Below are 258,977 nucleotides of genomic sequence, written 5' to 3' on the forward strand. Positions count from 1 at the left end.
TTTGAGTAAATCATTTTTGATGCAGGATTACATTCACTAAAATATGTCATGAAAACAAGTTGGTCAGTAATAAATTTGTAAACTGTGGTGAAGGTCAGGCTCACTATTAACATGGACTATCTCAATATCAATAAAAGCTATTTTGCAAATAAAGGGAAAATAATTCAAGTGGCCCAAATACATATACTTTTGTTACTATGATGATTAATTACATGGGCATCTGTATTAGGATTTTTAAATGTGGCATGTGGAGGAAGAAATAAGGTACAAGACCTAGGAAAATTACTTGTGAAGAACAAGGCTAAGATTGCTACTCAGAGAATGAGTAGTGCTTCCTCCTTGTGGGGCAGGTGAAAAGGAGAATCAGTATGTGTCTGTGTCATAATTATTCAAGTCAGCACCTCATCCCATGAAGTAGAGCTTGTGCTCTCATTAGCAAACAGATACTCAGTTGGGTGACTCTAGCATGACTTTGATAAAATATCAGATATTCTTTTCCTACATGCACACACAAACACAATCATATAGGTGATTTTGCAATGAAGAGACCATCAGAAATCACTTTTTACCACAAATGCACATGGTCCAACTCAGGAGAAACCCACACACTCCAGAATCCACAAAAGGCACAATATGTTTCAGAGAGCATCATTTTCAGTTCTGGTTATTGGTTTTTTGAATGGTGACCCTAATCTGCTTTTCAAGTTTCAGTAACTTTTGGTAAAATTTTTCAGCAGTGTCTTCATCTAGGTCCATCTGGAAAAGAAGCAAGATAGGCATGACTAGAAAGGAAAAAAACAAAAAAAACAAAAACACAGTATTTGAATTAAAGGAATCCATTTAACTAACAAGAAAGAGAATCCAAAAAAGGCCCAATGGGAAAGCTGCAGTGGAAGCCATGTGGGGAATGTTAGGAGTCTTTTCTTTTTTTTTTTACAACTGGTACTTACCTCCTAGTAAGTAACTTCTTTAGTAAAAGAGCTCTGATCTCAGCTGAACTCCCTGCCCTACAGATGAAAGACTAAGTCTCCAGCCTTCACTGAAGCTAATGGTACCATGGACTAAATTCTGGAAGTGTGTGGTACTACCCAGGACTCTCTTTAAAGGTAATGAGGCACCCCTTTCTTTCTCCCTTCTTCACACTGCTCTCCTGAACCATAAGAATGAGGGCCATACCTCAGGAATGGCAGAGGGAACCTGGATACCTGACAATTTGCAAAGCTGCCAGGCCAGCCCAAAGCTGCCATTCTCCAAACTGCTTTACATGCAAGAAATATTAGCTTTTATCTTGCTTTATCCACTTTGCTTTACATTCTTCTGTTTTATGGAGAAAATTAATTTTAACTGATACATTGTATGCACAGCAAACTTCCAGCCCCCAAAGCTAAAAGGCTATAAATTAAAGAAAACTTTAAAACATTTTGGAAAAACATTACATTCAATCATGTTAGCACTTTTTTCATGTTGTAACTAGAAAAGGAATTACAGCTCTCTTTAATTCAACCCAATCTTTAAACAGCAGAAAGCTGACTTCCTAAAAATAATCAAAGGTTAAAAACATACAGTAATGCATTTCTAAGAAATGCTAATATAGTCCTTTGGTTTATGGAATTAAACATTTTATCCCCTTGGTAAATCAGCCATTCCTTTGAGATCAATAGATGTAAGTTCAAACAAAATCTGAGGACCTAAAAGTAAGCTTATTCGTTTACAATAGAGTTCCCAAGGTGGCTTCTCAGGTGGTGCTAGTGGTAAAGAACATGTCTGCCAATGCAGAAGATGCAAGCGATGCTGGTTCAATCCCTGGGTCAGGAAGATCACCTGGAGAAGGAAATCGCAACCCACTCCAGTATTGCTGCCTGGAGAATCCCATGGACAGAGGAGCCTGGCAGGCTACAGTCCATGGGGTCTCAAAGAGTTGGACATGACTGAAGCAACTGAGCACACAGCACAGACTTCCCAAAGAATTTCTTGGGATGTTGTTACGCATTCTTAAATTTTAAAAGGAAAAGAAAATGTCATACAGTCAAAAACAACTTAGAAACAGCAGGAAGAAACATGTCAGGCATTATTTCCTAACTGTATCAACTTCTCAAAGCCTTTGCTGGCATAATGTGCATTGTATGGGTCTCTGAAAGGCGGGGAATATAATACGAAGCATTTCTCAGACTTACTTGGATGACAAATTGCTTTTTGCAAATCTTAAGGAACTGGTATCTCACATATAGTTTGGAAAACACTGGATGTTCTTAGGTTCATTTTCAGTAAACAGATACTATGGGAAGTGGAGAGCATGGTTCCCTTTGACCTCAAGCTACTGACATATAGACAAGGTCACTGTCAATTATGACTCTGCCTTAGCTAAATTATTTGCTTCAGTATAATTTTCCAGCAAATCTGGAAAACTCAACTGTGGCCACAGGACTAGAAAAGGTCAGTTTTCATTCCAATCCCAAAGAAAGGCAATGCCAAAGAATGCTCAAACTGCCACACAATTGCACTCATCTCACATGCTAGCAAAGTAATGTTCACAATTCTCCAAGCCAGGCTTCAACAGTGTGTGAAACGTGAACTTTCAGATGTTCAAGCTGGTTTTAGAAAAGGCAGAGGAACCAGAGATCAAATTGTCAACATCCACTGGATCATCAAAAAAGCAAGAGAGTTCCAGAAAAACATCTATTTCTGCTTTATTGACTATGCCAAAGCCTTTGACTGTGTGGATCACAAGAAACTGTGGAAAATTCTGAAAGAGATGGGAATACCAGACCACCTGACCTGCCTCTTGAGAAATCTGTATGCAGGTCAGGAAGCAACAGTTAGAACTGGACATGGAACAACAGACTGGTTCCAAATAGGAAAAGGAGTATGTCAAGGCTGTATATTGTCACCCTGCTTATTTAACTTATATGCAGAGTACATCATGAGAAATGCTGGACTGGATGAAGCACAAACTGGAATCAAGATTGCTGGGAGAAATATAAGTAACCTCCAATATGCAGATGATACCACCCTTATGGCAGAAAGCAAAGAAGATCTAAAGAGCCTCTTGATGAAAGCAAAAGAGGAGAGTGATAAAACTGGCTAAAAACTCAACATTGAGAAAATTAGATCATGGCATCTGGTCCTATCACTTTGGGGCAAATAGATGGGGAAACAATGGAAACAGTGACAGACTTTATTTTCTTGGGTTCCAAAATTACTACAGATGGTGACTGCAGCCATGAAATTAAAAGATGCTTACTCCTTGGAAGAAAAGTTATGACCAACCTAGATAGTATATTCAAAAGCAGGGACATTACTTTGCCGACTAAGGTCCATCTAGTCAAGGCTATGGTTTTTCCTGTGGTCATGTATGGATGTGAGAGTTGGACTGTGAAGAAGGCTGAGCACTGAAGAATTGATGTTTTTGAACTGTGGTGTTGGAGAAGACTCTTGAGAGTCCCTTGGACTGCAAAGAGATCAAACCATCCATCCTAAAGGAAATCAGTCCTGAATATTCATTGGAAAGACTGATCCTAAAGCTGAAACTCCAATACTTTGACCACCTGATGCGAAGAACTGACTCATTTGAAAAGATTCTGATGCTGGGAACGATTGAAGGCAGGAGGAGAAGGGAACGACAGAGGATGAGATGGTTGGATAGCATCACCGACTCAATGGACATGAGTTTGAGTAAGCTCTGGAAGTTGGTGATGGACAGGGAAGCCTGGCATACTGCAGTCCATGGGGTTGCAAAGAGCTGGACACGACTGAGTGACTAAACTGAACTGAATTTTATTTTATGCCATTGCCTCCTCACAATAAGCTAGGCAGTGAAAAATGGGAGGCTGAAATAAACCTTATTCATGACAAAAATATAACAAAATTGATCCTTATGGGATCACGATAATTTTTTCATTTTCTACTATGTAACTATATTTAATTTCATTTTAGATAACAGAGTCTATAAAACACAGCACCCATTTTTCCAAACTCTGTCCCCTGCCTCTTCAAATACCAAACTATTAAAGCTATTAATTGTCAGTGAAACACAAAGGGAAGCTAACTTCACTCAGTAAGATGCTTTATATTTCATTCAACTTGTGTCACATTTCTTGAGCATGTGCCATGTGCAAGGGAACTTGCAAGGAAAGCAGGTGTGATTCCCCTCTTCACAGAGCTTACCCTTGGAGCAAGGAGCCCACTGCTGTATGAGTTCTACCCAGAACTGGCATTCAGTTCAGTTCAGTTCAGTACAGTCGCTCAGTCGTGTCCGACTCTTTGCAACCCCATGATTCGCAGCACGCCAGGCCTCCCTGTCTATCACTAACTCCTGGAGTTCACTCAACTCACGTCCATTGAGTCGGTGATGCCATCCAGCCATCTCATCCTCTGTCGTCCCCGTCTCCTCCTGCCCCCAATCCCTCCCAGCATCAGAGTCTTTTCCAATGAGTCAGCTCTTCACATGAGGTGGCCAAAGTATTGGAGTTTCAGCTTTAGCATCATTCCTTCCAAAGAACACCCATGACTGATCTCTTTTTTTTTTTTTTTTTCCTGAACCTTACTGTGCCTCCATTTTCTTATCTGTAAAATGTAGATTATAATACACACTTCAGAATGGACTGGTTGGATCTCCTTGCAGTCCAAGGGTCTCTCAAGAGTCTTCTCCAACACCACAGTTCAAAAGCATCAATGCTTCAGTGCTCAGCTTTCTTCACTGTCCAACTCTCACATCCCTACATGACCATTGGAAAAACCATAGCCTTGACTAGATGGACCTTTTTTGGCAAAATAAGGTCTCTGCCTTTAAATATGCTATCTAGGTTAGTCGTAACTTTCCTTCCAAGGAGTAAGCGTCTTTTAATTTCATGGCGGGAATCACCATCTGCAGTGATTTTGGAGCCCCCAAAAATAAAGTTTGACACTGTTTCCACTGTTTCCCCATCTATTTCCCATGAAGTGATGGGACCAGATGCCATGATCTTCGTTTTCTGAATGTTGAGCTTTAAACCAACTTTTTCACTCTCCTCTTTCACTTTCATCAAGAGGCTTTTTAGTTCCTCTTCACTTTCTGCCATAAGGGTGGTGTCATCTACATATCTGAGGTTATTGGTATTTCTCCCAGCAATCTTGATTCCAGCTTGTGCTTCTTCCAGCCCAGCGTTTCACATGATGTACTCTGCATATAAGTTAAATAAGCAGGGTGACAATATATAGCCTTGGCATACCCCTTTTCCTATTTGGAACCAGTCTGTTGTTCCATGTCCATTTCTAACTGTTGCTTCCTGACCTGCATAGCAGGAGGTCAAAAAAATCTAGCATGGAAGCACCTGACTCTATGTAAAAGGTCACATAAAAGCTGAGATCTTAAGAATAAATGGTAGGAATGAATCGGAAAAAAAGACAGGTAAAAGCAGTTGAGGTGGAGAAAAGGTGTGCCAAGCTGAACGGCAGGAAAGAGCAGAAAGAAATGAAATTAGGCCAGTGTGATGGCAGAGAGGGAAGACTCACAGAAGAGAAGCTGGGCAGCTGGCAGGGTGGTCAGGTACCCAGGGACCAGCCCACCATCAACCTCTTCAATGAAACAAAGCAAAGAGAGTCACCTTTTTGGACGTCACATAATTGCTTCCAAAGCCGGTGGTAGCACTCAGATATTTCACCAGAGGATTGAGAGACTCGGGCTTTTGGTGGAAAAGCCAGACCTGGAAAGGAAGGAGGGTGTCAATGACTCTTCTCTTCTGCCCAACTGAGTGAGACTGCAGGGGATTTTTAATCATCACTTCAGAGAGCCCCAAATTCTGACAACCCTCCTGAATAGCATCAGCTAACTGGCATGAACCACTACTATAATTTGAAGAAAGAAAGTAGAACACCCCGCATAATAGTATCCTTTGAAAATTTTTAAGTAAAAGTTCCCATACTTAACTGACTCTTCCCTTAATCCTCAAATTAAAGCTCAGGACATGTGAACTGGAGCTCACTCCGAGAGGATACTCAGCTGACACCACAGCAAAGTACAGGTCACTGATGTAATATTTAATTTTATTAATAGATGACTATGTATATGTACAACAATCAAAAGATGTACATAGTAGTCAAAACTCTTCCTCCCTTTCAATTTTCTAGCCACCCAGTTCTCTCTGGAAGCAAGCACTCATGTTAGTATTCTGTATATTCTTCCAAATAAAATGTATTTGGTTAAAAAACAAATACATCCATTTCTCTTAGGCAAATGGAAGCAAAATATACACTATTCCACGCTTTACATTTTTCACTTGAACAACAGGCCTTAGAGATACTTTCAAACCAGTACATGAAAACTTCAATCTCTTTCAAAGTCGCATCCTTCTAAGGATGTGCCATAATTTACATAAAGTTTCCAACTAATACAGAGGTTTTCCCCAGTTTTTGCTATTACAAACATCACTGTGATGAATGTTGGCTAAATCATTCTATGTAAGTTTGAGGATATCTTATTTATCTTAGATAAATACCAAAGATGGAATTGCTAGGTTTAAAGGTATGTGTATTTATCATATTGAATGATATTGCCAAAGAGCCCTTGACAGCCCTGTTATCAGTCTACTCTCTCCAACAGTGTAGCAGAGTGCTCATTTCCCTAGATCCTTGCCAATATAGCATCAATACACTAACTTTCCAATCTTTGCTAATCAGAGGTGAAAGTTTTTCATTATAGTTTTAATTTGCATTTCTCTTAAGATTAGGCATTTCTTCATATGATTACAAGTTTCAAAACTCTCTGTTCATGTCCTCTGCCCATTGTTCCAATAGGTTGTTTTCCTTGATTTGTTGATGTTCCTTAACAATTAAGAAAATTTCGTAATTTTAGTAAAATTACTAGTAAATTTAGTAAATTTTAGTAAAATTTAGTAAGTAATTTACAGTTAATCAAAATTGTAGGTTTGATTTGCATTTCTCTAATAATGAGCGATGTTGAGCATCTTTTCATGTGTTTGTTAGCCATCTGTATGTCTCCTTTGGAGAAATGTCTGTTTAGGTATTTTTCTCACTTTTTGATTGGGTTGTTTGTTTTCCTGATATTGAGTTGTATGGGCTGCTTGTATATTTTGGAAATTAATCCTTTGCCAGTTGTTTCATTTGCTATTATTTTCTCTCACTCTGAGGGGTGTCTTTTCACTTTGCTTATAGTTTCCTTTGCTGTGCAAAAGCTTTTAAGTTTAATCAGGTCCCACTTGTTTCCTTTTGTTTTTATTTTTGTTACTCTAGGAGGTGGGTCAGAGGATCTTGCTTTGATTTATGTCATCGAGTGTTCTGCCTATGTTTTCCTCTATGAGTTTTATAGCTTCTGGTCTTACATTTAGGTCTTCAATCTATTTTGAGTTTGTCTTTGTGTATGATGTTAAGAAGTATTCTACTTTCATTCTTTTGCATGTAGCTGTCCAGTCTTCCCAGCACCATGTACTGAAGAGGCTGTCTTTGCCCCATTGTATACTCTTGCCTCCTTTGTCAAAAATAAGGTACCCATAGGTGCATGGGTTTATTTCTGGGCTTTCTATCTTGTTCCGTTGGTCTATATTTCTGTTTTCGTGCCAGTGCCATACTGTCTTGGTGACTGCAGCTTTGTCATACTATGAAGTCAGGAAGGTTGATTCCTCCAGCTCCAGTCTTCTTTCTCAAGACTGCTTTGGCTATTCTAGATCTTCTGTGTTTCCATATGAATTGTGAAATTTTTTGTTCTAGTTCTGTGAAAAATGCCATTGGTAATTTGATAGGGACCACACTGAATCTATAGGTCACATTTGGTAGTATAGTCATGTTCACAACATTGCTTCTTCCTACCCAAGAACATGGAATATCTCTTCATCTGTTTATGTCGTCCTTTATTTCTTTCATCAGTATCTTATGATTTTTACCAGCTAGAATGGCCATCATCATAAAGTCTACAGACAATAAATGTTGGAGAGGGTGTGGAGAAAAGGGAATGCTCTTGCACTGTTGTTGAGAATGTAAATCGATACAGCCACTACGGAAGACAGTATGGAGGTTCCTTAAAAAACTAGGAATAAAACCACCATATGACCCAGCAATCCCACTCCTAGGCATTCACCCTGAGGAAACCCTGAGGAGGAAAAAGACACATGTATTCCATTGTTCATTGTAGCACTATTTACAATAGCTAGAACAAGGAAGCAATCTAGATGCCCATCAACAGATGAATGGATAAAGAAGTTGTAGTATATATACACAATGGACTACTACTCAGACATTAAAAGGAATGCATTTGAGTCAGTTCTGATGAGGTGGATGAACCTAGAAACTATTATACACAGTAAAGTGAGTCAGAAAGAGAAAGATAAATATCGTATTCTAATGCACATATACAGAATCTAGAAAAAGGGTTCTTAATAATTTATTTACAGGGCAGCAATGAAGAAACAGACATAGAGAATAGATTTATGGACATAGGGAGAGGGAAGGAGAGGGTCTGATGCATGGAAAGAGTAACATGGAAACTTATATTACCATATGTAAAATAGATAGCCAATGGGGACTTGCTGTATGGCTCAGGAAACTCAAACAGGGGCTCTGTATCAAACTAGAGCGGTGGGATGGGGAGGGGGATGGGAGGGAGGTTCAAAAGGGAGGGGATATATATATACCTATGGCTGATTCATGCTTCACAGAAAACAACAAAATTCTGTAAAGCAATTATCCTTCAATAAAAATTTTTTTTAAAAAGAGCATGTGCTTTGTAAGCGTAGGTGAAAGAGGGCCACATCTTTTGTTCTTTGCCTACAGGAGGCCTCAAAATCTTTTTTGTTTCCTTATTGTATTTTTCATTGAAATATAATGGCTTTACAATAGTGTGTTAGTTTCTGCTGTACAATGAAGTGAGAAGTTAATCAGCTATATGCTTATCAAGTTCTAATGCTTTAAACTCCAAAAACTTTTTTGTACTGTTTTGTTTTTAACAGGATTTTATAATGAGAGCCAAGCATTTTATGGTAATGACCAATGCATAAAATAAAATAAACTATATAGTCTTTGTGAAAAAAGAAGAAAAGAAAATTTAACCTTTATCTATGTTATGGGTAGCAAGTATTTTTCTTCCATTTTGTGGTAAATCTTTTGAGTATCTATATAGTGAAAATTTTAGTCATGTCATTTTTTTTTTAACCTTTATTTACTCAAATTTTTCAGTTTTTTAGAGTTCCTGGGAATAGTTAACCCTCTGCACTCTTAATTATTTTAAAATGTCCCCATATTTTTTCCAAGTAACTTATACATTCTTACTTTTAAACATAAATCTTTCAGTTTACCTAGAATTTTATTTGACTGTAAGGTATGTAGCAAAGATACTATTCTATTTTTTGGCAGCATTTGTTGAATAAACCATCTTTACCCTCACTGATTTTCTGCATCATCGTAATATACCAAACACCTATATGCTTTGGGCCTATCCTAAACTTTCTATTTTATTCCATTGAGCTGTCAGTTCACATGCCAACACTGCATTATTTTCATTAAGATGGTTTTCTTTAAAATCTTAAATGGTGAAATACACAAAATCCTTTACAATAAGCATTCTCTCATTTACTCCTGTAATTCCTATTTTACAGCTAATAATAAAAGGCTTAGGCAGGTAAATAATGTGCCCAAGAGTTCACAGTCAGAAACTGAACTGGAATTTGAACAGAATTACTATAATTCTACAGTCCACATTCATAACCACTGTGTTGTAGGCCACTCAAGCTCAGCCCATTTAAGGAGATATTCAACCAAAGGTTGAAGAGATTCTTGCTACACATGTGGTGTGCTCAAACCCTTATCTGTATCCACAGCATATACAATCATCACTAAGTGGTAATGACATCCTACTCATCCACACTAAAGGAAATTAAAGCAGGTCAGAAACTTTTTGAACATGACACTGGGGACAAGCCACTCATCTTGTCAAATTCAACCTATCCTTCAGAGCCCAAATAAGCCTGACTCAGTAAACAGAGCCTGCTCCAATTAGTCCAGCCCCATGGTGATCCTCCTTTCTGACCATTCCTAGAGTACTTGCCACCAGATGATAGAATGTCTTAATTTCTTGTCTATTTTCTCGATTCATTCTTTTTTTAAAACATGACTCTAAGCTCCTTAGCAACTGGAGATTCTGAATTTTAACTATTCCTACTCCTCTGACACAATATAATCTTGACCTCTAGATTTGACTTTCAGTGTCATAAATGTGTGGAAGGAGTAACCCCTAAATGATCATTCATTATTTTAAATGGCTTGACAAATATATTAAGAAATAAGTAAAATTAGTTTAAAAGTATTTGCTTCTATTATCAATTTGTCTCTCTACAATAAATGAATTTCTTTCTGCAATGTTTACCAGAACAAGAATGCCAAGTCAATTCCCTTAGTGTTTTCCAGAGTTAATTTCAACTCCGCTATGATTTAAGAATCTGTTAAGTATGAACACTATAGTGATAGGCTCTCAGGTTTCCAAAACACAGAGCAAAAATTCTGAAGGAGATAAGTAGAGTAAGGGAAACACACACACAGAACTGACTTTTATCTAATACAGTGGAATTTCAACCAGATGGTATAAAACACAGAGGACAAATAAGTTTCATCTTGTATGACAATTCTCATCCACTGGTAGGGAATGTCTTTGGGGCCTTTAGTTGAAAAATATTGAGAGACATCATTTATGTACAACAGAACAGAGTACTATGATCCATTTGTAATGCCTGCCATTAATGAGGAGACACATGCAGTCCATCTGCATGAGTGACTTAAGGAAACAAACTGGCTTTCTAATCAAGTTAATAACTCAGTTCTCTATTATTAATACAGGAAAAGAGAATCTTCATTTTGGGAAATGGGGTTGGGCTTTGTTGCCTCTACTCTTGACCCATGAAACACACCTTCTCCCTGGGAAATCTCACACTGACTGCCCAGCCAACATCTTGCTTTGCCTGCCCTACAGTATTCCATGCTCCGCTCTCCTCTGGCTGCTCATGTCTCTTGCTTCTACAGAAGTGCTGACCCCAGAACCACAGTACTCAGTGCCAGGAAACATACTGAACTTTCAAAGTTCACTCCTAATGACCAGCATTTCACCTTATGATTCACCTTAGTCCTAAATAGGACCTTGCTTATACAGAGCCTGTTCTCATCTTTTCTGTTAAGATGGTTTCTAATCCAGTGAACTTACAGTCTACATCTGTGAAGTGAATATAACATGTTAAAACTCTAGTAACATACCAGTGCTTCTGTTCCATTGTGAGGTGTCAACGTGAAAGCATTTGCAAAAAAGCGTAACTGAGAAAAAGAAAACAGTAGTCATTTTGTGGTGGTCTTAGCAGCAGCAGAGTCAGAAAAGTATTATCCATTTAAATGTTTAAAAAAGACAAACTGCATTTCTTATTATAGAGTATTTTTTCAGTTTCAGAAAATAAATCTAAACAAGAAATAATTTTCATCATTTAATCTCCATTACTCCAAGTCAACCACTTTTAACATGAAGGCATATGTCCTTCTCATCTTTTTCCCAAGCCAGCCATAAACAGAAGGATATTTCTTCCTGAGCTCTACAAGGGAAGGACATTTCCTGAAAGCAGCATTTTCTAATGAGTGCTGGAGGGATGCTCAAAATACAAACAAAACAAACAAGCAAAATCATGATACTGTGATCATACAATCCACAATCATGCCCTCCTTGGGAAATTTTAATGCAACTGACTGTATTAAAAGCTCAGAGAAATCCAGTTTGATATCACTTAACACAGATTTCTCAAAATTATATAATCATAGAACGCCTGGGCTATATGGTGTGTGATCAAAGAAACATTCCCTTAACGAAAAGTGCACACTAAGATGGTGGTTCAGTGGGAGTATCAGGCAGTATGAAGCAGAGATTACATGGTAAGTAACATCAAAACTTTTGAGTGAAATGAAATTCTGCCACCTTCAAGTTCAATTACTTAAAGCACTTCCCAACCCTTAAACATCTTTTTGGTTCCAACTTGAACAGCTTAAGTAAATTAAGAGAAGGAGCTTTTATCACTTACCAGCCATATGATTGGCATGATTAACATCCACACAAAGGGAGGTAGAATTCCATATGTCAAATTGGTCAGCATCGTACCTGGGCACACTACACTGGAATACAGACCCTGGGGGCACAGAGAGGGGTAGAAGTTCATTTTAATTCAATACACATTGAGCCTGCCTCTATGTCCATTAATAAAGGAGAAACACAAATGAGCCAGGAAGCCAGAGAGCCAAGGCTTGATGCTCTAAGCTGTCCTTGCAGCTGGGTAGACCATTTTAGTTTAAGAATCACGTACTGAAAACTCACTATGAGAGACACTCGATAAAGTCTTTTATTCTCAAGTAACTCAGAGAACAAAGAGTAACCAAGCTTGAAGCTGGATGAGAAAAGTAAGACTGGTTACCTGAGTTTTCCATGGCTTAACTGAAGATCAGTTGACCAATCAAAATGAGCAGTTAGAGATAAGAAAGCCATACAAACAAAGTCTTAGCCTGAAAGAAGTTTTTACTCTAGTAAATACAGACAGCTAAACCTCAAGTGTGTCTCTGTTTCCTGCAGGAACACAAGGCCTAGGGCTCTAGCTTGAGGTACCAAAGAGGTGGGTATGATTCCACAAAGACCTTCTCTAACTGAGGCTCTCTAAATAAGGTTCCTAGCCCCGGACTCATCATTTTAGAAAGATCCCTTCTATAAAAAGAGCCACAGTTAACACACGGCACATATTAATAATAGAAAGGGTGCTTGATGGTCTGTAGTAATCCTTAGAACACTGGGATTTGTTTAACTAGTTTACTTGGTTTAATTTTTACCACATTTCACCTTATTTTGATATTGACTATTTTAATTCATGGGCGTCCCTGCTGGCTCAGCTGGTAAAGAATCTGCCTGCAATGTGAGAGACCTGGGTTCTATCCCTGGGTTGGGAAGATCCCCTGGAGAAGGGAAAGGCTACCCACTCCAGGATGTCGGCTGGACATGACTGACTTTTACTTTTGCTTTCACTTTAATTCATATTTTTATTACTTTTAACTTTTTTTTTTCCTTTTAAACAAAAATAGAAAGTGCCAGGATAGCACAGTCAGTTCAGGGGACAGAAAGCACCCTGAGTGTCAGAAGCTAGAATATTGGCTTCCTTTATTCACTGCTGCAGGGCCTGGCGGTGCCTGACGTGGATAATTTAGACCTGAGAATCCCCTTGATTTACCAGCAGTCCTCTGAAAAGAGTCAGGAACTTTACAGACTAAAAATTCTTCCCAAATATTTTGCCCCAAAGATAGCTAAGGAGAATTTCTTATTCTGGAAACTAGCCAGGGACAGTTAGGACCTATTCAGCCCTAAATGAAGACATCTATGAACTAAAACCCAGGGCTTTCAACACACACAACTTTCTGACATTGAGCAACAGAAGAAATAAGCAAGGAGGCCATCTTAATCTAAACTGAAGTCCCTTCACATATTTGATCTGAAGGAATGAGTGTGATGACCCTGAGTGTTTCTCAAAGCTGTGTGACAGGAGGAGTCATTCATGGACAGGTAAAGTCTGTCAGGCAGCCTATAGGGATCCAACATTTCCAGTCACACAAGTCTTCGAAGGGAGGTAGTTCTTTCTTAGCTACTTCTTTCTTCATAAAAGGCAAGGTAGAAACATCATGAGCTACAAACCAATCACACAGATTTTAAAGGAGCTGGCAGCATTGGCTAAATCTTTTTTTTTTCTTTTAAGATGAAATCCCAAAACTTGACAATAGAGACAAGCAAAATTTCAGAGCTTTTTATGAAAAAAGAAGCTAAATCCACTCTGACCTTATCCCTAAAAGGGGGTTTCCAGAGGATAAGCAGTTGGGACAAGTTTTTAAACATCCCAAGAAATCTCAGGAGGAGGCTCACATCTGGACCAACACACTGAGCCTGAATAATAACAATAATAACAGCCAACAAACAAACACATAGCACATGCATGAACAGATGCAGACCACATGACCAGACACCTACACCCATGAGCACATAACCACACATAGTCACCTTCATACACATGTTCACAAACCCACAAAACCCACACCTGTGCACGTGGCTAGGCACACTCACGCATGTATGCATGCACATAAGTACACATATGTACAGATACATACGTATCCACACGCACATTCTAACACAAAGCACTGTTGTGAATGCTTCATACCACTCCAGTCACTCAATCCTCCCAGCAAATCTATGGGGCAAACGCTATTATTAACTCTGTTTCTCAGATGAGGAAACTGGAAGTACAAAGACATTAAATAATCTGTCCAAGGTGACAGAGCCAGGATTCAAAAGCAGTTCTAGAGAACATGCTCATAGCTTCTACTTTTATACCATCCTCTTCACTAAGAGGTTTAATCCTAAGAGCCAGTTCTCAGAAATGAGAATTCCAGCTGATGAAGGTCTCCATTCCAGAATCAACCAGGTCTACACCATTACATAAGGTTTAGACTGCTCTATCTAATGGATGATCGAAAACAGCCCCTTAAGGGCAAATAGTTTCTGCACTGTCTTTTATTTCTCCTTCCTCCTCAATTCTAAGCCTGGGTCAGTACCCTAAAAATGGTCAGCTTTTATACATATTGTCAGAGTTATATTTCTCCCCAGCCCCACATTCAAAAAACACAGTCAAAGCAAACAAAGGAAAGTGCCCACAGGAGAGACTGGAGATTTCCAGTTAAAATTCTGGACCTGGGCAAGAAAAACATACAAAGAAGCACTAAGTTCCAGATCACAGAGGCCACAGAAGCCAGCGTGTCTGACAAGGGTTGCTCTCTAAGCCCAGTCCTCACAAAGACAGACCTCTGCAGCCTCACCAGAGATCCTCATTCTCCAAGGGCTAACTGCCAGCTGTCCTGTAACACTGGATATAACACTGGGAGGCGGCACGGCTTGATGGGAAAAGTCCAAGCTTGAAGTTAGACAGCCTTGAGCTCAGCTCTGAGCTCTACCCTTTACTGACCGTGTGACTTCTGGGGAAATGACTTTAATAAGGACTTCAAACTTTAGTGTCCTCGTATGAAAATGGAAATACTGAGACCCACATCACTGTGACGGGAAAGGTATTAAATGACACACATGGCAAATGCTTAATAGGAGCTATTGACATCGTTAGTGTCATTCTGTTATATAAATTACAGCTCCAGAGGAGCTACAGACTGGTAAATGAACCCCCACAAACCTACAAGTCCGGAGCTCATTATCTCTGCCCTAAGACTTCCTATACATCAACTGCCACTCTTTGTCATGTCTTACCTTGTCCTCACAGCAATCCTGCTCAAGAAACAATATTTCATCTTCACACTACAATAGAGAGCCAGCCATTTTACTAAGCAATCAGTGCTGGTTCAGCAAACACTGCCCTGCCATCTCCATATCGCTGAGACAGGCTACCTGATGGTTGAAGTTTCTGTTCAAAGCCACACTCAGAAGGTCAATAGCGTATTTGGAAGAGCTGTAGGGCTCCTGGCCTTTGCTGTGCTGGACATCCTCAAGGCTGAAATTAGATTTCTTTGCATTGCGAGATGATGTCCAAATGAGCTGAGACGGACTCTCACTGTGACATAGGAGAGATTCTAGTTCCTGAATCTGAATGAGGAATAAAAGAAACAACAACAAAAAAAGTATCAAAATATACTAAGGGATTACAAGATAACAATTTTGAAACCAATATATATGTACATTAGAATTGAACAGGTGTGTCATTGGTAGAGTGGGACACAAGTAAGCAAGAGAAGGAGTTTAGACTGATCCATGTGGTAAGGGATTAGAGTCAGAGACATCAGTGTGAACTCACGTTTAGCTTAATAAAGATTCAGATGGTTACATACAAAATATTTATAAGTGGGTTAGCATGCACATAGATATTTCCTTGAATTCCAGAAAAACATCTACGTCTGTTTCATCAATTACGCTACAGCCTTTGACTGTATGCATCATAACAAATTGTGGAAAGCTCTTAAACAGATGGGAACACCAGACCATCTTACCTATCTCCTGAGAAATCTGTATGTGGGTCAAGAAGCAACAGTTAGAACCCTGTATGGAACAACCGATTAGTTCAAGTTTGAGAAAGGAGTACAACTGGGCTGTCTGCTGTCACCCTGTTTGTTTAACTTATGTGCTGGGCACATCATGAGAAATGTCAGGCTGGATGAGTTACAAGCTGGAATCAAGATAGGAGGGAGAAACAACAACCACCTCAGATATGTGGATGATACCACTCTAATGGCAGAAAGCAAGGCAGAACTAAAGAGACCCTCATGATGAGGGTGAAGGAGGAGAGTAAAAGAGCTGGCTTAAAACTAAATATTAAAAAAACTAAGATCATGGCATCCAGCCCCATTACTTCATGGCAAATTGAAGGGGAAATGCTGGAAGCAGTGACAGATATTCTCTTCTTGGGCTCTAAAATCACTGTGGATGGTGACTGCAACCATGAAATCAGAAGACAATTGCTTCTTGGCAGGAAAGCTATGACAAAGCTAGACAGTATGTTGAAAAGCAGAGACATTGCTCTGCCCAAAAGGTCTGTATAGTCAAGGCAATGGTCTTTCCAGTAGTCAAGTACGGTTGTGAGAACTGGACCATAAAGAAGGCAGAATGCCAAAGAATTGATGCCTTCAATCTATGGTGCTGCAGAAGACTCCTAAGAATCCCTTGGACAGCAAGGAGATTATACTAGTCAAATCTTAAGGAAAGTCAACCCTGAATGTTCACTGGAAGGACTGAGACTGAAGCTGAAGCTCTCCTCTGATGCAAACAGCCAACTCACTGGAAAAGTCCCTAACGCTGGGAAAGATGGAGGGGAGAAAGAGAAGAGGGCATCAGAGGATGAAATGGCTGGATGGCATCACAGATGAAATGGACATGAACTTGGGTAAGCTTTGGGAGATGAGGGACAAGGAGGCCTGGTGTGCTACAGTTCCATGGGGCTGCAAAGAGTCAGACATGACTGAGAGACTGAACAAAAACAAGATACGTCCTTGCTCTGTGAGCTGAGAGGGCCTACAAGCACATGCTATCTCAACAGCAAGGAGCACCAGATCCTGGTTTCTAAAACCATTCTCCAACAAAAGGAAACAGATCTCCTCAGAGAAATGTCTGATTCTGAGACTGGGATAGGAAATATATAACGTGAGTCTTAAACATCATGTGGTGTCAGGAAGGACATGCACAGAACAAAACCAGAAACCCACAATGATGAGGCTATGTCAAAGATATAGAAGTACCACAGGATAGAAAGCCTAGAAATAAACCCACCCACCTATGGTCAAGTAATCTACAAGGGAGGGAAGCACATACAGTGTGAAAAGAAGGTCTCTTCAATAACTGGCACGGGGAAGACTGGACAGCTACTTGCAAGTGAATGAGACTATAAAAGTCCTGTACGAAAACATAGGCAGAATACTCTGACATAAATCACAGCACTATTTTTTTGGATACACCTCCTACAGTAATGAAAATAAAAACAAAGCTAAACAAATGGGATCTAGTTAAACTTAAAAGCATTTGCACAGGAAAGGAAACAATAAATTGAAAAAATAAACATAAAAAAAATACAACCTACAGAATGGGAGAAAATACTTACAAACAATGCAACCCATAAGGGATTAATTCCAAAATATACAGACAGGCTATTCAGCTCAATGTCAAAAAACAAACAACCCCAATCAAAATATGGGTAGACAATCTAAACAGACATTTCTCCAAAGAAGATACACAGATGGCCAAGAGGCACATGAAAAGATTTTTAACATCATTCATTATTAGAGAAATGCTCATCAAAACTATTAATACAATGAGGTATCACCTCACACCAGTCTACAAATAACAAATGCTGGAACGGGTATGGAGAAAAAGGAAACCTCTTAAACTGCTGATGGGAATATAAATTGGTACAGCCACTATGGAGAACAGTACGACAAGCTCTACTAAAAACAGAGCTGCCAAAACGTACTTCAGAAAGACACGTACACCATGATGCACATTGCTGCACTATTTCCAATAGCCAAGACGTGGAAATCACCTAAATGCCCACTGATGGATGAATGGATCAAGATGTGGTGTGTGTATACACACAAGCACACATATCACTCAGCCATAAAATGAACAAAATAATGCCATCTGCAGCAACATGGATGAACCTAGAGATTATCATACTAAGTGAAGTCAGAGAAAGACAAATACATGATAGCACTTATATGTGAAATCTAGAAAAAAGTGACACAAAAGGATTTACTTACAAAACAGAAATAGACTCACAGACACAGAAAACAAATCTGCAGTTACCCAAGGATAAAGGTGGGAGGGACACACTACTATATAACATAGATAACCAACAAGGACCTACTGTATAGCACAGAGAACTGTACTCAATATTTTGTAATAACCTATACAGGAAAAGAATCTGAAAAAGAAGATACGTGTGTATATAGATACACACATACATATGCATGTATATACAACCTCATCATTTTTCTGTACACCTGAAACTAATACAACATTGCAAATCAACTATACTTCAATAAAAGTTTTTGAAAAAGATATAAAAGTTCCAACTGAAAGAGGTCCAATGGCCCAAGCTAAAATAATTCGAGTAAGAAAATAATGTTTATAATTCAAAGGAGAAAATACATATCCATGAACCTGCATGGATGTAACAAATGCCTTTATTCAGCTTTACTAAGGGAGAAGGGGACGACAGAGGATGAGATGGCTGGATGGCATCACTGACTCGATGGACATGAGTCTGAGTGAACTCCAGGCGTTGGTGATGGACAGGGAGGCCTGGCGTACTGCAATTCATGGGGTCGCAAAGAGTCGGACACGACTGAACTGAACTGAAGGAATAATAGGCCAATAAATAAGTGGCTGAATAAAGAATTAAGTGGAGGAGAACAGGCATATCTCCCTTGCAGAAAAACTCCAAATAATTCGTATAGCTACTCCATGTTTAAGAAGGCCAAGCACAACCAAGTGTCAGCTACACAAAGCAACTCTCTTCTACAAGACTACTATATGTAAGGGGAGAAAGAAGTAACTTTACAAAGGAAAAATCTGACAAACACTACTTCAAGTCAGCGGATCAAAGAGAACATCAACACTAATAAGACATACTGACAGGACGTGACGAGACTGGCACTCTATCTCTGTGGCCTTCCTTTCAAAAACACATTTTCTCAAATCTAATTATGAGGAAAACAGACACATCTCAATAAGGAACCATGTACAAATCACCTGAGCAGTAATCCCCAAACTGCCAGGGTCATCAAAAACAAGGAAAGTGTGAGAAATTATCACGACCAAGAAGCGCCTAAGGAGATTTGACTACTAAATGTAATGTGAGATTTAACTACTAAATGGGATGCTACAACTGAAAAAGGATATCACACAAAATTGAAGAGATCTGAATAAAGCATGGAGTTTCATTAACAGTAATATATCAACATTAGTTCACCAACTGTGACAATCTACCAAACTATGTAGATGTTAATAATAGAGGAAACTGGGACTTCCCTGGTGGTCCAGTGGTTAATACTCCAAGCTTCTAATGCAAGGATGTGCAGGTTCAAGCCCAAGTGGGGGAACTAAGATGAGGAAACTAGGCCTAAGGTATGCAGAGACTCTCTCTGCAATAATTCTGTAAATCTAAAGCTATCCAAAAACTAGAAGTTTATTAAAGAAATACCTAGGAATGCTTCCAGATCGGCAATGAATATTTACATCAAATCGAGAGAATCCATGAACATGAGATTAACTCAGTTATCTGGTTCCACAACGCATACTGCACTGTACCTGGAAGTTTACAGAAATTATCTCTGGTCTTTTAACAGCCCTAAAAGTTTGATCATTTATAATCAAACTGGGGATGGAACCATTCATATAATGCATTTACACCTGGACCTAGAATCCAAGTTTATGTTCTACAAAGTGGTAAGATTCCTAAAACTAATTTGGAGAGAGTAGAAGGCATCATAAACCTTCCTGTTATTTTATTTGATAAATCAATCCCCAAACCCCTGCTGTTAGGCCTACCTGCTTAAGGACACACAATGTTAAGTCATGTCACCAGAATACCTGTGATAATTGTGCCTTTGGTCACAACTCTCCTCTGCCATTCCCCCAACCTGGATTACCCCAAAATACTAGATTTCCTTAACAACTTGATTTTTTAAGCAGTAGATTCATCAACAAGTTGACAGACCATTAATAGTAACATTAACTTACCCTCTATCATTGCCAATTAATTTAATAATTCTAAAAGATGGCAAAGAATGAGAGGATTATAAAAACATAAGGGATATATTAGATGAATCTCTGAAGAGTTATAAAACATGATCAAATATGAATTCAACCCTGACTATATTTTAACTTTTATCATTGAAAAAGCAATACCATATTTTTTAAGTGCTAAAGGACCTAGAATGACAGATGAATCTCACTCACTCCTGATATTCTGGTACCCCAGTTCAAAGGGGGTCCCAATTTCATTTGTATCATTCTAGAAATAGATATATATTTTTCTATTTGTTTATACAAATGAGATCACACTATGCATAGTACAACCAGCTGTTTCTTCTCAATAATAAAATACTAATGGCTATCCCATCTAAGTGCAAAAGATCTTTTCTTTTAGTGGTTTCACAATATTCCAACGTTTATGTGCATCTTAAATTATTATATTCATATTTACAGCTAGCCCTCAAGGAGGTCCAATTATGAGGGAAATTATATTTGAGGTGAAAAAAAAAGATCCTAAATCTAGAAGTGTCAGAAATACAAATTCTATGCATCAGAAAGAGTTCTTCTAATACCAAAGAATTAAAAGCAACTGGCAATAGAGCTGGGCATTACTTAATCTAGATATTAAAGCTGTCTTATGAGACTAAATGTCAGGCAAGAACACAGAACAACTTAGGCAATTTGCACATCCCTTGCTTAGCTTTATATGTATGACTGGAATTGTAACACATCAGCCTGGATGCTTAAGAAATCACATCAAGATAGTGAAAGATTAACTATTAAGTACTGTCTAATGGTGTCTTGTCTGTTACCCTATCCTATCTGATGACAAGCCCAGTTTCAAAGACCATTTAGAACAGTTCTTGTGCACTTTCTCAGTTCTGTTCATTGTTTCTAAAAGTGTGTTCACATTTTACTTTCTGCTCTCTGAAGTTGATGTCCAAAGGACAAAACACACCAGCAGGCTGCTTTAGGGAAGCAATGTTTTCAAAGAGTAATCACCCCATTTAAACACTCAAAGATGTAATGCTAGCCATAAAGCTACTTCATTAGCTTAACAACACAGCACTGGACATATCTGCACACGTGTTTAGGATCGCAGCACTAAGTGTTGGCTTACTAAGCCTAAAACTGTTTTACCAGGATAAAGTGGCCAAAGACATTGGTTTCAAACACCTCCTGGAGCCCATCAGGAGTAATCTTGTCATTCTGGGTCAGCAGTCCTTCAGCTGTGGAGAATATATGAATCACTTTTCTGAAACAGCAGAAGACAATGGTATGACTTTTTAAAGCTTCTTTAACTGATGATACTAAAGAGATACCCCCTCCTGCCTTCCTTGACCCCCCAAATTTTCCTTGCTTCTGTAATAACAGAAATAGAAATACTTATTTCTCAGAGCGGGTTATTTTGCGCACTAAATCAAATGCAAAAATGCTTTCTTGCACCCAGTTCAACTTATATACTTATAGTTCATACAACCAATAGGAACCTGAGCCTCTCAAAACCCTGATGCAAAAACTCTCTTCCCTTCATTCCAAATCAAGCTATTAGGTTGGTAAAAAAGTAACTGTGGTTTTAGACTGTGAATTTTTAATCATTATAACCGGCTCAAACACACCTTTATTAATCAAAATAGGAACCATTACAATCAACACATTTTTGCCAGTGAGAAGTAAGTTTGTTTATTCCTGTAGCAAAAACTTCATGCTTCAGGATTCCACAAACTCTTGGAAAGCATTTTTCTGTCTCCTGCTGGTTGTGGAAGCACTTTCCCTGCAAAAAGTTTCAAGATGCTTGAAGAAGTCGTCAGTTGGCGAGAGATCAGGTGAATATGGTGGATAAGGCAAAACTTCATACAGCCCAATTCATTCAACTTTTGAAGCACTGGATGTGCAATGTGTGGTCATGGAGAAGAACTGGGCCCCCTCTCTTGACCAATGCAGCTACAGGCACTGCAGTTTTCGGTGCATCTCACTGATTTGGTGAAACTACTTCTCAGATGTAATGGTTTTGCCAGGACTCAGAAAGCTGTAGTGGATCAGAATGGCAGCACACCACCACACAGTGACCACGACACTTTTTTGGGTGCAGGTTTGGCTTTAGGGAGTGCTTTGGAGCTTCTTCTTGGTCAAAACACTGAGCTGGTTGTCACCAGTTACTTCTTCATCCAAAAGCTTTGAGCTGGTTGTTGTCAGTTGTCATATACAGTTCACTTTTTAGTTCACATTACAATCTGACTGAGAAGTGGTTCATTATTTTTGCATAGTATAAGAGAAGATGACACTTCAAAATGACGATTTTTTTGATTTGCAGTCAGCTCATGAGGCTCCCACTTATCAAGCTTTTTCACCTTTCCCATCTGCTTCAAAAGCCAAACTACCATAGAATGGTCAACACTGAGTTCTTCAGCAACTTCTCATGCAGTTGTAAGAGGATCAGCTTTAATGATTGTTCTCAGTTGGTCACTGTCATCTTCTGACCATTGGCCACTGAGTTCTCCATCTTCAAGGATTTCATCTCCTTTGCAAAACTTCTCAAACAACCACTGCACTGTATGTTAGCAGTTTCTGGGCCAAATGTGTTGTTGATCTAAGTTGTCTCCACTACCTTATGAACAATTTTGAACTCAAATAGGAAAATCACTTGAATTTTCTGTCTAACATCATTTCCTAGTCAAAAAAAATATAAAATACACAGCAAGTAATAAGTCATTAGCAAAAAACAAAGTGAAATATGTGCATGAAAATGATGTGTAACATAACCACATTTGTTTAAGAATATATTCCAATATCAACAGCAAGTTTCAACCATGCAAAACCACAATACTTTTGCACCAACCTAATGCAAGTCAACTGCCCTGGGGGAATACCAGTCACGCCAAGAAGAAAAAGTCTTCCCCTGCACACTGATGTCTAACTGCTGAACAAAGTAACAAAGTGAAGCAGGCCTTTTTATTATAGGGAATTCTTGAGGCATTGAATACAGGAAGACAGTGATTTGCTGTGAGATCAATGTAATAGGTCAAGACGAGCATGTGATTTTGTGTGTAGGGGTGTGTGTGTGTGTTGGATGGCAGAAAAGTAAAATAAAAGTAGCAGTATAGGAAGTAGTATGAAGTAACAGTAATATCTATTTATGAATAAGTATGGATGTGCTCAGCTGTGTCTGACTCTTTGCCACCCCTTGGACTATAGCATGCCAGGTTCCTCTGTCCACTGAATTTTCCAGGCAAGAATACGGAAATGGGTTGGTTGCCATTTCCTTCTTCAGGGACTCCCTGACCCAGGGATCAAACCCACGTCTCCTGCACTGGAAGGTAGATTCTTTACCACTGTGCCACCTGGGAAGTCCATGAACAAATAAGTACATTGGGTCACAAAAAAGATTTATTTCTTACTGTAGGTTGTAGTTAAACATTTTTCAGAAGACTCTACACATGGACATCACCAGATGGTCAACAGCGAAATCAGACTGATTATATTCTTTGCAGCCAAAGATGGAGAAGCTCTATACAGTCAGCAAAAACAAGACTGGGAGCTGACTGTGGCTCAGATTATGAGCTCCTTATTACCAAATTCAGACTTAAATTGAAGAAAGTAGAGAAAACCACTAGACCATTCAGGTATGACCTAAATCAAATCCCTTCTGATTATACAGTGGAAGTGAGAAATAGATTTAAGGGACTAGATCTGATAGATAGAGTGCCTGATGAACTATGGACTGAGGTTCATGACACTATACAGGAAACAGGGATCAAGGTCATCCCCATGGAAAAGAAATGCAAAAAGGCAGAATGGCTGTCTGAGGAGGCCTTACAAATAGCTGTGAAAAGAAGAGAAGCAAAAAGCAAAGGAGAAAAGGAAAGACATAAACATCTGAATGCAGAGTTCCAAAGAATAGCAAGAAGAGATAAGAAAGCCGTCCTCGGCGATCAATGCAAAGAAATAGAGGAAAACAACAGAATGGGAAAGACTGAGATCTCTTTAAGAAAATTAGAGATACCAAGGGAACATTTCATGCAAAGATGGGCTCGATAAAGGACAGAAATGGTATGGACCTAACAGAAGCAGAAGATATTAAGAAGAGGTGGCAAAAATACAAGAAGAACTGTACAAAAAAGATCTTCATGGCCAAGATAATCACGATGGTGTGATCACTCGCCTAGAGCCAGACATCCTGGAATGTGAAGTCAAGTGGGCCTTAGAAAGCATCACTACGAACAAAGCTAGTGCAGGTGATGGAATTCCAGTTGAGCTATTTCAAATCCTGAAAGATGATGCTGTGAAAGTGCTGCACTCAATATGCCAGCAAATTTGGAAAACTCAGCAGTGGCCACAGGACTGGAAAAGGTCAGTTTTCATTCCAATCCCAAAGAAAGGCAATGCCAAAGAATGCTCAAACTACTGCACAATTGCACTCATCTCACACGCTAGCAAAGTAACGCTCAAAATTCTCCAAGCCAGGCTTCAGCAATACATGAACCATGAACTTCCAGATGGTTTTAGAAAAGGCAGAGGAACCAGAAATCAAATTGCCAACATCTGCTGGCTCATGGAAAAATCAAGAGAGTTCCAGAAAAACATCTATTTCTGCTTTATTGACTATGCCAAAGCCTTTGACTGTGTGGATCACAAGAAACTGGAAAATTCTGAAAGAGATGGGAATACCAGACCACCTGACCTGCCTCTTGAGAAACCTATATGCACATCAGGAAGCAACAGTTAGAACTGGACATGGAACAACAGACTGGTTCCAAATAGGAAAAGGAGTATGTCAAGGCTGTATATTGTCACCCTGCTTATTTAACTTATATGCAGAGTACATCATGAGAAACCCTGGGCTGGAAGAAACACAAGCTGGAATCAAGATTGCCAGGAGAAATATCAATAACCTCAGATATGTAGATGACACCACCCTTATGGCAGAAAGTGAAGAGGAACTAAAAAGCCTCTTGATGAAAGTGAAAGAGGAGACTGAAAAAGTTGGCTTAAAGCTCAACATTCAGAAAACGAAGATCATGGCATCTGGTCCCATCACTTTATGGGAAATAGATGGGGAAACAGTGGAAGCAGTGTCAGACTTTATTTTTGGGGGCTCCAAAATCACTGCAGATGGTGATTGCAGCCATGAAATTAAAAGACGCTTACTCCTTGGAAGAAAAGTTATGACCAACCTAGATAGTGTATTCAAAAGCAGAGACATTACTTTGCCAACAAAGGTCCGTCTTGTCAAGGCTATGGTTTTTCCAGTGGTCATATATGGATGTGAGAGTTGGACTGTGAAGAAAGCTGAGAGCCAAAGAATTGATGCTTTTGAACTATGGTGTTGGAGAAGACTCCTGAGAGTCCCTTGGACTGCAAGGAGATACAACCAGTCCATTCTAAAGAGATCAGCCCTGGGTGTTCTTTGGAAGGAATGATGCTGAAGCTGAAGCTCCAGTACTTTGGCCACCTCATGCGAAGAGTTGACTCATTGGAAAAGATTCTGATGCTGGGAGGGATTGGGGGCAGGAGGAGAAGGGGACGACAGAGGATGAGATGGCTGGATGACATCACTGACTCGATGGACATGAGTTTGAGTGAACTCCAGGAGATGGTGATGGACAGGGAGGCCTGGTGTGCTGTGATTCATGGGGTCGCAAAGAGTTGGACATGACTGAGCGACTGAACTGAACTGAATGTGTATTGAGAATCTCCCAGGAAGGTATTTAGCCCTGTACATGTCCTTAGACTACTGGTCAGAGTACCTGACACATGGCTGAGAAATGCTGCTCAAGTCGCCTTCCTGGATATTAGAGTCTCACTGACAACTCTGCCTAGCTCTGAAATGTTCTCATGGACACAGTGAGGCAGGCCAAAACTGACCTGCCACAACATGCAACATCCTTGGAATATCCGCGGACCAAGAACACAGAATCATGACTTGCTACGTTCCTCACAAAGACAAAAGTATGTTTCGCGACAGGGCTGCAACACACACTTTCTGTCTTCATTCTTCTCCACACCCCCTCACCCCCTCAACTTAATGGACTGATGGCAGAACTAGGCAAAAAATAAATCAACAAACACCTTCCTTCCAATCAGTTAATCTAGAAGATAGACATTACCTTGAAAAGAGACCACAAAAAAGTGCTTTGATATTCAGCTGTGGATTAGGCATGATCCCAGCATTTAGATATACATAGTCTAATCTCTGAAACCTGCAAGTAAAATCAAGAAAGAAGATTGTTAGCTGTCTCGTAGAGCAATTAGAATAAAGAAGGTCCATGAAGGACAGAAAGCACAAAAAAGATGACCGTAGCAAGCTAAGGCACCAGTACTACCTTCTCAACATTTTTTATTTAGCCTGGTAAATATTTGAGTGTTCTTTTTTTGATGGTGGCCTCAAACAGAATTTGAAGAGCTGTAATGGGTTTTGAAGTCAAATCTCTGATCAATACTCCTTCCAGCTTAGTCCTCCCAATAAGGTACCACAGCGACTCTATTAAACCCACACTCCCTCTGGTCTCAGAAACGTTTTTGCTTTAAAAAAAAAAAGAAAAAACCTCACATCTTGCCTCTTTGACAAGTAAAATTTGTATAATCTGATCCATTAATGCTGGAATCTGAACACCAAGATATCCACTACAGCAGGGAACACAAGTAATGCAAACGGCTATCAAACATAAATGAAATACAATATATTATTCTTCAGCCAATTAATTCTTTTACCAAGAACGTTTTCCTTATATATACTGAAGTTCATTTTACTGTCCATGGAAATAAAGAAGCTCTTGCTTATTAAGGGCCTAAATTACAAAAATGTAATTAATAGTTTATTAATTAAACTAATTATTATTCATTCCTCTTAGAAGAAAAAAACACGTCTCTCCAGAAAAATGCATTGTGTAGCTATATGCAATTTATTGTACATTTTTTGAGAAGTTATATATCTAAGGACTCTAGCCCTTCAGATACTAAACATTTATCAAACGTTTATTGTATGCCAATTACTGTCAGTATGAACAAAGTTTTAGTGAGTGGCCTGGGGAAATTTCTTCACTTGTCAATACCTGCCTCACATACTTAATGGAGTTTTTTTATGTGAAGCAAAGATGCAAAAAATGTATTTAAACATCAAAGGAGTTACACTAACCTAAGACTTTACAACTGACTGCATGTCAAAATATGCTCACAAATTAATCTTCATGGAATGGTCGTGATTGTGATTAAGAATGAAAATAATATGTTACTCTATAGATTTCCTCAGTGTAACTTCTTTTTACACTGCACCTGTTTCTTTTATAGATTTTCCCATCCCTTCTTATTCTATTAGTTGTTGCACTGCACAATCACATGAGAAAAAAGCCATCAATAAGACGCAGACCTTTGCTTGAGCTCCTTGGTGGCCTGGAACACCGATGGCAGGCTGCTGACATCCACCTGCACGATGGAGACCTCAGCGGTGGGGTGGGAGGCCAGCAGAGAGGTGCGGACAGCTTCTGCTTTGCTCATGCTCCTGCACGCCAAGCACAGGTGAAGCGCATCATCTTCTTCCAGCAACCGCCTGCAGAGGGCTAGGCCCACGCCACTGAGAGGACAATTCAGATATCGAACATGCATTAAATGAGATGGTGCCAAATAGAGGCAAGTTCTCTCTGGCTCAGAAGACTGATTTTGTCAACTTGAGCCCCAAACAGGAGCCCAGGTAGACAGAAAGCACTCAAAAACTATGTAAAGAAGTGGGGAACCCTCCAACTCTAATAGTCACTGGCTCACGATGTTGTCCAGCTTGTGTTTCTTTCATTTTGCAAAAGCTCAATGACCTGAATAACTGCAAATCAGAATTGATTGCCCTTTAGCATTTAAGACAGAGTTTATACTGTCAGTGGTTTTCATTTTATGCTGATCATGACACTCATGAAAGTGATTCAATACATCATCAGCAAGTGCTAAAAAGAGCATCTCAGCATTTAGCAGTGTGCCTGTTTTACTCTACTGTCTAGGTTTCTCAAGGGCAAGGGCTCTTCTATCAGTTGGTATGAGGGCCACTATCAGCAGCACCAGAAATTCCTAATTTAAGGAATGGGTGACTCTTTCAGGGTAAGGTATAAGCAAATGGCAGGAGAGACAAGTCCCTCTCAACTACTAGGAGTGAATAACCAACAGGAAGATGATTAAGTAGAAGATAGGAAAAGGAAATATAAGATGGCTACACAAAAAGAGAAGTAGGGAGGAATGCATGCTTCATGCTTAGTCACTCAGTCGTGTCTGACTCTTGGCGACCCTACGGATTGTTGCCCACTAGGCTGCAGATGGTGACTGCAGCCATGAAATTAAAAGACGCTTACTCCTTGGAAGAAAAGTTATGACCAACCTAGATAGCATGCTGAAAAGCAGAGACATTTGCCAACAAAGAGCCCCTTGGACTGCAAGGAGATCCAAACAGTCCATTCTAAAGGAGACCAGCCCTGGGATTTCTTTGGAAGGAATGATGGTAAAGCTGAAACTCCAGTACTGTGGCCACCTCATGGGAAGAACTGACTCATTGGAAAAGACTCTGATCCTGAGAGGGACTAGGGGCAGGAGGAAAAGGGGACGACAGAGGATGAGATGGCTGGATGGCATCACCAACTCAATGGACGTGAGTTTGCGTGAACTCCGGGAGTTGGTGATGGACAGGGAGGCCTGGCGTGCTGCGATTCATGGGGTGGCAAAGAGTCGGACACGACTGAGCGACTGAACTGAACTGAACTGAGGCTCCTCTGTCTATGGAATTTTCCAGGCAAGAACACTGAAGAGAGTTGTCATTTCCTCCTCCAGGGGATCTTCCCCACCCAGGGATGAGTACATGTGTCAATTACCTCCTTCAGAAAGAGCATTGTGAAACCAGACAGTAGATGGAGAGAGGGGTCGGATCAGGTTGGCTGGTAACAGTGAAACCCTAGGTAAGTGGGCTTTTTCCAAGACTTTAAAGCTCATTCCAGGCAAAGAGCCTAGCACCATGAATAAACCATAGTTATGTTTATTCATCCCCAATTGAGAATAGGCCTTTACTATAAATATGCAATTGCACATATCACAATATTTGTAAAAGGAACAAACACAAAATCAAGCCTTACTTATTTAAGCACATCAACATAGAAAGCACCACACTGGCTGTTAAAGTTATTCAGGTGAGGGCATATTAAAATTCTGCCCATCACAGGACACCTGCCAGGTTTGTCTTTTAACATGGACGTGTCTAGATAACTGAAAGCTGATAAATGTCCTTTAACATAACCTCAGTCTTAATCCACCCGCCCCTCCCCCACAAAACGCCTCAGTTAGAAAACTGGTTTGGTTAGTTTCATCCTTCACACATTGTTCATTGAATTACAAACGAAAAGTAAAACAGAGGCTGAATCCAAATACCCAACCCCCGGAGTAAATTACTCATCGGCAGTACGGTTACTTGCACTCCTTCCACGCCTTAACAGAAAAAAGTTACTTTTCTCTGAGTCTCTGAAGAGTACTTATACTAAGTGTCTAGCACTGTGTTATGTGAGATATTCTCACCCCATCCCACCCCCAACCCCCGTATTCTAACGTTCTTGGACGCTGAAATTTATCTAGGGGCGGAAGTCTAGCACAGAAAAAAACTGGGAGAGTACAAAATATATGGTGACCTGGTCTAATTTACCAGTGATGAGAAAGTTAAAAGTGTAAAGGGGGCGAGGTCTGAGTGGGTAGAGCCTTTTCTCTGCATACCGACAGGATCGTCACTGAGATACATCTCTTAGTGACGCTCTACTTTTTGTTTTTCGCTGTCATGTTTAATTGAAAGCACGTTACTGAGCTGCTCACGACGCCGACAGGCTTGGTACCTCGCGCACAGGGGAACCCAGGGAAAAGCCGGACAGGGTCTCGGCCCTGTCCCCACCAAGGCAGGGTCAACGACAGGAGCTCCTAGGGTCGGTCGGTGGCGGGTCCACCTGGCTCAGTACTTCCCGCTCCCTTGGACCCCAGCCCCGCCGCCTCCACTATCTCGAAGGAGGTCTCACCTGCTCGCCCCGGTGATCAAAACCACTTTCCGCATGCTTGCACACCCTGTGACCACGCGCCCCAAAGCAGGGACCCAGCAAGGTTTCCCACGGGTACTTAGACCCATATCCCCGCCTCGGCCACGCCCCCGGGCCGTCAATCAGGGCCCGTCGGGGCCCCGCCTCCCTTTTTCGTCATGGGTTTCACGCTGGGCGGCTCTTCCGTCGCGGCCTCCCAGCCGCTCGCAGCGCAGGAGCCCGGATGGAGTGAGATAGGCCGAGGGGCGGAGCCGCGTTGTCGCGCGAGGCCCGAGCCAATCCCGGAAGGTGTCCCGCCCCGCGTCCGCCCCGCTGATGTCCGGCTTCTGTCGCGGTTGGGGCGTTCTCCTAGCCCTGCGCTCGGGTAGGGAAGTCGCGGCTCACGCAGGGTGAATACCCTGGCGCCTCTGATTAGCATTTCATGGCAGGAAAACGTCAGGATATTTTCACCAGAGCTCCGTATTTTAGAGGAGAGGTTTGAGGCTAGGAAGTGAAGTTTAGAGATGATCATTACTTAGTTTTCCATCCAGGCACTGTGCCAATTAACACCCAACCTTCTGGTTCCAAAACTCGTCCTTTCCTCTAAAAAATCATCTTCGTGAAAATGAACACTGATTTTACTAAGAACTTTACGGAGAATCATGCATGAATTGCCAATTTTCAAAACTTGGAATATGGTGTAGAGTAAGAGAAGCTTAGAATTCCATAGGACGTAATGGGTCCTGTATTGTAACCGCCTATTTCAGTGTGTCTCAAATTCTTTGTGGTAAAGGACCCACTTTGTTTTTCCAAGCCACCCCAGATGGGTACTTCTGGAATAATCAATAAAAATAAATTGCTAGAAAAATGAAATAAAAAGCAAGAAGCATACAAGCCCGGATTTTTTTTTTTAATTAAATTCAACAGATGTAAGTACTCTGCCAAATTGCCATAAAAGTTTCTAATGTTTACTTTAGGTTTCTGGATTTATTGTGGGCTAGTCACAATGTGACCATCACCAGTCTGGGTCCTCAGTAAGGAATTCTGCACATCTTGTATCAAACTCTGTGGAAGGCTCTTCATAACCACTTTCAAAGTTTTAATTATTTATAAACAGCAATGATCTCTGAAAGATAGAGACTGAGGTCATTTTCATTGGCTTTTGAGTAACCTGGACGTTTTGATTAATTTTATATCAGTTTAGTATTAGATAAATCTTATACCAATAAAATTAGATTGAAAGAATAAACGTGATTATTAAAAATTTAATTCCTGTATCATCAATATATATATATATTTTTTGAGTGGCACTCAGCTTCTACCCATAACCCACTTACAACTATTATAAAGAAACCATGATTTAACAATATTTTCTGAAAGTTCTGCAGTAAAATTAACTCGTTGGGCTGCAACCCTACAGTCTTGCAACCCTTGTAGCTGGCCAGTTGCTAGACCAAAGAAAGAATCCAGAGGCAGCAAAAGAGACATCAATGATTTATTACATCTCACATATCAGAGGCACTGTCCTGGAGTGAGGCCCCACTGTGCATGGTCAACAGGAGGCAGGACAAGGCAGCAGTATTCACTGCACAGTGGAGGAGAAGGCTGTCGGTAACAGGGGACTTGGCATCCAAAGGACTCCTTGATGGCCAGGGAGACTGCTGAAGTCTTCCCACAGTTCTTTGAGTTAGCAACCTGTGCAAGGGCCACTGTTTCTTGTTGGTGGTCAAAACGTGTTGGCGTCATTCTGGCCCTCAGTCTTAGAGTAATTGTTAGCTAGGGTCGGGGCTGATCATAATCAATTAAACTTTCAGCTCAGGAGATGGAGGCCACCATGGGCATATAGTAAGGATGAGGCAGGGCCAGGTAGGGCAGCGATGTACAGAGACCAAGAGAGCAGCAATTTTATAGGGCCTGACAGTACACCCCAATCTTTAGAATCTAGACCCAAAGCCTCCTTTTAGAGGGTCCAGAGTTCAGAGTTCCCTGGAGGAGGGCATGGCAACCCATTCCAGTATTCTTGCCTAGATAATCCCATGGACAGAGGAGCCTGGCGGGCTACAGACTATGGGGTTGCAAAGAGTCGGACACGACTGAAGCAACTTAGAATGAAAGCCCATAGAGCTCTGAAGTGATTTGTGAAATAGGTAAGAGAGGGGACATTGAGTTGTATGGCTATCCTGTGAAAAAACTCATTCTTACCAATATGGGGAGGGCCCAGACTCAGGATTTAGTATCATCACAGTCTTAGGATGACCACCAGTGTAGGACTGACTGTGAGTTAAGTGAAGGCCTGAAGACTTTGGAGCAAGACCAGCAGTCTCTCCTTCCATCATTATATCCATCCAAGCCAAGTGAGGAAACCTTGGTCTTCTCCAAATAAAGTTTCTGCTTCCAAGGTTCTGCAGCCTCTGAAAGATAGGCTGAACTGCTAGATGTGCCAGAGAGACCAGTAGAATAAGACTCTGTTGATGACAGATACTTAATTTTGTATTTTAAAGATATTCCATCACATGTCGGATGCTGCTCCATAACAGCCATAATTGTTTTAATAAATCTTTTTAAAAAAATTTATTCGCCTGCACTGGGTTTAGCTGTGGCATGTGGGATCTAGTTCCCTATCCAAGGATCAAACCCAGGCCACCTTCATTGGGAGCGCAGTCTTAGCCATTGGACCACCAGAGAAGTCCTTACGGTTTTGCTTATAGGTGAATAAGTGTGACTTTTATCACCGCAAGCTAATCATCTTGAGTTTATATTGTTCATGGGCTGTTTTCCTAGAGATGCCAGAAGAAAACATGCTACCCAGCGATCGCATTTATCCCTAACACACCTTGGCCCCATGATCAGCATAGTAAATGTAGCCATTACCTTTAGCGGTTTATTCATTTCTTCATATAATAAATTTGCGTTTACACTATACTCTGAAACTGATCTCTGGTTTCTTGTATCGTGCCTGAAATTGTCCTTAGGTAGACAAAAATAAATAAAGATATCTTTAGCCTCCATAATAGAGCTTGGGTCCTTACAGTCCTCTCTAGAACTAACTTGCCTATGGTTTGCAACAGGGGCAAAAAAATACAGCTGCCAATGGGACCTTACTTGTAGATAACCTTTCGTCTGTCTTTTCTTCAAATCACTGTACATCCAGTGTGGCCAAGAACTACTCTGAGATTGGCATTTTACCAATGGCATTAGATAGCAAAAGGTCACATGCTGCCTGTACATAATAAGTTATTGTTCTGTAGGACTCATGGACCAGAAGATATTATGTGTGTGCCTTTCTTTTTCAAATACAAAATGAATATAAAATTATAAATGGAGATAAATCAGTTTTCTAGTACTGATTTTACTAGTTTTTAATCAGCAGTTAAAAAAATGCACCAGGACTTCCCTGGTGGCTCAGAGGGTAAAGCATCTGCCTGCAATGCAGGAGACCTGGGTTTGACCCCTGGGTTGGGAAGATCCCCTGGAGAAGGAAATGGCAACCCACTCCAGTATTCTTGCCTGGAGAAACCCATGGACAGAGAAGCCTGGTAGTCTACAGTCCATGGGATTGCAAAGAGTCAGACACGACTGAGCGACTTCACTCACTCAAAAAAATGCAGGGCCTTTTAAGTTGTTAGATAAAATATTAAAGAGCAGATATAATCTCTGTTTTTATTTTTTTAAATTTTTTTAATATATATTTATTTATTTTAATTGAAGGCTAGTTACAATATTGTATTGGTTTTGCCATACATTGACAGGAATCCGCCACAGGTGTACATGTGTTGCCCATTCTGAACCCCCCTCCCACCTCCTTCCCCATCCCATCCTTCTGGGTCATCCCAGTGCACCAGCCCAAGCATCCTGTATCATGCATCGGACCTGGACTGGTGATTCATTTCACATATGATAATATACATGTTTCAGTGCCATTCTCCCAAATCATCCCACCCTCTCCCTCTCCCTCTGAGTCCAAAAGACTGTTCTATACATCTGTGTCTCTTTTGCTGTCTCACATACAGGGTTATTGTCACCATCTTTCTAAATTCTGTATATATGTGTTATTATACTGTATTGGTGTTTTTCTTTCTGGCTTACTTCACTCTGTATAATCAGCTCCAGTTTCATCCACCTTATTAGAACTGATTCAAATATATTCTTTTTAATGGCTGAGTAATACTCCATTGTGTATATGTACCACAGCTTTCTTATCCATTCATCTGCTGATGGACATCTAGGTTGCTTCCATGTCCTGGCTATTATAAACAGTGCTGCGGTACTGTTGGGGTGCTATGGATCATTGGGGTACACGTGTCTCTTTCAATTCTGGTTTCCTTGGTGTGTATGCCCAGCAGTGGGATTGCTGGGTCATAAGTCAGTTCTATTTCCGTTTTTTTAAGGAATGTCCACACTGTTCTCCATAGTGGCTGTACTAGTTTGCATTCCCACCAACAGTGTAAGAGGGTTCCCTTTTCTCCACACCCTCTCCAGCATTTATTGTTTGTAGACTTTGGGATAGCAGCCATTCTGACTGATGTGAAATGGTACCTCATTGTGGTTTTGATTTGCATTTCTCTGATAATGAGTGATGTTGAGCATCTTTTCATGTGTTTGTTTGCCATCTGTATGTCTTCTTTGGAGAAATGTCTGTTTAGGTCTTTGGCCCATTTTTTGATTGGGTCATTTATTTTTCTGGAATTGAGCTGCAGGAGTTGCTTGTATATTTTTGAGATTAGTTGTTTGTCAGTTGCTTCATTTGCTATTATTTTCTCCCATTCTGAAGACTGTCTTTTCACCTTGCTTATAGTTTCCTTTGTTGTGCAGAAGCTTTTGATTTTAATTAGGTCCCATTTGTTTATTTTTGCTTTTATTTCCAGTATTCTGGGAGGTGGGTCATAGAGGATCCTGCTGTGATTTATGTCGGAGAGTGTTTTGCCTATGTTCTCCTCTAGGAGTTTTATAGTTTCTGGTCTTATCTTTAGATCTTTAATCCACTTTGAGTTTATTTTTGTGTATGGTGTCAGAAAGTGATCTAGTTTTATTCTTTTACAAGTGGTTGACCAGTTTTCCAGGCACCACTTGTTAAAGAGATTGTCTTTAATCCATTGTATATTTTTGCCTCCTTTGTCAAAGATAAGGTGTCCATAGGTGTGTGGATTTATCTCTGGGCTTTCTATTTTGTTCCATTGATCTATATTCCTGTCTTTGTGCCAGTACCATACTGTCTTGATGACTGTGGCTTTGTAGTAGAGCCTGAAGTCAGTCAGGTTGATTCCTCCAGTTCCATTCTTCTTTCTCAAGATTGCTTTGACTATTCGAGGTTTTTTGTATTTTCATACAAATCGTGAAATTATTTGTTCTAGCTCTGTGAAAAATAACTTTGGTGGTTTGATAGGGATTGCATTGAATCTATAGATTACTTTGGGTAGCATACTTTTTTCACTATATTGATTCTCCACCAGAAAATTACTAGAGCTAATCAATGAATATAGTAAATTTGCAGGATATAAAATCAACACACAGAAATTCCTTGCATTCCTATTCACTAATAATGAGAAAATAGAAAGAGAAATTAAGGAAACAATTCTATTCACCATTGCAATGAAAAGAATAAAATACTTAGTAATATATTTACCTAATCTCTGTCTTTAATAATCAATTATATATTCAGATATATGTATAATATATGAAAATTAAAGTGTTAATTGCTCAGTCGTGTCCAATCTTTGCAACCCCACAGACAGTAGCCTGCCAGGCTCCTCTGTCCATTGGATTCTCCAGGTAAGAGTACTGGAGTGGGTAGCCATTCCCTACTCTTCTCCAGGTGATCTTCCTGACCCAGGAACTGAACCTGGGTCTCCTGCATTGCAGGCAGATTCTTTACTGTCTGAGCCACATTTTATGTATATATATATATATATATATATGGCTTATCACCTGTGGATCCAAATGTATCACTTATACCTACCTTTAAACTTCGGGAATAGCTGTTGAGAATAGAATTGTACCTCTTTGAGCATCTCTGCTATTCCTGCTTATTTTTTTCTCTTCCACTTCCAACCCTACTGCCATTACATATATATGTGAACTCCTGGTCTTTAATTGTGAAACCAAACCAGAAACTCTGGGGGGAAAGAGTATGTTTTCAGGAGTCCTCTGGTTATTCTCTGGGGGGTTATATCCTTTTGCTTATATATTGTGGCCATCACTGAAAAAGATAAGTTAATATTACTCAGAATTTTAAAAATATAAATGTATTCTTCAGGGACCAGATAAGATATACGTGGTTTTGGGTGGCTCCATCCTATTCTCTGTTATGAAGACTGAGTCTGCATGCTGGTTAACCATAGTTTTTTGTAGCTCTTTGTATGTGTGGATAGTCTTGAGACAGACCATATTTGGATTTAGAAGGGATTTCTGTATATTAAACAAGACAACTTTGTAGCCAGACCAGTAAAGGATACCCAATTTTGGATTAGGTTCTCTAGAACTGGACTAATCTGACAACATACACCAATCTATAGTAGGTTTGGATATGCCAGGGGCCAAGATGCTTTTCTTTCAATAAACAGTCAATTAATATATCAGAAGCCTATGTAAATAACCCTCTGTTGCATTTCCTTCAGCAGACAAGGCATCCACACCACATACATCCCTCAGCTCTGTCCTCATGCCCCATCACTTCTCCAAAAAGGGTGTAAGGGTATAGGGAGTAATGGTAATGAAGCCCAGAACCAGCGCTATTTTCACAGAAAAAAGGATCCATCAGTAGCATATTTCTTTAATCATTGTTATTTACAATTTATCACCTGACAGACTTACAGAGAATAAATAAAGACAATATACAGTTGGTATCTCATTTCTTTTTCTAATACAGAGAATTTTTATGCATACTATTTTGGAATGACTATGACAGTTTTAACAGAAATAAAATCAATTTGCTATTGTTACCCCTTGACAAGACACATCAACCTCCAAAGCTTGAAGAATAAAGCCCAGATGTTTCCTCCTCATAGGAAGAGTGCACCACATTGCTTTAGAAATCAGTCCTCAGAAAAAGTTACCAGGCAATGGGGTGGAAGACTAGGATATCATGAATAGTAAAGGACATAAAATGAATAGGCTAGATTACAAACCCTTGGTGCATTAGTAGTAATCTGATCAACTTTAACTTCTTTCCAAGCCTCTTTTCAAGAAACAGTTTTTCAACAAAAGCAATTACCTTATCCCTTTATGCTTTCCCTTGAGTCTCTTTGCAAATTCTTCCTTTACATGCAATTGTGAACGTGGGTAAGCATGAGCTAGCCTGGGACTCCCATCTTTTACCTTTGGAGGCCCGAGAAGTTGTTGACAAGGTGTTTGCAGGAGAAACTAAAAATCTTGTTCCAAAAGAGCTGGGTTTGGGGCCAGGATCTCTCCCTGCTCTTGATGGGGTGCCATGCAGAGAAGAACCTTGCATTTCTGTCTAAATACCTCAAAGAATAAAACATTTACATAGATCAATTTCAACATCAGTAAACATAGAAACGGAGGACGTACAAGTTTGGGCACATTTTCCTCTTTCTTCATTTGAAACTAAACTCTCTACATTACAGCAAAGTAGTTCTACCTAAATTCACCCTAGTTATGCCAGTTGACAAGTTTCTGCTTCTACCTTTTATTCGTTCAAAAAAAAATTCAGCAAATATTTATGGTGTGCTCACTATGTGTTAGGAACTTTATAGGACGTGGGGTATGCAGAGGTTAACTCAGATATAATCTCGGGACCCTTAAACAGGGCAGCTTAAAAATGCCATTACAGAACTCAAAACTGTAATCCACAAAACTAAAGCTTCAACTCCTCTATCTTTCTGAACCTCTGGGCCAGGTTGCTGCTGTATCTGTACTTAATTTAGTCCAGTGTGGTTGTTATTCCATTTAAGAATAGACATTTAAGTAAATGAAACTTCTCTAATATTCTGAGAATAGTGTTTTACTACACAATAAGAGTCTCCACCATTGTACTCTATTCCTTCCAAAAGCTCTTCCTGGTGCCAAGAATGAAGTGCCACCTCGTTTTTAATCAAAATACTGATTTATTCTAAAGTCCTCTCCTTGCCACCATATAAGCCCTACTCGAAGGAACTGCAGAAACCATCTATAATTTCCTTCTATACCTAGCTAGTGAGCTATCAGTCTTACTCTTCTTTGTGTTCTCTGATTTTTCTAAGCTGTTTTTGGATTGTTTCAGATGCCAAACGGCCGAACTAGTCAGAAAACATGGATACAGTCTAGGCAGGATATTATTTATTGATAAAGGAACAGATTAATTTGTTATATCCTATTAAGGATTTGACAGAATTATATCCCAATAATGTCTTTCCTGATGCAGCCAAGCAAGACCAGGTTACAAATCAGCAAGGGTTAAAAGTATCCAGAAATGAAATGTATAGATATGAAGAACTGGTGAACTAGTTTAGTTAACAGCATTATACCAATGTCAATTTTCTGGTTTTGAAACTGGACTATGATTACATAAGATGTTATCAATGGGAAATCCTGGTATTAGGTAAAGGCCACTCTGAACTATTTTTGCAACTTCTTATGAGTTTTAAAGTATTTCAATATAACGGAGAGAAAAAAAAAAAAAAGATACATCAACTAAACAATTACCCTCCATATGTTTGCTACCAAGTAATGCAGTTAACTGCAGCAGAGAACTCAAAATGCCAGAAATCTAAAAACCTTTAACCATTCCAGTCTCTTTTTATCTCAATTCAGCATTCTAAGACATTTACCAAGTGGAAAAGGCATTCATCTGTTTCTATAAACATGTTAAATTTTAATTCAGAAGGAAATTCAGCCTAGATTTGGATCTACATCTTTCAGAAACCTGTCATAAGCTCTGCCAGATATCAGAGGTCTCACTGAAAAGAGCAAGACGGAAAACCCCAGGTCTACAAACTCAGTTTAGGATCAAAGACTTAATAGCTCTGTATTGGGAGTAATCTAAGCCTTAAAACTGTGATTTTCTCCATTTATTTTTGTAGCTTTGGACAAAACAGATGTTATTCGGTTTTACACTATTTCCTTGGAACCTCTTCATCTTTTCCTTTCTTCTGTTCTCCTTTACTTGAAACAAATGGCTTAGCCCCACATCGTGGCTTTCTTGTGGGATGCCTGGATGGGACTAGAAAAATACATGGTTCCAACATGGCACGTACCTCTTGGTGCAGATATCAAACAAGATTTCATCTGGTTTCACCTAAGCCTGTTGTCCCAGTGTTTCATGTGTCCTCTCTGGGCACAAGAGTGATGAGCGTTATCTAAAGTGGATTTCAGTGACAGGAACAAAGAGGGAAGACAGAGCCTCATGAGCTAACATGAATTCCCCGGCTCCTCTCTTGGTCTTCATTTCCAAAGCGGCACTTGGAAAGCCAAGTCCAGCTCAGACAGAGTTGATCTCTTTTCACCACCATGAATCCCTGGCACTGGAGGTGGTCTAGAACACCCATGTTCAAACTGCCTCCCTCTCCTACATCCCATGAGATGAAAGGTCATTCCCTGGTGGTTGCTTATGTGTTTTTATATTCCTGATGGGTTTATCTTTTCTTAAAGCTCTGAAAAGCTCCCTTCCATGTCATACTCTGCACCTCACTTTCCATTTTTTAATGACTACTTTTAATAATCTCTATCATCCAGAATTTCCTCTCTCCATACACATTTATCTTTTATCTTCAAGACACTTTCGTTTTCTGTTCTCTTCAGAGATTGGCTTTCATGCTTCAGAATGGATTCTCAGCAGCACCATCTGTGTCTGTCTTGCTGCCCTTACCTCCCCCATCCTTCTCTCTATCACCCTTTATTATGTAGCCTCCTTTCTAAACCCCACCTGCCTCCCCGTCCAGTCACATGCACGTTCATTGCTCTACGTTCATACAGTGCCCTTTGTTATACAGTCTTGTACACTTGCAAGTGGTCTTTCCAGAGTATTAAAATCGCATTTCCCCTTGGGTGCCTCTTTAGACTCCAGAACTTTTCTTAGCACATATGTGTCTGGACAGCTCATCAAGATTTGGACCTAGCTATGACCACATTCACTAGCGAAAGTATAAATTTAAATCTACTACCCCAAACCACGATCTGGACATAAAACATTTCACATATATCATGAAAAAGATGACTTCCTAGAAAGGTAACAAGGCCCCACAGTTTCTCATCCCTTTTCCTACCTCCTTTTCTACATAATTCCTAGCTTCATTCTTCTATTCTTTAAAAGTTCTTCGTTCTTCTTTAAAAGTCCACCTACTTTTAAATTCTAGATACTATGCCAAAGCCTTTGACTGTGTGGATCACAATAAGCTGTGGAAAATTCTGAAAGAGATGGGAATACCAGACCACCTGACCTGCCTCTTGAGAAACCTATATGCAGGACAGGAAGCAACAGTTAGAAATGGACATGGAAAAACAGACTGGTTCTAAATAGGAAAAGGAGGACGTCAAGGCTGTATATTGTCACCCTGCTTATTTAACTTCTATGGAGGGTACATCATGAGAAACGCTGGACTGGAAGAAGCACAAGCTGGAATCAAGATTGCCGGGAGAAATATCAGTAACCTCAGATATGCAGATGACACCACCCTTATGGCAGAAAGTGGAAGAACTGAAAAGCCTCTTGCTGAAAGTGAAAGAGGAAAGTGAAAAAGTTGGCTTAAAGCTCAACATTCAGAAAACGAAGATCATGGCATCTTGTCCCATCACTTCATGGGAAATACATAGGGAAACAGTGTCAGACTTTATTTTTGGGGGCTCCAAAATCACTGCAGACGGTGACTGCAACCATGAAATTAAAATACGCTTACTCCTTGGAAGAAAAATTATGACCACCCTAGATAGCATATTTAAAGGCAGAGATCTTACTTTGCCAACAAAGGTCCATCTAGACAAGGCTATGGTTTTTCCTGTGGTCATGTATGGATGTGAGAGTCGGATTGTGAAGAAAACTGAGTGCCGAAGAATTGATGCTTTTGAACTGTGGTGTTGGAGAAGACTCTTGAGAGTCCCTTGGACTGCAAGGAGATCCAACCAGTCCATTCTGAAGGAGATTAGCCCTGGGATTTCTTTGGAAGGAATGATGCTGAAGCTGAAACTCCAGTACTGTGGCCACCTCATGTGAAGAGTTGACTCATTGGAAAAGACTCTGTTGCTGGGAGGGATTGGGGGCAGGAGGAGAAGGGGACAGCAGAGGATGAGATGGCTGGATAGCATCATTGGCTCAATGGACGTGAGTCTGAGTGAACTCCAGGAGTTGGTGATTGACAGGGAGGCCTGGCGTGCTGCAATTCATGGGGTTGCAAAGAGTCGGACATGACTGTGTGACTGAACTGACTGAACTGAACTGAAGCCTTGATCATTTATCCTGATGGCTCTCTTAGGTTTGTACTGCTGAACTCAATGTGTATGACAAAGGAAGAAGTTAAAACTGTGTCTATAATACAAAAGTCTTAGTGCCAGAAGATGGAACATTCCTCATCTCAGAAAAAGATAACTGTACATGACATTACATATTTGCCAGTTGCTTGAAACAGATCACCTCTATGACTCAAGGCCAGGAAAATCTAGACATACTAAGTTAATTTTAAACTTTTTTGTTTTTAATGGTATCATGCAATGCAGTGGCTTGAGGCAGAATTTTGAAAAGAAATAAGTGGAAAGATACTAGACAAAGGAAGGATAAATTACATTACATATTTCCTCTTGCCACATGGGAAGTCATGGCCTGGTCTGAATGTAGCCCTGCCAGATGCTCATGGATCAAGGAGAACAAGTTGCAGGCCCTGATTTCAAGTCCCTTTGATTCTATTGAAATGGAAAGATTAACTTTAATGCATCAACTTGACTGAGACATGTGGCACCCAGATTAAACATTATTTCTGGGTGTTTTTCTATAACGGTGTTTCCAGATGAGATTAACATTTTCATTGGTGAGCTGAGTAAGGCAGATTGCCCTCTCCAGCATGGGTGGGCATCATCCACTCCAATGATGGCCTAAATAGAAGAAAAAAGTAAGGAGATATTTACCCTCTCTGCCTGACTACTTGAGCTCACACATCAGTCTTCGGCTCTCAACTGGGACTTAAACCTTTGACCTTCTGGTTCTCAGAAGTACATCACCACCGGCTTTGTGGAACTCCTCAGTCTCCATAAGTATGTAACCCAATTCCCCAATTCATTATAATAAATCATATATATATATATATATATATATATAAAGTTCTGTTTCTCTGGGGAACTATGAATAATAAATGAAGTTATTACTGATCTTGAGAAGACAGAGTGTGTGGCAGGTCCCAAGTATAAAAGAACATGAGAACATGTCTGGCCCTGCAGATATCGAATGAGATAAAGCATGTAGAAACACATGATAAACTTTAAAGCACTGAGCCGATGACAGGCATTCCTATTACTACTATTATCGTGACTTCTTCACATGATCTCTTTTGCTGACCACAATTATCAGAGCAGGAGATGACTGGACAACTGAGTCTGCAGCAATTGTAGATTCAATTATCCACTGAGGTCTGAATACATCAGAACTGGAAGAGACTTCAAGACCATCTCATTCCTGTTTCCTGTTTCCTACTGTATCTGAGGATCTGTGGAGTGTGAAAGCTCAGACTCTGTTCTGAGGGGACTTTTATTTAACAGTGTTATCAGTATCCATGGATTCTGAAGCCAGAGCCTCAAGCTTTCTTTTTCTGCTGGTCATACCGTCTCCAAGGCAAGAGTGTAAATCCCAAGCAGTAGCAGCAGATGACTCTTCCACACTCAACCTGCTCCTCTCAAGAACTCCTAGGGTTAAAAGGACATAAAACATCATCTCCCACAACCACTTATTATGTCAGAAACACTACCTCTTTCTTGCCTAGTCTTCAGCCTGTATCTCAACCTTTTCATTGACAAAGGACTCCCCACCTCTCTAGGCAGCCCATTCATCCTTGTATATTCTGCCTCTGGCTGTATTTTCCCTAATAGGGAGTTAAAATCAATCTCCCTGTAATTTCCTTTCACCGATCCTCAGTCAACCCTTTGGAAACATTCAGAACATATCTATTCCCTATTGTACATGACCTTCAGATTTATGCCTGAGAAATTTAATCCCCAGCCCATAGGTTCCATAGAGTATTCATCCATTAAAAGAGCTGGAAGTTTTTGAGGAGATGAACCAAAGGGCCTACGATCAAGATAAAGGAACAACAGTTTGTATTGACTCAAAATCAGGCTCTCACTAAAACACATTCCTGAAAATGTCTGAACAAGGTAAGGGAAGGACCCTCCGCAGAAATGAATGGCACACCGGTTACCTGTCCTCCACTGACCTCTTTTCCTGTGTCCATTCTCTATTTAAGAATACTTCCATGCATGAGGCACATATTTTTTTTGCAAATAACAATCCCTGTTCATAAAGCCTTGCAGTAAATATTCTTCCCTATGTACATACTCTGTATTTCCTATGCATATAGATCTCAACCCTCATCCCTGCCCAGGAATGAACAAAACCACCATTCCAGTAAGTTGAGTTTTTTCCAAGCATGTAACATTTTGCCAGGAGAGGAAAATGCAGAGTTTAGGTCATGTCTACAGTCCAAATTAGGAAATCAAACCATCGGTAACTAGTTACTGAATACCATTTCATCAGATTCTCCACACTTACCAAGTGTTTTCCCTACGCCTAGTCTCATGTTTCCTAAGACATTAGTATTCTTCAAGTTTTTCTTTCTGAAATCACTTTTTAAAAGATAACATGGAAAATACATTGTAGAATCTGCACATTCATAAACACGAGCATATTTATCCTTTATAAATTATCTAAATTATCTAGCCTTTGTTATCCAATACTTTAAGTACATCAAATAAGAGTCTTTACTAGATTTTATCTGTCCTAGGCTTTTTTTTTTTTTTTTTTTTTTTTAGTTCTTTAATGTAAAAAAAAACTATATATGTGTCAGGGGTAGAGTCGGGGAGTGGAGTGGAGGGAGACAAGGGACAGAAAGAGAGAAAGACAAACAAGCCTCTGTCTCCCAGGTCCATTCAGTGTCCAGATGGAGTGGCTTAAGCGAGGGTGAGTCGTGGGGCTTGTGAGGAGGACCTGTTGCCAGGCTCTAACAGCATCACTCGTCCACCTGCTGAAGAAGCAGAAGGTGGATTTCCTGGAAAGAGGGCCGGTGCTTGGTGTCTCTTCTCCAGCAGCTGAGCATCAGCTTATACACAGAGTCAGGGCAAATGGCAGGCTGAGGGAGGTAAGTCTTTGGAAACAAAAAATGAACAAAAGAGGAGAATATTAGAAGAGTGTGGAGAAGAGGTCGCTGCGTCACAGTATGATTTGCCCACTCCCCACTTTCCTGGACTTGATAACTGAAACGGGTGTGGTGTGTCTCCTTCTTCACGAGAATTTTACATCATATCAATCCCTTTCCATTCTCTTTGTCTGTTCCAGGTCTGCAGAGCAGAATTTCCTGATGGGCCATCCTGTGGTCCCTGTGCATGCGTGCCTGCTAAGTTGCTTACCATCATGCAAAAGATGAAACTGAAGCAAGAAGACATCTTTGACTGGAAAGTCATTAGAACACCTAATCCTCCAGTTATGGCCTATCCACAGTGAGCTTTATCTTGGTTGAGCCAATTATGGCAAGGGCGGAAAGCATGTTAGTTGCCTTGGCTCCTTGGCTAAGAATGGAATCTGAGCCACTGAGACACCGGATGTATCCTGTGTCTTAACCATAGCTTTCTCTGTGCTCTCCTTCTCTTGTACTGGCCGCAGGTGGGAAGATTGGACTTCTTCTTTACATTATTTAGCAACATTTGTACATTTAACCCCTCTACAGCCCTGCCCTGAATTCCAACCTAGATCTGTATTTGGCTCTACTCTCAAAGCAAGTTACTGTGTCCACCCAGCAAGACTGACTCCATGTCATCTTCTGCTTACCTGTAATGGGTGCTGTCATTTCCTGACCTATGTTTTTTAAAACCTTGTATACTGACATATTCCTGAACCAAACCTAAATGTCTCAAGTGTTTGGAATCACAGGTCCAACATCTGCTGCTGGTTAATAATTACCCATTTCAATATTGCCTTCTCCCACACGTAGACCAGCCTGTATGGTGCATGGCAGGATCAGATGGTAGTTCCATCTTTAATTATTTGAAGAACCTCCATACTGTTTTCTTTAGTGGCTGCACCAACGTACATTCCCATCAGCGTGCATGAGGCTTCCCTATTCTCTACGAGCTCACTAACATTTGTCGTTCCTTGTCTTTTTGATTATAGCCATTCTAAAGGTGCGAGGTGATATCTCATGATGGTTTTGATTTGCACTTCCCTGGCCTGCCAGGCTCCTTCCTCTGTCCATGGGATTCTCCAGGCAAGAATACTGGAGTGGGCTGCCATGCCCTCCTCCAGGAAATCTCCCTGAGCCAGGGATCGGACCCACATCTCTTCTGTCTCCTGCACTGGCAGGCAGGTTCTGTGCCACCAGTGCCACCTGGGAAGCCCAGTAACTAGCAGTGTTGAGCACCTTTCCATGTACCTGCTGGCCATCTGTTTGTTTGTCTTCTTTGGGAAAATGTTTAGTCAGATCTGCTCATTTAAAATTGGATGGTTGGGGGATTTTTGCTCTTGAGTTCAATGAGTTCTTTATGCATTTTGGATATTAACCCATATCAGATATATGATTTACAAATTTTTCTCCAATTTGGTAGTTTGCCTTTTCATTTTGATGGTTTCCTTTGTTATAAAGAAGATTTTTAGTTTGATGTAGTCCCACATGTTTAAGGTCTTGGCTTTGGTTGTCAAACCCAGAAAATCATTGCTAAGACCAATGCCAAGGAGTTTTCCATCATCCATTCTTAATCAAAAGTAAAAAGACAAATACGTCTGGCTTCTATTTGAATATATAATGAGATCTGACAAACCTTAACTCAGTATGTTAGAAGTGACTATGGCTACAAAATAGCAAGTATTTAAAAGAAATATTATTACTATTATAAAAGATACAGGATAATAGACACTCTTGTATACTACTTGTGAAACTTAAAACTGTTAAGCCTTATCTAGGGTGTTCACTTAATAATTTTAGAAAAAAACATGTGTTTTGAGCTAACAGATATCAATAAAATGAAATGATAAATAACTTATTTGCCTTTTTCAAAGTTGTATAAACTTGGCAAATAAAGTTATATTTCATAATAATTCTCATTATGTTGACAGTATTTTACTTTTCATAACATCAAATAAAATAAGCTTTTTAAAACTGTATTTAATTTTTAATCATTTAATTTCATTTTGACCATGGGATTTCAAGAAAAGTGCTTTCTGAGAATTCTTTACAATTTGTAAAAACAAACTGAAAACAAAAATTGTCAAATACATTTTTTAATTACTGGAATTATTATTATAGATTTCCAAGGATTTTTAATTGACTATGAAAGATTTAAGATTTGTCTAAGCTATGAGCCTTAACGATAAGATTCTCTCTAGAATTTGTGTTACTGAAAAGTTTTCTCCTGCACTTTATCTGCTATATTCAACAAGTTGGTGACATTAACAATGCTGTTTGAATACAAATTAAATCACATGCATAGAGTCCCTAAAAATCCATCTAGCAGCTGATAGTGATGCGTTTAACTATTGTGCTTACATTCTAATGTCAAACTTTCAAAATTTGAATACTTAAATTTTAACAATAAATTTAAAGTAATTAAAATTTGTAAACTGTTATAAAATATAGATTTAGTGAATTATGCTTAGTTTGTTCATATGTTGAATTAAGTAAACTTTTATCAATATTTTAAACCTATAGGTGAGAAGCTTACTCAGCATATGATGGTGATATTAGGCTTTGGTCTTGGCTTCACTCAAATATTTAATTTTATTATTCAACCATTCAGTAGTTGGTCAAAATATATTTGACTCTCTAGCATCATTTCGTAAAAGTGAACATGATGGACCCTTTTAATAAGCAGTTAAAAATAAATAAGAAAAATTAAATCCCAGAGATTATTAGAATTTAAGCTTCCATTAAATGATAAAACAATATTTTCTTTGGAAATGAATAGCATAACATTTTATTAATTAATATGCAACTTGAAGGCGATGGCACCCCACTCCAGTACGCTTGCCTGGCAAATCCCATGGACAGAGGAGCCTGATAGGCTACAGTCAATGGGGTCTCAAAGAGTCAGACATGACTGAGCGTCTTCACTTTCACTTTTCACTTTCATCCATTGGAGAAGGAAATGGCAGCCCACTCCAGTGTTCTTGCCTGAAGAATCCCAGGGACGGGGAAGCTTGGTGGGCTGCCGTCTATGGGGTCACACACAGTCAGACACGACTGAAGTGACTTAGCAGCAGCAGCAGCAGCATAACATTTGATTAATTAATATGCAACTTTTTAGTACTAAGTAAAAAGCTACCTAATATCAAAAATACATATAATGCAAAGCAGACAGTAGACATAAAGTGTGGGAAGGGGAAGCATGCCTGTCTTGGCTGAATGTTTTGGTGGTTCAACTGTGCCTCATACAAATTGTTTTTTGCATGTGAGATTTCAGTCACTGAATAATAAAATCAGGGAAACTGAAAGGTTTAAAATATTCCTCCCTTTGCCTATAATTCCAGGATGTAAGCAAATTAGAATCATTGTTATGATGAATAAAATTACACTTTCTAATTGAATGCCTTACCTTTAATTGGCCATGAGACATCTAATAGGTCACCCAGGTGGCCATGACGTGCCCCTAGTCCAGAAAAAAAAATTTTTCCTCTGGTGTACTCCTTATCTCATGCACCCAGAAGTAAATCATCTTTTGCCAAGATGAGAAGGCAATTGCCTCATAACCAAAATAGATAATTTAGATCCCCTGAGTGATCTTAAAGCTTAAAGCTCAACATTCAGAAAATGAAGATCATGGCATCTGGTCCCATCACTTCATGGGAAATACATGGGGAAACAGTGGAGACAGTGTCAGACTTTATTTTGGGGGGCTCCAAAATCACTGCAGACGGTGACTGCAGCCATGAAATTAAAAGACCCTTACTCCTTGGAAGAAAAGTTATGACCAACCTAGATAGCATATTAAAAAGCAGAGACATTACTTTGCCAACAAAGGTCCATCTAGACAAGGCTATGGTTTTTCCTGTGGTCATGTATGGATGTGAGAGTTGGACTGTGAAGAAGGCTGAGCGCCGAAGAGTTGATGCTTTTGAACTGTGGTGTTGGAGAAGACTCTTGAGAGTCCTTTGGACTGCAAGGAGATCCAACCAGTCCATTCTGAAGGAGATCAGCCCTGGGATTTCTTTGGAAGGAATGATGCTAACGCTGAAACTCCAGTACTGTGGCCACCTCACGTGAAGAGTTGACTCATTGGAAAAGACTCTGTTGCTGGGAGGGATTGTGGGCAGGAGGAGAAGGGGACGACAGAAGATGAGATGGCTGGATGGCATCACCGACTTGATGGACATGAGTTTGAGTGAACTCCGGGAGCTGGCGATGGACAGGGAGGCCTGGCGTGCTGCGATTCATGGGGTCGCAAAGAGTCGGACAAGACTGAGCGACTGAGCTGAGCTGAGCTACCAAAATATCTACAGAGTATCACAATAAAACTTTAGGACACCCCCTTCCCTATTTTTAACCTGCTTATTCCACAATCTCTAGTCATTCCCTTATCTTTTGTTTGCTTTAATCTGTTTAAGCACAGAGGATCCACTTTTAATTTTCTTCAAGAGCTTCTTCCCTCTCCTCAACTGTTGTTATCATTTTCCTGTCTGAGATGCCACACTCCAAGTCACTCTGGGGGCTCAGCACTCCAGCCACCAGAAAGCTTTCAATCCCACATCTCACAGGAACTTTAGACACTGAGTTATCTGAAAGAATCTTGGAATATCTTAACTAGAAATGGGAGCCCCTATCAGCTTAGAAGCTTGTCTTTTCCTGAGTCCCAAGAGGCCACAACATCTGGGCCCAGAGGTGCCTTCCAGGAACAGCAAAGCCAGGATACACTTGATGGTCTCTGGGCATGTAAGCTGAGAAATATTTTTAAATAGTCCAAACCAAATTTTTAACAATTGCTAATAACTCCCTTATTCACTTTTAGCTTATGTTTTTATTCTTATGTTCCTCAACCACAAAGAAAACTGTACAGTCTAGACCAGGAAACAGATCAAATATGAGAGACAGGATTTATTTCTTGCTGTCTTTGACTTGGGCTTCCCTGGTGGCTCAGTTGGTTAAGAATCAACCTGCAATGCAGGAGACCCAGGTTCAATCCCTGGGTCAAGAAGGTCCCCTGGAGAAGTAAATGGCAACCCACCCAGTATTCTCGCCTGGAGAATCCCATGGATAGAGAAGCCTGACAGGCTACAGTCCATGGGGTTGCACAGAGTAGGACACAACTTAGCGACTAAACCACCACCATCTTTGAGTTACGCAGAAGCCTGATGGGACTCCCTCATGCTCCCCAGTGACCAGTGGGTTGACCCATGGATAAAGCAGAGTGTATGGATGCCTAGAGAGGGCCTTAGTCTCTCACATCACCCGGATAATTAGTGACAAATGACTATCATCCAGGTAGCCCATCTTCCAGCTCAGCCCTATCCTGTTAAATCAGAACTTTTCTTTCTCTCACCTTCGGGAGCACCCAAGGGCACATCTCTCCACCCCCAGAAGCTCTCACCTGCCTCCCTTGGTCTCGGAAGAACTCTCCAGTATTCTCAATGACCTGTTCATCTGACAGTTGGGAATAAGGCTGTTCCTGGCAAAAGGTGAATGTCTCCCACAGAGTCACCCCAAAGGCCCACACATCACTTGCTGTGGTGAATTTGCCCTGTTTAAGTAAGGAAAAGAAGAGAAAGTCAGAATAATCTGTGTATGACAAGAGCAGAGAGACTTTCATAAAATGGAGTTTTTCACTACGCAGGGCAAGGAATACTGGAACTGCCAAGATATGCACTGGGAATTTGAAAACGACAATAGGAAGCTGTTTCAGTGCCAGCCTCCACCCATCTCTCACCCTCAGGATCTCTGCTGAGGTCTGCTTCTCTTGCAGATGAGATCCAAGGACTGAAGAGGATGTGGCCATAAGCTACCTGACTCTCCCGCTGAGAGTTAGAAGGTCAAACTCTAGGATCTAGGGCAGCCTCAGGTAAATGCCCGCGGGAAAGGCAAAATAAGAACAGGAAGAGATCGAGATATCTCTGTGTTAGAGATAGAGGAATCCAGTGTGAATGCCTCGAGTAGTTCCTGTTCAGTGATCATCACCGTCTTGAACGATAGACTGACAAGCGATCTCAGTGAGATTCAGATGCAGTCAGCATCCATTAAATACTTGCACCTGTTCTATTCAATAATCACAGTGCTGAAGTAGGTAACATTTATTCCTACTTTTTCGATCAGAAAAGTGAGACAACATAGGTTTACTAAAATCCCCTGGTTTATAAGACCATTAATAATAGAAAAACTGAGAGTTGGACCAAAACCCTCTGAATCTTGGTCTAATAATGTTTTATAATACCATGAAATACATTTAAAGGGAGCAAAGCTTAATAATCACATTAGAAAGGGGTAAAATACGTGATTTACCTATGTAGATGATAAAAATCTTTATAATGATTTATAAAATGGTATATCTTACAGCATCATTCATAATCATAGGAAATTGGAAAGTACCAAATTATTATGACATTAGATTACAGGATATATCTATAATAGAATATTATATAACCATTAAAATCATGTTTTTGAAGAATATTTACTGCCAATGAGAGAGAATTTTATGTGCATAGTATCACCCCAATATGTAAAATAATTTTATATACCTAATACATATATTCAGAGAAATACATGTGTAGAAAAAATCCTCAAGAAATATACTAGAATATTAATATTAATAGTGGTTATCTTGGTGAGAGGAAAAAGATGACTATACAATTTTTATTTTAAAATTAACAAATTGTACAAGAATATGAACAAGAAACAAATAGATTAACAATAAATGAACAAAACTAGATTGCTTTCAGGCTTTTCTCTGGAATATTAAATGACAAAAGACAAAATTACATGTATTCAGCATCATAGGAAGTAAAAGTTTAAAGTTTAATAATTCTATAAATCAGCTAAGTGGCATAAAACCAAGTGGCATAAATTACCTCAAATATGCATGGCAAGAGAAGAGAAGCATTTGGGTAAAAAAAAAGATTATTCACTTGTGATTCAGAATACAAAGAACTGAATAAAAATTATAAAAGCAAAGAATGAGGAACTTAAAAAGTAAATGATGATAATCACTGAAATAGAAACAAAATAATTAATTAGAAATATGGTTATGAAATTAATACAAAAAATATTTTATGTGGATAACAGTTCTTTAAATGACAAAATTTTAATACCCCAAATTAAGATCAATAATATCCAAAGGGTAGAGATTTTTAAAAACCCATACTAAATCTCTTATCATTCCAGGTATATTTTTAACCTTTCTCTCCAAATTTTCTATAGTAAGCATTTACATTTTATCAGAAGAAATAGGCAAGTGTTAAAAAATACTGATTAGTACCAAAGTAAGTCATCTCAGGTCAGAGAAAACATTAAAGTCTATTCCTTGTCTGTCCCCGGCTGTCTCTGGCGCACCTCTACATGCCCTGTGCACCTGCCTATGTGCTGGTTGCTAGGGCAGAGCTCAAAAACAGGAAACTCACCAGCAAGATGCTCTCCCAGGACATCCAGCGGATCGGGAGCACTGCCCGGCCCTGGATTCGGTAGTAGTCACCACTGTATAGGTTTCTGCTCATTCCAAAATCAGCTATCTTGATGGTATAGTTCTTACCCACTAAGCAGTTTCGTGTGGCCAGATCTCGATGAACAAAATTAAGTGAGGAAAGGTACTTCATACCAGATGCAATCTGGGTAGCCATAAACTTCAGGTTGGCATAACTGAGGAAATACAAAGGAAGAGAGAAAGTAGCCTCTGGAAACAAAAACCTGTGAAAGGTACATACTCTACAGTTAGTACCAACAAACTGGGGTTCTAACCTCAGCATCCCTTCTCTCTTCCTCCTTTATCTCTTTGCTTTCCCCCAAAGCACAGCTGCTCTGTTATTCCCTGCACACTAATTGGGAAAGACCTTGATGCTGGGAAAGATTGAGGGCAGGAGGAGAAGGGAGCGACAGAGGATGAGATGGCTGGATGGCATCACTGACTCAATGGACATAAGTCTGAGTAAACTCTGGGAGAGAGTGAAGAATAGGGAAGCCTGGCGTGCTGCAGTCTATGGTGTTGCAAAGAGTCAGACACAACTTAGCAACTGAACAACAACATCCCCTACCATCCGAGAACAATGATGAACTTTAAAGCTCACTGCTCCCCATCTTAGTCTTATGAACCCAGAAAAGAGATGGAAGACTCAGCTTATTTACCTGACAGTGGGTACACTGGCAGAGGAAGAACTGGGTGGCTCGTGGCGGGAAAGAAACTGATTGAGATCTCCATTTTCCATGTACTCAGTGATCATGCAAAGAGGGTCCTCAGTGATGCACACAGCTAAGAGACGGATGATGTTTGGGTCCTTGAGCCGGGACATGATCTTTATCTCCTTGAGAAAATCATTCCTTTGAAGGACACAGACACAGATAAACCCAGAGGTTGCCAGAGTTAGAATCAAGAAGTGGGAAAAGACACAGCAAAGTCTAGTCCTGCCTATTATACTAGTCTTCTTTTCCTTTGGATAACCTTTGTGAGAACAGAGAAATTGCTTCCTGGAAACTGTCTCATTCTACTCATCCTGGAACATGATAAACCTTTATTCAACTGTAATTTGGGAGGCATATGGACCATGACATTCACATTTGCACCCTTACTATCCAACAAAAGCCCTGCCACATAGAAAGTGATTCAGTTCAGTTCAGTTCAGTCGCTCAGTCATGTCCAACTCTTTGCGACCCCATGAACACAGCACGCCAAGCCTCCCTGTCCATCACCAACTCCTGGAGTTCACTCAAACTCATGTGATTAATATTTGCTAAATCAAATGTAGGTTACTAAAAACTAGTCTTAAAAATAAAACCTTCAACTGAAAATTATATCTTAAGTGCACTGGGGTCTTTCCCTTTTTCAAAAGCCATGGAGTCGCTCTATAAACAAAGCTAAGGCCCTTTTTTTGAAAATGAACAACCATCCTCTGGTTTATCTGATAATTTTGTATTGTCCCATGCTGGCTTCTTTTAATGCAGAGTGTACCAGCAGACAATCACAACACACATTTAGTAACCTGTTCAAAATTGAGCGGTTTAAAGTTCATGGTGGTAATGCAGTCATTTCAAAAGAAGTACTCACTTGGCCAAAACTAATAGGTGTTAGAGTAGATGGTGATGACCACCCTTGAATCGCAAAGTGGGCTACCTTCCCAGTAGCAATATTTGGGGGAGTGAAACCACTAGCCCACATTCTCAAAACTATTGAAACAGACATGTTGTATGTCTCCTAGGAGTTCTCTAGCAATCCTGGACTGGGAGTCATACCAGTCAATATAAAATCCTTAAAATCAATATGGTTTCAACACCTCTCCTATTTCACTCCTCCTTCAACCTCAAAGCAAGGGGGTCCATGGTTTGGGAGGGCACACAACCTAAGCCATCCATTGTTGCTTAATTGGAGTGGGCACAGATGGGACACCAAACCTCACCAAAAGACAGTGAGCAAGGAGGGAGGCTCAAGAGGGAGGGGATATATGTATAACTATGGCTTATTCACGTTGCTGTACAGCACAAACCAACACAACATGGCAAAAAAAAAAAAATGTTTTTAATGGGTAAAAGCTCTGTCACATGCCATAGTTCTTTTTCCTTTCTTCTTGCCACCTTCTCTAATCATGGGCTAATGTTTATATCAGGAATATTCTTTCTTTCAATGGGACCTGAGGATATCACTTTTCATTCATATTAGTATCCTTAAGATCGAAATTCTCACAGTTAAAATTCCAAAACCACTACAGTTCTGTTCCCTTGACTTTCTTTCTTCTTCATACCACATCCTGCCAACTGCAAGACTTTTAATAAAACCCTATCACCATTCTTGAAATTTATGATAATTTGAGGTATAGCAATGTAAACTTTTTATGAATTTGAACATCAGTGAGACAAATCAAGCCAACACAAATGAAGAAATGCATATGTTACCCAGATGTGCAGATTTTCCTGAGACACATTCAATCAGCTTTCAACCAGCATGCCTGTCTGGGTGAGGATTAACTCACCATTACTGTAATGGAAAGGCTGTCAAACAACGGAGTGTGGCTGGAAACTGCAATTTATGTAGTAAAGGATCCAAGAGATTATTAGCCAGTTTGGAAAACTGCTAAAGGACTGTGGATCCTTTTGCTTTGAGGTCCATGGGTACTTTTCCAAGTAGAGGTAGCTTCTCATTTGGGGGGTTGCTGGATATAGACGAAGAGGAGCATAAAAGAGAAAACAGGGGATGAGAAAGTAAATAGAGATTCAGTGCGAAAAATGAATGGCAGAAGCTTAGCAAGAAAGATGTGTGTGACTGGGGAAAGTTTGCAAGGGTAGGTAATGACATTCAGGAATGTCAGACTGTTGTGTAGGTTGGGAAGCACAGTGCTGTGCAAAGGAGGTTAGGAAGTAAATAGGTAGCAGATCTAACAGAAAATGTACATTTGCTTTAGCAGGAGTTGAGAATGAAGATGAGGATTACTGACCCATCAGAAATATAAAACACAACAATGGATATACGAGGCAGCTCACAGACCTTCCCATCTCAAAAGAAACAAACTGCTCAGAAGTTTCCAAGAGTATCCCTGATCCTGAAGATGAAACAAATATAGGAAAATTCAAAATGCAGACCACAGACCTGGCATTCTTGTTGGCATCTGCTCGGAGCATTTTCACAGCCACCAGGACAGGCTGGTTGGCACTGACATCTAGGGCAAAATCTTTGTCTTTGAACTTTTCCATTCCCTCCACTTCACAGAGATGAACCTAGACAAAAGTCATCTAGTCTCAGCATCATCATTTCTCCTGAAGATGTCTCAGTACTCTTGCTGGGCATTTCCTGGAGATAAACTAACTCTTACAACTCAGGCAAAATAATCAGAAGACCAATAAGAAGCTATGTGTAGCATATCTTTGACTCAAATAATTGATTTTTTTTTAAATGGTAAGCTAATGTGATATGTTACTGCTTTATAAAAAATATATATTGGTTGGAATATTAAACATGTGAATGAATTGATAACAGCATTTTATTACAGCTATAAAATACAGTATTATTTTATTATACTATAAAATGTCATCTTGTATAAATGCTTCAACTTTGATTCAAGGGAGTTTGGCTCTAAGATCGCACAAAACATAAGGTATTTTATTCTCCAAGGTAATCCCTTAGGATGGAATTAGCATTATCGGGAACACCTACGTGTCAGTAACAGTATAACAAGCCTGCGTTTTCAACTCAGGGGACAGGATGAGTGGACATAACACCACAAACGAATGCCATGGGCCCTTCTTCCTCCAACACCACCAAACCTACACAAGGTTAACGCAGGCCACCCATGCTGGAAACCAGTACCATACTCTTAGGAAACCAGGTTACATTTGGAGTTTAGATGGCGGTATTGAAGAACTTCTGTTGCCACTTAAATCATTGCTTTGACTTCTTGGAAAGCTCATGTGACTGTTGTAAGAGTGAAAAGTCAACTATTACATGCATCACTCTGAGGGCAATTGAGAAGAGTGTTCTCCTTATCTTGGTTAGTGATTTATTCCCTAGTGGCTGATTCTGGGACTAAAAGCAGGGGCGAGGTTGTTTTTGACCATTTTACACGTAACTCCCATTAAAATGGAAAAAAACAAAGTGGCTATCCAATAGCAGGATGTTCTTGGACAGTTTATAAAAGATGATCACATCTTATGGTCCCCACCCTCTGTAAACTACTGTAAAATATTTAGAAAATATTGGATGTTTTTAGGATCTCTAAGTCTAGTGACTTTCCTGCTTTAAAAACTCTTGTATAGAAATCAGAATTCCCAGGAATTCCACAGCTATTTGACAAAGATGAGACTGACCCAATACTAGTCTTCTGGAGGAGGGGTCCCCACCTCCAGGAATGTATATATGGTCTAAAGGTGGAACTGATATAATAGTAATAGAAACAAAGTACACAATAAATGTAATACACTTGGGATTTGGGGGTGCCAACCCCACCCCTCCCCCAATCTAAAACTGTCTTCCATGACACCTGGTGCCCAAACTGTTGGGGACCACTATAGAGGACCACGCGAGGAGAGACGGCTGGAGGACACGTCCTGTGTGAGTCCACTCCGGATGGGCCACTTTGCCCTACACATCATTTTTATTCAACTACTCCCTCTGAACTGCCAAGGACTGGAGACTCCACTCCAAGAATCAGCTCACCTCCCCAAACTGGCCTTCACCCAGCTTCTCCTTGAATGTTAAGAGCTTCCTGGGGAACTCTTCCACAGCCACGTCTTTTCCCGAAAGCAGGTCCATGGTAACGGCAGGCACAGAGTAGGTGTTGCCTCCAGTCACCCCCTGGAGGTTCACAATGTCAGCCTCTGCGTAGTGGGGCACGCCCTCGGGCCCACTGGGCTGGACTGGCTTCACAACACCACTGCAGCCTGGGAAGACAAGGACAATGAGCTTCATCCCGTGGAGCATTTTTGGAGATCTCTTTAAGAAAGAAAATCTGACAGGAAGGCTAAAACATGCAGCCAATTCATGTTAATGTATGGCAAAAACCATCACAATATTGTAAACTAATTATCTTCCAATTATAATAAAGTAAAAAAAAAAAAAAAAAGAAAAGCCCCCAGTCTAACCTAGGCTATGACATTATTACTTGGACAATGGTTCCTCTAGAGACTTTCTTGTGGCCTCCAGAATACAGGTCACCATTTTATCTCTTACCCTTCTCCTCATACTACATGATCATTAACAATCTCCTTGACTAAACTTATGGAATTGCAGTGAAGCTCTAGGAAGGCTGGCTATACTAGTTAGGGCAGGAGTATTAAAGTTTTAGGATTTAACAGCATATTTTCTTAATTTTAAGATATGATCACTGATGTAAATAACCTACTTTCCGGATTTAAAACTTTGATTAAATTTATATGATCTAGCTTAAGACAGCCTAACTTTAAAACACATTAAAATATGAGGGGGGATATTTTAGACTTCAGGAAGTAGGTAAGCTACTTTGGTTCGGCCTAAAAAATGAATTATATCCCTTTTCTTGTTATCTCTGTGACAGTCCCATAGTTCAATATGCTCCGTCAAAGTTTGCTATAATGGTACCCCACTCCAGTACTCTTGCCTGGGAAATCCCATGGACGGAGGAGCCTGGTGGGCTGCAGTCCATGGGGTCGCTAAGAGTCGGACACGACTGAGCGACTTCACTTTCACTTTTCACTTTCATGCATTGGAGAAGGGAATGGCAACCCACTCCAGTGTTCTTGCCTGGAGAATCTCAGGGAGAGAGGAGCCTCGTGGGCTTCTGTCTATGGGGTCGCACAGAGTCGGACACAACTGACGCGACTTAGCAGCAGCATCAGCAGAATGGTAAATATAAAGAAAGCTGAACTCCAAAGAATTGATGCTTTTGAACTGTGAGAAGACTCTTGAGATTCCCTTGGACTGCAAGGAGATCCAACCAGTCCATCCTAAAGGAAATCAGTCCTGAATATTCATTGGAACGACTGATGCTGAAGCTGAAACTTCAATACTTTGGCCACCTGATGTGAAGAACTGACTCATTGGAAAAGACCGTGATGCTGGGAAAGACTGAAGGCAGGAGGGGAAGGGGATGACAGAGGATGAGATAGTTGGATGGCATCACCAACTCGATAGACATGAGTTTATGCAAGCTTCGGGAGTTGGTGATGGACAGGGAAACCTGGCATGCTGCAGTCCATGGGGTCGCAAAGAGTCAGACACGAGTGAGCTGCTGAACTGAACTGAACTAAACTGAGTGGTAAATACACATTAGTGTCCTTTCTTCATTTGGAAAGACTCCCTTGAAAAGCCTATGCCCTCGTGATTAGTCCTGCTACTTTTCCAATGACCTCTCTCCTGAACACCATCAGTCCTCTCCTATTGACACAGGTCACTTTTGGTTGCTGTTATTATGGAAAGAAAACCTGCTCTTAGTCTCAGTGATGACTCCAGTATCCCTTCTGATGTCACTCTGTAGCCATTTTTAAAAAACACTGGGATGTGAATCAACTGGCACCATTTACCAAAGCAATGCTTTTACTGAGAAAAGGCAAGAGATATTTACTTTCATAATAAAATCATATATGAGTCTAATACATCACTCACCAAAGAGAAATGAACAAAAATTAAATAACACAATTGTTGTGCTTCGTCTCTCAGTCGTGTCCAACTCTTTGCAACCCCATGGACTGTAGCCTGCAGGCTCCTCTGTCCATGGGGATTCTCCAGGCAAGAATACTGGAGTGGGCCCTTCTCCAGGGGATCTTCCCTACCCAGGGATCAAACCCAGGTCTCTCACATTGCAGGTGGATTCTTTACTGTCTGTACCACCAGGGACGCCCAACACAATTATCTAGGTGACTAAAAACTGGGGACTTTAGGATGTCTTTAGCTTCATTGTTTTTTCTTCAAGTTTGATTCTAGTCCTGAATTTACCCCTATTGGTGTTTGATGTTGAGTAAGTACCTTATCTGAATCTTCTTACTTTCCTCTCATGAAAAAAGAGGAAGTTGGACTAGTTGGGCTGTTTAGGTTCTTCCAGTGTTAACACTTTACTAACACATTTTATCTATTTTCTTCTTCTAACATGTGGGGCCTTCCAAACATCTGCTATTATTAGTGGCAGAGTAGAGATGTTCAGATTTGAGTAGGAGTAGCAGCAGACCCAATCTAGACAGTGTGGACTTCCCAGGAGAAGGTGGACTTCTCTAGGCTAAGCTAGACTTGGTTGAGCAGGAGTAATTGTGTCACACCTTCATAAACCTTGTCCCTCAATTCTCTGCCCATCACTTCATCCTCACCTGACTCTTCCTCCCCTGGAGCAAATTCTGGAAGTTTTCGTATCAGCCTGGATGGCTCCTGGTAGTCAGGGCGAAGTGGAAAGATGCGATCATAAGTGGAGTTGGACTCCTGCTCACTTGGTGATGAAGAGCGGTTATTGTTGAACATGCTGGATTCACTGGGCAGGGAAAGGCTGACTGTCATTTCATCATCCAGCATCCTCCGGGAAGCCTAAAAGAGAAGGGGAGAAAGGCATGTTGGCACAAAAGAGATCATCACTCCCTCCTCTTCTTAAAGCCAGCTCTTCCACTCAGATGAAAATCACTCTTTAATACTCAAACTCCAGAAGCAATGCAAGTGACAGGGATGCAGCCTGGTTCCACAAATACCTACACTGTAGAAATTCAGAATAATCTTTCATTTCATCAAGGAAGAATTTGACTTCTAAATAAATACACTGCCAACATTCATTAACTCCCACTGAAGAACTTATAAGCATCATTCACATGACACTGTAGGAACCTATCAATAACCAATCAAAGAATATCAATCTTAGCATTTTCAAGGTTCTATTAAATAATAGGCTTTCCTGACACCATTCAACCACTTGATTTTGTATAGATATAAATTAAAATGCTCATGAACACAACAAATGTGTTGTACTACGATGAATCTGCATTTCACCTGATCACTCTGGCATTGTATGTTAGAGTAAAACTCTCTTTATCCTGCATTTCCACTAACCAAAAATAAAATGACTACAAAATAGGAAAGGAAAGCCCTACGTGTCTAGGGATACTGAGGTGAATTATACCTCTGTGTGTGTGTGTGTGTGTGTGTGTGTGTGTGTGTGTTAGTAGCTCAGTCATGTCCCACTCTCTGTGACTCCTTGAACTATAGCCCACCAGGCTCCTCTGTCCATGGAATTCTCCAGGCAAGAATACTGGAGTGGGTTCCCATTCCCTTCTCCAGGGATCTTCTCAACCCAGGGATTAAACCCAGGTCTCCTGGATTGAAGGCAGATTCTTCACCATTTGAGCCACCAGGGAAGCCCAAATTATACCTAACACAGGAATAAGAAGAATTAAACAGCTAACTGTTCTTGCATTCCATCTAATATGGCCTGCCTGCTCCTTCAAAATGAACCCTCATAATCTAAATATATATGACTCTTTAGATTTAAACATGTGAAATGTTCTACTCCAGCAAACATACCTTGAGTGCGCAATGGAGAAATTGAGATGTTTGCTCCATAAGCTAGGCTGATAGATCCTCAACAATGAGCATGGAGCCCAGCACATGTAGGTACTCAATAAATATGGGTTGACTCTCTCAAAGAGAGAATTGAGGACACCATTATAAGTATCCTGCAAATAATGCTATAGCATAAGGCTACTTTGAGTAATGTATTGGGAATATAAATATATGCTTAAGGGTCTTCTTCTTCAAAAAAAAATCCTTTCCTCAAGGAGAAATCCTGTGTTATTCCAGAGCATTTTTGAGTTTTCTCACTCAGGATGTACAGGGATAGAAAGAATTTCTTCAAGGACCAAGTTAAATATTCAAGGGCAAAATGTTTAGTCTCCCTTTTACCTAGAGAGTCTCCAGTCCCAAATTCCTCTCCCAGACCATGAATATACTCCAGTGGGTTTCAGAAGAAAGACTCAGAGATGAGTGGTAAATTCTGGTGCAGAGAAAAATAGCTTATAGAATAGAGAACACAGACTTTCCCCCTCAACTAAACAAATGCAGTCATAACAGACTGTTCAGTAAGAGCACAGCATCAAGCTTTCCAGTGAATCTTCAGACCACCAGCTTCTTCCACCACCACTCTTTGCTAGCCTTCTCCCTGGAATCTAGAGACTCAGTGTGCTTCAGCATGCTAAAAGAAGAAAGGTTTTGGTGTTGCCTCATCATGCCAGTGCGTGAGCTCTCTGTGGATTCTACCTTTCAGCCTTCAGTCACTATTTCTGGACTGAAAGCTTTAATTTAGTCAAAGTATTTTCAGACTCATGATAGAAGTCCCTGTGGGAAGCAAAGAGATCCTCTCTTCTGTGAAATATTCCTGCCTAAAAACCTTAAAGTAAACTTCAGGCTTTCAGCGCCTAAGTGTGTAACAGCTCAGAAGGAATCGCAGGCTGCTTGTCTGGGTCATTCCCTTCACTTCTCTGATATTAGCCCCTTCCTCTTGTCCCACCCACCAAGAGTTCAGAAGGTTCCAGTCCATTCACCTCTTCTGGTATGTACTCCACAGAGGCACTGGTCTCCTCTGAGAGCCCATCTCCAAACACAGGAGCTATGAACACAATCAGGCATTATTACCCTCCCTCCCGGTCCCAGCCGTCAATGGGCATTTCAAAGTCTCACAACCCAGAGCACCTGTGACCTCTCACAGTCCACATCCATTTGAGCTCATTGACCAGGGACAATGCCCATGGCCAAAGGTGGAAACAATTTATCATCAGCAAACTCCAAGAATATCACACACTTAGCAACAGTGCCCAGAGTTGCTATCTGGTCTAAAAAAAACAAAAGAAGTCATAGATAATCCATCTGTGCATGTGTGCTAAGTCGCTTCAGTCATGCCTGACTCTGTAACCCTATGGACTCTAACCAGCCAGGCTCCTCTGTCCATGGGATCCTCCAGACAAGAATACGGGAGTGGGTTGCCATTTCCTTTTTCAGGGTATCTCCATGACCCAGGGATGGAACCCACATCTGTTTATGTCTCCTGCATTGGCAGGCAGAGTCTTTACCACTAGCGCCATTGGAAGCCCCAGTCTACCTGTGGTGGAATGTATAGAGTTTAGAAGAAAAAAAGTCAACAAATTTCAAGACTGACAATTGGAACCAGCATAAAAAACAGGATATTAATGGCACTGAGAACGTCATATTTTTAAACAGAAAAACAGTTAAATATAACTACTATGACCAACTCACCATTATTCAATGAGGTTCAGGTAAAATCATTGGAAAAAGTCTCTGTAGACTGTAAAGTGTTAGACAAATGTAGTAGAAATTATACAGATCACTTGGCCGAGACAAAATGAATCAGAGGAGGCATTCAGAGGATGTATAGCCATAACATTCAAGTACAAAAAGAAGTTGGAATAGAATTGCAAGAAACTTGGCTTGGATATTAATGATGTTGGATATTTTTCTACACACACACACACACACACACACACACACCAAAAAACAAGCAAGCAGTAAAAACAAAAGGAACAGCATTATAAGAAATTTTAGCTAGGTATCAGTTATGCATCAGAATCGCTTGTTAACTTTTTAAATTAATTTATTTTAATTGTAGAATAATTACTTTATAATTTTTAAAAATACAGATGCTGACACTCCACCCCAAAACCCAGTGAATCAGAATCTTCTGGGAAGATGCCTAAGTTGAGATGCCTAAATGTCTTGGGAAGAAAAAAAAGTTTTTGAGTTCTCTAGGGAGGTTTCAAAATCTCCATCCTAAAAATGAGAAACTGGACTTAGCTTATTCTTTTCTGATCCTTTCAGCCCTAGCTTCTCTATTCCTATGCCTCTTGGCAGCCTTGATGATCTTTCTAACCATTTACATAACTTTGTGATTTGCCTCTTACTCCCAGGGTAAGAGCAGCTCACGAAAGGATGGAGTAGTTTCCTATGCCATGATTGTTCTGCACTTCCTCACCTTCTCCAGCATTTTCTGCCAGAACTGCCTCCAAAGGATGATGACAATGATGGCCAAGAGAATGAAGATGATGGCTACCAAGCAGCCAATCAGGATTCGAGTGTTGCTGTCATCAACTTTAAGCATGGGATCTGTAACCAGGAAAGGAAAGATGAAGAATATTATTACCTCTCAAGGCAAGAAGAGCATGAAGGCTTGGACTAGAGATAAGCAGGCCGAACTTGCTGCTTCAGGATAATTCCACAACATGCCACCTTAACACTTGGTATTGCTACTCTTGTATTACTTTGCTCCTATATCCTACAGTCCACATCCATGGGACAGCAGCCTCCTCTTCTCCATGTTTTAAACTGGATAATGGAGAGGCTTTCCATTCTTCCCAAGATTTTGCTCCTTCGTACCATGGCTTGGGTCTGCTGGCCTCCAATCTCACCTCATGTAAAGCAGGTGGAGAACTAGTTTCACTGTGATTTCTTTGAGACATGCCAGGGTAGCGAGAGTCCTCTTTGGACTTTACACTATGATTATGTATTTCCCAGATAGCTGACTTATACAGCCAGTGGCTGTCTGAAGCAATGGATACATTTGTCCATATTTCCCTGCAATTGGAGAGACTAGCTTTTTGTTCCATAGACTTCCATTCTTTCCTTGAGATCCCTACAGTGGGTCTCACCTAGACACATCCCCCTCCCTGTTTTTGTTCCAAGTGTCCCAAACGTCCAAGAAGCTGTTGGGACAACTCAAGACTCAGCCTCAGCTGAAGAAGCACATGGACCAGCAGGGAAGGGAGTGAGTTTGGGCCATTAACTTTGTATGTGGACTGTCCTATCTTTCCAGAGCTACTGTTCATCCAAGGACACCTTGTATCAAGCTTCCTACACAGTCAGGCCTTTGCAAATCTCCACTCTTCTTCATCCTCTGGAAGGTCTCCTCAACTTAATTTTTATAACAAAGAATTCCATAACACATACCAAAGGTTGTGGGTGCCACAGGCGATGTGGGCAGGGCTCCAGAGTTGTTGTACATTGCAGCATCTGTTATAAAACAAGGGTGAGTCAGAGCTCAAGGGAAGAAGACAGCTAGGTAGTGGTTTTTCTGAAGGGAGGTTCTAAGCTAGTGCTTTGTGAAATCAATTTACTGGATTAGAAATGAAATCATATATTATTAATAAATAAATAATATTACCATTCATCTCAATAGCAAGGGCAACTTTTCTTTTGCAAGTATCATGATATGAAAAAATTTAAGAAAGAATGATCAGAGGGCTGTGACCACACATTATCATAAAGCATGCATAGGAAGTGAGACCCAAGTTCAGTAAAATACAGAGAGAATATAATGAGTTAGAGACATGGAACAGACATGGTGCTAAAGATTATCTTTCCTTCAAGGAAATTAAATTAATTGAACTCGTTTGTTTACTAAAGAGTTTTCATTACGTTTCATTGTCCTAGACTTTTAATTTACAAATTAAGCCTTCATCCTTATAGATAAATTAGAGCAGGGGTCCCCAAACTCCAGGGTCTAATGCCTGATGATCTGAGGTGGAGTGGATATAATAACAGTAGAAATAAAGTACACAATAAATGTAATGTGCTTGAATTATCCTGAAACTACCACCCCTCTCCACCCCATTGGTGGAAAAATTGTCTTCCATGAAACTTGTCCCTGGTGCCAAAAATGCTGGGAACCACTGAGTTAAATTATCCTTTACTGTGATCCTGAAGCTTCCAAGACTAGATCCCAAAAGTGTATTTGACAGATTGATGTTGGTAACTTATTTTTCCCTCTGATTTGTCTAATAAAGAGGGGAAGAATTAAAATACTCACTTCCCATCCAAAAGAGATTCTGTCCCCCAAACCTAATTTTTCTTCTTATTAGCATTATGATATAAAGTATCTGGCACCCACCTGTACTTTTCTGAATTGGATTCTCAGGCTTCAGTGAAAACTAATATTATCATGATATTAAAGTTCAAGATATTTCAGCAGTCAAAAACTATGTAACTATAGCTACAACTATTTTAAGTCTTTTTGGCACACTTCTAAAAGTGTCTTCTTTAATGTTAATGAGAATATATACAGCAAGCATAACTAATATGTTGGTCTGATTTGGGTTTACACAGGATGTATTTAATCACTTACTGAGAATATTTTTTCAAAGTTGTATTCTTATCAAGAAAATGTAAAAATGATATAATACATTTTCTGTGATTTTATGCCAACAAACATCTCTGTTTAGGAGATCATTTAATATGAAATAATTGCACTGACACATCTTGCTCCATTTTCCTATCAGAAATACAAGTTTAAGATGACTTAAAACTAATCATTCATGTTGTTCTAAAATTCTTTGGTCATTAAGTTAGCAAAATATGCCTTATATTAATTCCTGAAGCAAACATTTCAAGTCTTCTGCAGAAACTCTGAGGATGGTGGAAACCTACTGTCTGCTAATTAACACTTATGACTTTAAGTAACACTGCTTTTGAACATTTAGATTTCTTCCCTCAATAAATACTTTATAAAATAATGAATCCACTCACTTTTAGCTTAAATTTTCATAACAGAAGGTATGGAGGCACCAAACCTCTTTTTCTAAACATGTGCTCTATTTCCTTATCAATACATCTTAATTAGCAAAACATCTTAAATTTTTTTTCTTTTAAAAATCAAATTAGGAAGAATGGGATCTTCTGGTTTATTTTTAGTCTCCCCTCTTCTCTGATGTCATTTTTTTGCCTATATTCTTCTTCCAGACCTGGTATAAAGTCTCACTCCTTTGTCCATTACAAATCCACTCTCTAGTGACCTCTCTCCTTCTGACCTTATTGTTGGTCACCACTTTGAACATCTTATAAAAAAAAAAATCATTATCTAGGTTTTAAATCCTCATCTAAACTGTGATGAAATAGACAGTGTCCTAAATGGCTTTTAATTTTTCATGATTTGACACAGTCCATATTGCCATCTTTGTGGTCTGTAAATACCATTCCCCAATTAAAGGAACCAAGATCAATTGAGGAAATGTGATTCCACATCTGGGGTAGTGAATGCTCAAAATAAGCTCAGAACATCTCATTCTTTCAGATAGTAAAACAGCTATCAAAAACTTATAGGATCCAATTCAAAGCAGACAGAGCCAGCTTAAGGGCATGTGCTCTAGTCAATGCAGGCAATCTGAGTATTAAAAAGAATATTAATTGCAATAAACACTGAATTTATAAAAACCAATGAATGCATAATGATACTAAGAAACATAACAAGGATGAAAATCAAAACAAAATCTATTGAACACCATTGAAAGTTGCTAAAGGTTGCATTAACTCATTACTCTGAAAATTGATGAAAAAATAAATCATGTATCCTGCCCCTGCAATGTGAACTATATTTCAGGGTTAACAAGGAGAATAGTTCTCATATTCAGAATAAATTCAGCTAATAAATGCAAAAGGAACAAAAGAATTAGAAAATCATCAGTCAACAACTCCTAATGAAATAATTTAAGCAATGGTCATCAATGGAGGGTAAAGTGTAAGGAGAAAGATCGTGGGGAACTTTTCTGTGAAAGAAGAACCACCTGAGCCCAAAGATCAATCTTAGCATCACTAAAAGTGAGGGAGTCTAACATAACATCTCCATGATGAGATTCAACACAAAGTACACAACACTATCTATGAAAAATCCTTAGCAAAAATAAATACTGAATTTGAATCAAATTCACCTGTAGATATAACCTCCAGTCAACAAGATGACAGAGGATATAAGTTACAGTAAAATGACACCACAGAAAGCAATCAGTTAATCCAGAATAGAATTTTTTTTTTAAATTATTCTTTAGATTAAAAGAGATACAACCTACCAATATAATAAAGGTAATACACCAGGAGGGGCTTATTAGTAGGATCCTAATTATTCAAGCCCACTGTTGTTAAGACATTATTAGACAATCAAGGAAACATGAGTGTGGGTTGGCTATTATATTACATTAAGGAATTAGTTATTAATAAATGTCATTATAATACATTGTTATAAAGATAATATTATCTTCTCAGGTGTATTCTAAAATTTTATTATTGAAATCAAATAACATCTCAGATTTGCTTCAAAACTCTATAGCAAAAAGGGAGGAATAAATCAAACAAGGATGACAAAAAAATCAACAATTAGTAAAGCTAAGTGATGGATGGAGGTTCACTGTTCTCTTTAGCGTATATTTAGACATCTTCATTTAAAGACTTTAATAGTGCTTAGGTTTGCATTCCCTTAACTGGTTTGATTTACATTAAAGTTTTAACACATTGTATTCATTTTTTTTTTAGACAAATATGATTGAGAGCCAAGTAAACATTCTGTCCACTTCCACAGTCTCATCTCTGCCCTTCCACAACCAAACTAGTGGCGAAAAAGATTCTATCTACCCATGAGACGCCACTTGTATAACCTTTTCCTTCTCAGAGACCCACCAATGAGAAGCTCTGGACACTGCCTTCCTCCTTTGCCACCCTGCTCCCACTTCCCTAAGGGCCATCCAAGCTCCCAACCTGATTGGAAGGTGATCTCACTGAACATCATCCAGGTGTCAGCAAAATGGTATTGGCACTTGATGGCACTGGCCATGCGGTGGTGGAGGGGCACAGTGACGAAGCGAGCACTGGGGTTGACGTCATCCAGCACCAGCGGGAAGGAGACGGCGTTAGGTTCCCATTCATTGGCTTCAGAGCGGAAGTAGCACTGGACCTCCTTAAAAATCTTCACACCCTTAGCAAACATGTTGTTGCAGTGGACCTAGCCGAGAAAGAGGCATGGAGTGACAGCTTGACCCTGCTGGGTGGCACTGGGGACGCAGTGCAACCTCACCCAGTAAGACCTTAGACTTGTCAAATTTCTCTGAGCACTACCCTTGATGAATAATTGATGCTCTGCAGTAACGCGTTTTTCCCTTCTAGGAACCTCATAGTGGCAGTGGAACATTGCTCTGACTTTATAAAACCTAGGCTACAACTCTAGTCATCTTTATACAATTGTGCTCCCCTAGCCATGGGGTTGCTAAGAGTCGGACACGACTGAGCGACTTCGCTTTCACTTTTCACTTTCATGCAATGGAGAAGGAAATGGCAACCCACTCCAGCGTTCTTGCCTGGAGAATCCCAGGGACGGGGAAGCCTGGTGGGCGGCCGTCTATGGGGTCGCACAGTCGGACACGACTGAAGCGATTTAGCAGCAGCAGCAGCAGCCATCTTGCTGCACACTCCTGGGAGAGGCGTCCTCATCTGTTAAATGAGGGCTGGACCAGCCTCCTCTCAGCTCCTTCTTTGCCCTTAACACTCACTGGTCTATAACTGTATCTCTCACCACTCCAATCCTCTCAACCATGGTTGCTATCTACCCAGAATCAAGCTTTTCTGAACTACTTTCTCTTAGGTACATTTCCAAAGTTAATCCACTCCTTTCAATGAGTTTAGATGAGAACCCTGAAATAACACACTATCCAATACAATTTCATCTTTCTCTTTAGAAATCTCATTTTAACTGTCAGATACTAGCATTTGTCAGCCAGAGACGCAAGACTTAATTATCTCTCTTAATTAAATTCATTTTGGTAAAGCCATTCTGATGAACGCATTAAATCTTCATCATAGATACTTTATGAGATGAGAAAAGAAAATCTTTGGGAAGGTAGCTTGTACCCTCTTGCCTGCTGCCATGACTCTCTAGCCAGGGTATTTGTATGGCTTTTAAGGGTCATCAGGAAGAAGGATTCCACAACAGTTCTTCTGTAGCACCTTGCTGTGAGTAACATCCCTCAAAAGCAGAATGTCCATGTTTGTAACTAAGTCAAGTCTCTGGTGGCTCAGTCCTATGTAGAAAATGGAGCTTTGCTGGTCACTCACCCCTGAATTTAAAGACTTTAGGTTGGAAAACCATCATTGTAATCTTTGGAATATATTTGTTATTTCAATTTTATGTCTTGCTTAGTCCCTGAATTGTAACCCTTTAATACCGTCCTCTGGTTTCTGGGTAATCAGTACAACCCAAGTGGCTCAAATGGTAAAGAATTTGCCTGCAATGCACATCTCAGTTTGATCCCTGGGTTGGGAAGATCCCCTGGAATAGGAAATGGCAACCCATTCCAGTATTCTTGCCTGGAGAATTCCATGGACAGTGGAGCCTGGCAGGCCACAGTCCAATGGGTCACAAAGAATCGGACACCACTGAGCAACTAGCACTTTCATTTTTTTAAATTCAGAATTTATTTTTAGCTGAGGAAGAAGAAGTAATGATATAGGAATTTAAAGACTGATGAAACAGACCAGAGATATGTGAAAAAAATAAAATCATGAAATATTAGAGTGACTGGAGTCTTCAAAAATCTTCTAGTCCAGTTCTCTGTATACTAATGAGGAAACTGACCCTCCAAGAGGTTTGACCTGTCTGGGGTCAGTCAACATCAGAACAGGATCTAGAATCTTAGACTGCAGTCCAGCGTGCTTTCCACATCCATGCTACATGGAAAGGGGGCAAATCACCTCAAATTTCCCATTTGGATTTTCCTCTAAATGTTAATGATGAAAACATGTGTTAATATCTTCTTTGGGATGAATTAACAGCTTCAGTCTATTAACCACAAGTAAGTAGAATAAGGCTAAGAACAGAATCAAAGAAATGCCATCTACAGCTTCAATAGATTTTTCAGATGTTTTGAAATCTATGGAGTGTTGGATAAGTGGTCTGTGGGGAAGACAATAATCTGCCCTGCAAATGTTTTGGGAATCCTCCTGGAATGCAAAAACATAGTACAGGATTTCATTCCCCAGTGGACTTAAATACCCGTGGCAGATTCATGTTGATGTATGGCAAAACCAATACAATATTGTAAAGTAATTAGCCTCCAATTAAATAAATTTATATTTAAAAAATAAAATAAATATTTATTTAACAAATAGAAAACATTTTTAAATGCACTTATATATATTTCAGAATCTCTTTTAATTTATTTTTCCTTGTTTTATTTTCATTTTACATTTTTCCAAAGAAAAAACTCTTGAGCTTACAATAATTTATATAGTTTTCCAGTTTTAATTAATTGGTTTATACATTAATCTTTGATGTTGGAATTCAGTGTCCAGTTCATTTTATATCTTCCTTTTTTAATAATGAAGAAAATATTCAATACCATGAATTTTATTCAGTGTAGTTTTATATGTATCCCATTTGTTTTGACATATGTAATGTTTTCATTTTCTAAACGCTCTGTGGATTTGCATTTCTTCGAAATGCTGTATTTTAACTACAATCAGGGCAGAGAGGGAAATGGGCAGTACTTTGCCTAGGAAGCAAAACTCCTCTCTAGAAAACATTGATGACCTGAAACTCATCTTTAACTTTTTGTTTCAGAAAAGTTAAAACAAGGTAGATGTTCAGCCTCTTAGCCTTAAGAGGACCAACCCTGAGTCAGCTCTTGAGAAGTTTCTGGTACCTTCTCATTGCAGAATATGCTTTTGAATAATTTTGACCTGTGATAAACTACACAGGAGTGGCTGGGGACTCAGGAAGATCAAAGTCAATTGAGTTAATGTTATAGCTTTATAGGGATTTTAAAATACATTTTATTATTTGTGGGACTAGAAATTCTCCCAATGATATACAATGAATTGATACACTTGTTCATAGGTACACATTGGGTAAACATCTTATTCACAACACAAATTAATTTTTGTTTGAAGAATACATAGTTTTGCTACTATGCAAATTTACCTCCTCCCCCCAAAAAAACTTGTGAAGGACAATATGTTATACACAATTGCACACATGTTTTACAACTGCCAAAGAACCATTCATGAGAAACACACTGGTAGACCAGGTATATTCTTCTGTTTTTATTATATAACTAATAGTTATTAATCCAATTAGGAGATATTATCATCTTAACATGTGAGAGTGATATAACAGCCATGCATTTTCTTTTTGCCTCCAGTTTCATGCCAAGAATTAACAAATTTTTGTTTATTAGGAAGCCTTAATGGTAAAACAGTTCCCTTCTTCAGGGTTCCTACATACCTCCTTCTGCAAATAAATAGTGTCTTCCCCCACTGAACCTCAAACTGTCCCAAGAAAGAGACTATTTCTTATTCATCTGTTTACCCCAGAATCTAGCATTCAGGTTTAGTGTCTAATCTGGTCACACTTCACATGGACGTTTTCTTCCCTTCTATTCCTTTCTCTCTGAAACATACATGGGATTGAAAAGGCAAAATGACCATTTGAGCTAAGTACCACCATGCCAATAAAGATGTCCTCAATGCTTACATCTAGGGTGGGCTCTCCTGAAAGGCCCTACCCCAGAGAAAAGGGAAATCAGGCCTTAAGTCCCCTCCCTCAGCTCGTCTCAGGGACTCACTTAACTCTCCCCAGAGCTGTCCTTTTCCCAGAGCTTCAGCTTTCATCCAAGTCCTCAATAAAATTTACCTACTCACTCTTAACTACTCTGTAATAATAAACTGATAAAATCACTTCTGCTGTTGCATTTAAGACATTAACTTTTTATTGTTTTACTCTCCCTGAGGTAAAATACTTGCCTTTTAATGCAGACTTTGGGGTGATGGCATTTTATCAAAAACGAATAAAAAAACCTAATAACTTACATTTGAGGGCTTAGAAAAGACTTGGGTTAAAACCACACCACCTCACCCCACCACTTGCCTTGAATCTCATTCATTGGATAAAACTCCTCTGGCTAGGCAAAGAGTCACAGAGATCTCAGAATCTGGGCCTGAGGTCTAAAATCCAGATATTGGCCCAGCCAGGTCACAGTAATTTCTCCTGCCTGGCCCCAGTCCTTCTACAAGTTTCTGTTTATAGTTGAGAAAATACAATTGTATTTTCAATGTCTTATTGCTGTTCATCATATCTCCTCCTCCTAGGTGACAGAGATATTTATAACTATACATGGTGAAAGTAGGCAATAAAGGATATCATTTGTTCACTTGCAAACATTTTTTGAGCCTGCATATATCAACTGCCAGGTGCTTGGGTAGTGAGATCAGAAAGCAGAGTCACCACCTTGGAGGAGCTTGAGGTCTAATAAGAGAACCAGACACATACACATATAGATGATCATAGGTAAGGAAACAAAGAACTCTGGGACTAGAAGTGTATGGGATCTTTTATCACGGTTTCTCAATGCTCTGCGCATACAGAAAATACTCAGAGGGTGGAGAGTGGTTCAAAATATAAAGCCCTTTCTTCTTCCATTGAGCATCAGAGCTACAGTGAGTCACCCTTACTGACAAGAGTGTGTCCCCTCCCTGAAGAGTGCTGGGCAGAGCCAAGTAATGATGTTCATGGGCCCTAGTCGCTTCTGCCTTTGTGGGCCCTACCCTTCATCAAAACACATTGAAATTATATTTTACAACCGTATTTGTTAAAAAGATGAGAATAACTTTGACCCTAAAGCTCATTTCTTTTATTCTGACAGTAAAAGAAGTTAAATCATTTCTGTGGGCTTAAAGTATCATGGGTCCCAGACAGTGTACCCAATTTGCATAATGGATACGTCAACTCTGTTGATGAGACAACAGTAACAAAATACATTGAAAAACAGTGACCTAGTCCAACACCCTTATTTACAAATGAAGAAACCAGCCCAGAGAAATGAAGTGACTCATGAAATGCCTGCAGCTAGTTAGCAGTAAAATATGTATTTGAATCCTGTTCTGCGGGCATCACCCTCAGGTTCTTCCCAGCATGCCTTTTCCCTTGATCATGATTTTGGCTTCCATGCCTAACTCCACTGACCTTCATAGTAGTAAAATTCCTGATGCGGTCAAACTCAAACATGATCTCAATGTAACCATTGGTGGCACTCTCGTTTCTCCAGCCCACGTAGTCATAGCCCGGCCACACATGGTACTCGTGGGTCTGCGTGAAATCATCCAGGCCAGACACCCCATCAGTCAACTGGCCCAGCCCTTCAGTCATGCTGCTCAAACCAAAAGAGGAGAAGGAAAAAGAAGAGAGGAACTTGAAGTTAATCACATATTCACAGAAGACTTTTTATCCAGTTTCTCCACCCCAAGTTTTGTAAGAGTTGATTATCTTGGAGGTTGAAGAATTATAAAAAATCCAACATAGTTTACAGTACGGACTCATTTATCCTACATCAATGGGGAACAAGGAATTCCATATAAATGAATTTTATATAATATTCAATACTTAACTCTATTACAGCAAAGCTTTTAAATACTTCTTAAAATCATTTTATCTGAAACCCTTTCTATGATCTATTGTATCCTTACCTGTTCTTATACTTAACATAATAAGTCTTTATATAATGATTCAATATTATCAAGTGCATTTGACAAATTCATCCATTAATGAGTAAATAAATGAATGCATAGAATGAATAATGTAGTAGATGGTGGCACTTGCTCATCACTAAATAAATGGTTCCAGAGCTGGTTGGAAATTTTTCTGACTCCTCTTTGACTGTATATTGTTATTGTTTGATGAATCAATTTCAGAGCAACCAGTCTTGCCTTCTACCTCACATCCCCAACAACTTAATTTGATATCAAACTAAAGGGGGAAAACGTAACCACTGCCAAATTTAAATACTAATTTAACTCTAATTACATTTGTAGAATACTAGACTCATGCAGTAAAATGCATGGATCACATGAGTATCTCAGGTATTGGATTTCATTTTCTTTTCTAGTTTGGCAGCCTTTCCACTTCTGAGTGTGAGGCTATTGTGAATGGCTGAAATTGCCAGAAGCCTGACCACTTCTGTTTAAAGTTTGAAGAACATAAAGAGACCTCATTCCTTCTTTTATGGAGGGACAGAATGAGAACACATCATGTGGAGTTTCTGTCTCCTCAAGCTCTGGAAGCTGTGTCAGGAGTCTCCCAAATGAAAAGATTGGGATAGTCACCCTCAAGCAATAATCTGTGTGATCCTTGAGGTTACAGGCAAAGCAATGCCATGTAAAATTTGTGAATTGTCAAAAAAAATTGATTAAAATGATTGTGCCAAGCTTACAGATATATTTTTAAATATATTTTCTCATTGAAAAATGTTTGGCAAATTATAATATTTATCTGCTGCTACTGCTACTGCTAAGTCACTTCAGTCGTGTCTGACTCTGTGTGACCCCATAAACGGCAGCCCACCAGGCTTCCCCGTCCCTGGGATTCTCCAGGCAAGAACACTGGAGTGGGTTGCCATTTCCTTCTCCAATGCAGGAAAGTGAAAAGTGAAAGTGAAGTCACTCAGTTTTATCCAACCCTCAGCGACCCCATGGACTGCAGCCTTCCAGGCTACTCTGTCCATGGGATTTTCCAGGCAAGAGTGGACTACAAGGACTGAAGCCTGGCTCTCCCTTCCAAGATTTTGCCTTCTTTTTCTTCTCTCTACAGATCAAAAAGGCTAGGACAGCATAAGTTTACTTGCCATGAATGTATTACCCATTGTCCCCAGAAAATTAAATCCCCATGAAAATCTTCAGAAAAGCAACACAAATTAAAAGGAATGATAATTCAATTCCCTTTAATCAGAATTTAACCAAGTGAGGAAAGAGTGAGGAAAGAAACTTTGCCTGTTTACTTTATATACTGTAGGATTGTTAGAATATCTACAAGAGTATACATTACTTTTAGATTTTTAAAAATTTAAATAAGTAACTTTTGCTACTATAACTGTTTATTTCCTGAGAACTTGAATTAGGTAACTTTGTTATCTTCTTACTCAGCCACACCCAAACTAGATATCTCATGACCTCAGTTATGAGGTGGAAGCTGATTATGTCTAAATCTCTGTGATCATATTTTTTTAAATCTTTTCTCTGGGGTCCATCCAGAATCATATTTCCAGTTTTCTGCCTTATTTTTCCATCTGAATGTCCGATCAGTTCCTTACATTAATAACCCAAACTGAATCCATCATCATCCATTTCTAAACTAAATCTTCATCTAGATTTCCCATTTCTGTCAACTATACTTCTTTTCCATATCCACTGAGAGTTCCTGGCATATAATAAGCATATATTTGTTGAATAAATAAATGTCATCTTTGTTGTTTTAGTTACCTAGACTACCATGTTTCATCTAACTCTTTTTCTCACATCCAGTGGTCCATAAATGAGTACCTCTTTCTCATTCCCATTTTCACAGTCACCATTTTGGCCTGGGTCCTTAACTCTTTTCATCTGACTGAACTTGGAATTAGAATATATCCCCTCTTATCCTCTCTTTCCATTCAAATCTAGCCTTTGAATAGCTTAAGGAATCTACCTAAAGCACAGCTCCCATCATGTTCTTCTCCAGCTTTAAAAAATCTTCAGCAGCTCATTGTGTTGGTGATGCTGATAAAGAAGAACAACTCCCCATCCTTATCTCTTCTTCCTAGCTTTGGTTCCCTTTTCTCCACATTCTCTCTATAATTTATCATTTGTAGATTTTTAAAATCATGGCCATACTGACAGTTGTGAGGTGATACTTCATTGTAGTTTCGATTTGCATTTCTTTAATAATAAGCAATGTTGAGCACTTTTTCACGTAAGATCAGATACTATAAAACTCTTAAAGGAAAACATAGGCAGAACATTCTTTGACATAAATCACAGCAAGATCCTCTTAAGGTATCCACCTCTTAGGGTAGTGGAAATAAAAATGAACAGATGGGATCTAATTAAACTTAAAAAGTTTTTGCACAGCAAAGGAAGCCGCAAACAAGATGAAAAGATGGAAAAATCTACATCCAAGATTACTGCACCCAACAAGGATCTCATTCAAAATTGATGGAGAAATAAAAAGCTTTACAGACAACCAAAAGTTAAGAGAATTTAGTACCACCAAACCAGCTTTACAACAAATGTTAAAGGGACTTGTATAGTCAAGAAATAGAAGAGAAGGAAAAGATCTACAAAATCAACCCCAAACAATTAAGAAAATGGCAATAGGAACATATCTTCAATAATTACTTTAAATGTAAATGGGTTAAATGCTCCAGCCAAAAGACACAGACTGGCTGAATGGATACAAAAACAAGACCCATAGATATGTCTACAAGAAACCCACTTCAGACCTAAAGATACATATAGACTGAAAATGAGAGGATGGAAAAATATATTCCATGCAAATGGGAAGCAACAGAAGGCTGCAGTAGCAATCCTCATCAGACAAAATAGACCTTAAAATAAAGAAGATTACAAGAGATAAGGAAGGACACTACATAATGATCAAGGGATCAATCCAAGAGGAAGACATAAGAATTGTAAATATCTATGCACCCAACATAGGAGCACGTCAATACATAAGACAAACACTAACAGATATAAAAGAAGAAATGGACAGTAACACAATAATAGTAGGAGACTTTAACTCCCCACTCACACCACTGGTCAGATCATCAAAACAGAAAATTAATAAGGAAACACAAGTCTTAAATGATACATTAGATGAGATGGATCTCATTGATATCTTCAGGACATTCCATCCAAATGCAGAAGAATACACCTTCTTCTCAAGTGCACATGGAACATCCTCCAGGATAGACCACATCTTGGGTCACACATCAAACCTCAGTAAATTTAAGAGAACTGAAATCATATTAAGCACCTTCTCCAACCACAACACTGAGACTAGATATCAATTACAAGGAAAAAACTGTAAAAAAATACAAACAAATGGAGGTTAAACAATACATTTCTAAATAACCAACAGGTTACTGAAGAAATCAAAAGAGAAATAAAAAAATTTCTAGGAACAAATGACAATGAAAACACAACAACTCAAAATCTATGGGATACAGCAAAAGCAGTCCTAAGAGGGAAGTTTATAGCGAAACAGTCCTACCTCAAGAAAGAAGAAAAATATCAAATAGACAACCTACCTTTACACCTAAAACAACTGGAAAAAGAAGAACAAGAAAACCAAAATTATAAAGAAAGAAATCATAAAGATCAGAGCAGAAATAATTGAAAAAGAAATGAAAGAAACCACAGTAAAGATTAATAAAACTAAAAGCTGGTTCTTTGAGAAGATAAACAAAATTGACAAACCTTTAGCCAGGCTCATTAATAAAAAATGAGAGAAGAATCAATTCAACAAAATTATAAATGAAAAAGGAGAGCTTACAACAGACAATGCAGAGATACATAGGATTATAAGAGACTACTATGAACAGCTATATGGCAATAAAATGGATAACCTGGAAGAAACAGACAGATTCTTAGAAAGGTTCAATATTCCAAGACTGAACCAGGAAGAAATAGAAATTATGAATAACCCAATTACAAGCACTGAAATTGAAGCTATGATCAAAAATCCCCCTAAAAACAAAAGCCCAGGACCAGATGGCTTCACAGGATAATTCTATCAAGAGCTAATGCCTATCCTTCTAAAATTCTTTCAAAAAACTGCAGAGGAAGGAACACTCCCAAACTCAGTCTATGAGGCCACCATCACCCTGATACCAAAACCAGACAAAGACAACACAAAAAAAGAAAACTACAGCCCAATATCACTGATGAACATAGATGCAAAAATCCTCAACAAAATTTTAGCAAACAGAATTCAGCAACACATCAAAAAGCACATATACCATAATCAAGTTGGATTTATTCCAGGAATGCAAGGATTCTTCAATATATGAATATCAATCAATGTGATACACCATGTTAACAAACTGAAAGATAAAAATCATATGACAGTCTCAATAGATGCAGAAAAAGCCTTTGTCAAAATTCAGCACTCATTTATGATTAAAACTCTTCAAAAAAATGGGCATAGAAGGAACCTACCTCAACATAGTAAAGGCCATATATGGTAAGTCTACAGCAAACATTATTTTCAATGGTGAAAAATTGAAAGCATTCCCCCTAAGATCAGGAACAAGACAAGTTTGTCCACGTTCACCAACATTATTCAACATAGTTCTGAAAATCCTAGCTATAGCAATCAGAGAAGAAAAAGAAATAAAAGGAATCCAGATTGGAAAAGAAGTAAAGCTCTCACTGTTTGCAGATGACATGATACTGTACATAGAAAACCCTAAAGATAGTATCAGAAAATTACTAGAGCTAATCAGTGAAATTAGCAAAGTTGCAGGATACAAAATCAATACACAGAAATCACTTGCATTTCTATATACTAACAATGAAATCAGAAAGATAAATTAAGGAATCAATCCCACTCACCATTGCAACAAAAAGAATAAAATATCTAGGAATAAACTTACCTAAGGAAACAAAAGAACTGTACACAGAAAATTATAAGACATTAATGAAAGAAATCAAAGATGACATAAACAGATGGAGAGATATTCCATGTTCCTGAGTAAGAAAAATCAATATTGTGAAAAATGACTATACTACCAAATGTGACCTACAGATTCAGTGCGATCCCTATCAAATTACCAATGGCATTTTTCACAGAACTAGAACAAAAAATTTCACAATTCATATGGAAACACAAAAGACCCCTAATAGCCAAAGCAGTCTTGAGAAAGAAGAATGGAGCTGGAGGAATCAACCTTCCTGACTTCAGATTATACTACAAAGCTACAGTCATCAAGTCAGTATGGTACTGGCACAAAAACAGAAATATAAACCAATGAAACAAGATATGAACCCCAGAAATAAACCCATGCACCTACGGGTACCTTATTTTTTGACAAAGGAGGCAAGAATATACAATGAGGCAAAGACAGCCTCTTCAATAAATGGTGCTGGGAAAACTGGACAGCTACATGCAAAAGAATGAAACTAGAACACCTCCTAACACTATACACGAAGATAAAGTCAAAATGGATTAAGATCTAAATGTAAGACCAGAAACTATAAAACTCTTAGAGGAAAACATAGGCAGAACACTCGATGACATAAATCAAAGTAAGATCCTCTATGATCCACCTCCTAGAGTAACAGAAATAAAAACAAAAGGAAACAAGTGGGACCTGATTAAACTTAAAAGCTTTTGCACAGCAAAGGAAATTATAAGCAAGGTGAAGAGACAAACCTCAGAATGGGAGAAAATAATAGCAAATGAAACAACTGGCAAAGGATTAATTTCCAAAATATACAAGCAGCTCATACAACTCAATGCCAGAAAAACAAACAACCCAATCAAAAAGTAGGAAAAAGACCTAAACAGACGTATCTTGAAAGAAGACATACATATGACTAACAAACATAAGAAGATGCTCAACATCACTCATTATTAGAGAAATGCAAATCAAAACTACAATGAGATATCACCTCACAGTGGTCAGAATGGCCATCATCAAAAAGTCTACAAACAATAAACGCTGGAGAGGTTGTGGAGAAAAGGAAATGCTTCTGCACTGTTGGTGAGAATGTAAATTGATACAGCAACTATGGAAGACAGTATGGAGATTCCTCAAAAAGCTAGGAATAAAACCCCCATGTGACCCAGCAATCTCACTCCTAGGCATATACCATGAGGAAACCAAAATTGAAAAAGACACATGTATCCCATTGTTCATTGCAGCACTATTTACAATAGCTAGAACAAGGAAGCAAACTAGATGTCTATCAGCAGATGAATGGATAAAGAAGGTGTGGAATGGAATGGAATATTACTCAGACATAAAAAGGAACACATTTGAGTCAGTCTTAATGAGGTGGATGAACCTAGAATCTATTAAACAGAGTGAAGTAAGTCCAAAAGACAAAGATAAATATCGTATTCTAATGCATATATATGGAATCTAGAAAAATGGTACTGAAGAATTTATTTACAGGGCAGCAGTGGAGAAACAGACATAGAGAATAGGCATATGGAAAAGCAACCAAATCAAAAAAATAGGCAGAACACCTAAACAGATGTTTCTCCAAAGAAGACGTACAGATGGCTAATAAACTGTGAACTTCTTAAAGGTTGGATCAATGATTTTACTATATTTGAATCCCTACCAAATTCCCTGCATGTAGTAACAGTTGGTTAGCAAAGATTTACTAAACTAAACTGAATTCAATTGATCTCTGCTTTCCTCTGTGCCCTGATTTATGGCCTTTGGGTGTGGCTAAGTGAAATGATGCCAAGACCAACTTATGTAAAGGGGGAAGAACAATGACTAAGTAGATGGAAAGGAAGTGATTCGCAATAGAAATCCTGATGAGTCAGGTCTTCAGATAGGGATCAGGAAGCTGAAGGCAGGAGTTTATTCCTAACATTGCACAGAGTCCGACACGACTGAAGCGACTTAGCAGCAGCAGCAGCAGCAAGGCAATGAAAGTGCTGTAATTCCACAGTCCTCTTCCTGAGACTCACTAATTTCTCTCTCTCTCTCAACCACCCACAACCTCCATTATGCAGTGTGGGCTTCACTATGATTGAGACCTCTCTGCCAAACTCAACCTGTGCAGACAAAAATCAACTTCAGAGAGAAAAATATTGATCTGGGGTAGAAGAATGGCAAGACTTGGAATCGGGATAGATGGGAACATCTCTTACCCAACCCTAAATTCCTCCTGTATCTGAACATATTCCTCTACCATGGCCTTCCCTTGGTTCACTTCAAGTATCCATCAGTCCTTCTGCTGTTCCCAGTTCTAGTTTCTGCTGTAGTCAGGTCATTCTGGTCCTTATCCCTGATTCCTTTCCTTTGCTCCCTCTACTGACCTCCTTTTCGCCAACTATCATCTCATCCTAGAAACTTCCTTGTCTATTATAAGTCTTAACAGTCTCCTTCTTTTCACAATTTCTAAAGCATTTACATATATGGAATTCATTCTTTCTGAACTTCTTTATAAGTCCAATTCATTGTAGCTTTAGTTCTTCTGGCCCTTTGTTTCCATAAGTAGGCTATTATTTGTGTTAGACCTCATGTCTGTTTTGAGGATCAAAAACATGGCTACCTTATCATACTACAACATTTAGCCCTTCTTTTTATAATTTACTGTATTCTTTGTGATTATTTTGTCTTGTTGAAGATCCCCTGGAGAAGGAAATGGCAATCCACTTCATCATTCTTGCTGGAAAGTCCCATGGACAGAGGAGCCTGGCAGGCTACAGAATATGGGGTTGCAAAGAGTTGGACCCAACTGAGTGAATAACACTTTCACTTTCACTTTGTCTTCCCAAACTAGGCTCTCAGCTCCTTCCAAATAAAGACTACATCCATTACATTGTTGGATCATCAAAAAACCAAAAGTTCCAGAAAAACATCTACTTCTGCTTTATTGACTACGCCAAAGCCTTTGACTGTGTAGATCACAACAAACTGTGGAAAATTCTTAAACAGATGGGAACACTAACCACCTGACCTGACTCCTGAGAAATCTGTATGCAGGTCAAGAAGCAACGGTTAGAACATGGAACAACAGACAGGTTCCAAATCAGGAAAAGAGAACATCAAGGCTGTATATTATCACCCTGCTTATTTAACTTATATGCAGAGTACATCATGAGAAATGCTGGGCTGGATGAAGCACAAGCTATAATCAAAATTGCCGGGAGAAATATCAATAACTTCAGATATGGAGATGACACCATCCTTACGGCAGAAAGCAAAGAAGAATGAAAGAGCCTCTTAATGAAAGTGAAAGAGGAGAGTGAAAAAGCTGGCTTAAAACTCAACATTCAAAAAATGAAGATCATGGCATCCAGTCCCATCACTTAATGGCAACTAGATGAGGAAACAATGGAAACAATGAGAGACTTTATTTTCTCGGGCTCCAAAATCACTGCAGATGGTGACTGTAGCCATGAAATTAAAAGATGGAAGAAAAGCTATGACCAACTTAAACAGCATATTAAAAAGCAGGTCCATATTAAAAGGTCCATAAAGTCAAAGCTATGGTTTTTCTAGTAGTCATGTATGGATGTGACAGTTGGACCATAAAGAAAGCTGAGCACCAAAGAATTGATGCTTTTGAACTGCAGTGTTGAAGACGACTCTTGAGAGTCCCTTGGACTGTAAGGAGATCCAACCAGTCCATCCTAAAGGAGATCAGTTCTGAATGTTTATTGGAAGAACTAATGCTAAAGCTGAAATTCCAATACTTTGGCCACCTGATGCGAAGAACTGACTTATTGGAAAAGACCATGATGCTGGGAAAGATTGAAGGCAGGAGGAGAAGGGAACAACACAGGATGAGATGGCTAGATGGCATCACCAACTCGATGGACATGAATTTGAGCAAGCTCTGAGAGTTGGTGATGGACAGGGTAGCCTCGCGTGCTTCAGTCCATGGGGTCACAAAAAGTCGGACATGACTGAGTGACTGAACTGAACTGAACTGATTTTACTTTATCTAAATTTATCTCATGATGCCTAGTATAAGTGCTAAGTAAACACTGGCTAGTTGATTGATTCATTGAGTGTTGTTCCCAGCCCATGATAAAGTATTATTCTCTTCTGGTGGTCATTTTCCTAGTCTGATGATTAAAGTCTCCCAGGATTTACCTGTACCCAACAGCTCCGTCATAGACAGAATCGTTGAGATAAATGATGGAGCCTCCTGGCAGTACAAACTGCTGTCCAGCTGGAGCACTGTAGGACACCAAGCCATCTGCCAAAGGAAACACGGAGGTGTCAGTGCCTTTGGGAAGGAGATGTACCTGCTGCTTAGACCAGCTATCCCAGGGAACTATCTGAGGCTTCAAGAGTGCTATTTTGAGCAATGTGTCCACCTAGGATTCAATTTGGGCACACAAGGAGCAATCCTGCGGAGCACTCCTCTGCAGCAGCAGTCAGCAAAGTAAGGGTGTGGGGCACAACACCCTGGATGGATGAATAATATTCCTTTCTTTACTCTAACCAGGATGATTAGTAATTCCAGTGAAATTCTTAGTGGAAGTAAATCCTCCTTCTGATTTGATTGCCTTTATTGACCAGGGATTGATGTTTTTAATAAAGTTTATAAGCTCTCTCTCTTTAGACACCTACCCAGCCAGACACATCCGTAAAGTTCCACCCTCATGCACACATTCATGGAGTGATCAGTTACTGGGATAAAGCGGACAAATCTGGCCACAATGGGTGGCTCCAAATCCTTTAGGAAAATGTCATAGGGGTTACTATTTCCATCCAGCACCTGAGAAGAAGGAAGACAAAGAGTGAGGAGATGCAATGAAGTTATGTGACTCTTCTTCATTCCCCAAGTCATTATCTCTTTGATGGAACGTCTCTTTTTAATCCAAGGAGCAGAATGTAATCATTCACAGCTCTCTCAGCAGCCTTGATATCCCTGTCTGTGCTCCCACCCTATCCTCTTCATCTTGGGTCACACAATCACAAGGGCATGGCAGGTCTGTGGACACATACACCTGCATAGACAATCTGTGTGCTTCCTCTTCTAGCCTAAGTCAAAATACGGTCCCAGACATCCCAGGGTTTGGATGTCTCTTTTTCTTACCTGTTTCCCATGCCGGTTCCGCCAAGAGATCCAGCGAGTGCCATCTCGACTGTAGTTGATCTTGTACATGGGGGCAAACTCAATGCCATGGCCCCCTGCATGGCGTCCCTGGGTCCCCACCAGAGTGATAAAGTGCAGGGTGTGCAAGTCAATCTGCAGAAACTCCTTCAGGTCATCAGGTTCCACTGGAATCTCGGGACACCAGGCTCCGTCCCCTTCTTCTGAGTCCAGCCTTGATGGATGGGGGTTAGGGGAAGAGGAAGGAACCATGAAACCACAGTTATTTGCCAGTCCCCAGCAAGCAGCTGCCAGTCCTGAAGGGAGAGAGCAGGCTGGGAGTCCAGTCCAGACGGACACTTTGGGCTCTTCCCACCAGTCTGACTGTCACCACCATACCCACTTGTGGCCAGTTCCCTCTCCCTGGGGCACCATGAAACCCAGAAAGACACTCACCACCAAGGAGATGGTAACATGTAGCCTTTACTTCCCACCCTCATTTAGAGGTCTCAAGGGAGGTCCCATGCAATGAAACCCTCCCTACCCTCTATTCTTTATAGCAAAGCTAGCCACTCCTTGCCTGGATATCAAGTTATAGGAGTGGGGAGGGAGGAATCATCAGATCTGCAGTGTGGGTTGTGCAATGCAGTGGAATTTCAACCAGCAGGGTGAGCGTGGCAGCTCAGCAAAAAGCCAAGAAAACCTATGGTGAGAGTGAGGAGCAAGGGCATGTCAGGGAAGAGTAAATAATCCGGTTTCATTTTATGACCTCCAGGATGACCAACCAGCAAGCAAAACTGAAATCATTGTAAAGCTTATCGTGGGACCCTCTTCCCCTCTTCCCTCTTCCCAGGAATGTGTCTCCTCTCACAGATGATACCTACTCATTGCCACTCCCTTCCAGCCCTACCAGACATCACTCTAATCTTTCACACACCAAGACAGAAATCGTGGAGAAGGTTTATAGGGATGTTTATAGGAAGGCTTAAAATGGATGATTCCATTTTAATGGAGATCAACACTTTACACCAAAAGAACTAGATTCCAAGAAGAAGGTTATTTCCTAACAAGTTAAATAGTTTTTGACAAGGGGGTTTATTGCTTTAAAGGACCCCTGATATTAGACCAGAAGAAACCTACCATATTTTGTTTACGGATGAGGATGGCCCTCATCCGTAAGGTATCCTTGAGAGGAGGGAAGAATTTGCTAGATACCTCAATGTCTAATTAAGTCCTTGATGTCTTCTCCTGTGAGTGATGTTTCAGATACTCACCAAGAAGAGGATCAGGTCTCCTAACCCCCAGTGTCCTACCTAATCTGCACTTTCCCATAGGTACCACTGTAGTCCACTTCCTGCAGTAGATCATGCTGAGAAGAAAGTGGCTAAAGCAAGTGTGAAGTGAAGCCACTCACTCGTGTCTGACTCTTTGCAACCCCATGGACTGTAGCCTACCAGGCTTCTCAGTCCATGGGATTTTCCAGGCAAGAGTACTGGAGTGGATTGCCTTTCCCTTCTCCAAGGGATGGTTAAGTGTCTGCCTACAATGAGGGAGACCCAGGTTTGATCCCTGGGTCAGGAAGATCCCCTGGAGAAGGGAATGGCAACCCACTCCAGTATTCTTGCCTCCCCTCCCAAAAAAGGGGGTTCAAAGCAAGTATACTACATGTCAGTAAACCAACCTGCAACCTAAGTGGTGAGGCTCTAGGGGTGAGGTTGCTAGACTAGCACATGGTGTCTTCCCCCATTCCCACCAGCTCCCATCAAGTACCATCCTTCTCTGTTAGCCCCTTGAGCCAGTTATTCTGTCCAACCCACGCATGCATGCTCAGTCCCTCAGAAGTGTCTGACTCTTTGCAACCCCATGGACTGCAGTCTGCCAGATGGTCCATGGAATTCTCCAGGCAAGAATACTGGAGTGGGGTGCCATTTCCTACTCCAGGGGGTCTTCCTAATGCAGGGATCGAATCTGCATCTCCTGCATTGGCAGGCAGATTCTTTACCACTGAGCCACCTGGGAAGCCCCAAGAGAGCCATCTGTCCAACCCAGAACTCAGGTGTTTTTGAGGTGCCCATTCTCACCTTCCATATCTGGCAGCGGTGGACTCTGACCACTGACTGGAGGCTGTGATGTCCTCGTCGGGAATGTGGCCTCCTGACATGCCCAGAGGGTAGCGGCATACAGCTGAACCAAGAGGCACCGAAGAGAAAAGAGAGGAAACGCTTTTACTTTTATTTTCAGAGGCCCCCAGCCAGAATGCAGTTGATTATTGCACAGGAAAGAGGGGCTAAATCCCTCTGCAACCCCAATGTGACCACTCTGACTCTCTCAGCCTTTTCTTCCTGGACTGGCCTCCAAACTTATTAGCATCTGTTTTCCAATCATTGACCTTCAGTCAACCCTATCTTTTGGTCCAAATTCTGACAATCCTGTGACGTGCTGATTTATCCTTTCACTTGGTAATAACTCCATGGCCCATCCCCATTTCCTTATTAGCAGACATGCATTTCTAATCAGTTTCCCAACAGCGGTTAAGTCCACGTCCTCATAATTACTAGGTACCTTTTATGACCCATAGCATTTTTTTTCCTTAGACAGCTGATTTCATAAAACTATGGAGCAGAGTTTTTAAAAAACTCTCCTAAAGGTATTGAACACACGGCTTTGGCCCCATCAGCATCATGTTTTTGCCTCTGGCTAAGAATAATAACCTCTAGAGATGGACTTCCTCCTTCAGCCAAGATAGACTAACAAAGACCAGATTTATTCTCCTGGGTAAAACAACCAAAAAACAGGAATAGTATATGAAAAATTGGGTTTCAACATAATGAAAATCAGGCAACAAAGGGCAGCAATCCCTGACAGAAAGGAAACGAAGAATATGAGCTCCACAATGGCAACAGCTTACTTCCATGAGCGCATCCAGGCTGTAGCAGAGGGAGTGAAAACTCAGGCAGCGGCTGGAGGATTTCCTGAGCTCAGAAGACAAAGAAAAGAGTCTGGAGAGGTCAAGGGGACTAAAGGTCTCAAGACATAAATTGCAATAAAATAGAGGATCCTTTGCTAAATTTAAACTTCAGATAAACAATGAATAATTTTTTAGTATAGATATGTCCCATGCAATTTAAAAAACTGGGCTGTAAGAGAAGCAGAGAAGTAGTATATATAATTAAAAAAAATCAATTGAAACAGATTCATAATTAATACAGAAGTTAGAATGGGTAAAGAAAAACACCAAAATAGTCATAACTGTGTTTCATAGGTTCAAAAAATAAGGAAAGCTATAGAGGATATAGAAAAGTGGTAAATCAAATTTCCAGAGATAAAACGTGATATGTGAGCTAAAATACATTGTATGGAATTAAAAGCAAATCACATATTGGAAAGAAAATAATACACATAAAGACAACAGTACAAACTGTTCAAAATGAAACAATGAAAGAAAAGAGACTCAAGCAATAATAAAAAAAGCAGAACATCAGTAAGATATGGAGCAATTTCAAATATCTGGATATACATGTAAATGGATTCTGTGAAGAGGAAGGAGGAAGATAGAAAATTATTTAAATAAAAATGGTGCAAAATTGTTTCAATTTGATGAAAATTATAAACTCAAGAAAATAATCTGAAGCAAAAAAACAAATGAAGAAAACTATGCTACAGCATATCATAATCCAATTGCTTAGAACAGGTGATAAAGGGAAAATTTTAAAAACATCTAGAGGAAAAGGATACTTTATGATCAGAGGACCAAAGATAAAGATGACAGCAAATATCTCATTCAAAATGGCAATTACATGGTAAATAAGATGATTTTTAATGTTATTTATATCTCTTTAAGAGGCAATAGGCTATTTAAACAAAAATAATAATATATTGTGTTTAGGACATATGCAAAATTAAAATGCATGATGATAACAGCATAAAGACTTAAAGAGGAAAAATAGAAGCTGTCCTGTTGAAAGGTTTTTTTATACTCTACGTGAAATGATATAACATCACGTGAAGGTAGAGTTTATTTAGTTAAAGATGTACACTACAAACCCTAAAGCAAGCACTAAAGTCATATTTTTTAAAGACTTATGGATAGTAAGTCAAGAAAAGATAAAATGGAATCATAAAAATTCAATTAAAGTTGAAAAGAAGATAGAATTAAAGGAAACAAATCGGACAAATAGAAAACAAATAGCAAGAATACAGATTTTATGCTAACCATATAAATACTCCCATTAAATAGAAATGGTCTACATATACCAATTAGAAAGTAGGAATGATCAGAGTGGATTTAAAAAGAATAACCAAGTTTAAAGTACATATAACCTATAAGAAACATATTTTAAATATAAAAACACAGATAAATTATAAGAAAATATGGAAAAAATATACCATGAAAAGTTAATCAAAAGAAAGCTGAATGTCAGATCCAATATATCAAGACAAGGGATAAAGATGGTATTTCACAGTGATGAAGGTGTTCATTCATTAAGAATACATGACAGTACTAAACGTTTATTCACCTCATAATAAAGCTTCCCAACAAATGAAGCCAAAAAAAAAAAACCCTGCCAAAAAGTTATCAAATTCATAATTATAGTTGGAAAGTGAAAGTGAAGTTGCTCAGTCGTGTCCGACTCTTTGTAACCCCATAGACTGTAGACTACCAGGCTTCTATGTCCATGGAATTTTCCAGGCAAGAATACTGGAGTGGATTGCCATTTCCTTCTCCAGGAGATCTTCCCTACCCAGGGATTGAACCCAGGTCTCCCGCATTGTAGGCAGACGCTTTACTGTCTGAGTCACTATTCTTCAACTAACTCCTTTCCAAAGAAGACATACAGATGGTCAACATATGGATAGTATATGAAAAGAAACTTAACATCACTAATCATCAATGAAATGCAAATCAAAACCACAATGAGACAGCACCTCACATCTGTCAGAATGGCTATTATAAAAAAGATAGGAAGTGACAAGTATTGGCGAGGATGTGGAGAAAGGAGACTGCTTATGTACTGCTGGTAGAAATGTAAATTGGTGCAGCAACTATGGAAAAACATACAAAGGTTCCTCAAAAAATTAAAAATATGATTACCATATGATCTACCAATTCTACTTCTGGGCATTTATCTGAAGAAAATGAAAACCGCACTCAAAACTACATGTTTACCCTTCATTTCAATTGTAGCATTCTTTATAATAGCTAAGTTATGGAACAACATGAGTGTCCTTTGATAGGTGAATGGATAAAGAAGATGTGTGGGGGGTGTGTGTGTGTGTACATACATATATATGTATATGTACATACATACACAATGGAGTATACACAGTAGAATGATAATCAGTCATAAGAAAAATAATGAAGTCTTGCCATTTGTGACCACATGGATGGATCCTGAAAGCATTATGTTAAGTGAAATAAGTCAAAGATAATAGCATATGATTCACTTACATGTGGAATCTAAAAACCAAACAATCATAAAAAGAAAGGAGAAAAAAAAAAAAGCTCACAGATACAGAGAACATCAATTGATGGTTGCCAGAGGCAGGTGGTGGGGGATGAGCCAACCGGGTGAAAGGGATCAAAAGGTGCAAATTTCTAATTATACAATAAACATGTCATAGGGATGTAAAGTATAGCATGGGACTATAATTAATAATACTGTACTGCATACTTAAAGTTATTGAGAGTAGAACTTTAGAACTTAAAAGTTCTTATCACAAGAAAAAATATTTTTGTAACTATGCATGGTGATAGATGTCAACTTAGAGTTACTGTTGTGATCATTTCTCAATATGTACAATTAGCATTTCCATATACTGTATCCCTGAAACTAGTATGCTGCTATATGTCAATTATAGCTCAATGTTGGAATATTGAAATTATTCTAATAATGATTGAATATTTTAGAATACTGAAATTTCCTGATAGAACAACAAGTCAAGGGAAAACAATAATAAAAGATGCCCAGATTGGAAAGGAAGAAGTAAAACTGTCTTTAATTGGAGATAATATGATCAGTTATATAAAAGATGAGATAAAGTTTATACATGGTGAACAGTTGCAATTTAAATACCATCAAAAACTACAAAATACTTAGGAATAAACTGATGCTGAAGTGGAAGCTCCAGTATTTTGATCATCTGATGCAAACAGTCAACTCACAGGAAAAGTCCCTGATACTGGGAAAGACTGGGGGCAGGAGAAGAGGGAGGCAGAGGATGTGATGGCTGGATGCAATGGACATGAACTTGGGCAAACTTCGGGAGAAGGTGAGGGACAGGGAGGCCTGGCGTGCTACAGTCCATGGGGTTGCAAACGTCAGACATGACTAGGTGACTGAACAAGAACAGCAAACCTGACAAAAGAGTGAAAGACCTAAATACGAAGAACTACCCAACACCACAAAAAGAAAGGAAAGACCTAAAGAAGTAGAGATACACACTACTGGGCTCATGGGTCAGGAGAGTCAACTCGCCCATTCCACCCAATCAAAGTCTCAGCAGACACTTTAGTGTAAATGAACGGATTGATTCTGAAAAGCATATGGAAAGGCGAAGACCACAGAAAAGCTGAAAAACTGAAAAAGAAGATCAAAGCGGAAGGACTAACATCATTCTTTAAGACAGTACAAAACTGTAGAAATCAAGACTGTGTGATACTGGTGTAAAGACAGACAAGCGTACCAATGAAGCAGGAGAAAGTCTAGAAGTAGGCCCACATAGCTATGCTTGGGGGCGTGCTCAGTCTTGTCTGACTCTTGGTGACCCATGGGCTGTAAACCGACAGGCTCCTCTGCCCATGGGGTTTTCCAGGCAAGAATGCTGGAGTGTGTTGCCATTTCCTCCTCCAGGGGGTCTTCCCCACCCAGGAATCAAACCGGAGTCTCCTGCATCAACAGGTAGATTCTTTACCACTGAGCCACCTAGGAAGCCCAGTTCACTCCTAGGTATTTGCCCAAAAGAAATAAAAGTGTATGTTCATACAAAGACTTAGGAGTGTGCCTAACAGCTTTATTTCCAATATGTAATTAAGATTGGGAAATGATCATATGTCATCAACAGGTTAAGGGATAAACAAATCACAATATACCCATGCAATGAAATACTACTCAGCAGGACTGGGATTAGAATGAAGCAAGTGAGAAGCCGAGAGCACAAAATGTCAGGAGGCATTCACTCCCAGGGTCGTGGGAGTGCCAGCGCTGCCTTTGCAGAGGGCAAGCACCCGCTTCCACTTTGCACCCTAGGCCCCTCCTTTGCCTCACCGTAGTCCCAGCTCTACTACCCAGTAGGAACAAAAGAGGATGCTCCATCAGTACCTACTACAGCACAGATGACTTTCAAAATGTCTGCTGAGGGAAAGTATTGAAGAAGTTGGGCAAAAAAGAGTACATGTGACATGCTTCCATTTATACATAATTCTAGAAAATGAAAACAAGTCAATCCACAGTGACAGAAAGACAATCAGTGGCTTCCTAGAGAAGGAAGGAGTGGGCAGGAGGAATTACAAAGGGGCACAAAGAAACTTTTGCAGGAATGGATATGGTCATTATCCTGACTATGGTGATGAATTCACAGGTCTATACATATGTCAAAGCAGACCAAATCATGCATTTTTTAACGTGTGTAGTCTACTGTATGTCAGTTGTACATCAATGAAGTTATTTTTCAAAAAGTAACCTCTGGAATGGGATAACACATTGAGATTTTATTTGTATATTTTCAAACCCCTTGTCAAAGTAGGTAGCCAGGCCTTCCTATTCCTTCACCATTTGGAAGATTTATGTTGACAGAGAAGAAATAAAAAAGAAACTGCTTGAAAACCAATGACTTCCTAGAAAGCCTGTGCTTCTTAAGGGACTGTAGCATGAAGTAGAGATGGCAGGAAGACAGGTGAGATTTCCCTAGGCAGGAAGGCGACAGAGGTAGGGAAGTCACAAGGCTAGCAGGAGCCAAACTCCTCTCCTAGAAGTTCCCTGGCGTGGCTGCAAAGTGTCAAGGAGAAAATGATTCCACACGAGCATTGTGTCCAAGGTTGGCACAGAAACAGCCCAACTGCTGTCCTTGCGAACAGGGTGGGCTTGGAAAATAATGACATCCACTGTAATAATGACACACTGAAGGCAAAAGCCCTTCTGTGTATATCACACCAAGCAAAGCTCCTGGATTCTTGTGTGACCCTAGGGAAAGGATGATTCTGGGCCAGCTTACTCTCCCAGAAATAGTATGATTAAGGAAAATCATATATAGGTAGCTTTGGCAAGAAACATGGCCATACACCCAACTGAAACTCTTCTATGTTACTGTTCACTTCCTTTTCCAAGTCAGATTTGAATCAACAGATGAGCATGGGGATTTGGTTTTGCCTTTTCTTATCAAATATATAATTTCTCCTTCAGAGGTGATTGGTTCCACAGATAATCATTATTCTAGACTCTTAAATGCAAATCTTAAGTGTAAACCTGGGAGTTTCATGACTGAAGCATCAAATTATCAACCTCTGAACTCTCTAGAATGAGAAATTGAAGGGAGAAGTAAGGATCAGGAAATTCTAATACAAGATGCCAGTGAGCCAAGATTACTAATAAGTGAGGTCAATATACATTTCAAAATCACACACAGGGCATGGTCCTCTCTTCTGCTCGATTCCATCACTCAGCAAAAGTGGTACCCTGACTCCAGGTCTGCTCTGGCCCCCTGCTTGAAACTTCTCCTACATGGTATTGGGTGTACTAAATGTTTTAATCTTTAGCACCAGTGACTTAATGGCAAGGAAAAGCTTCTGGAGGTCTGGCCCACAATCTACATGCCCTAGTCCAGTCTTCCAGAGTACTTGCATGGATGTTTGGGACACAAGTATAGTTACTTGCACTTTGCTTTCCCTTTGCAACTGTCCCTTGTGGGTATATTTCTCTCAGGGACCTCCTGGGGAAGGGGCTGAGCTGGTCAAGGCAGCTATTCCTGGCTCCTTTGGCAATCATCCATGTTGCAGTGCCCTCAATTGCCATCTTGACCCCTAAAACACAATTCTTCACAGTCTGCAAAGTGCTGTCCAATTGCCTACCTCATTTTACCCTTCTAATAACTCAATATGATAGGCAGGGCATGTACTATTATTTTCAGATTATATATATGAGGAAACAAACTGAAGTCCCATGACTATTAAGCAGTAGGGGTTTGACTTGGATCACATTTCTGAGTCCCAACCCAAAGTCTGTCCCAGCGCACCAGACTGCCCTCTCTGCTTCAGCCAAAAGAGCGACTGGAGGCAAGCTGTCTCTCCCGAGACACAAGCTGCGCAGCAGATCCAAAAGAGAGCTGCTCCCCGGCATTCCTCTCTCCCTTCTGAAACCAAAGCTTGGTTCCCAAAGCTAGTCCTATCCCCAGCATCACCCCCAGCATGAAAATCTATTTGTGTGAGCATTGCTTTCCAAATCTGTGAGGTTGTTAATGCTTATTTTTATTAACTTGCTCAGTGACTTGGGGGGATTTCTGTGTTACAGTAGCAAACAAAAGAGACAGAGCACCTTTTGTCACAGAGTTTACATTCTAGGGTGGAAGAGAGGACAGAAAGCCAATGAGTATCTGATCTGAGAGAAGATGATAAAGATAAGGCAACTGAACACAGATCTCAGTGAAGGAAGACAGCAAACCAGGCGACTCCAGAGGGGAGCACGCTTCATGTAAAGGGAACAGGGAATGCAAGGAACAAGCATTTTTGGTTGGTTGAGTTTGAGCAAGGAGGTCAGTGTACCTTCAGTGGAAAGACTAGCCTACGTTATTATGTAGCATCCTCCTTTGGCCATCTAATAAACTTGTACTCAACTAAAGCGAGCATTTTGGAGGGAGGATAGTACCAATAAATTTCCCCTTGCTCTGATTTCTGACATTTCCAACATCTCCCTTATAGCAGTAGGCATACACTGCTACGTAACACTTGTGTCTAGTCCTGTCTCCCTACAGATGGCGAAGTTTTGGAGGGAAAAAGTAAAAGGACTCTGTCTTGTTCATTTTCCTTTTGTTTCTCGGTGCACAACTGGGGAGAGAATAGTTGCTTTAAAACATTTCTTGAAAACAGAAGGTAAACCTTTGAGATAGATATAGCTTAGGAATAAAAAGAAAGCTGAGTAAAATATTCTTCCTCTGAAACTCACTCCTGGGTCTTTCCATTTCAGCCAACTCCATTATTCCAATGACTTGAGCCAAAAACCTTGAGGCCCATCTTTGACTCCTTTCACACTTCATATCCAGTCCATCAGCTGATAGGAGATTCTGTTAGCTACTCTAAAAAGTATTCCCATATCCCATCTACCTTTTGCAAATACTGTGCTACCAGTCTAGGCCAATTTACTGTCCTCTGTCACCACGAATAGAATAAGAATCTTCTACCTGGCCTCCCTTCATCCACCCTACCCTTCCCCATATATCTACTATGATATAAATGAGATCATGTAAATCTTCTGTTCAAAGCTCTCCATTAACTTCCCATCTCACTTGTAATGAAATTAAAAATCTTCACACATAACCTGCCCCCTGACTGTCCTGAACCTCACCTCCACCCTACCCTCCCATCAGCCACACTGGTCTCCTTGCTGTTCTTCTCAAATGTTGTGTGTTTCTTCTTCACAGATCTGCATTCACTGTTGAAGTATTTAATTTAATAACATAATTATCTTTATAGGGTGGAGGAAAGAGAAGCGGAATACCATATTTCCCATTTTTTCCACATGTGAACGTCCCTAAAATCTGAATGCATCTTGCAAGCAAATAATGAGTCATGGTTCATCAGTGTTTTTCTTTCCTTAGAGGCACAAAAAGTAATGACACATCTTAGAGTCAGCAGTTTCTTAAATTCGATGAAATATGTAATAACAACATTCATTTAGAGGCATTTATCAAGTGTCAGGCAACAAGATAAGCGTTTTCTTACTCATTATTTCAGGTTTCCCACTTATTACCCATTTTACCGGAAAGAATTTAAATAATTGCCCAAGACCTTTCATTGAGTAAATACTAACTCAGATTAGAATCTGGCTCTAGAGTCTGTGACAACACTAAACTTTACAACCTCTGAAAAGCAAATGATTTCAAGTTCATTCCTGGCTCCACCACTTAACCCATGTGGGATCTGAGCAAACGCCACAGCCTCTTCGGATCTGTTTTCTCCTGTGGACAGCAAGGGAGTCAGAATAGATGTTCGCTAAGGCAGTGGTTCCCAAAAGCCAGTCCATGGACCAATTGTTTAGAATTGCTTGGGAAGGTTCTGCTGCTGCTAAGTCACTTCAGTCGTGTCCGACTCTGTGTGACCCCATAGACGGCAGCCCACCAGGCTCCCCCGTCCCTGGGATCCTCCAGGCAGGAATACTGGAGTGGGTTGCCATTTCCTTCTCCAATTGGGAAGGTTCTAGAATACACATTTGTGAGCCTCTGCTTCTGAAGCTGAGCCCAGGAACCTGCACACTTCTAAAGTTTTCCTGGTGATTCTGCTGTGCAGCCAGTCTTGGGAACCACTCTGCTCCCAGATCCCTCCCAGCCTGAACACCAGATGATCTTCTGAGGCCATGCCGGACAGAAAGAGAAATCCATGTTCACAGTCCCACTGGGCTTTCATTCCCGGCTATCATGTATCTCTAGACACTGAGCTGTGAATGTAATGAGAACTGTTTCCCGGAACATCTAAAGTAAACCAGAAATGGGGAAGGGGGGTCGCCTGGGGTGAATCATGATATTGTTGCAAATAACTTCCCTACCAAGGCATAGCTTATCCTGGGAACAGCAACCAAGAAGTTTCAGCAGAGCTGCTGCTGTTGTAGCTGCCTTCATGAAACATTTTGTTTCCATTATATTTCCTAGGTTCAGGGATCCTTTCTATTTTATGGTCTAAGTAAACCTATATGGGAATTTACCCTGTTTAACAGAGAGAGAGAAAACCTGAGATCCCACCTGGGATATTCTCCTTGGTACAAAGGAGCGCCAACTCCCTTCCCCAAGGTTCCGGTCTCCTTATCTACCACTGTGTTAGAGCTGTGGTCCTCTGAGCATGCTCCCAGGCCCAGGAGCACCAGCAGCACCCAGGAACGTGTTAGAAATGCGAATTCTCAGTCCCTAACCCCATCCTACTGGATCTGCAGATGGGGCCCGGCAAAGGATGGTCCCACAGCCATTGACACTGATGCACAATCAAGTTTGATAATTAGAGGAACTGGGGGAGAAGATGAGGCTCCAGTTCTTCACATAAAAAATGCTGAATGTCTCAGAGGCCCCTCCTCCTCATCCCCTCCAGTCCTTCCATCACAAAAGGGTTTAAGCCCACTGTGTGTAAATAGCAGAGTGGCAACAACATTGACAAAAACCAGAAGGGCTCTCCCTGAGTTGGGGGAGAGGGGCAGTGGTCTCTGAACCTCTGCCTGGAAACTGATACAAACTTTTTGGAGTGGAAGGATTCAAGATGATAGATGACATGTTATTTCTGCTAAGAGGCAATCAAGAAGTGCGATGTAAACTTGGCCTCTGAGAATCATCTGGTTCATCAGCAAATCCCTCAAATTTATTGGTTTGGCCAAAAAGTTTATTCAGATTTTTCCATAAGATGGTGTGAGGAAATTAACAAGATTGCACCAGTCAGGCTCTCCCACCCCATGTTCTGTAAACAATGACTTTGCATGGTTATGTAATGGCTGAGATCATTCATAGCACTGCACATGTGTATCACGAGGTACTCGCCTGGCCGCGGGCTACTGTGTGCAGCTCACCTGTATGAGCTTCGCCGTGAAAGCCCCGCCTGCTGCTGCACTGGCGCTGTGTTGGAGCGACAGCATGGTTATGTGAAGTGAAGTTATGTTATGGTTATGTTATGGCTGCTGAGTCAGCCAGGAGAGAGGCTGTGTTATAGCTGCCATGCCAGCCAGGAGAGAATAATTGTGTCTGCAGTTCCAACGGCTCCTTGAATCCTTTTCCAGCTTCTTAACTCACGCCTTGCCTACCCTGGGTTCAGCGCACTGTGCAAACAATGTGAACACTGAGATAGATGGTACAGAAAACTCGAATGAACTCTTTTGCCAGCCCTATGAAAGTGAAAGTGACAGTCGCTCAGTCGTGTCCAACTCTTTGCAACCCCATGGGCTTGCATGGAATTCTCTAGGCCAGAATACTGGAGTGAGTAGCCTTTCCCTTCTCCAGGGGATCTTTCCAACCCAGGGATTAAACCCAGGTCTCCAGGCCGTGCATAGAAGTAGTGGGGAAGGGGAGAAACAGCTGAACTTAAAAAATTTGCCAGTCCGATACCTCCTGCGAATTTTTTAAGTTCAGCTATTTCTCCCCTTCCCCACTACTTCTGCGCAGGGCCCAACCTCCACCACCTCGTGCCTGGAACACTATAATGCCTTCTAGCTCTTCCTCCTGGCTCTCCTATTGTCCTTTCTCCATATAGTAACACAGGTGAGCTTCCTAAAGCCTTATTCGAACATGAACATTCTAACAGCTTCTCATTCTTCTCAAGGTAATGTGTCCCATGAGGCCTACATGATCAGGCCTCAGGTTACCTCTCTGGCCTAATCTTGTGCTATCCCAGATCTTTGCTCTCTATATCCCAGCACACTGGTCTTATTTCAACTTCACAAAGACACAGAGTATCCTCCAGCCTGGAGGTCTTTCTAAACATGATGTTCCCTTTGCCTGACACATTCTTCCTTTCCCCTCCTTTATCTCCTAAATCCTGCTCAAGCTCCAGCTCCCAGACCATCCCTTCATCAGGGAATTTCTATGTGTCTTGAGCTCAATAAGAATTGTTTGCTACATGATCTTATAATGCACTACTTTTCTTTTATAGCACTTTTTATACTTTTAGAACAAATAATTGTTGAATTTTGGCCTCTCCATTAAACAGTACATGTCTTGAGAGCAAGGATCCTATCTAGCTTTCTCTTTGTTGTCTCTCTGGTTTATGGTAGGGTGTCTGGCATTAACTGTGTCCTTAATAAATATATATAGGTAAAAAAACTAGTAAAAGAAGAATTTTGTATTGTGTTGTTTATTATTGCAGAACTTAAAAACATGTTGATGTAAATCAAGCCAATATTATAAAGCAATCAATTAAGAATAAATAAATGTGCAAAAATAATAAAATAAAATAAAATAATTTTAAAGAAAGAAAAAAAGGCCTAGGAAGTTAAGGAAGAATAACCCCTATTAGTGACATTTAACCTGGCAGCAGATATCTGAGACTTCCTTAAAAGTCTGGGCCATTATAGGGCTTCCCTGGTGGCTCAGACAGTAAAGAATCTGCTTGCAAAGTGGGAGACCTGGGTTTGATCCCTGGGTTGGGGAGATTCCCTGAAGGAAGGCATGGCAATCTACTCCAGTATTCTTGCCTGGAGAATCCCCATGGATTGAGGAGCCTGGCGGGCTACAGTTCATGGGTCACAAAGAGTTGGACACAACTGAGCAACTAACACACACACACACATCTTTTTGTTCATGAATTTAACAAGTTTGTTGTTCAGTCGCTCAGTCATGCCTGACTCTTTGCGACCCTGTGGACTGTAGCCCACCAGGCTCCTCTATCCACGGGATTTCCCAGGCAAGAATACTGGAGTGCATAGCCATTCCATTCTCCAGAGGATCTCCCTGACCCAGGGATCAAATGTGGGTCTCCTGCATTGCAGGCAGACACTTTACCGTCTAACAGAGAAGCCTGACAAAACTATTGAAAACATTAAAACATGGTATGAGGATAAAAGTGATGGTGAGAAAAATTGGGACATTCATTTAGGTAGCAACCTTCACCTGAGACTTTCCATTTTACTTGCACTTCTTTACCTCCTTACTGAAATTGTAAGCAATTTTGAAAATACTATTATATCAGGTTTTTTTCTTTCCCCCCTCACCACCTACAAACACAGAGTACCATTAGGTACTCACCATGCATTTAGCAATTAAATAAATAAAGAGATAGAGTGATGGGTAGATGGATGGAAGGATAAATTCAAGGATGGATAAATGAAGAGTATGATCTTAACAACATGTTGAATTCTTTAGAGCAGGGGCTACAACTGATCTGCCCCAGAACCTCTCAAAGTGCCTGGCCATAAAAGGCACTCAGCCCATGTTTGCTGAGAAAATACCCTGATTAGCAGTGTTTCCCTGATGAGGGTCAGGGTTTGTCACAGGAAGCGCCATCTTGTTGCCAATTCACAACAATCTCTAGAGGACAGTGCTGCAAGAGTGCTTTGTGGGCATTTGCATGAGAGGATGGGGAAACAATGGAAACAGTAAGAAACGTACTGTCTTAACAATAAAGAGACTTTATTTTGGGGGGCTCCAAAATCACTGAAGATGGTGACAGCAGCCATGAAATTAAAAGACGTTTGCTCCTTGGGAAAAAAGCCATGACCAACCTAGACAGCATATTAAAAAGCAGAGACGTTACTTTGCCAACAAATGTTCGTCTAATCAAACGTATGGTTTTTCCAGTAGTCATGTATGGATGTGAGAGATGGACCATAAAGAAAGCTGAGCACCAAAGAATTGATGCTTTTGAACTGCAATGTTGGAGAAGACTCTTGAGAGTTACTTGGACAGCAAGGAGATCCAACTAGTCCATCCTAAAGGAAATCAGTCCTGAATATTCACTGGAAGGACTGATGCTGAAGCTGAAACTCCAATACTATGGCCACCTGCTGTGAAGAACTGACTCATTGGAAAAGACCCTGATGCTGGGAAAGATTGAAGGCAGGAGGCAAAGGGGATGACTGAGGATGAGATAGTTGGTTAGCATCACCAACTCAATGGACATGAGTTTGGTCAGGCTCTGGGAGCTGATGATGGACAGGGGGGCCTGGCATGCTGCAGTCCATGGGGTCTCAAAGAGTCAGACATGACTGAGTGACTGAACTGAACTGCATGAGAGAAAGAGAAGTTCTGACCAGATTATTAGTCAGTAGAAGATCCCCAACTCAAGCCAGAGTAAGACTCTGGGCTACAAGTATTACAAACCTTCTTCAGACAACGGAGCAGAGCTGTAGGTCTAGAAGCTGAGACCAATGAGCATAGCATGAAGAAAGGGAGCTCAGAGATAAAAGCCATCACAGCAGCCACTAGGCAAAGTTCCTTGATGAATTGCTATTCCCAGGAGCCTCAGAGAACGGACACGGGGAAGTAGACAAGCTGGTCTTGGATGGCCTTCCTCATCCTAGTGGGTCTTTGGAACCAGGATAAACCTGGGCCCTCAGCAACCAACGTGGCACTTCTCAGCAGTACCAATGTGGTTTTCCCGTTGAATGTGCCTATTTTTGACAAACTCCTTCTGTGGAAGGGATCCCAGCCAAGAGCGAAGACTCAGAATTGCCAAGTCGGCCCAAGTCCTAAATGTCAGGTCCCCTTCCTTTCCCCCAAGCCCACTTCATTGTTAATCCAAACCCACCCATCTGTCTCTGAGCTTCACATTATGAAATATGAAGCAGCATGAGAAGGCAAAAAATCACAAAGGGAAGCAAGAGACCCTGAAGCAAAGAGGCATCACCTGATTTTGCCTGCTGAGTTGTCTTGGTGGTTGCCTACGCTTCCGTTACCCGCCAATCTCCTGGACAGAGAAGCTAATTGACTTTTCCAGTTTCCCAGAGTGGAAAACTACTAGCGCTGGCTGCTGCATGCCCAGGCAGCAAGGCAGTTCCTCCTGAGCTCTGGTAGGGCCTGGCAGGCAGGCTGAGGAGAAGCAGCTGCCACCAGGCCCCAGCTTCCAAGAATTATTTTCACACTGTGCTGCCAAAGTTGAGAGCCTGAAAGGGCTGCTTGTTTCATGATGTTTACCATCTCACTGTCAACTCCAGACCACAGGCTCTCCCCATCAATGAGTGTCCTATATGCAGCTTCCAGGAAAACACTCACATGGCACACAGGCCTGAGGCCATGGAGAGCTGACAGCTGGGCCCCTCTGGCACAGGGCAGGTAAGACTGGTGGGGGTGCGGCTCAGCTATTAGGGTCAACCAGGGGACCCAAGGCAGCTGATGACCTAAAGGAACATCTGCAATCATGAAACTTTAGAGCCAGGCCTTCAAGAAATTGATCCTTCCAATGGCTCCATGGATATCAGAACCTCTGAGGCTCAGAAAGGTGCATTGACTTACTCAAGGATGAACAGCTGATTAAGGTAATCAGGACTAAAATTCAAATCTGATCCCTGGTTCCTCTTTCTTCAAGCTCAGGCTACCAAGATCTAGTTTTTCTAGCTCCAGAGAGGACAAGGTGGTCTAATTAAAGAAGCTGTCATTTGGGCCCCTTCTCCCCAGAAATACTACTGAGCAGACTGCTTCAGACTTGTTCACTGTGCAAGTAAATATCTACATACTGGGATCTTGCTAGGTGCCAAGGAAACTTATTTGGGTTCCTCTAAGTACAATGAGGTTATTTTGCCAAGACTTCTTTTGCCCAAGTCTAAATTTCCCTTAAGAACAGCCCTTTAGAATTGCAGTTTTCCTAAAAGCCTAAAATACTCTCCAGAAACAATTATTGTAGAACTCCAGAAGAGGGGTCCCCAGGCTGTACTGGATTTCCGGGTACTGAGATAAGGATTGGACAAGGTATGTTAGACTTCCAGGTTAACAAAGTCAGCGAAAGCCTCCTGCTAAAACACTGTGTCCTTTTCCTCAACAAGGAGGTAAGTTGAGACAGCTGGGTAGCCATGAGCTAGGAGTTGAGAACAAAGTCGTGGCATAGTTTGGAATCAAAAGAGGCCTACTTAAAACTTGATTCTGCCATTTCCAAATTGTAGGATCTCAAGACAAGCTACTAAGCCTCTCTAAGCTTCCACTTCCTCGTCTTAAATAATCCTGCCAAGCAAGGTTTTTGCAGAGATGTAATGTACAAGGAACTTAACAATTCCTGGAAGGCAATAGGGTTCAATAAATGATATCCAGAAGGAGAGGGGATCATTCATTTTAAATATTACATTCACTCTTTCTTCAGCAATTTAGAGGTTTTATGGCCTTAAGAAGATTAATTAAGCTTTAAGCGTCTCAGTTTTACAGTAATAACAGTACTTGTTTATGAGAAAATATGAGTTATAAATGTCAAGTACTTAGTAATGTTTATAGCACAGTAATGCTTAGAACAGTAACATTTAATAAAGGGTAGGTGTTATTGATTTTTTAACTATTTTTACTCTGACTCATTCTAAAAAAAAATTGGAACTGGCTTCCAAAACTGTACAATATACTAAGTAAATAAACAAACAAATAAGTATAGAAATGCAGATATGGGGAAAGAGAATTAGGACATTAAGGTAAGCTGGAGCTAAGGTTAATACTAAAAATATAATCAATATTACATTTGGTTCTATACACTTTGCTGGTGATGGGCCTCAAATTTGTCTCCGAGCTTCCTACTAACCAATTCAAAAAGCAAGGCATAATCAGTTAACACGAATCACAGCAACAGCAAGGTAAAAGTTAACTTTTTATTTTTGTTCCCAGGTGGGATGGAGTAGCTTATAGTAACCAACACTCCCCCTGAAGATAACTGGAAGAACTAGATAAAATCTATAAATCATCTGTTTACAGCCATTTGATTGTGCTGACATGGTGAGAGCAGAGGAACTGAAGCTTCAGAGAGGGGAGATTGAGAAGCAGCGTGGCCTCTGCAGTTATATGTAGCCATTTGTCAACTGCAAGGGGCAGAGGCAAGAGGCTGACCCTGGGCTTCGCACTGGTAGAGGGACACTGGAGGATAAAATCTCAGAGTTTTTGAAGGAGATCCTTCTAGCAGGCAGCTTTTTTCTTGTCCAGTACATTTGCCAAATGCTGGGGTTGTATAAGAGAGGCAGTGTAAAAAACTAAGGAAAAACCCTCTGAAAAGCTGAGCTGGGTGTTTGAATCTGATAAAGATTAGAGTTCAGGACCCACCAGGAAGAGAGGCCACAGAAAACATGGGAGTTTTTAAAAAGCACTGAATGACCAAGAATCCAAGTTTAAACCCTGCCAATTGCCCAAGGTGAAGACAGTCCACCCTACTGTGTAAAGGCAGACCCAACTGCTTTCACTGTTAGCCAGGCTGGACTTTGGGTTCACATCCTCTTAAGAAAATCAAAGACCCAAACACATTTCTAAAGAGACGACCACCCAAGCCTCAGAGAACTGGGACGAGCCAGTTTTCTACCTATATGCAGGGCATCTTAGTGGTCATAAATGTAGAAAAAAGTCCTTACATTTACCCCAATATTTGTAACTTTCTTACTCTTGGCACTTTAAGAGAGGAATCCAGATTCATCGTCATAAGAGAAATTAAGGATTAATTTTACTTAATGAAGAAACAAAAAGAGTAACCAGAGATTTATCATGTCATTATTGCTATTATCACTAGTAGTAACAGTAAGAGCAGTAGTAGTAGTATTTGTATAGTGGGAAGAGAGGCATCCATTATTATTTAGCAAGTTACTCAATAAGAAGCTATAGAAAGTCCTAAATATTGGTTTAACCTACTTAGAACAAACAAACTAATATTGTAGCTTTCTCAATGTGGCTTTAGCCTGTCTCCATATCCAGGGATTCTCCTATGCCAAGATGAAACAGTTCTTAAATTAGCAATAAGATACTCTTCATCGTTAGATCTTATATCTTGACTATAGCTCACAGCACCCAAAAGATTAAGTCTGTATCCTTCCCTTGAAATGTCAAGAGTAATACAAATTTGGGTCAATGTAAGCACATTTTTATTTATAACCACTAAAATGCTCTGCCCGTAGACCAGAGGAGAGGGAATTTAGGCTTTTAGGAATAATCACAGAGGCTACTCTACCTCTGCAAGGAAAAAGGCTCTCAAAGCCCTTGGACACCAGGGGCTGGACCTCATTACTGCATATTAGTAGCTGCAGTTCAGGGAACTTCAGTCTGTCATCCTTCTACTTAACACCACCATCATTTAAAAGAATGATATTCTTATGTCTTCTTCTCAGCTTCTGAACATCTTTGTGAGCTCAAACCTCTCATGGCATAACTTAGATCCATTTTTGTAGAAAAATGCAGAGAAGAAAGGGAGCTTCTCGACGTCCTTTCTTTCCTGCATTCTTACTCCTCAAACACTTACTGATTGCCTTTATAAGCCAAGCACTATGACAGGTGTCCATCATGAGGACCCAGGAGATCAACACCACACCAGATAAGACAATGACCCAAGTCATTAACATCTGTGAAGCAGGGAAAAAAGAAGTTGCATACTTTTTAGCAACTCATCGCCTTCCACTTAAGCCCCTCCAAAACCCTCATTGTTTTGAATGTCTTAACTTTTGCCTTACTTTACTGTGTATGTGTCCAAACCACTGAAAAATTCTGGGAGGCCTATGTTACCACATCCATGCTCTTCAGGGGCCTGTTGGCTAAGACCATGAGCTAAGTCAACAATCACACTATTCTCCCCAGAAAAAAAAAACACTGTCATGGATATGCTCAGCCTGGGCACAGGGCCCTGCATCCCTTGGAGTTGGGATGGCCAGAGTTCAGGGTTGTTAGCACCCCTATTCCCCAAAGGTAACATGAGTCTCTCTTGGAGACCACGAGGGACCATAATAGTCACTAATGAACTCTTTTTCTCTCTCCTCCTCCATCATCAGCTTGAAAGAAACTGTTGTTTTATAGTTTGCATTATTTTCATTTCCTTCTCTTCCAAAAGTAACAAGTTACAACCCTTGATATTTGCATGTAACTTTCCAGAGCCCATAGACTTCCATTATCTCATTTGGTCCCCCTAATGGAACCCTGTGAAGGGCAGAAAGCAGACTTTATTCTTCCCATTTTATAAGTGAGCAAAGTAAGGTGAAGAAATGTAGCTAAAGTCACAAAGGAGATAGTCCCAGAGCTGAGACTCGAATCTAGATATCTCAGTTGCCATCGTCTCTTCACCATTTATGTTGCCGTCACACTCTTCTGTCAGCACAGACTCTCCATACTGTCTATAGTGTAACATCAGGGCCAAGAAGAACCACCAATTTAGGGAACAATCTGGAAAGATGGCCCAGAGAAGCTTATTGCTTCTTTGAGTTTTAGAATGCCCTGATTCCTGATTTGTTGAAATCTTATAGCAAAAGGAACATACATCTTGGGAGGAAGGACATAGCATGGCATTTTGTTATCACTGGGTGAAGGCAAAGCCTTTGATTGGGAAGCACTTGCCGTATACCAAGGATCCCAAAGTCATGTGGTTCCTGCTTTGGGTACTAACTTAGCTTCACGTTTGCCCTATTACTCCTCAGTGACAACCATCTCCACCCTCTTGTTTTTCTCTTTGTAGTTATGTGTCTTTACTCCATGTTCTCCCTTTCTCTTTTTACCCAACCTAGCAAGTTTGTTTTCCTCTGGATCACTCTCAGCCTTCACTGTCTCTGCCAGCATGACATTAGAGACTTGATGTGATTGGTTAGCACACATTCAGTGAGGCTAACTCTCCAGGAGGCAGCAGAGCACAGAGGTCAAGAATATGCTCCCTGGAGGTGGATCACATCCCAGCTCTGCCACTTGGCTAGGTCTATAACCTTGAGTGAGTTATCTAATTTCTCTAGGCCTCAATTTCCCCTCTGTGAAACTGGAATAACAATGCCACCTAATTCCTAAGGTGCTTCTGAAGACTAAATTTGCTGATAGAATGGTACCAAGAATATATTCAGTGCTTCTTAAATATTAGCTGGTACTCTTCTTTGAAATTTGCATCTTTTTTTTCTCTACTTGGAATAACCAAAGTGCTTAAGGGGCAAACGAGTTTCTGATATCCCCAGAGAAAGATCTTTTACTGTTAGGAAGGATGCCAGAGGCCACCCTCAGGCTAGATTTGACAAACAAACATATTGATACAAGCAAGAAAAAGCCAGTCTGGGCAGCATCTAGCATTGCTCACTGAAGAGAAATTTAACCTGGGAGGTCCCTTTCCAAGGCCTTTCTCAAGCCATGCACACACACATACAAACATACACACGGCCTTAGTACCTCAGGCCTGGGTTTAGAAACCTGGAACGAGCATCACATTCTCATTAGCAGTTGAGATCCCATAAACCCTCTCAGCACATCTCTAGGAGCATGAATGATGAGAACCCAGGGAAATAAAAATGATTTTCCAGTGTGGAAATGTGTATAGGTAAAGTTGGTGATGGACAAGGAGGCCTGGAGTACTGTGATTCATGGGGTCGCAAAGAGTCGGACACGACTGGGCAACTGAACTGAACTGAAAGTAGCTGTACGAACTTTGGTGGGAGACAGGAAGTTTGGAGAAGGGGACAGGTGTGCAGAAGGCAATCAGAGCATCTTCAGCACTTGGGTTTCTTTGACAGGGTGAGCTGGTCCCGAGGGCCTTCTAACTCTAGCCTTTCTTGCTGAGCATGCTAACAAGACCAAGGTTCCAAGAGCTCTGTGGGAACCTGTTGTCTTTCCCAGTTGCTTGGATTCAGGCTGTCCCTCAAATCCAAATTACCTCTCATCCCCATAAATGTGCATCAGAAGTCACAGAAAGGAAACCATAAAGCTGTCCAGCTAAACATGATCATTAGAGAAAGACTGTTTCAAGTGGCCTTCAGAGGGGTGGGTAGTCTGATGGAAGGAACCCGGGCCTGTGAGTCAGGAGCCAGTGGTCCCTGCTTTACCATTAGCTATGTGTGTTGTCATGGGCAAACCACCAAATCACTCACCCTTTTTGACACCCAGTTCCTCTATCTATAAAATGAGGAGGAAGGACTTAAATATCTCTAAGATTCAATGCAGCATGACTAGCCTAGGATATCAAGCCCCTAGACCTCAAGAGCTCACTGGATGTAGGGTTGATGCCAGAGAGAATAAAACCGCAAAGATGAACTGAAAGTCAATTTGGAGCCAGTAGGAAGAGAACACTCTGAATCTCAGATCCTTAATGTCTTTATTCCTCCAAACATTCTAGATACCAAAGGAGGACTCCACCACCCCAAGACTCTAAACTGCTAGCAGGTTGCCTGCTTCTTATGAGGGGAAAATCCAGGATTGAAATGGGAAGTCCCAGTATGTGCCCCGGCTCTGTACCATGGATCCTAAATGCCTAGATTGCCTGTTGGAGAGAAGGGGTGTTTTCCCTTTCCCAAGCACAAGTAGTTGTCACAGGCCAAGTTAGGAGAGTGGGGCTGACTGCCCCTGTGCTCTCCACACTCAGCAGTTATTTAGTTGGCTGGATGAGTCCTCAGGACTAACAGACCCTCAGCGAAGTTTTCAGGACAACCAGGTTGGTTCTACTACTTCCCCCTACCTGACATTCCACCGTGTTTTGGACCCCCAGTGGCAATCAAAGCACTGGTTTTATACATTCCGGAGGAGCCTGATCCTGGAAACTGATCAGACAAATTCAGTAGACAGGAGTATTCATATACGTCATATGGAGTCTAGAGATATCCCTTTCCCATGGAGGCAGGCTAGGTTGGGGCATGATTTCTAGATGCAACTTCTTACTAAGGAGCATTTTAGGGTTTACATCAGCTATCGTCTATGTTCTTAGAATAAGGGACACGATTCCTCTGAAGTTCTGACTTTAGATTCCTGAACCTGGGAAGTGGCAGGGAGTTGGGGACAAATGGTCTTTCTTGTGAAAAACAGCTGTGTGAGTTCAAGGACCCTGTTTCCAAGCCCAAAGTCTATCAGTGTCTTCCAAAATGGGCAGTAAAGTTTTTACACCACTAAATTATAATAAGTTTGTGACAAAAGGTTTCATAGCTTATCTAATCCAACTTTATTTTACTGCTGGTGAAAGGATGAAAGAAGTATAAAGAGAAGCGTATGACTATTGTCATAACTTAAGACCAAGTAGAAGGCAACTAGACTTCAACTAGGTGAGAGGAACACAAAGCAAAAAACGAAAGAATGGTGTCAAGTTCAGGTCTGAGATGCACTCACTAAGCTTATTACAAAAAAGTAACAAGGTACTGGATTTACTGAACCAATTAATCACTGATATTAAATATCTTGATTATATGCCCTATGGAAGAAAAAAGAATATACCATGGAAATGGAATTTTTGCAAAGATAAGAAGGTGAGTGTTTCACAAATGTACACTCATACTGTATGAAGAAGAGGAAACGAAAATACCCTCAGGAATTCAAATACAGCCTGAAGCCACTGGGACTCTCAGACGCTGCAGTGGGGTGGGATATCAGCAAAAGCACTTTGGAAAACTCTTTAGCAATATGTAGGAAAACGGATCATATATAACATATAAGCTGTGTTGTGCTGTGCTTTGTCACTCAGTCATGTCTGACTCTTTGTGACCCCATGGACTATAGCCTGCCAGGCTCCTCTGTCCATGGAGTTCTCCAGGCAAGAACACTGGAGTGGGTTGCCATGCCCTCCTGCAGGGGATCTTCCCAATCCAGGGATCGAACTCAGGTCTCCTGCATTGCAGGCGGAATCTTTACCATCTGAGCCACCAGGGAAACTCAACATATAAGCTACTTCTAGGTACATATCTAAAAGACTTGAGTATTGACCTCTACCAAAAGATAACCAAGAAGGGTTATAGGAGCTTCATTTATAATGAGCTCAAATTGGAAATAATCCAAATTACCATCCAAAGTAGACTGAATAAATAAAATATTCAAACAAAATTATACAACAATGAAAACAGAGCTGCCAACTGCATGTCATGATATGAACATCATGAATAAAATGTTGAGTGAAAGAAGCCAGAAACAAAAGGTGATTCCACTTATTTAAAGTACAAAAACAAGTAGCACCGATTGGTGTTGTTAGAAAACAATAGTGACTACCCTTGGGATGAAAGTGGGGCAAAGTGACTTGAAGAGCATGTAAGAAGAGCTTCCAAAGTCCTGGTACAGTTCTGTTGCTTAACCTGGATACTGCTCAGATGGATGTGCGCAGTTTATAAAATTCATCAAATTGACACTTAGGCTATATCTAATTTCCTACATTTATATTTGTGGCAAAAAGGAAACATGGCTCCAACCCTTACTCTTCCCTGTACTCAGACCTCCCCGGGGTAATATTTTTGTGCTCTCCTACTCTGACTCTGGGCTTGGCCATGTGGCTCGCTTTGGATGATGAGATCTCAGCAAACATGACTGGAGCACTGGTTTGAAAAATGCTACACATTTCCCTCTCTGCTTTGCTGCTATGCAATTTCCATTCAAAGGTATACACACTAGTGTTGCTAGAGGAGAGCACATCGAAGTTGCCCCAGTTGTCAGAGCCAAGGCCATTCTCGATGAGTCAGTAAATGACCAGCTTACTCTCAGATATGTGCAGAAGGGACATCCGGAAGGGACCAGAAGAATAATCCCATCAAAACCAGACTAAATCACCAACTTTGCATATGTTGTTAAGTGGCATCACTATGGTAATAGACAATTGATACCATTGTATACTTCAATTTAAAGTGTACACATAATTTTAAAAATTGAGAGAAGGGGACTAACATATCTATTTTTGAGCATGGCCCACACCCTGTAGGAAAGAGAAACTGCCTGAGAGCCTACAAGACCAGGGTCCCCAAAGCATAAATGACAGCCAAGTAAAATATAGGCCTTAACCAACCAAACATAACTTGGAAACCAACTTGCAGAAGTTCTCTAAGGTGTCTGAAAATTTTCTTGTTTGTTTCCCAGAAGATACAGAAGCAAATGGTTGCTTCTTCCACCTCCCATTTTATTTTCTTTTTATTCCACCCAACTCCATGTAAGAAACACTTCAATACTATTCAGCATGTTACAGAGTATATTTGTTTCAATTTCTGCTATGGCCCTGTTTCACCATAGAGAAAGAAAGGAAGGAGGGACCTTTGGACCCCTCAGCAGTGCTTTTCCCAAGATGAACACTGAAGGGCTTGAGTGTTCAGCTGGTCTCCAGCATGTGGCTGAGCAATGGCAGTGTTACCTGGGTTAACCTGAGCTTTTGCAGAACTCAAGATAGGCAGCAGCAGGAGCAGCACCAAGGGCATTCTGGGAATCAGGTTCATCTCAGAAGATGGTGTTGGAACTGGAGCCTTCAGCCCACCAACAATGCAAGACAAGAAGAAAGAGGAGAGGGAATGAGTGAAGCAGAAACCGTCAACACGATGAACACAGTTTACATAATTATCTTTGTGTTTTTATAGTGTTTATTTCTATATTTAGAATTTTAAATCATGAACTTTGATAGTTGAATGGGACACTGAATTGTCACAAAATATAAAAACTTTCAAACTCTGGGACATTCAATATTTAGGTAATATAAGAACTTTCAAACTCTATTAGATTATATTCTCATGGAATTAAAATTAGCAAAACTATAGGTGGGTAACAAAGTTTCAATAAGATAAATACCCAAATTGTGAACAGTGATAAAATGTAAAACTGACTTTTACAATATTTTCATAATTTTAATATTTATTCCACTATTAAACCAAGAAAAACATTCAATGATGTTAACATGTTTACCTTTCAAAAGACATAAGGTGAATATTTATCCTGATTTATTAGTTCTGGAATTGTACCTGAAGCTCAAATTCCCATAGAATAATCCATGTGGTTATGGATTAGAGTTGAGACATCAGTATGAACTCATACTTAGCTTAATAGAGATATAAATGGTTACATATGGAAATATTTATAGATGTGTACACACAGGTTAGTACATACCCATATATTTATCTTCTTGTTATGAGAGTGCCTAGAAGCAGTGACACCCAATAGCAAGGAGCAAACCTGATACCCAGATCTTGACTTCTTATACCATTCTCCAATAAAAGGAACCAGGGTTCCTTGGAGAGACTGCTACTTTCAGGGCTGAGGCAGGAAATACAATTATCTTGGAGAATGTTTCAGTGCCCCAAGTTGAGTGTATATACACACACAAGAATGATGGGGATATGGCAAGAGAACACAGCCAACGAAAGGGTCCCCATGGCCAAAGCTGGAGCAATTTACGCAACAAAATGGATAAAGCGGTATTGCATTAGAACTCAAGACATAAAATAAATATTTACAAGCCCGTAAATAAGTGATTGAATAAACAAATGGGGGAGAATAAACAAATTTTCTCATGCAAAAGAATTCTAAATAATTTATGTAGATACTCTCTGGTCTGTTGTCTTTCTCCCAAGAACCCATCTCTCCAGCCTCATCTGAGAAACACATCAGACAAAGAACATTCTACAAAATTCCTGCTATATAATCCTCAAAACTTTCATGGTCACCCAAGACTAGAAAGTCTGAGAAACTGACACAGCTAATGTCAAACGTAACGCGTGACATCCTCGATGGGATCTTGGAACAGAAAAAGGACATTTGGGGAAAACTGAGGAAATCTGAATGAAGTGCAGACTTTAGTTAATAATAATGTGTCAATATTGGTTCATTCACTATGACATGTTTACTATACTAATGTAAGATGTTAATAATAGGGGAAACTGGGTAATGGGTAAATAGAAAATCTGTGTACTCTTTGCAGCGATCCCATAAATATAAAACTGTTCAGGAATAAAAACTTTCTTTTAAAAAAGCAAGTTTCTTCCAGGTAACACTATTAGTCAACAAACACTGGGTCCACTACTAGAAAACTGTATAATGTGAAATTATAAAGGGAGACACGATCTCTTTAAGCTGGAGTGACCAGAGGAGGTTTCATGGGGAAATAAGCATCTGATCAGATTCTTAGAGGATGAATATGATTTTAATGGACAATAATGGGAATACAGTAAATAATAGAATGGCATAGCTAAGAGGAAACAGGAGCTTTTTTTTTTTTTTTTTTTTGAGGAAACAGAAGCTTTCTATGATGTTTTCTAGGCAACAGAACTCTGACCAACCCCAAGTGGTTAGATAGACAGATAGATAGATATAGTGGCTCAGATGGTAAAGTGTCTGCCTGCAATGCAGTAGACCCAAGTTCGATCCCTGTGTAGGGAAGATCCCCTGGAGAAGGAAACGGCAACCCACTCCAGTACTCTTGCCTGGAAAATCCCATAGACAGAGGAGCCTGGTAAGCTACAGTCCAGGAGGTCGCAAAGAGTCAGACTCAAGTGAACAACTTCACTTGACACACACAGACATACATACAGATAGTTCTGACTGAAGAGGATAGAGCCAAAACTAGTCAAACACAAAAAAACTAAAGTGGCCTCATGGTAGGGGGCAGGGGAAAATGGTCCATAGATGTGTTGACCATGGTTTAATGGCATAGATTTGGATGAGAGCAAATATGTCTCAGTGCCTACTCACTGCCAGCAGCAGGAACACTGTTTCCACGAATGAGTCCACAAACAAACATGCCCAGAAAAGAGACACACAGGCAGACCTTGGAGACATTGGTCTCGGCTGTAAACTGGAACTAGTCCATGACCATGATTCAGGATGTCCTTCTACAAATAGCTTAGCTTCTTGGGAGCACTGCCTTAGGCAGCTACCCTCTCTTAGCAGCTTTTGAAGAACAGTTCTCCAGTTCTCTTTCATGACACCTTCCCTGTGGATTACTGGCTATCACTTTCTCCCCTCCATAACCTTCCCCAGGATTCCTTCTTCAAGGATTGTCTCCCACACCTCATTCCCCTTACACATTGAATTTGTTTCTATTAGATCCTCCATAACATTGCTATAAAATTACCCATTTAATCATTAGCTGCAAATGGTTTGTTCTTGTATCCTCAAAAGAAAACATTATATCTTGTACAAAGTAGAGGCTCAAAAATGGTTTTTAACTGAACTAAGCAGAACTTCAGTTCAGTTCAGTCACTCAGTCATGTCTGACTCTTTGCGACCCCATGGATCTCAGCATGCCAGGCCTCCCTGTCCATCACCAACTCCCGGAGTTTACTCAAACTCATCTCCATTGAGTCGGTGATGCCATCCAACCATCTCATCCTCTGTCGTCCCCTTCTCCTCCTGCCTTCAATCCCTCCTAGCATCAGGGTCTTTTCCAATGAGTCAGCTCTTCGCACCAAGTGGCCAAAGTATTGGAGTTTCAGCTTCAACATCAGTCCTTCCAATGAACACTCAGGACTGATCTCCTCTAGGATGGAATGGTTGGATCTCCCTGCAGTCCAAGGGACTCTCAAGAGTCTTCTCCAACACCACAGTTCAAAAGCATCAATTCTTCGGCACTCAGCTTTCTTTATAGTCCAACTCTCACATCCATACATGACCACTGGGAAAACCATAGCCTTGATGAGATCGACATTTGTTGGCAAAGTAATATCTCCGCTTTTTAATATGCTGTCTAGGTTGGTCATAACTTTCCTTCCAAGGATAAGCGTTTTTTAATTTCATGGCTGCAGTCACCATCTGCAGTGATTTTGGAACCCCCAAAAATAAAGTCAGCCACTGTTTTCACTGTTTCTCCATTTATTTGCCATGAAGTGATGGGACCAGATGCCATGATCTTCATTTTCTGAATGCTGAGCTTTAAGCCAACTTTTTTATTCTCCTCTTTCACTTTCATCAAGAGGCTCTTTAGTTCTTCTTCACTTTCTGCCATAAGGGTGGTGTCATCTGCATGTCTGAGGTTATTGATATTTCTCCCGGCAATCTTGATTCCAGCTTTGCTTCACCCAGCCCAGCATTTCTCATGATGTACTCTGCATATAAGTTGTTCAAAAAGTATTGACTGAACTTTCATTTGGAAAGTTTTACTTGGTTCAGGTCATGAATCCCCAATACCAGTGATTATTTCTGCTTTGTTTACTTAAATTAGGGTTCCCAGCAGGTAACAAATACAAAAGAACCATTAAACTGAGAAGTACTATACCATGGATACCTAACACGTGCCAAGGACTATCTCATGTAATATTTACAGTCACTCTACCAGGTTTGTTTTCATCAATAAAGTAACTGAGCAGAAAGAAGTTAAAACTGATCTGGTTACACAATTGATAGGCATCAAAGCTCATGCACGGAGCCAGGGTTTGCGTTACTCCAAAATCTACTAAGGTTGCTTTGTTGCTGTTTGTTTTGTTTTGTCTTTGTTTGTCATCATAATACACTCTCCTTTGATCTGATCTCCGCTACTTCACCAGAGCTACACTCCTGCTCAACCTTTCTACTTAGTTACATTCAGACTTCTTTCTTGTTTTCACCTTGCTTCCTTAGGACCTCTATTGAAAAGTTTCAGTCCTCTCTTTGATTCAAATCACCACCAAATGGTTATTTCTTCAGTGAAATATTCTCTTACCCCCTTGATTGCACATGCACTGAAAGTGTCATATAATTTTTCTACATAGAAAGGATCATAGTTTATAAGCATATATCCATTGCTATGGTTGTCCAATTAGTGCCTGCACCCCTATAAGCTCCTTGTTTATTTTACTCACCATTGCATTCCCAGGACTTATCAGAGTGCTGGATAAATAGTTGCAGAATGAATTAATGATTGTCTTAAGCCACATATTCAGTTGTTATATCTGGCTAGTCTAAATTCCATACCTTAAAAGGAAGTACAAAACTTACTATAAACAGACATCACCCTTTTCTGCCTCTTTGAATGAATCTTTCTAAAGGTTCAAAATTTAAGCGATGTGACATGTGAATAAAACCCATAAACATACATGAAAGAATTTCAAGAAGATGGAAGGTCCTTCTCTACCCACTTCTTTGGTTAACAGTGCAAATTCCTTTGACAAGAAATTTATTCAAACCTTAAAAATAAAAAGTTATTGGCCTTCATTCATTCAGCAACTATTTTCTGAAAGGTGCTATTCTGGGTGCTAAAAAAGGCAGAGAAGACTCCTGCCATCATGGTGCTTATAATATCCAAACTAGCAAATTAATAAGTAAGAAACCTAAAGAGATATTCATGCCTTGAAGACAAATAAAATCCAGTAATGTGATGGAGAATGAATGAGGGTCATTTCAGGTAAGATGATCAGGAAAGGCCTCCCTAAATATGAGACTGACAAAGAAATAGATAAATAGGACAATGAAAAGAATAGGCAATACTCATATACACAAGAAAAATATATATATAAGTGGGAACTTTCCATATAAGAAAAAGGGCATTTAGAATCAGTGAAAAGTTTCAGATGAATCAGTAGCTTTTTCAAAAACTAATAAAGGTATATTCATATCTCACACAAAAATAAAGAGTCCAAAATGTAAAAACAGAACAATCAAACTATTTCTAGAAAACATTGAGAATCTGCTGTGAGCAAGAGGAAAACCTACATAAATATGACATAGAAAGCAAGATATACAAATAAAAAGAATGATAATGGTTTCATCAAAGTTCAAAACATCTTTGAGATAAAAGGCATCATGAACTTAAGAGACAAGCAACAGGCCAAGAGAAACATTTGAAATTTTAGAACAAAATAATGTGTATGTATTTTTCTGGTATAAGGAGTCTCTATAAATCATTTTTTAAAGCAACTAGAAAAATGGGCCAAGTAAATAAAAATCATTTAAAAGAGGAAACAATATAATACCAGTAAACATCTAAAAGCACTCAATCTCACTAGAATCAGAAAGACAAACAGCAGCAGCTGAATACCAATTTTATCGGTCAGATTGGCAAAAATTTAAAGTGTGAAACTATGGAATTTGGCAATAGTGTGGAGAAATAGAGACTCCTACTCTGCCACTGGTTTTATAAATCGGAAGATGATTTAAATCAAAATATGCAAATAGACTCTGATCTATACAAGCCATTTATTATTTATCCTAGAGAAGATTTATATAGGTACATAATGATGTAGCCACAAAGAAGTGCTTTGCTCTTTTTTTAATTTTTATTTTTAATTGAAGGATAATTACTTTACAATGTTGTGCTGGTTTCTGCCGTACAACAGTGCGAATCAGCTATAAGTATACATATATCCTCCCCTGTGAGCCTCCCTCCCAATCCCCCACCTCATCCTTCTTTTTATTTTATCATGGTAAGAACAATTAATATAAGACCTACCCTTAACGAATTTTTAAGCGTATAACATAGTATTATTGACTACATATTATTGTTGACTACATGTGTAATATTGTATCAGATCTCCAGAACTTACCTCACCTTGCTTAATTGAAACTGTATGCCTATTGATTAATAACTCTCCATTTACCCCTCCCCTTGAAAGTGAAAGTCTTAGTCACTCAGTCATGTCCAACTCTGCGACCCCATGGACTATAGCCTGCCAGGCTCCTCTGTCCATGGAGTTCTCCAGGCAAGAATACTGGAGTGGGCAGCCATTCCCTTCTGCAGGGAATCGTCCCAACCCAGGGATCGAACCCAGCTACATTGCAGGCAGATTCTTTACCATCTGAGCCATCAGAGAAGCCCACCCCTCCCCTTAGTCTCTGGCAACCACCATCCCACTCTTTCATTCTATGAATTTCACTATTTGGGATACCTAATTTAAGTGGAATCGTGCACTACTTTTTCTGTGACTGATTTTTTTCCCTTAACAAAAAGTCCTCAAATCTCATTCATGCTGTTGCATATTGCAAAATTTGCTTCTTTTTTTAAAGGTAAATATATTTCATTGCATGTATAAGCCACATTTTCTTTATCCACTTATTTGTCAGTGGACATTTAGGGTGTTTCCACATCTAGGCTATTGTGAATACAATGAACATGGGGAATGCTAGTGTCTTCAAGATCTTGATTTTAATTATTTTGGATAAATACCCAGAAGTGGGGTTACTCAGTTGTGTGGTAGTTCTATATTTAATTTTGAGGAATCTTCATACAGTTTTCCATAAATGCTGTGGCCAACTGATCTTCAAGAAGGATGCAAAGAATATATAATGTGGAAAATGAGTCTCATAAACAAATACTGTTAAGAAAACTAGGTACTCACAAACAAAAGAATGAAATTGGACCCTTATCTTACACCATTGACAAAAATCAACCCAAAGTAGTTAAAGACTTAAAATGTAAGATCTGAAACTTTAAAACTTCTAGAAGAAAACATAGAGGAAAAGCTTCATGGTAGTGGTCTTGGCAATGACCACATAGATATGATACCAAAAGCACAAGCAGAAAAAAGCAAACATAAAGAAGTGAAACTACATTAAGCCAAAAAGCACAGCAAAGGAAACAATCAACAGGATGAAAAGGCAACCTACAGAATAGGAGAAACTGTTTGTAAACCATATATCCAATAAGCAACTAATACACAAAATGCCTAAGTAACTCACACAACTTAATGGCAAAAAAAATAAAATAAAATTCCACTAATAAAATCCCTGAAAATGGGCTAAGGAATTGAATGTTAATGTCTCCAATGAAGACATACAAATGGTCAAGAGATATACGAAAAATGTTCAACCTTGCTAGCCATCAGGAAATACAAATCAAAACCACAGTAAGAAACCAACCCCATATCTGTCAGGATGGCTATTATCAAAAATGAATAAGTGAAAGACAACTGTAGACAAGAGTGTGGAGAAACTGAAATCCTTGAACATGTGGGTATAATATTTTTCTAAGTAACAAAACTTGGAAATTTTCTACCACTAAGGGAGTGCTAGAAACTATGGCATATTCCTGCTATAAAATCCTAATCAATAGTTTAAAAGTATGAGTTAGAACTATATGTAGTACATGGTCAGATGTCCATGACATGGTTTTGGGTAAATAAACAGGATTCAAGACATATATAAAGCACACTATATATTTCTATGGATATAAAAACATACTTACATACATATATACACATATATACATGAAAGATCTAGAAAGTTAAACACCATCAATCTAGGATTCACTCTAGTGCTAAAATAGGCTAGTACATGAGTACAGAGCAAGGAATCTGGGAAGGCAAGTGGTGATAATAGTAATTCCCTCAGAGATCATAGTGTCTGGCATTAGAGATTGGAAATGAAGATCAAAAGGAAACTTTAGTCTTATTTGTGATGCTTGATTTTAACAAAATATGTCCCCTGTTAATGTCATTCACATTTGTTTCTCTGACAAAAGAAAAATATTCCTTGGGGCAGTCTATCAGAACCTTAGGGGTGCTAACCAACCAACCATGCATATCCAACAAGGTATGGGGCGACCTATTTTATGTTTTGAGAATCACTTGAGATACTGAGAGATATTATTTAATAGTATTATATCTTGCAGATAGAGTAGAAGAAAAAGCAGTTCAGAATTGCTACTTAAACCTTTCTCTCTCTCTCTCTCTCTCTCTCTCTTTCTAGAACTTACAAATGAATAATCATCAAGCCTTACAACAAACCTGAAAGGAAAGATTATCATTCCCCCTTTACAAAATGGGAAAGTAAAACCCTAAGTCACTTCACTCACAACCTAGGTAGACTTACCTGACCTGGCTGCTGGACCCCATTCATCATACTGAATTTATATGTCTGTCTGTCAAGCCAAATCATGAGTCATTTAAAGTTAGGGATCTTGCTTCCCTATATATCAAAATCAGATTGACTTTAACTTGCCTGGGTCACAAAACTAGACAGAGACAGAATTAAGGCTCTTCCAGTTCCTCTGACTGCTCGGCCAAGGCTACTTCACCCATAGCCCAGTAGTTTCCAAGGAACATCAATGACTATATAGTTCAGACAGCATATGTTTGTGTCATGAAAAACCCACTTCCTTCTTGACAGTCAAAATTCCCAACCCTAGCCAAGCGGGATACTTGGCTGGAACACTCCAAACTGACTCCAAAGGAGCCATGATTCTGGACCTCCCAGATCCAATGGTGGACGGTTGACTCTGCATTGCAGGACTGACCACACCAAGATTGAGAAAGGCTGTGGGTCAAAGCCATCAGGAAAACTGGGAAGTAAATGGAAGGCTAGGCAGATGTGAGTGTAACAATCATAGCCAGAAATTACCAGGAATTTTTTTAAAAGAACCTAGAATCAAACTTTTTACAAGTCATTTCTGTACTTGGATGAGTTTCCAAAGGCCTCTTTCTGAAACAGAGCCAGGGCCACATCACGGTTTAGAGCAAGTCACCAGCACATCCTGCCTGATACCGTCTTGTTCTGTGGAGATTTTATGCAGGGAGGGCTCCCTCCTGGTCAGTCCTGTGTCTCCTGCAGCTTCAGGTTATACACAACTGAGAAAGTATAACACCCTTCTTTTACGACTGCCGTAGACAGTTAGACCAAGGGCTTTCTGCGTGGTCCAGGGGCTAAGACTCTGCCTTCCAATGGACGGCCTGTGGGTTTGAGCCTTTTTGGGGAAGTAAGGTCTCAGATGCCACAGGGTGCAGCCAAATTTTTTTTTTAACGTTGGACCATTTCCTACTTTATGCTATCACTTATACGTGAAATCTAAAAAAAGCCAAACTCAGAGAAACAAAGTGGTAGTTATCACGGGAAGGGGGTGGGTTGGAATGGAGAAGTATTAATCAAAAGGTACAGACTTACAGTTATAAGATGAATAAATTCTGGGGATCTAATGTACAGCATGGTGGTTATAGCTAATAATACTATATTTTATACCAAAGTATAGATATCAAATATTCTTACCACAAAAATGAAATTATATGCCAGGATGAAGATGTTAGTTAATGCTATGATGATGATCATTTTGCAGCATATAAATGTATCAGATCAGCAGGCTGTACATCTTAAATTTACACAATGTTGTATGTTATTTATAGCTCAGTAAAGCTGAGCCGGGAGTCATACCACATTCCCAGGCACAAGCTCTACTCTAGGGCTCAAACAGGAGCGTGAGTGAAGATCGAGCCCTGGAGATGAGTGCTGAAACGACCTCTGACCTGCTGAGTGAGAAAGGCTGTACAAGAAGCTACGGCCTGTCACATAGTTCACACACTTGGGGTCTCAGGGTGTGAGGCTCCCTGCACTGGTGAAGCAACAGATTCCAGGGCTCCAAAACACGAGCCCCACTGCGGAGTCTGCTTTCTACGACAGGACTGATAGATGGTAGGCAGATAGACAGACACACAGACAAGAGATAAACACATGATGAAGAGGGAGATAGATGATATTTATTTAGATGATACAGATTTAATATAAAAAGAAACAGTTTCATAAGTGTTGCTCTAACAGTTAACTGCATTTATTTGGAAAAAATAGCACCATAATTTCCCCTTGGTGATAACACGGAAAGTAGGAAAAAAGGCCACCCTTAGGATTTCCTGCCCTAAAAAAAAATGGAAAATTTGAGTACCTCTGTTTCTCCCAAGTCCCTCTGAAGTGACTATAACTAACAGATAGTAGAGTTCTCGTTTTCCCCCCAAATCTGATTATTAGCAAAAATCACCTTTTTCTCTGAAGCAGAGCTAGAGGTATATCCCACTTTAAAAAATGTCTGAACTTGCCAAGCTCATAAATCATGAAAAGTTTATCCACATTTCACAATAATTCTTTGAACAAGCCTTCAGTGCTGAGTACCTTTGAATAACAAGTTTCCACACAGTACATTTAAAATAACATTCAGTATACAAAAATGTTCCATCTACTTACCAAACTCATAAATCATGGAGAGAGTCTCCACATTACAAAATAATTCTTCACTTTACAAAAGGATCTACTGCTAAGTTCCTTTGACAGAAAATTCTTCCAGTAATTCAGAATATGATTCAGTATACCTAAATCCAGTTTATGCTCAACTTTCCAGGAATACAGCTTGTGTACCAAGCAGGCAACGTCTGGTTTGGCAGATGGTCATTCTTCCCAGATAATCCATCCTTCCAGGTCCAAAAGCTAGAGATAATCTAAGGTGACTACCACTTTATGGAAAAACAAAAAGTCTCAGATTTCCCTGAGGGATCTTTACACTGAGCCTGTGAAAGGAGCCAAATAGGAAGTGCCTGCCCTCCTAGAAAATCAGCTATGGCCTGCAGCCAGGGCCCCTCCACCTAAACTCGGGTAGACCATCCTACAGGAAGGGGTGGGGGCCCTGGAAAGGCTGGAGTGGGAGGGGAAATGAGATAAAGGGACTTGAGTCAAACAGGAGCCAATCTGAGGTGCGGCATGTGCACCGCTGGGCATGGTATACTTGTCCTCGTGTGTGTGTTGAAGAGCCTGGTGGGGAGAAGAGAAGCCACATGCTTTACGACCATAGATTTTCATTCAGGTGCCATTCAGGGCATTCAAAGCTTGTTTTCTTCTCTGCTGAGTCATTTTTCATTTCAGATTCAACAAATAAAAAGCGCAATCTTTGGAGTATTTAATACTCAGCAAACAAATATGCAGAAATGAGCTTAGTTTTGGCAGAAGAAGAGCCACACACACACACACATACACCCCCTCACTGTACCAAACATCCTCCTGTTTTATATTGATTCCCAAAGATTTGTTGATGTCTTCCTCATTCCCAACTTTCCTCTGGGAATCCCAGTCTCTTGCTTCTCAAAATGTAGCTGCTCAGAGCTGAGCCAAAGACCTGGGTTGGCCCAGTCTGTAAGTGTTTAAGCACACAGGATGTTCCCCAGATGACCCGAGCTGACCCTCGCTGCTCAGAGGAGGATGACACAGCCGGCTGTGCTCCTGCCTTTGTTAGAAGAGTACTTTGCTTTCCTCACCCTTGTCACCTGTAAAATGGAGACAACTAGAGGTCGCTGAGTGAGATCCCTGTGTGGAAGACATCCCCCTGCCAGGGCAGAGGGAACCACAGAACATCCATGGTGTGACATCATTTGTCTGCCATCCTTTCTAAGAATATAATCACTGTAATGCCTTCATGAGATTAGGAGGAGGGAGGGAAAATATTGATACAAAGTGAAGGCGGGGTGTTTTCTAAACCCAAAGGGCTCTGTTAGAAGCTCAGCATCCCTTGGCCTGCTGAGCCCTCCTGTAGAGCCTTCGGCATCACTGAGTTCTAGCAGCCTCGGCTCTCCACCAGGCTGTCTCACGCCCACCCTGACTTCCAGGCTCCCATACTTGAGCACCTTCCCCACCCTGCCTCTCTCACTGTCTCGCCCCATCCCACCCTCTACCCAGGCTCCTCAAGCCCCTGAGCCATGTCCTGGGGAGCAGAGGGCTGCCTGGAGGCATTCTTGAGCACAGGAAGGTTAACAGGAGGGCTGACTGACAGTCTTTCAGAAGGTTTTGGAGGTTATGAAATAAAGACATTAGTCCTCAAAATTATGGACTCACAACCACAAGAGCTTGAAGGTACCTGAAAACTCAACTGTATCGATCCTCTGTGGTTAAAGGTAAGGAAGGTCAGTCAGCCCCCAAAGCAGAGAGGCCTCGGTGGGGGCAACAGCTGGTCAGAGGCAAGGCAGGCCTCTAGTCACCAGGCGAGCATCGGTTCTCTGATGACACTGCCTCCCATGGCCCAGCCTCCTGCTTTTCTTTCCTCAAACTCAGCACACACACCCGCTTTACCCCGTTTGTCTCGCTAACTGATCTCTTTAAACCAGAGTGAAGTTATTCGGAAAATCTCTGTGATGGTTTTCAAATGTGTCCGCAAATCCATGACCTGGAGCCATGTGTTCATGGAAAGCTGACATCTCACTTCCCTCCTCCTGAATACAAGCTCAACAGGGTGCATCACTTCTAACAAAATTAAAACAGGAGGAGAGATGGCTGTGAACCTCCAGAGCTGGGTCCGAGAAGGTAACCCACATCCACTGGGCTCTCACAGACTTGCCCTGCGAACACACTGCCAGCCAATAAGGAAGCCCAGGCCACGTGGAGAAGCCAGGCACAGGTCTTTTGGCAGATGCCATTGCCAAGGTCCCTGCAGGCAGCAGCAGAATCTCACACACTTGTGAGTGAGGAAGGCACCCAGATGACTCCAGCCTCAGCCATCAACTGTTACAATCCCAGGAGAGACCGTGGGCAAGACAGCTGAGCTGAGCCCAGTCCCCAGAAACAAAAGTGATAACAACGATGACATGATCACTGTCTGTTAAGTCACTAAGTTGTGAGGTGATTCATCACATGGCAAAAATAACTGGAACAACCTCCTTGAGTAAGGAAGGCACAGCTTCCTGCAGACCCAAGGATTGGGTTTTGAATGCCCCCTGGTTGTTATTCATCAGCAATCTGTCCATTGCCTCAAAATCTAGGGGTAAGATGGAAACAACAGTGAGCAAGAAACAGCTCTCTCATCAAACCCAGAGGTGGGCTGAAAGACTAACCATCCACATATAAAGTGCCTTTCCCTTGAGGGCTTGGTAGTGAATCTGGAAGCAGAACCTTACTCACTATATCACCCCTTCCTATTGCCCCTGGGTCCCTGCACCCCATGCTTGACCCCCCCTCTCTCCAACAACTCCTTCCCAGCCACCAGGTCCAAAGCCAGACTTTCCAGGTTTGACTCCTGCAGCAGTTATGTGGACCTGACCACACACCTGAACCTGGACTCTGTAGGAGTGTCGTGAGGATGGAATGAGCTATTACATAGAAAGTACTTAGAATAATGACCAGTTCATAAATTTTCACAGATATTTAAATTTCTACTTTATTTTTACTATGTACATCTCCTTGTCTCAATAAATTTGCAAGTTACAGGCAAAAACATGCCTCCCCATTCATCATCCTCTATGCACATCAGTTCACACCTACACAGTGGGTGCTCAAGAACACTTGCAGGTGGGCAGGTCATTTCAATGGTAATAAAACAGTCAATGCCACCAATACAAACTCGTTGCCTTTGACAAGCACATTAAACCTATGAACATCCGATGAGTGACGCTGTCTCTGGAGAAGGTGACTTGACCCTTTGCGTACATTCACAAGTCATGAGAGACTCAGGCACTTCACTGTGAACCAGCACAGCACAAACCAGCCTGGGGCTGAGGAGCGCAGGGCTAGGCCATGTCTGGCGGGACAGTGATGTGATCACACTGCTAGATCAAGCGCTGTTCTGTTCCCATGTGAGCGTGCACACGTCCCAGCGACCTTTCAATCCAGCCACCCAAAACCACAAGGTTCCAGACATGCCATTTCCACGAGGGCTGCCTTATTCTTGTGGTCCATGGTAGTGCTGGCCTCTTAAGAACACATGTTTCTATCAGGCTGCTTATTAATTTGCATAGGCCCAATCAATGTGAAGTAAATTTGATCTCATCCATCCATAAGAAACCCTCCTGAGCCTCAGAAAAGATTTGGTGTGATCCCAATGAACCCTGCTTCAGGTCCCTGCAGGAGGCCCGCCAGCCTGCATCTCCCCTTTCAGCAAAGGGACCTAGGTGTCTTTCCCTTAACATATTCAGGAATTCCCGAATACAAGGGTTAACACCAGTGCTGTTGCCACAAAAAGAATGGAGATCCCTCACCTTCTCTGAGACCATCAGCTGAAGGAGGAAGCAAGGATTTCACCTCTTAGGGCTTTGCAACCATATTCTGTAGTGAAAACTTCAGCCATTATACAGGTCAGGGACTTCAGCCAGATACTAATTGATCTCTGGGTTGAAGGACACTTTTCTATAGATCTGGAAAGTATGAAATATGGATAAAAGTAGAAAATGGTGTCACAATTAAAGTTAACTGAGATGATGCATGTAAAGGACTTATAGCACCAGTGCCTGGGAGATAGTAAGTACCTGTTAGCGTTTAGTTGTTATTATGAAGCTCCAATACTTTGACTACCTGATGCAAACGGCTGACTCATCGGAAAAGACCCCGATGCTGGGAAAGATTGATGGCCAAAGGAGAAGGGCGCAGCAGTGGATGAGATGGTTAGAAAGCGTCACCAATTCAATGGACATGAAACTGGGTGAACTCCGGGAGATGGCAAGGGACAGGGAGGCCTGGTGTGCTACAGTCCATGGGGTCACAGAGTCACACACGACTTAGCAACTGAATAACAATGACAAGTGTTACTATGAATAGAATGGTGCCCAGGAACAAAAAAAGCTCAGCAGTTGAGGTGACACGTATACACTGAAAATCTGTTGTGAGCCCCGTACAGGTTGAGTCACCTGGAGGCAATACAGCAATAAAGCGTCGGAAGAGTTACACGGCCGGCACATGCAAACATTTGGAAAAACAAAGCTAGCGGGCCGGCAAGTTCATAGCAGGTCATAGCTACAGGGATGGGGTGATAGAGCAGGAGACACACAAGTGGGCCTGGATGAATAATGGCCTTTAGGAAAGACCAAGAAGGAAAGAAAAAGTAAAGAATTCTGAAAAATTGCAAAGTTTGACAGGTCTGGCCAATGAAAGAGGTGACAGCTTACTAAGACCTTCAAGGCTGAGAAAAAGAAAGAGAGGAATTCAGCACCGACCAGCTTGTTTGCCATCACTACCAAGTTCAGATACCTTATAGACCCTTTCGGGGACCTGAAGGTCTTCCTACACTTGAGAGTCTTAAGAAAAACAAACACAGCAAGGACATCTCCATGTGATAAACTTAATCTGCTCACTTTGCTCTGAGTTTAGGGGTGGCAGAGCAAAGCAGAAGATGCAGTGTTATGCAATTCTTGTCATGGGGACATATAGACCCTAAATGTAAAGTGGGCCCCACCACCTTAGACAAATATAGAGTCCCTGCCCAAACCCCAGAGCCCAAAATTTCATTCAGCAGTTGGGTCGGGATCAAATGTCTGGGACTCCTTTCCTGGTTCCTACCCTGCTCTTCAAGCAAGTCACTCCCTCTTCACCTGCAGCTCCTACAATCCTTGCTAAAATAATGTCACTGATCATGAGAAGTCTGGCCTCTAACCCTTTGCATTTCACGCTTCCTTCATATTGCTAGCTGGCATTCCCTTCTATGTTACTTTCACTGGAAGCTTCTGAACCAGAAAATATAAGTTTATTTAAGGCTATGAAACATCTGCAGACTTCATCTGACTTCAGGAAGTTTCCCTGTGCGTCACCAATGCCTGGCACTTACTCCTGATGTGTAAAGAGCCTCCTCTCTCCAACCTGCCAGGCCTAATCCTCCCCACTTCCTAGCTCAGCTCCTAACCCCTACATTGCCAAGGACAAGTAAGAAACCTAAAGCTTGCCTGATCCTGGTCTCAAAGCCTGAGATCCTAGTCTCAAAGACAGAATGGAGATTCTCAGTCTCAGAAAGTTCTAATCAACTCCACCTCTCCTGCAGAAAGACTCACACCTTCCAGTTCCTTTGAATGAGACCTCATGGCTCTTGAGCTGTCCCTTTTCACCAAGTAGATTCATGATTTTGTTCAAACTCATTCTCTGAACACCTATCTGACTTGCTCCATCTCACCTTTGGCCTCAGATGATGGTAGAACATTTGTTAGTAGCAATATTTCTCTGGACGCCCCTCCCCACTACGCTAGGCTGTGTGAGCACTTGCAGGCAGGGATCTTGTCATGCCTTCTTTGAATTTTCAGAGCATAGTCTGGAGACAATCAGTGAACATGTTAGGCAAATGAACAGATGTCCTGAGGGGTCCTTAGGATCCAGGAGTGGCTGTTGGCTTGTCCATCTCTCTGCTGACAACTGAGAAGATGGAGTGCACCGGCTTCTTCAATTAGTCTCTCCCCTCCTTTTCGGCAGTGCTTCCACGTCAAAATAGAGTCTCCTCTCTCGACTCCTTTGCATCTATACCCCGTAACATAGCAGATACCATCCACTGACTGATATAGTCCCTAACTGTGCTTGTATATATGTGGGACAATCTTGTCTCCTCAGTAAAACTGTGAGTTCCAAAGGGCAAGGGTATTTCTTATCTCAGCACTTATGAGAGCCACAGTAAAGATTTCTGGAGCACGTATTACACAGTAGGCAATACACTCGGTCTTACATGAATTTTCTCAGCCCTCAGAACTCTCTCTGAAGTTTTTATTATTATTGTCCTCATTTTGCAGATGAGGACACAGAAACACAGAGAACAGATAATTTGTCCAAGATCACACAAGTGGCAAGTGCAACAGCAATCAGTATATGGTTACCCTCCGGAAGGCTGATGCGGTCTGGTGGCTGCACTCTGCCATGCTCTCCCCACCCAGTCCAGTCAAACTGTACATTGTCACTGGGCACAAAGTCATGTTCAGCTCACCTACACTTGCAAGATTTCTATCACACTGCCAGCAAGTGAATCTGCTTGCAAAAGGCCGTCCCTCTGGCCTCCACCTTTTTTTTAAATTGAAGTATAGTCAGTTTACAATGTTGTGTCAGTTTCTGGTGTACAACAAAGTGATTCAGTTATATTCAAAGTGATTTACACACACACACATATGGATATTTTTCATGTTCTTTCCCATTCTGGTTTATCATAAGATACTGAATGTAGTTCCCTCTGCTATACAGTAGGACCTTGCTATTTATTTTATATACAGTAGTGTATACCTGTCAATCCCAAACTCCTAATTTATCCCTCCTGTAGCCCCTTTCCCATTTGGTAACCATAAGTTCGCTTTCTATATCTGTGAGTCTGCTTCTGTTTTGTAAGCAAGTTCATCTGTATCATATGTTAGATTGCACATACAAGAGATGTCATGGCGTTCGTCTTTCACTTTCCGACTTCCTTCACTTAGTGTGATGATCTTTGGGTCCATCCATGCTGCAGCAAATGGCATTATTTCATTCTTTTTTTATGGCCGAGTGACACTCTATTGTGTAAATGTACTACATTTTCATTATCCAGTCATCTGAGGATGAACATTTAAGGTGGCTTCTATGTCTTTGGGGCTTCCCTGGTAGCTTGGATATTGTAAACAATGCTGCTATGAACATTGGGGTGTCTTTTCTCTTTTCATTAGAATCTTCTCCAGACACATGCCTAGGAGTGAGACTCAAGACCATATGCCCCTGCATGCACCTTATGCTCCTTGATTCCCACTGGCTGACCTGGAGCCCCTCGGGTACCTGACCTCAGAGCTGCACTAGGCATCACAGCACTGAGACAGCCCGGTGTTCCCATCTCTGCCTCTTCTCCTCACAAACACAGGCAGCTCAATGTAGTAGAAAGGTCTGGGCAGGGATGGGTGGTTCTGTGGCTCTTGAAACTTAGACAGTTGGAAGGGCCCCTTCTCTTAAGAAACAGAAGACAAAATTACAGATACAAAATGAAGTTCGGGGCCTCGAAAGGATCTTGAATTAATGAGGAGGGCAGAAGCAGAAGCTGTACCTACTATCACAAATCCATCTCAGGGCCTGCATTCTAGCCCCAACCCTTCCACTACCATGCTACAGCCTGAGCAATCCCTTTCTTTGAGCAGGCTCAGCTCCCTCCTGGTTCAAATGAGGGGGCTGGGAGGAGAAGGAGTCAGGGAGCTCTGCACCCCGTCTCAGCCCTGGAACTCTGAACTCTGTCAGCCATGGTCCAAACACTTTCCCAGGCTCCCTGCAAAATCACAGAACTGCCTCTGATCCGGGAGGAATGCTACTCCTCCCTCCAGCCCAAAGCATATACTGTATTACAGTAATGAGAGCTTAGGTTGCTTTAAATATCACAAAACAAAAACAACAGCATCCCTGGTTCATCATCATTCCCTGCCCAGACCACAGAGGAGAGCGCCGCCAGACCGACACCAGGGTAGAGATGGAGAGCAGAGCCCACACAGCCCCTTTCAGGAATCCATTGGCCCGTGTCTAGAGCAAAAATCACTCGTGGCAGAGGTTGTGAAGAGCCAGTCAGAGGGAGAGCCCACAAGGTCGCTCTGGGACACAGAGGCCCTTAAATGGAGTGAGGCTGGAGGTCAGGGTCCTGGATCCACCACAGCCGAGCTGGTGCCAAGCCTGAGGCTTCAGGAACCGCGGTCTCTCACTTCTGGGAGAGCCAGAGAAGTCCAGCCAAAGGTCTCTGCAAAAGGAGGCTCATCTCCCCCCGGGTCCTGGGAGGCATCCACTTAGCAGAAGAGCAAGCATTCTTCAGAAATGAAGGAACCGTGGGGACGTTGAGGGGACTTTCTCTCTCAGGTCTCCCCGAAGCCAAAGGACAACTCCTCAGGGGAAACTGGCAGACCCTACAAGGTTCATTCTTAAAGCAAGGACTAACTAAACTGTTCAGCTCACCATAAAGGGGCCCTAGTTAACTCATGTTCTGTAAAATGGCCTATGACAGATCAGAGGTCCTGTCAGACAGTTGTTTGATGTTGACATGTGTCAAACTGCAGAGTAGGACATGCCCACAGCAACCCTTCCCAGACAGGGACGAGACCCACACACACACTCTGCACACCTGGCTCCCCTGCCCCTCATGGCTCTCAGGCCATGTGACTCCACTGCTCCAAGGCTGGCCCTGGTGACCAGGGAACATAGCATTTAGAACACATGGGGGTTGCAGCCAGGGAGGTGCCCTTTCTACACTGTGCCAACCCCAGTCCCCGAACCTCTAATGCATGGTGCTCCCACCAGAGAAAGAAGTGACGAGGGGAGCTGCCAGTGATCTGTGTTTAACAGCAAACACACACGAGCGCCTCTTTCCTAAGCCTTGGGTTCTTTTCAGGCTGAGGATGCTGAGTTATTGAGAAATAACTATGGCAGCCAGATATTTTAAAAGGGAAGTGGAAAGTCTGAAGTCAAATGAAGGACCGAGCTCCTTTCACCGGGACCCTGCTCTGCAGTGACTAGAGGAATGTGCATTGAGCATCCAATGACGGGTGCTGTCACCAATCCATGGGGATCCCAGCCTGCTCACAGGGGACAGAACTAGGCTTGAGGGAGACAGAGACTCAAGAAGGCTGGTGTTGGGTGGAGCAGAAGAAACTACTGTAAAATTCATTAAACAGGGAAACCAGAACCTGGAACACCCGGTTCCTAGCACACAGCCTGGCCTACTCTTGAATTTACACTCCAGTACAAAGATAGCACTGATCCTTGATCTCTGCTGAATCCCCAACATCTAACACACTGCCTGACATGGAGCAGGTGCTTGGGAAATCTACTGAATTAATGTACAGTAGTCTGCCTGCAATGCAGAAGATCCAGGTTCAATCCCTGGATTGGGAAGATCCCCTGGAGAAGGAAATGGCAACTCCAGTATTCTCCCTGGAGAATCCCATGGACAGAGGAGCCTGGTGGGCTACAGTCCATGGGGTCACAAGTCAGACAGGATGGAGCGACTAAGCACAGGCACACACAAGGTGCCCAATAAAGAAGGCTGGGTGCCGAAGAATACTCTTCAGAGTCCCTTGGGCTGCAAGGAGATCAAACCAGTCAATCCTAAAGGAAATCAACCCTCAATATTCACAGGAAGGACTAATGCTGAAGCTGAAGCTCCAATACTTTGGCCACCTGATGTGAAGAGCCAACTCACTGGAAAAGACCTTGATGCTGGGAATGATTGATGACAGGAGGATAAAGAGGTAACAGAGGATAAGGTGGTTGGATGGCATCACCAGCTCAGTGGACATGAGTCTGAGCAAACTCCAGGAGATAGTGAAGGACAGAGAAGCCTGATGTGCTGTAGTTCATGGGGTCACAAATAGTGGGACATGACTTAGCACCTGAGCATCAACAAATGTGCCTAATAAACTCTTGTTCCCTTTTTTACATTCTTAATCTCCTCCATCTCAGGAACTTAAGCTGACTGTGGGTTTGTGAACTGTTTGCCACTTGTGGCTGGAACTCAATGAACAATACTGTTTTGGAGCACACCTGTGTCTCACTTATACTTACCACACTTCCAACATAACAGCAAGCCTTCCATTACCTTCCCTTCTCTGAGCTCCTCATTGATTACATTCTCCCTTGGATTGGAAGTTAATTTTTTTTATATGATGCAGTCTTGTCTCTATTTTTATCCCATTTATACAGTGCCAAGTATATTCATCTCAGTATAAACTCACTGAGATTGGACTGAGTTCTACATCCTTTGTAGGCACCATGACACCGAGCAAGATGCTTTATCTATCTCTGAACAAACCTCACAGTCTCTTTCTCCCAAGATCTGATCTCCATAGTTATACTGAATTCCTCATTACTCAATATGGTCTTTTCTCTTTATTTTTTTCTTTTTTAATATAAATTTATTTATTTTAATTGGAGGCTGATTCCTTTACAATATTGTATTGGTTTTGCCATACATCAACATGCATCTGCCACAGGTATACACGTTTCCCCATCCTGAACCCCTCTCCCTCCTCCCTCCCCGTACCATCCCTCTGGGTCGTCCCAGTGCACCAGCCCCATGCATCGAACCTGGACTGGCGATTCGTTTCATATATGATATTATACATGTTTCAATGCCATTTTCCCAAATCATCCCACCCTCTCCCTCTCCCACAGAGTCCAAAAGACTGTTCTATACATCTGTGTCTCTTTTGCTGTCTTGCATACATGGTTATCGTTACCATCTTTCTAAATTCCATATATATGCGTTAGTATACTGTATTGGTGTTTTTCTTTCTAGCTTACTTCACTCTGTATAATAGGCTCCAGTTTCATCCACCTCATTAGAACTGATTCAAACGTATTCTTTTGAACGGCTGAGTAATACTCCATTGTGTATATGTACCACAGCTTTCTTATCCATTCATCTGCTGATGGACATCTAGGTTGCTTCCATGTCCTCGCTATTATGAACAGTGCTGTGATGAACACTGGTGTACACGTGTCTCTTTCAACTACACTGAAAGGCCACCCCAAACTCAGCAATATAAACAAGATGAAGAGACAGAGGAATACCCAGCAGGTAAAGGAACAGGAGAAATGCCCACCAAACCAAACAAAAGAGGAAGAGATAGGGAATCTACCTGATAAAGAATTCCAAATAATGATAGTGAAAATGATCCAAAATCTTGAAATCAAAATGGAATCACAGATAAATAGCCTGGAGACAAGGACTGAGAAGATGCAAGAAAGGTTTAACAAGGACCTAGAAGAAATAAAAAAGAGTCAATATATAATGAATAGTGCAATAAATGAGATCAAAAACACTCTGGAGGCAACAAATAGTAGAATAACAGGCAGAAGATAGGATTAGTGAAGTAGAAGATAGAATGGTAGACATAAATGAAGCAGAGAGGAAAAAAGAAAAATGAATTAAAAGAAATGAGGACAATCTCAGAGACCTTCAGGACAGCGTTAAATGCCCCAACATTCGAATCATAGGAGTCCCAGAAGACAAAAAGAAAGACCATGAGAAAATACTTAAGGAGATAATAGTCGAAAACTTCCCTAAAATGGGGAAGGAAATAATCACCCAAGTCCAAGAAACCCAGAGAGTCCCAAACAGGATAAACCCAAGGCCAAACACCCCAACACACATATTAATCAAATTAACAAAGATCAAACACAAAGGACAAATATTAAAAGCAGCAAGGGAAAAACAACAACTAACACACAAGGGGATTCCCATAAGGATAACAGCTGATCTTTCAATAGAAACTCTTCAGGCCACAAGGGAATGGCAAGACACACTTAAAGTGATGAAAGAAAATAACCTACAGCCCAGATTACTATACCCAGCAAGGATCTCATTCAAATTTGAAAGAGAAATCAAAAGCTTTACAGACAAGCAAAAGCTGAGAGAATTCAGCACCACCAAACCAGCTCTCCAACAAACACTGAAGGATATTCTCTAGACAGGAAACACAAAAAGGATGTATAAACTCGAACCCAGAATGATAAAGTAAATGGCAATGGGATCATACTCATCAATAATTACCTTAAACATAAATGAGTTGAATGCCCCAACCAAAAGACAAAGACTGGCTGAATGGATACAAAAACAAGACCCCTATATATGTTGTCTACAAGAGACCCACCTCAAAACAGGGGTCTTTTCTCTTTAAACAGCTTTCCAACTTTCAAAAAGAAAAAAAAAAAACTTGAAATATTCATTAACCAGCTTTTATGGAGTCGGACATGACTGAAGTGACTTAGCAGTAGCAGTAGCAGTATAACAGGCACAATGCTAAGTGGTAAAAGAGGGAAAATGAACACACACATTAGAGATCAGAAACACCACGGTTTAAGACTCCTTCTCTACTAAAGCCGAAAGAGTTACCTAGCTAAGTGGTCTAGTGGAAACAGCATCTGACCAACTGCTCAATTAATGGTGTAACCTTGGGTGAACTAAATATTCCCCCTGATATCTTATTAATCTGAAAAATAAAGGAGAGGAATGCCAAGGACATGCCCTCTCTCATTTTTCGTTCCTTCTTGACAATAAGCAGTACCAAGGTTTATGTGATTACATCCTATGGTAAAGAGTAAAAGTTCTGTAGTATTGAGAGAAGAATGAGGGCCATAAGGTTGAAATCATTTGCAGGTAAAATTTAAACTACCGTTGGCAGTAACTATCCTTAAGCCCACATCAACAAACTGCATACTCACAGACTTTACCAGTGATACACACTCAACGAATCATCTATACTCAGAGTCACATACATGAATCCAGTTGGGTTGACAGCACCCAGGCAAAATGAGAGTGATGGACAGGGAGGCCTGGCACGCTGCAGTCCATGGGGTCGCAGAGTCAGACATGACTGAGCGACTGAACTGAACTGATAAGACTTTATGTTGCTCTTGGTCATTTTGCACTCATTGGTTCTAAGGGCTGCAACTATAATTTGATTTCGCAGCAGGAGGAAAAAAAAAAGGACCTAAAGAGTGTCTCTCTTCTTTTTTTTTTTTCCAGATGATGGAAGAGTTTAAATTTTTTCAAAGGAGAATGGAAGAAATAATCCAAGAAGGAAGACAGAGTGACAATAATTATAAAGGAGTAAAGATAAGGAAAATGGCTCAGGACTTGATGTACAAGGATGCTGGGAAGAAAAGTAAGATAAAGAGGAGCAAGAAGAGAACTCAAAATTGTACAACTGGAACTTATAAGAAGAAGGAGACTTTCTTCAGAGAAGGCATATCGGACTTTGTGTAATCCCAAGGAAGAAGAACCTCCAGGATCCACAGGTTCAAGAAGTTTAATATTCAACAAGGGCAAAGGGAGGAGAGGATATTGCTCTACAAAGCAACCAAGAGGATTCATTGAAGGAGACTTTGGAATATTTAAAATGGAAAAAAGAAGACTCCACTGGGAGTTGATAGCCTTCATAGACATGATACACCGTCCTGAAGTAGAAGGACCCAGACCGTGCAACAGACCTGTAAAGTCATAGCTAAGGAGGTTTCGGAGAGGAAGATTTTGACCAAAACTAAAGGGGAACAGCCTAAAAATTAGAATCACCCCAAACCGGTATGTGTTTCTTTGTGAGGCTATGAGCTCCTCGTTACTGGAAGTGCTTATTCAAGTGCTGCTGCTGCTGCTGCTAAGTCCCTTCAGTTGGGTCCCACTCTGTAACCCTACAGACAGCAGCCCTCCAGGCTCCTCCATCCACGGGGTCCTCCAGGCAAGAATACTGGAGTGGGTTGCCATTTCCTTCTCCAGCTTATTCAAGTAGAGGCTGAATAAACATTTTATTTAGGAGACTGTAGGAAAGAGTCCTTTTCTATAATTAGGCTAGCAAACTTCCAAAAATTCCCTTCCAACTTGAAGAGTCTATATGTCTGTTCACCAGAGTGAAGAAACAAGATAACCTAACACAAGGACTTCCCTGGTGGTCCAGTAGCTAAGACTCCCACCCAGTGCAGGGGGCCCAGGTTCAACTCCCTGTCAGGGAGCCAGATCCCATGTGCCTCAGCTAAGAGTTCACACACTGCAGCTAAAAACCCCCACATGTGGTAACTGAAGGTTCCCCATGTCCCCACGAAGATCGGAAGTCCTGCACGCTACAACTAAGACTCAGAGCAGCCAAATAAATAAGTAAATATTAAAGTAAAAAGATAAGCTGACACCAGCCTGATATAGAGGACAGAGTGAATTGAGAGAGTGACTTATTTACGCAGATACAGATGAGAAGACTCATGTTACAATAACTTCTGGCCCAAGAAGCATACGGCCTGTAGTCATAGCCATATAGACCCTCACATGTTCACATCACACACACATGCACACTTCAGAGCTGATCACTGTCCCCTCTCCTTTCATGCACATGCCATATGGCCCAGATTCTGCGGCAAAAGAGACATCATCAGGACTCGACTCTACTACAGTCAAATTGTTTACAGCAACTTTGAGCTTCAGTCAGAAGTGGGCAAAATTGACCACTCTTCCAAGAACAGACAATCAACCTATTTAATGCCACTTGACAGTTGTAAAGAATAATTAGACTTATTGTAGTCGGTCATAAAATCCTAGCCATTTAGCATTTTAATCTATAAATATACATTGGTAAATTACCAGTTTCTCAGTTCCTCCTCTCATGTCCTGATCTCCCCAAATCTTGAATTATTTATCTGAATTACTGTATCATTGAAATAGAAGGCAATACTGCTCATAACCATAGTGTTAGGAAACTAAAATTGGGTATTCACCTCCATAAAACTGATGGCATTTGTAGAAATGATGAGTAATTCTTAGAGAAAGGAAATAAAAATAAACTAAGAGAAGTTGAACACATTGAATATATTCCACATTTGGCTTTTATTTTCTCATGCTCTGAATGAATCAGATATGAAATAGAGAAAGGCATCATGTGTCCAGCCACCAGCCTGACAGTTTGTAGGAACCAGATCACACAACCACATTCAGCTTCCAACTGTTCTCCAACAACACTCCATACTCTTGAAGGCCAACGTCCATAAAAGTAAACAATCCCAAGTTAGAGCAACTATGACAGTCAGGTTTTCACAGAAATTGAATTTGCAAGGCAGGGCAGAGCAAACACTATTTTTTAAACAACTAACATTAGGGAAGTATCCAAAATTAATGCAGAATCAAAACGACAGGATGTAATGAATGTAACCAGAACCGACATAGATCTTATTAAAGCAATCATTAAATCACTATGGCCTAGGAAGGCCAGCATTTAGAATGATTAGATGTTTCAATTCAGTTCAGCAAACAGCTTTTGAGATGGCACTGAGAAACCTCCTTGCCCTCTGCTCATGGCCCAGGCTTCTTGAAGCACTGATATAAGTTAGCAGTCTTTGCTGGTCCTCTCCTGCACTCCCTGCCAGGGGAGCATCCTGTTGCAGATAATTCTGGTTAAAAAAAGGATATGGAGAGCCCCAGAAATTACCCTCACAACACCCCTCCCAAAACCCCGAAGGATTATAGGTTAAAAGCTCCTTGCCCTGTGAATCAGAGCAATTTCAGGCTTGAGAAAACCAACTAATCTCTCTTCTTTTTCCTCTGAAAGCCCAAGACAGGCCTTTAGGGAGAAAGCACGTTCTTAAGAGGCCATGACTTGTGGGAGAAGCCCTCCAAAGCTAGCAATGAGAACAATTAGGGAGGAACTCACTGAACAATCTCCTCAGACTCCATTGAAGTTCAAGAGGAAAGATGAGCATTGCAAGGTGCCTGTGAGCCTCCCAGTGGTCAGCTTCTGCGGGTGGGCTCATTCCTTCCCATGACCCTCTCCAGCCCTGAAGATGCGTAATCTGTGCCCACACACCAGGAGGCAGGGGAGAGTCCAGGGGAGGAAAACCTGACCCCTACCATAGGGCTAGACCTCAACCCAGCTTGAGATAGGTTCTAGTTTTCCTTCTCCCCTGAAGAATAATCACCATGACACATCCAGAATGAAAATAAAGGAGATGGAAGGGTAAATTAAAACATCCTCTGGTAGTCCAGTGGCTAAGATTCCGTGCTCCCAATGCAGGGGCCCAGGTTCGATGGTTGGTTAGGAAACTAGATCCCACACGGTGCAACGAAGAGTTCACAAGCCACAGCTAAAGGTCTTGCATGCCACAACAAAGACTGGAGGTCCCACACAACACAACTAAGATGCAGTGCAATCAAGTCAGTAAACATTTTTTAAAATAATAAAAAAATAAAACATCCTCATACCAGGTAAGCCTAAAGGGGCAACAGGATTAGACACCTTGAGTGAGTCACAGACAATACCTCCCCTGATTTTTTTAATGTTTTAATTCTAATATAATAAATTTACAATATTGTGTTAGTTTCAAATATACAACAAAGTGGTTCAGTAGCATATATATTTTTTCAGTTTATTTTCCCTTATAGGTTATTAGAAGATGTTTAATATAGTTCCCTATGGTGGCTCAGACGGTAAAGCGTCTGTCTACAATGCGGGAGACCTGGGTTCGATCCCTGGGTCAGGAGGATCCCCTGGAGAAGGAAATGGCAATCCACTCCAGTACTATTGCCTGGAAAATCCCATGGACAGAGGAGCTTGATAGGCTACAGTCCATGGGGTCGCAAAGAGTCAGACACGACTGAGCAACTTCACTACTCACTACTATGCTTTGAACAGCCTCAAGTGTGCACACAGCAAGGGGCCAATTCGCTATGGTGAGCAGAGCATGCACCTGGAAGCTTCTTAGACCTGAACCCCCGGATGGCTCTGCTTGGACACAGCACCCCACAGAGCTCTGCCATTTGTCTGATCTCACTCCCTTCTCAGTTTTCCTCTCAGTCAGCCACCCCAGTGATTGTTTTCCTATAACAAGATCTTCTAGGAAGACAGTTAGTTCTAAGGCACATAGATGAGAAGACAAATGACACACATCAGTCACCAATAAATTCCTACATTCTGTTCTCAGTCTCAGAGAGGGTTTATTTAATTGGCACTTGCTAACTTTCTGATCAATAAGTCTAGATCCTCAGAGTTAGGCATGGATAACCTTAGACCGTCCAATGGGCTTCTTCAGTGGCTCAGCGGTAAAGAATCCACCTACAGTGCAAGAGACCCAGGAGACATGGGCTCAGTCCCTGGGTAGGGAAGATCTCCAGGAGGAGGAAATGGCAACCCACTCCAGTATTCTTGCTGGACAGTCCCATAGACAGAGGAGCCTGGTGGGCTACAGGCCACGGGGTCACGGAGAGTCAGACATGACGGAGCGACCGAGCAGTCACTCCCTCAGACCGTCTAATGCTATAACTGCTTCTCCACCAATCGTAACAAGCAGGATAACTCCATGGGCGAGCTGCAAGACCTGCAACCAGATCGCCTATCTTTAAATCTCAACTCTGATTTCTATGAGCTGTGTGATTTTAAGCAAGTGATGGAATGATTCTGCCTCAGTGTCTTCCTCCAAAACATGGGATACCAATAGCAGAACGGCCTAAAAGGACTGCTGGATTCTAACAGAACAGTGCCCAGCTTCAAATCTTAGCTATTATTATTATTACAACTGGAGCTGTTTAAATGACTGGAGCTTGCCTCATTTCACAGTAAATATATTTTGACTATCCCTAGTGCATGGCTAGGGCTCATACATATAATAATAAATAATCGTGACATTACAACCCCTTGGCAGCAAAAGCAAACATAACAAAGCAAACAAAAAGCTCTACCTCCTTCGCCATAACAAGAAGCAGTCCAGGTTAGCATGCAAAGGTTGTCAGATTCAGTCTCTCCCTGGAACATATTTCTGCAAATGTGTCTAATGCTACATTAGTTATAAAGTTACTGGGATACTTCAGCTTGCAGCAAACAACTATGAGAGTCTCTGCAGTTTCAATAACTTCTTAGCAGGAGAGATCTCATCACCTTGGTTCTCCAACCTCCCTAGGAGACCACTTAGGCTCTGATAGCTAAGCTCCTCTGTGCACACCTGGAAGACAGTCCTTGGTTCTTCTTAAAAACAGTCTCTAATTTCATCGCCTCTAGGAAACACATGCTCTAACCAATGATCCTAATCCATGAATTCTATGAAGTTCACCGAACAAATTAGCAGAGAAAGCATTGCTTATCAATGTGTTATTTCTTCTCTTCTGTGCTTTCCCCCAAAGATGACGCTCAGACTCCAGGTGCACGAGTCCCACCAATCTCGCCCCAACGCCCCCCAGGGGTGATGGGGGATTCAGCAAAAAGAGGAATGGAGGTGAGAGGAGAGGCGCTGGGTGTGCCTCTTATGGAAACCTCAGCAGGGATGTGGAGAGTCTAGGGAGCTAAGTACAGGGATGCAAAGTCCAGAAATCCAGAAGTGAATTCTGGAGCCTGAAGCAGAGGATTAGCCCAGTTAAATAAGTGGGGGCTTTCCGTGTCAGAGGAAACTAGTGCTGGGCGGAGGGTAGAGTAGAGAAGAAGGCTGTGAAGCACATGGCCTGCCTCTGATTTCAGCAGGAAGCGCTGGGCAAGCAGCAAGGGTGTGGGTGGGGAGGAGAGGGAAAGGGCCTCTCTTAATAAGGCAGTGGTTTGGGCCCCAACCAGGAGGGTGTAGCTGTCAGTTTCATTTTGGGCGGGGGATGGGTGAGGTGCTTCTCCAGCAATCACCCCCATCAAATGTGCATCCAATCAGTGTCATTTTTCAAACCCTCATCCTGCTTTGGCCAAGGAGGCAGGAATGAAAGCCAGGGGCGCAGGCTGAACCTGGGGGGAGCCTGGAGCTCTATGGCAGGCTCTGGCCCCGGAGCTCAGGAAATATGACACCTAGAGAGAGAAACTCAGGAAAAGAGTCACAGCCAAACAAACACACCCTCAGCCAGAGCGCTGAGCCCAGAGGCCAGAGAGGGGGCCTCTGGCCTTTCATGGAAAGATGGCCAGCAGTTCTCGTTCTTTCTCTCCAGGATCAATATTTCCTCAAAGAGGAGGGACTCTTTTTGCTCACAAAGTATACTTACCTGCCTCGCCCACAATTTAGAGATCTTCTTTTATGAATCCTTGCTTGGTGAAGCTTTTCTAGTGCTATTTGGTGAAAAAGATGGTGCTTCAGTGTCTCCTGTAGGTTCGATGCCCACATTTGCACGGAGTTTGCTGTCACTTCTCTCCTGCCCCTTTAACCAGAACTGGAGCATAATGGGCGGACTATGGCACCGATAATCCACAGGGATAGATAACCTACAGTAAGATGCATGTAGCTGTAGAATAAGTTAGCTGGTTTGTTTTCTGATATGGGAGACAATAGAGCCTAGTGATTAGGACCCCTGTGCCTTTCAAGTCAGAGAGAATGGGTTTATAACTCAGCATGACCACTGACGTGCTGTGTAACCTAGGGCAAACCACTCAGCCTCTCTGAGCCTGACATTCTCATCTAGAAGATGAGGATATAGCTTGATTCCACACGAGTGTTATTAGAATTAAATAAGATTGTCTCCTTAAAGAAGTTATACTGCTTGGCATACAGCAAATGCTCCAGGCGGCACTAGTGGTAAAGAACTCGCCAAGGCAGGGGACATAACAGACTCGGTTTGATCCCTGCATAGGGAAGATTCCTTGGAGAAGGAAATGGCAACCCACTCTTGCCTGGAGAGTCCCCTGGACAGAGGAGCCCGGCGGGCCACAGTCCATAGGGTCGCAGAGAGTTGGATACAACTGAAGCGATTTAGCATACACGTGCACACACAGTAAAGAGTAGCTATGAGTAGTGTACCTTATGCACAAATATTTATAATTCTCCAAATAATCCTGTTAAGCAACTTTTAAAGGTCAATTTGAGAGACCAGGACAGTGTGCCAACCCCACTTTGGGTCCCTTGCTCTGCTGTCTTCTAATTATCACGCCTCAGGGGTCAGCAGCATCACTTGTCGCCCAAGTACAAATGATCAGCATAAGAAGAGCTAATTTTGCTGTTTCTTTTCCTTCTCTTGTCTCTCCTACTCTTGTTAAAAGCTTTCATTTTCATATGTGATAAATTAAAAAGAACATCCGCCTACCAGGCCCCCTATTTCACAAAACTGATAAAGTTTACCTTGGAAATTTTTTTCTAGAGATTTTCCGTTTTAGAAATAAGTCACAATAATGATATTGCTCTGTAGCCAAAACAAGACATTTGGTCTCAACATTTGAATTTTTTCACAAATAGATATAAAACTCCCGGAATTGAAGTTTTACATGGTATTGAATGAAATAAGATAATCTTAACATTGAAATATAATACTTATGTGTTTGAGAAATTAAGTTACCTGGCACAAGAACTTAAATACAAAACTGGTCTGACTTTTCTAAGTTAATAAATATTGTTTTGACTGGAAAATATTTCTATCAGTGACTAACAAAAATACTAGACTGATATCATACCATCGGGCTCTAGTTCAACACACATTCATTCATTTAGTATTCATTGTGCAACTTGTAACTGTAGGAACTGCGCTTACAACTGAGACACAAAACAGAAACAGCTACTTCCCACCTGTGTCTTAGAGTTTACCAAGAGGTTCAGAAAAATAAAAAGTAAGTACAGAATGGTGTAAAAGAGCAATGATGGGGAGACACAGGGTGCAGTGAGAGCCCTTGGGAGGATACCTGGCCAACAGTTAAGGGGCAGAAAAAATTTCCCCAAATAAACAACATCAAAGCAAAACCCGCAAGATGTGCAAAGCCTGAAATAAGTAGGTGGGGCAGGGAAAGAAGGCTGCAGGCAGTAGCACCCTAGGATAGAACAGCCCAGAGTGAAACTGGGGACGTGGACTCATTTTTGTTGTTGACTCGAGTAGGAGTCAACATGTAATACATAAACATGGAGTTCGAGGCACAAGCAGCAAGAAACAACACCAGAGAGGAAAGCAGGAGACGTGGGGGGCATTTACTCTGAGCAAAGGGGGCACCCCATCAGAGCACCCAATTTAAAAAATGGGACATGAGAAGGCAGAGTTAAGAAACCATTATCCGAATAGGCAAGGATAGTGAGGATGGAGAAAAAGTGAAAAGGTTAAGAGATATTTCAATATGCAATTAAATGGATTGATGGCTTGGTTTGAATAAGAGGTGAAAGAGAGAGAGAGAGAGAGAGAGAAGCCAAGAGTAAGGCCTGAGTTTCTGGCTTAGGAAGCTGGGGGTCCCCCCCCAGGGCCTTTGCACTTGCTGTTCTCGCTGCCTGGAATACTCTTTACCGTATACCTTCTAGACTCATCTCTCACATCTTTCAGGTTCCTGCTCAACTACCACCTTATCAAAGCGTCTACTTCACCCTATATAAGCCTAATTTAGCTTAGTACCCAAATCTTCATCCCAGGTCCATCACTCTCTACTCTCTTAACCCCTAATAGAACTCCAGAGCATTGATCAGCCCCTGACATTTTATGTACTTGCTCAGCTGCTCTTCTGTCCACATGAAAATATGCACTCCATGAAAGCAGCATTTTTTTCTATTTTGTTCCTTATTTATCCACAGTATCTAAAATAGCTCCTGGTTACTCTCAACATATCTTTTAATGTTTAATGGTTTAATTCACAGAGGCAGAAAACACTGAAAAAGAAAACACGGAAGTGGTCAAGGAAAACACACATTCACTTCTATGTCTAACACTCAGGTTCAGAAGCTCCTTCGTTTTTCAGTCAATGAAAATATACGACATACAGAAAGGGACACAAATCGTACATATACCACTCAAGGAATTATAACAGAATGTTGCTAGCATGCAGCGCAAGACATAAAACATCATCAGAGCCCCCAGCATGGCCCTCCCAGTCACTAACGCTCTTGTACCTCCCCAAAGGTAACCAGGAAACTGACTTCTAACCCCATCAATAGTTTTGCCTGTTCTTCAACTATTAATAAATATAAATGGAATAATGTCATTTGTATTCTTTGTATCTTGCCCCTTTCACTTAATATTAGATTTGTGAGATTCATCCACGTTGTTATATGAAGCAACACTTTCTCTTTTTTGTGTGTGTGTGGCTGTATGGGATCCCAGTTTGTGAATGGTCACAACTTATTTTCCATCAACAAACATCTGGGTGTTCTGAATTTGGAGCCATCACTACAGATGCTGCTATGAACATTCCAGTATATACCTTTAGGTGAACACATATATTTGAGGGAGTGGGAAGGGTGGGCTATATGGCTAGGAAAATAAGTGCTGGATCATAGAGTACGTATGCGCTTCCCTGGTAGCTCAGCTAATAAAGAATTCACCTGCAATGCAGGAGACCTGGCTCAATTCCTGTGTGGGGAAGATCCCCTTGAGAAAGGATAGGCTACCCACTTCAGTATTCTTGGGCTTCCCTGGTGGCTCAGACAGTAAAGAATCTGCCTGCAAGGTGGGAGACCTAGGTTCAATCCCTCGGTTGGGAAGATCCCCTAGAGGAAGGCATGGCAACCTACTCCAGTATTCTTGCCTGGAGAACCCCATGCACAGAGAAGCCTAGCGGGCTACAGTCTACAGGGTTGCACAGAGTTGGACGTGACTGAAGCAGTTAAGCAGCAACAGCATGGAGTTATGTATATGTTCAATTTTAATAAGTCCTACCAAAAAGTCATCAAAATAAGTGGATCAGTTCCAAATCTAATCTGGAGTGTATTCTATATGTTATTTTCCACTGCTCTAAATCCTCAACAATACTTAATAGTGTAAGTCTATTTCATTTTCTTGGCGGGTGTTTGTGAGTATTTCACCTTCCCAATGACTAGTGAAGGTAAGCATATTTGCTATTTGGAGATCCATGCTTATGAAGTTCCTGTTCAAGTCTCTTTCCGTTTTGCTGTCTTTGTTTATTAACTTGGGAGGATTACTAATACATTCTGAATACAAACTCTTCATTGGTTTTAAGTGCTGCAAATAGTTTTCCTTATTCTATTATTCATCTTTCACTTTCTTAACACTGCCTCTTGATGAACCTAAATTCTTAACTTTGATGTAATTCTCTTTATCAATCTTTTCCTTTACGGTTCATGCTTTCTGTGACTTGGAAGAATTCATAAAGGAGGATATGGGGAAAGCAGAAAAACGAAGACAAAGGGAAAGTGTTTTGGAAAAGAGGGGATAGTGTCAGCCAAGGCAGAGATGTGTTCCTAAGACCGGAAGAAAAGGTTAGCCAGGGAAGATAACAGTAGACTGAGAGGGACCTTAAAATTGGCCAAGGTGTTTCCTTTTGACCTGAAGACAATGGCGATGCTTTAAGGTCCTATCTCTACCTAACTGCCTTCCTTACACATCCTTTCTGCCCCTGCAGCTCAGGGGATGTGCCCATCACAGAATTTAACCACTCTCTTCCATGACACTTTTCTACCTTCTATATGCTTCTATCTCACCTTTTTCATACTGCATTGCAATTTATCAATGTTCCAATCTAAATTGACAGCTTCTGGAAAGCAGGCACCAGCAACAGAGTACAGGACCAGCTTGTATAGACTCATGAGAGCTGACTTAAATTTTTAAGAATTCTGCAAGCCCGTTGACATTATGTCAGTAGCTTGAAATCAACCATAGCATTTTATTTTATTTTTTTAACCAGTGGTTTTTAAATCAACTGGAGTATTCTTACACTGTGGAAATCAGCAAATGCTACAAATCAGGGCTCCTCCCTCCCCACACAGCCTGTTGTTAATCATTTACCAGCACACCACTAGACACAGGTCTTATTCATCTCTATACGTTTGTCACTGAACACAGTGCTTGCTCCAACATTTATTGAATTAAATTGCATTTTTTTCACAATACCTATCACTCCCTTTAGAACCCCAAGTAAATAAATTCTCTTTATAATTGGACATTATGCTAAGTGAAATGCCAAACATAGAAAGACAAGCACTGCGTGACTCCCTTTATACAGAGTATATACAATAGTCATAATCACAAAATCAAAACGTGGAATGGTGTTTACCAGAGGCTGGAGGAGGTAGGGAAGGGAAATAGAGAGTTATTAATCAACAGGCATAAAGTTTCAGTTCAGAAATAGGATTACACTCCAGAGACCTGCTGTCCAACATGGCACCTACAGTCATCAACAATGTAGTATATACTTAAAATTTTATCATGGTCTTGTCAAAAAAAAATTTTTTTTTTAATTCAGAGAATTCTGCTCTCTGCTCCTTCAGTGGAGAAATTATGCTTGTTCACTATGCATGGTTGACACCATCTCTGAGAGTTTATATATGAGTCCCCGAAATAATTAAGGACAGCATGGGCAACGCATAAGCAAGTGCCAGGTAAAGCGAGCTTGAGGAGCCCATCTTCCTGAAGCCCAGTTCTCAGGAGGCACTTGTAAGCCAGTTGGGGTTCCTAAGGGGTCTGTAAAGCACAATTTCCCATACAGATCTCAAAATACAAACAGCCCAGACATTTCTTAGAGACAATAGCTTCATCTAACTCACAAGGCCACTGAATGAGGAGGAGCATGTGGACCTCTCTTTCCTATACGCAGGCATGTTCTTTGATGATCCCTCCATTAACAGGATGGGAAAATGTCAGATGGTAAGAGAACTCATGACTCAACGAAGATGTCCTGGTGGGGAGAAAGGGTTTTCAGTAAAGGGCATGAGTAAAGTTTTACGTGCCACACAAACCCAAGGGCCAAAATTTGGTGACAGAATGAATACAAACGAGACACAATGCCAGCATTTCAAAGCAACTGGAAATTTAACTGTCGATCCCTTTGTTGTTAGAGTGAGACACCATTCTGATGATTCTTCAAGGAAAGAATGCCGAGGACTGGGGGCTCGGCATGTAAGAATCTCCCTAGGGGTACGGGTGAGGGCCTGTGCGATTCAAAACAAAAATTACTCAACATTATAATTGCTTTATTTTTAGTCATGGTAACTCAATTACTTGGAAATTTCAGAAACCATTACGAAAAGCGTAATGTTTATGTTTATAAAAAGAGGCACGGGTTTTCAAAAGGACAAGAAATGTTTTTTACTATATTTTAATTCTTAACTTTTAAAGATGAGGAAACTGAATTCAACTGTAAACTGTACAAGAGCATGAACCAAGCCTGTCTCCTTCACCAGGATTTGCCCAGCACTAACCATGCCTGGCACACAGTAGGTGTGCTATAAACAGTGGCCGAATGGATGAATGAAGACTGGAGGAAAGGCAAGGCTTGGCCAGCATTACACATGTTGACATTTTGTCAGAGCTGGCAAGACTGTCCTAACCCCAGCGATCTTTCCACCCTAAAGTGGTGGTTAATTAAACACATGGACTGTGGAGGCAGACTGCCTGGGCTCCCAGACCAGCCCCATTACAAGCTTTGTGACTGTGAGCAGTTTATGTAACTTCCCTGAATCTCAATTTCCTCTCTCTTAAAATGGGAATAATCATAATCCACTCCCAGAGACCAGTTGTGAACATAAGGTGAGAAAACCCAGGTAAAGAGTTCAGAAAGTGCCAAGCTCACAGGATGTGCTCAATATACAATGGCCATTATTATTAGCTACAAATAATAAAGTGGAACTAAATGATCTGAATCCCTAATGGTTCAGCATTGTCTTCTGTGGGCAGACAGAAACCCTTTGGAAAATTTACCTGAGACAAAACCTTGAAGCATTACTTATAAATGACACTTTATATTTCTTCCAGAAGTCCATCAAGTTCACATAAGCACAAAGACTACCGAAATCCAAATAAATGAGGCCAATGAGACAGTCTTTGAGGGAAGGTCCTGTGTTATTTGTCCATCTATCTCCTATAAAGCATAGCAGAGGGGAGGTAGGATAGCCTGGTGGTCAAGAACACAGAGGCTGGGCCTCAACTGCCTAGGTTGAAATCCTAATTCCTTTATTTGTTTACTGTGTGACCCAGGCCAAGTTATGTATCTTCTCTGTGCCTTCGCTTCTTAATTGTAAAATGAGTTTAATAACTGCATCTACCATATGGGATTGTGGTGAGGACAAAGAAGTGGCTGATTCTTAGATGGTGCTAACAGCCATCACCACACACAGCAGGCATTTGTATGAAATCACATGCATTGCCATGACTTCAGCCACCTAATGGACAGTGTCACTGTCTTGCCATTGGCTCTCTTTGCAATGGTTGATCATGTTACAACCAGCACCAGAGTCATGGTCCCAATCCATTAGTGTAGCCCTGACACCACACCAAAGAGATGCGCTGCTGCTGCTGCTGCTGCTGCTAAGTCGCTTCAGTCGTGTACGACTCTGTGCGACCCACACCATAGATGGAGCCCACCAGGCTCCTCTGTCCCTGGGATTCTCCAGGCAAGAACACTGGAGTAGGGGGCCATTTCCTTTTCCAATGCATGCATGCATGCTAAGTCACTTCAGTCGTGTCCAACTCTGTGCGACCCTATGGACAGCAGCCCACCAGGCTCCTTTGTCCACGGGATGCTCTAGGCAAGAATACTGGAGTGGGTTGCCATTTCCTTCTCCAAAAGAGATGCACAGAACAACACAAACACCAACACTAATCACTGGAACAAAGTCCAGTCAAACAAACTGAATTAAGGAACCAAGATTCCCTAGCAGAACGATGCAACGATGCTTCCAAAGGGAAACAAACCCATGAAGGTACCAACACATTGACAAGAGTCTAAGGACAGCCATCACCACAGCCAGAACCAGCCAAGACACGATTGGCGGTACCCAGGGCCCCTGGGAGCTGGGAATTCCTTTCCACCATCTGTACTTTCCTGGACCATCTCCAGCCAGTGTTGTGGCAGCCATAACAAATAATTCCGACCCAGGACAGCTTTCGGATTATCTTGTCCTCTAACACTCCTCAGGATATCACTGCTTTGTAAATCACAGCAGAGTCTGCCTTACAGATATCCATAACTGACACACAGTTCAGACGTTTAATAGAAACAGTCTATAAATGCTTTGCAACTAACAGAGTTTGAACTCGATAACCTTGAAGATTTTATAGAGACAGTACAGCATTGTGGTTAAAAGCCGTCTCTAGTGTCAAGTGCTGAGTTCAAACGTTGGCTGAATCGTTTCCTTACTGTAGATGAGATACTTAACCTCTCTGGGCCTCAGCTGCTTTATCAGTAAATTATAACAATTATATCTACAGCATATAACTTCTGTGAGACTAAACGAGGTAACATGTAAAACACTTAGGAAGGATCAGACAAGTGGCAATCGCTACAGACAGACTAGCTTTGACAAGCGCACAGCTTACACTGGTTGGTGAAAGCATCTGTGCAAAGGAAGAGAAAGGAAACAGAAGACGCCTCACAGTTACAGAACAGGAGACCGTGTTCATCTGTGTGTGCTGGCACTTGGTGGGAGAAATGTTAGTCTTACTTGTTTCAGCCTGAACCCATGCTCAAAGATTCCCGTTGGTTAAGTCACTTAGAACATATCAGAGCAAAAGTTCTTTCAATTGCCTCCATCCTTCTGCTTGCATAATACTAGAGTCACAGAACCAATCTCATTCAAATTTTCCAAAACAATCACCTTTGCACTGAGTCAGCCTGGAATCTTTTAGTAGACAGGGTTGCAGTTTCTAAACGCTTAGACTGCAAATACCAGATGCTCACCTACATGTCTTGCTTGTTTCTCTAGTTGTACCAATATATAAATAGGGAGCCACAAAAATGATCCACCCAATTGCCCCATTAATGCTTGGTATGTGTGCTCTGCGCTCAGGGGCTCAGTCATGTCTGACCCTTTTGTGACCCCACGGACTGTAGCCCTCCAGGCTCCTCTGTCCATGGAATTTTCCAGGCAAGAATCCTGGAGTGGGTTTCCATTTCCTTCTCCAGGGGATCTTCCTGACCCAGGGATTGAACTCACATCTCTTGTGTCTCCTACATTGGCAGCCAGATTCTTTACTACTGCACCACCTGGGAAAAATACTCATTATTCATTATGGGATCAGGTTAGCAACTATACTGGGGTCAGAATTGGTGAGTTCAAGTTCTTAGAATTCACAACTTCTCTATGCCCAAACTGACTCAGGAAATAGCATCTCTGGTTCAGATCCTCAAGCATTCCCTACATCCCCACTAGATTAGTATCACCATAGTCAACAACAAGATTGATATACATGTTTACTACAGTCTGTATGAAGCTCCGGGTAATCTACAGGTCTGTAATGAATGGGACACAGTCTCTTTTCTTTTTTAATTTTATTTTTTAAAAATTTTATTGGAGCATAGTTTCTTTACAATGTTGTATGAGTTTTTGCTGTATAGCAAAGTGAATCAGTTATCCATATACACATATCCTTTTTTTCCCCATTTCCTTCCCATTTAGTTCACCACAGAGCACTGAGTAGAGTTCCTATAATAATGTATAATAATATACACACACACACACATATGTCAATCCTAATCTACCAATTCATTCCACCCCTCCTTCCTGCTTTGATATCCATACGTTTGTTCTCTACATTTATGTCTCTATTTCTGCTTTGCAAATAAGTTCATCTTTACTATTTTTCTAGATTACACATTTAAGTGATATTATACAATATTTGTTTTTCTCTTTCTGACTTACTTCATTCTATACGACAGTCTCTAGATCTACCCATGCCTCTACAAGCAGCATTAACTGGTTCCTTTTCGTGACTGGGTAATATTCCATTTTATATATGTATCACATCTTCCTTATCCAATCCTCTCTCAATAGACACTTTGGTTACTTCTATGTCCTGGCTATTGAAAGAGTACTTCAGTGAACTTTGGGGTGCATGATTTTTTAAAATATGGTCACAGTCCATCTTCTTTCATTATTATTTGTCTAGCACTGCCTGGTGCTGAATAAAATGTCTAGCATGTGTACTCTCCATCGTTGTTGTTGTTGTTCAGTTGCCAAGTCGTGTCTGACTCTTTGCAACCCCATGGACTGCAGCAGACCAGGCTTCCCTGTCCATCACCAACTCCCACCGCTTGCTCAAACTCATGGCCATCAGGTCAGTGATTTCATTCAACCATCTCATCCTCTGTTGTCCCCGTCTGCTTTCAATCTTTCCCAGCATCAGGGTCTTTTCCAATGAGTCAATTCTTCCCATCAGGTGGCCAAATGTTGGAGTTTCAACTTCAGCATCAGTCTTTCCAATGAATATTCACAACTGATTTCCTTTAGGATTGACTGGTTTGATGTCCTTGCAGTCCAAGGGATTCTCAAGAGTCTTCTTCAGTGCCATAGTTCAAAAGCAATTAATGCTTTCTTTATAATACAACTGTCACATCCATGCATGACTACTGGAAAAAACCATGGCTTTGACTAGACAGACCTTTGTCAGCAAAATAATGTCTCTGCTTTTTAATATGCTGTCCAGGTTGGTCATTGAGTCAGTGAAGCTATCTAACTATGTCACCTTCTGCTGCCCCCTTCTCCTTTTGCCTTCAATCTTTCCCAACATTAGGATCTTTTCCAGTGAGTCAGCATGTCACATCAGGTGGCCAAAGTATTGGAGTTTAGCTTCAGCATCAGTCCTTGCAATGAATATTCAGGGTTGATTTCCTTTAGGATTGACTGGTTTGATCTCCTTTCAGTGCAGGGGACTCTCAAGACTTTTCCAGCATCACAATTTGAAAGCATCGATTCTTCAGTGCTTAGTCTTCTTTATGGTCCAACTCTCACATCCATAAAGAACTACTGGAAAATCCATAGCTTTGACTATACAGACATTTGTCCATAAAGTGACTCTCTGCTTTTTAATACCCTGTCTAGGTTCATCATAGCTTTCCTTCCAAGAAGCAAGCATCTTTTAATTTCATGGCTACAGTCACTGTCAGCAGTGATTTTGGAGCCCAAGAAAATAAAATCTGTCACTACCATCCACTTTTTCCCCATCTATTTGCCATGAAGTGAATTACTGTATTACATGATTATATTTATTTATTTTTTAAATGTTAAGCTTTAAGCCAGCTTTTTCACTTTCCTCTTTCACCTTCATCAAGAGGCTCTTTAGTTCTTCTCTGCTTTCTGCATTAGGGTGGTATCGTCTTCACGTGAGGTTGTTATTTCTCTAGGTAATCTTGATTCCAGCTTGTGATTCATCCAGCCCAGCATTTTGCATGGTGTACACTGCATAGAAGTTAAATAAGCAGGGTAACAATATACAGCTTTGATGTACTCCTTTCCCAATTTTGAACCAGTCTATTGTTTCATGTCTGGCTCTAACTTTTGCTTCTTGACTCGCATACAGGTTTCTCAGGAGACAGGTCAGGTGGTCTGGTATTCCCATCCCTTTAAGAATTTTCTATAGTTTATTGTGATCTACACAGTCAAAGGCTTTAGTATAGTCAATAAAGTAGAAGGAGATGATTTTCTGGAATTCCCTTGCTTTTACTATGATCCAACAAATGTTGGCAATTTGATCTCTAGTTCTTCAGCCTTTTCTATACCCAGCTTGTACATCTTGAAGTTCTCAGTTCAAGTACTGCTGAAGCCTAGCTTGAAGGATTTTCAGCATAACCCAACTAGCATGAAATGAGCATAACTGTATGGTAGCCTGAACATTATTTGGCACTGCCCTTCTTTGATATTGGAATGAAAACTGACCTTTTCCAGTCCTGTGGCCACTGCTGAGTTTTCCATATTTGCTCACTTATTGAGTGAAGCAATTTAACAACATCATCTTCTAGAATTTTAGAAAGTTCAGCTGGAATTCCATCACCTCTACTAGCTTCGTTTGTAGTAATGCTTCTTAAGGGCCATCTGACTTCACCTTGAACCAGTCTCCAGGATGACTGGCTCAAGATGAGTGACTACACCATAGCGATTATCTGCATCTTAAGACCTTTTTTGTATAGTTCTGTGTATTCTTGCCACCTCTTCTTAATCTCTTCTGCTTCTCTAAGATCCTTACCATTTCTGTCCTTTATCACGCCTATCCTTGCATGAAATGTTTCCTTGATATCTCCAATTTTCTTGAACAGATCTTTAGTCTTTCCCATTCTACTGTTTTCCTCTACTTATTTGCACTATTTATTTAAGAAGGCCTTCTTATCTCTCCTTGCTATTCTCTGAAACTCTGAATTCAGTTGGGTATATCTTTCAAATTCTCCCTTGCTTTTTACTTCTCTTTCTTTTCTCAGATATTTGTAAAGCCTCCTCAGACAACCATTTCGCTTCTTGCATTTCTCTTTCTTTGGAATGGTTTTGATCACTGACTCCTGCACAATGTTATGAACCTCTGTCCATAGTTCTTCAGGTACTCTGTCTGTTAGATTTAATCCATTGAATCTATTCATCACCTCCACTGTATAATCAGAAGGGATTTGATTTAGGTCATATGTGAATGGCAGGAAGATCCCCTGGAGAAGGAAATGGCAACCCACTCCAGTATTACTGCCTGAAAAATCCTAGGGACAAAGGAGTCTGGCAGGCTACAGTCCATAAGGTCACAAAGAGATGGACACAACTGAGCAAATAACACACATTGAATGGCCTAGTGGTTGTCCCTACTTTATTCGATTTAAGCCTGAATTTTGCAATAAGGAGTTCATGATCTGAGCCACAGTCAGCTCCAGGTCTTGCTTTTGCTGACTGTATACGGCTTCTCCACCCTTGGCTGCAAAGAATGTAATCAATCTGATTTCGGTATGGAATATTTGGTGATGTCCACATATAGAGTCATCTCTTGTGTTGTTGGAAAGAGTGTTTGCTATGACAAGTGTGTTCTCTTGACAAAACTCTGTTCACCTTTGCCCTGCTTTATTTTGTACTCTGAAGTCAAAGTTGTCTGTTACTCCAGGTATTGCTTGACTTCCTACTTTGCATTCCAATCCTCTATGATGAAAAGGATATCTTTTTTTTTTTTTTTTTTTTGGTGTTAGTTCTAGAAGGTCTTTTGTAACTCTTCATAGAACCAGTCAACTTCAGCTTCTTAAGCCTTGGTGGGGGGCATACCCTCGGATTACTGAGATGTTTATTGGCTTGCCTTGGAAACAAGCTGAAATCATCCTGTCATTTTTGAGTTTGCACCTAAATGCCGTATTTTAGACTCTTTTGTTGACTATGAGGGATATTCCATTTCTTCTAAGGGATTCTTGCCCACAGTAGTACTTATAATGGTCATCTGAATTAAATTCACCCATTCCTGTCTGTTTTAGTTAACTGATTCCTAAAATGTCAGTGTTCACTCTTGCCACCCCATTTGACCATGTCCAATTTACCTTGATTCATGGAGCTAACATTCCAGGTTTCTATGCAATATTGACCTTGACAGCATCGGCCTTCACTGTCACCACCAGACACATCCACAACTGAGCATTGTTTCCACTTTGGCCCAGCCACCTCATTCTTTCTGGAACTATTAATAATTGCCCTCCATTCTTCCCCAGTAGCATACTGGACACATTTCGACCTGGGGGCTCATCTTACAGTGTCATATCTTTTTACCTTTTCATACTGTTCTTGGGGTTCTCATGACAAGAATACTAGAGTGCTTTGGCATTCCCTCCTCCAGTGGACCACATTTCGTCAGAAGTCTTCACTGTGACACAGCTGAGTGGCCCTGCACAGCATCATGGCTCATAACTTCACTGAGCTATACAAGCCCCTTGGCCACAACAAGGCTGTAATCCATGAAGAAGGTACTCTCCATTATCTGAATATAAATCCTAGTTCTGTCACTTATTAGCCACATGACCTTGGGCTAATTATTTAGCCTCTCTCGGCCTCAGTTTCCATATCTATAAAATGGGGATAATGATAAAGCCTTCCTCATAGGATTGCTGCAAATGTTAAACAGGTCAAAGGACTTTGAAAAGTGGTAGCTACAGAAATAGTGTTCAGTGAATAACTACCTATTATTACGCTTCCATAGGAAAATGGTCTCTTCATCTATGGAGCATCCTGTCTCTTTAAATATTAGAGCTGGGAAGGACCTCAGTGGTCACACAGTTCAGCTTCTTCAGGGTACAGATTAGAATGAGGTTCAGGACTCCAAAGGACTTGTCCATGATTATAAACCCTATCAACAGGAGCCCTGAGATTAGACCCAGGCCCCTAAAACAAGTCTTCAAACTGCCTCCCAGTCTAATGTTGTTTAGTTGCTAACTCACATCTGACTCTTTTGTGCCCCCATGGTCTGTAGCCCATCGCATCCCTCTGTCCATGGAATTGTCCAGGCAAAAGTACTGGAATGGGTTGCCAATTTCTTCTCCAGGGGATCTTCCCGACTCAGGGATTGCACCCATGTCTTCTGCATTTGTAAGCAGATTCTGTACCACTGTTGTGGCAACAGTACCATGACAAAATACATGAAGAAATTATCTTAAGGCAGCGGTCCCATTCCATTCATACATTACACGAAAGCACACAATTATTTCTGCTTTAATCTGTTCTAAATGTGTTTCATGCCTAAAAGCTCAGCATAAATTGTCCCTTCAAATCCTCACAGCAATCCTATGAGATAGGTATTATTCCAGTTATAGTGAAGAGCAAACTAGGCACAAAGTAGTTAAATAATATGCCTAAAAATCATAGCTACTAAATGGTGAGATTGTGATTTCAACCCATGAAGTCTGCCTCTAGATTTCATACTTCTAACCACTATACAGTACTGCTTCAGTAGCATAAGAAGGTAAAGTTCTCATGGCTCAGTTAAAGGCTGGGTGTTAACAACTATATATTGTGTTAGGTTTTATCTTCCTAACAGGAGTATTTATGGTAATAAACATAGAGGTGGCAGAGGTGCTAAGGGCACTATCGTTGTGTGTATGTCTATCTGGATATCTGCATTTCACGTATGTGGCTTTCAAAGCTCCCAGTACCCATACAGTATGAATTTACATATAATCCTCTTTAGGTGGTTGGCTGTTGGTTGAATTATTTCAAGATCTTCCTGCCCACAGAAGCAGAAATATTCTACTGGGAAACAGAGCATCTTTGAACCTCTCTTTTGTTGCTATAAATCTCTTCTTTACAGACATTCTCAGAAGCTTACATAGCCAAACCCGGAACTTTGGGCCTTGGAAAACTCCAAAAACAGCTCCACAAAAATCAGACACCATTCCCCATGCTCCTGAAGAAGTCCAAATGAGGAACTGATGGTATTAGAAATAAAGAAAGAAACCAAATTGACAAATTACACTAAAGTTCTTGGCACTTGACCTTGGCGGCACAGAGTCAAGTTCTGACAGTGTTGAGGTTTATTATGAACTCAATTAATATAGTCATTCTCTTGGCTTGTAGAATACTTGATACATAAAAGAGAAAGGGATTTTGTACCTCCTTGTAAACAGAGGGTTGGGAGAGAGAGGACAAAATAGCTCCTTTAAATAGAAAAGGAAACAGACAGAAAAAGTTAAGTGATTTACATCCAAAGAATCAAAGACTTTTAGAACTGGAAGAAGTCACTCGTCCAGGCCACACGGCAAGTAGATAGTAGTCCTGGGACCTAAACTTGGGGCTCCTGACTCCAAGTCTAAAGACTCTCACGCAAAATAAAGCCACAGAGAAGCATGTTTGTGTGGGTCTATTTTTGTGCTTTGTTCCTTTGATCTGTGCGTCTATTCTTTCTGCTCGCACCACACAGCCTTGACTCCCATAGCTACTTAAGTCTTCACGTAGGGTAGCCTGATCCCTCCCACTTTATTATTCTTTTTCAAAACTGTTCTAGTTCCTTGCCCTCTCCATGTAAATTTTAGGGTAATCTGGTCTGTATTCATTATAAAAAACATTATTAATATTTTGATACCAGTTGTGCTAAACCTATTTATCAATTTGGGGGAAACTGGCATCTTTACTATATTGAATCTTTCAATCCAATAGTATGTTTCTCTATTTATATAGTCCTATTAATTTCTTTCTCAGGTTTTATAATTTTGAGCAAACAAGTTCTTTGCATGTTTTATTAAATGTATATGTAAGTATTTTTAGTGATTAAAAATGTTATTGTATTTTTAATTGTGGTGTCCACATGTTCATTGCTAGTATAATGGAAACAGCTGATTTTTGCATCCAATTTTTGAGCTTGTAGTATTTGTATCCTGTGACTTTGCTGAACCCCTTTTTTGGTCCCAGGAGGGGGATTTTTTGGTTGATTCCTTGGGATTTTTTAAATAAGCAATAATGTCATCTTCATAGTTTTATTTCTTCCTTTCTAATCTGCAGGTCAGGAAGCAACAGTTAGAACTGGACGTGGAACAACAGACTGGTTCCAAATAGGAAAAGGAGTATGTCAAGGCTGTATACTGTCACCCTGCTTATTTAACTTCTATGCAGAGCACATCATGAGAAACACTGGACTAGAAGAAACACAAGCTGGAATCAAGATTGCCGGGAGAAACATCAATAACCTCAGATATGCAGATGACACCACCCTTATGGCAGAAAGTGAAGAGGAGCTAAAAAGCCTCTTGATGAAAGTGAAAGTGGAGAGTGGAAAGGTTGGCTTAAAGCTCAACATTCAGAAAACGAAGATCATGGCATCCGGTCCCATCACTTCATAGGAAATAGATGGGGAAACAGTGGAAACAGTGTCAGACTTTATTTTTGGGGGCTCCCAAATCACTGCAGATGGTGACTGCAGCCATGAAATTAAAAGACGCTTACTCCTTGGAAGAAAAGTTATGACCAACCTAGATAGCATATTCAAAAGCAGAGACATTTCTTTGCCAACAAAGGTTTGTCTAGTCAAGGCTATGGTCTTTCCTGTGGTCATGTATGGATGTGAGAGTTGGGCTGTGAAGAAGGCTGAGCACTGAAGAATTGATGCTTTTGAACTGTGGTGTTGGAGAAGACTCCTGAGAGTCCCTTGGACTGCAAGGAGATCCAACCAGTCCATTCTGAAGGAGATCAGCCCTGGGTGTTCTTTGGAAGGAATGATGCTAAAGCTGAAACTCCAGTACTTTGGCCACCTCATGTGAAGAGTTGACTCATTGGAAAAGACTCTGATGCTGGGAGGGATTGGCGGGCAGGAGGAGAAGGGGACGACAGAGGATGAGATGGCTGGATGACATCACTGACTCGATGGACGTGAGTCTGAGTGAGCTCTGGGAGTTGGTGATGGACAGGGAGGCCTGGCGTGCTGCGATTCATGGGGTCACAGAGTCGGACACAACTGAGCGACTGAACTGAACTGAATCTGCATACCTTTATTTCTTTTTTTGCAATGGTTAGAACTTGCAGGACTATATTGAATCAGAGTGTCAAAAGCAGACATACTTGCTGTGATCCTAGTCTTAGAAAGAAAAGCATCCAGTCTTTCATTATTAAGTATACCATCTGTTATAGACTTTTTACAGATATCCTTGATCAAGTTAGGCAGTTCCCTTCTATTCCTGTCTTGCTGAGAGTGTTTATCATGAGTGGGTGTTGAATCTTATGATGCTGTAATCATGTGATTTTCATACTGAACTAGCCTTCCTTGTATAGCTGGGATAAATTCCACTTGGTTGTAGTGTTGTTCTTTAGTCACTCAGTCATGTCCAACTGTTTTGTGACCTCATGAACTGTAGCCCTCCAGGCTGCACAGACCAGGGGATTCCCAGGTAAGAATACTGGAGTGGGGTGCCATTTCCTTCTCCAGGGGATCATCTTGACTCAGGGATCACGCCTGTCTCTCCTGCATTGGCAGGCTGATTCTTTACCACTGAGCCATTTGTGAAGCCCTGGTTGTAGGGTATAATTCTTTTAAAAGAATGTATACACAAGTTGTTGTTTTTTATTTGCTAATATTCTGTTGAGGACTTTCACATACATTAATAGAGTTCCTGCTTTCTTTTGGTTAGTATTTTCATAATATAGCTTTTTTCATCTTTTTTTTTCTTTCAACTTGTCTATATCATTATATTTGAAGTCAGTATCCTAGACAGCATATAGAATATATATTTTGAAAGCATTCTGCTAATCCTTGTTATGTTTATAGGTTTTCAATGATGAAGATATCAGCAATCACATATGCTTCACATGTTTGGGAACGCACGTACACCCGTGGTAGATTCATGTCAATGTATGGCTAAAACCAATACAGTATTGTAAAGTAAAATAAAGTAAAAATAAAAATTTTTTTTAATAAATAAATAAATAAAGTGTTAGTTCATTTAATCCTCAATACAATATTCTCAAAACCCTTAAAATACACCCATTTTACAAAGTAGCAAACTGAGGCGTATTGCCTAAGTTAACACATCCAGGTAGCAGTGGAGTTGGCATTTGAACCCAGCCCAGCTCCAGCTTTATTGCACCCACTCCGCTTCACAGCCTGAACGAGGGAGCAAGCAGACTGCCCCATACTTGCTCTGGGAGGCGTCTGGCACAAGCTATGAGTATGCCAACAGGCCCACCCGCCCAGGAACGTCAGCCCCACTAGGGAGAGAAGTGAAGTTCTGGCCCCCTGGCTAGACCTTGGCCCTGAGACTGCTCGCAGCCACGCACGCCAGTCCTGATTAACTGCTATTAGGTTTGGGCTGGCAGGGAGAAACAGTGCTCTGCTTATGCCCCTAGAGAATCTGAACGGTAGGAGTCAAAACCATTGGCAGACCAAGCCCCTGCAGAGAGTCCCTGGACAACATAAAACAGAGAGGTATACTTCAACCTGACAAAACAGCAGTGTCCAGTTCAAGTGAGGTCCACGAAGACACACCCTGACCCCATTCTCCACCCTTACTGTGGAGAAGACACGGGCCAGCACCTTGGATCTGGCCCAAAGCAGACACACAGACATCCAGGGGCCTCAGGAGGTTACCACTCAAGGCTATCCTGGATTTGGCAAGAATCCTTTAATGTCCCAGAGGGAACCCCAAATTAATCTTCCTCCCTTGAAATAAAGCAGCTAATGAGATGAGTCAGGGCAAGGGAGTGGAGTTCTACACACAACTCATGGCTCCCTTTAGTTGTGAACACCTCTGCGCTAGAAACATTTACTCTCCTGCCATTCCATCAATGATGCACGGTCTCCTGTGGCTTAATAATGAAAACAGAAGGATGAAATGATCTAGTAAATGACCCTTGTTGCCAGAAAGAGGAGGAGACCTGGGAAAGTAGCGTAGAAGACAATAGATAATAAAGGCTCTCAATCAATCCACAATTATAAATCAATCAAATCATTGTCAGAGACCATGTAGATGAAATTATACCTCAAGTCCCTGGAAACCTTTTGCTTGTGTCAAGACTGAGCAGAGAGCACAGCACACAAGCTGGTGCTATCACCATGCAGCAGTAACCTCTGTAATAAAAGCCAGAAGGCAGATCCAGAAAGGTGAAGACGCCTTTTGAAAGTCGTCCAGCAAACATGGAAGTGGGGCTCAAGCTTAGAATCTGGTTTCCACCACATCCATCACACAAAGACTCCAGTGCTCCCATCTGTAAGGATGCCACATTTGCCTCCCCCAAAAAAAGCCAGATTAACTTTTCTGAGAACAGTCAGCAAGTCCTTGACTAAACCAAGAGCATGAGTTGAATTTTCTTAGAAATGTCTTGCTCTATAATTTCAATTTTAAAAAATGTTGTGTTTATAGAAAAATAGTGAAATGTATGCGTTCAGCTGATAGGATTATGAGTAAAGTCCTCTTCATCAGAAAAAAAATACTGTCTAAGTTTGGGTTGTATTATTTTTATACTTAAAAAAAAAATAGGAGTCCATTTTCCCCAATGTCAAGGCCAGAGAATTGAGGACTTTTTCAAGAAACAAACATGCTAAGGAGCAACATTCTGATAAGGAACACACATCAGCATTGCAGGAAACATCAAGACAAAAACTTCCCAAGTCCTTGACTTAAAAATAAGATGTTCAACTGTGTCTTTGAGACTTTTTGTGTTCTCCATTCCACATCAGAAACTTCTTTATACACAGGCCTCCAGGCCCTATAAACTCCACCAAGCTCCCCTCACCAGGTTCAATACAGGGACTAGTGACCAGGGCAGTTTCTCTACCTCCCTTGTCTTTCAACATAACTACTATGTTACTTGAGAGACTCTCATAGAAACTGTGCCACTGTTTGAGGGGAGATGGCTTTATATGGAGATAGGCGGTCACACCTGGAGGGCTGGTCCATCTGTCCTGCAGGCCAATGACGGGCAGCTTTGCAAGAAGAGACGTGCTCTGAGCAGCAAACAGGACTGCTGCCATGTGTGTCATGTACTATTCTGAGTTTACTGTATATATTTCTTTATTTAATCCTTAACAACACTATGAGGTAAAAATGATTGTTATCACTAACTTATATATGAGTAAATAAGGCTCAGAGAAGTTTCCTCACCTGCTCAGGGCCAGACAACTGGTAGGTAATAGAGACAACACTTGAACTCAGCCAATTTTGTTCCAAAGCTATGCTCTTAACTGCTATAACTATATGCAGCTTCTATAATTACATATACATTGGAAGATCTGTCTGCAGAACTCAGTCTCTCCCAAATGAATGAACTTTACTGGCTTCAGTTCTCGCTAAATTCACCCTCTCCCTTCCCTACATGTTGCCCAAAGTCTTCATGGATCTCCCTCTATTAAAAAAAAAAAAAAATACAACTCTTGCTCAAACCCCAGAACATAGGTGTAAATACTATGAAATGGGAGAGGTGGTTACCATTGTGTCTAATGGTGAGATCTAAGCCTGAAATGGGCTTCCCAGGTGGCGCTAAGTGGTAAAGAATCTGCCTGCCAATGCTGGAGATGCAGGAGACAAGGGTTTGATCTCTGGGTAAGGAAGATCCCCTGGAGGAGGGCATGGCAACCCACTCCAGTATTCATGCCTGGAGAATCCCATGGACAGTGGAGCCTGGCAGGCTACAAAGGGCTGCAAAGAGTCGTATGCAACTGAAGCGACTCAGCACACATTCAAGTCTAGAGAGGAAAGAATGAAGCTAATACCCAGCAGATGAGGGAAGTGGTTTTAGACGTTGGGTACCTTCCTGCAGGCTTTAAATCACTGACTACCTTGAAATTCATAACATCCCATGTTCATTTCTGCCCAGTTCCTAGGATGGAGGGCTCACCGGGAGGCACTATTCACTCCCAAGATGCTAAATAAAAAGACTATGTGGATGAGTCATCCAGATTGGAGAGTATAGAAAAGTCAGGCAGAAAGAAAACAAGCTAAAACACCTTCCTTGGATATCCCCACCTGTCCATGTGGGAGAGCCTCCCTTGGGTTTCTTCTTTCTCCTTGGGTTACCCTGACAATGAGAAACCCACTGGGAAAAGAGGTAAGGAGCCTGGAAAGACCAGCAGTGATTTATCCACAAATGGAGCCTTGCAAAGACTAACCAGCCAGTTAGGAACCATCAACAAATAAAATATTAATAGAATATCAACCATGTGCAAGGCAATCTGGAGATAAGGAGTTGTAGCCTTTTTGTTTGAATTCACTATAGTAACTAGAGTTGGAAATAGCAAACCTTCAATGAAGTTGAAGTTTGCAACGCAGAGGCAGAGCCGATTTGGGGACTGGCTCCCCATGGAGTAGAAAGCATCCTGCCTGGATCCTAGGAAAAGAAGAGAAAATGGCCAACATTCAAGGGAAAGGAAATAATCCTCAACCCACCATGAGCTTGAATCTCAATTGAACGGATCATCATTCCTCCTACACTCCTGGGAACCAGCTACAACATCCGGAGCTAGAGTTAGCACAAACTGGCCACGTCTCTGGGATAATATTGTTCTTGGTTCCCTCTCTGTAACTGGCCAAACCTCCTTGAGAACAGAGGAAACACTGTTTCCTTTTGACCAGATTAAACCCTTTTATTCTCATAGGCAGGGCAGGGACGCTCACCACCATGCAGGAAACAGTGCAGGGATGAGGTACCATAGGGAATGGCTGGCTGCAGGGCACAGGAGTTAAGGAGCCAGACTTTGGTCCCAGTTGTGGGGCTGTGCTTTCTACCTGGGTGACTTGATGAGTGACTTGACCTTTGTGAGCTTCCGTCGGTCAACTGTAGAAAGTAGTCAACAATATCCATCTCCTGAGGACCTCCTGAACATTGCACATAATGTATCTGGCATTGAAACTAGCACAGAGCAGGTTCTTTAACATTGGGAACTGTTATTAATGTTATTTCCAAAATATAGGAGGCCATACAAGAGTTTCCATTGGAGACTTTAGGTGTTGGCTAAGTAAACTACAAAATTACCTCTTTTCCTTTATTCAGCAAACATTAGAGAAACTGCTATGTGCTGAGTAAGTTAGGCTCCAGGGATAGAAAGGCAAATAGATAGATAGAAAAAAAGATAGGTGAGGCACTTTCCCATCCGTAAGGATTTCATAGGTTAGCAAGGAGAAAGTGTTATATAAACTCATAAAAATAGTGGTGTGACAAGTGTAATGGAGGAAAATGCTGCATGAGCATAAGGGGGGAGCAATTAATTAAGTTGGCTGGAAACAGCTTAGTGTGAGTCAGGATGGAATTACTGGGCTGAGCTGTTCTGCCCATTTCCCTGTGTGACTTGGAGCATGTGATTGGGAGTAAGGCATAAGGAGGGCTTCATGAGCCTTTAGGCCAAATAGATAAGTATTAGTAGGAATCAGTTTTGAATGTTCACTTGCACTCCTGCGTGTATACACATACAAACACACACACGTTCCAACTTTCTCTCTCTAAAGCACACATTCACCTTAATTGTGCCCACACCTACCAGTCAGTGCCCAGAATATGGCATTCCAGCCGCCTGTCTTCTCTACCTCTCCACGCCACTAGGGCAGCCATAGGACTGCTCCTAAATTATATAACCATCTCTGAAAGCCCTTCTTGTCCACGCTTTCAGCTCCCACCTAAAGTTACAACCCTTCCTGTCTGTGCTTATAGCTTTAGTCTCATTCTTTCCGATCTAGCCTCTGTTCTACAGCCAAAGGGGATTTAAAAAAAATTCAAACCAGTGAGGTCTCTTCCCTGCTTAAAGGAGACTCCACTAGCCACTTGCCCACTCCCACCTTTTAGCCCTAGCATGGCCTTTGAGGCCCTCCATGGCCTTGCCTCTTCCAATGTCTCTGGCCTCCCCCTGCCACTTTTATCCACTCATCCATTAACTACTAACTACTAACTACGTGCCTACTCTGTGCAAGCCTTTGGCCCAGGCATATTTTCTTTGAAGTGCACACTTCAGCAGGTCAGCAACATGTGTTTCCTTGAAAGCTCCAGCCTCTCTCCAGCCTGGTCCCTGGATCATGAGAAGTTCTTAAGAAATGCTTACTGAGCAAAGCAGTGTTTCCTCAGTTTCCAACCGTGAGAACTTGCTTTGCAGTATTTATCCCTCACTGTCAAAGTGGTTCTGGGAAGGAAACTCCATATGGGTTTCCAATATTGAGGTTATCTTTAGTAAGAATGATTGCAAGGTAATTAGCAAATGGTAAGGTTTGTACAATATTCTCTACCAGAATATGAGTGAGGGGCAGATGTAGGATTCAGATTCAGACTTCTGATGGAATTGTGTGTTCAGAAGAACTGGCAAAAACAAAAGTGGGATCACAGAAGCAGAAAGTAGAATGATGGTAGTCAGGGGCTGAGAGGAGGGGTAAATGAGGAATTATTGTTTAATGGTTATAGAGTTTCAGTTTTACAAGATGAAAAGAGCTTCGTACATGGATGGTAATAATGGGTACACACTATGAATATCTTTAATATCACTGAACTTTATACTTATAAATAGTTAAAATGATGTTTTTATATTATGTATGTTTTATCACAATAAAGAAGAATTAGGGAAAGGGGAGATTTGTTGGTAAAATAGTAAAGCAAAAGGGATGGTCTGCTCTCACCTAAAGTAAATGTCAAACTACCCAGTCCATTGATTACCTATGAAAGTACATTAATCCTGCTCTGAATTATTCATTCCTAGGGGACAGAGTGTCTGTTATTCATTCATTCGTTCCTTAATAATAATATTGAGTATGAGTATGTTCCGAGTTCTGTGTTAAATGCTGGGTAAACCCATCAGTGGGAGTAGGAATTGCTGTCCTAGTGGAATTTACAATCTGTTGGGGGAGATAATTACAAGGTGTGCTGAGTCCTGTGATAGAAACATCTAGAACCTGGGGGCTGAGAATAATAAAGGTAACTGCAAATAGGGAGGTCTTCCCTGAGACGGTGAAAGCTCAGACCTGAAGGACAAACAGGAATCACCAGGAGAAAGGGCAGGAGCAGAGGATGATGCCAGTTATTCTAGGCAAATAAAATAGCTTGCATAAAGGTTCTAAGCAGAAGAGAAATTAGCCTGTTCAAGAAGCCAAAATGAATCCAGAGTGACTGGACTGGAGATGACCACAGAGAGTGGAAAGTACCCCACCATAAAAAGCTTCACAACCATAGGCAAAAACTGACTCATGTCTCCCTCGAAACCTATATGTTGAAGCCATAACCCCTAATATGACAGTATTTGGAGATAGGACATACAGGGAGGTTGTTAAGGTTGAGTGAGATCATAAGGGTGAGGTCCTAGTCTGATAGGATTAGTGCCCTTATAAGAAGAGAACCAGAAATCTCACTTTCTCTCCCTCTCTCTCTCTCTGCCATGTGTGAGAAGCCTGATTCTGCAAGCAAGAAAGGAAGCTCTTACCAGAAACCTAACCCTGCTGGGTCTTGATCATGGATTTTCCAGCCTGCCAAACTGAGGGGAAATAAATTTCAGTTGTTTAAGCCACACAGTTTGTGGCATTCTGTTCTGGTGGCTCGAAATGATTAATACACCATGGTTAGAAATTTGAGTTGTATACAAAAGAAATCTATAACATTTTTCAAGCAAGGGAATGACATGAGCTAATTTGTTTTTTATAACAGCTTTTGCTGGCATTGGGGGAAAGATGAAGAGGAAGAAGCACCAAAAAGGAGAAAACAAGGAGCTACTGCAGTCAACTGGGTGAGCAGTGGTGGCAGCCTGAACTGGGATGCTGACACCAGGAAGAGAAAGAATGGGACAGATTTAAGATACGTTCTGGGATTCCCAAGTGGTGCTAGTGGTAAAGAACCTGCCTGACAATGAAGGAGACGTGAGAGACACAGGTTCCATCTCTAGGTCAGGAAGATCTCCTGGAGGAGGGCATGGCAATCCACTCCAGCATTCTTTCCTGGAGAACCCTGCAGACAGAGAAGTGTGAAGGGCTACAGTTCATAGGGTTGCAAAGAGTTCACATGACTAAAGCGACTCAGGACACATACAAGAGACATTCTAGAGAAAAAACCAGCCTTGTTGACAGCTCACGTGTGGAAAGAGAAACCACAGAGGATGACTTTGTGAGTTTTGGCTTGACTAGCTGAGTGGATGGTGTTGTCATTTACCAAGTCTAGAAAGGAAAAAAGAGCAAAGAGTTTGGGGAAGAAGTAAATTCAGTTTTGGACACATCACGCTTAAAATATCTATGAGCAGTCCAAGTGGAGATATCAAGAGTTCTGATTGTTATCTGAATCTGGAGCTCAGAGGAGAGGTTGGGACTAGAGATCTAAATTGAGGAACAAGAGCATACAAACAGCATTTAAAGTATGAGACCAGGAGGATGAAATACAGAGAATCTACATGTACAAAAATAGAAGATACATGTGCAAAAGGACCAGGATCCTTACTAAGGCTCTTTCTACTCTACCAAGCTTCCTCTTTTTGCTTCTACTTATAAATGGGAGAGCTAGGTAAATATGTAGAATATATAGGATAAAATGAACATAGTAAGGTCCATAGGGAAGGACTGTCTTTTAGCGCTGCCTTTTAAAAGCAGAGTGCTATAACTAGAGAAAGAAATGAAGAGAGATCTGAATTATTGAGAGTTCTTATAAAATAAATTATAGTTTAATTCGGTCTGTGTATGTTAAAAACGTAAAGCAACTCCTCTCTTTCTCTGATGATAGAGAAGTGATAGAATGATACAAACATAGATAATTAGCTACTCTCACACACACAAAATATAAACTCTATGAATCTAAAATGCCTTTTCATCATTAAGATGAAATAAAGTACAAGAGAAACAAAAAGCCAGAGTTGCTCGAACATTAGTTCTTTCCTCTCTTGTTAGTGATTCACTAACAATTAATGCCACCTTTAAATATTTCAGTCAAGAGAAATTGGTTTTATTTATACAAATACAAGGAGTTCTAACTACGCTAGACCCAGCAAGATCCCTCTAAGAAGAAACTGCACAATCTACAAGGAATATAATCAGGGTAATGCTCCCATATCCTTCTTGAACCAGAGTCCCTCCCATGAAAACACCCACTGGCTCCCAAAAGCTGCCCTCTGAGAGGCTCCTTCTGTGCACAAACTTTTTAAAGATGTATTAATTTTCTTTGAAAGGTAGCGTTGGGGAAAGAATCGGGAAGTGCATTTGAGCTGATTGTAATATCTACAAAATTAACTTCTTTATATTTAATCACAGAATGAAAATGGGCAATTAAAGCCCATAATTAAAAGATATACATAATGATGAAATTACACTGTCAAGAAAAATCCTAACTACATGCTGTCAACCTGAAATCCCTGACACCACCTCCCACTGCTATTTCCATCACAGAAACCATTTACAAGGGCTTATCTAAGGAAGGCTTTCCATGTTTCTGAGCAGATCCATTTCATAGGGACAGAGAGTCTCTGAGAACATCCCTGCTGGTAATTTTCAATAAGACCAGTCAGCAAATCCACCCTTAACAGAAAGACTGGTTCACTGGGAAAGAAAAAAATATATATATATCTTATGGTTAGTGGGATGGAAAGCTATTTTCTGAACAGTTCTCAAAATTACTCTTTCACCATCACACCATAAGTAAGGATTTGCCCAGGGTCTTTTTCTTCCTTGGTGGCTCAGACTGTAAAGAATTTGCCTGCAGTGCGGGAGACCTGGGGTCATCCCTGGGTCAGGAAGATCCCATGGAGAAGGGAAAGGCTCCAGTACTCTTGCCTGGAGAATTCTTGTCTGGAGAATTCCATGGACAGAGGAGCCCGGTGTGCTACAGTCCATGGGATCCCAAAGAGTCGGACATGACTGAGCAAGTAACACTCTCACTTTTTTCTTTTCAATCAAAACATTGAGTCAATTAAGAAACAAAGAAAAGAGTATATGTGAATCTATATATGTATGTGTGCATGTTTGTATAGTTCGGTACATATATACATATGTGTGTATATGTGCGTATGTATATATGCATATATGTATATATTTAGAGGTATATATGTACATATTTAGAGGTATATATGTTTGTGTGTCTGTGTATGTGAGAGAGAGAGAGTTTTCTGGGAAATGTGAAGAAAAAGAAGGTAGTATCATGTAGCTCAGGTCCAGCCACTAGTCTGTGGACTAGTTTGCAAACAATTTAGAAATATAATAGACAATGTGAGTGATAAAACCAAAGAGTTAAGGTACGAGAGAAAAAAGCATGGAGAAACAAGGGGTGAGAGGATGCACCTGGATGGAATGCTGCTATTACATCAGGCACTTTAATAAGCACTGCACACGTGCTGACTCATCGAATCTTTATGACAACCTTCTGAGATGGACATGACTCTCTTACAGGCAGAACAACCACAGCACAGTGTTTAAGAACTTGCCAAGGTGCTAAGGGTAGGCTAAGAGACTGGCAGGTGTGACAGAGAGTCAAAGGTGACTAAGTTTTTGACCTAAATGAAAAAAGAATTATGATAAAATTTTCAGAGACCAAAAAGGGAAGACAAAACAGTGGCCTTGTTGAGTTCTTCCACAGATGTTGTGCCTTTGAAATGCCTGAGAGTTCCCATGAGGAGGTGCCCATCATGCAGCTGGAGATTCCAGACAAGAACCTGAGCAAAAGGTCAGCCTAGAGAGGCTGATGGGAAAGAGGTCTGAAGAGAGGAGACAAGCCGGGACAGTGGTTTGAGGAAGCCGAGAGAGAAGACACAGAGGAGAGGAAAACAGGGTCAGAGAAAGGACATGAGCCCAAAGTAGGACAAGCATCAATAGCTAATCATCTCCTGCCAGAGTCTCCCCTGACCTTAATCTCCACTAACTCCCTGCTTCTTCCATCATAACCCACATGCTTGGGACAAGATAACCCTCAGTGAGTACTAAGGACAGGATCGTGGTTACTCACTGCAATTGCTCAACAGTAAGATCAAAAAGCACAGGGATTGTCACAGAGCACAGGGGTGGAATTGGAGCAAGGAGAGAGAGGCTCAAGAGGGAGGGGACATATATATATATATAACTGTGACTGATTTGCACTGATGTATGGCAGAGACCACCACAACAGTGTAAAGCAATTAACCTCCAATTTAAAAAAAAAAAAGAAAAGCACAGGGGTAGCATCTGTCTTATTCACTATTCAATTCTAAAAGTGTTTAGCCTGGCGCTAAATCAATATGGCCTGAGTCACGAAGGAATGAGGAGAGGATTGAAGAAGCCTCACAGATGAGAAGTAGTCGGAGTCAGTAAGCAGTGGAAACTCACTCCAGTCCGGTGCCGTTTCTGCCACACTCCACTGCCTCCCCTCCCCTCGCGGAGACCACTGCCCACAGTTCCTCAAGATCAGCCCCCACACAACGTCTTCACATGTTACAGAGCATGTGTGTGTATGCCATACGGTGTGGAGAGGCCAAGCCATGGCCACTTTCCCCTAACGGACCACACCCCTCATTTACTGTGAACCTCCTGGCACACAGATACAATATCAAATCCAGCATTTCAACCACTGCAACAAGCATCAAATGTTTACCCAGGCCAAAGCAAAAAGCACCATCCCACCCTCTGGCCCCACGGATCTTGTACCAGAATCAAATCACTGAAATCAGTGTGCTGGCTCCTCAGCGAACATAACCACTCGCTTCTGGCAAGTCAGAGAGGAACCACTTACCCTTCCCGACCACGCAAGCCTTTGAGCAGCATCAACAGATGACAGAAGAAGCTCGGGGAAATTTGCACTTTGTGTTAAAGCAACTGAAGTCAGAGGGGGCATTAATGCTGAACTCAGTCAATATCACCAAAAGTATTCCAGTGGATATTAGCTATAGTGTTGAGGCATTGGAAATACTGACAGACTGGATCCTGGCTTTAAAGTGGGATGAAAATGATTCCTCCTTTTCAGTGAAAACCTGGATCAAAGCATCAAGAGGTTCAGGGTTTGGCGAGACCTGGCAGGTGGGGAACAGCAGAGCCGTCCCAGCGTGGCTTTGGTGCCACTCCCAGGGGTGGACATTGACGAGTGATTCCCTGGGTGGAGGGTGGGGAGGTGCGGCTGTGGAGGACACAGCAGTGGCAGCGGTGACAGCAGCCACGTTCCCCTGCTCTCTGGCACTGGAGCCCTCCAGGAGCCAGAATGGGAGTGGGGAAGAAAGAGGAGAAAAATGGAGCTGTCTCAGGGTAGACGAGATGGCCCTACTCCTGAGCCACAGGAGAAAAATCTGCTAAGAATCCCTGGAGCTGTTAGAGGAGATTTTAACGCCATGAAAGAGAAAGAGTTGGTGGTTCTCTAATTAAGGATGCAGTCAGAAACTTTATTATTATTATTACATTTGCTCAATGTTTATCCTCACCAGCCTAAAGAAACACAGGTATAGCAAGCGAAAAATATTAAATTCACAGGAAACACCAATACTATGGCAAGGACTCTGTATAAGCCTGAAGCACTCTGCCAAATCTAAAGGCCCAGTGGCCCTGTATTGCTGCTGTAACAGATTATCACAGACTTAGTGGCTCAGAACAACATGAATTTATTATCCTGAGGTCAGAGGTCCTAAAGTTGATGCCTTGGCAGAGTTGTCATCCTTCTGGAGGCTCTAGGGGAGAATCTGTTTTCTTGCCTTTTCCAGCATCCCCAGGCTGTCTGCATACCTGGGCCCATGGTCAGCAGCATACCACGGCCTCTTTCCTCTTTTCCAGCATACCTCTTTCCTCTCTGGCCTCTGCTTCTGTCTTTACGTCTTCTCTCTTTTACTATGATCTTCCTGACTCCCTCTTTCAAGGACCCTTGTGAGTACATCAGGTCCACCCAGATAATCCAGCAAAACCTCTCCACTTCAAGGTCCTTAACCTTAATTAACCATATCTGCAAAATCCTTTTTATCACATACGGTAATAAATCCTCAGATACCAGGAATTAGGACATGAACATCTTTGGGGGGGATCAGTCAGCCTACCACAAGCCTCTTGAAATTTCCCAGTAGATTCTCTCTGCTCTGAGCCATCGCAGACCAAAGAGCATCCAGGCAGAGCTGCCTCCTGCTCCTTGTGCCTGGTCCACAGAGCTGGGCTTCAGGGCCACACGAGAGCAGCACCCAGACCAGCTCTTTGCCAGCAGGACTCCCATATGCTTCTTGCGCGTTTTAGAGTTTACGGAGAAGTTTTCCATTCTCTCTTTCTCTCTTCTGCGATCAATTGCATGAGGCAAGAGGAGAGATGCTATTCAACTCCTTTTACAGACAAGATACAGAAAGGTTCACCAATGAGCTTAAGGCCACACATTCAGAAAGCAGTCAAGTGGAGCTCAGATGCCTGCCTCTCTGCTCCAAGTCAGCCTACATTTTGCTGCCTGAATGATACCCTGGATGAAGGTGGACAGAAAGTGTCATCTTCAGTAAGGACCACACAGTGGAAAACTTTACAGCTATTTCACTTCATTCCTCTTGACCCATGAGCCATGTATAAGGCCACACCCTGCCATCACACACACACACACACACACACACACACACACACACACACACACACATTCCTAACACAGCATCACACCCAAGCCCTCACACACTCACAGACAGAATCAGAAATGAGAAGGACAATATGGTTCCTCCAACCTGGGAGATCCTAACCTTGTTTTGTGCCCTGGACCCTTATGCAGTCTGGTGAAGCTTCTGAGTGTTTTCTAGGAATAATGTTTAATGCATAAAATAAAGAGCATAGGATTAGAAACAAAACTAATGATACTAGTTATAAAATATTTGAAAATGTATAGTAAAATAATAGATCTTATTAATCCATTAAATAAGATCTAGTCAATGATCTAATAACACTAAAGTTTCAAAGGGGTGATGAGTATTTATAATATTTTGAGATAGCTGCTAAAATTATGTGATGGAAAAATACTATTAATTTCTACTAATTGGAAGAAATATTACATTTTGGTTAGAGTTTAGAAAAATAGAGGATTTTTTTCCAATCAAGGTTATAAAACACTCCCTTCCAAGTTCTACCAAGAGAATTCATGTCTGAACCTCAGATTTCAGGATCTTTATTTCAGCCCTGCCTCAAGATAATCACATACTTAAACCAATGAAATGTCGAGCATTTAAACAAAGTTAAATTTTCAACAAGAATGGAAAGTCCACAAACGCCTTTAGTCACTTCGTTCAAATTCTGGGACTTCATTCTTCAGACACTTTCTAAAATCATATATTTATTTAGTTTCTACTCATTCTTAGTTTATAGTGAGGGGTAAACTGAATTAAAATAAATTTAATTTTATCTTTGTACTATAAAAAAATGTTTACAAAGCAAATCAATCACTTCTACAAACAAGATCGCAGGGAAAACTTTAGCCTTTTTGAAAAAAGCAAACGCTTTCCAAGCTCTTAAAAAGTTCTTTAGTAGTGTAATGAATGCACCAGCAATGCGGATGTCCATGACAACTGGTTTCTGTCTGACTTGCTCCTTCACTGGCGCTAGCACAGTTTGTTGACCACGCTTCCTGCGTGTTCGAGTCAAATGCTCTCATACAGAAAACAGCCTGTGTACAGAACTACCTCCAAATGGGCTAGCGATCCTCAACCAAAAGCAGAAAACATATGCAGGTCATTTCAAGCCCAAGTAAACAGAATCTCATTCTCAGGAAAGAATTACTGCATTAGAAGTGAAATAATGCACTTAAAGGGATCTATCCCTATGCCTGGTATGTAATAAGCACTCAAACTTTAGCTATTATTACTGAATTGTTAATTTGTTAATACATTGATTATATAATAACTATGGATTAGTGATCCAATAAACAAAATAGCTAATAATATTAAATATTACTGCTATACAACAGATTGTTCCCACATTTTAAATAGGATGTTAATAACAATGTTCACTAAAGGACTATGCCACATTTATGTTTTAGAACTTGGCTTTGATGCATCTGAAGCATGGGAGAAAACAGATTTGGTTCCCTTGCACATCTATCTCAACTTCAAATTCAAATGATATCCAATGATCCCCACTGTTTCACCCTCTTCTGGCAGGTCTCAGAGGCATAATCATATTTCATGAACAAAAAGTCAGCATGCTAGGTCTGACTGAAGATTTTTTTCTTCTAGTTTGTGTATTTATGTGAAAAAAATATCTAAAAGTTATCACATTCAGTTATATTCATAACAAATTAGAAAGCTGCTTTTATGGAGAAAACTAAAAACTCAACAACAGAAAGATAAAATTGAGCAAAAATATTTTCTAATCATCATCATCTGAATACCTGAAATCAGGACTAGCCTTAAAAATCCTGCACCCATTGGTTACCACATCCATTAGCAGAAGTTAGAGCATATGTAGCCCCAAAGAAACCAAACTGTGTATCCTTAAATATTTTCTCAGGTATTTAAATCATGGCAGGTGTTGGCCCATGCCTTGGCTGCCAGATTCCTACAAACAGATAATATGCTTCTGCTCCATCTATGTTAAACCAAACCCACCACTGCTAATTAATAATAGCGCAGTAGGTCGAACCGTGTCACCCTAGGAGGAAGTCCTAACCCCTAGTACCTATAAACGTGGCCTTATTTGGAAATAGAATCCTCGCAGATGTTATCAAGTTAAATTGAGGTTATACTAGATGAGGGCGTCATCCAATGACGAGTGTCTTCTAGAGAAAGGAGAGGGAGGTTCAGACACAGAGGCATAGACACGCACTAGGGAGCCTGCGTGACTGCAGAGGCGGAACTAGAGTAGCAGCAGGAGGCACCAGAAGCTCCAAGACACCAGCAGGATGGATCCCTGCAGCCCTTGGATGGAGCGCGGCTCTGCCGACTCCTTCCTGGCCAGAACTTCTAGCCTCCAGAACGATGAGTTATTACTGCAGTAACAGGGCGTCAAGGATGCGATAATAAATTTCGGTTGCTATAAGCCAGCCAGTTTGTGGCAATTTGTTAATTTAGCCCCAGGAAGCAAATAGAAACAGTTAAATCTACTTATTCTTTTTTTCAGAGGTTTTTTTTTTCCATAAATCATGGCCAAATGTCTGATATGTCTAACATTCATGTGCTTAACCAAGGCTTTTACATGTTAAATATTAGCTTGGAGCTCCACTGCTGCTGTATTTCAATATCACATTAAAGGATTATTTCTCTTTATCACTGAGATTTTAGTACCCCTTTAAAGTTTTAAAGGCCTCCCTGTTTCACCCCGTCTCCAGACCTGTTTCCCTAAGCCTTTTCCCACAGTATCCATCAGTTTGTATTTTTCCAGGCTGAATTGTTCTCCTTCCTGGCAGCATCCCCAAACAGTCTTGATGCCTGTGAAATAATTATTGGTCTCCAGTGACTCTGACAATTCACTGCATCTGTGAATTTTAATAACATACTTGATATTTCCTGCAGATAGTTGAGGAAGATGTCAATTAAGGCCAATCCTAACCAGATGCCTACAGGCCGTTTCTAGATACTTCCCTGGGGTGGGGTGGGGTGGTGGTGGGGTAGTATCATTGTTGAGATTGCTGAGATATCCTTTGTAATTTTTCTGCTACATTTCTGCAACCTAAGCCTTCCTCACCATTTCAATGCCATCCTGAGAACATTTCAAAAGAGGTGATGGGAAAGAAATCCAACAAAGAAGGGATACATGTATATGTATAGCTAATTCACTTTGCTGTACATAAAGATATGCCTATGCAACCTTGGAATAGGTTCAGGAAGAATGAGCATCAGACATTAAATGTTAAGGAAAGTAGATATCTCTAGGGAATTAAAAGAAATGGCTGAGAAGGGACATTTTACTTCTCACTTTATATCATTCTTAAATGATGGGATTAGGGGTTGTTTTCCTGAGTGATTTTGAGGTTTTTTAACTTTAAAATATTTGAGGAAAAACAGTGCTACAAAAGTGCCTGCTATTCAGCTGCAACAACGTGCTACATGAGTTAGCATATACTGTCCTTAAGGTACACATTTTCCATCAGTAATCAACACACACACACACATCACACTTTCCCAACAGCTGGGGAAACTACCCTCACAGAGAGGAAGGAGCTTCCCCAAGGTTACATAACCAGTAAATCAGAGCAACGACACGTTCCCCACTCTGACTATAGCCCTGTACTCTTTCCGTTGTTCCCGCTGCTCCTGTCACCATCAGATCCTGTCTGTCCCGCATTTGTTCACTCACTTGCTCCAGTAACACATGCCGATGCCTACCTGTGTTTGGCACCACACTTTGTACCCAAAAAAGCCGCAAAGATGAACAAAGCAGAACGCCTGCCCTTTAACCGTTCATACTCTCTTCTGCTGTTTATAAGAAAGAGAAGGAAAAAGAAGGCTCCCTGGGCAGAGAGAGAGTAAAGAGCAGGGAACTGTCCATCCGCTCTGGCAACTCTTGTGAGGTTGAGTCAGAAGAGCACTCTGAGCCCCTCCCTCCAAAAGGGCCCTTTTATGCTAGAACAGGGCAAAGATGCTCTCGACATTGGAGCATATCTTTGGTTACCTCAACCAATCTCTTATTTTTGTCCCACGTGAGCACAGGGGAAGTGGAGAGAAAGGAGGGGAGCAAAGTATTTGTAGAAACTTGAAGACAGTGAGGACTCTGGTTGTGGTATAAATTGTACATGGAACTGCAGGTTAAACTAATGGTTGATAGAAGGGGGATACACCCTCTGGTGGCTGTTGTTGTTCAGATTCCTATGAGTTTCATTTTTATATGCTGGTGAAAAAGAAAAAAAATTGCTCTGACTCAAAACAAAGAAACACAGACTTACTGTGGATTCATGGGTAATTTTTCTAAGGATTTTCAGAAATGTTATAGTCTAAATATTGTAAATAACTCTCTCCCCTTATATAAGTGGGGGTCACATGTTGGGCTCTATTGGACCTTGACTGACATGTAGACATTGCTATATTTAAAATGTATAACTAGAGCCGAGTATACAGGGTGAAGTAAGCCAGAAAGAAAAACACCAATATAGTATACTAACACATATATATGGAATTTAGAAAGATGGTAACGATGATCCTGTATACGAGACAGCAAAAGAGACACAGATGTATAGAACAGTCTTTTGGACTCTGTGGGAGAGGGAGAGGGTGGGATGATTTGGGAGAATGGCATTGAAACATGTATAATACCATATAAGAAACGAATCACCAGTCTAGGTTCAATGCAGGATACAGGATGCTCGGGGCTGGTGCAATGGGATGACCCAGAGGGATAGTATGGGGAGGGATGTGAGAGGGGGGTTCAGGATGGGGAACACGTGTACACCCGTGGCGGATTCATGTTGATGTATGGCAAAACCAATACAATATTGTAAAGTAAAAAAAAATAAAATTTAAAAAAAGAAAGTAAAAATAAACACTATAAAAAAGTGAAAAAAAATAATAAAATGTATAACTAACAAGGACCTATTGTATAGCACAGGAAACTCTGCTCAATATTCTGTAACAACCTAATTGAGGAAAGAATTTGAAAAAGAATAGAAAAAGGTGCATGTATAACTGAATCATGGTTGTGCAGCTGAAACTGACACAACATTGTTAATCAACTGTACTCCAATGTAAGATAAAAAGTAAAAAAAAAATAGGATTTAAAGAAGTATGCAACTTCACCTCAAAGTTCACTTAATTTGTTTTCTTCTCCCTGGGGTTAAAATGTTTTCAAATGATAGTACATTTTACATCCTTGGCATGCACCACGGTTTTGATAAGAGGCAGTAAATATAAGTGGCCAAGGGACTGGTATGCACACTCACTGTTAACTGGAACTTCTTGGGACATATCATGAAGGACAAGGAACAGTCAACTGGGAAGTGTAGAATCTGCCAGGTGCAGAGGAGGGCCGTGGGCACTTGAGGCAGCTGTCACCATGGGAGACGAGGTGCAGAGAGAAGAAGGAGCGCACCCAGGACCACAAGGGAGCAAGGCTGGCCAGGCCCTTGAGATGCAAGGAACCCTGGCAACCACCTGTCACCCTCCCTCCTATCACAGGGTGCCACCTGAGGCTCAGAGAGGTGCAGTGGTCTGTAAGCACCGCACAACAGCATCAGCCTGGCCATCTGAGCAAGGTCGCCGCTCTGCTTGGCTGTTCAGTACGTGCTCTGTGAACACATCCCCAGGAAGAAGCAGAGGTTCAGAAGTGGGAAGGTGGGGACCCAAACAAGAAATGATGAGTCTGAGAGGGGTTTTGATTTGAGTAGAAAACACATGTAGGAATAAATAAGTCATAGGATGAAATGCACAGCATGGGGAATATAGTTAATAACACTGTAACATCTTTATAAGGTAACAGGTGGTAACTAGACTTATTATGATGATCATTTTGCAATGAATAGGAACATCAAATCACTGTTGTAAATCTAGAAATAACATAATGTTGTAGGTCAATTATAACTCCATAATAATAATTAATCAATTAATTAAAATACATGTAGGAAACTGATGAGAGGTTAGAGAGATCAAGTGGGGTTTTGGGCTGATAGCCCTTGAATATCATATCAAAGTGTCTCATACATTTTTGTTTCCAGGAAGGTAACAGAGAATTACCACATATTGGAACAGAGCTCAAACAGCAAATTCACTATTTTTTTGTCCCCAGAAACAGACTAACTTGTGATGAGGAAGGAAAAGATCTTCCTGAGAGTAAAAATAATCTCAGAAAAGATCTTCCTGAGAATAAAAATAATCTCAGAATCCCAGGGAAGGAAAGAGGGTTACCTAGATTTTTCACACATTCTCTCTGAAAAGAACAAATACTTTATCTTCCTTTAAAAAAAATACATACCTTTTTTTCTGTCTTTTTCTGATGTAATGCATACATATTAATTATTTATGAACTTTCAATTGTATGAAGAACCAAAAAAATCCTTGTAATCTCCTCATCTGAAATCAAACATGGTTAATCTTTTAGTATATTTCCTTTAAAGGTTTGCTTTTTTGTGTGCATTTTTACATAACTGATCTCATACTTTTATTTGACTCTATAACTTCTAATTTTTCTTAATATGACATAAATTCCTTTCAGTGGTATTCAATAAATACCTACAATTAAAATTCTCAAACCCATCATTTCAAAGGTTTAAAACCTATACACTTAACCATGCCCTCATGGCCACTTAGATTATTTCATTTTTGTATCTAATGCTTAATTTTTTTGTTTACATTTTTTCCCTTTCAGTATGTTTACTTAGAACAGATTCATAAAAATTAAACTCCTACATGAAATAGCAGGGACATTTTTAAGGTCATTCATATATCTTGTTGAATTGACATAATTCTGGAGTATATACAGTATATATATATATATTATTTTATATATATAGAATTGCTAGAGTTTTTAGTTGAATGAAAGCAGTTTCTCCTTTTTAATGGCTTTTCTCCAATTAAAAAAAAAATTTCATATTTGAAGAAAAGAACACTCTCCATAATGGTAGACTGCTGGGACTGGGGATAGGGCAGCAGATGCTTACATGAAATTTAATGTCTACCACCCTGGGGCAATTTTTACAATGCTGCTTTCTCCTGTCTTCTGATCAAGGCTACACGACCCTCCATTTCCTCATCAACTACTCCACCCAGGTTCTCTGCCAGCCTTTCAGATTCTTGGATATGATCTGTCCTATGATTTATCAAGGGAGATTCCACTTGCATTTCCTGGTAAAGAGGCCAAGTTCACACAAAGAGGCTTCTGCACCCTTGCCCAGGGCTTTGGAAAGTGAAGTTTTGCAACAAAAAGATTTGTGGTGCATTCCTGATCTTCACAGCCTGTGTGTTTCTCATTATCTTCCCTTGGATACAGTCACTGGCTTTCGTTCCAAAGGCACCCAAGGCTGGTCACTGCTCCTCCCAGAGCAGGGAGACTTCTTTAGTGCTAATGGTATAGAGAGAGATGAGTCATCAACCTTCCATGTAGTCAGGCCTCCTACTCTCCATCCCTTCTGGCAGAGGTCTGCTTCACTCCCTCACTACCCACCTGCTCTCTTGCTGGGCCTCCCCACCCCCACCTCCTCTCCCTTCCAGTATTTATCATCCACCACAGCAAGGTCAGGTCTTCTTGGAGCAGAAGTCATATTATCTTACAACTCTGCTCCAACATCTGCAGCAGTTCTTTGTTACCTACATGGGAAACAGGGCCCAGCATTTTGCAATGGGTCAATAAATGTTTAGCATCTGCTTTTTAATGAGTGAGCTCTAAGCACCATGGGAGCTATACAGTGAGCTCTATGTCTGGTTCTGGGAGCTGAAACAGACATATGAAAAGTTAAATAAGAAGGCATCAGCTTCCACCACTTTCCAGTTCCCTAGCCCTGCATATTTGGCTGACAGCTCTCACACTCAACTTGTTTCAAACAAAACTTACTCTCTTCTCCCCCAATCTATATCCTCTATAGAATGACCCCACTATCCATGTTCTCAAGACAAGACAGATACAAGCCAGGAATATGGGGAGATGTAGGGGTCAGGAGATTTTGGCTTCATAGTGCCCATCAACATCAGTTATCTACTTATTCACTTTCTTACTAGTGCTTAGATTACATAAAAAGCATAAACATAAAAAAAATAAACAAGGCATGTACCCACTGCTGTGAGTAGATAACCTAGTGGAAGAGACAGAGTTTGCAGGAACAAACTGTCCAGCGTCAACTCATACACCCAAACTGTGGCTCGCAAACCTGAGTTTCCAGGTCCTCCCCCAATCATCCAGTGCAGGAAAAATGGACCAAGACATCTCCTTGCATCCTCACAATTCTCTTGGACTTCTCTTCTACCAAATCTCAATCAATCCAGAAACTAGAACCACAATTTGTGGGCACTTTATACTTATAGAGCACTCTTCCAAACATCCCAAACTCTTCACGCAATATTTTGTTGTGATTTAACCCTCACAACAAAATCACAGGGTGTGTTCTTGTCACCTTCATTTTACAGATGAGAAAATCATGCTTGAAGGAATTTATATTCTTTTGGTGCAACAGATATATGTTTAAGTTCTAACATGTGTCAGAAATTAAGGGTGAACATGTATTCATGAAGATCTTCACCATTAGTGACTCAACAATGTGAGGAGAGAGACAGAAACCTAAACGAATAATTGCCACATAATATGGTATGAGGACAGAATATGTAGAAGTTGCACCAAACGTAGAAAAATAACATCATTCAGCCCAACCCACAGTTTCAGGGAGAGTTCAGGGCAGGTGGGAGCGAAGGGAAGAAACATGTCAACTAACCTAGAACTTGAATGAGTTGTTGGCTCACAGATAGGGAAACTAGAATCTGAATTTGGGTTTGTCGGACTCTCCAATTCATGTTTTCCCTATTCTGTGACATGGTAGGTTTTCAATGGATATTCATTGAGTGACAGAAGGAATGAAGGAATAAATGAGTACATTATGCTTCCTCCTATGGAGAGAATGGCTGAAATATCGGTCCAAACAGTAACTTTGGCTTCCAAACACCCAGATTCTGACCAGCTGAGCCAACCAGCTAATGCAGCTTAGGGAATTCCAGGAAGGCTCCCTGGTAACAGGGCAGGTGGTTCTCAACATTGGAGGTCCTAATTCACTGCTACGATCTTGCAGAATTGGTTGGTAGGTTCCAGAATTGAAAAGAGGACTCCCCACTTCTTTCTACTCCACTGCCTCAAAAAACCTTTTGTAGTGTCCTAGGCTTTGCAGACAATGGAAAATAAACTACAATAAGTAAGACCAGAGTTCCAATTGCCACAGCAAAGATTCCCTCAGAATTCCACATGAAACTCCTGTGGCTCCAGATAACTCTGTGTAAGGAAAACGGATCCTAATTCTCCTACGCCTACCTCCTCTGAAAGTCGGTTTTGGATGAAGGAGAGCCAGGATTTCCAAGACTTGAAGATCAGAGCAGTGCACCCACATCCTCAAGCAATCACATGGGGCTGCCTCTCTCCTCCCGCAGCCTCCTGCTCCACTGCATTTGTGGAGCAGATGCCTCTGTGCCAGCAGCCCCCGTTCTGTACTTCCTGCTTCACAGCCCAATCTCTGCCTTCTGTCTTCCTATGCTTGTACACATGCAGTAAGCCTGGAGCTTGTGTGTGCCACCATTTCACAATTAAAAAACCCCAAATAAGAGACAGGTGGCGGGATTCTCCCAGGGAATCAAAAGAAAGACGTCAAGCCCACGCCACCGCCTGAATCTGGCTACCCAGTGAGCACCCCAGGGGTGGGTATGATTTCAGTAGTAAAAATGCAGAATCTACCCAAACCATAAAAAGTTGCTTTTATTCCCTCGTCCCAAATATTTCTATTCAGAATTTCCTCTTAGCTCTTCCCAATTCCTGAGAAAAGTCGGACTCATTTTGAACAATTAACGGAATCAGTTTGTGATGTGTCATTTCAATAAAATCACAATGGTTTCTTGAAGGAAGGCAGTACGAAATGGACCTTAGAAAGTCACAGACTCTTTGGTACCATTATTTGCATCAGTTTGGGGCTCAGGAATCTTCATTGCCTGCTTGGGAATTAAGATTTAATGAATCAACTTCTCCATGGTGGGTTAAGATGGGCTTGCAAATTTTCCCACTGGGGCAAAAATCACTGTTATTTTCCTTTCCTCTAAGGAAGCAGGGTTCATCTCATACACTGGAGGTCAGCAGACATGTTTCTGAAAAGGCCCAGATAGTAAATATTTTAGGTTTCGTGGGCCATAAGAATTCTGCTGCAACTATTCAACTCAGCTGATGTAGCACAAAAGAAGTCACAGACAATATGTAAATATATGAGCATAGCTAGGTTTCAATAGAACTTTATTTACAAAAGAGGCCTGTTTGTTCTACCATCATCTAACTAACCTCTAAAAATATCAGAACCAGCATTAAACATGATTACAAGGTGATCTGTATGCAAAGTATCTGGAAACCAATGTGTCTCAAATCTAATCAAACTGCAAATTCTGAGGCCTGAAATTCTGTATTTTCAAACAAGCTCCAAGGTGATACTGATGCTGCCAGTGGATGTTGCTTTAATTAGCAAAGATCCATTTAGAAATTCTCCACAAAACCCAATACTGGGGTAGAACATAGGAACTGGTGGGTACCAGCAGCCCACCAATCAGTTCAGTTCAGTCGCTCAATCGTGTCCGACTCTCTGCAACCCATGGACAGCAGCACACCAGGCCTCCCTGTCCATCACCAACTCCCAGAGTTCACCCAAACTTATGTCCATCGAATTGGTGATGCCATCCAACCATCTCATCCTCTGTCGGCCCCTTCTCCTCCCACCTTCAACCTTTCCCAACATAAAGGTCTTTTCCAGTAAGTCAGTTCTTTGCATCAGGTGGCCAAAGTGTTGGAGTTTCAGCTTCAGCATCAGTCCTTCCAATGAATATTCAGGACTGATTTCCTTTAGGATGGAGTGGTTGGATCTCCTTGCAGTCCAAGGGACTCTCAAGCATCTTCTCTAACACCACAGTTCAAAAGCATCAATTCTTCAGCACTCAGCTTTCTTTATAGTCTCTCACATCCATACATGACTACTGGAAAAACCATGGCTTTGACTAGATGGACCTTTGTTGGCAAGGTGATGCCTCTGCTTTTTAACATTCTGTCTAGGTTGGTCATAGCTTTTCTTCCAAGGAGCAAGTGTCTTTTAATTTCATGGCTGCAGTCAACATCTGCAGTGATTTTGGAGTCCAAAACAATAAGGTCTCTCACTATTTCCATTGTTTCCCCATCTATTTGCCATGAAGTGATGGGACCAGATGCCATGAGCTTAGTTTTCTGAATGTTGAGTTTTAAGCCAACTTTTTAACTCTCTTTCACCTTCATCAAGCCCACAGATATCCACTCAGTTTCTCTACCTCCAAACAAAATAATACATGGATGATACTATGCTAAATATTATGCCAAAGCCAAAATAACTGACATACTCAGACCATGACTAAGAGGGTCTCACAATCTTTTGGAATGGGAGTGAGGGGGTGCAAGTGGAACCTCATACACATAAAAAAGTAATCAATACAAGAGACAGTGTGAATGTCTTTTGTAAGACAATGAGACATCAGTGAAAAACCCTGACAAATGCTGTGAATGTCTAGCAGGAAGACCCCAATCCTTCTCATCCATCATAAAGTGAGGAATCAGGGGCTCTGTAATCCAGGAAGCAGGAATTTTGAGTAAGCTCAGGGTCAAGAGGAAATTCAGTGAACATTTCTAGCCAGAAACACAATATGATTCCTTCAGCCCACAGTAGCAGAATGAAAGAGTTGATGTAATATGAGAAATTATAGAGTATTGAAAATGGAAACAATGGAAATAAGATTCTTTATGGCAGCCCTAGATCAACTCTGAGGCAAAACAGTTTGTGACTGACCCTTAAATCTACTCTTAAAAGATACAAAGACTAAAGCCAAAGCAAGAGGTTGAGATCTTAGAAAACACTAGCTCAAAGTGTTTCATGCATATATATTTTGAGGTCCCTAGATATTTCCCCCTGAAGGCTTATTGTTATGACACCTTAAATCTGGTTCACTCCCCTGGTAGCTCAGTTGGTAAAGAATCCACCTGTAATACAGGAGACCCCAGTTCAATTCCTGGGTCAGGAAGATCCGCTGGAGAAGAGATAGGCTACCCACTCCAGTATTCTCTAGCTTCCCTCGTGGCTCAGCTGGTAAAGAATCCACCTGCAATGTGGGAGACCTGGGTTTGATCCCTGGGTTGGGAAGATCCCCGGGAGAAGGGAACAGCTAACTACTCCAGTATTCTAGCCTGGAGAATTAAGGAGAGGTTGCAAAGAGTTGGACATGACTGAGCAACTATCAAAAAAAAAAAAAAAAAAAATCTGGTTCAGAAACGCAACCACACTCAGCAAGAGGGGCATCGGAAATGAGCATCTCCCAAAGCAAAGTCATCCATCCTGCCTGGAGCATGTTCCACACAGATGCTGGATTTCAAGGATGGTATCCAGATGTCTCAAGCCAGCCAGTGAGCAGGCTGGAACCTCCCTCCTTTGCAACTCTATCTTTCACCACTTCTCCTCCCCAACCCTCTGCTCGTGGGAGATGGCTATTTCCTCCTTCCCCTCCACCTGTATGCCCAGTTCCATCCTTGTTTACTGGTCATTCTGCATCCTTGTTGTCTAGGTCCGCTCCATCAAGAATGAGTGAACTACATCTTTCTCTGTGTATCGAATCTCCGCCTGGCCTCCAAGCCGCACCCCCTCCACAGTCAAGGCGTTTATCCTCTCACCCGCCCAGCCACAATTGCTGCTCTCTTCCCTTCAACCTTTCATCACTCTCTCAACACATCCTCACCTGCTTGGAGGGAATTCTCTTCCGCATTACTTCTCTCTGTTGTTAGCCATGAGCAGCTTAGGCTGGGTTATTTCTCATTTATACTTGAATCATTCCAAGTCTCTTCCAGAGTCGCTTACATATCACAGGGGCTCAGTAAACAGTGTTATTATTTTATTAAGTGAAAATACTATGCAAAGTCCTTGGATCCCATGAGAAAAAAAAAAAAAAAAGAAAGAGCACGTTGCCTAGCCCACCAGTTCTTTTTCAGATCACTGCAGTCTGCCCTCAGGTTCTGCTTTTCAGATTGTTTTTGGAGCCTGGTTCATCCAGAAGTGTCTGAGTCAACCTGCCCACCTCCGGCGCATCTCACCCCACCCCAGCCCCATCTCTGTACAGGGCTAGCTTCCTCCCAGTCTATCGGGCTCCCTGCTGTCCTGCAGTCACACACCCTCCGTAGTGGGGGCTCCCTCCTTAGATGCTGACCAGGATCTTGCCTACTCTAAAAGGATCCAGGCACAGTCCAACTCCAAAATCTCAGACCCTCAGGTTTATCGCAGTAAACCTGCGATAACTGTAAATTGTGTCATTTATCTCAACTGTAATCCATTCTGTGACTAAGCAGGCATCTCCAGGGTTTGCTCTGTCACGGCCCCAACTTCCACCCACCCCCGCCCCCACCTCCAACACCCCCTCCATGCTGTCTTCATGCCTCAGCACACATGTCCCCCAGGACACACGAAACCAGAACTTCCCATCAGAGATGCTCTTGAGAAACAGGCCACTCGCAATGAGAAAAGGACGGCCTGCAGCTCGTGAAGGAAAATCAAGCTACAGTTGGAAATACAAGCTTTTCCTTTAAAGGAGAAAGTCAGTTTGGCAGGAGTGTTCTTCTAAGCTGCCCTCCAACGGTGTTGAAAGAACCATTTTGGGAGAGAGGGAAAGGAAGAACGTGCGAGTGACAAATGGGGAGCAGAAAATAGCGAAAGAGCAGGGAGAGAGGAGACAGAACAGCAGTAAAAAGGCACAGAGGAGAGGGGAGGGGGAAGCAGAGCAAGAGAATGCAGATCAGAAAGCAGGAACAGGGGAAGGGAGCAGAGGGGGCGACGGGGGCGCCGGGAGGGAGGGGAGCAAGGGCGGAGGAGAACGGGCGGTACCACCGGGACTCACAAACAGGGCCGCCAGTTCTGTGGGAATCCTCCCTGTCTCCCGTGGGAGCTCTGCCATCCAGAAGAGGACAGGCTCTCCACTGGCTTATTAGAAACACTCAGCGCTAAGAAGTCTATGCCAGATCCCCTTGGCCCAATACAGATAAGTGAACAGAATTCAGGGAATCTATCTCCAAAGCCACTTGTTGACCTTCTGCGCTCAGCCTTCATTAGAGATGCAAGATCTTTGAAAAGTCGGTGAGCAAATATCCAGAGTTTCTATTAATAACGCTCCTTTTCCCTCACAAGTGTTCCAGTTTAGATGCTAAATACTTGCTCTTCCTATTAATAAGAGACACAGGAAGCTGAAACTTATTGAGTCTTTAAACAGATTGAAATACTTAGTCTCATCATTTGAGAAAAGAAGGAAGTCTGCAGTAGTGACCAGCGGAGACCAGCAGGGTGGAATGAATCCAAAGTACGTGAGATAATTCTGGGCATAACACTACGATGGGGAGGGTGGGGTGCACATGGACAAGGTGCTCAAGCCAAAGCTACTTAGAGCACATCTTGGATATTGAAATAATACTTTCTAGAAATAGTCATTAAGATTGGGTGGCAGGGGAAGAAAAGACCACAATGATGAGTACTTTTACCCTTCGGAGAGGTAAAACAGAATGAATCACAGATAAATAATGGAATAGAGAGTCAAATGGAGAGAGTCAAATCACAGTCAAATGGAATAGAGAGACTCTGCAATAACCTCTGGTTAGCGGTTAAATGCAGCTATCGATTCTTCATTCTGAAATGTACACCGTGAAGGCTCAAGTTAAAGAACACTTAGCTCTCCAGTATCAAGAATCTGTTGGAAGGAGGAAACGAAGGAATGAAGGATGGAAGGGAATTGGTTTCGGGACAATCTACGGGAAGAAAGGGACCCAAGTTATTTTATCACCACAAGTAGGCTAAGGAGTAATGGGGGAAGGTGGGCAGTTACCTAGACAATAAACAGAAAGGAGTGTGTAATCCCAGGAGCATTGTTAGTGAGAGGAAATCTCCTGGGGAAGGTGAGGAAACAGTACTTTACCCACCTGCCCTTCATCCTTCATCCCAAGGATTGTCCACATTATTCACTCAACTGTGCATTCATTCAACAAGTGTCATAGAAGCTGCAAGATAGATGTAAGCCTAAGTCAAGGCACGGGGTCCTCAGTGAGCATCTCCCACGTGCCAGAACCCACACTAGATGCTAGGGATACAGGCATGAAGGAGATGTTCTCTGCCTTTGGTGACCGATGGACTGAGAGGGTCTCAGATGCATGAAATGACCACAGACCTAGTTTAGTTGGTAGGATTCAAGTCTGCTAACATATGAACTGAGAAGTCTCCTTCAGACCAAAATTCACCTACAACTGACCACCTGGACCTGTGCAAGTGCTTTTGGTTTCCTCATGAAGCTTTGCAGTATATCATGCTTCTTTTTTGCCTTGAGACCTGGAGCTGAGTGGCCCACTTATTGCACTTAGCATCCCTGGCTAGGTTTTCTTGTGCTTTTAACTCTCCCAAACCTCATTATAGGGCTCTGGTTCTCTTATCCTGGTTTTAGTAGTTCTATTAAGTTTTTTTTTTTTTTCCTAAACCACCTCAAATTATTGCTGGAAGCAGGAAATTGATTTAAACTTTTTCTAAATGGAATTGTACTATTAGAAGAGGCCTAGATTGACCCAGGAAACCCAGAGATTCTAGTGGGTCCTGTAAAAACAGGGGAGACCTAGAGATCCTGGGTCACTCAGAGCTGGGGGTCCAGGACACCCTAGGATGAACATTTACTCTGGGTTGGCCACAACCGGATCCTTGAAGTGCAAAGAGAACATGGACATTCAACACCAAGTTCCCTATATGATCAAACCCATGACCTTTTCGTTTGCTATCAGCTCTAGGATACAGGGCTTCCCAGGTGGCTCAGAGGTAAAGAATTCATCTGCCAGTGTAGGAAGTGTGGGTTCGATCCCTTGTCCAGGAAAATCTCCTGGAGAAGGAAATGACAACCAACTCCAGCATTCTTGCCTGGAAAACCCATGAACAGAGGCACCAGTGGGCTACAGTCCATGGAGTTGCAAGAGAGTCAGACACAACTTAGCAACTGAACAACAACAACAAGAAGGACAGAACCCAAGGTTCACCTTTCTCCATGACACCGACCAGGGTAAGTGAGGGGCTCGGGGGAGCCACACTGTCACCCCCAATCATCTGTGGCTAGAAGAGTGTACTTACATCAATGGGTGCAGAGCATTCTCCGAGGGACAGGATACTCAGGAGTAGCTGGCCTCTGCTTCTCTTCAATTATTGCAGCTTCTTGGCTTCAAGGCACAGCCTTAGAACTTTCTAGAGCACTGAACCCCGGACCAGCTGTGGATCTCCTTTTAGGAAGGGGGAAAAAAGGGAAAGCAATGCTTTGTTACAAACTTTTTCTTCACTCACATTTTCTTTTCTGCTTGACATTTCTGTCCACCACTATTAAACAGAAGCCTCCCAGTGGCCCCAGGCTCTGAAGGAATTTGACAGATCCTCAGAGATTTTGTTTATAGGGGTTACACAATTGATATTTATCAATTTAGAAATTAAAAACTAAATTTTAAATTTACTACTTATTTCATTAAAATATAATTGTATGTTAACACATATAATAATTTTTATAAAAATTTTTCAAAAAAATAGTGAGAAGACTGACACTGCTTTATATTTTTAAAAATCTCTTTGATATCTGAATCAATCAAATAGATCCTCTTATCTGTTTCTAGATTCAGTTTGTTACAATAATAACGCAAGTCATTTAACCTCTGGAAAACTCCACCATACACTTGTGGGAGAATGAGAGTGAAAAAAAAGCAAATCCTAATGTTATTTTGAGAATAGTTTTGATCTTGTGGATCCCCTAAAATGGTCTCACAACCTTGCAGGGACCCCCAGAGCACCCTAGAATAACTGCTCTATATTCCACCTCAGACTATCAGTCCCCTTCTTCAGGTACAACTAGTTATCAGCTGACTGAGTAATTTTCTAGAACCATCCTACATGTATGTAAAACTATACGGATGTACAGAGTTTTTAATTTAAAAGTCAAGTTTTAGTATCCCGTGCATTTCACTTTGGGCTTTCTGTTTACATGTTGGAGGTAGTTGCATTTTAGCATATGTAGTTATGTCATTCCTTTCTAAAGATTTGTTGTTTTCCACTGAATGGATGTAACCATATATAACTGCATCAGTGCTGCAGTGTCCAAGTGAGTTGATGAACAGCTACCAGAAGTTGGCAGCTTCTTCACTGAAAGATCTAAAACTTAAAGGGAATAAAGTGGCCACACAGATCAAGAAGGGATATCACATATGTTAGTACAGCTTTCCTCTGGCGTCTAGTTCCCCAGAAAGGCATGCAGCTGAAGCCTTCAAAATTTGAGAAAATATTCAAACTCTTGCTCTACTACTGTCCTTTTCTAGTTGGGGTTTATCTCACTATTTCAGAAGAAAGTTGTACTAATATCTCTGCACCTACCTGTGCAGGAATGTTAACAAACATCAACCTCTCAAAGTACACTCACTATCATCAGTGTCACGTCATCATGGGGGAAGCACCAAGTGTCCCCAAGTATTTTATTTTATTTTATTTGGCCACACCATGCAGCATGTGAGACCTTAGCTTCCTGACCAGGAATCAAACCTAAGCCCCCTGCAGTGGAAGCACAGAGTCTCAACCACTGGACCTCCAGGGAAGTCCCCCAAACAGTATTCCTGAAAACCAGTTCCCTGTGGCACTAACGTGGCAAAGGCTAACCCTGTTAGATCACAATTTTCCTGACACAGAAAATGCATCACCTGAAGGAAACCCTCACCTCATATGGCTAATGTGGTCTAATTACATTGAAGGATTCAAAGGCTAAAATGTATGCAGACTACCCAGGTTCATTTCCTCACTTCCATATTCACTAGCTGTGAATCTTGGGAGTTACTTAGCTTCTACTTACTTGTGAAATGGAGATAATGACACCTGTCTCAAGAAGTCATAAAGAAGAAGAATTGTAATTCTCCACTAGATGTGCCTGCCACAGAAGGTGCTCAGGGCTCAGGAACTGCTCACCTTCTCCCTTTATTGTTCTATTAACAGAAATAATATGTAAGATGGATCTTACGTCCTGGACTGAAGATGTCATGTCTTATGTCCTGGCTTTTCCAGGAACCTTAGTCACCCTGTCCTTTAGGAAGTCTGGAGCTATTAGACACTAGGACAGGAGAAGATGATGGAGATTGTTTTTTTTCTCCTCTTGTGAGAGGTTTGTCATCTGTCTGATGCAGAATGAGAGACACAGGCCTGCTTTCCTTTTCACTAGGCCAGGAAAACAGGCACCAACATTCCCAGCATTTCTGCCTCAAGTTTCCAGTCTACCTCTGAAATTCTATAGGCCAGTGCTGTTTGTAGACCCATAGAACCTAGAGAAAACCTCCTAGGTTGAGGGATGCTCCTCCAGTGAGGATGAGCAAAGATTTGCTTTTGAACAATTCCTAGGGGTAGAACTAGCACTTATGATAATTACAGACAGATGTATTATAACCTTCATTTATAGATGTGAGATTAAGGTTTGAAGACAATAGGTAAATTCCCCAAGGTAACACAGCTAACAAGGTCAGGATTGTAACTCAAAACCAGGTTTACCTTACTACGAAGCTCAAGGTTTTAACCACATCATATGATGCTCCTGTTAGAAAGGAAATCAGCCCCATCATGACATAGCAAGATGCACAGCTTCACTGAAATGGTCTTACAAAAGAGACAAACTGTCCTTAACTGTAAGCTAAGGAGTTTACTAACCCAATACTGTAAAAACGTGAAATTACAATTCTTCAGAAAATCATCCCTCAGCTACATGCAAAGAGAATAGCAGGATACCAAAACCAATATTTTATTAGTTTGGGATTATTTACCTTATTTTAAGGTAATATGCCTTATTTTAAGGTAAGATTATTTACCTTACTTTATTAGTATTTGATTAGATCAATTACTAAAATTAATTGGTTGTTTCCATTATTATTATTTTTTAAATTGATTAATAATTTAATATCAACTTAGCCAATAGTATTTCTAGCTCCTAGTATATACCAGGGACTTCAAGTGTTATAGATGAAGAAAACATGTTCCTTGGCCTTGATGAAGAAGATATAGTGGACATTATAAGATCTGATACGTATATGACTATATATATATATTTGTGTTGGTGAGATACTAAGATGGAAAAGAATAAGATGCTAAAAGAAGGAGAAATCAAGCCAGTGGAGTGACTTGATTTCTCCTGACTTCCCTGACTTCCCTGAAAGTCAGGGAAGACTTGAAGGAGGAAGGAGGCATCATTTGAGCTGACTCTTGAAATATAACTAGAATTTTGTCAAAAAAAAAAAAAAAAAGGCAAAAAGCCTAAAAAAAAGGAGCAATTTGAATTGCAAGTTATGTGGCTGGAGGACAGGAACAGCACAATGATTAAAGCTAGAGCTGGAAGATGGCTGAGGCTATAGATGCTAACAAGAGGTGAGCGTGTGCGACCCAGGAAAAGCTTTGGAAGAGAGGGATGGCAGGGTGAGGGAGGCTCTATACAGCTTAACCTGGCATGTGGGGTGCTTTATAGGGGAGAAGGGAGCAGAGCGGCCAATGGGAGCCTGACCTAGAACAATGACATCAGGAAGGGGAAAGAAATAATATGGAGGTATGCTAATAACCACAATAAGGGGACTGAGCATCAGTCAGCAACTAGTTACAGCAGGGAAGAAGGAAGGACTCAAGGAAGCCTGCATGTCCAGTCTGCAGGTGGCCAAGAGCACATCACTACAAGTAACGGAACCTGGGAAAACTGGGAGAGGAATTGGTTCAAAAGGGATGATTGCGAGTTTGGTTTGAACATAAAGAATTTGCTTTCCTTTCCATGGAAACAGGCAAATACATCAAGCAGAGGAGTAGAAATCTGGGTCCAGCATTCAAGAGTTTGGTACCATCAACAGATGAATGGATAAAGAATATATACATATATATGTGTGTGTGTGTGTGTGTGTGTGTGTGTGTGTGTGTGTGTGTGTATGCAGAATGGAATGATGTAGTAGATAGCATCACTGACTCAACAGACATGAATCTGAGCAAACTCCAGGAGATAGTGAAGGACAGAGAAGCCTGGTGTGCTGCAGTCCATGGGGTGGCAAAGAGCTGAGCAACAAGAATGGAATACTAACACTATGTGTTCGGTCATTTTTAAAAAAAAATTGCCAATTTCAGCACCATGAACGTACTTGGAGAGCACTAAGTGAAATGTCAGACAGAGAAAGACAAATACTGCAAGGTATCACTTATATGTGGAATCTAAAAAGTAAAACCAGTGAACATAAGAAAAAAGCAGACTCACAGATAAGGAGATCAAACTAGTGGTTACCAGTGGGGAGAGGGACAGGCCACATAGGGGTAGGGGATTAAGAGGTACAAATTATTAGGTACAAAATAATCTGGGCCTCCCAGGTGGCTTAGCGGTAAAGAATACACCTGCCAATGCAGGAAACAAGAGTTTGATCCCTGGGTCAGGAAGGTACACTGGAGAAGGAAATGGCAACCCCCCCCCAGTATTCTTGCTGGGAAATCCCATGGATGGAGAAGCCTGGTGAGCTACAGTCCATGGGGTTGCAAAAGGATTGGAAATGGCTGAGCAACTATACAATAACATAAAATAAGCTACAGGGATATATTGTATAATATGGGAAATATTGCCAATATTTTTATAATAACTATAAATGGACCATAATATTTAAAGACTGTGAATCACTATTGTATACCTGTAACTTATACAATATTGTGCATCATCTATACCTCAATTTAAATAAACAAATGAGAGAGTTTAATGTTAGAGATTCATACTTGAACATCAAGTACATAAAGGCAATAATTGAAGTCTGAGGCAGATGAAATGATCTGGGAAGAAGGAAGAGAAGAAAACTGAAGACAGAACCCTGGGGCTTATCTGCACTGAGTGATGGAAGAAGGTCTCTGCTTTCCCTACCATGCTCTGGTAAGAGACAAGACGACTTGACCAACAGTTCCTCTTCACAAAACATCAGGACTCCCTGATCTAATGCAGCTTCCTTAGTTCACAGATGAAGAAAACTCAGGCCCAGATGGTTAACTGATTTACCCAAAGCCTCACAGCTGCTTATCAGCAAAACTGAGACAAGATGGATTAAGTGACTGTTAGGAATTAACCTCGCCTTGAAAGTGAAGTCACTCAGTCATGTCCGACTCTTTGCGACCCCATGGACTGTAGCCTACCAGGCTCCTCTGTCCATGGGATTTTCCAGGCAACAGTATTGGAGTGGATTGCCATTTCCTTCTCCAGGGGATCTTCCCAACCCAGGGATCGAATCTCGTCTTAGCCATTGGATAACTGTGTGTGCCCCCCCTGACATGCTTGGATTCAGAGAAGGCTGGGAGCAAACCAGGAGCTTCATTCACTCTGCTCAGCCAGCCCACTCTGCGATAGTGCCGAACCACATAATCAGCGCAGGGCTCAAAGCACCTCTCACTCATCTTGCTGTCACCATCCCACCACTGTGTCTGACACCAGCATTATTACAGGTAGAAAAACCAGATTTTCCTCCTCTGCATATGCACATGACCACAGACTTTGGAGTTTTAAGAACTAAAGAATTCATCTAGTATTAGTATAATCTCTGTGCAAACAGACCCAAAGTAGTTCAATACCAGATGACAAGTCAGTAGTAGACCCCTGGCTAAAATTCCAAACTCTATTTTTCTTTCCATTACACTACCAACCTTAAGTGCAAGAGACTTATTTTTTAAATATTCATTTATTTCTTTGGCTGCACCAGATCCTAGTTGAGGCACTTGGACCCTTAGTTGTATCATGTGGGATCTAGCTCCCCGGCCAAGGATCAAACCCAGGCCCCCAGCTTTGGGAGCATAGTCTTAGCCACTGAACCACCCGGGAAGTCTCAAAAGACTTATTTTTAAGACAAACTTTCTTGTCTCCAATCTCTTGAAATGTGTCCTATGTAGCCATTTCCCCTCAAGATGCTTCTTGAAAAAAAGAGAGCTCCATGATCCAAACATTCATTCAGTGTTATAAGCTACATCTCTCTCAGAAGGTAAAAATGCTCATTTCCATATTATAGACCTTGGGGAGTCCTTGCAGTAAACAAACCTGCTTAATTCTCTAAGAATATTTTCCCAAACTTATTAAGCCACAGAAGTCTGGCCCTTGCCCTCCCCTATTGTTTTCTATTTAAAAACCCACAAGTTTCCAAGGATTGTACTTTGGGAAGTACCATGTTTGTCCAATTAGCAAGATTTCCTTCGTTAGGTCCCAACAGAAGTGCCCGTCCTGAGAGGTTCTCCTTGTGGGAACCCAGCTGGGGAGGCATGAGAGACAGAGAAGGAAAAGGAAGCAACCACGAGCCCAGCCTCCTCCAGGGCCATCTGCTCTGCCGACATCAAAGGGCATTTGAAAAATTTGGACTCAGGGTCCTGGTTAGAAGCTTAAGGCACTTTTCTCTGGCCTAAAGTTCTTGTGGGAAGATGGGTCTCTAGGTTCTCACATACTCCACATCAGTTAGTGTGGGAGCTTCACCCTGCTTCTACCCCACCATTAGTAGCAATACCGTCTCACTGGTGTCCTTCAGGTTACACCCACGGCAGCCCTATCTTGTCCTGGTTCCTTCTGCCATCTTGGTCCAAACTTGGTCACTTCACATCTGGAGGACTGAGAAGAGCCTTTGGATAACTCTCCCTGGCTTAACTCCTCCCCTGCAATTTCCCTGACATGCTACAGTCACATTAATCTTAAACAACACTGCATTTGCTATAAGATAGAGGAAAATGTTCAAAATTCTGCAACTCCCCTTAATGTAATAAAACACATCTATGCAAGGCTGTTTTCTCCATGCTCCCCAATACAAATTTCCCACTATCCCAGGCTTACATCCTCACTGTTCCAAGCCGGCTGATCCTAAGCACTCTGACAGCCAAGGCTTTTCCTGTTCTTTGCTTCCTGTCTGTCTAATTCCATCCAATTCTTACACCACTTCTAGCATCCAGCTCCAGTCCCCTGACAATACAACCCCTTCCCTGCGTTTTAGTGTTTGCAGACACTGAGCAACTAGCCCCACATTTCCTTTACTGTTTCCTGAATTTTCTAACTGATAATAAACTCAGGAAGAGAAAAGACTGTGCCTTATGACATTCAAGTCACTTAGTAAGTACTCAACAACAAAAAATTTTTTTTGCTTAATAAAGGAATAAATCCATGTTGACCTCAGAACCACGAGTTAAGCAGAACTCTTGGAAAATGCCTACAACACTGCAGGAAAATGAGCCCCTTTCTGGGCCACAAAGGCATTTACACTTTTCTATTGATCTTAGTTTTAGGAAAGGGGAAGAAGATTGATTCTATCTCATCATGGGGCATCTGGCGAGTTTTCATTCTTTTTTTTTTATAGACAGAGCTATGCTTTCTGCCCCTTCTCATAGACTCCTTGCCATGTTGGCCTCCAGGAGAGAGTCTAGACTGAGTACATTAAGTGATATTTAAACATGTATCTCTAAATTTTCCAAGGGTCTGGCCAAAAGAATGTTCCTTCCAAGAACATATTCTCTATTGACAATTGTTCCTTCTTTCTTTCATTCTTTGCATTTAGCGAGTCCTTGAGATAGAAGGATGGATAAAAAACAATCATGGGCCACGAAGCACCCACAGTCAAATGCAGTTTTACTCTAAATGGAGGCAAAGGAACACCTGCAACAGAATCAGTCACCTGAGGGAGGCTGCTAAAAACACAGGTTCCCTGGACGCTATGCAGAAAATGTTTCATCCATCAAGTTTTATGGGCTTCCCCAGGGGCTCAGTGGTAAAGAATCTGCCTGCAATGCAGGAGACGCGGGTTCAATCCCTGGGTTAGGAAGATCCCCTGGAGGCGGGCATGGCAACCCACTCCAGTATTCTTGCCTGCAGAATCCCATGGACAGAGGAGTCCAGCGGGCTGCATAGTCCATAAAGTCTCAAAGAGTCAGACACAACTGAAGGGACTTAGCACGTATGTATCTCAAGTTTTGAGTGGAGCCTGGACTCTGCATTTTTAAGAAGCACTGCAGATGATTCTGACGCACACTGAAGTTTGAGACTCACTGGCTCAACAGAAAAGACAAGAGTATCAGGAGATAACTATAAAACAGGGATACCTACTTGCAAAAATAAGAGTGAGATCCACAGGTTCAAGAAGAGTAACCAAGTAGTGGTAAACAGTGAGGTGCTTCAGTGAGAAAGACCTAGGTTCCAATTCTTATTCTGCTGCTTATTAGTATTTGCTATGTGAGTGAACCTCTCTTAGCGTCTTGTGTTCTCATATATACATAGGAAAGTTAACCACATCACACAATTATAAGGTTTCGATGAGATAATGTATATAAAGTGCTTAATATAAATCTTGGTGTAAAATAAGCACTCACTGCTAAGTTGTCATAATGTTTTTGATTATTAGTAAAATTTAAAGAAGACAGCAAAAAAGACACAGATGTGTATAGCAGACTTTTGGACTCAGAGGGAGAGGGAGAGGGTGAGATGATTTGGGAGAATGGCATTGAAACATGTATACTATCATGTAAGAATCGAATCGCCAGTCTATGTCCGATGCAGGATACAGCATGCTTGGGGCTGGTACACGGGGATGACCCAGAGAGATGTTATGGGGAGGGAGGTGGGAGGGGGGTTCATGTTTGGGAACGCATGTACACCCGTGGTGGATTCATGTCAATGTATGACAAAAACCAATACAGAATTGTAAAGTAAAATAAAGTAAAAATAAAAATTAAAAAATAAATAAATAAATAAAGAGGACAGATCAGAAAGGCTTTCCTGGGGGGAGGGGGGGGGGAACTGTAGCTTGAATTTACTTTTAGAGTGGAGTCTCTCCAAGTACAAATATATTCTTTCAGACCATGACATTTATAGAATTTTTTAAATTTTCTATCTTCAATTCTATAATTTGGAACTTTTAATGCTAGTGGTAACAAAGTGATTTCAGGGCCTGCCTTTTCATCTGGGTTTATAATTGTCCAAATGCCAAATGAAAGCCAAATCAAATCAAGAACCAATCTAGAAACTGAGGAAATCGTGGGAGAATTGAGTCACCAGGTGGCACAGGGCAGTTTAATCTGCTCAGCCATTGCGGTCAGTGCCATGCTCATGCAGTGAGCAGATGTGTGACATGAACTCTGACTCTACATACCAGTGTCTACAAGTTTATAAGCAGAAATCTAAAGCATAAACACAAAAGTACAATGGTTCTGTCACTGATTCTAGTAATAGTTAGATTAGATAGCAATTTCTTTATCAGCCCCATGCTAACCCTATCTTCAAGAGAATAGACAGTTTAACAAATATTTAATGATACCAAATTAAAATTAACATTTGACCACTGCCTACCGGTAGAGACTTGGTTAAGTAAATATGAGATCTGATTTTCCCAAATGTATAAACCCTTGAGGCTATTAATAACAATATGTTTAACACTCTCTAATAAGCCTAGATAGCATATTCAAAAGCAGAGACATTACTTTGCCAACAAAGGTCCGTCTAGTCAAGGCTATGGTTTTTCTAGTAGTTGTGCATGGATGTGAGAGTTGGACTGTGAAGAAAGCTGAGCACCAAAGAATTGATGCTTTTGAACTGTGGTATTGGAGAAGACTCCTGAGAGTCCCTTGGACTGCAAGGAGATCCAACCAGTCCATTCTGAAGGAGATCAGCCCTGGGATTTCTTTGGAAGGAATGATGCTAAAGCTGAAACTCCAATACTTTGGCCACCTCATACGAAGAGCTGACTCATTGGGAAAGACTTTGATGCTGGGAGGGATTAGGGGCAGGAGGAGAAGGGGACGACAGAGGATGAGATGGCTGGATGGCATCCCCGACTTGATGGACGTGAGTTTGAGTGAAGTCCGGGAGTTGGTGATGGACAGGGAGGCCTGGCGTGCTGCAATTCATGGGGTTGCAAAGAGTCAGACACAACTGAGCGACTGAACTGAACTGAACTGAATAAACATTTTCTGCACAAATATTAATTACGTTTAAACAACAGTCCCAAATTAAACATAGACCAGGCCCTGAGGCTACATGTGTTCACTCTATCTTTAAACCCCACACTAGTGGTTAGTCTCAACAAACCACATCATCTCACGCATTAAAATAACGTTTTATTATTTTATTGAGTTTATAGCTATATTTGACTTCACTTAAACATTTGCTTCAGCTTTATAGTTGCAGAAAAACTAAAGTATAAGAGACGTTCTATATTATGATTTATAAGAAACATATATCTGGTCATTCAGAAGACCAAAATAAATTTCTCATATATATTTGGTCTTCATCCACAGATCCAGGCTCACAGACTCCCCAAACCTTTGGAATTTCCTAAGTGAGGAGAGCCATAAATGTGCCTTTGGTTACATTAATGAGGTGATTCTAGGACCCTACCTAAGGATGGGAGCTGGTTGCCAGGGAAACCAACTTTGGGATTAGAAGGGTGGAACTTTCAGTCCCAGCTCCACTGATCACTGGGTAGAAGAGAGGCTGGAGTTTGAATCTATCTCCAGTAGGCAATGATTTAATCAATCATGCCTGTGGCATGAGGCCGCCATAAAAACCCAAAAGGACAGGGTTCAGACAGATTCCAAGTTGAAGAATACGTAGAGATTTGGGGATAGTGATGCCTGGTGAAGGCATAAATGCTCCTCCCCTTTCTCCATACCTTGCCCTATGCATCTCTTCATCTGCCTGTGCCTAACATATCCTTTTATGATAAACCTGTCATCTAGTAAATAAAATGTTTCTCTGAGTTTTGTGAGCCACTCTAACAAGTTAATCAAATCTGAGGAGGGGGTCTTGGCAGCCTCTAATTTGTAACCAGTAGATCAGAAGCACACGTAACAGCCTGAGCTTACAACTGGCCTCTAAAGTGAGGCATAGTAAGGAGATGGGGGCAAGACACTGAACCCTTAACCTGTGGCATCTGATGATATCTCTAAGGAGATGGTGTCAGAGTTCATGTGAATTGTAGGACACCCAGCTTGTGTCTGATGCCCTGTGGGAAGCCCTCCCCATCCACACACAACCTGTACATGGAAACTGAGTCCAGGAACCTAATTTAAGTGTATGCTGCTGCTGCTGCTGCTAAGTCACTTCAGTCGTGTCCAACTCTGTGCGACCCCAGAGATGGCAGCCCACTAGGCTCCCCCATCCCTGGGATTCTCCAGGCAAAACTGGAGTGGGTTGCCATTTCTCATATCTGGCTTTAATGTCTGTATATATTTTGCTGTTGTTCAACCGCTAAGTAATGTCCAACTCTTTGCAACCCCATGAAATGCAGCATGCCAGGCTTCCCTGTCCTCCAGTATCTCCCAGTGTTTGCTCAAACTCACAGCCATTTCATTGGTGATGCCATCCAACCATCTCATCCTCTGTTGCCCCCTTCTCCTCCTGTTTTCAATCTTGCCCAGCATCAGGGTCTTTTCCAATGAGTCAGTTCTTCACATCAAGTGGCCAAAGTATTGGAGTTTTAGCTTCAACATCAGTCCTTCCAATGAATATTCAGTGTTGATTTCCTTTAGGACTGACTGGTTTGATCATGACTACTGGAAAAACCATAACTTTGGCTATACAGATCTTTGTCAGAAAAGTGATATCTCTGCTTTTAATACACTAAGTCTGTCATAGCTTTTCATGTTTTAATAGTGTCCAAATATGGAGAAGGCAATGGCACCCCACTCCAGTACTCTTGCCTGGAAAATCCCATGGATGGAGGAGCCTGGTGGGCTGCAGTCTATGGGGTCGCGAAGAGTAGGGCACAACTGAGAGACTTCACTTTGACTTTTCACTTTCATGCATTGGAGAAGAAAATGACAACCCACTCCAGTGTTCTTGCCTGGAGAATCCCAGGGACAGGGGAGCCTGGTGGGCTGCCGTCTATGGGGTTGCACAGAGTCGGACACGACTGAAGCAACTTAGCAGGAGCAGCAGCTGTGTCCAAATAATTGATCATCCTAAGAAGCTGAAAAAAAAATTATCTTTAAAAGGAGAATTCCTTTCCACAAAAGGAAGCAGCAGAGGATGTGCTCCTTCCCAGCATCCCCACTGCTGGGCATACACACCGAGGAAATCAAAATTGAAAGAGACACATCTACCCCAGTGTTCACTGAAGCACTGTTTTCAGTACCTAAGACATGGAAGCAACCTAGATGTCCATCAGCAGGTGAATGGATAAAGAAGTTGTGGTATGTGTACACAATGGAATAATACTCAACTATGAAAAGGAATTCATCTGAGTCTGTTCTGATGAGGTAGATGAACCTGGAGCCTATTATACAGAGCAAAATAAGTCAGAAAGAGAAAGACAAATACTGCATATTAATGCATATATATGGAATTTAGAAAGATGGCACCGACAATCCTACATGCAGGGCAGCAAAAGAGACACAGATGTAAAGAACAGACTTTTGGACTCTGTGGGAGAAGGTGAGGGTGGGATGATTTGAGAGAGTAGCTTTGAAATATGTACATTACCATATGTAAAATAGATGACCAGTGCGATGCATGAAGCAGCGCACCTGAAGCCAGTGCTCTGGGACAACCCAGAGGGATAGGGTGGGGAGGGACGTGGGAGGGGGGTTCAGGATGGGGGGACACATGTATACCTGTGATTGATTCATGTCGCTGTATGGCAAAAACCCATCACAATATTGTAATTACCCTCCAATTAAAATAAATTAATTTTTAAAAAGAGGAAAAAAAAGAAACCCATGACTAAAAGCATCCCTGCAGGATGGCTGGTTCCTACATCTTCAGCAGCTGTCTTTCCCAGTGGCCCCTATATCAGCATCAGCAAAGCTACTCCAGTGCGGGGAGGGAAGGGGGGAATAGTACTTCTTTGAGTGTGGAACACCATTTACCTTACACTTAAGACCATTTACCTGGCCTTAAGAAGTGTGGTTAGTGGTGAGGGTGGGGATTATTAGATTCTAATTAAAGGAAATCACATGGATCTAGATATCCCATTGCTTTGTCACCACTCTCACCTAATCTTCATTTATTCACTAGAAAGTATATTTGACACCCCACAATCAGTGAGTGGATTATTTTCCCCCAATACGCATTACTGAATCATGCAGTGGTAACTATTGGCTTGGGGTTTTCTATAACGTCTTACAGAAAAACCCTGAATGAACTTTTTGACCAACCCAGTATAATAATTTTCTCATTGTAAGGATAGATTTGAACATATTTATGAAGAGCATCAGAGTACTACTTCTCCTAGGAGATCTGAGGAATGGTGGCCCAATAGATTTGGGAGCAAGTTTTGGCTGACAATAGCTTCTGTTCCTACGAAGGGCTGGATTCAGATGTTTAGGAGACCCAAGCACTGAAAATATTATAACACCTTCCCCACTCCCACCTCACCAACTACTCTGTTATAAAAAATAACACTCAATGTAACATGAAGTATAAGAGCATTCAGTAAAGTTCCAATTTTTTCGTTATGATTGTTTCAATACTTTTTTTGGAAACCAAATTTCTATTTATTTCTGAAAGAATTTGGAGATGCCCCTGCTAGTGCCTTAAACACCTTCATGTAAAGCAACACTGTAAGTGAATCCAGGGTCCTCACTTCCATCATTTCACTTGAATCCAGGGCTCATTTTTTGCCTCTAGTCTGCTGATAACAAAGATGGAGTCTTTTTTTGTGTTGAACTCTTTTCTTCCTATGTACTGCCCAAGAACTTCTTCACCAGCCTTTTCTTTGCCCTAATCTACCCAACTCAAACAAAGACTTAGATCTAAAAATCTGAAATTCCTTTCAATATCCATATTACTTAGTAAATTAGGGCTAGAAATTAGAACTTCTGCCCTATTTAAAGCAATGTTCCTTTTTTTTTTTCCCCTCTCCTATATTGCTTCTGCCCAAGGCAAGAAGCAACTGGATGTAGGATCACCAGGAAATGCAGAGTCATTGGAGTTTACATATGTATATAGGATAAAAGTAGCCATCCTGAGATCTTTGACAAAACATGTTTTGTAAATGCTGGCAACTACTTGTCAGCTGGAAAATTAAAGTGGGGAGCACCTGAGAGGCTAGAGGTGGTCCCTCCTACAGCTAAGCAATAGGCACAAAACAGCTCCCTTTTTCTAGAGGGCATGGGGCTCCTATGGATCTAGGAGGGGGGAAGAAGTTAGCACCCTAAGTCATAAAAATGAAAGAGGAGAGTAAACATCAGGGAGTTGTGAAAGGGAAGCAATGGGAAGAGCATCAGTCATCTTTTATTCTGCAAAAGCCAAGTTTGTCACCAAAAACACAGCAAAAGGATGACAAAGTAACTTTTCACAATCCACTAAGGTATCCGCATAAGTCTAAAATTTACATCTTAGCTTGACATTCAAGCTTGACATCTCTTTGGTAATGAATGGCTGACCAAAATGCTTAGAAAACTCTTGACCTCCAAACATAATATTAAGAAACAGTTAATTTACTCTTCACATAACACTAACTAATCAAATGAGAGTTTTTAGGGAAAAGTAAAAGGAAAGCATTTCTATCATCAGAGGTATGAACACGCCAATGAGGAAAGAAGCATGATGAGGAAGACATCAGCTCTGCCCATGGTCAAACCAAGAGAAACCAAATCTGGTACCCTGAAACCTAGAATGACAATCATCACCCCCTGGGAATAACCATTTTCTATTTATTGCTTAAAGGAAAACAGCCCTGTGTGCATTATATACCCAATACCCACTCCAGTATTCTGGCCTGGAAAATTCCATGGGCCATACAGTCCATGGGGTCGCAAAGAGTCAGACACGACTGAGCGACTTTCACTTCACATTCACACAAAGTATTCAGATGTCAGCTTACATATTACTCCACATCTGTGCTCATAAAGACTTTACTGCCTTCAATTTTCACAACTAAAAGAAGCAGGATCTGAACCCAGCGCTTCTGATAGCAGTTTCAGTGCTTACACCATTTCTCCATGACCTGCTCTCTTCCATGTTTTGAAGTTATGAGTAAAGTTGCCATAATCATCTGTACTTAGGTTTCTGCATAAACATAAGTTCTCAATTTGTTTGGGTAAATACCAAGGAGCATGGTTTCTGGGTCACACACATGAATATGTTGATTTCTGTGAAAAACTGCCAAAGGGGCTGCAATTTTGTATTTCCAGCAGCAATGAATAAAAGTTATCACTGCTCTCATCAGCACCAGTATGGGGTGCTGTCAGTGCTCTGGGTTTCGGCCATTCTAACAGGTACTGTAATGATAATTCATTGTTGTCTTAATTTGAAATTTCCTGATGATATACAATGCTGAGCATTGTTTCATGTCGACTGTGGCTCTGCTGGTAAAGAATCCACCTGCAATGCAGGAGACCTGGGTTCGATCCCTGGGTTGGGAAAATCCCCTGGAGAAGGGAATGGCTACCCACTCCAGTATTCTTGCCTGGAGAATCCCATGGATTGTATAGCATGGGGTCTCAAAGAGTTGGACTCAGCAACACGACTGAGCAACTATGACTTTCACTGCAATCTGTGGGCTTCCCTGGTGGCTCAGGTAGTAAAGAATCAGCCTACAATGCTGGAGACCTGGGTTCAGCCCCTGGATGGAGAAGATGCCCTGGAGAAAGGAGTGGCAACCCTCTCCAGTATTCTTGCCTGGGAAATCCTATGGACAGAAGAGCCTGGCAGGCTACAGTCCATGGGGTTGCAAAGAGTTGGACATGACTGAGTGACTAACACTTTTTGCTATCTGTATATCTTCTTTGGTGAGCTGTCTGTTCATTTCTTTTGCTCATTTTCTTATTGTTGAATTTGAAGAGTCCCTTATACATTTTATGTAACTGTCCTCTATTGGATAGGTCTTTTGCAAATATTTTCTCCCAGTCCATGTGTTGTAGTCTCATTGTCTTGAAACTAGTTTCACAGAGCAAAAATTTTTCATTCTAATGAAGTCCTGCTGCTGCTAAGTCGCTTCAGTCGTGTCTGACTCTGTGCGACCCCATAGACGGCAGCCCACCAGGCTCCCTCATCCCTGGGATCCTCCAGGCAAGAACACTGGAGTGGGTTGCCATTTCCTTCTCCAATGCACGAAAGTGAAAAGCCAAAGTGAGGTTGCTGGGTCGTGTCCGACTCTTCGCGACCCCATGGACTGTAGCCTACCAGGCTTTTCCGTCCATGGGATTTTCCAGGCAAGACTACTGGAGTGGGATGCCATTGCCTTCTCTGTCTAATGAAGTCCACTTTATCGATTTTTTCTTTCAAGGATTGTACCTTTGGTGTTGAAACGTCATCACCATACCCAAGGTCCCCTAGGTTTTCTCCTATGTTATGTTACAGTTTTCTGGTTTCTCATTTTACATTTAGGTTCATGATCTATTTTTAGTTCATTCTTGTGAAAGACACAAGGTGTGAGTCTAGATTTGTTTTGGTTTTAGGGTTTTCTTTTGCATGTTCAATTATTCCAGCACCATCTGGTGAAAAGACTATCTTTCTCCATTGTACTGCCTTTGTTTCTTTGCCAAAGACCAGTTGGCTATATTTGCTGCTGCTGCTAAGTCGCTTCAGTCATGTCCGACTCTGTGTGACCCCATAGACGGCAGCCCCCCAGGCTCCCCCGTCCCTGGGATTCTCCAGGCAAGAACACTGGAGGGGGTTGCCATTTCCTTCTCCAATGCATGAAAGTGAAAAGTGAAAGTGAAGTCGCTCAGTCGTGTCTGACTCTTGGTGACCCCATGAACTGCAGCCCAGCAGGCTCCTCCATCCACGGGATTCTCCAGGCAAGAGGACTGGAGTGGGGTGCCACGGCTATACTTACATGGATTTATTTCTGGGCTCTCTAGTCTGTTGTGTTGATCTACTTATCTTTTTTTCCAGCAATACCACACTGTCTTAATTACTGCAACTATACAGTAAGTCTTAAAATCGGGTAGCATCAGTCCTCTGACTTTGTTCTTCTCCAATATTGTGTTGGTTACTCCGGATCTTTTGCCTCTCATTATAAATTTTAGAATCAGTTTTTCGATAGTCACAAAATAACTTACCGGGATTAGGATCTATCTATAATTTCCTTTGATATTATTTTAACATTTTATCTCAATTTAAAAAATCTATCTAGTGTATGCATTCTAAAAGTAGAACTATATCTGTCTGAGGAACAATTAGCTACTCTTAAGTAAATTTTATTTATTTATTTAATTGAAGGATAATCGCTTTACAATATTGTGTTGGTTTCTGCCATATATCAACATGAGTCAGCCGCAGTACTCCTGAGTAACTTTCACTCCCACTGCTCTCTTCTTTAGGTCAACTTGTTCCCCAGGCTCTCAAGAGAGTACATCTTAAAGAACCAACCCCAGCAGCCTTTGTAAACTTCACCTCTCCTCTAAACTTTATATGCCTCTGGGAAATTACAGTCCTGCCAGGCCTTTTGTTGGTATCACTCCTGTAGGGACTGCCAAGACAATCTTGCACACAGTAAATTTTGCTGGATTTGCTACTATGAAAAGTCTTCAAAAGGCATTTGGACCAATCATCTCCATAGGCATAGTGCTTTCCTGTTTACAAAGTTTCCTACACATATCTTCTCTGAACCTAAAAGAAGGGGATAAAGACACATGGGGAAAATAGATGAGGAAACTGAGGAGCACCGAAGTTAAAAGCCTTGAGGTAAAAAAAAAAAAATCTAGAAAATGATGGTGCTGAGATCAAAACTTACTACATATTTGCCTCACTACCTTTTGCTCACAAGGTTCTAGTCTTCAGAAGCCCTCCCAGTTACACCCACACCATGGAGTACACAGCAATATGTTTGAGCAGTAGATCCCAGGCACTCTCCTCAAACATTTTTGGAAGGTCTCATTAAGCACAAAACACAAGCCACAGACAGTTGAGTGAGTGAATACATTAAAGACAATGCGGATCTCCAGGAGAAGCCCAGCTGAACCCAAGAGCTTTGAAGTAAGTCTAAACCCCTCTTAGAACCTCTCTGACCTCTCATTGCTCTTCCGGGCCTCAGGGATACTTGGGCTGGCTCAAACCTAACCTTTCTCAGTCCTTAGAGACCAAGATGAGCGTCCAGCTAACAAGTAGTGTGCGCACACTCAGTCATTTCAGTCGTGTCCGACTCTGCGACTGCACGGACTGTAGCCCACCAGGTTCCTCCATCTATGGGATTTTCCAGGCAAAAATACTGGAGTGGGTTGCCATTTCTTTCTCCATGGGATCTTCCTGACCCAGGGATCGAACCTGGGTCTCCCGCATTGCAGGCAGACTTTTAACCATCTGGGCCACCAGGGAAGCCCCAGCTAATAAGTAAACAATCTGCCAAATTCTGGCACCTCTGTTGCTTGGAGAATTACAGAACTTGGAAATATCTAGTAGTTCTATGCACAATAGAAAGCAAAAAATAAGAAAACCAAAATAAGAAGAGAATTATTTTCAACCAAATCATGTCTGAATAACACAGTATCAACCATAATATGTCCAAATGCATGCAAATAAAATTGAAAGAGATGGAGAAAGTTTAGAGAGACCATCACTTTAGCCATTAGGTGATTGTTTTTTTAGTGACTATCCTTGGACAGGCATCTGGACATCTTGGTTCCTCTGTTAAGCTATTGTTATTAGAAAATGTTAAGCAGAGTGTCTTATACCCAGAAGTAGTCAATAAAAGCTTGTTAAATAGAATTAAACCCAGTAAAACACAGTTGAATTGTTGAGGGAACCCGACGCAATCAGGGAGATAAACAGGTTAGAAACCACTGAGAAATGTAGCCAGAAGGGGAGAAAGGACAAGACTTGGGCATTAGGAGCAGGAGGGGGAAATGTGGTGAACATCAGTCAAGGCCAGTCTTCCCTCTGGTGGTCCCTCCAGCTTGGAGCCCTTGGTGGGACAAGTGAGTTACTGGTTGACTACTCCAGAAGCACAAAACTTGATTTCTCCTTTGTTAACTCATCTCTCCCTTTCCTGAATGCATTTAGTTATGATAGCACTAGCAATTGCGACCCATACTGTTTTACACTGCCCTTTAAATCTTTCCATCATAATAGGATTATTTGTCCAATATATAATATATTTTATCCCTCCTTCCCTACCTGTCCCAAGGTGCCAACTCTTTTTTCCTTCAGGTGTTGCACAGACCCCTAGCCAAGTAATCCACTCTTGTGTTTAATTCCCTGTAAAGACAACATTATGCACAAGTCTGTTTTGACCATTAAGGGAAAGGTTGGGGAGAAGTGAGGTTTAGGGTGCATAAGGGAGTGGGGACAAGGAGATGAGCTGACAGCTGTCTTTTCAAATAGAAGAGGACAAGTTTCCCACAGATTACATCCATGCTGCTTCCCGGGTAGCACCAGTGGTAAAGAACCTGCCTGCCAATGCAGGAGACATAAGAGATTTGGTTCAATCCCTGGGTCAGGAAGATCTCCTGGAGGAGGGCATGGCAACCTACTGCAGTGTTCTTGCTTGGAGAATCCATGGACAGAAGAGCCTGGCGGGCTACCGTGCATGGGGTCACAAAGAGTCAGACAGATTGAAACAACTTAGCACACACCCACACAGTGAAATGAAATAGATCTATCCAAGATAACAATCTCCATGATTCATACATGATGGCCTTTTAGACCACAGAGTATTGAAGATTCCACCAGAAAAAGTAAGAGAAGTGAGCATTCCCTTACTCGAAGCATCTACTGTGTATGAGGCTATATATTGGCCTCTTTGCAAATCTAATGGCACCTATGAGACAAGAAAAATGAGACCTGAAGATGTTAAATATCTTGCCCAAGTTTACATGGCTAGTAAGTGGTGGTAAAACCAGAATTTAAACCCATGTCCTTTCCACTGCAAAAGTACTTTGAGAAGTATTATCTGTAGAAGGGGATTTTGCTCAGTGAATGTTGTTGCCTGGAAGAATGTTGCTGGACTGAGGATATGGGGAAATAACTGTGCCGAACAAGCCAAAGCAGCTGTGCCAAACTAATAATAAAAACAACCATCATCAGCATCACTTATTAGCTACATGCCAAACGTTATGCTATATACTCACAAGTGGCATCTGTAATACCTATTAGATGGGAATTACCAACCTTATTTTACCAAACAGGAAACTGAGAGAGTTTAAGCAACTAGCCCAGGGTCACAAGGTCAGTGAGTACAGAGCTGGGAGTGGAAATCAGGTCTGTCTGACTTCACAACAGAAGGAGTTCAAGGGCTAGATAAGTGGTCCACGTAAGGGGAAAAGGCAATGTCCACAATCTTGTGGACATTTTAAGGTGGTCTTGACCCAGCTCAAAGCAGTCAGCTAGGCGAAGGAGGCATGCCAACCAGAGGAGGGAGGCACTGGCCACTAAATTTTTTACAGGACAACAGGGTGGGGCTGTCCTATAAAGGAGGTCCTAACTTCATGTTGAGGAGTGACTGAGGCGACAGACTTGGAGATTTATCAGCAGAGATTCATGTCAGACTCACATGGGAAACACTTCAAAGCGCTGATTTCCACCTTCAGCTACTCTTACTTAATTGATCCTTAAGGTCTACCCAAAATTCCTAACATAGTGGTAAGCAACCCACATTGTGGACGGTTGCTGAATTCAGAAGTTCTGGGAGGACTGGGGATGCTGGATGCATATATGGACTGAGTTGTCATTTTTGGGAGAAAGTCAATTCAAACACTGCGCGACTTCAAACAGCGCAAGGGGCATAAAGAATCCAGTGTGTCTGTGTTATGGGCAGGTCACCATTTATGTCAGCTGGTGCACGATATCAGAAGGTCTGTGGAGGTCAGTTTTTGAGGGGTTTTAGTTTTCTGGATGCCCGGGAGACGTGCCTGAAAGTGGATCTTATAAGAAAACTTGGGAAGAAGAGTCTGAGAGCTAATGCTAATTTAAAGTGGTATGACATCCACTCACTTTATTGTCTAAAATAATGCCTTTAGCCAAATCACTGTAAAATTCTGACTAGATCCTCAACCTTCTCACCTCTTTGGTTTAGACCCTAATCAGAGTTACCTCCAACATCTAACAGTGATAATTGTTATAAAATGCACAGTGCATACGTAGTAATTCACGAAGCTTTCTCCCATGTGTATTTGATATATGCATAATGGTAACAGGAGCAGCAGTGATGACATGAAATCAGTATCTGTTGAGCACTAGATGCTAAGCTTAGAGTGTTTCATGTACGTTATTTCAGGAAGGCTTTGTAACGGTCCTGTTGGTGGGGGAGAATGGTGTGGCATCAATATACAGAGGAGTGGGAGGCACTCTAATACTGTAGTGTGTCTATTCAAAGGTAATCATGAGCTTCCTTGGTGGTTCAGTGGTGGAGAGTCCAGCTGCCAGTGCAGAAGACACGGGTTTGATCCCTGGTCCAGGAGGACCCCACATGCCATGGGGCATATAAGCCCATGTCCCACAGCTGTTGAGCTTGTGCTCTAGAGCCTGAGAACCGTAACTACTAAGCCCACATGCCCTAGAGCCCTTGCTCCCAAACAAGAGAAGCCACCACAGTGAGAAGCCTGCACACGGCAATTAGAGAGTAGCCTTTGATCACCGCAACTAGAGAAAAGCCGGGGCAGCAATGAAGACCTGGCACAGCCAAAAATAATAAATAAATAATATGGATCTTTAAAAAATGTAGTGATATGAAATGATCTGGACTTGATTTGTTACATGTGATAGATAATTCATATGACTTAATGTCTGGGAAGTGACTGTATAAGAAGGGAAGAAAGCAGTGAGTTAACAGAGAGGCTAGAGGAGAGAGAGGAGGGGAGACTTCTTTGGACGACACTCCCACTCTGCGCTCAGACACTGTCTAGGAGAAGCTCACTCTTTTCCTCTCCTCACACACTCACTACCTGGAGCTGGTGCAGCCCCCACAGGTTGAGGGCTCAGACCCACAAAGGGCCCCGCAGGAGAGACACTGATGACAAGGGTCCCCAACTTACCTACAACTTCTTTCCACCTTGACTACAAATCACAGGTTTCCACAACCCATCCCCCATCTCCACCACCCCCAGCTCACAAAAGTCAGTGTGATGTGAAGTAAAGTGAAAGTCACTAAGTCGTGTCCGACTCTTTGTGACCCTATGGACTGTAACGTACCAGGCTCCTCCGACCACGGAATTCTCCAGGTAAGAATACTGGAGTGGGTAGCCATTCCTTCCTCCAGGGGGTCTTCCCAACCCAGGGATCGAACCCAGGTCTCCCGCATTGCAGGCGGATTCTTTACCATCTGAGCCACCAGGGAAGCCCATAGACTTATGGGTGCTTGTTTATTACATATTAAAGGCTATGCATTAAATGGGGCTTCCACAGTGGCTCAGCGGTAGAGAATCCACCTGCAACGCAGGAGACCAGGGTTCAATCCCTGGCTTAGGAAAATCCCCTGGAGGAGGGCAGAGCAACCCACTCCAGTATTCTTGCCTGGAGAATCCTATGAACAGATGAGCCTGGTGGGTTATAGTCCATGGAGTCAGGCATGACTGAAGCAACTGAACAGCACAGATGAACAGCCAGCCAAAGAGAAACAGTGCAAGAGAGCATAGCAGCTTCTGTCCCTGTGGGACAAGGGTGCACCATCCTCCAAATACATGGTTGTGCTTACCAACCCAGAAGCTCCCCAAACTTGATACTTTGGGGATTTCCATCATGTGGGCATAATTAATCATTAACTCCATCTCCAGCCCTACTCCCCTTCCTGGAAGGCAGGAGGTAGGGCTGAGAATCCCAAGTCTTCCAGGGCACCAGCCTCCATCCAGGAGCCCACCCACAGTCACCTCATTAGATAAAAAGACAGTCCTATCACCTGGAAAATTCTGAGGGACTTAAGAGCTCTACCCCAGGAACACATGTCAGAAGCCAAATATTAGAATAAAAGATGCTCCTAATACTCTCATCACTTAGGAAACTGCAAGAGTTTCAGAAGCTCTGTCCCAGGAACCAGGGAAAGAGACAAATATACTTTTTCTGCATATGTCACAGACATGGATACTGTTGGAGTTACAATTTGTAGATTCTAAGTAAAAGAAACTGGGAATTCCTTCCACACTTCCCTTAACTTTAGTGTTCCTAAAGCAAACAGCTCTTAACTAGAAACAGAGGAAGGACCTCCCCAGCACCTGCTGGGCCTCCACAACCCCCCACCCTCACTCCCAGGACCAGAGGTATCCCTTCTGACCACAGGCACAGATGAGGGAACACGAGGAAGGTCCAGGGTCAAGGAACAACCCTTAACCAGATATGAAGCTCCTGAAAAGCTATCTCCTTCGAGGAGAAAGCTGTGGACTGATCCTAACAGACCTTCCTTGTTCAGAGATGGTGCAGGGGCAGGCAAAGGAAGCATGGTGTCCTTCAGTGCCCACCAAGCCCCTGGTTGAGGTAGTGTGACCAGGCCAGGCACCAGAGGAAAGTTTCAGACAGAAAGTCTGGGGATATCCCCTGCAAGGAAGGACTGGTTCCATTCAAAAGAGATGGGCACTAAGGCAGAAGCCTCCCATTGCAGCCGCCCTCCCACCAGCATCAGCAGGCGCTGCCTCACATTTCATCCCAGTGTCCAGTGACCATTGTCACAAGAACCATATGGGGAAGCCCTTCACAGCCTTCAGACGGCATTCATGTCCAATATCTCTTCAAACAATCATACAGAAAAGTAGTGCTATTATTCCTGTATAGTACATAGAGAGGCCAAGGTCCAGAAAGGAAGAGCAACTTTGCCAAGTAGTAAAAGGGAGAGCCAGAACTTGAACTTAGGTCTTCAGAACCTAAATCCAAGGCTCTTTGCAGAACAAAGGTAAATATATACCAAACACTCAGAAGTAATGCACAGAGCTGCCCACCTGCAACTTTTTCTGGTATCCAGACAGATAACCATCCAAGTGCGGAAGTGGCCTCCAAGAGACGGTCCGCACGGCTCCCCTCGCCTGACGTCTTCGCCCCCTAGTCACCAGTCACCCACCGAGAGAAATGTGGAGTTTGACTTGGAAGTAATCAAATGTGTGTATGGGGTTGGGGAGGGGAGTGTTGTTAGAGAGTGAGTCAGAGCACAGAGTTTAGAGTCAGACATTCGTGAGTTTCAACCTTATTAGCTGTACTTCCTTTTGCAGCTCACTCCACTTCTCTAAGTTTTAAGGTCCTTATTCATAAAATACGAATAATGTCTCCAGAACTGTGAGGATTCAGTTAGATTACGGATGGAAAGCTCTGAGCATGGAGTCTGGGGTAGAATAAGCACCTCGCTTTTTTTATTTTACACACAGACACACAACCAAAGATGACCACAGATACCATTTGCTGATGAACAACTATTGGGCATCCTCTCTTGAGGATAACTAATGTCCTTGTGGTGACTTGTTAATCAAACTGCCTCAGCCTCATGAATGTGAAGGTATGGAGTGCAAAGAGCACTGGGTGAGCAGGAGAGAGAACCTCGATTTCATCTGCAGCTTCACTACTAATGTTGCTGTGTGACCCTGAGTGTGTCAGTCCCCCTCTGGCACTCCCACCACTTGAGAAACGAGGGGTCATGAAACAGACGCTGACTCTCATTCTTCCAGAGAAAGGACGCAGAAGGCCAGCAGTCAGCAAAATGGTGCTGAACCCCTCCTGGCCTGAGCAGTGCAGACTCCCGCCTCAAATGGCTGGCCTAAGAGCTTCAGCCACTTGGAAAAATCCTTTTCCCCCTTGGATGAGACTCTTGAACCTCAGCCAGGACTCAGAGGTCCCAACTGCAAACAGTCACAAGTCATTTGATAACAAAAGGAAAGACACCCCGGCCAGCGAGTTGGGGAAGATGAGGCTGGTCACCAACTGAAAAATACCCCAGCCAGCCAGCACCCCACCCAGCCATCCCAAACCTCAGGGTGAAGCCACTGCTTACCCGAAGATGTCCTTCTCACAGTTAGGTCTGCAACTCCCCTGAAAAACCAGAAGTACTAAAAGCTGTCCTCTCCCAAACTCAGGACCCTCCAACACCACTACTAAGTGCCGAACACGTAGCTCTCTGCTCAGGCTTCTCCATCTCTGAAATCAGCTCTGCGATCGGCCTGTCTTGCCTGCCAACAGTTTCAGCTCTACGGACGCTGTTTATTGTATCCTGCAGTTGCGATGGACTCGTTTATTTTGCCTCAGTCTTCTTTGGTTAGGAGTGCTTTATTCTTCTCTCCGTAACATAAATCCAGCCTCCCAAAATGCGAAACCTTGGATTTCTCAAGCCTATGGTGACCCATTTCCTTCCCTTCCTGGCCTGACTTGAAATGAAACTCCCTTCTGCCTCCTTTTTCAAACTTTTTCTGAGACACCGGGAGAAGGATAGTGAGAGCTTTCGTTTTTGGAAAAGTGAAAAAAAAAATGAAGGAAGAAAAAAATCAAAACACATAACTTACGTTCATCCAGAAGTGCACAGTTTTGGATGGAAGAAAACAGAGCTATAATCCACTGCGTTCCCCCAACCCGAAAAGAAGAATCTGTTGTGAAACGCTTCTTTTTCCACTTTGCCGGTGGAGGAGCCCCGTGGTAGGCATACATCCACAGGCTGATGCAAGATGCCTTTGAGAGAAACCTCACATTCTGAGGATTCCTGGGAAAGCGCCAGGGATCCCAGCATCCAATATATTGCACATTTGGTTTCAATTAGGAAGGGGGTTGGGGAGGGAAGAAGGAAAGTCACCAATCAGAGCTGTTTTCTGTTTAGAGACTATTTCTTTTGACCCAAGGGACCACGGGCAAAGCTATAATTTACAGCAAAACCCATTCATAGAAGAAAAAATATGTATAACCATAGGACAGACTTAAAGACACAGTTCCCTTCCGCCTTATCCCCACCGCATCCATCCCCAAGCCCTCCCTTTCTTCCATCTAAGATCTGGTCCCCACCCTGTGTCCCCCCAACCTCATTTTTCTTACTGGAGCTGAAGCTATGAGCACAACTTAAGGTTTGGATTCTCCTCTAACCGAAGCTTCCAGGACAGTTGGGTCACACACATGAAGCTGATCTTTAGTGTTTTATCCATGAAAGCCCAGAGCTGAGCCCTCCCCCCAAAATAGTTTATTTAATCCTCCCCTCCACCCCTATTACCTCCCACACACACACACAAAAAAAGAACTAGATAGTTTGAGAACCTAGGATTCCTTTTTTTTTTTCACTCTGTTCCCAGTTGGTTGCATCCTCTGAGGGTCTGTTGCTGTCCTGAATCCATGCTGCTAAATGAAAACACAAGCATTTACAAGGACTTTCTAAATTATTTTGAAATTTTTTTGCTCTTTTTTTTTTTTTCCTGTCCACTGCTGTGAAGTAAGATCATGTGAAAGGGGAGTGTAAGTGACAGGGAGGAACCCTTCCTCTGCTCTTTAAAAGAGTAACTAATAATCCTCTTCATCCATCAAGGCTCCTGGCATTAACCCTTCAGAGCCTGGATCCTTCCTTACCAAGCACAGGCTTGGTCTTTCCTGGAAGTCTCGATGCTCTGTGAGTATAGGGAATGCAGGGTAAGCAGAGACTTAAGGTCAGCAGATCCAAAGAGAAAGGTAGATGGCAAAAGAGGTTGAGAAGACCTAACCCACCTTTGAGCAATGCTTCCTCATAAAAAGACCTTCTACCTCTGGGCTCTTAAGTGATCCCCACCTCTTCCCTGTTGCACTTTGGCAGGCAATCTGGGATTGCACAGCCCCCAAGATGAGCAAGGAGAGAGGTGGGACTAACAGGAAAACGAGAGCGGAAAGGGATCATGCAAGGATATTCTCAAAGTAAGTCTGAGGACCGAGATATTTCAGAAGAGGAAGGGGAAGGCAAGAGGACATCCAATTGGCATGGCCATGAGGAGTCAAGCTGCCAGTGGTAAGTCCTGAAGAGGCCTTTAAGCTCAACCAGAAAGTAGCCTTCCAAATCTGTGCTTTCCAGGTGGAAGACATGGAGAACCCAGAGAGCGATCAGAGGGCAGACACAGAGATGGTTGAAGGTAGAGAACAAAGACCAAGTGGAGACACTAGAACTCGGGGCATCTTACACAGAGCAAAAACAATGCAGAGATAAATCTATCAAGAAGACTTCAGATAACTTAGGCAATCCAAAATTAGCTGAGGGTGACTGACTCAGCTCAACTCAATAAATATGTATTGAGCTTTTATCAGGCACTTTACTGGGTGCTTGCTTGAAACAACTACAGATGTCTTGTTACAGAAATAGTCCTAGAATCCTCCCAGATATCTAGGCCTATAATCATTCACCTCTTTGGCATGACCAGGAAGAATGCACTGATAGCCTGACCTATAATTTCACAGATTTAGTGAGACTACAGTTCAAGTGTGGAAAACAGTGTAATAACTTCATGGAGCCAGAAGCTAATAAAGGACAGATAAAATATGTGTCCTCAGACACCAGTATTTAAAGTGGTTCAGCTCCACAGTCAGGGCTGGTTGTCTGTCTGTGTCTGTGTAACCAGGAGTCCAGCTTGAGCCAGTGACGCTGACTACAGAGCTCAGACACGCCGGGGTCTGTCTGAGGAAGGGTGGGTAGGGCTGTCAAGAGTCTGTTGCTGGGCCTTTCTTAGTGGTCCAGCCATTAGGAATCTGCCTACCAATGCAGCAGACATGGGTTCCATCTTCCCTGGCTCCACATGCTGCAGAAAAACGGAGTCCTTGTGCCACAACTACCGAGCCAGCGCTCTAGGGCCTGAGCTCCACAACAAGAGAAGCCTCCAGAATGAGAAGTCTGCGCCCCACAAAGAACAACAGCCCCAACTAGCTCCAACTAGAGAAAGCACACACAGCAACGAAAATCCAGGGCAACCAAAAATAAACGTTTTTCCAAAAGAATCTATTGATACGCAGACCAAGGAGACTATAGGGAAAAACTCGCTGAGTGAAGAGAGAAACAAGGGACAAAAGACAGCCCCAAGTACAACCAAGCTGTGTCAAAGATAAGGAAAAGCGCTAGAAAATTACCAAGTATATCACTCAGGTTGTGTGTGTGTGCTCAGTCACTTCAGTCGTGTCTGACTCTTTGTGACCCCATAGATTATAGCCCACCAGGCTTCTCTGTCCATGGGACTTTTCAGGCAAGAATACTGGAGTGGGTTGCCACACCCTCCTTTAGGGGACCTTCCCGACCCAGGGATTGAACCCGCATCTCCTGCGTCTCCTGCATTACAGGCAGATTCTTTACTGCTGTAAAGAAAGGGAGCTACAAAGGAAGCCCTATCACTCAGCTTGCTGCTGCTGCTGCTGCTGCTGCTAAGTCGCTTCAGTCATGTCCGACTCTGTGTGACCCCATAGACGGCAGCCCCCCAGGTTCTCCCATCCTTGGGATTCTCCAGGTAAGAACACTGGAGTGGGTTGCCATTCACTCAGGTTACTCTTAGACAAATCTGAGACTCTCACCTTGAATTCTAAGAAGAAGATGCTACCAAAAATAGAGCAAAGAAAAGCTGAAAGCAGTATTTTACTAAAATATCTGAGGGATACTGAAAGCATTAGGAGGGATCATCAGGTTTGAATCTCCACTTTGGAAGAAAGCCCTGGTTGGAGGAGAGGGGTATGCTCCTTCAGACTTGATAGCAGCCACTGATGGCTCAGTGGTAAAGAATCCACCTGCAAAGCAGGAGACCCGGGTTCAGTCCCTGGGTCAGAGGGATCCTCCAGAGAAGGAAATAGCAACCCACTGCAGTATTCTTGCCTGGAGAATTCCATGGACAGAGGAGCAGGCATGGGGTGGCAGACAGGACTGAGCAGCTAACATACACACAGGCTGCTACACAAAGCTGCAGCTGAAAAGCAAGAAAATGGCAAAGGCCATTTTAAAGCCGAAAGCATAATTTTCCGAAGACACAGAAAAATATTTCCTGGAGATTCTCATAACTATTTGACAGAGTTTTGAGTAAGGCTGGAATTCCTAAAATTGTGGGAACAGATGTGGAGAAATATCATTTTGTTACTTTTTTGTGAACAGATTTTGCCTCCTGGAATGGTTTGGGAAACATGAGTCATTGCAACCAGAATTATTTATGTTCCATGGGAGGTAATCCATCCTAGTTATGAGGACTGTTTCACACTAAAAATGAATTACTGACGAACATATAGAACTCCATTACCGGAACTTTACTAAAAAATAAAACAGATCTATCTGGAATGGCCAAGATGGAGGATTAATTAAAAGTAAGGAAATATGCAAGATGACTTTTTTAAGATCTTTTCTAGTCAATAAACCCAGCTCCAAGTAAATACAAGTGTTAAAGAGTTGAAATAACTATAGTATTTCTGTCTCCAAATTCTCAAGGGCTGGAGACATTTGTGGTGCCTTAGCAAGTAAAATAAAAGGTGGAAATAAAAGGAACTGAGTTTAAGAAATGCACGCACATACATCTTAATATCTTAACAGGCTATATAGGTATTCACAGAAACCAAACCCAGTTGGTACATTTAAGCTTCTGTGCTGTGCTTAGTTACTCAGTGTGTCCAACTCTTTGCAATGCCACAGACTGCAGCCTGCCAGGCTCCTCTGTCCGTGGGGATTCTGCAGGCAAAATACTGGAGTGGGTTGCCATGCCCTCCTCCAGGGGATCTTCCCAACCCAGGGATCGAACCCAGGTCTTCAGCATTGCAAGCGGTTTCTTTACTGTCTGAGACATCAGGGAAATGCTAGTACATTTAAGCTTCACAAGGAATTAAAACCAGAAATTAACCACTATTAATTAATTCCTAATTAATGTTCCTCTCTCTTTTGCTTTTTCTCTTTCTTTTCTTCTCTTTCTACTTCTTCTTCATTCTCCCTCTCTCTTCTCCCTCCCTCCCCATCTCTCTCTCATTTATCCATTTCATTCTCCACCCCTCTCTTACACATCTTGCTTTAACCTATTCTTTTTCAGCAGACCAGACTTTTCTACTTCTTTTCACACATTATGGAAAATGCTCACCCTAAAGTAAGGTCTTAATTCTCAGATACATATATCTCCTCACTACAAGCAAATGACAGAGAGTGACTAGTTTTCCGAAGCCCAGTTCTGGAATCCTGAGATGAAGAATTTGACTGATCAGGTGCGTTTCAAGTATTCATCCTCTATCTCTAAACTGTGGAGGGCAATGAGTCATGTAATATGAATACAACTCCATCATACTCACTGGTGGGTCAGTTCTCAGAAAAGAAGTGTCATACATTGAAAGGCAAGCCAAGATATCTGGACAAAGCTAATTCAAAAAGATACATGCACCCCTGTGCTCATGGCAGCCCTATTCACAATAGCCAAGACATGGAAACAACCAAAATATCCATTTTGGATGAATGGGTAAAAATGTGGTACATATGAACAATGGAGTACAACTCAGCCACACACAGAACAGAATGAAATCATTCCACTTGCAGCAACACGGACGCAATCGCAGATGATCATAGCAAGTGAAATAAGTCAGAAAGGGAAAGACAAATACCATATGATGTCACTTATATGTGGAATCTAAAACATGGCACAAATGAACCTGTCTATGAAACAGAAACAGACTCGCAGACAGAGAGAGCAGACTTGTGATTGCCAAGGGGGAGGGAGATGGGTGAGGGGAGGACTAGGAGTTTGGGGTTAACAGATACAAATTGGTATATACAGAATGGGTAAACAACAAGAGCCTACTAGATAGCAGAAGGAATTATATGCAATATCCTGGGATAAACTATAATGGAGAAGAGTATAAAGAAGAATATATATGTGTGTATAACTCAGCCACTTTTCCTGTACAGCAGAAAGTAATATATTATAAATCAACTATAATTCAAGTAAAAAATAAATTTAAAAAGGACAAGCCAAAAGTATCTGCTATGTCAATAATTAACAAAGCCTGATAACCCCTGGATTTTAAAGAAATTGTACCTCACCAATAAAGAGAACAATGTGTAGAATGAAGTCTTATTGTATACACATTTAACTGAAGTACTAGTTTTAGAACCTAATCCTTAAAATAAGAGGTCTTTTTATTAGTTAATCTGTCCGTAATACATAAATCCATTGACATATATGTCATAAAGTCTTAATTTAAAAAAAATCAACACAGAGGAAATCTTGTGGGCAGTAGAAATACCCTGGTTTTCTTCAGCAGTGAGGTCTTGGTGTCCAGTTGGCTGCAGAAAGACTTTCATTTGGCTTCTTCCTGAGTTAAGCTCATGATTCAAGAATCTTTGTGTGCTTAAGAGTTATCCTATGGAATTGTGAATACTATCTTTATGAGCAATTTAAAGGTTTCAGATATAATTTTTGAGATTATCACAAAAGCATGAATATGATTTTTATGGGAGATTTCAAGGTCTCAAGGATAATCTTAACCCTGAGAGATTTGTTTTCCCTCTATGGGCTGGGTCTTAACACTACCTGTTACCTGAAGCTGCTCTCCTCTGATAGACTTTAGTGGAAAATGAGCCAAGCCCAAACCTCTATGAACAGAGTCACCTTGAACAAGTCGTTAACTTTCCCAACTATAAAATGAGGGATGATATGAATACACCACTCTCAGAGTTGTGAGAATAAAATGAGATCAGGAAAGAATAATTGACTGAGTACTGACTGTACGCCAGGCATTCTTCCAAGAACTTTACGCTTATTATTTCATTTCTCAAAAGAACTTTATGGGATTAGGTACTAGTATTTCTCCAACCCTCATATGTGAAAATTAATGCACAAAAAATCTAACTTGTCTACAAGCATAACTGATGAGCTAGATTACATGTATGTATGTATGTACGTATGTGCTTTGTTGATAGCAAAGTGTGTGTGCTTATGGGTGAACAGGAAAGATGTAGAGAGGGTGGGGAAAGAGTCAGTTCTTAGTTACTCAGGGATTGAAGGCTGGTTAGCCATTTGGAGAATCAACTACGTATTTTCCTTTCTGTCCTTTCCCCCATGAAGCCCACCTTTGTGTCATGGCGTCTCAGCACTTCCACCAGGAAAAGAAATGAGAACATTTAAAACATTAAAATCATTCTGTCTGTGACTCTCCCATGGACAAGCTGAAAAGTCACATAAAGGAGAAGTTGAGGTTAATGGCCAAAATAAGGTTCTTATTCGCTTGTGTTTTTAACAATGCCATATATAATATTTCACAGGGTAAAGGAGTGCTTTCACAGACATGACTTCATCTGATCCTCAGACAGCCCCAATATGTACTCAGTGCAGATATTAATATCCTCCTCTGACAAATAAGGAAAATGAAGCTCAGGGAAGTAGTAACTTACTTGAAGTTGTTGCTGGTAAGTGGCGGAATCTGAGTTGGAATCCATTTCTTCCCGTTCTCAGTGCTCTTTCTGCCCATTTGGTATCAACAACACACCTGAGAGCCTCTAGCCTCTTGCTTTACACCCAGTTCTCGTGAACTAGGTTACCTGATTTCCTGTCTGATTTTCTCTTCTCCCATTTCCTTTTTCACTGTGAAGAAAGAATAACAAATCTTCACTTTGGCAGAAATTCTGAGATGAGAGGGTGAAAGAAATAGGCACAGACAACTCAGAAGTGTAACTCAGCTTAGATTCCCTAAGGAGAGTGAGGGCTACAAAAGGAGTTTTTTAAACAATGCGTTTCATAGTCTCATCCTAGGAATGTAACTCTTCTCTGGGCTTTAGTCTGGAAATCTAAACTGTCCTTGTCAGATAAGAAAGTAACTACTTTAAATATCTCCACGAGAACAGGATCTTTCAACAGCCGGAGTGTTTATCAACACTGTGTCAAAAGTTCTGCTTTTTATCTATCCCGAATCTCCCCTACTACCAGTTTACCTCCTCCTTGTCTGCGCTCTTCAAAAACAACCCTCAGCTAGTTAAACTGTCTCCCAGCTCCTTAGACACACATACACATCTTTCAGAGCAGAGTGGAGTTTGAGCAGCCGTATCATTTTTCCATGTTCAGGCCCAGTTTGGAGCAATCATTTTATACATAATGATAACCCTCCTTATGAAATTTGAAGACCCTCAGCTGCCTCGCATCCGGACTGGGTTTTTTCCGACGTCTGGAAGAGAAACACCATAATCCCCACTGGCTGTCCTGTTAGGGATCCAAGAAGCTTGGAAAATCAAAGGACTTGTACTTATTTGAGTCTTGCTTTTAGGGATTCATCCTCTTTTTCCTTGTGTCTCTCTGGAGAACGTTCAGAACCCTGAGAGGTTAATATCTCTGAGTTCCTGGGGGGAGAGGCCCTGCATAATTATTGAATTTAATTTTATCTTCTAAAACATCTCACTTTAGAGACTCTGCTTAATGCTCTGTCATTCATCTCTCGATGCATAATTCCACCCAGTGCCCTGAGCTACACCGTAAACATCACCTCTCTGCTTCTAACACACAGCACATTTCAAAGCAGAAAGGAATTTATAGTGCCAATGGTATTTTTCCAAGTACAATTCCAGTTTGGAATGTCCAGCAGCACTCAAATCGCCTTTCAAGATAAAGACCAGATTCTGATTCTATGTAATCCTTGTGTACTTCTGGGAAAGCTCAAATGTTAGACTTATGGATGGAATCCATGTTTTCCAGGACCCTTCGTGTCCCAGAGAGGAACCATTTATACCAAGCCAGTGACTTAGCAGCAGGTTGCATCAAAATTCTCCAGTGGCCTTTTGCCAGAGCTCTCACAATGAGCAAGACAAGCTTCAGTTGCAAGATCCACGTGACACAGAGCAAGGGCAAGTTCTTCTATCCCAAACTCAGTTCAGTGTAAAGTGGGAGGAGCCTCAAATGTCAACCAGCCTAGCCCCCTTGTTTTCAGCTGAGTCCCAGAACAGTTAAGTGATGACTGAGGTCACCCGAAACAGGAGAGGAAAGCACAGCGTGGAACTCACATGTGAGTCCCTATCCATGACTCTTTCCAAAACATCATGCAATTGCACAAAATACTTCTAATGTTTAAAAGGTGTCTGTGCTGCTCAGTCGTGTCTGACTCTGTGATACAGCCCACCAGGCTGCTCTGTACATGGGATTTTCTAGGCAAGAATACTGGAGAGGGTTGCCATTACCTTCTCCAGGTTAAAAATTACAAGGCCAACAAAACAAACAGGGAAAAATAGGTAAAGCCTCTGTAGTCCAAGTGAGGGCCAGGGGACTGACCAGATGGGAATAGAGTCTGCAGAAGATCACCTCATGGGATGTCAACAGTCTCTGTAGACACAGATGAAGCCCTGCAATCTCTTGTTCTCTGCTTCGCCCATGGGGAGCCCCAGTTTCTTCAATAGGATGAAGGTAAGAGGTAGAGTTTGTTTGTTTTCATGAGAAATCTAAGTACACTTGAGAGAAATCTGGCAGAGGTGAATGGAGAGATGGATACTGAGTCTGCCTCCCTTCCGCTTTCTGCAGAGGACCCTCACCTGCAGACTCAGTTTCACCCCTCTTTCCCTACACCTTGTTAGAATCACTCTGAGCCTGATATAGGAGGATCTGTGGAGTCATGGCTGGTGTGTCTCTGATTAAGGACCTATATCTGCTCATGGCCCTGATTTCAAGTTTTATCCACATTCCTGAGGCCAGAATAGTAAATAGTAAATAGGTCTACGCAATCTACAGTGACCTCAGGACTGCCCTCTCTCCTACAGGGGTGAACTACCAAAATCCATGCTTGTATTAAATAACCTCCTCTTCCTTGGCCATAATTGACAGGATCAGGGATGGACAGCTAATTCAAGCTATTTTTTAATAATGTTTCCTAAAATACAAGAGATCATTTCATAAAATTTGAAAATGGATCAAGGGATTGCAACTTCAGATGGGACTAGTTTCTTAGAAAGAGGAAATCTTGACTCTGAAACCTTAGGTGGTAATAATCTCTACATCACATGTACCATGGAACCAGAGAAAGCTCATCTACAGGGAGAAAAGAATGAATTCAATGTTCAAAAAATGCAAAGGCAATGGGGAGTCCTGATGGTTTTCTGGTTTCCAGTCCCAAGCTCTTCCCAAGGTTAGTAGGCATTTTCTGTTCCCATGTTATACTCTGTGTCTTTATAATAACATCCCCACGTGTCATTCAAACTGCATCAGGTGGGTTTCTGTAGCTTGAAATCACACTCCTTTTAGGTCTCTGCCTGGGCATCTCTTCTGGGAAATTAGCATTTCAAAAAGAATAGAAGGTGGGTATCCTTATTCCAATTATAACAGACAAGAAAACCCACTCAGAGTCTCACCTAGGGATTCCTAGTAATGTTATCGCTACCAGTTGATCAACTGCTTATGTGCCTGGATTCCTGAGTAACACCTCCCTTTTGAGTTCTCTGTGCCAAGCTTTACTGCTATATCAGTCAGGATCCAGCTGGGAAAGCAGACACCATACTAGGTATTTCAACAGAAGGGATCTTATATGAGGAATTTGCCACAAAAGTATTGGAGGGCAGACCAATTAGAAATAATAACTGCAAAAATCAGCTATCATCCTAATGCTGGGAGAATAAAAGAAGGGTTTGGGCTATGAGAACTTAGGAGCTGGAAGGAGGCAGAGCCATTTAACTATAGCTCATATCTCTAAGATTGTTCATAATACAGCTTCTGATGGTACTGTTGATACAACATGTTGAGGCTGGCTCTGGGAGCGTAGAAAGAAGCTAGAAGCTGGAACAAACTGCCCTGGAGGCATGAAATGCCACTGTTGGAGCTAAGGGCTGCCAGGGCTGATGCTAAGTCGCTTCAATCATGTCCGACTCTGTGCAACCCCATTGACAGCAGCCCGCCAGGCTCCACCATCCCTGGGATTCTCCTGGCAAGAACACTGGAGTGGGTTGCCATTTCCTTCTCCAATGCATGAAAGTGAAAAGTGAAACTGAGGTGGCTCAGTCCTGCCCACGGGAGTAAAAATACTGATACCAAGAAACAGGAAATGACTCTTCTCTCCTCCTCCAGGCTTTCAGTCCTAATCTTTGGCCTCTTATTGGCAGAATCAAAAAGGAAATCTGTTGATAAAAGAATCTCTGACTATAGTTTCAGTTCAGTTCAGTTCAGTTCAGTTGCTCAGTTGTGTCTGACTATTTGCGACCCCATGAATCGCAGCACGCCAGGCCTCCCTGTCCATCACCATCTCCCAGAGTTCACTCAGACTCACGCCCATCGAGTCCATGATGCCATCCAGCCATCTCATCCTCTGTCATCCCCTTCTCCTCCTGCCCGCCAATCCCTCCCAGCATCAGAGTCTTTTCCAATGAGTCAACTCTTCGCATGAGGTGGCCAAAGTACTGGAGTTTCAGGTTCAGCATCATTCCCTCCAAAAAAATCCCAGGGCTGATCTCCTTCAGAATGGACTGGTTGGATCTCCTTGCAGTCCAAGGGACTCTCAAGAGTCTTCTCCAACACCACAGTTCAAAACCATCAATTCTTTGGCACTCAGCTTTTTTCATACTCCAACTATCACATCCATACATGACCACAGGAAAAATCATAGGCTTGACTAAACGGACCTGGTTGGCAAAGTAATGTCTCTGCTTTTGAATACACTATCTAGGTTGGTCATAACTTTTCTTCCAAGGAGTAAGCGTCTTTTAATTTCATGGCTGCAGTCACCATCTGCAGTGATTTTGGAGCCCCCAAAAATATAAAGTCTGACACTGTTTCTACTGTTTCCCCATCTATTTCCCATGAAGCGATGGGACCGGATGCCATGATCTTCATTTTCTGAATGTTGAGTTTTAAGCCAACTTTTTCACTCTCCCTTTCACTTTCATCAAGAGGCTTTTGAGTTCCTCTTCACTTTCTGCCATAAGGGTGGTGTCATCTGCATATCTGAGGTTATTGATATTTCTCCCGGCAATCTTGATTCCAGCTTGTGTTTTTTCAGTCCATCATTTCTCATGATGTACTCTGCATAAAAGTTAAATAAGCAGGGTGACAATATACAGCCTTGATGTACTCCTTTTCCTATTTGGAACCAGTCTGTTGTTCCATGTCCAGTTCTAACTGTTGCTTCCTGACCTGCATACAGATTTCTCAAGAGGCAGGTTAGGTGGTCTGGTATTCCCATCACTTTCAGAATTTTCCACAGTTTATTGTGATCCACACAGTCAAAGGCTTTGGCATAGTTAATAAAGCAGAAATAGGTGTTTTTCTGGAACTCTCTTGCTTTTTCAATGATCCAGAAGATGTTGGAAATTTGATCTCTTGTTCCTCTGCCTTTTCTAAAACCAGCTTGAACATCCAGAAGTTCACGGTTCACGTATTGTTGAAGCCTGGCTTGGAGAATTTTGAGCATTACTTTACTAGCATGTGAGATTAGTGCAATTGTGAAGTAGTTTGAGCATTCTTTGGCATTGCCTTTCTTTGGGATTGGAATGAAAACTGACCTTTTCCAGTCCTGTGGCCACTGCTGAGTTTTCCAAATTTGCTGGCATATTGAGTGCAGCACTTTCACAGCATCATCTTTCAGGATTTGAAATAGCTCAACTGGAATGCCATCACCTCCACTAGCTTTGTTTGTAGTGATGCTTTCTAAGGCCCACTTGACTTCACATTCCAAGATGTCTGGCTCTAGATTAGTGATCACATCATCATGATTATCTGGGTCGTGAAGATCTTTTTTGTACAGTTCTTCCATGTATTCTTGCCACCTCTTCTTAATATCTTCTGCTTCTGGTAGGTCCATACCATTTCTGTCCTTTATGGAGCCCATCTTTGCATGAAATGTTCCCTTGGTATCTCTAATTTTCTTGAGGAGATTTCTAGTCTTTCCCATCCTGCTGTTTTCCTCTATTTCTTTGCACTGATTGCTGAAGAAGGCTTTCTTATCTCTTCTTGCTATTCTTTGGAACTCTGCATTCAGATGCTTATATCTTTCCTTTTCTCCTCTGCTTTTTGCCTCTTCTTTTCACAGCTATTTTTAAGGCCTCCCCAGACAGCCATTTTGCTTTTTTGCATTTCTTTTCCATGGGTATGGTCTTGATCCCTGTCTCCTGTACAATGTCACGAACCTCATTCCATAGTTCATCAGGCACTCTATTTATCAGATCTAGTCCCTTAAATCTATTTCTCACTTCCACTGTATAATCATAAGGGATTTGATTTAGGTCATACCTGAATGGTCTAGTGGTTTTCCCTACTTTCTTCAATTTGAGTCTGAATTTGGTAATAAGGAGTTCATGATCTGAGCCACAGTCAGCACCTGCTCCTGTTTTTGTTGACTGTATGGAGCTTCTCCATCTTTGGCTGCAAAGAATATAATCAATCTGATTTCGGTGTTGACCATCTGGTGATGTCCATGCGTAGGGTCTTCTCTTGTGTTGTTGGAAGAGGGTGTTTGCTATGACCAGTGCATTTTCTTGGCAAAACTCTATTAGTCTTTGCCCTGCTTCATTCCATATTCCAAGGCCAAATTTATCTGTTACTCCGGGTGTTTCTTGACTTCCTACTTTTGCATTCCAGTCGCCGATAATGAAAAGGACATCTTCTTTGGGTGTTAGTTCTAAAAGGTCTTGTAAGTCTCATAAAACCGTTCAACTTCAGTTTCTTCAGCGTTACTGGTTGGGGCATAGACTTGGATAACTGTGATACTGAATGGTTTGCCTTGGAGATGAACAGAGATCATTCTGTCATTTTTGAGACTGCATCCAAGTACTGCATTTCAGACTCTTTTGTTGACCATGATGGCTACTCCATTTCTTCTGAGGGATTCCTGCCCGCAGTAGTAGATATAACAGTCATCTGAGTTAAATTCACCCATTCCAGTCCATTTTAGTTCGCTGATTCCTAGAATGTTGACGTCACCCTTGCCATCTCTTGTTTGACCACTTCCAATTTGCCTTGATTCATGGACCTGACATTCCAGGTTCCTATGCAATATTGCTCTTTACAGCATCGGATCTTGCTTCTATCACCAGTCACATCCACAACTGGGTATTGTTTTTGCTTTGGCTCCATCCCTTCAATCTTTCTGGAGTTATTTCTCCACTGATCTCCAGTAGCATATTGCACACCTACTGACCTGGGGAGTTCCTCTTTTGGTATTCTATCATTTTGCCTTTTCCTACTGTTCATGGGGTTCTCAAGGCAAGAATACTGAAGTGGCTTGCCATTCTCTTCTCCAGTGGACCACATTCTGTCAGACCTCTCCACCATGACCTGCCCATCTTGGGTTGCCCCACAGGCTATGGCTTAGTTTCATTGAGTTAGACAAGGCTGTGGTCCTAGTGTGATTAGACTGACTAGTTTGTGATTAGATTGACATAACTGCAATGGCATGCAGAGTGTGGGCACCTGCAATACGCGGCCAAGAGGAGCTACCCCACGTCCAAGGTCAGGGGCGGCAGACAAAAAGAGTTATCCCGCGTCCGAGGTCAGGGGCGGCAGCCAAAAGCCCCAGGCTGTGACAGCGCAGGAGCAGCCGAGAGGAGCTAACCCCACCAGAGGCCAGGGGCGGCGGCCTGGAGGAGCGACCCCACGTCCAAGGAGTGGTGGCTACGGCGGCGCGGAGGGCCTAGAGGAGCTATTCCATGTTCAAGGTCGGGAGAGGCGGCGATGAGGAGATACCCCTCGTCCAAGGTAAGGAGCAGTGGCTGCACTTTGCTGGAGCAGCCGTTAAGAGATACCCCACGTTCAAGGTAAGAGAAACCCAAGTAAGACGGTAGGTGCTGCAAGAGGGCAGACACACTGAAACCATAATCACAGACTATAGTTTGCAGATACTCAATTCCAACATCACAAAGCAGAACATAGAAGAATGGATTTAAAGCTGAGAGACAGTAGGCAAATCGTCATGCCTGTTGGACACACTCTTCACCCATTACCAGCGTCTCATCGAGATTGCCAGCCACGTGTGTCCTCCTTGCCTGGATGCCAGTCTTTGCTGTGCCCCCTGAAGCTTCTTCTGAGGGCTGTGCCTGGCGTGGTGCACCAGTCTCCACTCCCCTCCACAGAATGTTTCCAAACCCAAACCACGGCCTTTCTAAGGCAGCTCCATCTTGCTCCAACTATTCCGATATTCCAGTATGCCTGCTTAGGTCAGAGAACCAGACCCGGGACCTTTTTCTTTTACATGGAATACTCTTTCCCACCTATTCACCTGGATTGCTCCCTACTTCCTAAAGGACTTTACTCAAATGCCACTTTTCAGTGAAATGTGACCACCATTTCTAATGTTTTACTCTCACTAATACTGTCTGCATTTTCTACTTTTGTTTACTACCATAGTCCCAAATCTCTATAACTGTTCTTGACTTATATTAGGAACACATGAATATTTATTTAATGTTGAGTGAATTAATTCAATAATGCCCGCAATAAGACCAAAGACGGCTAGGAAAGTGTGTGCTCTAAACAAAGAAGACAGAAAGAAAGCAGCGAGATTATCTCTTGCTAGTGCTAGAACTCACTCTGGGAGTCATCTGGGGAGAGATGAACACCAAAGCTCCTAGAGCTCTCAGGGTCATTCTGGAATGAGAACCAAAAGGTAGGGAAGAAGGCAAGGGGTCAAGAGTACCCAGCTCTTGGGCATATATCCATGCTGCAGCTGCTGCTGTTTAGTCACTAAATCATGTCCGACTCTTTGCAACCCCATGAACTGTAGCTGGTCAGACTCCTCTGTCAGCGGAATTTCCCAGGCAAGAATATTGGAGTGGGTTGCCATTGCCTAAAAAAGATACATACATCCTTATGTTCATAACAGCACTATTCACAATAGCCAAGACATGGAAATACCTAAATGTCCATTGAGAGATGAATGGATGAAAAAGATGTAGTACACATATATAATGCAATATTATTCAGCCAAAAAAAAAAAGAAGCAATGCCATTTGCAGCAACATGAATGCTATTAGAGATGATCATCCTAAGTGAAGTAAGCCAGAAAAAGAAGGACAAATACAATATAATATCACTTACATGTGGAATGTAAAATATGGTACAAATGAACTTATCTACAAAACAGAAACAGACTTATATGCAAAGAGCACAGACTTGTGGTTGCCATGGGGGAGGGTTGGACTGGGAGTTTGGGGTTAGTAGATACCAACTATTACATATAGGATGAATAAACAGCAAGGTCCTAGTATACAGCACAGGAAACTATATCAGTATTCTGTGATAAACCATAACTGAAAAAATATGAAAAATGTATATACATGTATAACCGAGTCACTTTGCTATAAACAGAAATTAACACTGTAAATCAACTATACTTCAATAAATTTTTAAAAAAAATTTTAGGTACCCAGCTCTTTCAGCAGCTCTTATTCTGATAAGCCAAATGAGCTAGTGCCATACAAGGTATCTAAACATCATAGTGGAGAAAGACAATTTGTTAAAAAGCAAAGATGAAGCAAGGACAGATTCTTGGCAGTATGGGAGCAGTGGTATATCAGGAGTGGATGGGATGGGAACAGTGGGGCAACAAGGCATCCGGCCCTTCAGAGAATCCCAGAACAGGCCCAGGCCAGCTATGAGCTGTGTTCCTTCCCTTAAAACAAGTTATGCTTGCATAAGTGCAGAGAATAGGATTTTCTCAACTTAGGAATGAAGAATTCCAGACACCATTCACCCTGCTGTGTTCCCATTACTGGAGAATGGTTCACAATGACTTGAAGGAAAACATGGCGCTAGCGGGACCTGAAATCCCAGCAGTGGCTTAGAAAAGGCCCTCCTTATGCGGCAACTGAGACTCACAGTGATGGGGGCACCGAGTGTAGGAGCCAGCCTGATCTCAATACTTCCCTAAAGGGGCCCTCCCTGAATCTTGATTCTCCATTCTCTGCCTCCCCAAGTTTCTCCTTTCTTCCTTACTGCCAATGCATTCTAACCAGGGAGGAAATAAAGCTTATGGCTATGTAGCGCTGGTCCCCTCACTTCACCAGCAGCAGAAAGAATCTGAAACAATATAGGCAACAGAGTAGTAAGAAGCAGGGGCTCTAGAGTACAAATTATTAGAGCTAATCTTTAACAGCTTTATTGAAGTATAAAAATGAAAATGAAAATTATATTTATTTGAGGTTTATATGTGCTGTTTTGATTTACATGTATATTGTCAAATGATAATGACAATGTAAATTAATATTTACATCACCTCATATCCCCTTCATACTTATTTTTTGTGTCTACTCTCTCAGGCTTTTCTAATAAAAGCCATCCCAACAGGTGTGAGTTGACATTTCATTGTGGTTTTTATCTGAATTTCCCTGGTGATTAGTGATGTTAAGCATTGTTTGATATATTTATTGGCTATTAATGTATCTTCTTTTGAGAAATATCTGTTCAGATTGGTTCAGATCCTTTGCCCATTTTTAAATCAGGTTATTTGGTCTTTGGCTATTGAGGATTTTGAGTTTCATATATATATATATACACATATATATGATATCAATTTCATATCAGATGTATGGTTTGCAAATATTTTCCCCCATTTCATAGGTTTCTTTTCATTCTATTGTCTCGTTTGCTGTGCAGAAGCTTTATCAGTTCAGTTCAGTTCAGTCGTTCAGTCATGTCTGACTCTTTGTGACACCATGGACCACAGCATGCCAGGCCTCCCTGTCCATCACCAACTTCTGGAGTTTATTCAAACTCATGTCCGTTGAGTCAGTGATGCCATCCAACCATCTCATCCTCTGTCGTCCCCTTCTCCTCCCACCTTCAATCTTTCTCAGCATCAGGGTCTTTTCAAATGAGTCAGCTCTTCACATCAGGTGGCCAAAGTATTGGAGTTTCAGCTTCAGCATCAGTCCTTCCAATGAATATTCAGGACTGATCTCCTTTAGGATAGACTGGTTGGATCTCTTTGCAGTCCAAGGGACTCTCAAGAGTCTTCTCCAACACCACGGTTCAGAAGCATCAATTCTTCGGCACTTAGCTTTCTTTATAGTCCAACTCTCACATCCATACATGACTACTGGAAAAATCATAGCCTTGACTAGACGGACCTTTGTTGGCAAAACAATCTCTCTTACCTGTTTTTGCTTCTGTAACCTGTGCTTTGGGGGTCATATCCAAGAAATCCTCGTCTAGACCAATGTCAAATAGCTTTTCCTCTATTTTTTCTTCTAGTAGTTTTACAGTTCTACAGTTTTATATTAAGTCTTATATTTAAGTCTTCAGTCTATTTTGAGTTGGTTTTTGTGTATGGTGTCAAATGGGGGTTCAGTTTCAATACTTTGCAATGGCTGTCCAGTTTTCCCTGAACTATTTACTGAAGGGATTATCTTCCCTCACTGTATATTCTTGGCACCTTTGTCAAAAATCAGTTGACTATATATCCATGGGTTTATTTCTGGGTTGGGCTTCCCATGTGCCCAGTGGTAAAGAATCCACTGGGCACAGGAGATACTAAGATAACTCAGCAACTAAACACCAACATTTCTGGGCTCTCTATTTTCTTCCAAACATCTATGTCTCTATTGTTATGTCAATATGATACTGTTTTGCTTACTATAGCTTTGTAATATAGCTTGAAATCAGGAAGTGTGATGACTCCAGCTTTGTTCTTCTTGCTCAGAGTCTTTTGTGGTTCCATATAAATTTTATAAATTGTTTTTTCTAGATCTATGAAAAACGTCATTGGAATTTTGACATGGATTGCATTGAAACTATAGATTGATTTAGGTAGTATGAACATTTTAACAATATTAATTTTTTCATTCCATGAGCACAGAATATCTTTCCATTTATTTATGTCTTTTTCAACTTCTTTCATCAATCTTTGGTAGTTTTCAGTATACAGGTCTTTTACTTCCTCCGTTAAATATTAATATATTATTAATATATTTCTAGACCTCCCTGGTGGCTCAGATGGTAAAAGTGTCTGCCTACAATGTGGGAGACCTGGGTTTGATCCCTGGTTGGGAAGATCCCCTGGAGAAGGAAGTAGCAACCCACTCCAGTACTGTTGCCTGGAAAATCCTATGGATGGAGGAGGAAATATATTTCTAAGTGTTCTATTATTTCTTATGCTGTTTTAAATGGGATTTTTAATTTATTTTGGGGATAGATAATTTATTTTAGTATATAGAAACGCAACTGATTTTTGTACATTGATTATGTATTCAGCAGCTTTACTGAACTCATTTATTAGTTCTAACAGTTTATTGGTAGAGTCTTTAAGGTTTCTATATATAGAATCATATCATCTGCAAACAGACAATTTTCCTTCTTTTCCAATTTGGATGCTTCATTTCTTTTTCTTACCTAATTGCTCTGGCTAAGACTTCTAGTACTATATTTAATAGAAGAGGCAAGTGTGGGCATTCTTATCTTGCTCCTCATTTTACAGATAAAACTTTCAGCTTTTCACTGTTGAGTAAGCTGTAGTCTTGTCTCAACGACCTTTATTTTTCCTTTCTTTCTTTATTCGTGGCTACACGGTGTCTTTATTGCTGTGCACAGGCTTTCTCTAGTTGCAGCAAGTGGGGGCTACTCTTCATTGGGGTGTATGGGCTTCTCATTGCAGTGGCATCTCTTGCTATAGAGCACAGGCTCTGGGCACACAGAGTTGCAGTACTAGTTGCAGCACCAAGCTCAGCAGATGCAGTGCACAGGCTCAGTAATCATGGCAAATAGGCTTAGCAGCTTCTCCGCATATGGAATCTTCCTGGACCAGGGAGCAAACCCTTGTCCCCTGAATTGGCAGGTGGATTTTTATCCACTGCACCACCAGGGAAGCCCATGACTTTTATTATGCTGAGATACATTCCTTCTATGCCTAAGGTTTGGAGAGGGTTTTTTTAAAATTATTATTATGAAAGAATGTTGAATTTTGAAAAAGTTTTTTCTGCACCTACTGAGATGATCATATGACTTTTAAACTTTATGCTATTAATTTGCTGTATCACATTTACTGATTTGAAGATGGTGAATCAGCCCTGCATCCCAGGAATAAAATCCCACATGATTATGTTAATGTGCTACTGAACTTGGTTTGCTAGTATTTTATTGGGTATTTTTCTATCTATGTTCTTCAGGGATATTGTCTTGTAATTTTCTTTTCCTGTAGTGTCCCTGTTTGGCTATGGTATGAGGGTAATCCCAGCTTCATAAATGAGTTTGGAAATGTTCTCTCCTTTTTTTTTTTTTTTTTGGAAGAATTTGAGAAAAGTTGATATTGACTCTTCTTTAAATCTTTGGTAGAATTCACCAGTCCTGGACTTTTCTATGTTGGGAGGTTTTTGACTACTGATTCAATCTCGTTACTCATTAATGATCTAAAGTTTGCACTAAGGAGTTCATGATCTGAGCCATACTTAGATCCTGGTCTTGTTTTTGCTGACTATATAGAGCCTCTCCATCTTTGGCTGCAAAGAATGTAATCAGTCTGATTTCTGTATTGACCATGCAGTGATGTCCAAGTGTAGAGTCTTCTCTTAAGTTATTGGAAGAAGGTTTTTGCTATGATCAGTGCATTCTCTTAACAAAACTCTGTTAGCCTTTGCCCTATTTCATTTTGTTCTTCAAAACGTACTTCATTTTGAACTCCTTATTGTGAAATTCAGGCTTAAATTGAAGAAAGTAGAGAAAACCACTAGAGCATTCAGCTATGGCTTAAATCAAATCCCTTATGATTATACAGTGGAAAGGACAAATAGATTCAAGGGATTAGATCTGATAGAGTGCCTGAAGAACTATCGACAGAGGTTAGTAACATTGTATAGGAGGTGGTGATCAAAACAATCCTCAAGAAAAAGAAATACAAAAAGACAAAATGGTTGTCTGAGGAAGCCTTACATATAGCTGAGAAAAGAAGAGAAGCAAAAGGCAAAGGAGAAAAGGAGAGATACATCCATCTGAATGGAGAGTTCCAAAGAATAGCAAAGAGAGATTAAAAAAAAAAAAGAAAGAAAAAAGCCTTTCTAAGTGACCAATGCAAAGAAATAGAGGAAAATGATAGAATGGGAAAGACCAGAGGTCTCTTCAAGAGACTTAAAGATACCAAGGGAACATTTCATGCAAAAATGGGCTCAATAAAGGACAGAAATGGACCTAACAGAAGCAGAAGATATTAAGAAGAGGTGGCAAGAATACACAGAACAACTGTACAAAAAATATCTTAATAAACCAGGTAGCCAGAATGTTGTGATCACTCACCTAGAGCCAGACATCCTGGAATGCGAAGTCAAGTGGGTCTTAGGAAGCATCACTGTGAAAAAAGCTAGTGGAGGTGATGGTATTTCAGCTGAGCCATTTTAAATCCTTAAAGATGATGCTGTGAAAGTGCTGCACTCAATATGCCAGCAAATTTGGAATACTTATCAGTGGCCAAAGGATGGGAAAAGGTCAGTTTTCATTCCAATCCCAAGAAAGGCAATGCAAAGAATATTCAAGCTACTGGACAAAGCTGTATGTTGTCACCCTGCTTATTTAACTAATAGTCAGAGTACATCATAAGTGCCAGTCTGGATGAAGCACAAGCTGGAATCAAGATTGCCAGGAGAAATATCAGTAACCTCAGATACGCAGATGACACTACCCTTATGTCAGAGAGTGAACAGGAACTAAAGAGCCTCTTGATGAAAGTGAAAGAGGAGAGTGAAAAAGCTGGCATGAAACTCAACATTCAAAAGATCATAGCATCTGGTCCCATCACTTCATGGCAAATAGGCGGGGAAACGATGGAAGCAGTGACAGACTTTTGTTTTCTTGGGCTCCAAAATCACTTCAGATGGTGACTGCAGCCATGAAATTAAAAGACGTTTGCTCCTTGGAAGCAAAGCTATGACAAATCTAGACAGCATATTAAAAAACAGAGACATTACTTTGTTGACCAAGGTCCATTTAGTCATAGCTTTGATTTTTCCAGTAGTCATGTATGGATGTGAGAGATGGACCATAAAGAAGGCTGAGTGATGAAGAATTGATACTGTTGAACTGTGGTGTTGGAGAAGACTCTTGAGAGTCCCTTGACTGCAAGGAGATCCAACCAGTCCATCCTAAAGGAAATCAGTCCTGAATATTCATTGGAAGGACTGATGATGAAGCTGAAACCCCAATATTTTGGCCACCTGATGCGAAGAACTGACTCATTGGAAAAGACCCTGGTGCTGGAAAAGATTGAAGGCTGGAGAAGGGGACGACAGAGGATGAGATGGTTGGATGGCATCACCGACTCGATGGACATGGGTTTCAGCAAGCTCCAGGAGTTGGTGATGAACAGGAAGCCTGTCATGCTGCAGTCCGTGCGGTTGACAAGAGTCAGACATGACTGAGTGACTGAACTAAACTGATTAATGTCCTGTTGAAATTTTCTATTTCTTTTAGATTATCCAATTCAATAGGCCATAGATAGTCGATTATTTCTGTCTTTTTATTTCTGCATCATCACTTGTAAGATATCCTCTTTCCTTTACTATCTTATTAGAGTCTCTTCTTAGTCTAAGCTGAAGGACTGTCACCTTTGTTTATCTTTCCAAGAAACCAACCAAATTCTGCTGAAAAATGTACTATTAAGTCTTACGGAGTCCCCCTTTCTGTGATGAGTTGTTTTAGTTTTGCTGCTTTCAAAATTTTCTTTGTCTTTGACTTTTGAGAATTTGATTATAATATGTCTCAGTGAAGATCTTGATGTCCAGTCTTTGGGATTCTTTGGTCATTGTGAACCTGGATGTTCATTTCCCTGTGCAAATAAAGAAAGTTTTCTGACATTATTTCTTTAAGTAAGCTTTCTGCCACTTCTTTATTCTCTGTTCCTTCTGGGATTCCTATAATGCATATATTAGTTTTTTTACTTTTGTCTCATAGATCATGTAGGTTTTCTTCCCTCTTTTTTATTCTTTTTCTTCCTCTAATTGGTCATTTCAATTTACTTATCTTTGAGCTTGCTGATTCTTTCTTCTGCATAATCAAATCTATTGATGAAGCTCTCTATTGAATTTTTGGTTTAGTTATTATTCAGCTCATGAACTCCTTATTACCAAATTCAGACTCAAATTGAAGAAAGTAGGATGGCTAGACCATTCAAATTTGATTTATGACCTAAATCAAATCCCTTATAATTATACAGTGGAAGTGAGAAATAGATTTAAGGGCCTAGATCTGATAGATAGAGTGCCTGATGAACTATGGAATGAGGTTCGTGACATTGTACAGGAGACAGGGATCAAGACCATACCCATGGAAAAGAAATGCAAAAAAGAAAAATGGCTGTCTGGGGAAGCCTTACAAATAGCTGTGAAAAGAGGAGAAGTGAAAAGCAAAGGACAAAAGGAAACATATAAGCATCTGAATGCAGAGTTCCAAAGAATAGCAAGAAGAGATAAGAAAGCCTTCTTCAGTGATCAATCCAAAGAAATAGAGGAAAACAACAGGATGGGAAAGACTAGAGATCTCTTCAAGAAAATTAGAGACACCAAGGGAACATTTCATGCAAAGATGGGCTCCATAAAGGACAGAAATGGTATGGACCTACCAGAAGCAGAAGATATTAAGAAGAGGTGGCAAGAATACACGGAAGAACTGTACGAAAAAGATCTTCACGACCCAGATAATCATGATGATGTGATCACTAATCTAGAGCCAGACATCTTGGAATGTGAAGTCAAGTGGTCCTTAGAAAGCATCACTACGAACAAAGCTAGTGGAGGTGATGGAATTCCAGTGGAGCTGTTTTAAATCCTGAAAGATTATGCTGTGAAAGTGCTGCACTCAATATGCCAGCAAATTTGGAAAACTCAGCAGTGGCCACAGGACTGGAAAAGGTCAGTTTTCATTCCAATCCCAAAGAAAGGCAATGCCAAAGAATGTTCAAACTACCACACAATTGCACTCATCTCACATGCTAGTAAAGTAATGCCAAAATTCTCCAAGCCAGGCTTCAACAATACGTAAACCGTGAACTTCCTGATGTTCAAGCTGGTTTTAGAAAAGGCAGAGGAACCAGACATCAAATTGCCAACATCCGCTGGATCATGGAAAAAGGAAGAGAGTTCCAGAAAAACATCTATTTCTGCTTTATTAACTATGCCAAAGCCTTTGACTGTGTGGATCACAATAAACTGTGGAAAATTCTGAAAGAGATGGGAATACCAGACCACCTGACCTGCCTCTTGAGAAATCTGTATGCAGGTCAGGAAGCAACAGTTAGAACTGGACATGGAACAACAGACTGGTTCTAAATAGGAAAAGGTGTACGTCAAGGCTGTATATTGTCACCCTGCTTATTTAACTTTTATGCAGAGTACATCATGAGAAATGCTGGACTGGAAGAAACACAAGCTGGAATCAAGATTGCCGGGAGAAATATCAATAACCTCAGATATGCAGATGACACTACCCTTATGGCAGAAAGTGAAGAGGAATTCAAAAGCCTCTTGATGAAAGTGAAAGTGGAGACTGACAAAGTTGGCTTAAAGCTCAACATTCAGAAAATGAAGATCATGGCATCCGGTCCCATCACTTCATGGGAAATAGATGGGGAAACAGTGGAAACAGTGTCAGACTTTATTTTTTGGGGCTCCAAAATCACTGCAGATGGTGATTGTAGTCATGAAATTAAAAGACGCTTACTCCTTGGAAGAAAAGTTATGACCAACCTAGATAGCATATTCAAAAGCAGAGACATTACTTTGCCGACTAAGGTCCATCTAGTCAAGGCTATGGTTTTTCCTGTGGTCATGTATGGATGTGAGAATTGGACTATGAAGAAGGCAGAGTGCCAAAGAATTGATGGTTTTGAACTGTGGTGTTGGAGAAGACTCTTGAGAGTCCCTTGGACTGCAAGGAGACTCTCAGTCCAGTCTGAAGGAGATCAGCCCTGGGATTTCTTTGGAGGGAATGATGCTGAAGCTGAAACTCCAGTACTTTGGCCACCTCATGCGAAGATTTGACCCATTGGAAAAGACTCTGACACTGGGAGGAATTGGGGGCAAGAGGAGAAAGGGACTACAGAGGATGAGATGGCTGGATGACATCACTGACTCAATGGATGTGAGTCAGAGTGAACTCCGGGAGTTGGTGATGGACAGGGAGGCCTGGTGTGCTGTGATTCATGGGGTAGCAAAGAGTCGGACACCACTGAGTGACTGAACTGAACTGAACTATTATTCAGCTCCAGGATTTCCTTCAGTCTTTTTTACAGTCTCTATTTCTTTTCTAAGCTTATCATTTTGTTCAGGTATTGTTTTCCTGGCTTTGTTTAGTTGCTTGTGTTCTCTTGTAGCTCATTGCAGCTCATGAGCTCTTATAGCTCATGATTATTTTCAATACTTTGTTAGCAGTTCATGGCTCTCCATTTCTCTACAGTTGGTTACCTGAGTTTATTGGTATCCTTTAGTGGTGGTGTTTGCCTAATTGTTTATGAACCATGTAGTCTTGCATTGGTATCTGTTTATCTGAAAAAGCAGACTTTTCCAATCTTTACAGATTGGTTTTGGGAGATCTTTTCCTGCTGGGTTCCTGGACTATTGGAACTACCTCCAGAATTGTGGTCAAGCAGGGTTGGAGCCAGGTCTCACAGCTGTTGCTGGATTTGCAGTCAGGTCCATAGTGGCAGGCCTTTTCACCAGGGATGCAACTAGGTATGGCTTCTGAGAAGTCCTGAATACGCTCCCATCAGGTGACTGGGCTGGTCCCTGAGAATTACAGTGTTTTAACCCAAATTCTGTTACTTCCCTCATCTTTATTAAGGTTGTTGCTGTTCAGTCATTATGTCCAAGTCTTTGCGACCCCATGGGACTGCAGCACATCAGGCTTCTCTGTCCTTCACTATCTCCTGGAGTTTGTTCAGATTCATGTCCACTGAATCAGTGATTCTATCTAACCATCTCATCCTCCGCCATCCTCCTCTCCTTTTGCCTTCAATCTTTCCCAGCATCAGGGTCTTTTACATTGACTTGGCTGTTCACATCAGGTTGCCAAAGTATTAGAGCTTTAGCTTCAGGATCACTCCTTCCAATGAATATTCAGGGTTGATTTCCTTTAGGATTGACCTTTTTTTTTCTCCTTGTAGCCCAAGGGACTCTCAAGAGTCTTCTCCAACACCACAACTCAAAGGCATCAATTCCTCAGTACTCAGCCTTCTTTAAGGTCCAACTCTCACATCCATACATGACTACTGGAAAAACCATAGCTTTGACTAGACAGACCTTTGTTGGCAAAGTGATGTCTTTTCTTTTTAACACACTATCTAGGTTTGTTATCAGGTACAACTGATTTTAAAATATGCATAACTTAGGGTATATGATATGATGTTTTGATATATGCATACATTGTGAAAGAATCACCACAATCAACTAATTAATATATTCATCGCTTCACAAAGTTACTCTTTTTGTGTCTGGTGAGAATACTTAAGATATAACTTTGAGCAAACTTCAAATATACTATACAGTACTGTCGACTATATTCGTATTACTAGATCTCTAGAACTTATCCCTCCTGCATAGCTAAAACTTTCTTCCCCTTGACTCATCTCCCTTTCTCTGCTCTGTCACTTATTAACCATGAGAATTTGGTCAAGAATTACCAAAATTTTCACAACGAGAAAGGAAAGTTTCCATTTTAGGATTCTGTGCAACTTAAGAGGAAGCCATTCGACCCATGACCTAAATTTTCTGTGCTTCAGTATTCTCATCTATAAAATGGGCATGCTAATAGTATCTATTCTGTGGAAATGTTAATAGGTATAAGTGAGTTGGTACTTTAAGACTTTAAGAGTCTGTAATGGTACCACAATTCCTCATTTAATATTAGACATTTTTACAATTATTATTATACCATTTATGTTTCCTTTATAATTACTACTCTTAAATGCAAGCTTGACCAATTCTTTTAGGGGTCTCTGATCACTCGAGGTTCCCATCTGTCATTTCCTTCAACCCTACCCAGATCTAAGTTCATCACAGTGACTTAATTTCCTCTCAAGAGTTAAATGCTCCCACCTGGAAACTATAACAGTTATTTTCCTAAATGTTACAATAAGCCTTCAGTGTCTCTGCCAGAAATTTTCCAAGGAAAGAAAAGAAAGGTCTTCTACACAGTTACAAAGCATAACGATTAACTGGGGTCCATGAGCCTCTTCAGGAACTCCTCCCACAGTCATATTTGCAGTGGAGCTTCAGTATAAATACCCCTTACTGGCACAGTCCCTCTCCGCCCAAGTAGCTTGAATTCAGCTGCTTGCTATCAGAGTGATTTTAAACAAGTTATTTAACCTCTCAAAGCCCCGTTTCCAGGATACATAGCTTGGATGAGCTAATCAATGTAAAGCAGTCACAACAGTATCTGTCTCACAGTAACCATTCAATAAATGTTAACTAGCTAGAACAGAGAAGGCAGAAATACACACATACATACACACAAACATGCACATATATAAATATATAGAAAGAAGATGGTTATCAATGAAATTGCAAAAAGTCAATTATTACATAACTAGAAATATGTCTTTTGAGTTACAGAAAAGTGTACTTAAGCACATTGAACCCAGTGTTTTCCCTGCCACACACTCTGTTCCATTCTATAGATGAAGAAATCTGAGGCTCAGAAAAAACAAACAACTGGGCCTCCAAGTCACCCTGGTTAATAACAAGGCAAACTGAGGATCTAAGGATCTTGACTCCCAATCCAGTGTAGAGCAGCCATTTCACAGAAAATGCTGTAAAGTTCTGAAGTAATTTACCAGTAGAATAAGAGGGGGACTCAGAGAACTTAAGGTGTGAAGGTTACTGAGGACCAGCTGCATTGAACTGGCCTCTTAGCTCTCAGTTTCAATCCTCCAGAATTTTATTTCTATTTTGAAATTAGTTTAAAAGACAGTGGCTCTAAAACAACCGACAAATATCCAAATCTGAAACATAATATTATATAATCATAATTATATCCCAAAATGTACATTTGATAATAATGTCTCAAAGAAAATGAAAAAAAAAGTAGAAAAAGCAACCACACAAAAATCTTGTGGAATGATAAAAATAAAATATTGGTTAAACTTTTAATTTTCTACTTTCAAATTTTATCAAATGATATAATTTTGGTATATCCTGTTTTCTACTAAAAAGTCTCTATTGTCTATGGAAAACTAGATGAGAATGTCTTAGTCAGAAATAGAGATATATTATTCTCAAACATATTAAACAAAATTTGGTTACCCAATAGGTCAAATTGTGTTTCTGATTAAACAGCTTGCTAGCTAAATATAGGACTTAAACCAGCAACAGATTACCAGTGGTTTGCTATTGTTTGGTTCTTCACAAAGGAGCAATTATTTGAGAAACAAGGGATGGAGAAAAGAAAGGAAGCCTGTTTTTTGGATAAAATAAAGGGACTTAATTTGCAGTTTTCAGAGAAAAGAAGAACCAAACAAAAATAAAATTGGTGTTCTGGGTTTAGGGACCTAAACAGAACCAATATAAAAAAAGAAAAAATAGATTATAGAAATGTGAAACTACCATTGTAATTTCAGTTGCACACTTGAAAAAATGTCTAAAATAGAACTTTCATTTCATCTGCCAACTGAAAACTGATATTTTCATTATGCTTTCAGTCAAGGGTTTATTTGTAAATACTAGATAGAGTTTTCCTCCATGAGTTAAACAGCTTTTTACTTCACAGACTCTTCTCAAGATTATGGGAAGTAAGAAAAGCAGTGTGTTGGGAGATTTTTTTTCATGACAGCAGAAACAGGGGTCTCATCTCTTGCATTCTTATAATGGTGTAGAAAAGTTCTGGGTCCAACTTTACTACTCATTAAATCTTTTTTGGTTCATTCACTTAAACCAAGTAAGGTGAGCAAAGGCTCAAAGATTTATGGTTCTTAGCCAACAGTAGGTTATAAATTATTCTGGTCTGAACCACAAAATTTAATACTTCAGTTGGTTCACTTATAAAAATGAATGTTAAGGACAATGTCTGTACATATTTAAGGGAACTGTCAAGGGAGAAAATATTTTTATCTTCTAAAGGGTATCCTTTAAAAATAAAGCATATAGATGCATTGCCTTCCACCAGTTTGTATTCTCTCCAAAAATCAAAGTCACTAGATCAGTTATGAGATGTGTTCCCTTTTAAGTTAAGCTCCAGGTTTTAACATTATACTCACAAACCTTGAGACATGATTATAAGATAATTTGCCTATGTGAGATGTGTTGAGGCCAGTGTCTTACAGGATGAATAATAATACAGAGGTTAAATTATTGAAAAATCAATTTAGCCATTTCAAGATAATCTGTTTACATGTATTTGCATCTCCTTCCATCTGGGTTTGCATGCAAGTATTAGGAAAAGGGGAAGCACTTCCCGAGTGGTGGAGTAAGCGTCTTTAAAACTCTACTCCAATAGAGAAACAAAACACTGATAAAAATTGTCAAAACCACCTTTTTCAAAACTGGAAATTAATCAAAATTTGCAACAATATGAGGAGCACTTATTGAAGAAAAATGGCTGAAACTAGGTAGGAAGAGTGAGCTTTGTGGAGTTTTAACTTGCTATATTCTCATCCCCTTCTGCTCAGTTTTGTGGTGAATTTTAAAAAACACAGCAGCTTCAAAATCATGATATGTGTAAAAAACAGTACACTAGTAGCCACTAGGAGGGACAGAAGGGTTTAAAGCTCCCCAAAAGGCAAAATCCTCAGAAAGCTCATTATTTTATCTGCCTGATAACTCCCTGGAAAAATTTCATTCATAGGGCCTGATCTGACTCAGATCTCAATCAGTAATAAAACTCTATCCCTAAGACCTTAGTCAAAAACAATGAGTGGCAATGGTTTAACATTGCAGTGATATGATGCAGAAATACTAGCTAAGGAAAACAAGAGACTGGCCAAAAAACTTAGAAGAAAAATCTGGGTATCCTGTGTCTGTAGTGGACTTTGAAAAGCCTCAACCTGTTCCTGGAAGGCCACATACATGTGTAAATCTGGAAGCATGCAAAGGAAAGATCTGAAAAAGACACAAATTGTCACCTCTGACCAATATCAAGGCTCTGCACAAGTAGGAACTGAAGACTAAAGAAGAAGAGTAAGCTGCTAGTCAATGGATTTAAGGTGTGTCCAAGACACAGTTCCTCAACAAAGAGTGGGAGACTTTTTGTTCAAAATATTTAAGGAAATCTCTGTCTAATCAATAACTGACCTCTAAAAATATAGCAAAGATTCCAGTGGCCACATATGCAAAGAGTACAGAATTAGTTAAGAAAAGCCACTAACCAAACAAATAGTAACAGCAAAAATGCAACAAGCCCTGCTGAGAGAGAAGGACCTGATTTCTAGCTTGCCACATTATTATATTTGAATTGTTCAGTTAAAAAAAAGAGACATATGCACACAATGAGGAAACTATGGCCCACACAGGAGAAAAAGGCAATCAATGAAAACTGTCCTTGAGGAAAACCAAATGTTGAACTCAACGACCTTAAATCACCTATTATAAATATTTTTCTATAAATTTAAGGAAGCCATATCAAACAAATTAAAAGTATGAGAACAACATTTCACCTAATAGATAGTATAAACAAAGAGCTAGAAGTTACAAAAATAACTAAATAGAAATTTTGGAGTTGAAAAGTACAATAACTGAAGTCAAAAATTCATTAGAGGGGTTCAACAGAAGATCAACCTGGCTGAAGTGAGAATCAGTAAACTTGCTGCTGCTGCTGCTGCTAAGTCACTTCAGTTGTGTCTGACTCTGTGTGACCCCATAGACGGCAGCCCACCAGGCTCCCCCGTCCCTGGGATTCTCCAGGCAAGAACACTGGAGTGGGTTGCCATTGCCTTCTCCAATGCATGAAAGTGAAAAGTGAAAGTGAAGTCGTTCAGTTGTGTTGCGACTCTTCACGACCCCATGGACTGCAGCCCACCAGGCTCCTCCATCCATGGGATTTTCCAGGAAAGAGTACTGAAGTGGGGTGCCATCGCCTTCTCAGCAGTAAACTTGAGAAGAAATCAATTGTAGTTACTTAGCCTGATAATTATAAAGAAAAATAATAAAGATAAAGGAACAAAACTGTAGAGACCTGTGGGACACTACTAAATATACCAATATATCCATAATGGGAATCTTGAAAGAAATGGACAAGAAGAATAAATGAACAACCAACTATATTCCAATAAAAATTTTAAAAAGACTATAGACCACCTAACCTGCCTCTTGAGAAACTTATATGCAGGTCAGGAACCAACAGTTAGAAAGGGACATGGAACAACAGACAGGTTCCAAATAGGAAAAGGAGGACGTCAAGGCTGTATACTGTCACCCTGTTTATTTAACTTTTATGCAGAGTATACCATGAGAAACCCTGGGCTGGAAAAAGCACAAGCTGGAATTAAGATTGCAGGGAGAAATATCAATACCCTCAGATATGCAGATGACACCACCCTTATGGCAGAAAGTGAAGAGGAACTAAAAAGCCTCTTGATGAAAGTGAAAGAGGAGAGTGAAAAAGTTGGCTTAAAGCTCAACATTCAGAAAACGAAGATCATGGCATCTGGTCCCACCACTTCATGGGAAATAGATGGGGAAACAGTGGAAACAGTGTCAGACTTTATTTGGGGGGGCTCCAAAATCACTGCAGATGGTGATTGCAGTCATGAAATTAAAAGACGCTTACTCCTTGGAAGAAAAGTTATGACCAACCTAGATAGCATATTCAAAAGCAGAGACATTACTTTGCCAACAAAGGTCTGTCTAGTCAAGGCTATGGTTTTTCCAGTAGTCATGTATGGATGTGAGAGTTGGACTGTGAAGAAAGCTGAGGGCCGAAGAATTGATGCTTTTGAACTGTGGTGTTGGAGAAGACTCCTGAGAGTCCCTTGGACTGCAAGGAAATCCAACCAGACCATTCTAAAGGAGATCAGCCCTGAGTGTTCTTTGGAAGCAATGATGCTAAAGCTGAAACTCCAGTACTTTGGCCACCTCATGCGAAGAGTTGACTCATCGGAAAAGACTCTAATGCTGGGAGGGATTGGGGGCAGGAGCAGAAGGGGACGACAGAGGATGAGATGGCTGGATGGCATCACCAACTCGATGGACGTGAGTTTGAGTGAACTGTGGGAGATGGTGATGGACAGGGAGGCCTGGCGTGCTGCGATTCATGGGGTCGCAAAGAGTCAGACATGATTGAGTGACTGAACTGAACTGAACTGATATGAGCAAATAATACCCAAGAATGTACCAAATTTTATGACAAAAATTAATCTGTATATCCAAGATCAATAAAATCCAAGGAGAATAAATGTAAAAGTTCTATGCTTGCATTCACCGTCACTCAGTTGTATCCAACTCTGCAATCCTATGGACTGTAGCCTGCCAGACTCCTCTGTCCATGGTATTCTTCAGGCAAAAGTACTGAAGTAGGTTGCCATCTCCTCCTCCAGGAGATCTTCCCAACTTGGGGATCAAACCTTCGTCTCCTGCATCTCCTGCATTGGCAAGTGGATTCTTTTACTACTGCACCACCTGGAAAACCCTGTAAAAGATCTATACCTAGATACATTATAGTCAGACTATTGAAAACAGAGTCTTGAAAGCATCGAGAGCAAATTTACTCATCATGACAAGAGATCCAAATTAAGATTAAATGCTGACTCCTCATCAGATATTATGAGACACCACAGGGGTCAGAAGGCAGTAGGATAACATATTTAAAGTACTGAAAAAAAAAGAATGCCAATTAAGAATTTTATGTACTATAAAACTATCCTTCAAAAATTGAAAAGAAATTAAGATATTACCAGTTATTTTTAAAACTGAAAGAACTCATTGCTAGCACACATTCTCTGAAAAGAAATACTAAAGGGAGTATTTTAGGCTCAAATGAAAGAATTAGAGACAGAATTTCAAATCGACATGAAGAAATTAAAAGGACTGATAAAAGTAACCACAAAATTATATGTAAAAACAGTATAAATGTATTTTGTTTTTAACATTTTTTCTTCTAGTTGATCTGAGATAACTACATAAGCAAGAATTATAAAAATGTGTTGATGGACTTATAATGTATAACAATATAATTTGCATAGATAATCACAGCAGAAAGGAGTTGGCTAGGAGCAGAGCAATACTGAATACTAGTTTTTGTATATTACTAAAATAAAATTGGTGGCTTTTTATTGAGGTGACATTGATTTATAACATCATATAAGTTTTATGTGTGCAGCATTGAAATTTGACTTCTGTTTACACGACAGCATGCTCACAGGAAAAGTTTAGTTTCTGCTGGTCACCATAGAGTTGATCCCCTTTATACATTTCCCTTCTCCATCCTCCTTCCCCTCTGGCAACCACCGCTCTCTTCTCTGAATCCGTGTGCTTGCTTTTGTTTTGTTTTGTTTGCTTGTTTGTTTTCTACATATGAGTAAAATCATATAATATTTGTCTTTCTCCATCTGACTTATTTCACCTAGCAAATACCCTCCAACCCTATCTATATTATCACAAATGGCAAGATTTCATCTTTTCTAAGGCTGAGTAGTATTTTGTTGTGTGTGAATTGATGCTTTTGAACTGTGGTGTTGGAGAAGACTCTTGAGAGTCCCTTGGACTGCAAGGAGAGCCAAGCAATCCATCCTAAAGGAGATCAGTCCTGGGTGTTCATTGGAAGGACTGATGTTGAAGCTGAAACTCCAGTACTTTGGCCACCTGATGTGAAGAGCTGACTCATTTGAAAAGACCCTGATGCTGGGAATAGAGGGTAAAAGAGACATAGGCAAATAGAAAACAATAACAAAATGGCAGACTAAATCCTGCATTATTAGTAATTACATTAAATGTAAATGGGTCAAATACCCAATCAAAAGGCCAAGATTAAACATATGTCTGTATATTGGTGTTTGTGTATAATACATTACCTACCAGAGATTCACCTTAGATTTGAACACACACATAGATTAAAGTTAAAGGACAGAAAAAGATATACCACGCAAACAATTACAAAAAGAGAGCTGGAGTAATTTTACTAATATCAGACAAAGTAGAATCTGAAACAAAAAAACTGTTACTAGAGGTGAAATCCACTTTATAATGATAAAAAGATCAATCCTCTAGGAATACACCATAATTATCAACAATTATAAACAAGTATGCACTTAACAACAGAGCCAAAAACAAACAAACAAACATAAAGTGAAACCTGGCTGAATTGAAGGGTAAAATAGGTAATTGACCCATAATAGTTGGAGACTTCAATTTTCCACATTCGATAATGGGCAGAACAACAAGGCAGAAGACTGACAAGGAAATAGAAGACTGAACAACAATATAAAGCAACCAGATCTAACAGACATCTATAAGCACTTTACCTAACAAAAGCAAAATACACATTCTTCTCAAGTGCCCACAGAATATTCTCCCACAGACTATATGTTAGGCATAAAATGAGCTTTACTAAATTAAAAAATATTGAAATCATTCAAAGTATGTTCTCTGACCACAGTGGAATTCACTTCGAAATCAGTAACAGAAGGAAATTTGGGAACGTTCATATAGTGTGAAAATTAAACAAATGGCTAAGGAATCTATGTGTCAAACAAGAAATCCCAAGAAAATAAAAAATGCCGGGGAATTAATAAAGTGAAAACACAGTATGTCAAAAACTTAGATGATGCAGCTAAGGCGTGTATCACAATGGGTAATAATTATCTGACAATGTTTTATCTTTTCCAAAGAAATGAAGGTTGAAAAATCCCAGAGATATTAGCTCTCCTGTCGTTATTTTACGGAATGCAAGTACTGTACTTAAGAGAAGGTAGTCCCATCACTTCATGGCAAAGAGATGGGGAAACAGTGGAAACAGTGTCAGACTTTATTTGGGGGGCTCCAAAATCACTGCAGATGGTGATTGCAGCCATGAAATTAAAAGATGCTTACTCCTTGCAAGAAAAGTTATGCCCAACCTAGATAGTATATTCAAAAGCAGAGACATTACTTTGCCGACTAAGGTCCGTTCAATCAAGGCTATGGTTTTTCCTGTGGTCATGTATGGATGTGAGAGTTGGACTGTGAAGAAGGCTGAGCGCTGAAGAATTGATGCTTTTGAACTGTGGTGTTAGAGAAGACTCTTGAGAGTCCCTTGGACTGCAAGGAGATCCAACCAGTCCATTCTGAAGGAGCTCAGCCCTGGGATTTCTTTGGAAGGAATGATGCTGAAGCTGAAACTCCAGTACTTTGGCCACCTCATGTGAAGAGTTGACTCATTGGAAAAAACTCTGATGCTGGGAGGGATTGGGGGCAGGAGGAGAAGGGGACAACAGAGGATGAGATGGCTGGATGGCATCACTGACTCGATGGACGTGAGTCTGAGTGAACTCCGGGAGTTGGTGATGGACAAGGAGGCCTGGCGTGCTGCAATTCATGGGGTCGCAAAGAGTTGGACATGACTGAGTGACTGAACTGAACTGAATACTTCTAAGTAGAATTATCTATCATTGCAATAATGTGTTTATATTAATTGTTGAGATAAAATTTAAAAATTTTAAGAGAAAAAAACATATCTATTTAACCCACAAGTTCAGTTCAGTTCAGTTCAGTCACTCAGTCATGTCCGACTCTTTGTGACCCCATGAATCACAGCACACCAGGCCTTCCTGTCCATCACCAACTCCCGGAGCTCACTCAAACTCATGTCCATCGAGTCAGTGATGACATCCAGCCATCTCATCCTCTGTTGTCCCCTTCTCCTCCTGCCCCCAATCCCTCCCAGCATCAGAGTCTTTTCCAATGAGTCAACTCTTCGCATGAGGTGGACAAAGTACTGGAGTTTCAGCTTTAGCATCATTGCTTCCAAAGAAATTCCAGGGCTGATCTTTAAAATGGACTGGTTGGATCTCCTTGCAGTCCAAGGGACTCTCAAGAGTCTTCTCCAACACCACAGTTCAAAAGCATCAATTCTTCAGCGCTCAGCTTTCTTCACAGTTCAACTCTCACATCCATACATGACTACTGGAAAAACCATAGCCTTGACTAGATGAAACTTTGTTGGCAAAGTAATGTCTCTGCTTTTGAATATGCTATCTGGTTTGGGCACAAGAGAAGGTATTAATAAAGGAACAGAGGGGAAAGAAAGATACAAGGCAAATAGAAAACAATAACAAAATGGCAGATGCAAAACATATTATTAGTAATAACATGAAATGTAAATGAATTAAGCATCCAATCAAAAGATCAAAATCAAAATGTATATATGTATATTTGTGTGTATATGAACATAATATCCACAAAAGACCCACTTTAGATTCAAACACATAGATTATAGTGAAAGGACAGAAAAAGATTAAAAAGAAATTTTAACTATAAATGTATATACTAAAAAAAATTGAAAATAAATAACCTGATTTCTAACTTCTAATTAACAAATTAGAAAAATGCAAGAAAGCTAAATAAGCCCAAAGTAAACAAAAAATAAAGATTAGAGCAGACAGAAATAAAATAGAGATTAGAAAAATAATAGAGAAAATCAAAGAAAAACAAACAGTCGTTCTTTGAAAAGATCAACAAAATTAACAAACTTTTTGCTACACTGACCAAAAGAAAAGAGAGAGGACTCAAATTACCAAAATCAGAGATGAAAAGAGGACTTTATTATTGATCTTACAAAAATAATTTTAAAAGATCATATGAGAATACTATAAACAATTGTATGCCAACAAATTGGAAATCTAGATGAAACTGTCAATATCTTAGTAAAACACAAAATACAAGAACTGACTGAAGAAGTAGAAAGTCTGACTAGATTCAAAATAATAAAGGAAACTAAATTGATAATCAGAAAACTACACAAAGGGAAAAGCTCAGATCCAGATGATTTCACTGCTGAATTCTACCAAACATGTGAAGAAGAATTTATGTCAGTTCTTTTCAACTTCCTGCAAAATATAGATGGGGCCACTTTATACTCATTTGATAAGACCAGCATTGTTGTTGGTGGTGTTCAGTTGCTAAATTGTGTCCAACTCTTTGCAACCCCATGGACTCCAGCACTCCAGGCTTCCTTATCCTTCCCTGTCCTTCCTGGAGTTTGCTCAAACTCTTGTCCATTGAGTCAGTGACGCTATCTAACCATCTCAGTCTCTGCTGCCCCCTTCTCTTCTTGCCCTCAATCTTTCCTATCATCAGGGTCTTTTCAAATGAGTAGGCTCTTCACATCAGGTGGCCAAAGTATTGGAGCTTCAGCATCAGTTCTTCCAAAGAATATTCAGGGTTGATTTCCACTGGGGTTGACTGGTTTGATCTCCTTGCAGTCCAAGAACTCTCAAGAGTCTTCTCTAGCACCACGATTTGAAAGTATCTATTCTTTGGAAGTCAGCCTTCTTTATGGTCTAACTCTCACATCCACACATGATTACTGGAAAAACTATAGCTTTGACTAGATGGACCTTTGTCAAGAAAGTGATGTCTCTGCTTTTTACTACACTGTCTAGGTTTGCCATAGCTTTTCTTCCAAGGATCTAGCATCTTTTAACTTCGTGGCTGCAGTCACTGTCTGCAGTGATTTTGGAGCTCAAGAAAAGAAAATCTGTCACTGTTTCCACATTTTCCCCACCTATTTGAAGTGATGGGACCAGATGCCATAATTTTCTTTTTTGGAATGTTGAGTTTTAAATCAGTTTTTTTGCTCTCCTCTTTCACCTTCATCAAGAGGCTCTTTAGTTTCCCCTCACTTTCTGCCATTAAAGTGGTATCATCTGCATATCTGAGGTTGTTGATATTTCTCTCAGCAATCTTGATACCAGCTTCTGAGTCATTCATTTCCTTCAGTCATGCATTTCACATGATGTACTCTGTATATAAGCTACATAAGCAGGATGACAATATAAAGCCTTGACATAGTCCTTTCCCAATTTTGAATGAGCTCCATGGCAGAGCATAGGGCAGCAGAAGGCACAGCTTTGAAAACGGAGTGAGCTTGGAGAAGCTGTCTGTACATTCTGAACCATCCAAATTGCCAGCTAAAACCCATCAGGACCCTAGAGTCAAGCTTACACAAACATGAGCCTCACTGTGCACACGGAGTTTCCTATTCCTTTTTAGAACTACTCTTAACTATGAATATATTTATAAATTAAAAATACATTTATTACTATATAGGCACGTTAGAGGAAAACTTCTGACATGAATATACTAAAATAAATCAAAATGAAGGGGATTTGGAAAAAAATACACATAATGCAGAAAAGAGAGGTAATAGAGACAAAATTTTAAAACTTCAAGATGTTTTTAGGGAACAAAGTAAAGGAATGACACTGCACATAAAACAAGAGCAGGAGGAGATATATATATATTTATATATATAAAGAGCATAACTGATTAAGGAAGAGCTTTTAGAAATTAAATAAATATGATAGACAGCACAAAAAATTAAGGAAAAGGGGAGCTAGAGGCTAAATATAAGGAAATTCCCCATAAAACAGAACAAAGAGAAAAGAAAATAGATTGGACAATATGAGAAATTAGAGGATAAATTCTGCAGGTCTAATATCTCATTGGAGTTTCAGAAGAAAAATGAAGGAGATTGAAGGAGAGGAGATTATCAAAGAAATAAGGCAAAAGATCTTCTAAAAGTGAAAGATAGGAATCTCAAGTCTGAAAGCATTCTCTAGAAGCCAAAAAATCAATGACAGGAATTCAGCATGAAATCAGAACAATAGAGATAAAAGATTCTCAAAGCTTATAAACAATACACACAGGGATCTATTCTGAGAATCAGTGTTTCATCAGATTTCTCAGCAGCAGTGCTTGAAGCCAGGGTCTTCCCTGGTGGGCCAGTGATTAAGAATGAAAACTTTCATTGCAGGGAGTATGGGTTTGATTCTTGGTAGAGGAGCTAAGATCCCACATGCCATGAAGCATGGCCAATAAATAAACAAATAATAAATTAGAAGTACTGGAAGCCAGAAGACAATGAGTCAATGCCTCCCAAATCTGAAAGAAAATATTTTTAAATGTAGAAAATAGTACCCAACCAAAATAATCTATCAAGTATGGCAGTAAACAAAAATATTTTAAACTATGGAAGAACTCATAAAATTTTACCTGTCATACGCCGTTTCTTGGGAAGTTACTGGAGTATGTTCTGTACCATTGCAAGGGAGTAAGCCAGTGAAAGAGGCATGAAAATAGACAATCCAGCATACAGAAGGTACAAAAGAAAGAACCTGGACAAAGCCAGGCAACAGGCCTAGAAAACAACCAGCTCAGGCGAGGAAGTGGAAGGGAGGTCTGATGTGTTTGAGGACATTTAAAATACTGTTGCTTTGTATTTGACAGATCTTTTGGAGCATTTGGATAAAACAGCAGTAGGTAAACAGAAAGAAAAGCAAATGGAAAAAAGGAAATCATTGACCCTAGGTTTACAAAAAGTTATGTATAAAAGAAAGCATAATCACAGCATACTACTTAGAACAATTGCAGGACATATTTATACCATTATGATACTATAAACGCTAATATTGATTTGACCAAATGCTGTGATGTAACATTAGGACATTAAGAGGATGAAGGAGAGATAGCTAAAAGAGGGCATTAGAAAGCTGATTATCCACCTACCTAAATAGAAGGTTAATAGATAACATCTAAATTGCTAAATTAATAAATCAGAGTATATATACACACACACACACACACACACACACACACACATATGCAGATGGTCCTTCACTTACTAATTCAACCTAAAATTTTTCAAAATTAGGAAGGTACAAAAGCAATATGCATTCAGTAGAAATCATACTTTGAATCTGGATTTTTTTTTTTTTTTCCCAGCTAGCAACATGGGATATAATACTCTCTTGTGATGTTGGGAGGCAACAGCAGCCATAGCTCCCAGTCAGTCACACAATCACGAAGGTAAACAACTGATATACTTACAACCAATCTGTACCCCAACAACCGTTCTGTTTCCATTTTCAGTATAGTATTCGATAAATTACATGAGATATTCAACATTTGACTATAAAACAGGCTTTGAGTTAGATGACTTTACCCAACTGCGGGCTAATGTAAGTGCTTTGAGCACGTTTAAAGTAGGTAGCATTAAGCTATGATATTCAGTAGATTAGTTGTATTACATGCACTTAGACTTATATTTTCAACTGAGATGGGACATTGCTGCATTTTAAGTTGAGGAAGATCCATATATGGAAATATGGAAGTAAATATCAGAAGAAAAAGCTACAAGAGTTTAAAGTGGTTACTTCTACAGAACAGGACTGAGAAGAAGTTGAATAGAAGTGGGGTAGAGGATTAGTATTGTTTTATTAATCCTTTATATATTATTTAACTTTCTAAACCCCAGATAAGTAACAGATTTAATCTGTGAAGCATCATTTTAGTATTAATAAATTTATCAGATACTTTTTGCAAACGGGCTTTTGTTAGAGTGAAATCTGGAGAAAGCATGCAAAAATAAAAATTTTTACTAATTTCTTTAATCCATACCATTGGTACTGTTTGGGTTCAGGGTCCCATTCTACCCTGCCCTTCCCTGTCTTACTCTAATAGTCTCTAACATTTTATCCACATCTAGGCTTCCCTGGTAGCTCAGCTGGTAAAGAATCTGCCTGCAATGTGGGAGACCTGGATTGGATCCCTGGGTTGGATCCCTGGGTTGCGAAGATCCACTGGAGAAGGAAAAGGCTACCCACGCCAGTATTCTGGCCTAGAGAATGCCATGGACTGTATAGTCCATGGGGTCGCAAAGAGTCGGACACAACTGAGCAACTTTCACTTCACTTCACTTCAGACCTTTAATTGCTCTCAGTAAATTCATGCCCCCAAATCCTAACTCCAGCACAGACCTAGAATCTAGTCTGAACCTTGTCACTAACAAGCTGTGTGACTTTGAGGGAGTCATTCCTTTCTGGCCCTCCATTCTCTGTAAGTGAAGTACTCATGTAAGTAATCTCAGGTCTTTTGTGATGAAAGTCGTACTGAAAGTGACATGTTTGTGTGGGTCTGGGAGTGGTAGGCCTCCTCCTGAAATCTTGATCCGGAGTGGAAAGAGGGGTTATGGAACATTTATGCTGGCATTCTGAGATACATATACATATCCCAGTACTCTCAAATGTCAAGTTCCCACCTTTCTCCTAATGGCTAAGCATTTGAAAATGCTGCCCTCTACTGCACAGAAATAACCCTACCAGGAAGGCTAAAGAAAGAAAGAATTTTTTCCATACAATACTGGAGTGGCTTGCCATTTCCTTCTCCAGGGGATCTTCCTGATCCAGTGATTGAACCTGGGTCTCCCGCACAGCAGGCAGACTCTACCATTTGAGCTACTAGGGAAGCCCCCCAGGAAGGCTGGGAGGTTTCCAGTAACCAAAGCTAGCCAGGACAAAGCCCCCAGGGAAGTAGCTTAGTCACAGGAACTAGCCTATAATTCAGTTAGAAAGTAAGTGAAAAATCAAGCCATAAAAATTCGCTTAAGTAAATACATTCTGCTCTAGGACTTCAGATATGACCTCATCGTTACCCTCAAGTTTTGCTTACGCAGCCCCCCTGACACCAAGGCAGGTTAAGGTAGGACAAGCGAAGTGGACCAAGGGCTGCTGCTATATCCGGATGACCCCAAAAATCTCCAGAAACAAGTCCCTGAGAGGGTTATTGTTGGAGGCCAATTAATATGGACACAAGGATAGTGGGAGGCAAAAAAAAAAAAAAAAAAAAAGCTCTTTCCTAATAGCTGTTAGTTGAAAGAGTATTGAGCCTTTGATTTGATCACCATTTGGATATTTTCATCTCTGACCAAGAATAGGCCAATAAGCAAAGCAGTTAGTCTTACAGCTTTGTTCTCTGCAGGGGTCCAAGGCCCAATTGCAGTTTGTGCTTTTTTCTCCTTACTCCCCAGAAGCAAGCTATTAAGATTCCTATTCCATGTTCCAGTGGCTCACTAAATGGGACTGAATAGAATTTAGTGTCCTGTGGCCTTTTTCTCTACTCAGACAATCCACACAGTGCCAAATTCAGCCTGCCGAATGCACTGCCCCTCAGTATGTCTTATATAAGCAGTGGATAGATGTGTGCTGAGAATACCAGAGAGGGAGGGGGGAAAGTATGAGGAAAACTTTTCCACTGAAACAACTACACTTATCTAAATATAGCCCAATTCTACTCTCGAATGTTGATTAGTTATTCCCATAACCTCTCTTTGCTATTCCCTGAAACTACACACACACACACACACACACACACACACACACACACACACATTTTCCTATGAAGAGGAAACATAGTGTAGACTCAAGAACATTAACTGGCTTGGGACTGGTGTTGCATAATCTTGTTGTGATTCCCCTTATTTCATGTTGACTTGAGCATGGCCCTGGCAGTAGCCATCTGGTCCTGATCATCATATTGTATCTTGTGCTTGAAACCCTTCCTCCTTTGAAACTGCAGGCCAAATCAGTCTCTTAACCAAGTTGCCTTTCACTTGAACTGCTAATTGTGAACTTCACTGAGAGAAACTGCTTTCCCTTCACTATTATTTTTTTTCCATTCCTCCTCAACTCGGGCAGCTTAAGAATTGCAACACACAACGATTACATTCCTTTTCTCTTTCAAAATATAGTCAGTGCATATAGCATTTTTTTTTAGAACGTTGTTGGGATTAGGAGAAGGCATGGCAGGCAGCAGACAGATTAGTAATGAAAAACAGGGATTTTAGAGTGAGATAGAATTCCCTACTATTCTACTACATTATGGAATTTTAGGTAGGTTATTTAAACTTTCTCTTTGATCAGTGAATTATTTCTAAATATATTTTAAAACTTCAAAATGCATAGGGCGAAAGATATTTACTTTTTCTTCCTGAGGTACAACTTTGAAGAATAAACCAATGTATTAGTTCTAATGACTTTTACATAGATCCCATAGGATTTTATTGGTAGATGGTCATGTCATCTACAAATACAGGTTTCTTCCACCCTTTCCAAACTGGATGCCTTCTATATCTTTTTCTTGCCTTATCATACTGGCTAAAACTTCCATACAACATTGAGGTGGCAATGACTAACACACTGTCTTGTTCCTGATTTGGAATATATAATCTTTCACCATTGTCATATTAAACTGTAGATTCTACATACGTGACATTTACCACACTTACCCTTTCTATTCCTACCTAATGCCGTCACACTTTGCATCAGGAAAAGATGTTATATTTTGTGAAATGCATTTTCTTAATCTATGAAAGTGAAAAGTGGTTCAGTCCTGTCAGGCTCTTTGGGATCCCATGGACTGTAGCCCACCAGGCTACACCAAGAATACTGGAGTAGGTTGCTGTTCCCTTCTCCAGGGGATCTTCCCAACCCAGGGATGGAACCAAGGTCTCCCGCATTGCAGGCTTACTTTTTATCATCTGAGACACCAGGGAAGCCCAAGAAAACTTGTGTGGGTAGCCTATCCCTTCTCCAGAGGATCTTTCTAACCCAGGGATCAAAGTAGGGTCTCCTGCATTGCAGGCAAATTCTTTACCATCTGTGACATGAAAGCCCTTCAGTCGTGTCTGACTCTTTGAGACCCCATGGAATTCTCCAGGCCAGAATACTGCAGTGGGTAGCCTTTCCTTTCTCCAGGGAAGTCTGCCCAACCCAGGGATCAAACTGAGGCCTCCTGCTTCACAGGTGGATTCTTTACCAGCTGAACCACAAGGGAAGCAAAAAGGGCACATTGCCTCACTGTTGGGGAATTGAACCCCAGTCTCCTGCATGACAGGTGGGGAAACTCCCCACTATACTAACCAGGATAGCATTTACCAGCTGAGCTACCATCTATAATTTGTCTTTTTTAGGCCAATATGGTGAATCACATTGATTAATTTTCAAATGTTAAACCAATCATAAATTCCCAAGATAAACCTGTTATAATACATTATCCATTTTATACATCATTGGATTCAATTTGCTAAAGTATTGTTAAGAATTTTATACCTAATGCATTAAGATTAGATCTCAATTACAGGAGAAAAACTACTAAAAATTCCAACATATGGAGGTTGAACAACACACTTCTGAATAGCCAACAAATCACAGAAGAAATCAAAAAAGAAATCAAAATATGCATAGAAACTAATGAAAATGAAAACACAACAACCCAAAACCTGTGGGACACTATAAAAGCAGTGCTAAGAGGAAAGTTCATAGCAATACAGGCATACCTCAAGAAACAAGAAAAAAGTCAAATAAATAACCTAACTCTACAACTAAAGCAACTAGAAAAGGAAGAATTGGAGAACCCCAGAGTTAGTAGAAGGAAAGAAATCTTAAAAATTAGGGCAGAAATAAATGCAAAAAAAAACAAAAGAGACCATAGCAAAAATCAACAAAGCCAAAAGCTGGTTCTTTGAAAGGATAAATAAAATTGACAAACCACTAGCCAGACTCATCAAGAAGCAAAGAGAGAAAAATCAAATCAATAAAATTAGAAATGAAAATGGAGAGATCACAACAGACAACACAGAAATACAAAGGATCATAAGAGACTACTATCAGCAGTTGTATGCCAATAAAACGGACAACGTGGAAGAAATGGACAAATTCTTAGAAAAGTACTTCCAAAACTGAACCAGGAAGAAATAGAAAATCTTAACAGACCCATCACAAGCACGGAAATTGAAACTGTAATCAGAAATCTTCCAGCAAACAAAAGCCCAGATACAGACGGCTTCACAGCTGAATTCTACCAAAAATTTCGAGAAGAGCTAACACCTATCCTACTCAAACTCTTCCAGAAAATTGCAGAGGAAGGTGAACTTCCAAACTCATTCTATGAGGCCACCATCACCCTAATACCAAAACCTGACAAAGATGTCACAAAAAAAGAAAACTACAGGCCAATATCACTGATGAACATAGATGCAAAAATCCTCAACAAAATTCTAGCAATCGGAATCCAACAACACATTAAAAAGATCATACACCATGACCAAGTGGGCTTTATCCCAGGGATGCAAGGATTCTTCAATATCCACAAATCAATCAATGTAATTCACCACATTAACAAATTGAAAAATAAAAACCATATGATTATCTCAATAGATGCAGAGAAGGCCTTTGACAAAATTCAACATCCATTTATGATAAAAACTCTCCAGAAAGCAGGAATAGAAGGAACATACCTCAACATAATAAAAGCTATATATGACAAACCCACAGCAAACATTATCCTCAATGGTGAAAAATTGAAAGCATTTCCCCTAAAGTCAGGAACAAGACAAGGGTGTCCACTTTCACCGCTACTATTCAACATAGTTCTGGAAGTTTTGGCGACAGCAATCAGAGCAGAAAAAGAAATAAAAGGAATCCAAATTGGAAAAGAAGAAGTAAAACTCTCACTGTTTGCAGATGACATGATCCTCTACATGGAAAACCCTAAAGATTCCACCAGAAAATTACTAGAGCTCATCAATGAATATAGTAAAGTTGCAGGATATAAAATCAATACACAGAAATCCCTTGCATTCCTATACACTAATAATGAGAAAGTAGAAAAAGAAATTAAGGAAACAATTCCATTCACCATTGCAATGAAAAGAATAAAATACTTAGGAATATATCTACCCAAAGAAATTAAAGACCTATATATAGAAAACTATAAAACACTGATGAAAGAAATCAAAGAGGACACTAATAGATGGAGAAATATACCATGTTCATGGATTAGAAGAATCAATATAGTGAAAATGAGAATACTACCCAAAGCAATCTACAGATTCAATGCAATCCCTATCAAGCTACCAGCCATATTTTTCACAGAACTAGAACAAATAATTTCAAGATTTGTATGGAAATACAAAAAACCTCGAATTGCCAAAGCAATCTTGAGAAAGAAGAATGGAACTGGAGGAATCAACTTACCTGACTTCAGGCTCTACTACAAAGCCACAGTCATCAAAACAGTATGGTACTGGCACAAAGACAGACATATAGATCAACGGAACAAAATAGAAAGCCCAGAGATAAATCCACACACATATGGACACCTTATCTTTGACAAAGGAGGCAAGAATATACAATGGAGTAAAGACAATCTCTTTAACAAGTGGTGCTGGGAAAACTGGTCAACCACTTGTAAAAGAATGAAACTAGATCACTTTCTAACACCGCACACAAAAATAAACTCAAAATGGATTAAAGATCTAAATGTAAGACCAGAAACTATAAAACTCCTAGAGGAGAACATAGGCAAAACACTCTCAGACATAAATCACAGCAGGATCCTCTATGATCCACCTCCCAGAATTCTGGAAATAAAAGCAAAAATAAACAAATGGGATCTAATTAAAATTAAAAGCTTCTGCACAACAAAGGAAAATATCAGCAAGGTGAAAAGACAGCCTTCTGAATGGGAGAAAATAATAGCAAATGAAGCAACTGACAAACAACTCATCTCAAAAATATACAAGCAACTTATGCAGCTCAATTCCAGAAAAATAAACGACCCAATCAAAAAATGGGCCAAAGAACTAAATAGACATTTCTCCAAAGAAGACATACGGATGGCTAACAAACACATGAAAAGATGCTCAACATCACTCATTATCAGAGAAATGCAAATCAAGACCACAATGAGGTACCACTTCACACCAGTCAGAATGGCTGTGATCCAAAAATCTGCAAGCAATAAATGCTGGAGAGGGTGTGGAGAAAAGGGAACCCTCCTACACTGTTGGTGGGAATGCAAACTAGTACAGCCACTATGGAGAACAGTGTGGAGATTCCTTAAAAAATTGCAAATAGAACTACCTTATGACCCAGCAATCCCACTGCTGGGCATACACACCGAGGAAACCAGAACTGAAAGAGACCCATGTACCCCAATGTTCATCGCAGCACTGTTTATAATAGCCAGGACATGGAAACAACCTAGATGTCCATCAGCAGATGAATGGATAAGAAAGCTGTGGTACATATACACAATGGAGTATTACTCAGCTGTTAAAAAGAATTCATTTGAATCAGTTCTGATGAGATGGATGAAACTGGAGCCGATTATACAGAGTGAAGTAAGCCAGAAAGAAAAACACCAATACAGTATACTAACACATATACATGGAATTTAGAAAGATGGCAATGACGACCCTGTATGCAAGACAGGAAAAAAGACACAGCTGTGTATAACAGACTTTTGGACTCAGAGGGAGAGGGAGAGGGTGGGATGATTTGGGAGAATGGCATTCTATCATGTATACTATCATGTAAGAATTGAATCGCCAGTCTATGTCTGACGCAGGATACAGCATGCTTGGGGCTGGTGCATGGGGATGACCCACAGAGATGTTATGGGAAGGGAGGTGGGAGAGGGGTTCATGTTTGGGAACACATGTAAGAATTAAAGATTTTAAAATTAAAAAAATAAAAAAATAAAAAAAATTTTAAAAAAAGAATTTTATATCTATGTTCATGGTAGTCAGCCTCTAAGATGGCCCCCAATGATCTCGTCCACCTTTAAACAGCCCCTTCCCATGCTGCACAATAAATAACCAGTACAGTATTCTCTAAAGGTTGCTATTTCATTCCTGAGATTAGCTTTCAGAAGCTGTGGCTTCCATCTTGCTTGCTCTCTCTTGCTTGGATCACTTGTGCTGAGGAAAGCCAGTTTCCATGTTATAACCAGCCCTCTGGGAGAGGCCCCAGAGCAAAGGAACTGAGGCCTCTTGTCAACGGCCACATGAATGAGTTTAGCATCAGATTCCCCAGCCTTAGGCAAGACTTCAGATGATTTTGACCTTAGATGATGGACTGATTGCAACCTGTTAAGACAACCTTAACCAGAACCATCCAGCTAAATTCTAAGTTCCAAATCCTCAGAAACTCCAAGAAAATATATATGTTTTTGTTAGGCAGCAGTAAAAAATAATACAGACATCTTTATATGGAGACAGTTTGATCCATTCCAGTCTTGCTTTTAAACATTGTTAGGCTGCATAAGAATTGTAGTTAGTCCAAGCAAGATCTTCCTTAGTACCTTACCCAGTATTCTGTGAATTATAAGGTTTTCCACTTCTTTCTTTCAAGTGGTTCTTTCCTCAGCCTCAGGTAGTTTCTCTGCACACATGTGTGCTGATCATACATAACTGAATACTCACAGGAGTGCCTTTGCAGATCTTGTTTTCTTTGTGCAGTTCTCTTTTCTCCAGTAGTCTGTCCAATGAACTCCAGCTAGCTTGGCGTTCCCTAACTCCTAGCTTCATCTCCTCAAATTTCCTGGTTCCTCCTTTCTGCAAATTCCCTTCAGGCAACCAGCTGGGACAATCACTGGACTTACTTATTTGTCTCCTGTCTCCCAGGGATCACTGACGTTCATTGCCTGATAGCCAGTGTTTTCAGCGCCATCGTTTCATTTATTTAATTTGGTTTTCAATTGTTTCAGGTAGGAACAGCCAACCCAATCAGTCTCTCTTAAGCTCCAGAGAAACAGAACCAATAGGATATGTGTATTTAAAGGGAGATTTCTTTTAAGGAATTAGCTCATGCAATTGTAGAGACTGGCAAGTCCAAAATCTATAGGGTAAGCCAGAAGTCTGGAGACTTGAGGGAAGAGCCAAGGTTGCAACTCAAGTTCAAAGGCCATCTTCTGGCAGAATTCCTACTTGCCCAGGAGAGATCAGTCTTGTTCTGTCAGGGACTTCAGCTGAGATTGGAGTTGAAACAATTGCCTGTATAATGAAGGGCAATCTCCTTTACTCAAAGTACAACAATGTAAAGGTTAATCTTACCCAGAAACACCTTCACAGAAACATCCAAAATAATGCTTGACCAAATAACTGGGCACCATGGCCCAGACAAGTTGACACATAAAATTAAATATAATAGTAATATAATGAAAATGAATAATTACATTGATTGTTTGTTAGGAAGCAAGGTTTTCAGCTTAAGAGACACAGAGTCTAAAAAGTACCTG

General features: G+C 41.1%; 2 protein-coding genes across 2 annotated transcripts; both read right to left on the reverse strand.

The window, feature by feature from the left end:
• Positions 1–646: 646 nt before the first annotated feature.
• HSD17B7 (hydroxysteroid 17-beta dehydrogenase 7) lies at positions 647–30,407 on the reverse strand. The gene is made up of 9 exons (XM_052637941.1): positions 30,301–30,407; positions 27,645–27,848; positions 26,386–26,478; positions 21,419–21,533; positions 15,428–15,622; positions 12,033–12,137; positions 11,227–11,283; positions 5,583–5,681; positions 647–756 (listed from the first exon to the last, which is right to left on the reverse strand). Exons 1-9 carry the CDS (start codon positions 30,405–30,407, stop codon positions 655–657), a joined length of 1,077 nt encoding a protein of 358 aa, XP_052493901.1. The 3' UTR covers positions 647–654.
• A 13,967-nt stretch (positions 30,408–44,374) lies between these two features.
• On the reverse strand, positions 44,375–210,698 carry DDR2 (discoidin domain receptor tyrosine kinase 2). Its single transcript, XM_052637087.1, has 18 exons — positions 210,637–210,698; positions 185,395–185,540; positions 109,274–109,382; positions 85,476–85,578; positions 83,398–83,629; positions 82,929–83,076; positions 82,446–82,551; positions 72,815–72,998; positions 67,561–67,804; positions 63,988–64,050; positions 63,017–63,147; positions 59,364–59,574; positions 56,746–56,969; positions 55,183–55,310; positions 52,734–52,925; positions 52,016–52,250; positions 49,996–50,145; positions 44,375–44,570 (listed from the first exon to the last, which is right to left on the reverse strand). Exons 3-18 carry the CDS (start codon positions 109,353–109,355, stop codon positions 44,436–44,438), a joined length of 2,568 nt encoding a protein of 855 aa, XP_052493047.1. The 5' UTR covers positions 109,356–109,382; positions 185,395–185,540; positions 210,637–210,698; the 3' UTR covers positions 44,375–44,435.
• Between the last annotated feature and the right edge of the window lie 48,279 nt (positions 210,699–258,977).

This window comes from Budorcas taxicolor, chromosome 3, assembly GCF_023091745.1.
Source record: "Budorcas taxicolor isolate Tak-1 chromosome 3, Takin1.1, whole genome shotgun sequence".
In the NCBI taxonomy this organism is placed as follows: domain Eukaryota; kingdom Metazoa; phylum Chordata; class Mammalia; order Artiodactyla; family Bovidae; genus Budorcas; species Budorcas taxicolor.

Coding starts and splice junctions, on each gene's coding strand:
- DDR2 (XM_052637087.1), bottom strand. CDS start 109,355: ATGAACCTGATTCCCAGAATGCCCTTGGTGCTGCTCCTGCTGCTGCCT. Junction 82,552..82,928: donor TTACGGATGTGTCTGGCTGG/GTAGGTGTCTAA, acceptor TTCCTTTGGCAG/ATGGCTTGGTGTCCTACAGT. Junction 55,311..56,745: donor GTGAAGGCCAGTTTGGGGAG/GTGAGCTGATTC, acceptor ACTTTTGTCTAG/GTTCATCTCTGTGAAGTGGA.
- HSD17B7 (XM_052637941.1), bottom strand. CDS start 30,407: ATGGGTCTAAGTACCCGTGGGAAACCTTGCTGGGTCCCTGCTTTGGGG. Junction 11,284..12,032: donor TCATGCCAATCATATGGCTG/GTAAGTGATAAA, acceptor TCTTTTTCTCAG/TTACGCTTTTTTGCAAATGC. Junction 757..5,582: donor ATTATGTGACGTCCAAAAAG/GTGACTCTCTTT, acceptor CTTCTTTTCCAG/ATGGACCTAGATGAAGACAC.